At 42.5% G+C, this 288,358-nt stretch overlaps 3 protein-coding genes across 22 annotated transcripts in view; 1 reads left to right on the plus strand and 2 right to left on the minus strand.

The window, feature by feature from the left end:
• Window positions 1-6,376: 6,376 nt before the first annotated feature.
• On the minus strand, window positions 6,377-25,372 carry LOC116987747 (THAP domain-containing protein 2-like). Its single transcript, XM_033043981.1, has 4 exons — window positions 25,236-25,372; window positions 20,241-20,433; window positions 15,527-16,451; window positions 6,377-6,545 (listed from the first exon to the last, which is right to left on the minus strand). The coding sequence occupies exons 1-3, from the start codon at window positions 25,304-25,306 to the stop codon at window positions 16,086-16,088; spliced, it is 630 nt and encodes a 209-aa protein (XP_032899872.1). The 5' UTR covers window positions 25,307-25,372; the 3' UTR covers window positions 6,377-6,545; window positions 15,527-16,085.
• On the plus strand, window positions 25,358-118,693 carry galnt11 (polypeptide N-acetylgalactosaminyltransferase 11). Of its 3 annotated transcripts, none has more exons than XM_033043939.1 (13): window positions 25,358-25,476; window positions 33,996-34,059; window positions 85,464-85,805; window positions 87,136-87,259; window positions 91,039-91,205; window positions 92,148-92,273; window positions 92,930-93,179; window positions 96,302-96,419; window positions 98,272-98,424; window positions 101,203-101,421; window positions 114,151-114,255; window positions 115,902-116,039; window positions 117,411-118,686. In XM_033043939.1, the coding sequence occupies exons 3-13, from the start codon at window positions 85,523-85,525 to the stop codon at window positions 117,540-117,542; spliced, it is 1,815 nt and encodes a 604-aa protein (XP_032899830.1). In that variant the 5' UTR covers window positions 25,358-25,476; window positions 33,996-34,059; window positions 85,464-85,522; the 3' UTR covers window positions 117,543-118,686. The 3 variants fall into 3 exon arrangements, with proteins under 3 accessions (XP_032899830.1, XP_032899820.1, XP_032899839.1); XM_033043929.1 differs by lacking the exon at window positions 25,358-25,476 and adding an exon at window positions 25,563-25,628 and having other exon boundaries at window positions 117,411-118,693; XM_033043948.1 differs by lacking the exons at window positions 25,358-25,476; window positions 33,996-34,059 and adding an exon at window positions 85,023-85,255 and having other exon boundaries at window positions 117,411-118,693.
• Window positions 118,694-135,003: 16,310 nt separating this feature from the next.
• The window catches only part of kmt2c (lysine methyltransferase 2C), a 394,622-nt gene continuing 241,267 nt past the window's right edge, over window positions 135,004-288,358 (minus strand). For 4 of the 18 annotated variants that reach the window (XM_033044025.1, XM_033044050.1, XM_033043988.1 and 1 more), the window contains 45 exons: window positions 284,198-284,299; window positions 283,623-283,727; window positions 282,236-282,417; window positions 276,980-277,144; window positions 267,392-267,501; window positions 266,442-266,510; window positions 263,088-263,306; window positions 258,661-258,795; window positions 247,615-247,734; window positions 246,363-246,493; window positions 240,713-240,908; window positions 222,452-222,556; window positions 222,036-222,083; window positions 217,005-217,142; window positions 216,887-216,919; window positions 216,691-216,792; window positions 214,909-215,050; window positions 211,081-211,295; window positions 203,352-203,425; window positions 201,703-201,885; window positions 196,747-199,224; window positions 195,339-195,673; window positions 191,445-193,258; window positions 185,787-185,898; window positions 179,985-180,066; window positions 178,584-178,647; window positions 175,963-176,195; window positions 172,552-174,234; window positions 170,963-171,169; window positions 169,992-170,156; window positions 168,812-168,950; window positions 168,446-168,593; window positions 167,679-167,863; window positions 165,835-165,989; window positions 164,505-164,748; window positions 163,830-163,969; window positions 157,721-157,828; window positions 154,014-155,136; window positions 152,785-152,921; window positions 151,008-151,150; window positions 149,228-149,459; window positions 147,316-147,432; window positions 142,244-142,317; window positions 138,560-138,668; window positions 135,004-136,692 (listed from right to left, as the gene is read on the minus strand). In XM_033044025.1, the coding sequence (XP_032899916.1) occupies window positions 136,600-136,692; window positions 138,560-138,668; window positions 142,244-142,317; window positions 147,316-147,432; window positions 149,228-149,459; window positions 151,008-151,150; window positions 152,785-152,921; window positions 154,014-155,136; window positions 157,721-157,828; window positions 163,830-163,969; window positions 164,505-164,748; window positions 165,835-165,989; window positions 167,679-167,863; window positions 168,446-168,593; window positions 168,812-168,950; window positions 169,992-170,156; window positions 170,963-171,169; window positions 172,552-174,234; window positions 175,963-176,195; window positions 178,584-178,647; window positions 179,985-180,066; window positions 185,787-185,898; window positions 191,445-193,258; window positions 195,339-195,673; window positions 196,747-199,224; window positions 201,703-201,885; window positions 203,352-203,425; window positions 211,081-211,295; window positions 214,909-215,050; window positions 216,691-216,792; window positions 216,887-216,919; window positions 217,005-217,142; window positions 222,036-222,083; window positions 222,452-222,556; window positions 240,713-240,908; window positions 246,363-246,493; window positions 247,615-247,734; window positions 258,661-258,795; window positions 263,088-263,306; window positions 266,442-266,510; window positions 267,392-267,501; window positions 276,980-277,144; window positions 282,236-282,417; window positions 283,623-283,727; window positions 284,198-284,299 (12,894 nt within the window). In that variant the 3' untranslated portion in view covers window positions 135,004-136,599. The remainder of the gene's footprint in view (window positions 136,693-138,559; window positions 138,669-142,243; window positions 142,318-147,315; window positions 147,433-149,227; window positions 149,460-151,007; window positions 151,151-152,784; window positions 152,922-154,013; window positions 155,137-157,720; window positions 157,829-163,829; window positions 163,970-164,504; window positions 164,749-165,834; window positions 165,990-167,678; window positions 167,864-168,445; window positions 168,594-168,811; window positions 168,951-169,991; window positions 170,157-170,962; window positions 171,170-172,551; window positions 174,235-175,962; window positions 176,196-178,583; window positions 178,648-179,984; window positions 180,067-185,786; window positions 185,899-191,444; window positions 193,259-195,338; window positions 195,674-196,746; window positions 199,225-201,702; window positions 201,886-203,351; window positions 203,426-211,080; window positions 211,296-214,908; window positions 215,051-216,690; window positions 216,793-216,886; window positions 216,920-217,004; window positions 217,143-222,035; window positions 222,084-222,451; window positions 222,557-240,712; window positions 240,909-246,362; window positions 246,494-247,614; window positions 247,735-258,660; window positions 258,796-263,087; window positions 263,307-266,441; window positions 266,511-267,391; window positions 267,502-276,979; window positions 277,145-282,235; window positions 282,418-283,622; window positions 283,728-284,197; window positions 284,300-288,358) is intronic. The other 14 variants (XM_033044111.1, XM_033044095.1, XM_033043992.1 and 11 more) reach the window with 13 other exon arrangements.

A 288,358-nucleotide genomic window follows, 5' to 3' on the forward strand; every position in this document is an offset into this window, starting at 1 on the left:
TGTTGTATGCGACGGCTGATGGGGTGAAAGGTAAGGACTAGGGGGGACTCTGTCTCTGTTGCGACGAGGGGAGCAAGGGCAGAGCTGCGGGGTACCGAGGAGACACGTGTGAGGGCCTCATCTATGATATGAGAGGGGAACCCCTGTTCCCTAAAGAATGAGGACATCTCGGATGTCCTGATATGGAATACCTCATCTTGGGCACAGATGCGGCATAGACAGAGGAAGGGGACAGAATCTTTGCAGGAAGCGGGGTGGAAAGTGTAGTCAAAATAGTTGTGGAAATCAGTGGGTTTGTAATAGATGCCAGTTGATTATCTCCTGTGATGGAGACGGTGAGATCAAGAAAGGTGAGGGAGGTGTCGGAGATGGTCCAAGTGAATTTATTTATTTATTTATTTATTCCGAACAAGTAAAGGCATTAAAGACATTAATATTAACAAAATCGAAATTATCAAACAATTGGACATTACAATCAATATTTACAAAGCAATGAGAAGAACAAAATCAAAGTTCCAATGTCCAACTCTGTGTCTGTACAAGCTCGAAAAATTTGAGTGCAGGATGGGAATTAGTCGTGAAGTTGATGAAGTCAGTGAGTTCTGCATGGTGCAGGAGGTAGTACCAATGCAGTCGTCAATATAACGGAGATAGTTCGAGGACAGGGCCAGTGTACGCCTGGAACAGGGTTTGTTCAGCGTACCCTACAAAGAGTGATGGTCTTTCTTGGACACTCTTTTGTGGCAGTAAGGCTGATAAAAGTACTCAACATTGTGTACAACTGGTCCAATTTGTTGACATACTATTTATTAGAGTTATAGAGCGATACAGCGAGAAAACAGGTTCTTCGGCCCAACCTGTCCACACCGACCAACATGTCCCATCTACACTAGACCGACCTGCCTGCGTTTGGCCCATATCCCTCTAAACCTGTCCAATCCATGCTTTACCTGTCTAATTGTTTCTTAAACATTACATTAATTCCTGCCTCAACTACCTCCTCTAGCAGCTCGTTCCCTATACCTGCTACCTTCTGTGTGAAAAAATTACCCTCAGAATCCTATTAAATCCTTCCCCCTTCACCTTAAACCTAAGTCCTCTGATTCTCAATTCCCCTACTCTAGGCAATAAACTCTATGCGTCTACCCGATCTATTCCTCTCATGGTTTAATACACCTCTAACATCATTTCTCACTCTGCTTTGCTCCGAGGACTCTAGTCCCAGCATACTCAACCTCTCCTTATAGCCAAGAGCCTCGAGTCCTGGCAACATCCTTGTAAATTTTCTCTGTACCTTTTCCACCTTTACAACATTTTTCCTATAAAATGGTGCCCGGTATTGAACAGAATACTCTAAATGCGGCCTCACCAATGTCTTGTATAACTGCAACATGACCTCCCTACTTCTATACTCAATACTCAGACTGATGAAGGTCAATGTGCCAAAAGCCTTTGACCACCTTATCTACCTGCGACGCCACCTTCAAGGTTGCTGATAATGTGTCTGTTGTATGTGAACGTTCAGAATATTGGTGATATAATTTAGCAACACATGCTTATACAACTCTTTGTCTAATCGTTGTTCCTAGGTTTATATCTGGAATCAGAGCTGGAAGATGTTCCGTCTATTTTCTTGCTTGTTCCATGGAAAAAGGTTTCAGTAATGATACTCAATTCAGATTTTATTTCATCTTATTTCCTCCTGTTTTGAAATAGCTGGCTTATTCTAGGTCCAGTTGCACAGCCCCGATCGGCTCCTCAGAAACTGAATCAACATTTTCATGTGCCTGCCTGGTCAGTGAATGTTGGCAGGCTGTTTGTGGTTGCATCTCGGCCAAGTCAAATCTTGTGTTCTCCAAATACATACTTTTCAGTGTGGGTCACTGGAGGCCAGAAAAAGAACAGCTGGCTGATTTCCATGCCCAGATATCTTTCCCACCCTCACTATTTCCCACCTTCCACAGCTCAAGAATACAGTGATTAATTACAACACACTTGTGTGTAGAGTGTAGTGGGTGGCCTGGTGGTGCAGCAGTAGAGTTGCTGCCTTACAACGCCAGAAAGCAGTGTTCGATTCTGACCACGGGGTGCTATTTGTATGGAATTTGTACCTTCTCCCCATGTCTGCATGGGATTTTCCCGGGTGTTCCATTTTTCCCCCTCGCTCCAAAGACGCAAAGGTTTGTAGGTTGATTGGCTTCGGTAAAAATAATAGATTGTCTTTAATGTGCAGGAGAGTGCTGGTGTATGCGGATCGCTGATCGGCCCGGACTAGGTGGCCTGTTTTGGCGTTGTATTGCTAAAACTAAAAACATATTCACTGACAGCACAAAGTTGTGATTGAAACTTCCTGTTTTAAGTGGCTCAGCTGTAGATCTAGAAGGGAGATGGCTCAGACATAACGATTAGTGGCCAACATTTCTGCTGCATCAATCGAAGATGTTGAGTCATACAATATGGAAACAGATCCTTCAGCCCACAATGTTGTGTGCCCCTCTATATTCACTTGGTCCACAGCAATTCAAGTGCTCATCCAAATGCTTCCCAAATATTGAGTACCTATTTCTATCACCACCTTAGACAGTATATACCAGAGTTCAACACAATCACTTGGTGAAAATAATTATTTTATTCCTTTTTTAGTGCTTACTTCTCACCATAGTGGTGGGTGGCGTCAGCAATGGCTGCCTCGCCAACAGTCTGTCTGTTCTTTCCTTCTTTGTGTTTTAATAGCGTGTGTTAAATGTATGTTTTTAGTGTTCTTTAGCTTGTTTTATGTGGGGGTTGGGGTGGGGGGTTGGGGGAAACTTTTTCTAACCTCTTACCTTGATAGAGATGCGATTTTTTTTCCGTATCGTATCTCCGTCGGCACTGCGGCCTAACATCGAGGAGTTGGCTGCCTTTTCTGGATACCAATTGCGAGATCTCCACCGCAGGTGCCTACGGGACTTAAACATCGCGGAGCCCGCGATCCCTTTGCCAGGGTTCGACCTCGGGGCTCCAGCCATGAGTGCTTGCGGACTTTAACATCACGGAGCTCGCGATAGCTGGTCAGAGACTGACTTCGGGAACTCCAAGCCACGGGAGTTTCGATCGCCCCAACGCGGGAGCTTCGATCGCCCCGACACGGGAGCTTCGATCGCCGGCTGCAGGAGCTTTGATTGCCCCGATGAATGGTTCAACTGCCCCGACCGAGGGAGAAGTTTTGATTTTTTCGCCTTCCATCACAGTGAGGAATGTGGGGAATCCGCTGTGGTGGATGTTTATGTTAACTTTTATGTAGTTGTGTGTCTTGTTACTTTTGGTTTTGCATATAACTGTACCTTAATTGGTACATGTGACAATAAAATACCTTTGCAACCTTTGAGAGGGTCCTAAGGAAGTATACGACAATGATCACGGGAATGAATGGGTAAATGTATGAGCATTTGAAGGCACTGGGCCTGTACTTGTTGCAGTTTATAAGGATGAAAGAGATCGCATTGAAACTTACCGAATAATGGAAGTCCTAGAAGGAGTGGATGTGGAGAAGATGTTTCCAGTAGTAAGTAGAGTCTAGGACCAGAGGGCATAGCCTCAGAATAAAAGGACATACATTTAGAATAGAGATGAGGAGGAATTTATTTCGTTTGAGAGTGGTGAATCTGTGGAGTTCATTGCCACAGAGAGTGGTGGGAGCCAAATCCTTGGATATTTTTGAAGTGGAGGTTTACAAGTTCTTGATTAGTACGGATGAAGGCAGGAAAATGGGGTTGAGAATGAGAAATAGATCAGTCATGATCAAATGGTGGAGCACACTTGATGGGTTGAATGGCCTAATTCTGCTCCTATTTCTTATTTTTATCAAACTTTGTAAAACTGTAATATACAATCTGTTTCCATCGGGGTTGGATAGACAACTGTTAAGTGAATGGTTATGCCATCATCTTACTGGCAGGTAAAAGCAGATTTTCTTTGCAACATAGCTGTTGGTAGAAATCAAAACAAACATTTTTTTATTGGTCTGCTCGAGGCGTGGGAAGTTTTCTGGCTGACTTATTCGGTACCTTTTTATCGTCCTCACGCAGTTGTGTTTGGGAAGTGAACACTTAATTATTTTGGCTCAGGAATGAATTTTGTAATCACAGAATTGGGCCAAAGTATATTCTCAAGTACTGGCATGGAGACTTAAATGTCTCAAAGAACACGAGTTATTTTTTTTTGGAAAAGTACTCTTTATTCAATTGCTCACAATGCACAATGTTCTGAATATCAATATAGAATAAAATAGAATTCATTATTAAATCCCATGTAATGGTATCTGCAACTGCAATTAATTGTACCCAAGACTATAAAGATGCTTAAGATATGTAAGAAGAAACTGCAGATGCTGGTTTACACCAAAGATAGACACCAAATGCTGGAGTAACTGAGCGGGTCGGGCAGCGTCTTTGGAGAAAAGGAATCGGTGACCTACCGCATAGGTGCTTTGTTTTGTACCTTCCCATACCTTTAGTGTCCCCCTCCCCGACTAAGGGTTTCGACCTGAAACGTCACCTATTCCTTTTCTCCAGAGATGCTGCCTGACCCGCTGAGTTACTCCAGCATTTTGTGTCTATCTTCACTATAAAGATGCTGCTCTTCAGCATCATGTAATACATCTGAAGTAATAGCACATAGAACTCTGCACTGCTTTGATTAATAAATTAAACACCCACAATTATCACATTTTATAGCAGCCATTTCTCGTCGGATTCACTGATTATTGTCCTTGCCTGTTGTACTGAAGTGTTCACCTTTTTGAAGTGTAGTGTGCAATCTAGGACATGCAGGGGTTTCCCTCTCAATTGCTTTTAGTTTAGTTTTAGTTTAGAGATAGAGTGGAAACAGGTGCTTCTGCCCACTGAGTCTGTGCTGACCAGTAATCACCCCTTCCACTAGCACTTTCCTACACACTAGGGACAATTTACATTCTTTATTGAAACCAATTACCCTACAACATGTACGTCTTTGGAATGTAGGAGGAAACTGGAGCATCCGGAGAAAGCCCAAGCGCTCACAGGGAGACCGTGCAAACTCCAAACAGACAGCACCGGTAGTCAGGATTGAACTAGGGCCTCTTGTGCCGTAAGGCAGCAACTCTAACGCCGTGCTAATATCCTGCGGAATAGCAGCATGCAATTGGACAGTATTCACCCTCAGAGGCTCTGGAGGCCAAGACATTGGGTATTTTTAAGGCGGAGATCGATAGGTTCTTGATTAGGAAGGGTGTCAAAGGTTACAGGGAGAAGACAGGAGAAGGGTATTGAGGGAGAAAAATAGATCAGCCATGATTGAATGATGGAGTACTCTATGGGCTGAATGGCCTAATTCTGCTCCTATGTCTGATGGTTAGAGTGTCATCCACACACTTCCAACTCTAGTCCAGGTCGGACGGAAGGTACGGAGGACTGTGACCTGTAGATGGAAACTGCTGAGCTGGATTGAAGTGATCAATACAAGCAATTCCAGCTTTCAGTAGTTTCTTTTTGTTATTTATAAACTTCCTGTCCTCCCAAATATGATCAGTTGGTCCAAGCAGATCCAAGACAATTCTGGGCTTCTTCTGTGCCAAGTAATTTTGTTGTTATTTCTTTATCAATCGTCCTCCTAATTCCAAGTGATTTCTTGCCTTGAATCCAACCCAAATTGTCAAATCTGTTAGGGAGCCACGGTGGAGTTGCCAGAGTCCGGGTTCGATCCTGGTGACGGGTGCTTGTCTGTACGGAGTTTGTACGTTCTCCCTGTGACGTGCGTGGGGTTTTTCCGAGAACATTGATTTCCTCCCAAACCTTTGTAGGTTAATTGGCTTGCTATGAATGTAAAAAATTGTCCCTAGTGTTAATGGGCGGGGATTTCTTGTCAGTGCAGACTCGGTGGGCTGAAAGGCCTGTTTTCGTGCTGTATCTCTAAACTAAACCAGTTGGTCTATGGGAAAAAACAGGCAGCTTAGCGAGTAGGGATGTTCGTTGGTAATGTCAAAAATAATCACCAGGATTGGTAGATTTTTGTTAGGCAAAGGTGGTCCAAGGCCATTAATGGTAGTAATCAGGTGAAATGAGGGATTAAATGAGGGAAAAGGGGGAAGGGAGGCTGTTTGGCCTTATTCTACCCCCCTGTCCCTGGTGGTTAATTGTCATCTATAAATTGTCCCTAGTGTATATGGGTGATCGATGGTTGGCATGGACTCTGTGGGCTGAAGAGCCTATTTGCACGCTGTATCTCTAAGCTATTGTAATTTTTAGGTTTTTGGGGGAAATTTCTGAAAGTGAATCCTGAAGGGATCAAATCATTTCGTGCTGTTGTGTACTGCTGTTGCCCTCCTTCCATCCATCAATACTCGCATGTCAGTTTTTTTAAGACTCGGCAAACTTCATGTTTATAACAGCTGCATTAACCACGGGGCAGTCAGCAGACTCAAGGGGCTAACATGCTGCTGAGAGGGGAGGTAAGCTGTCACAAGCCTTTCGTTGGGGTCTCTTTCAACTGCAAATCTGTGGAATTTCATGGGAGTTCTGAATAATTCCCTAAAAGTGAAAAAGAAAATGTTTTCAGAAACAAATCACTGCTGTCAAAAGATATACCTATCTCCAAGAACAAAACAAGAATTAAAATGATCGCTGGCACAATTTAATCCACCAAATCTTTAATGGAACATTTCACACAAAGCCAACTCTATAGTTGTGTTAAACTGTCTACATATTTGATTCCAACAACCATTTGCGGTGATGAATTTGATGTGAACCATGTGAAAGAAATATGTTCTCTCATGCTTCCAGGACAATATATAAAATGTATGCTGCCTTGCCAATAAATATCTGATCAGAAAGATAATAAAGCCCAGTTGAAACTGCAGAAACTACAGATGCTGACTTACAAAAAGACGCAGAGTGCTGGAGTAACTTAGTGGGTCAGGCAGCATCTCTGGTGACCATGGATAGGGTGATATTTCGTGTCCGGACGATTATAGGGACAGTTCATCTGCTTGTGTGTGGGATGGGGAGGGGGACAGGGGCCTGCTGTTTAAAGGATGGATGCTGGGAAGTAAATAGCGAGTCTAAAAGCCGCATACATGGAGGATCTTCTGATATTAACACCATCATACAGTATAGGGTTTTGGGTCGTAAGTAGCTAAATATCTGGTATCTAATATCCAGGACATGGACAATTGATCTAGAGATATGTTTGAAACCCAATGCAGAAAATCAAATTGAAGTAAACAGGACTGCACAGCTGGTAGAGTCACTGTGTCACAGTGACTGAGACCCGGCTTCGATCATGACCTCAGGTGCTGCCTGTGTGAAGCTTGCTCCTTCACTACTTTGTGGATCCAGTTTCCTCCCACATCCCAAAGATGTGCGGATTTGTAGGTTAATTGGCCACTTTAAAATTGCCTCCTAGTGTGTAGACAGTGGATGAGAATAGAATTAGTGTGAACGGGTGATAGATTTTTGGCATGGACCCGGTGGGCCGCAGGGCCTGTTTCCATGCTATATCTCTAAAGTATAATGAACAAAATCTGGTTTTGGAAGTTCACTAGTAGTGACTAAATAACTATCAGACAGTCAAATAGAACAAAAAATAAATTCTGGGTCACTAATGTTTGAGAAAAGAATCCACAATCCTACATACAACACCAGAGTCATTGCAATATAGTTGATTGTTTAGTGAAATAGAACGCAGCTGAGGGATTAGAGATTTGTGCTGACAGAGCTATTGACGCACACATCTCTCTCACTGCCTGATTCATAGGCTGGCCAGCTGCTGGCCAGAACAAACGAGCTGTAGCCAGAGTTCAGGGAGATGTGATCAGGACTTGGCCCTTGGCATCTGACTGCACTGATATAGAGTCTGATCTCAGTGTGATAATGAAGTTTAGAGATACAGTGCGGAATCAAGCCCTTCTGACCAGCGATCCCCGTGCACTAGCACTATCCTACGCAACAAGGGACAATTTATAATCTTTACCAAAGCCAATTAACCTACAAACCTGTACATCTTTGGAGTGTGGGAGGAAACCGGAGCACCTGGAAAAAACCCAAGTGGTCACAGGTTCAAACTCCACACAGACAGCGCCCGTAGTCGGGATCGAACCCGGGTCTCTGGCTCTGGAAGGCACCAACTCTACCGCTGCGCCACTGTGCCACCCCCAAATAAAAAGTGTTTATAGTTATCATGCCTATTATGAAATGTCTTCTTGGCTTTGCTTAGTTCAAACAGGAAAGGTTGGCGGCTTGTTCCCAGATGTTTTATAGCTACACCCCTGACTTTTCTGTGGCCCCAATGAAGGAGTGAATTGAGTTTTTACTTCACATGCAAAATCTTGGATAACTCAGTTCAATTCTCTATTACAACAAAGTTATTTATCATTGCACAGATGCATCAATTGTTTCTCAATTCTTTTTGAAGTCTGTCATTTCCAGTCCATTACATTTCCCTAAATTCATGCACGTTCTTCTGTTCCTATGTATTAACTACCCCTTCACCCCTTGCAGAGAACTCATGGAATAGCTATAAAATGATTCAAAAGGGAAAAGCTATTCTCCCCCCCGCAAATATGAACAATATATAAAAGTAGTCTGAAAGAGAGGGAGAATCTAAAAACACCAATTGTCTCAAAATGAAATGAATTAATTGTTGAACAATAAAGGCCAGCACTACAGTAAAACTTCATTAGCCTGACTCCCCAGCATTTGGTAGTGCTGGGTTGGCAGATTTTCCAGTCTATCGCTTTCCCACTAATATTTCAACACACTTTTAATATATTACAGCATGGAAACAAGCCTTTGGCTCACTGAGTTCATGTTGACCATCGATCACCTGTTTACACTAGTTCCATGTTATCCAAATTATGCATCCACCCCCTGCACACCAAGGTCAATCAACCAATTCCTTCCCACATCTTGCATGTCTTGGGATGTGGGAAGAAACTGGAGCACCCGGAAGAAACCCAGAGGGAGAACACGCAAACACCACATGGATAACACCAGAGGTCAGGATCAAACCCGGGTCTCTGATACTGTGAGGCACTGATTGAGGCACTGAATGAAGCGTGGTAACCAAGGCTCCAGTCTGTTAAGAGGAGCAAAGTAAGCAGGGCCCCAGTGTGTAAAATGGAGTCTTCAGCACTGGGTTCTCAGTGTGTTAAGGGAGTATGAAAACTGGGGACACAGTATGTATAAGGTAGTCTAGGAACTGAGGCCCCAGTGTGTTAAAGGGAGAGCAGCTATTAGCACCAGTCAAATGCTGAACCGCTCAGGAGATAGCAATGAGAGCAGATTATCCAAGTTTTACGTATCTTTCACACAAGCAAAATATCTTGCAGATCTTGGAATTTTTACATAAAATTAGGAAAAAATTGAATGGCTCCGCTGTTCATGCAATAGCCATTGAGACCAACACTAAAGTTTCAGGTTGTTGGCCTTTCATTAGATTTGGAAGTATCTAGATACAGAGAGGGGGGGGGGGGGGGGGGGGGGGGGGGGGGGGGGGGGCTGTGGGAGTTGAGGAACAGGGAAGAGAACAAGGAGGTTCTGTTACAGGGTGGAATGCAAAAGAGATTAAGGAGGGAAGTTTGTGCAAGGAAAATGACAAGTGAAAAAGACTTGGATGGGTTGAGAGATTGTGTAAATAACAACAGGAGAAGTTAGAGACACAAGGTTCTGCTGATGCTGGAATCTTGAGTAAAACACTAGAGTAAAGTACTGGAGTAACTCAGCAGGTCAGGCAGCATCTCTGGAGGAAATGGATTAGGCGACAATTCGGGTTTGGACCCTTCTTCGCACTGAACTGCAGAATATATATTGTGTATAAAGGAACTGCAGATGCTGGTTTAAACCGAAGATAGGCACAAAAAGCTGGAGTAACTCAGTGGGACAGGCAGCATCTCTGGAGAGAAGGAACGGATGACGTTTCGGGTTGAGTCTGAAGAAGGGTCTCGACCCAAAACTTCACCCATTCCTTCTCTCCAGGGATGCTGCCTGCCCACTGAGTTACTCCAGCTGTTTGTGTCTATCTGCAGAATTGTTTGACAGAAAAATGGGCAGATGGAGGAGGAGCCATCTTGGTGAACGGCTGCTAGCCAGCAGCCGTCCGTTTTAAATCCGTTTTTTTTTTATAGTTTTTACTGAGTCCTGTTTTTTGTTTGTAGGGGATATGGTCTTTTTAATGTGGGGGGTAGGTGTAAACCTAATTTCTAGGTCCCTACCTGGTCGGTGTGGCAGCTTCTTCTCCGGGCTGCCCGTCGATCCGTCCTCGTGGCCTACCTGCGGGCTTGGAGCGCCGTTTCCTGGCGGGAACCGCCCAGCACCTCGGCCTCGGCGGCGGCACGGCATTGGAGCGCTGGAGCGGAGCGGAGCGGGCGATGCCTTGCCTGGGTCGCCGCGCTGGAGCGACGCGCTGGAGCTCTGGCGAGCTGGACCGCCGAGAGCAACAACTCCGGGCTGCGGGCTGCGGAGAGGCGGCGCCGACTTTGTCATCTGGAGCCTGGGAGCTCCAAACCGGCGCGGCCTTGTTGGCTTCGGCAGCCACGGGCCCCAACCAGAAAGCGGCCGTTCCAAGTGGCCCAGCCGCCGAAAGGACTCTCCCGACGCCGGGGCAAGACCACCCGGTGAGAACGGCCAGGGACATCGGGCCTCCGTAGAGGCAATTGCGGTGGCCTCAATAGGCCTGACTTTGGGGTGAACATGGGGTGGGGACTGGACATTGTGCCTTCCCCCATAGTGCTATCCACTGTGGGGGGATGATTTTTTTTGTCTAACTGTAGTCTTGTAGGTCTGTGTCCAAGATGGCTGCCGTGAAGGGAGAGTGGACGCTGGCACGAATTGGTTGCCGCTGCTCTCTCTTCACACTGTGTTTTTGATTTTCTGTTTTTGGATTGAATTCTGTTTTTAATTTGTGTCTCTGTGATGTCTTTATTATTTGTTATATTCCGATTATATGTTATTCCGATTAAATGTCTATTATTGTTATGTCTGTATTCTTTCTTTATGTGCTGCACGGAGAGGACGCTGGCGCTGTTTGTTCGCCGCTTCTCCGTTTGCTATTGTCTGTTACTATTGTAAAGCGACTTTGAGTCTTAGAAAAGCGCTATAAAAATAAAATTTATTATTATTATTATTATTAGATGAATTTCACACCAAGTGAGATGTGGGTTGAAATATAGATTAAGGAAAATTTAGTGGAAGGTACAGGAAGAGAGAAGTTTGGAGCAGGTTTTGTACGTTATTGGCAAATTGGGAGTATAACGATGGAGTTAAAGGGGAAGTGAGTACAGGAAAAGTTACAAAAGACTCCCGAATTAATGGGAAGGAAAGTTGGAGAAGGGATAAGAGAGTAAGGTCGGGGCCACTAGTGAGGGGTGTGAGAGGGGAGGTGAATACCGAAGTCAAAGTATTGTATATGAATGCGTGAAGTATAAGAAATAAAGTGGACGAGCTTGAAGCTCAGTTAAAAATTGGCAAGTATGATGTTGTGGGAATTACAGAGACATGGCTGCAAGAGGGCCAGGGCTGGGAACTGAATATTCAAGGGTATTCCTCCTATCCAAAAGACAGACAGGTGGTCAGAGGGGGTAGGGTAGCTCTGTTCGTGAGGAATGAAATTCAGTCCCTTGCAAGGGGTGACATTGAAACAGGAGATGTGGAGTCAGTATGGATAGAACTAAGAAATTGTAAGGGTAAAAATACTCTAATGCGACTTATCTACAGGCCCCCAAACAGTAGCCTGGATATAGGGTGCAAGTTGAATCAGGAGTTAAAATTGGCATGTCGTAAAGGTAATGCTACAGTTGTTATGGGAGATTTCAACATGCAGATAGACTGGGAAAATCAGGTTGGTACTGGACCCCAAGAAAGGGAGTTTGTGGAGTGCCTCCGTGATGGATTCATAGAGCAGCTTGTATTGGAGCCTACCAGGGAGAAGGCTATTCCGGATTTAGTGTTGTTTAATGAACCGGATTTGATAAGGGAACTTCAGGTTAAAGAGCCATTTGGAGGTAGTGACCATAATATGATAAGTTTAAATCTACAATTTGAGAGGGAGATGGGTAAATCAGCGGAGTCAGTATTAAAAAGGCAACACGGGGAAAAAATATGAGGTAAGAAGGTAAGCTAGCCAAGAATATAAAGGAGGATAGTAAAAGCTTCTTTAGGTATGTGAAGAGGAAAAAATTAGTTAAGACCAAAGTTGGACCCTTAAAGACTGAAAAAGGTGAATTATGGGGAACAAGGAAATGGCAGATGAGTTGAACAGGTACTTTGGATCCGTCTTCACTAAGGAGGATACAAACAATCTTCCTGATGTAGACAATAGACAATAGGTGCAGGAGTAGCCATTTGGCCCTTGGAGCCAGCACCGCCATTCAATGTGATCATGGCTGATCATCCCCAATCAGTACCCCGTTCCTGCCTTCTCCCCATATCCCCTGACTCCGCTATTTTTAAGAGCCCTATCTAGCTCTCCCTTGGAAGTATCCAGAGAACCGGCCTCCACCACCCTCTGAGGCAGAGAATTCCACAGACTCACAACTCTCTGTGAGAAAAAGTGTTTCCTCGTCTCCATTCTAAATGGCTTACTCCTTATTCTTAAACTGTGGCCCCTGGTTCTAGACTCCCCCAACATCGGGAACATGTTTCCTGCCTCTAGCGTGTCCAAGCCCTTAACAATCTTATATGTTTCAATGAGATCCCCTCTCATCCTTCTAAACTCCAGAGTGTACAAGCTCAGCTGCTCCATTCTCTCAGCATTTGACAGTCCCGCCATCCTAGGAATTATCCGTGTTAATTCCCTCAATAGCAAGAATGTCCTTCCTCAAATTAGGGGACCAAAACTGCACACAATACTCCAGGTGTGGTCTCACTAGGGCTCTGTATAACTGCAGAAGGACCTCTTTGCTCCTATATTCGATTCCTCTTGTTATAAAAGCCAACATGCCATTCGCTTTCTTCACTGCCTGCATGTACTAGTGGCCAGAGGATCTGGGGTGACGGAGGAACTGAAGGAAATCCACATTAGGCAGGAAATGGTGTTGGGTAGACTGATGGGACATGGCTCTAGAAATCGTGGATGCATTGGTGATCATTTTCCAATGTTCTATAAATTCAGGATCAGTTCCCGTGGATTGGAGGGTAGCTAATGTAATCCCACTTTTTAAGAAGGGCGGGAGAGAGAAAACAGGGAATTATAGACCAGTTAGCCTGACATCGGTGGTGGGGAAGATGCTGGAGTCAATTAGTGGGCAAAATTAGGGCACATGGTATTAGGGGTAGAGTGCTGACATGGATAGAAAATTGGTTGGCAGACAGGAAACAAAGAGCAGGGATTAACGGGTCACTTTCAGAATGGCCGGCAGTGACTAGTGGGGTACCGCAAGGCTCGGTGCTGGGACCACAGCTATTTACAATACACGTCAACAATGATTTAGATGAAGGGATTCAAATTAACATTAGCAAATTTGCAGATGACACAAAGCTGGGTGGCAGTGGGAACTGTGAGGAGGATGCTATGAGAATGCAAGGTGACTTGGACAGGTTGGGTGAGTGGGCAGATGCATGGCAGATGCAGTTTAATGTGGATAAATGTGAGGTTATTCACTTTGGTAGCAATAACAGGAAAGCAGATTATTATCTAAACGGTGTCAAGTTGGGAAAAGGGGAAGTACAACTGGATCTGGTTGTCCTTGTTCATCAGTCAATGAAAGTAAGCAAGCAGGTACAGCAGGCAGTGAAGAAAGCAAATGGCATGTTGGCCTTCATAACATGAGGAGTTGAGTATAGGAGCAAAGAGGTCCTTCTGCAGTTGTACAGGGCCCTAGTGAAACCACACCTGGAGTATTGTGTGCAGTTTTGGTCTCCAAATTTGAGGAAGGACATTCTTGCTATCAAGTCAAGTCAAGTTTATTCGTCACATACACATACGAGATGTGCAGTGAAATGAAAAGTGGCAATGCTCGCGGACTTTGTGCAAAAAGACAAACAAACAACCAAACAACCAAATAAACTACAAACAGTAGTTTGCCAGGTATTGAGGGAGTGCAGCGTAGGTTTACAAGGTTAATTCCCGGGATGGCGGGACTGTCATATGCTGAGAGAATGGAGCAGCTGGGCTTGTACACTCTGGAGTTTAGAAGGATGAGAGGGCATCTTATTGAAACATAGTAGATGATTAAGGGTTTGGACACGCTAGAGGCAGGAAACATGTTCCAGATGTTGGGGGAGTCCAGAACCAGGGGCCACAGTTTAAGAATAAGAGGTAAACCATTTAGAACGGAGATGAGGAAACACTTTTTCACACAGAGAGTTGTGAGTTTGTCGAATACTCTGCCTCAGAGGGCGGTGGAGGCCGGTTAACTGGATACTTTCAAGAGAGAGCTAGATAGGGCTCTTAAAGATAGCAGTGTCAGGGGATATGAGGAGAAAGCAGGAATGGGATATTGATTGTGGATGATCTGCCATGATCACATTGAATGGTGGTGCTGGCTCGAAGGGCTGAATGGCCTACTCCTGCACCTATTGTCTATCACAATATAATTTTGAAAGTCACTGCTTTACGAAAAGATAAGCACTGAAGACTCATTGCATTACACATCAGAGCCTCTAAGGGTTGTTTAAGAAAGAACTGCAGATGCTGGAAAAATCGAAGGTAGACAGAAAATGCTGGAGAAACTCAGCGGGTGAGGCAGCATCCATGGAGAAGGAATTGGCGACGTTTCACGTCGAGATTCGTCTACAGACTGATTTAATGACCCTCAGACTCTAAGTCATTAAAACATTGGCATTTATGAGAATATAACATTAATCCATTATGAGAACACACTGACCTATTTTACCTTAATGAACAGTAGCGCATCATCAGGTGAGAGGTCCTTCTCTTTCTCACACGAGAGTTAACAACAGATGAAATCAAGATCTTTGTATTATCTGACGTTAGGCTTTGACTTTCCAGTGTACTGAAAGTAGAGCCTTGTTCGAACTTGGAATTGGCACATGAGCATTGATTCACCGCAATGTAAGATACATTTTGTCACTTTAAAAAAATGTATATAAAAAAACAGTTTGGCGCGGCACAGTGGTGCAGTGGTAGAGGGTGCTTCCTTACAGCGCCAAAGACGCAGGTTCAATCCAGACTATGGGTGCTATCTGTACGGAGTTTGTACGTTCTCCCTGTGACCACGTGGGGTTTGTCTGGGTAAGGTGGCTTCCTCCCACACTCAAGAGACATACAGGTTTGTAAGTTAATTGGCTTTGGTAAAATTGTAAATTGTCCCTAGTGTGTAGGATAGGGCGAGTGTTCAGGCTGATTGCTGCTCGGAACAGACTCGGTGGGCCGAAGGGCATGAATCCACGCTGTATCTCTAAAGCCTAAAGACAGTTAATAAGTTGCGGAAGACCTACCAGCACAGATGGAACAGCATGAGATGGCTGGGGAAACCTCTTGTTGCTCAAACAATAGCAGGTGTAACACCGCTCTGTGACAATATTCTCTTCAGTTAGTGGAATAAACATCTTACCTCTTTTACTGCTCTCCACAAGAATCCTGGATCAGATGAAGTCTGTAGTTTGCACATGTCTGCAGCATAAAGCTTCTTGAGCACGAATTGGCAATTGTAGACAGGAACAGTGATATAGAAATTTAAAAAAACATCTCTGTGGTTTAGAAGGGCTATGAGGCTGGCGTCAAGGCACTTTTCAGGTTGGCTGTTTGTTGGGGCACAATAAATAAAAATATCGCGACATGGCTTGCGTTTACTGTCCAATATCTTCTGACAAACCATGATAAAGCACCTGTCTGACTATGTTTCTGTGCATAATTCATTGCCAATGCAAACACTGGTTCCATGTAACACTGTTCCCCACATTTTAAGTCAATGAATGCAATGTGCATCATCATGAATTATGTGCTGATAAACAACCAATAAATTAAAATGTGAGTATAAGGTTGTTGAAAAGCATGAAAGGAAGTGGACAGAAAAGTGAAACAAGCTGTCTCTTCTGGGCCACAGTATCATTTGCTCTGGTCAACATCAATGACCTGATGGATTTTTTAAGAGATTTGTCACTTAAGGCGGCCTAAATATGCTCTGGTTCCTCGTCATTAGGCAAAATATTTTTCTCTCTTAGCTCCATGAGAAGGTTGGAGATTCCTTTCCACTTCTCGACCACACGGCGTTCTCGCTGCCTGCTGATCTTTACTTGCTGTCTGAGGTAATCCACTTCGTCTAGCAACTGGAATATCTTCCTCTTGGCTTCAGCCGGATTTGCCAAACAGTAACTGTGCTCTTCGAACACTCCCTTGATGCCGCTGCTGGTTTGGCTGCTAGTACTGTTACTAGTACTAGCACTAATGCTGGTGTTATCACCAGTGCTAACGAAGGATGGTGTTTGCGGGATACTGATGCCCATTGAACTCAGGAGGGATTTTCTGCCTGCTAACTTCTGCAAAACAAGAACAACAATTATTAAGAGTATTGTAGAAATTGAATCGTAGAGTGTGGAAACAGGCCCCCCGGGTCTGAAAAAGGGTCTCGACCCGAAACGTCGCATATTCCTTCTCTCCATAGATGCTGCCTCACCCGCTGAATTCCTCCAGTATTTTTGTCTACCTTCGATTTTTCCAGCATCTGCAGTTCTTTCTTAAACCCTTCGGCCCAGCTTGCCCAGGGGATTACTATCACCTTCATGTTTTCTGCCAAGTTACAAGACTTACTGGATATATATTGCCATAGAATCTAAATTCTGATATTTCCTCTTCTGTAGTATTGTGGAAGCACTTTCATAGTCATACAGCGTGGAAATAGGCCCTTCGGCCCAATCTGCCCACTCCAACCAACATGGCCCATCGACACTAGTCCTACCTGCCTGTGTTTGGCCCATATCTCCCGAAACCTATCCCATCCGTGTATCTGTCTAAATGTTTCTTACATGTTGTGATAGTGCCTGCCTTGACTACCTCCTCCGGCAGCTAGTTCCATACACCTACAACCATTTGTGTAAAAAGGTTGCCCCACATGTTCCTGTTAAATCTCCTCCCCCCCCCCCTTCAGCTTAAACCTATGCCCGCTGGTTCTTGGGTGGGGGGAAGGGCGGAATGACAGAGGGAAGGAGGAAAAGAAACGATAAGAGAAGGAGAAAGGAGCAATACGAAGTGGAAGAAAGAGAGGAGGTAGCAGTGCAGGATGAAGATATGATGAGATCTTACCATGTGATAGAAGTGCAGGAAGAGAGAAGAGAAAGCACCAATTATCATAGCTGCAATGATAATCAAGCTGACATTGAAATAAAATGAATAATTGTTCAAGCTATCCAACTAATCAATTGATTGAACGATACAGCATGGAAAGAGGCTCTTCAGCCCCCGCTGGCCACCAATCACCCGTTCACATTAGTTCTACGTTATCTCACTTTCGTATCCACTCCCTACAGACTCTGGAAATTTTTATAGAGTCAAATAAATCCCACAATCTGGCATTTGGGAGGAAACCAAGCATCCGTAAGAAACAAACAGAAGAAAGTGCAAACTCCACACCCGAGAGCCCCCGAGATTAGGATCAAACCCGGGCCTCTGGCGCTGTGCAGCTATTTAAGTTAACATTTCTTTGAGCATTTTAATGATTCCTGTCCTTGTAGCCTCTCCAACCTCTTGCTTCCTTTCTCTTGGCAAGTTCATTGTATCTTCTGTATCTTGTACATGGTTGGATTATTTTTCCAACACTTAAGGAAAACATTTATAATATTACGTAAAATGAAAACATTTAGAGATTTCAGCACGAATCTCCGATGGTAAAAAACTAATAATTTTAATTAAAAAAACTGGGAAGAAATTTGTCATTGATCTCATGAAACATACGTGGAGTTGGTAATTCCCCTGAATGTCTAGATCCAGTTAGTCAATCAAATGGGAAGAAATGTCTTCACAAAAGGGTGGTGAATCCTTGGATTTTTCTGTGCAAGGAGGCTGTTGAGAGTATTTTCAGGATAGAGATTGATCGATCTTGACTATTGTAATAGTGCAAGAAACAGCACTGAGGTAAAAGATCAGCCACAATGAGTGGCAGATGGACTAAGAACCTGTTCTTTCTTCTATTTCTTGTGTCCTTAATCTGAAGTGGGCAGTGGGCAGGTGCTATAGACCTGCACGGGAAGGTAGATGCCCCCGCTCCCACGAGTCTCGGGTAGATGGGGCTCGTCAGCCTGGGAAGGCAGTCCATCTAGGAGAGGGAAAACTCCGATTTAAAACCTCCACTGCCTTGTGGCCATATCCAGTCATGGAAAAGGCTCCTGGAGTAAACCTCAAGAAAATCCGGAGTCGGAGCCCCTAAGGCAGTTCGTCGTTGTCTACAACCTCGCTCTGGCAGCGACGGCGCTGGTGCCAAACTGTAACGGCCCTGCTGTTCCTTTGGACCGATCAGTGACGTGGAGAGGGGGGACGTGCTGCATGGGCAACAGCCTGTCCTCCATATAACATCGTAAGCGACGCTGCTCTAGCCGAGGTTTGGAGCAAGCAGCCAACAATTAGGATGCATCACCCATGGTCAGTAATGACAGAGGGGGGCCTACGAATCAGAAGTGCTGTCCTTGCAAATGGAGTAACAAGAGTGGATTATAGAAATTAATGGAATAAAAGGCCACATTTGCTAAAAGACACCAATGAGGTTACTCCAACCAAAAAGGACGCAAAATGGTGGAGTAACTCAGCAGATCCCTGGAGAACATGAATCGGTGACATTTCGGGTCGGGTTCTTCTTTAGATTGATTGTGGAGGGGGTGGGGGGAAGAAAGCTGGAAGAGAGGTTTGGCAGGACAAAGCACAGCAGGTAATAACTGAACAGGTGAGGAGGGGGGGAGATAGGCAGATGGTTGGACAAAGGCGAGAGATTAAAACAGAAGGTGTGAGACAAAATAATTGAAGAATTGCGACTTGTGAAATGTGGTGCTGGAGGAACTCAGTGGGTCAGGCAGTATCTGCAGAGGGAATGGACAGGCAATGTTTTGGAGGGTGGGTGTACGGAACAAGCTGCTGGTGGAGATGGTTAAAGCAGGTACGATAACATTTAAAAGACATTTGTACAGGTACAAGTTACAAGTTACATTTATTGTCACATACAGCAATTGGTGCAGTGAAATTTGAGTTACCAAGCAGCTCACAAATAAAATAAAATGAACACAACACTATAGAATTTAACATGACCATCCCCCACAGCGGTATCAACGGGAAGTCAATAAAGTTCAGTCATCTTCCTCTTGTTCATCCGTGTTTCAAACACTCTCAGTGGCTTGGAGTTCCGAATCGGCCACTTCTTACTGGAGACCGCGGCTTCCGAAGTCCACAGGCCGAGCTGGGCGGTACCTCAACACTGGCGATCCTTGGCGAAAGATCCCAGGCCTCCACGATGTTAAAGTCAGCGCCGCCCGCGGCTGGAAGCTCTGCAGCCCACAGCTCCACGGTGTTAAAGTCGGCGGGCCATTCGGAGCTCCAACACGGCGATTCCCGGTAAGGCATCGCCCGCTCCGCGATGGAATCCAGTGCTGCGCCGCTGCTGAAGCTCTGGCCGGTCTACAGCAGGAAAGGCCGCGTCAATCCAATGGTAGGCCGCGCGGGGGTGGGGGGGGGGGGGGGCAAAGATGCGGTTTGGAGAAAATACACATCCCCGACCAGGTAGTGACTGGGAAATGGTTTCCCCTCTCCCCCCCCCCCCCTCCCCCCACTTAAAAAAGACTAAAAGACCTCCAAAGACATACTTTTTGACTAAAAATAACTAAAAGGGTGAAAGGACGGACAGCTGCTGGCGAGGCTGCCACACTCAATGACGCCACATGATTACATGGATAGGAAAGGTTTAGAGTGATATGGGCCAAATGCAGGCAGGTTGAGAGATACAGCAATGGTAACACATTAAGTCCACACTGACCAGCGATCCCCGTACACTAGCACAACCCTACACACTAGGGGCAAGTGACCTGCTTCTGTGTTGGGCCGAAGGGCCTGCTTCCGTGTTATATGACTCTATGAGTGAAATGTAAAGCCAGAGATAGGTATGGGAAGTGGACTTAAATTTAATTTTTCTGGTTATTTACTTTTTATTTGAAATTACTTCCCATCCAGTTTGTTCCAAAAAAGGTGAGCTCTGAACATCACTTGTAGCTTCACACACACGCACAGCAGGGTTCTATGTCAATACTTCTCGGGATCATTGTTATTGGAACTAGTAACACTTTCACCCTTACTTTTTCAACGTGCGGAGGGAAGTCAAATATCGTTGGGACGGCATTTTCTCGCAGGCGTCTAGTCTGTCCTGTCCGGTCAAAACAGGTTTGCTCAAAATGCTTGGAACAAAGGAAAGTGTGGCTGGTCGGATGAAAGTTTTCCCGTCGAACAAGTTGGATCCACTCCATCCGCCTCCTGGGGTTTCTGGGAAACCTTAGCAAAGAAAAATAAACAGGTTATTTTTCTGGGGACTGCAGATCTAAATGTATAGATGGATTTAAAAGTTTCTTAAATGCCATAATTGCATTGAAAAGCTTCAATAATGGAGGAAAATAGATAACCATGACACAATGGGACAGTGACTAGAGCCGCTGCCTCACAACACGAGTCACTTGGGTTCAATCCTGGCTTTGGGTGCTGTCTGCATTGAGTTTGCGTGTTCTGCCTGTGATTACTTGAGTCTCCTTCCACATTCTCAAAGACATGTGGATTATTGGGTCAATTGGCCATTTTGAATTGTGCCCAGTGTGTTTGTGAGTGATAGAATCAGTGGAGAATTGACAGATATGTGCGAAGAATGTCAGCAGCCAGGATTAAGTGAGTCGTTCAGTGAAGGAAAGGTATAAAGTGCTGGAGTAACACAGTGGGTCATGCATCCTTGGAGAACATGGATAGGTGACGTTTCGGGTCGGGACCCTTCTTCAGACAGATTGCAGGGGTGAATGAAAAGAAAGCTAGAAGAGTGGAGGGGCAGGACAATGAATGGGAGGTCATTGGTGAACACAGGTGAAGGGTTTTCTTGATATCTGGAAGGGTCCCGACCCGAACTGTCATCTATCCATGTTCTCCAGGGATGTTGCCTGACCTGCTGAGTTACTCCGGCATATTGTGTCTTTCCTTTGTAAACAGGCATCTACAGTTCCTTGCTTCTACAACCCTTCAGTGAATATAGGAGGTGCAGGAATACACTTACGTGCAAAATCAGGAGGGCAAATAGATGGATCTGGCAGGCAAGGGATTCTGCAGGTGTATTAGAAGGGTGCTAGGGAATAGTTTATTTTAAAGATACAGCATGGAAACAGGCCATTTAGCCCATCAAGTCCACACCAACTATCGTTCAGACTAGTTCTATGTTATCCCACTTTCTCATCCACTCCCCCACATTGGGGGACAATTTACAGAGGAAACCCACATGGTCACAGCAAGAATGTGTAAACTCTACACAGACAACACTCCAGGTTAGGAACAAACCCAGGTCTCTGGCACTATGAGGCACAATTATTTATTGGCACAACGAGGCAGCAGCTCTACCAGCTGCACCACGGTGCAATCCTATAATAGGTCTCCTTAAAGATCCACATGGTATGGCACAAGACCCTCCTCTATGTCTACAAAGCCCTCAATGGGCTTGCCCCCTCCTACATTAAAAGTCTTCTCACCCACCACTCCACCTCCAGATCCCTCAGATCGGCCGACTTGGGGCTGCTGAATATCTCGCGGTCTAGGCATAAGCTTAGGGGCGACCGTGCCTTTGCGGTTGCAGCTCCTAGACCGTGCCTTTGCGGTTGCAGCTCCTAGACTGTGGAACAGCATCCCCCTTCCCATCAGAACTGCCCCCTCCATCGACTCCTTTAAGTTAAGACTAAAATCTTATCTATACTCCCAACCCTTTCCTGACGTCCACTGAGTGAGGGTTATATGTATATATGTATGTAGTTTGTTTGTTTATACTATTCTTATAACAAATATAAAGCACTTTGGCCAACAAGAGTTGTTTTTTAAATGTGCTATATAAATAAATGTGACTTGACGACTTTATTTGTCACATGCATCAAGGTACAATGAAATTCACTTTTGTATACAGTTCAGTACAAGTATCACTGTGCATAAGCACTTAGATACATATTAGATAAGCATCACAGACACAGTGCAGATATATGGCAGTAGTACACTGAGGGACTATACAGAGTCACCAGTTTGGTGCCATTTTCAAGTCCCAGTTGTTGTAAGCGCAGGGTTCTTGATCTGACCAAGAAGGTCTAATGTACTGGTGGCGTTCCAAATGTAGCCATGGTTTCCTCCGCCGCTGCTCCACCATCGTAGGCCGCATGTGTGTTCCCATAACACAAATTAGATGCAACACAAGTCATGAATGAAGGAATACTATTTGTATTGTGCCGAATTGGTTATAACATGATTTCTATCAGGAACCAAAGAACCACTTCATAGTTGCATTGAAAATTGACAAGCAAAAAACTGACCATTTATAACTCTCCTTCCCATACTGATCTTTCTATTCTTAGCTTCCTCCTTTGCCAGAGTGAGGCTACACACCAACTGGAGCAACAGTATCTCAAATTTCACCCGAGTGGCTTACAATCCAATATCATGAATATTGATTTTCCAATTTTAAGTAAAACACTCCATACCACCTTTTTCCTGTGTACCCACCTCTCTCCTCTCCACCTTGGTGCACACCCATCTGCCTAGTTTCTCGCCCAGATCAGATCACTCCTTTCCCCACCTCTGTACACTCTATTCGTATCCCCGAGTCATTCATTTCCTGTTCATCCCTCCCTTCTCCTTCCATTTATACTCCTCTCTTTGGCTTTGCTTTTCACTCCTCCTCGTCATCTCTTATCTCACATCCTTTTGTCTTCTTCTCACCTCTAGCCTTTGTCACTTACTCAACACATCTGCCAACACCCCCCTGATCTGTATCCACCTACCGCTTGCCAGGCTTTGTCCAGCTTCTTACCTCAACAACAATCAGTCTGAAGAAGGGTTTTGGCCCTAAATGTCACTTCCTCAGTTACTGCCTGATTCGCTGCTTTCCTCCAGCACTTAGTGTTTTGTTTGAGCGAAAAAAAGCTGTCCTGACTTCATCTAATAATGTTTAAGAAAGAACTGCTGGAAAGAACTTTTAAGAAAGATGCTGGAAAAATCAAAGGTAGACAAAAATGCAGGAGAAACTCAGCAGGTGAGGCAGCATCTATGGAGCGAAGTCGCCTATTCCTTCGCTCCATAGTTGCTGCCTCACCTGCTGAGACCAAAGAAGGGACCCAAACTGAACGGACGGCTATCCATTCCCGGCAGAGATGCTGCCTGACCAGCTAAGTCTGAAGAAGGGTCTCGACTCGAAAAGTCGCCTATAGATCTATCTTCGCTCCATAGATGCTGCCTGATCCCACTGAGTTCCTCCAGCAATTTGCTCAAGATTCCAACATCTGCAGTTCGTTGCGATTCCTTCACTGTACATGCGATAATAAAGAACCATTGAACAATGCTTGCTGTCCTGCCTATTGCCTACTGGAATCTCGTTCAGGGCTCAAAACCTGTGGACCTGCCTCGGCTTTCCTTCCAAAGATGCTACCTGAACTCACTGCGTTCATCCATCACTTTGCTGAAGATTCCAACATCAGGGCGGCACAGTGGCATAGCGGTAGTGTTGCTACCTCACAGCGCCAGAGACCCAGGTTCAATCCCGACTAGGGGTGAAGTTTCTATGGAGTTTATATTCTCCCTGTGACCGCGTGAGTTTTCTTCAGGCGCACCGATTTCCACCCACACTCCAAAGATGTACAGGTTTGTAGGTTAATAAGTTTCTGTAAATTGTCCCTAGTGCGTAGGATAGAGCTAGTGCATGGGTGATCGTTGGTTGGCAAGGACTCGGTGAGCCAAAGGGCCTGTTTCCATGCTGTATCTCTAATCTAAGAATAATCTTATCTTCAATTCCTAATGTCCATCTGTTCTGCAATTCCTGGTATCCCATCACACTTCTTAAGAAGTCTGAAGAAGGGTTTCGGCCCGAAACGTTGCCCATTTCCTTTGCTTCATAGATGCTGCTGCACCCACTGAGTTTCTCCAGCATTTTTGTCTACCTTGTGACACTTCTTAATCATCCTTGTTGCTTGGCCTTCCTCTCCAAGTGCATCAATCTCACACCTGCTTGGGCTGGAGTTCCTTTGCCCAGTAGTAGTACAGGTAGTAGTAGTAGTAGTAGTAGTAGTAGTAGTTGTTGTTGTTGCTGTTGTTGTTGCTGTCGTTGTTGTCGTTGTTGTTGTCGTTGCTGTTGCTGTTGTTGTTGCTGTTGTTGCTGTCGTTGTTGCTGTTGTTGTTGTTGTTGCTGTCGTTGCTGTTGTTGTTGTTGCTGTTGTTGTTGCTGTCGTTGTTGTTGTTGTTGTTGCTGTCGTTGTTGTTGTCGTTGTTGTTGCTGTTGCTGCTGTTGTCGTTGCTGTTGTTGTTGTTGCTGTCGTTGTTGTTGTTGTTGCTGTTGTTGCTGTCGTTGTTGTTGTCGTTGCTGTTGTTGTTGCTGTCGTTGTTGTCGTTGCTGTTGTTGTTGCTGTTGTTGCTGTTGTTGTTGCTGTCGTTGCGGTTGTTGCTGTTGTTGTTGCTGCTGCTGTTGTTGTGGTTGCTGTTGTTGCTGCTGAACCAGCCCACTGCGCGTCCCCGGCCCCCGCGGGCACGGGGGAAATCGGGAGCGCGCTCAACGCGAACAGGGGCGCGTCTCGTTCAAAGCACTTCCGCCCTGGCTCCGTATTGAGAGCGAGAGAGAGCGTATATACACACATATATATATATATATATATTTATGCATAAAATGCCGCACCCGGGCCGGGCCAGGCCACCAGCGCTGCAACAGCAGCAGGTAGGCGTCCCTTCACCACCAGGGGAAAGAGGGAGGAGCGGGATCGGTGATTTAATCAATACACAGAATAAAACTTCCACACTACCTCGCGTACGTTTATTACACCCCTCCCCTCCCCTCCTCTCCCTTTCCCCTGTTTTTTTTGCGCGATGAAAGATCATGAGCGTGTTTTTAAAGGGGAGAGAGAGGGGGGGCAGCAACCCGGCGGCAGCCATGGGAACGGCGCTGTAGGCCGCAGGCTCTGGGTTCACACTGACTAAACCCCAGGAGTTGTCCTCTCATCTCCCCTTCCCTTCCCATCCCTTCCCATCCCTTCCCATCCCATCCCATCCCCTCCCATCCCCTCCCATCCCCTCCCATCCCCTACCTGTGGAAGCTGGTGTCGGTGTTCTTGTTGTACACAGCCGTGCACCCGTAGGCCGCGCAACTGGTCGGCATTATTGTAAACAGAAAATCCCCCCCAAAACTCCTACAGAAAATAAAGCTAAGTTTCAATCACGCATTTGTAGCGCCTCTGGTGATTTTTCCCCCTCCCCCCCCTTCTCTTCGTTACTCAATCTCTTCTTGCTTTCCTCCCCCCTACCGGACCTCCTTTACTAAGATGGCAGGTCGGCCAGTGAGTAGAGTAGAGTAGACCAGACCTTGCTGTGGGAGGGGAAAGTGGGAGGTTCACGTTTAAGTGCGTGGCGTGAGCAGCAGGGACGTCTTTCTTTCTCCCCTCCCTCCCTCTCCCTGGGCAAACGCCATATTCCAGCGAAAGGTAGGGTGACGTTTGTTTTACCTTAAATACAACACGAAAGTGCTGGGGCAACTCAGTGGGAAGTCGTGAAGGAATTCCCTCCAAAGATGTTGCCTAACTCACACAGTTCGTCCAGCACGTTTGAGCTGTGAACTCATGATTTCCAGCATCTACAGTTCCTTGTGTGTGTGTCTCTCTCTCTCTTTCTTTTAACCTTGGCTGTAGTTTGGCAGGAGAGTGGGGAAGATGTAAGATAAATTGCATCTTGTTCACATTGGAGGCCCGAACACTTGCATGTACAGAACAATTAAAAAATATATAATTTGGTATCTCCCGCCTGCACTACTATTCAATGATAGATCAGTCATGATATTATCTCTTTACAATTCGCCCTCACTAACTCTATATAGTTTCATTTGCTACAAGTAACATTTCGCAAGTGCTGAATTCTGTTCATAAACTTAAAATGTAGTGGCCAGTCGGAGTCACAAGAGACTGCGGATTATGTAATTTAGAGAGAAATAAAGCGGACTATTGTAGGAATTCAGCATCTGTGACATCTCATCAGGACTGATTGGCTAGTTTTTTTTGCATTCTTGGGTACATGTTCGTCTATACGTTTGTAACATTGGATAGTTTTTCAAAATTATTTTCTGTTAGGATTGAGCAATGTTCTGAGATTTGGTTTGTTTAAAAACCACTGATGCAAACTGATGTAAATGCTCCCTTGAGTCACCACCCAATAATTGCCAATTCAGAGGCCACACTTTGGGAGGGGTTGGTGCTATTAGATTAAACCTTTATAACAATACTAAAAGCATAAACAATAATAAGTGTAATCTTATGAGTGGTATTCTTTAAAAAACTTTTCAGTTATTCAAAGTTCAATAGTTGGCAAAAAATACAATTTAAATATATTTAAAATAAAATCATAATTAAACTCAAAACAAATTTTAACTTTTAGTATAAATGTGTTCAAATGTTTCTGGTTTTACGTATTTCCTTTTTTTTCATTCTACCTCTTCCCTTGTTATCACCTATCCTTGTGCTTTAACTCTTTGCTATATTTTTTTAATTCATTACTTTTATCAAAAATCTTAATTTCACTGACTATAATTGATAAAACAGTTGTTTTTTTCAGGCAGACAGCTACATATTTCCACTGTCATAAAGAGAAAGAAGTGCTTACTGACATCCACGGACAGATAAAACGCTATCGAAGGATACGTCTCATATTCTTCGCTCTTCCACAACAGAGCAGATAGCTTTTCTTTGTTAGTTCTTAAATCAGTATTAATGCTGAATAATACCTTCTAAAGTTTCAGGAATACAGGCCTAGCCTACACAACTATCCACTATAGTCCCAAATCAATGTTGCTAATTTGCATTTTATGCCATTCCAAGATCATATTTCCTTCCTGGTTTATTTACTGGCACTGAACAGAATAATCTAGAAGAGAGTGCACGCATTAAACTTTAGAGCTGCATCCTTGATGTTAAGGAAATATCCATTTGATCTTTTGCCTTTCCACAAGGGGTTCAACAGTTAGATTCTTGCTCGTCCATAGTTCTTGTCTTCTTGGAAAAAAATCTGTGGTGTTTAATTAGAATCCAAAATGGATGACCCCACTTTCAATACTGAACTCCATTGTCATAGTTTTCACCACTCCTAATTTGCTAATGCCGTTTCTCAATTTTCTTTTTCCATCTACATTAATGCATAAGGGTGTTGATCCAAAATGTCACCTATCCATATTCTCTAGAGATGCTTGACCCGCTGAGTTACTTCAGCATTTTATCTTTCTTTTGTAAATCAGCATCTGCAGTTACTTGTTATTACAATATTTACTGTCAGCTTAATGTCATTAAAAGGTTTTATTGGTTTGGGAACAGCTCTACCCAAGTCTGCGAGAAATTGCAGTGAGTTGGGGATGTAGCCCAGTCCGTCACACAAACCAGGCTCTCCACCTCTGACACCATGAGCACTTCACGCTACCATGGAAACGCAGCCCACATAATCAGAGACTTGTCCCACCTTCTCCCTGCTCTCTTTGGGCAGATCCCCTCTGTTATCAGGATTCCGAATCGTCCTTCCGTAAACTAGGGTACTGTCCGATTCACCTCTACCCAAATGTGGACATTGGACTTTGTCTATGGAACTGGTGCGCTACAATGCTGAAAACTATGTTCTTCACTCTATATCTTCCCCTTTGCTCTACCCATTGTACTTGGGTTTGGCTTGATTACATTTAAGTAGTGTATTGTCTGAATTGATTAGATAGCATGCAAAACGAAGCTTTTCACTACATCAGTGCATAATATCATGGACAGTACCCAAGAAACCCAAAGTGACTTTCCTTTACTTGGGATCCATCTCTTATCCAAGGCTAACATTAGTGATAAAATTACAGGATGTGAACATCAATGCCCTCTACTAATCCAACATTTCAGAAGTAAACTTTCAATTACACTTGCATGCCTCGATCTATTCTCAAACAAGCATTACACTCTAAGTGCTATCCCCAGGAACATTTAAAGACTATCAATGCTGTTTGAGGAAGAATGCTCCAAAGTATATTGCCACATGTACAAAATTGTTGAAAACAGCAAAGTGATGTTGGTGTCAGACTGGCTTGTCACGTCTGGGGATCAGTATTAAATGTGGGGTCATCTCTCTGGCTTAAGTAGGTGATGTATAGGCAATGTTTTGGCTCGGGACCCTTCTTCAGACTGAAAGGTCAGAATGGGAAAGGGCGTTAAAATGGTCAACTAACAGTGGGAAATTGTCTAATAATCCAGTTACCGTGTTCGAGAGGCATTAGCAGCATAGACTCTTTGTACTTCCTGTTGGATGTGTTTATTGTACTGATGGTTATGTAAAGAATGAAGTGTTAATATGATCAACTGGAATTGGTTCCAGCCTAATGAATTGCCACGTATAAAATTGTTGAAAACAGTAAAGTAATCATGGGTGTAAGACTGGCTGTTAGAAACACTAATTAAGATCTCTGTTGTTCACACTTCCTCGCTCCAGTGAGGCTGTGCTAGCACGTTTCATTTTATCTTGCAAATAAGCATTAGTACATAGATTCTTTATTTATGTATCTTTTTTTCTCGGTTTCCCATTATTTTTTAAGATTGGTTGCTGATTAGGTCGATATGAAGGATAGATGTGACTGAAAAGTAGTGCCCTAAAATGCTGGGGAATATTTTGTGAAAAATCCGAGAAAATGACTGAATAAACTGGAGATGGTTGATTGCATTCTACTTTAAAAAAAATTATTCATTGGCATTCCTCTCGGTAGAACAAATTTTCATGATCATCAAACTAACTCAAACTGTTCTAGCAGTTGGATATTTCTATGGTATTATAGTATTAAGATGGCACGGTACAAAACAAACTACTTTTTGCATCATGTACTATCTATGATGTGATCACTACCATCAATTTGTCCCATTTAAAAATTGTATAAATTAAGTTATCTAGATATGTGACATTTTAACCTTTGAATTACTTTGTGCTAACCTTCATTTTTATAACTCTTTTATTCTCCCTTCTACCAAACAAAAAATGAGACTTATTTGACATAGCATCTATATCCTGCAAATGATGGCTTGGGTGTGGCTTGTGTGTGGCTTGAAGTTAAAAGGCATTACTTACTGCAAATGGGGGCGTGGGTGCATTGGCTTGAAGTTGAAAGGCACTACTTACTGCAAATTGTGGCTTGAAGTTGAAAGGCACTACTTACTGCAAATGGTTGCTTGGGAGCTTTGGTTTGAAGTTGAAAGGCACTACTTAATGCAAATGGTGGCTTGGTTGCTTTGGCTTGAAGTTGAAAGGCACTACTTCCTGCAAATGATGGCTTGGGTGTGGCTTGAAGTTGAAAGGCACTACTTACTGCAAATGGTGGCTTGGGTGCAATGGCTTGAAGTTAAAAGGCATTTCTTACTGCAAATTGTGGCTTGAAGTTGAAAGGCACTACTTACTGCAAATGGTGGCTTGGGAGCTTTGGCTTGAAGTTGAAAGGCACTACTTCCTGCAAATGATGGCTTGGGTGTGGCTTGAAGTTGAAAGGCACTACTTACTGCAAATGGTGGCTTGGGTGCAATGGCTTGAAGTTGAAAGGCACTACTTACTGCAAATTGTGGCTTGAAGTTGAAAGGCACTACTGCAAATGCACTTACTTCCTGTTTGCACTGTATATTGATTTTAGATAAAATGCTACCACTTACGGCTGTGATTTTTGGCCATCTTACTCAGCCCCTCTCCGCTGAGCAGGTGCAGAGAATTCTTCCCATCAATGAAAAATAAAAGTGTTATTAATATTTTTTTTAATGTTGAGAATCTCTCTCCTGTCAATCACGCCATGAAAGCCACACCTTTTCCTGTGAGGGGGGAGGGCTTATAAAACCCAGAAGTGTGGGTGTGGCTCGGTCTCTGCATGATGGGGGAGGGAGAGGTCACAACTCTGTCTGAGCTGTGAATCAACTGAACACACTGAATGTCTACTGAAGTGTGAGTTTGGTGTTTTGTGTGGTTTTATGGTGGTTTCACCCTGCATGAAATGGTATGAAGTTGAATTTGGTGGCCTTGCACCCTGCTTGAAATGGAATAAAACTGCACTTGAATTTGGTGGCCTTGCACCCTGCTTGAAAAGGAATTTCAAGGAATAGTCATGAGTCAACTGCCAGCCCACCAGCCGTGAGTGAGCTGCCAGCAGATCAGGCTTGAGGGACTGAGCTGCCACCCCAAGAACCCATACCTGCACTCCAGAAAGCCCCCCTACTGGCCACCAATATTGGAATTGGTGGAGAGGTGGAATATTGTGTCGGGGGACCAGCCCTCCCGTGTGAACATGGGACCCAACGGGTCCCACTTAGTCTAGTATCTATATTACTAAAAGTCTGTTCTTGACTGGCTTTGATTTGATTTGATTTGATTTTGATTTTATTAGGGACAGTGCATATTAATAAAACATTTGCATGTAATATGCAAGATTGTAGCCAGTGGCTAATTTCCATCTTTAGTCCCACACAAAAATAAACACATCCCAAACAAGGTAAAAAAACAAAAGACAAAAACAAACAATATGGTTTAGCCTGCAGTCATAACATAGAATAAATAACAAATACTCAACACAGTTTAAAGTCCCAAAGTCATTGTCTCTTCCCTCCTTGCTTTCCCTCTGCGCTGAGGCAATCCAAGCCTCCGATGTTATGACCCCGCCGGGTGATGGTAGGGAAGTCCCGCAGGCCGAATCCGAGCTCCGCAAACGGGCCGGTTCATACTCCGCGGCCCGGGGCGGTCGAAGCTGCCAAAGCTGCCGTCCTCCAGTCCAGCGGACGCAGCTGTAGTTGCGGGAGCTCCGGAAAACAGAACTCGAGCTCCCGATGATGTCGTCCACTGGCCCACTGGCCCGCGGCCGAGCCTCCGAGGCTCCAAAGTCGGGTCGGAAGTTGTGCCGCACCGCAACCACAGCCCCGAAGTCGGCCAGGCTCGCGTTGGTAAGTCCTGGCTCTGCTCCACAGCCTCGAGGTCGGTCGCAGTTGGAGGCCGCCAGCTCCGCGATAGGCCTCAGCGCAGACGGACACGGAGACGGGGGATACGGCCGGAAAAGTCGCATCCCCCCGAAGGAAGAGCCAAAAAACACACCACACCCACCCCCCCCACCGCAAACCGCAAAAACAGGACAAACATGCCATCTGTGCTACGATTTCCGAGAGAACGCCGCCATCTATGGCCGTCATTTTTGGCCACCTCGCTCAGAGCCCCCCTCTGCCATATGAGTGCGGAGGATTTTTTTCCGTCGATGAAAAATGAGAGAGATATTAATGTTTTTACAAAATTTCCCATTCTCTCTGCTGCCCCTGCTGGCGGCAGGGGAGGGACTATAAAACCAGGAAGTGTCGTGCCTCACTCAGTCTCTGCCAGACCCAGGAAGCGAGAGGGTCACGGCTCTCTGAGCTGCGAATAACACTGAATGCACGTCTACTCCACGGTGAGTCCCCTCGATGCAGCTGTAAAGTGGCTGCAGCCTTTTTTTTAAAGTTTGTGTTCACAAAATGAATTTTGGTTGTTGGGTGTCCCAAGCCCAATTGTTTGCCTCGCCTTTTTTAACAAGTTTGTGTTCACAAAATGAATTTTGGTTGTCGGGTGTCTGCAGCCCAATTGTTTACCTCGCCTTTTTTAACAAGTTTGTGTTCACAAAATGAATTTTGGTTGTCGGGTGTCTGCAGCCCAATTGTTTGCCTCGCCTTTTTAAACAAGTTTGTGTTCACAAAATGAATTTTGGTTGTCGGGTGTCTGAAGCCCAATTGTTTGCCTTGGCTTGGCTTTTAAAATCATTGCAACAGTTGGATGTCTATACTAGCCCTCTGGAAACCAGTACCTTCGGCCCGCAGCACCCATACTAGCGCAACAGACAGCTGGCGCCCCCCACTGGCGAGCAATATTGGAATTGGTGGAGAGGTGGAATATTGCGTTGGTCGACCCTGTGATGCTGGGACCCAACGGGTCCCACTTAGTCTAGTATTGTCTAAATGTTATAAACATGAACTGGGTCTCCTCCATTGCCAGTGAGGCTGCGCGCAAATTGGAGAAACAGCATCTTATATTTTGCTTAGGTAACTTATAACCCAGCAGTATGAATGATGGATTCTCCAATTTTAGGTATCTTCTACAAGCACCACCCTTACGTCCCTCTTTTCCTTCCCCCCCCCCCCACTCCCGCCCCCACCCCCCCAAAAGTTTGTTAACCAGCTCTGTTTGCAACAATGTATCCCTCTTAGTCACAGAGTGATACAGTGTGGAAACAGGCCCACCTTGCCCACACCGGCCAACAATGTCCCAGCTACACTAGTCCCACTTGCCTGCGCTTGGTCCATATCCCTCCAAACCTGTCCTATCCATGTATCTGTCTAACTGTTTCTTAAACAATGGGATAGTCCCAGCTTCTACTACCTCCTCTGGCAGCTTGTTCCAGACACCCACCACCCTTTGTGTGGAAAAAGTTATCCCTTGGATTCCTATTAAATCTTTTCCCCCTAACCTTGAACCTAAGTCCTCTGGTCCTCGATTCCCGTACTCTGGGCAAGATACTCTGTGCATCTACCTGATCTATTCCTCTCATGATTTTGTACACCTCTATAAGATCATCCCTCATCCTCCTGCACTCCATGGAATAGAGACCCAGCCTACTCAACCTCTCCCAAAAGCCCACACCCTCTATTCCTGGCAACATCCTCATAAATCTTTTCTGAACCCGTTTAAGCTTGACAATATCTTTCCTATAACATGGTGCCCAGAACTGAACAATATGCTAGGGTACACAAAATTGCTGGGGAAACTCAGCGGGTGCAGCAGCATCTATGGAGCGAAGGAAATAGGCGGCGTTTCGGGCCGAAACCCTTCTTCAGATGCTAGATGTGGTCTCACCAACATCTTATACAACTGCAACATGACCTCCAACCTTCTATACTCAATACTCTGACTGATGAAGGCCAAAGTGCCAAAAGCCTTTTTGACCACCTTTTCTACCTGCGACTTGACCTTCAAGGAAGCATGTACCTGTACTCCTAGACCCCCCTGTTCTACAACACTACTCAGAGGCCTACCATTTACTGTGTAGGTCCTGCCCTTGTTCGATGTACCAAAATGTAATATCACACTACTCTGTATTAAATTCCATCAACCAATCCTCAGCCCATCTGGCCAAATCGATCCAGATCCTCCTGCAATCTTTCACAATCATCTTCACTATCTGCAAGACCACTAACTTTTGTATCATCAGCAAACTTGCTAATCTTGCCCTGTATGTTCTCATCCAAATCATTGTCTCACACCTGTCTCTAGCCAACTATCAGCCTATCAGGGAACCTATGTAGGAAAGAACTGCAGATGCTGGTTTAAACTGAAGATAGACACAAAAAGCTGGAGTAACTCAGCGGGACCTGCAGCATCTCTGGAGAGAAGGAATAGGTGACGTTTCGGGTCGAGACCAGTCTGAAGAGGGTCTTGACCCGAAACATCACCCATTCCTTCTCTCCCGAGATGCTGCCTATCCCGCTGAATTACTCCCACTTTTGTGTCTATCAGGGAACCTGCTTGCCTGAGGTCACCTATTGACGGCCCTGATATGTCCTCGTTTTTACTTGCTTCCACCCCATTACCAAATCAGTCTGAAGCAGAGTCCTGAACCGCAACATCACCTATCCATCTTCTCCAGAGATGCTGACTGACCTGCTGTGTTACTCCAGTATTTTCTGTCTTATTTATGGCACATTGTCTGTTCTCTTAGAAATTATATCACGTGCAGTATTCTATCTTAAATGGTCCTTGAGCTTTGTTGGATGACATGATCTGATAAATACAGTTTTTCTTTCTTTTAGATGAAAAAGACATTCAATGGGCTTGATGCTATTTGAAGGATGAAATGCAATATACAATGCAGGGGTAAGTTCTGTCATTATTTTGATATGTCGGCTTTTCCCTATGTTTACATAATTTGTTTTTGGGTATCTAAAATTCAATTAATTATGTAAATAATATTTACTGGATTCTATTACGCTAATCGTATTACTTGTAGTGGACAAATTTACCAGCAGTTAAATGAGTCATGAAGGACTGAATTTGTTGTGACTAATGACAGAGTTGTGTCATTGCCTGCAAGTGAAGAGAAATAAACTTATGTAATTATTGTTTTTAAAAGTTTATTTACGTAAGTGTGTATAAACAAAAATATTGCTCCTTTGTTCAAGATCACAGTGCATTTCAGTGCTATTGCTACTTACTTTGAATATTAAATTGCTTTAATATTGAATGTGGTACAGGTATTTACATTTCACCTGATCCTACATTTTGCTAAAACACTTGCTAAACTATAGGAAAATAATATCTGAAGTTCAATTGCATATTTAATATATCCACAATGTACTTAGAATTGCAACATTTGAGGACAGGTAGCCCATTACAAAAGTATTAGTTATGTAACGGCTAATCTTAAATATCCCACAATCGATATTAAATCAATAAAAAAATTAATCACGCTACAGTAAAAAAATGTAATTGCACAGTGCTATATGGCGTTGACGTGTTTCTGTCCTCCCCTGAGCTACTCCAATTATTAATATGATTTTCTGCTTCTTATTCTGGGGTACTACTTCATCTCGAGTTTAGTTCCGTAAGCAGCAGAATGATTTGTCGAGACATGAGAGACTGCAGACGATGGATTCTTGAGTAAAACACAAATTAGCAAGTCGGGCAGTATCTGTGGAGGAAATGTACAGACGATGTTTCACAACTCTGAAGACAGGTCCTGACCCGAAACGTTGCATGTCCGTTCCCTCCACATTTGCTGCCTGACCTGAGTTCCTCCAAAAATAATTTGTTTCCCGAATCTAGTCTTGGTATTTTAGAAGGCATTTTCAATTGTGGGAAATACAACTTGTATTTACAGTGTACTCCCACATTACAGCAGCTTGCTCTTAATCTCAAATGTGCGCTTATGGGATTTATGTGGAAAAAATATACACAAAATATATAGAGAACTGAACTAGTTTACCAAGTACAGCTTGCCAATTCAGGAAGACTACAATAGATATGTCTGACAGGAATAATTCTATGTATACAGGAACTGAATAAATATTTAAACACAAATTTATTAGGTTTAATAATTTCTGCTGCGGCCAATGACACCCAGCAAGTTATTATCAAGAGGAATATTCCAAAACATCGGAAGGTGGTCTCTGACTTTAGTCTTTGCTTTGCTATGAGCACTAATGATATTGCTAACTTATTGTACTTATTTACTACCAAGTGCGATGAAGAATTCCAAAAGTATTATTTAGCAGGGAGTTACAAGATTTTGGCTGGGCAACAATGAAGCCCTGGCAATATTTCACATTTGGAATGATATGTGATTTAAAGGGGAATTTGAACATGATGGTTTTCCGTTTCATCTGCTGGCCTACTTCTTGGTGGAGGTTGAGAGCTGGAGGAATTGTTCCAGTGCGTGCTGTTGATACGAAACGCAAGACACTCAATGTGAGAAATGGGGGGGGTGGGGGAGAGGAGTGAATTTTTGAGCAGGTTAATGAGCGACTTGACTGCTAAAAGCAAAAGTGCGAAAGTAACTCAGCAGGTCAGGCAACAGCTGTGGAGGGAATGCGCGGGTGATGTTTCGGGTCAGGACCCTACTGCAGCCTGGCTTGCTTAGTTACTGCAGTACTTTGTGTTTTGCTCAATATTTTAGCATCAGCAATTCCTTTACTGATATTTTCTGTTATTTTAGCATTGATTTGTGTTTGCATTTGAGTGACGATTTAAGAATATGGGCTGCACAATTAACTTAAAAATAAATCAGTTTATGTTGAAATCCAAAATGAAAACATAAACTACTGAAAATACTTGGTAGATCAAGCACATCTGTGGTTTAAAAAAAAGTAGAATTAAAGTTTCTGGTTGGCATTGCATCTGATCAGTTCTGACCCAACTGATAGGATATTCCATTGATAGGAGCCAATAAACTAGTGTTAAAAGATACGGATTAACGTTAGCAGTGCTTGAAAACTGTTTGTGGTGTATATTATTGAGGTATGCAATATTTTGGCATGTTGTAATCGTTTAAGAAGACCTGAGATGAAAATCGTATCTGATTATTTGTCCGTTGCTTTTAAAGAAAGATTTCTAAAAGGATGCTGTGCTGATGATGTAACTTGTGCTTCTCTGAGATTGAAGTTGAGGATTATTGTAAGATGTATGTGAGGATGAGCTTTATTTTGAACTTGGTAGGAAAATGGATTACTATTTTGCTGCACCGTTTTAGTACAAAATGTTATCTTTGACATTAGAAGTATGTTAAAATATAAGAAGCATAGTCAGAATCTTTTCCTCATGTTAGAAATATCAAAAACCAGATGACATAAATTTAAGATGCGATGAAGAAGTTTTATAGGGGGTTTGAGGGGAAAGGTTTTACATTGATAACTGGAACTTGATGTTATAGGATATGATGGGATTGGATACAAACACTACTTGTCAGAGACATTTAGATAGGCACCTTAATTGGCAAGATATAGAAAGACAGAGCTAATGTAGATTAATGAGATCACTAGAGATGGCGAGAAAGGTCGGCATGGACGTGACGGTCCAAAGGGTCCATTTCTGTTCTGCACAGTTCTGAATGATTAACCTATCACTTAGTGAGTGTTACACATTAGGAGGTGAAATACGGGTGGTTGGAAATTGTTCAGTATCTTAGATCTTTGCATGTTCTTTGTGAGCTCACCCCCCCCCCCCCCCTCCCCCTTGCAACACTCAGAAAGCAGCCATTTTGGTCATTTTGACAACATTTATATTGTTCCTCAAGTGGGACATGGCGATCTCGATGCAAGGAAGTGAAGGGGTAATTGTGGGAGGTGACACCACCAGTTTCCCTTCAGCCGGCGCCGTTGGGAAGATGAGAGTGCTGTTGGAGGTCCTACAGCAGCCGGGTGAGCGATTGCAGCAGCAGGGTGGCACGGTGATTGTTTTATAGTCCCAGAGACCCGGGTTCGATCCTAACTAAGTGTGCTGTCTGTATGGAGTTTGTACAGAGTTTGCGCGTTCTCCCCGTGACCTGCCCGTTCTCCCCGTGGCCTCTCTCCACTGGCTCCCTGTGCGGTTCCGTATAAACTTCAAGATTCTCCTCCATGTCTACAAAGCCCTCAATGGGCTTGCCCCCACCTACATAAAAAGTCTTCTCACCCACCACTCCACCTCCAGGCCCCTCAGATCGGCCGACTTGGGGCTGCTGAATATCCCGCGGTCTAGGCATAAGCTCAGGGGCGACCGCGCCTTTGCGGTTGCAGCCCCTAGGCTGTGGAACAGCATCCCGTTTCCCATCAGAACTGCCCCCTCCATCGACTCTTTTAAGTCAAGACTAAAGACTTATCTATACTCCCAAGCCTTTCCTGACGTCCTCTGAGTGAGGGCTACATGTATATATGTATGTAGTTTGTTTTGTTGTGCTATTCTTATAACAAATGTAAAGCACTTTGGCCAACGAGAGTTGTTTTTTAAATGTGCTATATAAATAAATGTGACTTGACTTGACTTGACCTGCGTGGGTTTTCTCTGGGTGCTCCTGTCTCATCCCACACTGCAAAGACATATAGGTTTGGAGGGTAATTTGTGTGTAGGATAGTGTTAGTGTGCAGGGATCACTGGTCGGCATGGACCTGGTGGGCCGAAGGGCCTGATTCCACGCTGTATCTCTAAACACTGTATAAAACGAAAACTCTTTGCATACTGTCTCAGTAGAGGATCTACAATAATCTATTCCAACTATTCCACCCATTCACTTGGGCATGATTGTACTATTGCACTGTCTGATTCGACTGGATAGCATGGAAAGCAAAAGTTTTTTTACTGTTTCTTGGTGCACATGATAATAATAAACTAAAATTAAATGATTAAACAAAATTGAATTTCAAAAACAGGTTGACAGTCCATACAGTGACCTATATCGGGATAAAGATGGTTTAGCCTTTGTTCTTGTATGGGTAATGATGAGACCTGGATGTTTTGTATTTCATTGCTTTGTCTCATTTTCAGAATGCTCAAGAATTTTTATTTCTGTGAAGATATAGTCAACTTTGATCTATCAGAATGCCCTTAACTTTACAGATTAACTGCTTTTCATTTTTGTTTGGTCTGAGTTTCTGTGTATTAGTTGCTCCTTTTGTAAATCTCATGATAATGAATTGAAACAGTTTCAAGGTCTTTCAAACTTCTGTTTCTATCTATGTGCAGTAAACTTGTTATTACGGATCTCTTTGCAATGGATCTCGGTTATAGCAGACTGCACTTTTAGAACACAGGCTGCTAGTTACACTGCGGAAGCCATTGAAATTAACAAGCTATTGAAATTGACAATCAACACTTGACTCGATTGAACAATGTAACAAACAGCCTTTAATAATAATAATAATAATACATTTTATTTATGGGCGCCTTTCAAGAGTCTCAAGGACACCTTACAAAAATTTAGCAGGTAGAGGAAAAACATGTAAGGGGAATGAAATAAATAGTAGAGACATGACTAGTGCACAAAGTAAAGACAGAATACAATTCATAACACAATATGAGGCAATTAGTGCACAGATGAAAAGGGAGGGGGACGTGGGGCTAAGGATAGGCAGAGGTGAAGAGATGGGTCTTGAGGCGGAACTGGAAGATGGTGAGGGACACGGAATAGCGGATCAGTTGGGGGAGGGAGTTCCAGAGCCTGGGAGCTGCCCTGGAGAAGGCTCTGTCCCCAAAACTGCGGAGGTTGGACTTGTGGATGGAGAGGAGACCGGCTGATGTGGATCTGAGGGACCGTGAGGGTTGGTAGGGGGAGAGGAGGTCAGTGAGATATGGGGGGGCCAGATGGTGGAGGGTTTTGTAGGTGAGGATCAGGATTTTGTAGGTGATCCGGTGGGAGATGGGAAGCCAGTGAAGTTGTTTGAGGACTGGAGTGATGTGATGCCAGGATTTGGTGTGGGTGATGAGTCGGGCGGCTGCGTTCTGGACCAGTTGGAGTCGGTTGATGTAGGTGGAACTGATGCCAAGGAGAAGTGAGTTGCAATAGTCCAGTCGGGAGGAGATGAAGGCATGGATGAGTCTTTCAGCAGCGGGAGGTGTGAGAGAGGGTCTGAGTTTGGCGATGTTGCGGAGATGAAAGAAGGAGGTTTTAACTTTAGTATTTTAACTTAATGTAAATACATTTTTAGCTGTTAATGAACTTTGTACATTCAGCAGGTTTGGCAGGTTAGTGTCTTTGGAAGGTGATGCGGAGTTAATATTTAAGGTCGATGTCCTTTCACACTGAAGTCATGACTACTCTGATTGTAATTTCACTTGCACATTTTAGACATCCTGCAGTCCTTCTTTCACTTCGTTGCTTATCATGAATTACCTCACCCCTAAAAATATTTTTTTAAACTGCTTTGGAACCCTTTGAGGAAGAGAGCTCAAAAGAATCATAAACCTCTAGGAAAAGAACTTGTTTTATCCGTGCTAAATGTAGAAGCATAGACATATAAAATAGGTGCAGGAATTTGCCATTCGGCCCTTTGAGCCAGTACTGCCATTCAATATGATCATGGCACGCCCAGGAATTTGAAGTTATTGCCCTCTCCACCATTGTCCCATTGATATGAACAGGATTGTGGGTCCTCATCCTTCCCCTACCAAAGTCCACAATCAGTTCCTTGGTCTTACTGATGTTGAGAGCCAGGTTGTTGTGCTCTCGTTGAAATGTATAGCTGCCTGAAAATGCAAACACAGGTAGACAGAGTAGGCAATGGTAGAGTTGCTGCCTGACAGCGTCAGAGCCCTGGGTGTAACCCTGACAATGGGTGCTGTCTGCATGGAGTTTGTATGTTCTCCCTGTGACCACGAGGGTTTTCTCCAGGTGCTTGGTTTCCTCCCACACTCCCAAGATGTGCCGGTTTCCAGGTTAATTGGTTTCGGTAAGTTGTAAAAATTGTCCTTAGTGTGTTTAGGTTAGTGTATGGGATGATCACTGGTCAGCACGGTCTCGGTGGGCCGAAGGGTCTGTTTCCACACTGAATCGTTAAAAATAGTTCTCTCACCAGCCACAGCTTTGAAGGTATTAGCATGAAATCCATCAGGAACTGGAGACTTTTCGGCCTGCTGCTCCAATAATTTATTCACCACCACTTCTGTGGTCCTTGTAATTTTCTGGAGTTCCTCCCTCTTCTGCAGTTGTTTATTTCTGCAATGTTATCTGCACCTTCCATGGTAATTCATCTACTACCAACTCCTTGTTTCCATTATTACTTCCGCAGACTTGTTTTCTATCGGACCACTGTACTTTATAAACTTGTCTTTAAATATCAACAGAAGCACCTACTGTCCAAATTTGTTTCATACTTGCAACTAGCTATCACGTATTCCAATTTTCCCATAGTTTTTTTTCATATTTTATTCTGCACAATCTTCTAACCTTTGCACAAATGTATCCTTTCTCTTTAAATTTTATACCACCGAACCTTTTAGGTTAACTGTGTATGGTTAATCCTCCCCTGTTCTTTTTATGTTGGACTGTACAAATTCTCTGTTTTCTGAAAGATCCCTAAAAATATCTGCCAGAGCATATTAATTCACTATATTCCAGTTTCAGCCATGATCATATTGACTGGCGGTGCAGGCTCGAAGGGCCGAATGGCCTACTCCTGCACCTAATTTCTATGTTTCTATGTTTCATTTAGCTGTGTTCACGAATATGAGCTCTGCTTTCATAATTCCCATTATTGAAGTTGAATCTACTGGTCTTGATGTGCCCTTCTCTCCCCCAAGCAAATATAAAATCCAATTGTATGATTGCTGCTGTCACAGGGCACCCTTGCAATGACAAAAAACCACAATCGATCAATCAATCAATCAATAAATTCTGAGCGGCACACTGGTGCAGCTGATAAAGCTGCTGCCTCACAGAGCCTGAGACCCGTGTTCGAACCTGACCTCAGGTGCTGTCTGTATGGAGTTTGCATGTTCTTCCTGTGAGTGTATGTGTTTCCTCCAGGTGCTGCAGTTTCCTGCCACATGCCAAAGGCGTGCAGGTTTGTAGGTTAATTGGCCTCTTGTAAATTGCCCCTAGTGTGCAAGGAGTGGACGAGTAGGTTAGACAACAGAACTAGTGTGAACTAGCGATTGATGGACAGTATAGACTTTGTGGGCCGAATAACCTGTTTCCATGCTGTATCTCTAAAGTAAATTTCATGTTGTTGCATGTTGCCAAATCTAGAATATCCTGTTCTGTGTTTGGTTCCAGAAATTACTCTTTTGGGAAACTGATCTTGATGTTTGTTTTATTAAGCAGCAAACTGGAGAACACATGGACACTTGAATTCTTTGGGGAGGAAATATGTTACATAATGCTGGAAAAAAATAGAATAGATTTTTTTTTAGGCAAACATCTCTGATATCCATGCATACTTTGCTATAAAATTCATCCAGTCATCTTAATGATCTGGATGAGGGAATTGAAGGCAATATCTCCAAGTTTGCGGATGACACTAAGCTGGGGGGCAGTGTTAGCTGTGAGGATGATGCTAGGAGACTGCAAGGTGACTTGGATAGGCTGGGTGAGTGGGCAAATGTTTGGCAGATGCAGTATAATGTGGATAAATGTGAGGTTATCCATTTTGGTGGCAAAAACAGGAAAGCAGACTATTATCTAAATGGTGGCCGACTAGGAAAAGGGGAGATGCAGCGAGACCTGGGTGTCATGGTACACCAGTCATTGAAAGTGGGCATGCAGGTGCAGCAGGCAGTGAAGAAAGCGAATGGTATGTTAGCTTTCATAGCAAAAGGATTTGAGTATAGGAGCAGGGAGGTTCTACTGCAGTTGTACAGGGTCTTGGTGAGACCACACCTGGAGTATTGCATACAGTTTTGGTCTCCAAATCTGAGGAAGGACATTATTGCCATAGAGGGAGTGCAGAGAAGGTTCACCAGACTGATTCCTGGGATGTCAGGACTGTCTTATGAAGAAAGACTGGATAGACTTGGTTTATACTCTCTAGAATTTAGGAGAGTGAGAGGGGATCTTATAGAAACTTACAAAATTCTTAAGGGGTTGGACAGGCTAGATGCAGGAAGATTGCTCCCGATGTTGGGGAATTCCAGGACAAGGGGTCACAGCTTAAGGATAAGGGGGAAATCCTTTAAAACCGAGATGAGAAGACATTTTTTCACACAGAGTGGTGAATCTCTGGAACTCTCTGCCACAGAGGGTATTCGAGGCCAGTTAATTGGCTATATTTAAGAGGGAGTTAGATGTGGCCCTTGTGGCTAAGGGGATCAGAGGGTATGGAGAGAAGGCAGGTACAGGATACTGAGTTGGATGATCAGCCATGATCATATTGAATGGCGGTGCAGGCTCGAAGGGCCGAATGGCCTACTCCTGCACCTAATTTCTATGTTTCTATCTACTTAAAGTTAGTTGTACTTACTGCTTGGAAACATCTATTTGGTAGATTATTTCATGACATTGGATAAACGTTCTACCTAGCTTCCTTTCTTTTTTGTTTAAATAACATGTAAAAAGTTTCAAATTATTGTTCCTTTTGCTGATGCCTACAACAAATTTCCCTTTTGGTTTTTGGTATTGTATTTTCTTTAATATATTTGGATAGCTATATCAATAGGAAGTGTTAGAGGGCCAAATATGGGCATATAGGACTAAACCAGAATGCCAACTTGGCATGGACAGCGTGGTCTGAAGGGCTCATTTCCATTCTACATATCTCTATAACTATGAATTTAAAGTCTGTTTTCCAAAGAAGCCTTAATTTCATAAGTTCTCCTGAACCATTATGGGTAAATATCCTTTTATGAGATACAGCCAGATTCATTTTTCAATTGTTTCTTCCTAAACAATCATCTGTTACATTCAGGGTCTCATCAGCACAGTAATCACATATTAACAAGTTGACAATAGCTGATTGCAACAACTTGAAACCTGACTGCCTCAAGGCAGCACCACCTTAAAAATTGCTAATTGAAATTCCAGATAAATGGAGTAGCTTGATAAGAGATGTCTGTTCTCTCAGACATTCTGATAATTGTAAGGGTAATGAAAATGGTTCTGCATTGTCTAATAATCGAGGCCAGTGTAGCTTTGTCTCAAGGCGATAACAGATACAACTATCTGCAGTTGAAAGATCAAACCCAAGTCCTGGTTTTATTAAGGTATAAAACTGCAGCCGTTTTTGTTCTGATTTTAGTATTGAAGGAAAAAATAGTTGTATGAAGAATATGTCTACTGCTTTGTCAATGGTACATCTGTATTTCTATTTATGAATAGATTCATTTTGCAGCAGCAAGTTAACACTCAATTTCTATGCTCTATTCCTCACAGATAGGCCTTTATATTCAGTAGAATCTGTGCTTGTAATGTTTCCACAATGTCATTGATACATTTAAAGACACAGTGCTGGAGTAACTCAGCGGGTCAGGCAGCAATAGGTTGAAACGGGTTGGGGGGCTTTTTGATAGTCAGATGGTGGACAAAGGCCAGAGATGAAAAGATAAAAGAAGTGTGACAAAAAAGAGTTGCGAATTGTGAAGATAGAGGGATAAATGTAGTTGGAGGAGGAGGGGAGAAATGGGTGTGCAGGTGGGGCACAAAGGACGGAGGGGGTGGGGAAAAGGGAGCGGGAGAGGAATTTCTTTGCCACCTAAAATTGGATGTCCATACCGTTGGATTGTAAGTTACCCAAGTGGTAACTGTCCTGGACCTGCTCCACGGCCAGAGTGAGGCTACATATTAATTGGAGGTACAAACATCTCGTATTCTAATTTTAGGTAACTTTACAAAACCCTCCGCCTCTCTCCCCCCCCCCAAATCCTCCCCTGTACTCCACCTGGACGCACTTATCTCTCACCTCCCCTTCCACCTGAATTTCTTCCTCTAATTTCACAATTTGCAACTCTTCAATCCCTTTCTCACAACTTCTGTCTTTTCATCTCTGGCCTTTGTCTTCCATCGGCCTATCAAAATCCCCCCACACCTGTATCAACCTATTACCTATCAGGCTTTGTCCTGGCCTTCGTCTCTTCCAGCTTTCATTCCACCCAACAATCAGTCCGAAGAAGGATCCCAACCCAAAAGTTCCAGAGCGATGCTGCCTGGTCTGCTGAGTTACTCCACCACCTTGTCTTTTTTATTATAAACAGCATCTGCAGTTCCTTGTTACTTCATTCGTGCATTTGTTTTATTCAGCTGTATTTTCAAACAAAGGATTTTATCCACTTCTTGGCACCTATTCTATGTGCTATAGATTGGTTTAATTTAGAGATACAGCATGGTAATAGGCCCTTCGGCCCACTGAGACCGCGCCGACCAGCGATTCCTGTACACTCGGACTATCCTAAACATTAGGAATAATTTACAATTCTTAGCAAAGCCAATTAACCTACAAACCTTTACGTCTTTGGAGTGTTGGAGGAAACTGGAGCACCCGGGGAAAACCCACACAGTCACAGGGAGAACGTACAACTCCGCACAGACCGCACCCGTAGTCAGGATCAAACCTGGGTCTATGGCACTGTAACTCTATCGCTGCACCACCAGGCCGCCCTAGTGACTCAAGCAGCATCTGTGTTGGGAAACAGACAGGGACCAGCAGTCTGATTTATTTTATTTTTTCTCAAAGTTCCAGCAAATGCAGACTCTTGTTTCTGCATTTAATTACCTTGGCTTTCTTTGAGGCAATGTAGAGAATTAGAGGCTGAAAGGAAGAATGATATCAATATGAAGTAAGGTACAGAATTACCAATATCCACCTGAGTAAAATAGACTTGGATAGGAAAAAATATTAAACAGAATTTGAATTTATATCGTGCCCAAAATTGTATTAATATATGTGGTGCCCAGAATTGTTTACAATACTCCAAGTGAAGTCTAATCAAGATTTTGTTTAGCCATAGCAAAAGCGATTGGAGTAAAGTGCTCCCTTCCCCTTTATTCCAACCTTGAGAAATGTATCGGCATTCCATAGAAATGCTTTGATTATTCAGTGTTATTTTTATACCTCTGTGGCTTCTGTCTTTTTACCATTCAATAAGTAGAAATTTGAGTGCAAACTAGATGACCTCGCGTAAGCCTACATTAGAATTCATTTGCCACAGATTTGCTCATTTGTTTAATCATATCTCTTAGATATTGGATATTTCAAATTTCCTAGAACAGTTCGGAACTTAAGAGATATCAGACTGCACTCACTTTTTTTAAGAGACATTGATTCGTAGTCACATCAATTATTATATTGTGAAAAGCTTAGTTAAGCTGTGAAATATTTGTGCAAAGGTTAATGTGAAAATACAATAATTTCATAAAAAGGTAGTTAAGAGTTGGAAAATTAACAGGATAGTGGTTCATTGTCAAAATAACAACCTGCATTGTTTAGATATTTAGATAATGTCAAGGTGATGGAAATTGGAACATGGAATCAGGCACTGCAATTCAATTAATTAATGTTCGTTATAATAATATTTATCTTTAATCTGTGTAATTGATCAATTAGTGGATAGTACAGAAGCTAACAAAATTGTACAATTGATCCCCGCGGCATTCATTACACTTTCTAATGCTCGACAAAAATGCAATCTGAATGCCGTTTTTTTATGGTAATTGGGGTTATATAGGTTCCCTTTTACGAAGATAGATTGAGTAGCATCTTTTTCATTCTTTTGAGTTATAACCCAGGTTTTCAAGGAAAATGGAATTCTGTCTCCTTATATCTCGAGTTTTACAGCGCATGACAGGTATAATTTGAAATTACAAACATAATTTACCTGGCAGTCATAGCTTGAAAGCTGTCAGCAGAAGTTTTTGGTCAGTTTAATTAATCTAACAATGGCTGGTGCACTGTGTAATTTTCTCCACTGTCACTTTCATCTTGATTTAAAGAGGTTATTTTCAATGGTGTCGCTTTCTGTTGATTTAGTGATGGAAAAAGCTAATTTGACTGGGATGTAGGATAATGACACTGGTTATACATGCGAGTGATGCCATTATATTTAAATTGCCCGGCAACTAAAAGATCCCAGTTTCCTTCTTGTTTTTGAATATAGAAATTAAACAAACTATAAGTGTACTGAGTCAAGCCAAGTGGGTTTAAACCGAAGATAGACACAAAAATCTGGAGTAACAGTGGGACGGGCAGTATCACTGGAGAGAAAGAATGTGTGACTTTTCGGGACTATACTTTGGCTCAAAAAATTATTACGTTTTGCTGTGAGCAGTGATTGAGACCAATTTCAATTTTATCGCACCCTGTTTTTAAATAGAAAGACCAAGTAGATGGGAGGGAATTAGCCATCCTATGGATTTAAATCATTAAACATTAAACATTGTTGCCAGCAATGGGTTGAGGCATCGTTAGATTCTGGTGATAAGCAGCGGTGCCATTATTTGTACAATGACATTATGATCTTGATTGTTACAGTGACATTCTCAATCTATGTTTTCTTCTTAGATTGGGACTATGCTATTTCCAGCCATTTTGTTTTCTATGGTCTCCATATGTCTTGAGTTGTAAAGGTTTTCTGTATTTCATCATCTTGCTACTGTAGATTTTAACATGATTAGGCGGCTGTGGAAACCTATTGCTAAATTTAATTCCCCAAATGATTGCAACCGAATTCTTTAAGGTGCTGTTGCAAATCCACGAGGATTAAGTAACCCATTAAGGTTCCTGCACCTTCTATGTGGCAAGTTGTTGCCTTACAGCACCAGAAAGCCGGGATCAATCCTGATTATGGGTGTTGTCTGTATGGAGTTTATATATTCTCCCATTGACCGTGTGAGTTTTCTCTGGGTGCTCTGGTTTTCTCCAACACTCCAAAGATGTACAGGTTTATAGGTTAATTGGCTTTTGTAAATTGTCCCCAGTGTGTAGGATTGAACTAGTGTACAGAGTGAACGCTAGTTGGTGCTGACTCGGGCAGTTTCCACGCTGTATCTCTAAAGTCTAAAGATGTCACTTAACCTGCACTCACCCAGTTGACATCTGGAGGTTCACACCCAATAACTCCAAAATGAGATCTGCCACCTTAATTTGTGGACGAGTCATAACCGTCTCCATAACTTAACTATTTTAAAACTCATAGAATTATGGTCACTGGTCCTTTAGTGACCACATTCCCTAAGAGAAGATCATGTGTTGCGTCCTATTTATATTGGTTAACAAATTCCTCACCATCTGTCTTCTGCATACTGGGTGACCCAGTTAATATTAGGAACATTGAAAGCTCCCATTAATGCTACACCATAATTCTTACAACTATCTGCAATTTCCCTGCATATCAAATCCTCTAATCCCTTCTGACTATGGAGGTGTGGGGGGTGGGACTACTCCATAATAGTCTAATTCCCTCTGACTATTGGGGGAACTATCACTGAGGGGAATGGCCACAGGAGAATCCTATGTTGAGTGCCTGCTCCACTCCACCTTTCCTCATGGTCATTCAGTCACCTGCTGCCTGCACTTTAGGTTTGACCACTCGATTAAAACTTTGATTAGTATGTCCAAATGTTTGTTTTAGTGTGTCTTGTGTGGGGGGTGGTGAGGGGGGAATAAGGGGGAAACCACATTCAGTCGCCTCCGCCACGGAGAGGCGACTTTTTCGATGTCGCCTCCCTCGCGGCCTAACACCAAGGATTGGTGCGGCTTTTCCCGATCGCTGGCCCGCAGACTGTTCAGCCTGAAGCCGCGGTCTGCGGAGTTTCTAGCCGCGGGCGCGGTGTCCGGAGCCTGGGATCCCTCGTTGGGGATCCCCAGAGGAGAAGAGCTCCGACCCACGGCCTTCAACATCTTGAAGCCGCGATCTGCGGAGTTTCTAGCCGCGGACGCGGCGTGGACTTGCCACCCGGAGCGGGATCCCTCGCCGGGGATCCCTGGAGAAGAGCTCCGACCGCCGGCCTGTGGCCTACTTCATCTTGAAGCCGCGGTCTCCGGAAGGAAAGCACCGATTCGGGACTTACCTTCCAGAAGAGAGGGCCTGTACATCTGGCCGCCCGCAGCGGCGACTGCGGAAGTTCATGTCCCCGACCACGGGGGAACAATGGAGGAGGACTGACTGTACTTTGTGCCTTCCACCACAGTGAAGAATGCTGTGGTGGATGCTTGGGTTAAATTTTATTGTGTATTGTATGTTCTTTTTTATTGCACCGCTGCTGGCAAATTAATTTCACTGCACTTTATTGTGTATGTGAGGAATAAATCTAATTGATTGATTGACTGAAGAATAAAGTTTAAAAATCCTTACCTTTTCTTAGCTCCTCCTGAAGCCTCACAAGCCACATCTTCAGTCATTATTACCTAAACACTGCACTTGTGACTTGCACTCAACCACTTTCGCAATGGCCGCACCGCTACAGCCTGACTCCCTTTTATTTTGAAACCAATAAGCCCTTACCTTAACAGCTGCTTTTTAAATCTCCTGCAATCCTCCTCTTCCTAACTCCACAATCAGTTGGGGGAAACTTTGTCCAATTTGCTTTAGGAAATTATTCAACCTGGTAGCTGTACCCATTCAACCCTATCATAGCAACGCTCCTCACATCATCAGAATAATTTTAACCTGCTGGCCTCTGCTTCTAACTTCTCTGCCGGTGAAAAAACATTTTCACCTCCTTTATCAAAATTCCACTTAATGTAAAAGTTACTGTTTATCTTTACCTTTAATCATCTCTGCTGTGTGGAAAACAATACCAGTTTCCCTATACATCTTAATGTCTTTGGTTTTGCATGGTTCAATTATGTCCCTTTAAAATATCATTATATTATTTCCAAATTGTGGTCCACAGAATTCGTACTCTAGCTTTGGCAAAACCTATGCCTAATTATGATTAAAGTTGATAAATTGAATTTCAAATCGTACTGAATTAAACCACAATGGCATTGTCTGCAAGCTGGCTTCTGAACTGCTGATCTGGTCACATGCCCAGGGTAAATCTACTAGGACTCATTAAAACAATTACCAGGAGATTTTTATTTTGTAAATTATTTTGGTTACTACTTCTAGTGAAACTTGTATTGGCTTCCAAGCAACCTAAACCCTAGTTAATATAGCAATAGAATGAATCCTGGGCAGCTCCTGGATAATTATTAATTCAGTTGTCACTCTCGTAATATAGATTGTACCTTATTGGTGCTTTACAAATTAAAGTGAGACCTAAAGATTGTAAGAGGAGATCATTGCAAGATTAAAAATTATAATCTTCATTGTACAATTGTGGGCCAGATAAATTGGATCACAGGGTTTGAGCCAATATGATTTTTTTCATGTCCACCCCCCCGTCCACCCCCCAATAAAATAGATTAATGAATAGTGCACAATTTAATGCACTGATACATATGTATTTTCCTTCAGTCTATTGGGATTTAAAGGTCAGGAACATGGCTTGCATGTCATTGTGCTGCAGATGTAGAATGCTAATGAATTTCCGAGGACAGTCACATTTGTGAAGGATTCTTTATAATGCCTCTCAATTAATGGAGACAAAATGACCTTATTCCGAGGTCAAGAAGGGTCATGTATAATGATTGGTGCTGCTCTCTATATTTTTCTGACGCCTTCAGCAGAATGGAGATCATGTCTAATCTTTTGATGGATGGAAGCTCTTCAGTGACTGGGCGGAGGTGGTTGAGACAAATTCTTGTGATATCTTCACAGCATCAGGGCACAGAGGCCTCACCATAATTACCATAATCATGATCTTTCTTGAAGGTGGTTTCCACTTCACAGATGACACAACTTCATGAATTTGTGCATTAAATGCGGTGTGATTTTTTTTTGTTTTTTTGTTTAGAATGATTTAGTACTCTTGTACATTGTTTCTGAACCATAGACGGGTGGGGTTCATCTCTGCTGCTTGTGAAGATAACCTAGTAAATAAACTTCCTCAACATAGTTAACTGTTGAAAGATCGCAATTGATGCTTTGTAGAATGAATATGAAGGAGGTACTTTCACCTGTTGCAATGCAGTATTGCTTGGTACGTCAGCCATCTCAAATTCTCCTTCAATAGGAGTGGGTGAGCTGCTTTGAATTGTTGCAACCTTTCTGTTTAAGGTATACCTCCATGCTCTTACATGGCAAAATATGGGATTTAGGCCCATTGATGAAAAACGCATGTGTAGGAAGGAACTGCAGATTGAAATAATTTGAAATAATTTAATTGCCACACAACCAAGGTCGGTGGTATTTGGATGCTGGTTTAAACCGAAGATATATACAAAAGAGTCGAGATTAAGAGAGATTTTATTGTCATGTGTCCCAGATAGGACAATGAAATTCTTGCTTGCTGCGGCACAACAGAATATGTAAACGTAATACAGAACAGGAGATAAAAGTTCAGTGTGTCTACATACCATAGACCATATATATTCACAATAAATAAACAGATAAAGTGCAATAGTAATAATAGACTGTTATTGTTGAGAGCTTGTTTGATGTTGTATTTAATAGCCTGATGGCTGTGGGGAAGAAGCTTTTCCTGAACCTGGATGTTCCATTTCAAGCTCCTGTACCTTCTTCCCGATGGCAGCGGAGAGATGAGTGTGTGGCCAGGATGGTGTGGGTCTTTGATGATGTTGGCAGCCTTTTTGAGGCAGCGCCTGCGATAGATGCTGGAGTAACTCCAGCTAAACTCCAGCTTAGCTCCAACTGAATTACTCCAGGTTGATGAGAAAGGGATGATCATTCGTTTCCAAATCAAATCGTTTCATTTGAGAAGGAACTTGCATTAGTGGTGTTCCTATGTTCATGTTGCTCTTGCAACGTGAACAGGTTGCGGGCCTGCAGCAACCTGGGATTACCTGTATCGGGGGCGCTCCAGTACTTCCAACATGTGGACTGGACTTGAACTAGAACTTTTTTTTCATTGTAAAAGGTTTCAAAATATGACGACTGGGCATTTATGAGTTATCCAAAAGAATTTCACTGTGCTCTTCATATGAGCCAATAAAGACCCATTGAACTTTTTTGACCTTAATCATTAATTTGACTTCAGTGTACAGGTATTTGCATTTGGTGGCACATCTTCTCACTCTGGGGAAACTATCGCAGTGGCAAAAGATTTGCTGTTTGTTTGTCTGTCTCATGCATTAGCAGAAATAGTTTTCCAGCTGTCAAGCTAGGGCCATACAGCGTGGAAATCGGCCCTTCGGCCCAACTTACCCATTCTGATTAATATGCCCCATCTATGCTTGTGCCACCTGCCAGCGTTTGACACAGTGGCGCAGTGGTACAGCTCCCTTACAGATACCCAGATTCGATCCTGACTACGGGTGCTGTCTGTACGGTTTGTACATTCTCCCTGTGACCACATGGGTTTTCTCTGGGTGCTCCGGTTTCCACTCTCACTCTAGATGTACAGATTAATTGGCTTTGGTAAAATTGTAAATTGTTCCTAGTGTGTAGGACAGTGCTAGTGTATGGGATGATTGCTGGTCGGCGTGGACTTGGTGGGCTGCTGTGCCTGTTTCCGTGCTGTATCTCCAAAGTCTAATGTCTAAACCTATCCTATCCATATACCTGTCTAAATGTTTCTTAAACATTGTAATAGTACCTGCCTCAAAGAGATTTAAAGTTTGTCCCTCTTTCCATATGGTGCCATCACTATAACCTGGTCCTCAACACCAGCAAAACCAAGGAACTGATTGTGGACTTTGGAAGGAGTAGGATGGGGACCCACAGTCCCGTTTATATCAACGGGTCGATGATTGAAAGGGTCAAGAGCTTCAAATTCCTGGGCGTGCACATCGCTGAAGATCTTTCCTGGTCCGAGAACACTGATGCAATTATTAAGAAAGCACATCAGCGCCTCTACTTCCTGAGAGGATTACGGAGAGTTGGTTTGTCAAGGAGGACTCTCTCTAACTTCTACAGGTGCACAGTAGAGAGCATGCTGACTGGTTGCATCATGGCTTGGTTCTGCAACTTGAGCGCCCTGGAGAGGAACAGATTACAAAAAGTAATAAACACTGCCCAGTCCATCATCGGCTCTGATCTCCCTTCCATCGAGGGGATCTATCGCAGTCGCTGCCTCAAAAAGGCTGGCAGTATCATCAAGGACCCACACCATCCTGGCCACACACTCATCTCCCTGCTACCTTCAGGTAGAGGTACAGGAGCCTGAAGACTGCAACAACCAGGCTCAGGTATAGCTACTTCCCCACAGCCATCAGGCTATTAAACTTGGCTCGGACAAAACTCTGAACATTAATAGCCCATTATCTGTTATTTGCACTTTATTAGTTTATTTATTCATGTGTGTATATATTTATATAATGGTATATGGACACACTGATCTGTTTTGTAGTCAATGTTCTGTTGTGCTGAAGCAAAGCAAGAATTTCATTGTCCTATCAGGGACACATGACAATAAACTCTCTTGAATCTTGAACCTCTTTATCTCCATCCCGCAGACTGGGTTTTTACCCTGCAATTATTTTACCCTTTACAGGGATTGACGGCCATTTGCTTTTGTTGCTTTTGAAGTGAATCAAAGTCTTCAAAGTCTTTTTAAGCTGTCATTCTCAATATATTCACATATGTCTAATTAGATTCCAGTGACTATATTTTCTTTTAAATTATTCTGTCCACAAATTATTTTGTCCCTCAATACACGCTCCACTGTCTTCACTTCAGGAGATCTCTTGGTGTCAGCTCAAAAATGGGAATGGATTGGGTGGTGTTAGGATTAGGTGGTAGGTCATTTTAGATTAATATACAAACTGTAAATTTTTGTGAAATCTGAACATGAACTCAAACTCGGCTGAAATCCCATCATGTACACTTCACACCAAAATGAGCCATAACTTCAAAAATCAGCAATGCAGTTCCTTTGGAAAGTGCATGTATTGCAACCTGTCAGCTGTGTATTCATAAGAAAATCCGAATCAAACCAACAATTTCAATTAATGTTTTCAAAATAATAATAGGTCCATTTTTCTTATTAAGTTTCTTTAATGAGCAGAAGTAGAGGAAACTGCTTAAGCACATTCCCCTCGTCTATTAATGGTGACATGTTAAACTGCTGGTAATAAGAAAGAAAGGTCAGAAGCTATCATTAAACATAAAAGCTTTTTTTATTTTCAGCTTAGTCAGACTGGAGAAAATAACTGTGGTGACGCACACAACCCCTTTTGAACGTTTAATGATATGAAGCCCCACAGTAAAATGAAGCACATTTTGGATAATGGATTTTCAATTTGCAAAGACATTAATATTTTTATCACAAAGAAAGAAGCAAAGTGCTGGAGTAACTCAGCAGGCCAGACAGCATCTCTGAAGAACATGGATAGGTGACATTTCAGATTGGGACCCTTCTTCTGACTACAGATGTGTTTTTTGAAGTAGTTCTCTGGTCCCCAATCAAAATGGCGTTATGACCAATTCGGCCAGTATAATACAAGTAATGTTCTCTAATTCATCACTTGCCTTTTATATCACCCAAGATGGTGCAGGAGTGTGGAGACTCTTTGCATATTCGTCTAGAGAAGGATCTACTATCATCCAATGTAGTTGCTTAACATTTATAAACCTCTTTTCTACCTATAACAATATTCTGCACACTGTATCTTCCTTTGTTATATCTATTATACGAGTTTGAACTGGTTGTATTTAACATGTAAAACAAAGCTTTTCACTGTACCTTGGTACATGTGACAATAATAAACTTAAACCTATCCATTAATGTTATGGAAAGATGTTATAGAAAACACCTGCAGAGGGAGGTAAACTGTGATTGTAAACATGAGATGAGTATAGCATAGAAGGAGACCTTTTGAATTATCATACCTTTAGGGGGGGGAGACCTGTTTCTCAGTTCCAGCCTAACGCTAATGTTTGCTAGTACAACTGAATATTAGGAGACAAATGGCAAAATTTGGCTTCTTCCAGCATTTGTTCACTTCAGAATCCCACATGCAAGTGAAAATTAAAACTGAAGTAAAGTACACATGACATTAATAAACTGAACTAGGTAGCATGTACATTACTCTAATTATTTATTAATTCAGTATTGGGAAACTTATGTAAAGATGTATATTTTCTCATTAAGATCTATCTCAGTCTCTATTCATGCTTTATACACAATACCTATTTCCTTTTCATAGATATATAACTAAGTTCTCTGCTTAAACATTTATCTGATGTCCATTTGAATGGTGATATTCTGCCTGCTTCCACCTCACTTTTAGGCATTGAGCTTTTGGCCGTCTTGTTAATTATTTTAGTTCTGCGTTCTCAGTAATTGATTGTTCTCCTTAAATCTGTGTTTATGGATTATGAATTGATGCTACAACTGGAAACCATTTTCTGCTTAATATAAAAGGAAAGTTTTGCAGAACACCTTTATGATTCTTTTGTTGATATCCCAATTTTTTTTATAACCAATTATGTATTTCTGAAGTTAATCAGTTATATATATTAAATAAGTTGAAATACTTACATAAAGTAAAAGCAACATCTAAAAATAGAATGCCTTGGACCTAGGTGCTGTTATCACTGCTTTTAACTTTCAATCTTTAAGTAGATTCTCACTAACTGATTCATAATGATCTCATCAAATGTCTTCTAGAGATTGAGAAAATTAGTTTCCACTCTGTTTAAGCTCATGTGAAATTAATTTTTGATTAGATTTGGATAAATTCTGAAATGCTAAATGTGTGGAATGCTATTAAATGCCTTGAGGATTCTAATGAATATGTGCTTTAAGGTGACTCATTAGCATTATTTTGGTTGTGTTGCCAGCAAGTTTTGTTTCAAACTAAAGTACTCGCAGATATTTTTAACGGTGCAGTGAAATGCTGTGGTATTCAGCTGGTAATATGTTTTTAAATTACACGCTGTGTTAAAAATCTTGACTTGTTCATTGCTTTTCTATTTCAATTTCGCAGATCATTGACTTATTAAAAAGTATAATAACTCAGTTTAATGACTGCATTTTTTTTGGCTTAATCATTCCTGTAGCCATTCCTATACTTTCATATGACAGTTTAATGACAAAGGTAAGCAAAGAATCGGATAGACTGTCAATCAGAGTATTTACATTAGTTTCCAAAGTTTTGCCTGCTGCAAGACTTCACTAAAATTAACTTTAGATCATTTCTGGGAAATAACTATTATAATCAAGTATAACAACGTGGACAATCATCTGTGTTAAGATCATTCTTCGATCACAAAACTTTGGGAAAACAAAGAAACTTTACAGGACATTGGGTGTTTTGTTTTAATCATACCACCAAAAAAGATGTTGAATTCGTGCTCTGCAATGGTTTTGCTGTGCAGTCATAGGCACTATCGCATACAACTTTAAATTCTGATATGCATAAAAGATTATAGAGCTGTGATTAAAACAAAAACAGATGGATTCTTCTAGTATCCCAGCCATGCTCTGTGTTTTCAAAGTAATTACTAGAAAAGTGTTATGTGCTTGGTGGGTATGGTAATATCCTGGTTATGGCAACCCAAAATGCTGAGTTTAAATCTTATCGGGTCAAGTTCAGGAATCACAATTTTGTTTTAACATGTGGAAAATAACCATGAGAGCTCCTCGATTGTCAGTAATGATTAGTTCACTCGTGGCCTTCAGGGAAGTAAATATACTGTTCTGCTAACCAAGCATTTAGGTGATTCTAGTCCCTCACTGCATGGTTGACTTTGATGCCCTTTGGGCAATTAGGGAAATGGAAATAATATTGCCTTACCATTATCAAATTAAGAAAAAAAACTGTTCGAGATGTTCCATTCCATTAAAACAAAATTAAACCCATAAGCGCATAATGATTATTTCCAATGCGCGGTCAATTGATAAGCTAAAAATTCAGCTTATAATCATTGTTTAAGAAAGAACTGCAGATGCTGGAAAAATCGATGGTAGACAAAATGTTGGAGAAACTCAGCGGGTGAGGCAGCATCTATGGACAGAAGGAATAGGCGATGTTTCGGGTCGAGACCCTTCTTTAGACTGATGTCGTGGGTGGGGGGGGGGGGGGTGGGAAAAAGAAAGGAAGAGGCGGAGACAGAAGGCTTTTGGGAGAGCTGGGGAGGGGAAGGAGGGAGAAAGCAAGGACTATTTGAAATTGGAGAGGTCAATGTTCATACCGCTGGGGTGTAAACTACCCAAGCGAAATATGAGGTACTGTTCCTCCACTCTGGCAATGGAGGCCCAGGACAGAAAGGTCAGATTCGGAATGGGAGCGGGAGTTGAAGTGCTGAGCCACCGGGAGATCAGGTTGGTTATTGCGAACTGAGCGGAGGTGTTGGGCGAAACGATCGCCAAGCCTGCGCTTGGTCTCACCAATGTAGAGAAGTTGACACCTAGAACAGCGGATGCAGTAGATGAGGTTGGAAGAGATGCAGGTGAACCTCTGCTGCACCTGGAAAGACGGCTTGGACCCTTGGATGGAATCGAGGGGGGAGGTAAAGCGACAAGTGTAGCATTTCCTGCGGTTGCAAGGGAACGTACCCGGAGAGAGGGTGGTTTGGGTGGGAAGGGACGAATTGACCAGGGAGTTATGGAGGGAATGGTCTCTGCGGAAATCAGAAAGGGGAGAGTATGGAAAGATGTGGCCAATGGTGGGATCCCGTTGGAGGTGGCGAAAATGTCAGAGGATTATATGTTGGAGCATTGGATTTTTTAAAAATCTGTGAAAAAATTCAAGATCAATCAATTGTTATGTGGAACTCTCAACACAAGGAATAGTTGAGGGTAATGCTATACATTTTATGAATGGGATCGATGCTTTAATTTAGTTTATCATCATGTGTACCGAGGTATAGTGTAAAGCTTTTGTTGTGTGCTAACCAGTCAGCGGAAAGACAGTACGTAATTACAATTGAGCCATTCATGGTGTACAGATATATGATAAAGGGAATAACGTGAATAGTGTTTAGTGCAAGATAAAGCTAGTAAAGTCCCGTAAAGATAGTCCGAGGGTTTCCAATGAGGCCGATAGTAGTTCAGGACTGCTCTCTAGTTGTGGTAGGATGGTTCAGTTGCCTGATAACAGCTGGGAAGAAACTGTCCCTGAATCTGGAGATTGCTTTTTCACACTTCTATACCATTTGCCTGATGGGAGAGGGGATAAGAGGGAGTGGCCAGGGTGCGACTCGTCCTTGATTATGCTGCTGGCCTTTCCGAGGCAGCACGAGGTATAAATTGAGTCAATGGAAGGGAGGTTGGTTTGTGTGATGGTCTGGGCTGCTCCCACAATTCTCTGCAACTTCTTGCAGTCTTGGATGGAGTTGTTCCCAAACCATGCTGTGATGCATCCCGATGAAATTAATGGGGAAAATAGTGATATATGAAGGAAGTAAGAGAGTGGGAAACAAGTTGTTTTTTATTCTCCCCAAGTTGTCTTTATCCTGCTTGTAGCAGATAGAGTAAACCACTGAAATGATTGGAAATATATTTTTCCCAACTTCTCCAGTTGAAGTGGTTAAGTCATTAAACAGATTCTGCAACCTTCAACAAAAATTGCATTTATTAATGTTCTGAAGTCATTAATAAAGCACTTGCATCACAATGTGCTGCAAATTATGGGAGTCAAAACAGAAGAAGATATCACAAATTTCTCAAACAATATAATTACAGAGATACAAAAAAGTGTGGACAAGACATCTAATTATACCATAGCCAAGAGGAAAGGCATTGCAGTAAAACACTTGCATATTGAGACAAATTGCCAAAGCCATCACTGCAGGCATCGTTGATTGTATGGTTCTTCTTGTATGGGGGGAAGAGGAGGAGGGGGAGGAGAGGGGGGGAAGAGGAGGAGGAGAGGGGGGGAAGAGGAGGAGGAGGAGGGGGGAAGAGGAGGAGGAGGAGAGGGGGGGGAGAGGAGGAGGAGGAGAGGGGGGGAAGTGGAGGAGGAGGAGAGGGGGGGGGAAGAGGAGGAGGAGGAGAGGGGGGGAGGAGGAGGAGGAGAGGGGGGAGGAGGAGGAGGAGGAGAGGGGGAGGAGGAGGAGAGGGTGGGGGGGGGAGGAGGAGAAGGGGAGAGGAGGAGAGGGGGGAGAGAGGTGAGGAGAGGGGGGAGGAGAGAGGGGGGAGAGAGGAGGAGAGGGGGGAGAGAGGAGGAGAGGGGGGGGGAGAGGAAGAGGGGGGAGAGGAGGAGGGGGGGGGGAGAGGAGGAGAGGGGGGGGAGAGGAGGAGAGGGGAGGAGGAGGGGGGGGGGGGAGAGAGAGTGCCTCGGAAAAATCCTCGGCACACATGCAGCGGAGGGGGGCTCTGAGCGAGGTGGCCAAAAATGACGGCTGTAGGTGGCGGCGTACTCTCGGAAATCGCAGCACAGAAAGCTAAAACCGGTCAAGAACAGACTTTTAGTAATATAGATATCAGATAGTGGTTGCTCCCTCCAGTGGAGAAAAGTGTCCAAAAACTGGCAAACATCTAGTATTGGCTTGATATTGGCCAATCATTTAATCATTACATTTCTTAAACAGAGCAAGGAAGCAGAGGGAAAAGTAAGGGTTACAGAATTTTTCTTCAGAAAAGGGAAGAATGATATGGCACAGAAGGAGGCTGGCCCTTGTAAGTGGCTACCCTGTTGGATAAGAACCAACTTCTTACTACCCATAGACATACAAATTTCCCCCTATTAAGTATTTATCCAATTTATTTCTGGAAGTTATTATTGGCTCATGTTTTGCATTTATAATGATGCCATGGTTAAATGTTGAAATCCAAGCCCATGCTCTTCTATGGGATGCATAGTTTTGTAACTTTTTCGACAGCGATTTTTAGAAATAAGTAAATGGACAGAAAATTAGGTTGCTTACAAATTTTTCCCATTGCTATAGCCATTGAAAAGACCTTTATTTTTCAAAAATCCTGCAGGGAAAATAACTGTTATTATGAGCCTGAAACTCTCCAGCCCTAACTCCCATAGGGCCACACCTGGAGTATTGTGTACAGTTTTGGTCCCCTAATTTGAGGAAGGACATTCTTGCTATTGAGGGAGTGCAGCGTAGGTTTACAAGGTTAATTCCCGGGATGGCGGGACTGTCATATGCTGAGAGAATGGAGCAGCTGGGCTTGTACACTCTGGAGTTTAGGATGAGAGGGAATCTCATTGAAACATATAAGATTGTTAAGGGTTTGGACACGCTAGAGGCAGGAAACATGTTCCCGATGTTGGGGGAGTCTAGAACCAGGGGACCACAGTTTAAGAATAAGGAGTAAGCCATTTAGAACGGAGACAAGCAAACACTTTTTCTCACAGAGAGTGGTGGGGGGCTGTGGAATTCTCTGCCTCAGAGGGCGGTGGAGGCGGGTTCTCTGGATGCTTTCAAGAGAGAGCTAGATAGGGCTCTTAAAAATAGCGGAGTCGGGATATGGGAGAAGGCAGGAACGGGGTACTGATTGGGGATGATCAGCCATGATCGCATTGAATGGCGGTGCTGGCTCGAAGGGCCGAATGGCCTACTCCTGCACCTATTGTCTATTGTCTATTCCCCCATTGGCACAATTGTCTTTATGTTTCATTTATTATTGTCACGTGTACCGAAGTACAGTGTAATGCTTTTATTTTCATGCTATCAAGTCAAAGAAAAGACGATACATGAATACAACCAAGCCGGCCACATCGCACAGATCAAGGATAAAGGGCACATTTGTTGTAAAGATAAAACATTGAAGTTCAATAAAGTCTGATTAAAGATAGTTCCAAGGTTTCCAATGAGGTAGATGGGAGGCCGGGACAGCACTCTAGGTGGTGAGGGGATTGCTCAGTTGTCTAATTAAACAGCTGGAAAGTGGGTCGTAGGGCCTATTTCCATGCTGTATCTCTGAACTAACTTAAACTAAATATTCTTTGAGGTCATCGAAGAATGTTGTCGCATCGCTGCTCATCAAAAAAAATTCAGGCCATCAAACATTCAATGCAATGCCTTTCATATCATGGCAATATACTGCCTAAAATATGTTTCTCCATCATACCTGTTTCTTTTGCGAGTTGCCTGAAAATTCTCTTTTCTGGTTACAACTCAGCTGCTTGAACAAATTTCTAAATAACTTTGAACACCTCTCTTAAATCTCTGCTTAATATTCCCTGTTCCACGGAGGGCAACAGCTTGTCTCCTCAACTGAATGCAGATCCGAGTCACTTATAACATTGAAGTAAATAAACACAGCACTCTCCATAAGGTCTGACATCCTGCATAGATGAACTTGTAAAAAAAAAATTCAAATTACTTCAGCTTGCAGAATATCAGCTTGGTGCATTTCTTTACTCCCCAGTACCATTCCACAATTGACGATTAGGAGTGTGATTGAAATGAAGCGACTGAAATTCCTGCCACATTCAAGATGTTTGACTGTATTCATGATCAGGTAGCATTCTTAAACGGTACATCATCCACCATCCTGAATATTCACTCTCTTCACCACCAGTGTACCTCTGTGGCTACATGTATGACTTACTAATGCTATTCTTACTGCACCCCAAAGCCACAGCCTGATCATCAAGAAGGATTTGAGCTGCAGGGGATTTTTATCATCTCCATGTTTTCTGCCATCATACAGACTTGCGGGATATATATTGTCATTCCTTCATTGATGTTGAGTCTAAGTCCAGGTATTCCCTCCCCTGCAGTACCTTCACTAGGGGGATAGGCACAAAATGCTGGAGTAACTCAGCGGGACAGGCAGCATCTTTGGATAGAGGAATGGGTGAAGTTTTGGTTCGAGACCCTTCACATTGAGCATCAGGGGAGAGGGCGTTAACTCCTAACTAGCTAGCCTTATCGTTGATGGCTAGATCCTGAAGAATGAATTTAAAAAAGTAATTTGAAATTATGTACCATAGAGTAAGATAGCACGGAACTGGGCCCTTCAGGTCAACTTGTCCATGCTGATCAAGATGCCCCATCTATGCTAGTCCCACCTGCCCGTGTTTGTCCCATATCCCACCAATCCTTTCCTATCCATGCACCTCTCCAAATTACCTCCCCTGGCAGCTCGTTCCATATATCTGCCACCCTCTATGTGAAATAGATATCCCTAGGATTAAATCTTACCTCATCTTGGATGTCCTCTGGCTCTTGATTCCCCTATTTTTGTAAAAGACTGTGCATTCACCTAATCTCCTCCCCTGAGGATTTTATACACCTCCATAATATCACGCCTCGGCCTCCTGCCCTCCAAGGAATAATGTCCTAGGCTGCCCAACCTCTTCCTATAGATCAGGCCGTCTAGACCTGACAACATCCTTGTTAATCTTCTCTGCACTCTTTTCTGATTAATGACCTCCTTCCTACAGCAGGGTGATCAAAACTAAATACTGTACTCCAAATGCGGCCTTACCAACCAGCTCAGGAAATTTTGAGACTGCAGACAATTCATAGGTTAAATGTACTTTACCTGTGCAATACACAATAATGCACTAAACCTGAAGAGCAATTGTAATCTTGGGAGAAACCTCAAATGAATAAAATTTCAAGGTGATCTTACTTCCAGTCTTGTATTTATAGAACAGTAACTTTAGACTCCAATTACGCAGAGCTGCTCTGAGTTATTATGCTTGTCTGAAAGGAGATCTATATTAACAACGCAAGTAAATGAGGATTGGTTTTCCTTGTTTTACTTCAGAGCCAAGGACAAACAACTAGTGTGGCTGACAGATTTTGCTGTGTAATATTTTAGACGGATCCTATTGTAGTTTGTATCAACCCATTGAAAATACTTTTCAAGAAGGAGATTGTCAGAAGATTACTGTGAATGTTGTGTTGGAAAGTAATTTAATATGTCAATTAGTTTATTAACTTAGTAATAGTGGTTTAATATTATATTTTAGAAATGCCAAATAAATATGGGAGAAAAAAGCCTGAGGGTGTTTAATCAAGTAATAAATCAGGAGGCATTTGTCTTTGTGCAACACCAGTAGTAAACCCCATACATGCATGCATTCTGAAATGAAGCTTTCAGATAGCAATCTATTTACCATTTGTGTTAAGGATTTTAAAGAAAAATTAGTTAAATGCTGCCATTTGTGATCAGCTCCTTTATAAAATGTATCCACTAAGTTAATTATTAATTTGAATTTAAATGATAATCAATATATGCTGCTGGTAAGAAAATAGTCTAACTGGTTAATGATAAAGTGATGCGTTGCTGCACCTATTGTATCACCTATTTGGCACAACCATAAAAATAAAGAAGGCCAAACTGCATTCCAGAGTGCGTTTCTTCATACCCGACTTTCTTCTCCCAATCCGAAACGTCAGCTATCCATGTTCTCCGGGGGTGATGTCTGACCTGCTGAGTTACTCCAGTGCTTTGTGTCCTTTTGTGTAAACCAGCATCTGCAATTCCTTGTTTCTACAGAATGTATTTCATTTTTTTGGAAGAGTTGCCTCAGTGAATTTCAAGCATTTTCTAGTGATTATTGCATGCATTTCTTATAAACAATGGCCATCCGCAAGCATTGTCCCCTGGATGATTGCATTAGTGTGCCAAGGTTAAGTGGCTGATACTCAATCTGGCAGCTACATATGGAATGGAGTGCCAATGTTCTCAGCAGGAGGTGCTGCTGCGGGAGTTTGTTTCTCATTCACTGTTGTCGTCCAATTCTTTGAACAAAAAAAGTCTTCGGGGCTTCTGCCATAACCAAGAGTATACGTATTTTATGTGAATATTAAATTAACTGTCTAACTCCACTGGTTTTGAGTGAGCTGGAAACTTGTTGCATTTGGTTTATGTGGCACATAACATTCTTGGTCCATATCAACATCAAATTAGTCTGTTTTTAAAGGATAATTTAATGGCAATGCTTGTGCTTGCCAGCAAGCTCTTTACTGTTTACCTTTCAGCACAACCATTACTTGTCCACACAGTCATAGAACTTTACAACATGGAAACAGGCCCTTCATTCCAACGTATCCATGTTGAATAAATACTGGTCCCATTTGGCCCATATCCCTCTAAACCCTTCATATCCATATATCTGTCCAAATGAAAGTCATGATTGTATCCACTTCGGTAGCTTCCTCTGGTAGCTCATTCCAGATACGGACCATCCTCTGAATGAAACGGTTGTTCCTGAGGTCGCTGTAAAAAAAATTATCTGTCACCATAAGCCTTTGCCCTCTAGTTTTAGAATCCTTTACTCTGGGAAAAAGACTGAGCTTTCACTTTATCCATGCCTCTCATGATTTTGTACACTTCAGTAAGGTTTCTCCCCTGTCTCCCACACTGCAGAGAGAAAAGTCCCAGCCTCTCCAAATAACTCAAACCTGTAAGTCCTGGTATTATAGGTGAATTGCTTCTGCACCTTTCCAACTTAATGACCTCATTCCAAAAGCTGGGTGATCAGAACTGCACAGAATACTCCAAGTGTGGTCACGCTAATGAAGAATCAATCTGTGGAGATGAGAGGCTATAATTTTACGTTAGACTTGATTGCAGCGCTAACCTTGCCAGAGAGTTTAATGCTGGAGGGGCTTGACACTTTGGCAGCAAAGGATTCTGAGTCTGTGTCTTATATTGTCCTTTAAGGTTCAGCCTCTTTCAGCTCACGAGAGGGACATTATTAGAAAATACTACTAACTGATGCTGTCCATTTAGTTCCGGGTGCTAATAATTCATAACTATGTTTTTCAGAATGATTAAAAGCAGTGACAAGTACTGCATTGTAGTAGCTAAAATTTTCTTTAGAATACTGGCAAGGAATAGAAACAAAATTGCATTTTCTTAGTAATGGAGCAGATAATACGAGCAAGCTTTTCAACACCGCAAATCTGCTGCGAAGATTGTTAGTGCCCATTTTCAAACATATTTCTTTGTACGCTTTAAAGCCTTTTATTCCTCTTCTGTGCTTTTAAATTCTTTACCAGGCATGTAAATTAAAGCACTTCTAACAGGCCAGTTATCTCAAATTATATTGATTTGTGTTGGACAACTAGTGATTTCCCAGTTATATTCAGCTGACCAAGGTAAATTCTGAAATTCTCTTTACTTTTCCCCCCCCACCTCATTGTTCTCAGTAAAGCCCACCGTTGTGACTATTATTTGTTTTTGTTTTTCGGATCTCTCCTATAATTTAATTCGAGTTTCAGTGAAGCATTATATATTTTTTGCTTTATTCAATATTCCATAAATGTTAGCTTTTAAAAAAAACTGTAGCGTAACAGCTCGCCAGAAGTGCAATCTAATGCAGTTGGCTGCTAAATGCTGAAAATGGATCCTCTTGGAAGTCATGTGCAGACTGACTGTGGTCCTTTTGAGAAGGCCAGCTACTTCTAGTAATGCAGAATCTGTATTCATGGCAGCAGTAGCATAAATATGGCTCTTCTAGTACAGATTTCAACAATCAACTATCAACAATCAGTTTTATTTGTCACTTGCACTTTAAGTGAAATGAATTTGCCAGCAGCGGTACAATGAAAAGGAACACACAAAAACACAATAAACATTTAACACAAACATCCACCACAGCATTCATCACTGTGGTGGAAGGCACAAAGTTTGGCCAGTCCTCCTCCATTTTCCCCCGTGGTTGGGACCTCAACCCTCCGCAGCCGCCGCTGCGGGCGTCCAGATGTTCAGACAAGTCAAAGTCCAGATAAAGTCCAGGTAAGTCCTGAATCAGTGCTTCCCCACCGATCCCCACTAAATCAGGCCGGTGGTTGAAGATTTAAAGTCCCCGCCGTGCCGCAGCCAGAAGCTCCGCAGTCCACAGGGCCGACGGTCAGAGCTCCTCTCCAGGGATCCTCGGCGAAGGACCCCGCTCAGGATGGTAAGTCCCCGCCGCACCCGCGGTAGAAGTAGGCCGTGGGCCGCCGGACGGAGCTTCTTCTCCCGGATCCCCAACGAGGGATCCCAGGCCCAGGATGCCGCGCCGGCTGGAGCTCCACAGACCGCGGCTTCAGGCTGCCGTGGGCCAGCGAACGGAGCGCTCCCCACCGGCGACCCCCGGCGAGGGCTCGCCTGCTCCGCGACGATACCACGCTGCGCCAGCCGCTGAAGCCCCGGGCGATTCTCCGGGAAAGACCGCACCGATCCTCGATGTTAGGCCACGGGGGAGGCGACATGGAAAAAGTCACCTCTTCATGTGCTGACTGACTGTGGTCCTTATGCCAGTGGATCAAGTCAAGTCAAGTGAGTTTATTGTCATGTGTCCCTGTATAGGACAATGAAATTCTTGCTTTGCTTAAGCACACAGAAAATAGTAGGCATTTACCACAAAACAGATAAATGTGTCCATATACTATGATATAAATATATACACACATGAATAAATAAACTGGTAAAGTGCAAATAACAGAAAGTGGTTATTAATAATCAGAGTGTTGTCCGAGCCAGGTTTAATAGCCTGATGGCTGTGGGGAAGTAACTATTCCTGAACCTGGTTGTTGCAGTCTTCAGGCTCCTGTACCTTCTACCTGAAGGTAGCAGGGAGATGAGTGTGTGGCCAGGATGGTGTGGGTCTTTGATGATACTGCCAGCCTTTTTGAGGCAGCGACTGTGAGAGGAGCTTCTTCCTCTTTATTCTCCCGCAGTCGAGGCAGTCGAACCATCCTCAGTCGGTTTCCTCCGGGTGCTCCAGTTTCCACTCACAATCCAAAGATGTACAGGTTTGTAGATTAATTGGCTTCAGCAAAAATTTCCCTTATGTGTGTAGGATACCTGTGGAGTAAATTGTCCCACATGAGCAATAGCAATGCATCATAGCACATCACCAATATCATGGTTTCAAGGTCAGTTTATTGTCACATGTACCAATTACCCGTACAAACACAATGGTAAGAATCATGCCATTAAATTGCAAGAAAAGATGGCTACTTACCCACTCTTCTCTTTATTACAGAATATTACAGCTCATGTTAGCTGTCTAGGATCCATTTGCACATGGCTCCAAAAACAATTCCAACTATGTCTGACTTTTAATAGACCTATATATGTATATTTTTTTCCATAAAGGAAGTTACTGCTTTTCTATTAGGATCTCATTGATCCCAAAAGTTTCAAATTATAGTAACGGTTTTAAAATTAGAACAATAAGATAACTGGCCGGAGGATGGGAGGCATAGTGGCACAGCGGTAGATTTACTACTTTACAGCCCCAGAGACCTGGGTTTGATCCTGACTATGTGTGCTGTCTGTACAGAGTTTGTACGTTCTCCTTGTGATTGTGTGGGTTTCGAAGGTTCAGAGGTCAGTTTATTGTCACATCTATCAATTAAGGTACAGTGGAACTCGAATTACCATACAGCCATACTAAAAAAAAAAGCAACAAGACACACAACTACATAAAAATTAACATAAACATCCACCACAGCGGATTCCCCACATTCCTCACTGTGATGGAAGGCAATAAAGTCTAATCGTCTTCCTCTTTATTCTCCCGCGGTTGAGGCAGTCGAACCATCCTCAAGTCGGTTTCCTCCAGGTTCTCCAGTTTCCACTCACAATCCAAAGATGTACAGGTTTGTAGGTTAATTGGCTTCGTCAAAAATTTCCCTTATGTGTGTAGGATACTGCTATCCTGGTTGGGGTGATCGCTGGTTGGCCAGATTCGGTGGGCTGAAGGGCTTGTTCCCACGCTGTATCTCTAAAGTCTAATCTGCTGCACAAAAGTGAAATACATTGGAATACTGAAATAAAAAAGAAAATACTGCATGCATGTAGCTAAGCAGGTCACACGTGTTCTATATCTATTCTAGTGATGTCAGTGGAATATTAGGCAGATATTAGGATGAATAATTGCTTAAAATGTTCCTTGCATTCATATGAGAAGACAAATCAATATGGAATGTTCTATTTAACATCTCTTTGGAGAGACATTGCTGGGGCACACACTTCAACGTGGAAAGCAGGGTGCTACCAACTGAGTCAAGACTGCTACTTAGTACTAACTATATTTGAATCTATCAAAATTCAATACTTAAATCTCTGCTTCTGAGTTACTAAAATTCAGCAGGTTAGTTTGTTGGAATCATTAAAATAATCAGCAGCCATTCTTTTTATTATTCATTTTTTGCAGGATGTATGTGTCACGAGTAAGCCCATCATTTAATGTTTATCCCTAATTGTGAAGAGAGTGATGGGGTGTTTTCTTGAAATCGTTATGCTCATGATGAAGGCACTCTCATTTGGCCAGAGAGTTCTGGAATTTAGGTCCAGGGTCAAAGTAAAATTTCGATCCCGAGTCGGTGATGAGGAGAGGAACGTACAGACGGTGCATCTGATGGCTTTGTCCTCCTTTGTGCGACAGTCACAGATTTGAGACATGCTGTTGGAGTAGCCCAGGCTCCAGCACACACACTGCAGCCATGCAATACATATGTCACACGACCTACTTAAGGAAGAGTTACACAGCTCAATAAGTTATGATCAGAAACTGAATAATGGAAATGTACAATGAAAGGGAAATTTCATTGAGGCCAATTACAGAATGTTGTCATTTATTTTGCATGGCATTTGTCTATGATGTCAAAAGCCTAGAGCAATTGTACGGAACAAAACAAAATAATATTGCCAGGCAAAGCTTCATAATGAAAGAATATTAACAACCTACACAAATAAAATGGATATACGATACGATACCACCTCTACTCTCCATTAGAAAATACTGAAGATAACAAGATAATTTGCCTCTAAATTCCCTGTAGTGTGTAGGGAGTGTATGAGAAATTGCTATAGGCCCATTCTTAGTCACGTATATGACCAAAAAGATGAAAAATTGTGGAATACATCTCTTCTAATTCTGAAAGCATTACAGGTATATTGTTTTGTGCTGTATATATGATTCATATTTTTTTCCAGTTTATCAAGTGAAAGTTTTATGTGTCACTAGACCAAGTGGGACCCGTTGGGCCCCGTTCCCCCAACGCAATATTCCACCACTCACCCATAGCCCCCAACTGCGTAGGCGTGCCTCATTTCCCCTCATCCCCTAGCATTCCCTCCCCCTCCTCTTCACCCTCCCTCTTCTTTCCCCTCTCCTCCCCTCCCCACCCCCTCCCTCTCCATTTCCCTACCCTCAGTCACCCTCCCTCCATAACCCCTATCCCCTCCTCTCCCTCCATCTGTTTAAATAACATTAAACAACAATCCTCTCCCCCCTCATTACATCAATGTAACAAATCTCTCTCTCATTGCACTGGGAGTCCTATCTTTGTTAACATTGTAACATAATTTTTTTGAAAAAAGCATTCTTTTATGTAAATGAGATTCGGGATCCCATCGTGACGTCATAAGCTGCTAACTCATTGCATGCCAGTGAATTTTGTCAAAGTGGGGTTTTGTAAAATTTAAAATGTGTTCCCAATGCAACCTGTTCCCCCAACGCAATATTCCACCACTCACCCATTCCCCCAACGCAATATTCCACCACTCACCCATAGCCCCCAACTGTGAACTGCGGCTCATTTCCCCTCATCGCCCAGCACTCCCTACCCCTCCACTTCACCCTCCCTCTTCTTACCCCTCTCCTCCTCCCCTCCCCGACTCCCTCCCTCACCTCTCCTTTCCCCTACCCTCAGTCACTCCTTCCCTCCCTCCATAACCCCTCTGCCCTCCCTACCCCCCTTGACGTCATTGTGAGGTGGAAGTTGCTGTGTTTTTTATTTTATGTAAATGAGCTCCCATTGTGATTTCATGGTGAAACGCTGCTGTGTTTTTGAAAACGGAGGCCAAATATGATTGATCACGTGTGTGACACCACACAGAAACGTCGTACAAACTCTGTGAATTTTAAAAAGCTAGAATGTTCATATCTTTAGCAGACATGCATCATTGTTCTGTAGGTAGGGAAATAGCAATGAATAAGATTAATCTCTTACAAGAACTTTCTAATGTATTACTGTGATGACATCTGGTCACGTGTGTGACGTGTTGGTTCATTTTCCAAAGAATGGGCCAATCACATAGAATTGGTGAGAATGGGTAATGAATGGTCGGCATTCATCAGCCCACTCGGTGGCCGTTTCCATGATTTATCAATCAATCAATCAATCAATCAATCAATCAATCAATCAATCAATCAATCAATCAATCAATCAATCAATCAATCAATCAATCAATCAATCAATCAATCAATCAATCAATCAATCAATCAATCAATCAATCAATCAATCAATCAATCAATCAATCAATCAATCAATCAATCAATCAATCAATCAATCAATCAATCAATCAATCAATCAATCAATCAATCAATCAATCAATCAATCAATCAATCAATCAATCAATCAATCAATCAATCAATCAATCGCAGTTTCATTTGGGTCCCGTAAAATGTCAGTAAGACTTTACTCTTCCACTCATATCCTCTTGCCATAAAGGCCAACATGCCATTTGTCTTCCCAATTACTGACAGTACTTCTATATTAACTTTCATAGATTTGTGCACAAAGATCTCCTGGTCCCCCAGATATCAGCACAGCTTGTCTCCCAGTTCACTCTTCAATCTTCTGCATTCTTCGCCCAAAGTGGATGACCTCTGATTTTTCAACATTACATTTTGCATGCCTTGTCTTTGTCCATTCACTGAACCTGTCCTATCTCCTTGAACTCTTTCTGTCCACCTGAGAACTTGCATTGCCAGCCAGCACATAATACACTTGATCCTCTGATTATGTTAATAATGTAGATCATGAAAGGCCAGACACTCAACGATAATCTCTATTACACCCTCTAGTTCAACCTCACAAGCAAATAATCTGTTTATTCCTCCTGTTTTCTGTCTAATTTTTCATCCCCATCAGTATATAATCTCTAGTTCCATGCGATGTAATCGATTTAATAAGACCTTGTGTGACATATAAGGACTTCTGAAAGCTCAAATGTACTAGCTCTGTTGATTTTTTCCATTATTTAATCTGCTAGTTACAGTTTCACAAAAACTAATACATTTATCAAACATGATTTCCTTTCCTAAATCTACAACAACTCTGCCCAATTAGATTTTATTAAGTGCTTTGTAATTGCTTTAGTAATAGATTCCAGCAATTTCCCCTAATACTGTTATCAAACTATCTGATCCGAAGTTCTCCATATTCTCCTTCACTTAAATAGTGGGATTTCTGGATGGTGAGAACTAGTACTCCATCATCTCTAGAATCATCTTAAAAGTCATCAGTGGTAGTAAATGGATCACCTTTTTACATGAATAATGGTGCAATATTGTTTTCTTCATCTCGTACTTTGTTTTTATTGCTCTTGCTGGTTAATTTTCACGTCTTTATAGATTAATAATGAAATTGCCTGTGCGTTTCGAACAAACAATTTCTCATCATTATTTGTGATGCTGGTTTACTCGAGGATTCACGTAGAAATTAACTGCTTTTAACATGAAATCAGCTTTCTACATTAAGATAGTGCAATTCAAAACATTCACTTTCATTCGGCGCATCTTTCCTTAAAATGTTTGAATGTTCTATAAGATTCAGGTTCATTCATGTAGAATTATTGAATCTACTGATATGAAGGGTTATGCAACCCATTTTAAACCACTGCATATGTTATTAGTCATAAAGGCAAACTTTGTTATACACAGATGTATACATTTTGTTTTATTTTCTTTAGCAGTGCGTTTTGTCTCTATCCTAATATTTCTCAAACCACATCACAATTTTTTTTAAATAACCTATGATCTATGGCCTTGTGAAACATGAGTTTCTTTTGTTCCTCGTAGTCCAGGTACTGCCCATGTGCATTTGCTCTTTCCTCAGTGTTAAAGACATATGGTGTAGTATTCTATTTAATTGAGGAAATCAAATCTGTCAAATTTATTTATTGTTATCTTTCCTTTCTCTTACAAACGCAGGTTTTTCAAATTAACTTTGGTGTCATACGATCACTTGCTGATTTATGTTATCCTCTCCTTTACTATTTTCAGCTATGGTAATGAGCTGTGGTGCTCGCCTTTGTCTTTATTCTTTTAAATTATTCCTAGTTTAGAAAGGACACCACGGCAAGGTACTGCATTTCATATTCCTCTGTGCATAATAATTCACATTTGAAGAGCAATGAATCTTGTTCCATGGGCAATTTATACCAATACCATGCACTCGTCCGTAAAGGCAGTTTCAAAAATCATTTGATGAAAATTTTGTTTTTAATTGCGAACTCTAAAAGCGTGTGACAATATCAGTTATTGGCTGTCGCACTTCCTGACATTAGGTCCCATTGAATTCACTGTACAACTGATGGCTATGATTATTACTATATTTACTGTTAGTAACCAGTTGCACATTGTTAATCATGTAAAGTAGCGATAATGCATCTTTCAAGTTCAAATATTAGACTCATTGTATAGCTTCTCTGTGCTACTTCAGTGTTATAAATTACATTCTGTCAATGGTTTGTAATGTAATTAAAATTTATTTTGGCTGATTATGGTATAAAGGACATGCAAGTTCCGGTGGCGCTATGGCGGCTTAGGGCACGCACTAATCATCTCCACGCCGTCTAAAGCTAAAAACTTCGAAAATTAAAACCGGACAGATCTAAAAATACTCACCGGCAGATGTTCAGCAGTCGCGTAAGTGATGTCATCAGAACGCGACCCCGGTACTTTTAAAATGCCGGGTAGACGCTCGCCAAAACAACGGAGGAAACATCAACTAGAAGATATTGAAGATACTGAAGGCCGTGAAGAAGCCTCGACCTCGATTATGGCACACCCCCGAGAGGAAGCAGCAAGGCAACCTCCGGGTTTGGAGGACATCCGTTCATTACTGTGTCAGGAACTTTCGGCTGTGAAGGCAGAAATCTGTGGCAAGATTGACAAGATTGATGCCCGTATAGAGGAGGTGAATTCCGACCTGAACAGGGTAATGGACAGGCTTGAAACCGACATCAGCCGTAAGTTGGAACCTATTCTTGTTAATTCACAAAAACAAAGCGAGGTTATTTGGGAATTGGAAATTGCTGCGGCTCTAAATGCCGAGACAACACACAGGCTGACGGTTGAGGTGGAACGTATCTCCGGGTTATTAACTAAAGTAACAGAAAAATGTCTAGATTTGGAAGGGCGCTCTAAACGTTAGAACCTAAGGATTGTTGGAGTGAAAGAAGGCAAAGAACATGGTCAAAATCTTCGAGATTTTACGGCTCAACTACTTCAAGATATACTCTCTTTGGATGAAAACCCTAGACTTGACCAGGCTCACAGAGCTCTGAGAGCCCAGTCAGGTGGCACAGCCCCACCAAGACATCTGATCCTGAGGGTGCACCACTGCCATGTTCTAGAGGATATTCTGCAGAAAGTTGCCAGCAACAGAAACTTAACTTTTCAAGGTGAAAACATACGAATCTTCAGAGACTTTCTTGCCAAAGTCGTTAAGAAAAGAGCACTCTTCTCCAAGTCAAGAGCTATCCTGAGGGAGATACCAGATCTCCGATTTGGCCTACTATATCCTGCCAAATTGCGAGTTACTTATAAAGGGGTTGAATCCTTCTTTACTGATCCTGATAAAGCATTCAAGTTTGCCCAGGGCACTGTGGGATCTGTCAAGGGATAAGTAATACCTTACTGAGTTTATACTGTGATGATAATCAATAAGTTTATACTGTGTTTATAATCAATAAGTTATTTTAAACCTACAGACTTAGAGCCTGTTAATATGTAAAATTAGTATTAATAGAAAGTTAAGTAATAAGTGCCACATGTTAGTTAACATTTTTTTAAATATTCAACTACTTAGTTAGATCCCACTAAGATACTTAACTTCTGGGGAATGTTGATTCCCTGACGGATTTAAATATTTTTACGGTTTGTTCTGTTTAGTTCTTATTAACTCCTTAAGGTGCGGAGTTATCCAACATTATCTATTTCATGGAAGTTTTCACTAACTTAACCACCGTTGGGTGGTATTCACTAGCAGCATTCTTATATGCTGTAATTTTTATTGTGTTTTTTTTTCACTTTCTAAACACTTTACTAAATATCTCATCTATCTTTACTAATGCACATTTTTCTTGGAGATATCTCGGAGATAGGGGAAATGGGGAAAGGGCTCACCCACCTAGCATTTAAAGGAAATATTTCAAATAATGTGTTGGAGCATTTAATTCAACAGAGACTATGTTAGAGGCTGTATTATCACATACCAAGCTTTTCAAAACAAGAAAAATAAGACTGAACAACTGGAATTAGAAAAACAGATAAAACAGTTAGACCTAGAAAATGCGGCTGATCCATCCACTGTAAAACACAATAAGATAGCTGCGCTTAAATTCAAATTAAACCAGATTCTCTCAGCAAGAATTATTAGGGTATTTCAATATACTAAATAATTTTTTTTTAAATTAGGTGATAAACCACATAAACTACTAGCACGCCAACTTCGCAAATTAGAGAATGATCGCACTATACACAAAATTAGATCAGAGTAAGGAGATTTGCTTACACTGCCTAAAGATATCAATGAAATAATTTTACAATTCTACCAAACACTATATTCATCAAAAACAACAGTCGATTCTGCAAAGATGAAAAGCTTTCTTGAGAATTGGTATCTCCCATCTCTTAATGAGGGGGAACGGAATGAATTAGGCGCAGAGATAACAATAAAAGACATTGTAGAGACTATTAAATCATTGAAAAGTGGAAAAACTCCTGGCCCGGATGGGCTTAATAACGAACTTTATAAAAAATGTAATGATTTAATCTCTCCACGCTTACAAGCCCTTTACATTCAAGCATTTAAAGAACAGACTTTACCACAAACTCTTGCTGAATCAACGATTACATTAATTCCAAAAAAAGATAAAAATCTCGAGGAGCCTGGATCCTATAGGGCAATAGCCCTTTTAAATATGGATCAGAAGATACTAGCTAAGATTTTGGCTCATAGATTAAGCCTAGTTATCGGTAAATTAATACATCCAGACCAAACTGGGTTTATACCTAAACGACACTCGTTTTATAATTTGAGACATTTGTTTAACATAATATATTCGCAGCGAATGCCAAACGAAGATCTAACAATTATTTCTCTAGATGCAGAAAAGGCTTTCGACCAAGTGGAATGGTCTTATCTTTTTACAGTGTTGGAAAAATTCCAATTGGGAGAAAACTTTACTTTATGGGTGAAGCTTTTATATACTAACAGGGCTCGAAATTAGCGGTTGCCTGGGTGCCAATAACCACCCAAAGTGCCGCCGGGCAACCTAAATGCCGAGTCATTTTTCCCGGCTTGGCACTGCAGATACTGGTTTATACTGAAGATAGACACAAAAAACTGGAGTAACTCAGTGGGTCAGGCAGCATCACTGGAGAAAAGGTACATGACGTTTCGTGTCGGCGGCTATGACGTAGTGAGGAGCAAAGATTCGGGGTGTGGGGTGACGAAGAGTCGGAGCGAATGATGGGCCCCGCACAGCAGCAGCCAAAGATCCTATAGGACAGCGACTGCGGCAGCGATAGCGGCTCCTCCTCCTCCAGCACCCCGCCCGCCCGCCGGCCCTGATAGTGTGCCTGGGTCCTGGGTCCCTGTGTGCCTGGGTCCTAGACTTTCTCACCGCCAGGCCCCAGGTAGTCAAGATGGGAAGAAATACATCGAAGTCCCTCACCCCGAGCACAGGATCCCCCACAGCGCCCTCAGCCCCCTATTGTACTCCCTGTATACACATGACTGTGTGGCTAGGTTCAGCTCCAACTCTATAATTAAGTTTGCTGATGACACTGTGGTGGTGGGCCTGATCTCCGATAACGATGAGAAGGACTACCGGGAGGAGGTGGCTGATCTGGCACTCTGGTGTCAGGACAACAGCCTTCTCTTGAATGTCAAAAAAACTAAGGAGCTGATTGTGGACTTTAGGAGGGCACAACATCCGAGGACATACACACCATTGAAGATAAATGGGGATACTGTGGATAGGGTGAGCTGCTTTAAATACCTGGGAGTCCACATCTCAGAGGATCTGACATGGACTTCACATGCTGCAGCACTGGTGAGTAAGGCAAGGCAGCGCCTTTACCACCTCAGGCAATTGAGGAAATTCAGAGTGTCTCTGACGATCCTCCAGTGCTTCTACTCAGCAGCTGTGGAAAGCATCTTGTCCGGAAACATCACAATTTGGTTTGGGAACTGCTCTGCCCAGGACAATATGGCTGCAGAGAGTAGTGCGTTCGGTCGAACGCACTATGGGAACTACACTCGCCCCCCTGCAGGAACTATACATCAGAAGGTGCAACTCCAGAGCCAACACTATCATGGGGGACCCCTTCCACCCCAGCAACAGACTGTTCCAGCTACTACGGTCAGGCAAACACCTCCGTTGCCATGCTGTGAAAACAGCGAAGATGAGAAGGAGATTCTTCCCAGAGGCCATTAAGATTGTAAACTCCTATCTCACCAGGGACTAACTTTACTGCACCTTTTTACTGTTGTGTGGCGTCTTTTTAAAATTGCTGTTTTTTCTTTTTTTCCCTCCCACAAATATGTAATATGTGAATATGTGATTCTGTTCCATTCTGTTTTGTAGTTTTTTTTGCACAATCCACAAGCATTGCCACTTTTCATTTCACTGCACATCTCGTATGTGTATGTGACGAATAAACTTGACTTGACTTGACCTGACTAGACTTGATAGCGGCCGCTGCTTGCCAATCCGCTAAGGCAATACCGCTTTAACAAACCCTCCCGCACGCCGAGGAGGGAGAGAGGGGGGGGCCTTTTTCTGCCGTCTGAAGCAGCTGCACCGCTCGGCCCCGCACCTTCCTGTTGGCTGGCAGAGGAGGGGAGGCGGTGGCGAGGAGATCCCAACCGCCTCCCCCTTTAGTGGCGGCACTTGGCGGTGGACAGGGACGGCCAAGGCAGTGGGGCAATGACGCCGTCCGTGTCCGTTGAGCGCTGACCTTCCTTCCTCCCCACATCCCCCTCCCCTCTCTCTCTCTCTCTCTCTCTTGTACGCCCCCCTTATCCTGGGACCCCTCCTCTCCACTGATCCCCATTCCTGCCTCTATTCAATCCTCACTGACATCCCTGTGCTCCCCTCCCCATCTACCCCCCCCCCCATTCATCCTGCACTGATCTCCCTATACACTTCGCATTGATTCTCCTGCCACCCCCCCCCCCCCCCCTCCCACCAATCCATCCTACACTGGTCCTCCAATTCACCCTGTACTCACCCCCCTTTCCCATCCATCCTGCACTGCCTCCTCACGATCCACACTGTGCTGATCGTACTGATCCTCCCATTCATCCTGTACTGAACCCTCCATTCATCCTGCACAGACCCTCCGATCCACACTGTACTGATCGTACTGATCCCCCCCATTCATCCTGTACTGAACCTTCCATTCATCCTGCACAGACCCTCCGATCCACACCGTACTGATCCCGCCCATTCATCCTGTACTGATCCCTCTAATCCTGTACTAAGCCCCCCATTCATCCTGCACTGAACCCTCTCCCATTCATCCTGCACAGACCCTCCGATCCACACTGTACTGATCCCCCATCCATCCTGTACTGATTCTCCCATTCATCTTTTACTGATCGCCCCATTCATCCGGTAGCGATTCCCCCCCATTCATCCTGCACAGACCCTCCGATCCACACTGCACTGACCCCCCCATTCATCGTGTACTGATCTCCCATCCATCCTGTAAAGATAACACCATTCATCTTGTAGTGATCCCTCATCCATCCTGTAGTGATCCCTCCATTCATCCTGCACAGACCCTCCGATCCATACTGCACTGACCCCCCCATTTATCCTGTACTGATCCCCCATTCATCCTGTAGCGATACCCCATTCATCCTGTAGTGATCCCCGATCCATCCTGTAGCGATCCCCCCATTCATCCTGCACAGACCCTCCGATCCACACTGTACTGACCCCCCCCCCATATTCATCCTGTACTGATCCTCCATTCATCCTGTAGCGAGCCCCCCATTCATCCTTTACTGATCCCCCCATTCATCCTGTACTGATGCCCCCCGTCAATCTCGTACTGATCCACCCCATTCAACCTCATTGACATCCCCCGCGCTCTCCACTCACAATTTTACCTATTCCAACCAACACGCACTAATTCCCCTGCCTCAATCCTTCCATCCCGCACCTTGCCTTCTCACCCCCCCCCCCCCCCCCCCCCGCCATCTATCCATCCCGCACTGATTCACAGACCCCCCCCCCCCCCGACCCTACTGTGCTGGAAATGTTTTCAGAGCGAAAATTTACTGTGTTTGATAACGGAATGCAATCAAATGTGTTTTAAATACCAATGTTATTATTGGTTTTAATCCGTAAAGATGGATTAATTAAATTGTGAACACGTGAAACATTAAGCCGCAGTGTTCGATTGTCACTGCTACCGTTGACACGTTATTACAGAATTCATTTTACTGGCAAATCAATGCTCTTAATATGGAGTATCAGTACTGTTATTTAATGAGCAACATTCACAAGTATACGTTGGATTTATCCAGGTTTTACTTCTACAGTCGGTCATATACATCACAAATTTGGTCAGGAGATATTTCAGTTGAAATTGTAACGTTAATTCTGAAGTGGGAATGATGGAAACAGCGTTTATCAATAATCTCTTTTTAAATCTGGTGCGTACAAACTGGGTATCTTTATTGCTGTTCGCAACATATATATTTAATCTGAATGTCCGATTGTCAATTTTCAAAAATATGGTCTTTTATTGAATTTCTTCAATAACATAATGGTTGAACACAAACTCAAAAGTGATGCTAGGGTTGGGTGAGCGGGCGTATGGAAGGGCAGTGGGATATATCTCCGCTTCTTTCACACCCTCGTTAGCTCTGGGGTTTTCCTTTTTTCTTTTTCGTGTTTTTCTTGAAATTTTTTCTTTTCTTTTTCTTTTCTTCTTTCTTTCCCTTTTTTCCTTTTTGTTTTTTTCCGATCTAGTTATTAGTTCATAAAATGTTAAAACTGAAGCAGTACGAAAATTGTATAACTGTTATGTCGATCATTTTTTTTTGTATAATTGCTTCTAATAAAACATTTTTTTTTAAAGTAACTAGATAGAAATTCTATAAAAGTTGTCAGCTATGTGGTTGACTGTGATTGTTTTGAGTTCACCGTTAATACAATATAAGAAATCAAGTATAGATATACAACTATTTTATGAAATGTTTGCTGATGCAATCAGGATTTTGGTCAACTTCTTAGGGGTAGGACCCAACATTGCAGTCCACAGAAGAATCGAGTGGCTTGTTGCTCGCTGAGAAAAAGAACATCATGTCTTTCATTGGTTCCTATTCTTGCACAATCTAAACCTCTAAACTCTGATCCACCCCAATCTGTCTATCTAAAATTGAATCACAGTAGAAGATTTATCTGCTTTCGATGCACAAAGTTTTCATTCTTTCCAAATTAAAATTAGAATTTGGAATGGAACTTTTCCCCCAAATTAAACAAATAGTTATGTTCTTCTTTAAAGATTAAAGATGTCACTTGGTGCTTTGAGAACATTATCAGACAGCATTAGGCACCTTTTAATTTGAAATATTAGGGCAGATGATCAAAACTTTGGTCAAATGAGTTGTGGTTTGTAAGGAGAGATAAGTATCCATAGATTTTTAAGTAAAATGTTTCCGTGTTTTTGTTGTGGAATCATACTACCATAACAAGAGCCCATTTGCTCCATCAAGTCCATTCTGGTTCTTTGTGCAGCAAACTATTTTATTGTAGATCCATACCACTTGCCGTATAAAATAAGTTCTTTCTCACATTCCTCCTGTAACTCTTGCACAGAATTTAAAATCTGTGTCCATTGGTCCTTGTAATATTTCTTGTAATTGTTGTAGTATTCCCTTTATAGCTTTGCTTGAACAATAGAGGTTCTGCAGAACTGGCCTGGATTTTATACTGAAGAAGGGTCTGAAGAAGGGTCTCGATCCGAAACGTTGCCTATTTCCCTCGCTCCATAGATGCTGCCTCACCCGCTGAGTTTCTCCAGCATTTTTGTCTACCTTCGATTTTCCAGCATCTGCAGTTCCTCCTTAAACATGGATTTTATACTCAGTACTTCTAATTCTAATTATGAAACCCAGAACATATGTGTTTAGCTAACTAGTTTATCAATGTGTTCTGCTACTTTCAAAGATATAGTTAGATCTGATACATAGATGTATATCTGTGTGTGTCACATATATGTATGTGTGTTAGTATATATATATATATATATGTGTGTGTGTGTGCATATGAATAACCAGGCCCTTATATTCCCGAACACTCATTAAAACTTGGTAATTAAATCTATATCGCCTGTCATCTCTCCTCTATATATTTTATTAACGAACAGCTGCTACTTTTCCGATTCTGCAAGCCATATCTTGTTACAAGTCAATTGCGTCATACTGATTTCCACGTTTCCAATTCTGGCAAATATTTACATTTTATCGTATTTTGATATCTAGATCATTTATTTATGTGTGGCACTATCACTTATCCTTACGGAACATCATTGTCTACTTGTCATTACAGGTGGTTGATTAAGAGAATAATTTTTAATCTGAGAGGTTAGATGTCCATTATTCTAAATTTCCATCTATTGTCACTTTTCTGGCACCAACAAAGTTTTAAAAGTTCATAGCACAGTCTTATCTTCTCCCACCGGTGAACCAGGCCAGCTGCCGCATGTGGCCGCAGGCAACTCCCAGCCGGGTACCTCTGCATTTTTGGTGGCCCCCCGCCAGTTACCTTTTCGTTCTCGGCGGCCCCTGTATTGTGGTCACCAGCATGAATCCTGTGTAAGAATACTGGCTGACATTTCTACACATTGATTTCAGTGGAACCAAATGGACAGAAATGAGTACATCTGGCACACAAGTTTCATGCCTGGCTCCAAAGATTCCTTCTGTGCACTTTAAACAGTCCAAAGGAAGTCAATGTGTGCATAGTGGACTATTGGGTAAAGTGATGGGGTAATGTTAGATAAAGAGAGGAAATTGCCTTAGTAAGCCTGTGCATTTATCGATAAAATAATCCATCAGTTGTAGTTCAAAGGATAGTACTTCAATTAAGATTAGACAAAATTTCCCCCCCAAATGTTCAGTTTTCTCTCATGTTATGCATTTCAAACAGGAAGTCTGGCTTTCAAACGTTATTACAGTCTATGGTATATTGTTAGATCTTCAACGTCTACAATTTAATTAACCTGTCTTGAATTCATATTATACAGACTCAAAGTTGTCTGATCTAAATCTTTAATTAATTGAACAGTATCTCAACTTTTTGATTAGCTCAAAATATTCAGGATGTATATTATTAAAATAGCTTCAGGCATTTGTAATGAAATACTCTCAAGGTGTCTGACAACATTTGATAGCACTGTTCACTAAAATGTTGCATTGATTGGGATCACACAATATGTGGTTTATAAGAATGATAAACCCTGTCTTGTTTTTCTGCTTACACTCTTTAATATCTCTTGCGTTCACTTTTCTTTGATACAGCTACTTTTTTCTGTATTAAATTCAACTTGCTTTTCCATAGTCCGAGTACGACAAATTGGGGCAGGGCCAGGTTTGATGGTATTAGACAGCAACTTTCAAAAGTTGATTGGGGGAGGCTATTTGCAGGTAAAGGGACGTCTGACAAGTGTGAGGCTTTTAAACATGAATTACCAACTTCAGGGCCAACTTGTTCTTGGTAGAGTGAAGGTCAAGGCAAGCAGTAGTAGATAACTCTGGATGATAAGGGATATCGTGGCACTGGTCAAGAGAAAGGAGGAGGCATTTATCAGGTATAGGCAGCTACGATCAAGTGTATCCCTTGAGGTGTATAGGTTGGTGCAAGAGTACACTGAAAAGTGAAGCAGGAGAGAAAAAAGGAGACATGAGATAGCTTTGGCAAATTACGTAAAGGAAAATCCAACAAGATTCTATAACATGGATAGGACAGGTTTATAGGATATGGGCCAAACACAGGCAGGTGGGACTAGTGTAGATGGCACATATTGGTCAGCCTGGGCATGTTTGGCCAAAGGGTCTCTTTCCACGCTGTATGACTATGTCGACAATTCTGGGTTTCTGACATTCTCATGTCTTTCACCTACTAACCTGAATAAGCAAGGCCTTGATTTAAAAAAAACATTACTAATTCCAAACAGTTGTCAGGAAAATTGTTTCCAGGCAGGGCACAGTTAGTATCTGTTCAACAAGGAACTGCAGAAGCTGGAAAATCGAAGGTAGACAAAAGTGCTGGAGAAACTCAGCAGGTGCGGACAGCATCTATGGAGCGAAGGAAATGGGCAACGTTAGTATCCGTATTACCTAAAGTAATCCCTTTCATAATGCATTATTTTTTAATGATTCCACATTAAATAATAATGATGGGGAATAGACTTGATCGATACAATAAATATAAATCAGAATGTTAACAAGAATTTGCATTTGTGCATTGGGCAGCATCACTCAAAGAATAATAAACAAGACATTGAAGAAAGATTGGATAAGTTGGTATTGTCATAGGAAATATAATAGTACAGGTCCACCCCCAATTTTTCCAGCATCCTTGGTTCCAGAGCCTTGCCGTATTGTCCATTTTGCTAGACAAACAGAGATCACGACCTTGGGGGGGGGGGGGGGGGGGGGGGGGTGGCGGCTAGACAAACAGAGATCTTGACGAGTGAGGGGTGGGGTGGGGGGTTGTAGATACCGGCCTGGAAAGTAAGCTATGGGAATGGATCTGCCGGCTCGAGCCAGGCCGGAGTTCTGGAGCGCTCACATTGTTTTGTCAAGTTTTCAAGTGCGCTCACATAATTTTGTCTGGATTAAGGGAGTGCCAGACCACTAATTGCTGGAAAATCGGTGGACCTGTACACACAGATTTGAATAAGCAGAAGACTATGTTATAAGGTGATATGTGAAAGGGACAGAATTGAGTGGAATTTTTTAAGGTTATGATCTAAATTATCCAAAGGACAGTTGCATTAGTAACTTTCAGAAGGGCACATCAATGCACGAAAAAATATATTAGGGGAGAGCAGAACTAATTGCAATCTGTAGGAGGCACAACAGTAACCTGTGCTGTGATTTTGAGCATTTCACGTTACATCATGGGCATAACATTTGGCCTGCTGGTGGGATCTGGCCCATGGGATGTTTTCATCAGGTCCATCCACCGTGGTGAATAGCAAGCTGTCTGTGCTTGCTGCTCCGTGACCTTGGACATGGCAATGGTCAGAAATGCAGATTAAAAGTTGTAATCTTCAAACTTGTAAGAGCTATAGAGGATTTTTTTTTGTGTTTTTTGTTTACTCTTTACTCTTAAAGATAGGGGATATGGGGAGAAGGCAGGAACGGGGTACTGATTGTGGATGATCAGCCATGATCACATTGAATGGTGGTGCTGCCTCGAAGGGCCGAATGGCCTACTCCTGCACCTATTGTCTATTGTCTATTGTTTCTCACACCGGCAGTTTAGTTTACAGATACAGTCCGGAAACGGGCCCTTCGGCGAACCGAGACCACTTCTCGGGACAATTTACAATTTTTAGCGAAGCCAATTAATCTACTGACCTATGGTCTTTGGAGTGTGAGAGGAAACCGGAGCATCCGGGGAAAAGCTACACGGTCATGGGGAGAACGTACAAACTGTACAGGCAGCACCCGAAGTCAGGATCAAACCTGAGTATCCAGTGCTTTGAGGCAGCAACTCTTCTGCTGCGTCATGTGACCTATATGCTTCTGGCTGCCTGGCTGTTCTTCTGACCTTGGATCGCAATGGGTTTGCAAAAATATAGTTGATTTTGCTTCCCTATACCTGTATTATTCGGGGATCTGCGATCAAACAAAAGGCAGAAATACTCAGTTGGAATTGAACCTGTTTTTCATGAATCTTTCACTGCTAGTTATTTGCCTGCAGCTTGATGGGTAAAGAAAACAGTGGCAATTCTCATGATTTATTTCACACTTATTTTACATACATTTGTTTTCAACCTTGCACAATCCAAAAAACTTGTGTGACAACTTTATCTAGACGTTAGCTCCTGATTGCTAAAGGGCCAGTCCCACTTGGCCGTAATTTGCGCGTAATTAACGCAACATCATTTACGCGTCATGACACGCACGTGATGCGCGATGACATAGGCAGTGACGCACGGTCGCGCGCGGCGTCCCAGGATTTCGTGATGTACAAAATCTTTGAGCGCCATCTGCGTGTTGCACAAATGACGGCCAAGTGGGACAGGCCCTTCAGTCCTGCACCACTTTGTCAACCAGTTGCATAAGCTCATGCATTAGCCGGTGGAGAAATATCAAATGTTATTGAAAATTATAACTTTAAAAATTGATTCTACTAAAACATTTAAAACATTAAAATACTGCAAAATCTGGCATATCTGTTATTAGTTATCTAGAAATCATTTGAAGTGTCTAAAACCTGTACACTGGTGCACCTATTGGTAATTCTTCCCAAACTGGGAAGGCCTATTGATATTCCGATGGGGTTACAGTAAGTTCACCATGTTTCCACAGAATTTAAAGCACCCGATCCACGTGATGTTGTAATGATCTTGAAGTGGTCCTCACCACAGATCTTGATTTTAGATCCTCTCTTTGGTCGTCCCTTCACTCCAGGGCCGGATTTAGATGAAGAGAGGCCCTAGGCATTCCACTTGTGAGACCCCTCCCAATCCCCCACCCCCACGACGAGAGGAAGATGGAAGAGTCCAGATTGACACCGATGTGCAGCCGTGCGTGGTCAATGAATTAAGGGCTGGAAAGCTGCGCTTTTTATTTATTGCCAGTGCTAGTGTCGAGTTATCGGCTTAAAACACTATTATTCTGAAGTGGAGGGCAAGGAAAATGACTGAAGTGTTGTTTAGAGAATACAGTGCGTTGTGACAGCATATGTAAGAAAGGCCTACTATGACAGTCAAAAATATTATACGCCAGGCCCGTACAAAGCTTTTCAAAGAGGGGGGTGGCAAGGCAGGATTACAAACATTTTATGTGAAATAAGTGCACGCAGCGCATATCACAAGCGCGAAGCTCAAAGACCCTTGCGGCCAGGGTCCAGGGCCCGCTTAAGGGGCCTTTCTTTTAAATTCTGGTAAGACCTAGTCAACCTAATCTCTCTTCATGCTGTTGCCCCCCATCTGTCTGGTAACCTTTGTTGCGCTCTCTTTATGTCAAATGTATAGTTTAAGGAGACCCAAACTGCAGTGCAGTCTATAACATTGTGAGAGGCATAGATTGGGTAGACATTTTTCTTAGGGTGAAAATGTCAAGGACATATCTTTATGGTGAGAAAAACATAGTTTAAGGGAGATGTGCATAGCAAGTTTTATTTTTTACCTAGAGAGTGGTGGGTGATTGGAATGGCTGCCAGGCTTGGAGGCCGATACAATCGCGGCATTAAAAATACTTTGGATATACATGGATATGCAGGGAATGGAGGTATATGGATCATGTGCAGGCTGAGCAGATTAATTTAACTTGGCGTCATGTTTGGCACGGACATTGTAGGCCAAAGGGCCTGCCGTCCTGTGGCAACAAGAAAACCAGCTGGTGGCGCAGCAGAGATAATGAAATCAAATTTCTAATAATAATAGAATCAAAATTCTAATAATAATCCTCACTGAAGATAGACACAAAATGCTGGAGGGTCAGGCAGGCAGGAGACAAGGAATAGGTGATGTTTCATGTCAGAACCCTTCTTCACACCTTGGTCCTTCAGACCTTCTTCAGACCAGAGATGCTGCCTGACCCGCCGAGTTACTCCAGCATTTTGTGTCCATCTTTGGTATAAAGGAGTATCTGCTGCTCCTTCCCACAGTCATCCTCTCTGCATGATTTTCCCACTATTTTTTATCAGATGGGAGTAGTGTAGTAATGGACAGTTTAGACTAGGGTCTAATGTCACATTTACCACACCATTTTCTCAGGAAAAAACGCTGTTAATAATTGATCCCTAATGCATTAATCCTCTTACCAATGAACTTTGTTCGGTAACCAGCAGAGTATTACAATGGGATGTTATCTCTGAACTGAGCTCTCTGCTCTTAGAAATTAAAGTGTGATTATTGCTGCAAAATCAGATAGTCACAAGACATTTGGCTTTCATTATTGTTTATTGACAGGTTTTGTACACTCAAACATTGTCAACCAACAAACTACTTGTTTTATTTTCCAGCGATAACTCGAGGTAGGTAACTATGTCGAGGTTGCAGTACACATTCAGGCAGTTATTATCAACGTTTGTTTCACTGGTACCATTGTTTTCATAATATTGGCAGGGTTGCAGTATTTACATTGAATTTTTTTTATCTGTAATGCTTTGTGGTTTGTTTCAGAGGAATTTTTGTAATGTTTCTGGTGTGCAGCTAATCACTAACAGCTCGTTTCTCAAACAGGCTTAACTTTATGCGCTTCAGAGGAATGAAAATGGGCCTCTAACAATGCTTCGTCTACCATGGGCAGTGTCACGCTACGCTACTTCTGCTATGGATGTCTTTTTACATCCGTGACCTGGACACTTCTCCTTTTCATCTACTTCAACTTTAGCAGCGAAAGCTATACTTTCAGCAATGTGCCCTTCCAGGGGAACCAGCGAGTGCCATGGAGATTCAAACCCCGATTTACCAAAGGACCCAAACGTCTGCCTGAAACACAGCACCAAGACAAAGCAGACAGCCAGTTTATGAAGCACATACCAAAAATATCAGAGGAAAAACTGGAGCACTTTTCAGAATTGGGTGAGTCAATTTCTCCCGTTAGGGCACTGTATTTTAAAATGGCCGATTAATGTTTGATTAAGAATGTTACGTTTTTTTTAAAGTAAGTGTTTTTGTGAAATGCTCCCATCCAAAATGTCTATGGTTTTTAAAAAGCTGAAGATGAGAACACAATATTGCTCTGTATTTCTTAAATCAACATTGACAGTGTATTTGATCAAAGTTCATAAAAGCTCGAATGCTGTTTGTGTTACCTTAAGTATGGCACTTAAATAACATTTTTTATTTATGCATGGATCAATTGGCAAGCAGAGAAAATCGATGGGTTACTAGAATTTGTCTCTTTTAAAGATATGTGCAATATCTGGTTTGGCAACTTTTGTCTCTGAATTGTGGATTTGCTGAGTTGCTAGACCTATTCATTCAATGGTAAGAACAAGAGGTTATTTCCAAGAGACACAAGGATCAGCAGACGCTGGAAACTAGTGTAGAACACAAAGTGCTGAAAGAATTCAGCGGATCAGGCAGAATCTCTGGAGGACATGGACAATGACATTTTGGGTTGGGGCCCTTCTTCAGACAGGTTATTTCCTGGCATCTGAATGGTGTAACGGTCACTGGGATATGATCTAATATTTGTAAGAAACTGAAACTTGACATCATAGTTGTCTTTGTCAAGGTTCGTTCTAAGCAGCTGCATACTCATGATTCTGTGCTCAATGAGCTGTTTCCAGGGACATGTTCTAAGCCCAATCTCAACAGTTGCTGCAAGATCATCAACTCGGCAAAGCCTTCTCTAGTCAATCGAAAACTCCAGTGAAAGGAGCTATTCACAACAGAATGCTGCAAACAGCAAGAGCCATGCTACATAGTTATGGACAAGCTGAAGCATGATGTGGCTTCCACAAAGGCCCTGAAGAATGGGTCCAGTTTATGATGTGCCATTGCACATTGTGGGACTGCAGCCTGTATATAAAGCTCTGGGGACTGTTTGCTCAAGAATATATGTGGAAGAAGATTGATGCCATGATAATAATGGTATGTTCTAAAAAATGACACCATATCAATGTACTGCATTATATATATAAAATATATTGAACTGCCCGGAGACTGAACTTGTATAGGGGAGAGGATCTCCTGTATAAAACCTCCTGAAACATCGTGCAGCATTGGAATGAGATTCAGGAGCAGAGTGCATCTGTTCAAAGGACACCTGACTGGCCTCCACCATCACCCAGTGTGACAATCAGGCATATGGATTTTCTGATATTTAAATGTGTTTCCTGATAAATCATTGTAATCTGTTATTATAAATATCCCCAAGTACATTAATAATGCAAATTTTTTTCAGGTATGATTTTCAATGAAGTAGATCAGCAGATTCGGAATGCAGGATACCAGAAACACGCTTTTAATGTGCTCATCAGTAATCGTTTAGGCTACAACAGGGATGTTCCTGATACCAGAGACTCAAAGCAAGTTCTTTATATTTAATTTTTGTTTGATTTAAAAAATGCACTCCATATTTACCCATGCATTTAATGATGTCGCTTAATGCTGAATTCCAAAACTGCCATGGCACGCAGTTATGGACCAAACACAGGCAAGTGGGACTAGTGTAGATGGGAAATGTTGGTCGGTGTGGGCAAGTTGGGCCGAAGGGCCTGTTTCCACACTGTATCACTCTATGACACCTTCATCACCTCTGAGCTTGATGCTGTCAGTGCTGGCAAATGTCCATCAGCTCCTTTAGACATCTCCTGCACACATCCTACGCTTCATACAATCTTCTTCATCTTGCCTCTGGGATTCATGCTGATCTCTATTGGCTTCAACTCTATTACATTTGAACAAGGCATACAAGGCAGGTTATTCGTAGGAGAATGCATCCAGATCTGGTCTCCAGATGTAGTGGAATGGTTAAATAAGTATTTTGAGTTGAAATTGGATGGTGGAACTAGAAATCACTAATTAGGGCATATGTGGACAGGGGCAATCTCTATACAGTTTTGGTTACCACACTGCAAGAGAGGGTATAGAGGAGATTTACAAGATGTGGCCTGGTCTGAGTGGTTACAAAGTTGAGAAGAGTGTCTAAGCTACATTATTTTCTGATGGTCAAGTAACTGTGGTGTAAAAAGTTAGAGATTTTAGACTTTAGTCTAAGAGATGATTAGAGAGAATAAAGAACTGGTGGAGGGGTTAATAACACATTCGTAGTTTTAGAGACGGAACCAGACCCTTTGGCCCAACTTGCCTATGCTGACCAAAATACCCTTCTATGCTAATCCCATTTGTCCGCATATTCCTCCGACATTCCGAATCTATATACATCTTCAAATGTCTTCCAAATATTGTTATAGTATTTGTCTCAGCCACCACTTCTGACATCTCATTCCATATACGTACCACCCTCTGTGTGAAAAAGTTGCCCTTAGGGGTCCTATTAAATCTTGCCTCTCTCACCTTAAACCTATGCTCTCTAGTACTTGATTTTCCCGGTCCTGGAAAATAGACTGTGCACTCATCTATGCCCCCTATTCATCCTCTCTGTGAAGGTGAGGATGTCATGACAGAATGATGTTGTTTGGAGGAGGAATTATAGGCGAGTTTCACCTTAAGACTAGTAGAATTGGTACCTCAATGCCTGACAGGATGATTGAAGTAGATACCTTCATCGTATTTAAGACTCGCATGAATGAACACTTGAAGAACCATGGGTTTGGACCATGAGCTGAAAAGGAGGTGAAGCATAAATAGCTCCATTTGTAGGCAGCATGGATACAGTTAGCTCAATGATCTCCTGTCCTGTCAATTTCTATAATTTAGAATATGTATCTTTCACATTTTTAACCTTTTTAATTCACAATGAAGGTCTAAGCATGCTTGGAGTTTTTGCTATCTGACCATTTTTCAGGTATCATTGCCAATATCATTACCTCTTTGTTTTGTTCTGCAGAAAGAAGTATCTAAAATGTTTCATGATTATCAGATAATATTCTGTAACGAACTCGGTGAACTTGAAATTGCAATATTTTTGCATAAAAAGTGAAAAATAACTAGGATGGTTGGTCTTTTCAATCTAAAAGTAATTTAATATTTAAAAATGTGGGATATGTGGATATGAAACAAAAGTCAGTCATGAAGTATTATCATAAATCAAAAATATTGGACAGATTAGGCTTGTATCTGCTGAAATTTATTCAAGTGAGAGAGATGACTTAGTTGAAATATACAAGATATTGAGAGATCTTGCCTCGTGGATGTAGGGTGGTTGTTTCTTCCTGTGGGAAAATCTAGACACAAGGGTCACTGTTTAAGAATGAGATCAGACACAAATTTATCCTTATAACTCCATCAAAACATGGCGTGGTCAGAACAGATGAGCAACGTGGTGTGAGAAGACAGTGTGGGAAGGTGGAAACGTGGAGATCACTTAATAATCAGATTAACCTGGTCTGAATAAATAGTGTAGCAGGCTCAAGGGATCAATTGCCCTTCAATTTAGAACATAAAATATATAAAATGTTCATATGACTCTTTCCTGCTTCCCCCATTCTAATGTAATAATAGCAACACTCGTGTTTATAGTAATCAACATTTTATTTGTCAGAAAAGTTTATGCTAATGCATTTGACTTTATTATATGAATAATGAAAAGTGATTGTAACTTGGTGCTTGAAATTGTAATATCTGCCTTAAAAGAGGAAGTCTTTTCAAGAACATCAGTATTCTGATCGACATTAAAAAATATAATGCAAAGTTTTTCATATTGGTATACTGTATTTGCAAAGTTGGGATGTTGGTTATGGAATTTGCTCATATGACAACCCAGTAATACTTGGGCTTATCCTTTCATTAAGTTTGCATTATTTCCAACCACAATTTCCTCCCTATGGTCTGTTGGCCCATCAAAATCCATTCCCCTTACTTTATTTTCTTAGGCACGTTGAACCATTGTTGATCCATTCTCCCGGGACCATTGACATTCATGCACATTTCATTCTACAGTAAACCCTCATTATTATGGTCCTCTTTATAAGCAGGTATAGCAGACAGACCTACTGACTTACACCAACCCAACCACTAACACCAACCACGTCCCGCACCGTCGCTTCCAGGCCAGGCTGCCAATACCGCACCCGGCCTACACAACTTCCTCAGCTGCTTCCAGGCCATGCCTGCCGGTCCTTACCTACATTCCGTCTTCCCGCGGGCCGTGACCACTCGACCGATCTTCGCCACTCTCCTGGCAACCAACAGGCCAGGGCAGTCAACTCACCTGGATTTACGTTAGAGACACAGCGCGGAAACAGGCCCTTCGGCCCACGAAGTCCGTGCCGACCAGCGATCATCCCATACACTAGCACTATCCTACACACAAGGGACCTGAGACACAGCCTCAGAATAAACGGACGTCCCTTTAGAACGGAGGTGAGGAGGGATTTCTTCAGCCAGAGGGTGGTGAATCTGTGGAAATCATTGCCACAGACTGCTGTGGAGGTCAAATTATTGGGAATTTTTGGAGCAGAGATTGATAGGTTCTTGATTAGTAAGGGAGTCAAAAGTTACGGGGAGAAGGCAGGAGAATGGGGTTGAGAGGGAAAAATACATCAGCCGTGATAAATGGCGGAGCAGACTCGATGGGCTGAATGGTTTAATTCTGCTCTTTTGTCGTATGATTTTGTGATGGCACCGCTGGTAGAGCTACACCCTTGCAGTGCCAAAAGCCTGGGTTCTATCCTGACCTCGGGTGCTGTCTGTGTGGAGTTTGTGCGTTCTCCCTGTGAAAGTGTGGGTCTCCTCCAGGTGCTGTGGTTTCTTCCCACGTCCTGAAGATGTACATGTTAGTAGGTTAATCAGCCTCTGTAAAATTGCCTCTAGCGTGTAAAGAGTTGATGAGAAAGTGAGATAACATAGAACTAGTGTGAATGGGTGATCATTGGTCGGAATGAACTCGATGGGCCGAAAGGTCTGTTTTGATGCTGTATCTCTAAAACTAAAATGATAGCTGTATGTGAAAGAAAGCCAACGCCTCAATGTGTCACGGGGAGCATAATCGTTTAAGGAAATGCATTATCACTAACACGAGAAAGGATATTTCTTTGCAGAGTGACAGTATCACCACATAATAACATATTTTGATGTAAATTACACCATTTATTGCTGCATGGTCATACACGATAGATTAGTTGGCAAAGGCAGGTCTTTTTTGAAGTTGATCATTTTCTTGTGTTCTACCTTTTGTTGTCAGGTGTAAAGAAGAAAGCTACCCAATGAATCTACCTTCTGCCAGCATTATTATCTGTTTTTATAATGAAGCTTTTTCCGTTCTGCTGCGGACAGTGAAGAGTGTGCTAGATCGTTCCCCAGCAAATCTGCTGCAGGAAATCATCCTTGTAGATGACCACAGCGATTTCAGTGAGTCACGTGTAGTGTTTCTCTGTTTTCTACGTATTCCTTCCTTGGCAGGTGGTGAATTTCGTATTATTCGTAGACCAGATTCATAAATGAGCAGATATAATTCATGACCAGGCAGTCTATTCAGTGCTGTAGTGGGACGTGTTCAGGCTGAGTGCTTGTTTTCAGTAGTTAATTCAATTGATATTGGTTTATCATTGTTACATGTACTGAAATACAACGATTAAATGTTTAGTGCGTTATCCAGGCAGATCATACAATGCATAAATATAACAAGACAGCACAGTGGCGCAGCAATAGACTTTTGCTGCCTTACAGCACCAAAGACCCAGGTTAGATCTTCACTACAGGTGCTGTCTGTGTGGAGTTTGTACATTCTCTCTATGATCGCATGGGTCTCCTCCCACATCCCAAAGACCTACAGGTTTGTAGGTTAATTGGCCTTAGTAAAAAAATCGCAAATTTTCCCTACTATGTAGGATAGTGCACATGTACCAGGTGATCGCTGATCGGCGTGGTCTTGGTGGGCTGAAGGGCCTGTTTCCGCTCTGTATCTCTAAAGTCTAAAAGACAAAGTAAACGGATGAGACTTAGAATAGAACTTGTGGGCGGGGAATGTATACAGTTCATGTCAAGACCCTTAGCAGCATAGGGATCTTGGAATCCGTCCACAGCTCACTAAAGGTAGCAGCACAGGCAGATAGGGTGGTAAAGAAAGTGTCTGTAATGCACATAGATCCTTGGTTGCCAGCTTGCAAATAGATGCCTTACTCTAGTGCCATAGTGTGGGCTCTGAGACTCTAATAAACATTCAACTTCCTGAAAGTCAACATCATTCCCAGTGGAGCACAAAAACTGTTCTTGGAAACATGAACCTGCAGCGAAACGTAAATTAACATTTCAGTGGTGACTCTTTATTAATTTTCTGATTTGTTTTGTCAGTTAATCTAAAAGATGAACTTGAGGACTACATTTGGAAATCTCTACCCAGAAAAGTGAAGCTGGTCCGAAATTCTGAACGAGAGGGGTTGATACGTGGCAGAATGATTGGAGCATCCCATGCAACAGGTAACTTGCTGATGATGCCATGCAGGAGTCCAAGAATAGATTACTGAAGGACTCCAGCGGTAAGGATGCAAGATAAGGAAGGAAAATAACTGCAGGAAGTTTGTGGCCATGACTAAATTTACAATAACATGCCGCTGTGAAATTTACATGATCATAGAAAATGTATGATGCAATAGAGGTGTGCCCACTGCATGTTCCACAGGCGAATATCCAGGGCTAAGCATTGGCAAATCTGCAGGAGTTTGTGTGGTGCACCCCTCTTACCCCTGCTCCTGATCCCTCCCTACACAACACCCGGATGCAAGTCTGATGTTGTGTCCCAATATTGGAATAAATGTTGTCCAGGTTCTGCTATGGTTAGACTGTCTGCTGCAACAAACTATTGTCCAGAAGGCAACTGAGAAAAAATATGCTTGCATCGCTGTTAAATATCGCTAACGTTTGCGTGGCTCTTTTATGAATGAATTTAGATTTGGAAAGGTTAACAATTGTAGAACTAATTAAAAAAAAAAAAGAATAATAATAATGACTGAATAATGGTGAATCACTAGCTCAGCTAAAGATTCACCAATTGAGTAGTCTATTTGGTATTTTTTAAATTGGTTTTAGTTCTGCTTTGAAATCAGTTTTGTGACCAAATTCTATGTTTTCCATAGGAGATATACTGGTGTTTCTTGACAGTCACTGCGAGGTGAATGAGTTGTGGCTACAACCCCTGCTAGCTCCAATTATGCAGGATCTCAAGACTGTGGTGTGCCCGGTGATTGACATCATCAACGCTGACACATTAATCTACAGCGCCTCCCCAATTGTGAGGGGAGGGTTTAACTGGGGCCTGCACTTCAAGTGGGATCCAGTACCTGCTTCGATGTTGAATGGACCAGAGGGACAAACAGCAGCAATCAAGTAGTAAACCAATTTCACATATACTTATGTACATTTGCTATATATATATTTAAGATTTTCTTTAAATTTTGCAATCGGAAGTAAACAATTTTACTTCATGTAGTCAGCAACTTTCAAATCTGCTTTCATGAAGGGAGTTGTACTCCATGATGATGTAAGCCAGTTTCACTTATGACCAGCAATCAGAAGTTCAGAGATCACAATTTTTTTATTTCTATGTTTTTCTCCTTTCACAATTCTAATTTATATATTCATTACTGTTATGTGCGGTTCCAGAAAAGCCAGTTTTACAGATGAGACTTAACCTTTGCAACACCAGTATTCTTAATTCCAAATCTACAATATGCGTTCAATTAGCATTAACACTCCTGGTTCTCCTTGTAGTTTCCCTACTTTCCACAGACAACTCTAAAGGATCTTCAGCCCAGATATACCCTTAAAGCCCTATAATAATAATAATAAATTTTATATTTAATGGGCGCCTTTCATACAAAATCTCAAGGACACCTTACATAGTAATGGGAATAAAAACATATAATCGGAGTAAAACAAGTAATTAAAGACATCACAATGACACAAATTAAAAACAGAATTCAATCCAAAAACAGAAAATCAAAAACACAGTGTGAAGAGAGAGCAGCGGCAACCAATTCGTGCCAGCGTCCACTCTCCCTTCACGGCAGCCATCTTGGACACAGACCTACAAGACTACAGTTAGACAAAAAAAAAAAAATCATCCCCCCACAGTGGATAGCACTGTGGAGGAAGGCACAATGTCCAGTCCCCACCCCTTGTTCACCCCAAAGTCAGGCCTATTGGGGCCACCGCAATTGCCTCTACGGAGGCCCGATGTCCCTGGCCGTTCTCACCGGGTGGTCTTGCCCCGGCGTCGGGAGAGTCCTTTCGGCGGCTGGGCCACTTGGAACGGCCGCTTCTTGGTTGGAGCCCGCGGCTGCCGAAGCCGACAAGGCCGCGCCGGTTTGGCGCTCCTAGGCTCCCGATGAAAAAGTCGGCGACCGCTCTCCTCACTGCCGCCTTGCCGCCTCTACGCACGCCGCCTCTCCGCTCCGCAAACCCGCAGCCCGGAGATGTTGCTCACGGCGGTCCAGCTCGCCAGAGCTCCAGCGCGGCGACCCAGGCAAGGCATCGCCCGCTCCGCTCCGCTCCGCTCCAGCGCTCCAATGCAGTGCCGCCACGCAGGCCGAGGTGCTGGGTGGTTCCCGCCAAGAAACGGCGCTCCAAGCCCGCTGGTAGGCCACGACGACGGGTCGACGGGCAGCCCGGAAAAAAGGCTGTCACACCGACCAGGTAGGGACCTATAAATAAAGTAACACCTACCCCCCCACATTAAAAGACCATATCCCCTACAAACAAAAAAACAGGACTCACTAAAACCTAAAAAAAAAACGAATTTAAGACGGACGGCTGCTGCTAGCAGCCGTTCACCAAGATGGCTCCTCCTCCTTTGGAACAGGAGGAGGAGGAGCCTATCCCACTGTATGAGGTCATTCAAGAGTTCTCCCCAAGTTTGCCCTGATTCAAACTGGGAGATTTACGGCAATGGCCGCTCGTAAGTACTTGGGGCTCTCGTAGACATTTTTTCAACATGTTGAAAAATCTTCACGGGTCTTCCCGAGCTTACCTGCAGCACCTGAAGACTATGCAAGTCTTCCCGAGTACCTGCCTTTAGCGTTACGAGCCGTTAAGAGACGTCCCCGACCTCCGACGTACCCGTTACGTTCATTCTACGTGCTTACCACGAGTTTGATTTTTATTTAACTCGGGAGAGCACTTGAATGAACTCGTACAGTGGGACAGGGCCATTACACAAACTCCGCCCCTTTACCCAAGTCATGTGATTTTTGAGGTTTACTTTCTTTTCAATTTAGTTTTTTTCCCCATATCAATCATCGAGCCATTTATAACAAAATATTCAACATTATAACAAAGTTCTTGGGGGAGGATTTGTTAACTGCTACTGCATTCTTTTGATCGTTAAATGTGTGAGATTTTATGCACAATTCATGAAGAAATTGATGCACAATTTCACTCTTTGTGATCTCCAAACAATATCATGATTTTTTTTACTGGTCGTCCTTTAATGTTTTCCATTCTAGTTCAAAATAGTTATAATTTCAAGTAAATCAAATAAATAATATCGAGCTTTAACTATAACTTGTTAGTTCTAATCCAGAGAACCATTGTGTTACTCATACTCTCTGCGATTGCCAGACATTCAGACCTTTCATTTTCTTGTCCATATTTTAAATTCAGTATGCTCTGCGATAAAGTAAAGAATTCTGATTCTCTTTTTGTGATCTTCATCTGCAGAGAATGGCTAGTGGGCTCATCAGTTCGACACACCCACTCCTTTTTTATATTTCAGAGAAAAAGCTGCATTCATCTTCCTTTAGTTTAGAGATACTCAGCCCACCGAGTACATGCCATCCAGCGATCCCCGCACATTGACACTATCCTATATACACTAGGGACAATTTTACATTTATACCAAGCCAATTAACCTAGAAACCCCCCTCACCTTAAACACAAGTTCTCTGGTTCTTGCTTCCCCTACTCTGGGCAAACTATTCTAAAATCATTTTATTTTGTATCTTGAATTGTATGTTTTATGTATTTATTTGCATATATTTACATCTGACACCTGACTGTCATTTCACCTAGCTTGTATATGTTGACCTGCAGTCCTTCCTGATCTGCTCCGCTCTTGCTCCCACTCCCCCCATTCATAACAAGGACAGAGACCCCTTGTCCTCACCTTCCACCCCATCAGACGTCGCACACAGCATATAATCCTCCAACATTTTCACCACCTCCAACGGGATCCCACTTCAAAAACATTTTAAAAAAATCTTAGAACAAGCATGTTGAAGCTATCTTGGAAATACTGGCGCTGCATGTTTGGCAATTTGTAAGAAAAGGGCAGGAGGCAAACATGTTTGAGTTTAGTCCTTTTGTTTTGTTTTAATATAGTGAAAATGTAAATAGGAAATGCAGTGTTAGAAACTCAGAAGTAATTTAGCTCAGATCTGCACTGATGGATTATAATGACATTAATGATATGATTAGATATACAACTTTCTTTATAAATTCTTCCTATTCAGGTCACCTACAATGGCAGGAGGACTATTTGCAATGAACAGGGATTACTTTAATGAACTTGGACAGTACGACAGTGGCATGGATATTTGGGGAGGAGAAAATCTGGAAATTTCATTTAGGGTAATGTATTTTGACATGTGAAATTTCACTTTTTTAATACAGTTCTTAATAAGGCTTATTTAAAGAAAGTAAATAGAGCTTAAAACTACATGGGAATTCTAGCATGGAAGTAACTTGTTCTGTCGCTGATAATGTTTGTCCTCCACAGAACAGTTTGTGCCAATACCACATGCCAATGTTGTTCCTGTACACTCACCTTTTCTTCAAACATCTACTTAAATATTGTGATGGTGTGTGTCAATCACTACTAGGCAATGTGTTCCACACTGTTAATTACATTTCTCCTGGTCTCTCTCCTAAACGCCTTTTGTACAAAGCTTTTGCATTAGAACATAGAACAGTACAGCACAGGAACAGGTCCTTCGGTCCAATGTATGTGCCGAACATGGTTCCAAGGCCAACCCTTATCCAAATCCTTCCATTCCGTGCATCCAAAATTCTCTAAAATGCCACTATCATAGCTGCCTCGACCACCACCCTTTGCAACGAGTTCCAGGCACTCACTACCCTCTATGTAAGAAAACCTGCCCTGCCCACCCCCCTCAAACTTTACCCTTCTCACCTTAAAGCTATGCCCGCTAGTATTTGATATTTCCAGCCTGGGAAATTCTAAACTGTAATCATCGGAAATAGTCTGTTTCTGTTTATCCCGCCTCATCATTTAACGGTTTTAAATAGCAACTGAACGGATATAATTCCAACTTTTTCTTAACAGCTGGTGAATACTGTAGCAAAATATAAGGTGCTGTTCCTCCAATTTGCACTGGGCCTCACTCTGACAATGGTGGAGGCCCAGGACAGAAAGGTCAGGGTGGGAATAGGAGATAAAGTGTTAAGTAAAGTGTTTAGCAGTGTTTTGCTAAACACTTTAACTCCCCCATTCTATCAACAACTGGACAGCAGTCCTGAATTAATATTTACCTCATTGGAGATCCTTGGACTATCTTTGATTCTTCTTCAATTTATTTTCAATTCTGCTTGGACTCAGGTCATCTCTGCTGAAGCCCTCATCCAAACTTTTCATACTTTAAAATTAACTCCAGATCTGCCTCACTCTTTCTGTTATAAATGTGATTTTGTCCAAATCTCTGCCTTTATTTTCCCATATCAACGCATCACCCCTGTATTTCTAACCTGTGTTTGCCTAAGATTAAGCTACAGTTGATTTTTAAAATTTCTCACCTCAATTTCAAATCCCTACAAGATTTTATCCCACCTTATCTCTATAAACTTCTCCATTCCTACAGCCCATTTGTAAATCTATGTTCCTTCAGTTGGACCTTTGCATCATCAGTGGCGGCAATCCCTTAACCTGCCTAGGCTTGTCTGAAATTCACATTCCTCTGTCCCCCTTTAGGACCTACCTATTTGTCCAAGCTTTGGATCTTCTGACTTAAATATCTTACATGGCTGTCAGAGTTTATTAGTTGTCTTTCCTGTGAAATGACGATTTGCTCTGTTGAAGACAGAACATAAATACAGATGGTGTCATTGTATTGGCAGAGTGTAGCATCAGCATCCCTTCTGTGCCTTGACAGGTGAATGTCACAGGCCTGTTCAGATAAGTGCATAAAACGAAGCCTTGTCTATTCTCTGTGAGCTTCAAATCTCCTATGCAGAAGAACAGGTGTCCTAGATAATGGCCACTGATCCCCGGTCCACAAAAAGGGTACCAACATAGATAAATTCAAGGATTTCTCCATGATATCCCATGAAGCCCGGGTGATGAATGCGCTGTGTCAGCCTTTTAAAGAGGAATTCTCCCAGAAATCTTGTTTTTTATTAAACTGTTATTCACTATTCTTGTCTTGAGTACAATTAGGTAAAATGTCCATGTTCTCTTTTGGTTCAGATTTGGATGTGCGGGGGTCAGCTAAAAATCATTCCATGCTCCAGGGTTGGGCACATTTTCCGTAAGCGTCGGCCGTATGGTTCACCCAGAGGGCAGGATACCATGGCTCACAATTCTCTTCGCCTAGCACACGTCTGGATGGATGAGTTCAAGGTACGTTATGTCACTGACCATATGGGCAAATTAACAAGGCTGGAGGTAGAGGGTGAATTGCTTTTGATTCTCATGTACAGATCCACCACCGTTTTTCCGGCATCTAATGGTCTGACCCATCCTTTAATCCGGATACAATCACGTGAGCACATTTGAATCCCCCCCCCCCCCCCCGGAAGTCATACTGAAAATGTGTTGCCTAGGCCTGGTGAGGCTGCCGATCTTGATCTCATTGGGACATACTTCTGCACCTATCGGCCGGTCGAATTTGCCTCCTGTGGCCAGGGCTCTGGTAAATCAGCCCGGCTCCTCTCGGAGGCCATGACCTCTGTTGCTCCGGCAAAATGGTTAATGTAGAAAGGCTTTAGAAGCAAGTGTGCTGGAAAATCGATGGTGGATCTCTATACTAAGAGTTTTTGGTACAGTTATTACTATTAGTGGTCATTTTTAGCTCAAGAAGACCTCATTGGCTCATTGTGTCCACTCAAGCTCACGACTAGAGTCACTCATTAGATCCACATCCCGATCCCTTTGCTGTAAACTTTGCAAATCTTTCCTCACCATTTTTTTTTAGTTTAAATCTTTTTATTTGAATTTTGAATTTAACAGCAATTTGCATACATACAATGATAACAGACAGTGATAATCAGGACATAATTGTACAACAGTATGTAAACGACCCTCAAAACCCTTACCCTTACCCTTACCCACCCTCGCCACCCGGGAACAAACAACACTCACATACGTACACATCCACACAAATACAATAAAAAAAATAAAAATTTAAATTAAAAAAAAAAAGAAGAAAAAAAAAAAGAAAATAAATAAATATATAAATAAACAAACAAATAAATAAATAAATTGTGGGGAGGGAGGGGTTGAGGGGATAGCAACTGCAATAAGACAGAGCTGTGATAGAGGACACTTAGTCCTCTTCCGAGTCCGGAAACAAGTTAAGAGAGTTAGCAAGTTCCAGGAAAGGGTTCCATGTATCTAGGAATGTCTTGGTAGAGCCTTTGAGAGAGAACCTAAGTTTTTCAAGCTTTAAATTGTAAAGCACCTCCTTGATCCAGCGGGCGTGTGTCGGGGGACAGGTAAGTCTCCAGTTAAGCAAAATCAGTCTCCGGGCTAACAGGGTTGTAAAAGCCAGGACCCGCTTCAACGCAACAGAGAGGTCGGTGTTGGGGGGAATACCAAAAATAGCTGACAGTGGGTTTGGAGGAATAGTCTGGCCATAGGCTCTGCTTAGCACGTCGAAAGCACTCCTCCAAAAGGTTGCTAGCTTAGGGCAAGACCAAAACATATGACTATGGTTGGCAGGGGATTGATTGCATCTGTTGCAGGTGTCTTTAACAGCGGGGTATATTCTAGATAATCTTGCGTTTGTGTAGTGGACTTTGTGAAGGACTTTGCATTGGATTAGGCCATGACGGGCACATATGGAGGAAGAATGGATCAAATCCAAGGCAGAGTCCCATTGCTGGTCTGTTAGTTTCATATTCAGCTCGCCCTCCCACGCAGCTTTTAATGAGGTACGAGGTTTCAATATACCCGACCCTAACAAGTTGTACAAAAAAGAGATGCATTTCTTCCGGTTGGGATCTAGAGCTAGGATGGAATCGGTCAGGGTTTCAGGGGGACGATTTGGGAAATAGGGGAATATCTTCTTCACAAAATTCCTAATCTGGAAAAAACGAAAAAGGTGGGAGTTTGGGAGGCTATAGTTGTACGAAAGCTCTGCAAAAGACGAAAAAATACCATCCTTGTATAGGTTTTTGATACTACTGATGCCATTACTATGCCAGGTTTTGAATGCGGAGTCTGTACTTGAAGGATTAAAGATGTGATTTTTAAGCAGTGGGGTCAAGATGGAAGGGCCTTGTAAACCAAAGTTTTTCCTAAATTGACTCCATATCTTGAGCGAGAGGGACGCAATTGGGCCTGCACCCACAGATGTTATAGAAAGGGGGAACCATTTTTTTTTAAAACCATATTTCCTCTTGAAGGCCACAATGGAAGCAGCCTCCATCGCATCTCCAAAAAGTACATTCCAGATTTCACCAAGCTGTGAAAATAGAAATCTTCATGTCATTCTTAATTATTTTGCCTTTCACTTTGTATCTGGTGCTTGTCCCCACCACATGTCAGCCTCTCACTGTCCACAGCCCAGACCTCTCATCATAAACTATGAGATCTCCCCTTAGCTTTCTCCAAAGAAAACATCCCCAACCCTCCAATTTGCTGCATAACCATAATCCTTCACCGCAGAAATAACTCATAAATCTCCTCTGGACCTTGAATAACTTCACATGCTATAATGTGATGATGAATTGAATACGTTTTTAAACTGTAAACCTCTATTGATAGTTACTTTCAATGACGTGCACCTATATCTCCAGGTCCCTTTGCTGCTGCACCTTTCAGAAGTGTTCTATATTGCCTCTAATCCTTCTCCCGACCAAAATGTAACGCTTCCCATTTTCCTCATTAAAATATCATCTGTGTTTTTGTCTATTTCACCAGCCTGTTTGTATCCTGCTGCAGTTTATCACAATGCTATTATACTAGTCGTATTATTTTATGGTTCTTCTTTCAGATTGATGTAATTGAATGTCTTGGTTAATTCATGTAAATTTAATTACCCACATAATATAATTGTCAAGATGTTAATTCACCTTTTATCAATTATCAGGGTTTCTTCATTTTCTTGAGGCTTTAATAAAAATTAATCATCTTCAATTTTAACGACGTAAACTTAAAAAAAAAAAATCATTTCAGGAACAATACTTTGCTCTCAGGCCTGAGCTTAGAGTCAGAGATTACGGTAACATCAGTGAACGTGTCGAACTGAGAAGAAGGCTGAAGTGTAAATCGTTCAAGTGGTATCTGGACAATGTCTACCCAGAGATGAAAGTTCTTGGACCAAATGAAAAAGCCAGAGCACAGCAGTCGCTAAATAGAGCTGTGAAACGGCCAAAGGTTCTCCAGCATGGAAGGGTAAGGCTTAATCTTCGGTTGCCAAATTATCAATGGCCTTTCAGAAAGCTGCAGTAAAAGCATAGTATTAGTACAAGTGCACGATTGATTTTCTGGCAATTGGTAGATTCCCCCCCCCCCAAATGTGGAGCCTCGGCCGGGTGAAGCGGCTGATCTTGATCTCATCAGAACCTCAGTGCCAATTGGCGGGTCAAATTTGTTCCCTGCGGCCGGGTTTCTGGAACTCTGGCCTCGCTGGAGCTGGCAGATCTGTTCCCATACCCGATTTTGCGGGCTGGTGTCTCGCCTCCCCTTGCAAATGGATAATCCAGAAAGGCTCTGGAAAATCAGTGAATTGAGAATGTCTAAGGGGATCTAATTACTACTTCTATTGAACTGTTTAAGTCTTTTTGCCATTTTGTTGCAGTGTAATATCCTTACGTTAATCCGGTACTGTAATTGATGGAATTATCCTGAGATTTCCATCACCAATAATTTAATATGAAACTTGTGACTTTATTGCTATTTGCAACTTGCACCAACATTTTCCGAGAATGCAAGACCAGGTTGAAATGTAAAAGGTGAACTGAGTGTTAACTAATCTGTAAGCCGGTGAATTGAGGTGAGAGCAGGGAGAACACATTCAATTAATGCTCAGCTACGCAGTCAGTTCACTCAAAATATAGAGTTTGTGGAACAAAATTTGTGACAGAAACGACAGCAGCTTCTCCCATTAAATGTAGAATAATGTCTCTTGCAAAATTTGCAATGGATGGAAGGTAGTCAAAAATAAATTATGTGCATAAGATCAGTTTCAATCATTCATAGTGCAGTCACCGTGCCCAATTGATGAAGAAAATATTCAGTCATTTCCATCCTGACTGGAAGTAGCATTGTCACTATCTCCAGCCCGAGATGAAAGCTATCAAACTATACATTAATTTATTTTTCTTTCCTCTCCTTCATGTAAGAGTGTTCGCCACTAGAATAGAATGGGAGTAGAACATATTACTAACTTACAGAATCAGAATGCAAAATAATTCTCAACGAATGGACTACCTCTACCAGTGACTCTCCGCTCACTTAACACAATTGTACACAGCTGGGAGCTCTCAAGCCTGAGCTTTTATGATTTACCACCTTCAGTGTCTCAGAAGTTGTATAATGTTGTATAATGAACCTCAGCCTTACACTGCCTTTGCTGGAGACTCTGAGCACCCTGTAGAAGACATTGGTGATAATTATTGTTAAACCTGTGTTATGAGGCAATAAAATAATAAAAAATTATGAATTATTTGTGGATATAGAGCAGTTGTTTGTGATCCTGCAGTGTTGTATAACGTGAATGGCAATTCTGGATTTGGAGTTGGTTAGAGTGAACATCTCTCAAACCAAGGAGTGGTTAGATGAAGAGCTCTTCTGTGTATCGTGGCTGATGTGCTCTGTTACGGGTTGATAAATAATCGTGTAGAGGTAGGCAAGTTTTAAGACTGTGCTACCTAAATGCTAATGGGTACGTGGGCTCCATTGCAGGCCAAGCTGATGTACAATAATGTGACTAAAAACATTGATGTCCTGGACTAGAGTGGAAGGGGAAACTTGGCCTGACTGCTGGATTCATGGAAAAATGAGAAAGCCATTTGCTCCTGTACATGTGACATCACTCACCTACTTAATACTAGAGTAGGACCAACGATAGATAAATCTCGGGCTTGTTCAAGTGTAACTTGGGACATTGTGTGAAGTCAGGGAAGAAATTGTCGGGGCCCTGGTAGGGATGAGAAAAAACTGAAGGGTGACGAATGTTGTGCCTTTATTTAAGAAAGGCGGCAAAGACAAGCCAGGGAACTACAGTATTGTGAGCTTTAGGTAGGAAAATTACTGGAGGGAATTGTAAAAGAGACGGGATCTATCTACATTTGGAAAGACAAGAATGGACAGCATAGCATTGTGCGTGAAAAATCACAGCTTTTGAGATTTATATCATTTTTTTTGAGCAGGTGAGCAAGAGGACTAACGAGGGCAGGGCAGAAGATGTTGTCCACTTGAGCTTTTGTAACATTGAAGAGATTTGATACTGGGGCTTTTTTCACTGGAATGAAGGAGCAAAGAGGTGTATTTATAGAGGTATATACAATTATGAGGGACATAGATCAGGCGCATAGTTACATTCTCTTCCTTACATTCCCCTACCCCCCCCCCCCCCCCCCCCCCCAGTGAGTCATAAGCATAAATTTAAGTGAGAGGGGAATGATTTAAAAGGAACCTGAAGGACAGTTTTTTCATAAGGAGTGCGGTGGCTCTGTAAAACAAGCTGCCAGAGGAAGTGGTAGAGATATGTACAGTTACATTTTTAAAAGGACATAGAAAACTGTTGGAGGGGTAGGGGGTAAATGCAGGCAATTGGAACTAGCAGTGGTTGGCCTGGACTATTTAGGAGGGTTTATTGATGTGCTGTACAACTATGATTGTGTGACTAGTGTCATTACTAATGGACTGTAACTGCCTGGTAGAAACCAGAGTCTAGCAACCTAGATTACTAGCTTGGTTTGATTCTTATAGTCCTTTTGGAGTTCAGAAGATTGCATAGCTTGTAAAAAATATCAAAAATTAAGGATAATTTTCTCTAATGTTAGTTTTTATTGCTAAAAAGATGGCAATAACAGCTGTTTTACACCCACTCCGCTATATTTTCCTGCCAATTTTCTCCACGGTATTCCTGAGAATCACTTCTTAATACCAACCGGTTCAGAACTCCAAGATCCACCTTGCCCATTACGCGCAGTGCCAATTGTCAATACACCATATAAACATGTTTAAAATAGTATAGAACGATTTGGAATCATAGCCCACAATTTGGTGTGAGCAAATGGTGTCTTCTTAAAGAAAGATATTATTGAAATTCTTCACTGTTAAAATATTGCTCTATTCTCTGAAATGTGAAAACCTCATGGCTATGATAATCAGTTCATCAAAATTTAGTCCTTGAGAATCAGTTTAACTGAAGGGCAATTAATTTGCTGCAATGAGATTGCAATTAATTTAGAACCCTTGAGAAATAAAATGGCCACTGTGTTCTGCAGAGGAACGAGTAACCTTTGCTTAATTAAATTACTTGCTCCCTGAGTAACATTTCACTTCTTCTTATTCCCGTCCAGTACTCAAACCTCTGTAAATCTTTCAGCCATATGTCATGCTGGTGTGCCCTGGTTCCCATGTGGAAGGCAGCTGTTGAACAGCCCCATGTTTATGCCAATGCACCTGTAAAGGCAAGGGCACGGAAGAGAAAAAGTTTTATCTGTTTTACACTAACTTGTATATCACATTGAAATAACTCTTGCAAGTTGAGATCATACTTGGTATATTATAATGAACACGTTGATCCAGTTCAGTGAAACTGTTTCAGCTGCTATTTGGATGTAGGTGCGTAATTCAGAGAGTGCAAAATCTATGTTAAAAAACTTTGGAGTTTTAAAATCACGTCCCTGAGCTCCCCCAGCAGCACTCACTGGTCCCTGGAGTGTGGTCGTATTGCTTCACTGCTGGGTCTTGTTCTTGAGAGGCCAATTGCTCCCTCTGGGGAAGTAATCTAAATACTTTAATTCAGTTAATTACTAGTGCTAACCACTTCTGGGGTTAGTCAGTTGCTTGTTACTATCTCTTTCTCAATCGGGAATAAAACCCATTGTTAAATGGTTGGCTTCCTTGTAATATTTTTTAATATTCCTTTTCATTGTGGCAGCCTTAAGTTTGACCTAAAGCACATCAAAAAAACCTCTCAGCCTCGTTAAACAAAACTCTTTAAAACCAACTCCTGAATTCTCCACATGTTGGTAATTAACCAAAATACCCTGTGCCCCACCTGGACCTGCATGTATTTCTCCCCCTCCACCTATATATTCCTTCCTGTCGCTTCACAACTCGCAATGCCAATCCTTTTGTCTCACAGCTTCTGTCTTTTCATCTCTGGCATTTGTTTAACCATCTGCCGATCTAAATCCACCTGTATCTACCTATTACTTGCCTGGCTATGTCCTACCCCTCCTCGCTGCCAGCTTTCTTCCCCCCCCCCCCCCCCCCCCCCCACCACCGCCATAAGTAGTCTGAAGAAGGGTCCTGATTCAAAACGTCACCTATCCATGTTCTCCATAGATGCTGCCTGACCCGCTGAGTTACTTCAGGCTAAACTGTCTTTTCCTGAATTGATTTAATATCCAACGACATCACTGTATTAACCGGTGATTTGGAAGCAAGGAGAATTCTGCAAACAGAATTTACTTAAGCTATGCATTACTGAAAGACATGGTGAGTTTAAAGGAAATAGAACTAATGGTCATAACTGTAGCAAGATTTTCCAAAAATAACTGTCTGAAGAAAGGTCTTGACCCAAAACGTCACCCATTCCTTCTCTCCAGAGATGTTGACTGTCCCGCTGAGTTACTCCAGCATTTTGTGTCTATCTCCAAAATTAACAGGGTGATTTCTCCTGTATGTTGCAGTGATGGCACCATAAATTATTGGGTTAAAATCAATTTGTCACCTTCAGCAGAACAGTCTCAAGCTCTGATTGGAGAACACATGCAAAAAGCAGCTGACAAGGTGAGATGACCTTGTACGTTTGGTGAAAAGAAATTCTCCAAAGTAAGATTTCAGCTGTATATTGGGTTTTCTGGGCTTCTCTTAGATTGAAATGGGAAAGAAACTTATGGCATTGACATCCAACCTTCAGCCCTTCAGCTAAAATAACTGAGTATTTGGAAACAAGATGCGAATTGCGGAAATGTACAGCACAGTAACGGGCTGACTGTGATGTCCATCAACATTAATCCCTTTTGCCTGCATTAGGCCCATACCCCTCTGTGCCTTGTCAGTAGATTAAGTAAAATGAGCTTTCTGAGGTCAGGTTACTCTGGATTAGCTTCCACCATTCTGAAGCAACAGGTTATGAAATGGATGGGTCTGTGCCAGCATTTGCAGGGTTATTTCACATTACGTGTGTCACTTAGAGCAGTAGTTAACCTCTAAATTGCCCAGCAAGGGTATCGTTAAGCTGGAAAGGATGCAGAAATAATTTGCAAGGATGTTGCCATTCAGGGACTGGATGTCTTGAGTTATAAGGAGGTACTGGGTAGTTTGGGGTGTTTTATTTGGAGGCTTAGGGGTGACCTTATTTGAGATTTATAATATAATTAGTGTAGCAATGTTACAAAATTTTGAGATTTTAAAAATCAAGTCTGCAATTTATCCCATCAGATAAAGCATAAAAATAAGTTTAATTTGACACCTAATTCACTTTCATATCTCAAGTATTTAAAAAGTTATGGCCATTTTCATACTCGGAAATTAGCATCTTGTTCCCAATTGATTTTCTATGGACATAACAAAAAAGCTGTGATCGTGGACAGTCAAAAGCCCATAACTTTCTAAAAAATTAAGAGAACTGAATGAAATTTTCAGTTATCATAGATTGAAGCATTCTGAAACAAATATAAAATAATCTTACTTGGATGACCTGAAATTAAAGCATATAATTAGTTAGTTACCCAATTGTAGCTAATTTCAGACTTCAATTACTAGATCTAAACATCTATCCATTTCTTAATAAATGATCAACATTTTTAAATAGTCTAAGTGTCCAAATAATATTCACAAATAATTCACAATAAAACATGATTTTTAAGTCTCATTTACATTAATTTATAGGCCAAATGGAAGGAATTTAATGTTTAATTGCTGTAAATTAAAGTCCATTTAAATCAGCTTTCTAGTGGGATCCTGTGAACGCGCTGGTTTAGAACGTTCACATTGCGGTAGATTTGTGCCTCAAATGCCCAGAAAAATACTGCGGGATATAATGGGCCCAAAATTAGCTACTCGCAACTTTAAACTTTGTATAAAGGGATCTTAAGAAGCCCTTTTTAACGTAAAAATAAACAGCCTACCTTCCATTTTCCCCTGTATGAGATCCGGCCGGTTGCCGGAGGTCGGGGGTTTACAGGTTAATTTTTAAACTACTATAACAAGTATAGAAAGCCCTTAAAACTAAAAATAGCTCCAGCTACGGAATCTTCCAGCGAGTTTTCGTTAATAATTAACTAGGCTGAAAAACCTCGATTTGAAGCCTAGTGAAAAATCGTGTTTTAAACCCGCCCCCCTCTAAACGGCGCCAAAATCGCGCACACGGGCTGGGACAGATTTTCAGCGACGCTTCAGGCAGGATTTGCAACATACCTAATTAGTGGCATATATAAGGTCACTGATTTTATCTCAGGGGAATGGAATCTAAATCTAGAGGGCATTGGTTTAAAGTGAGAGGGGAAAGATTTAATGGATCTGTGGGGGATTACTTATTGACATATATATTGAAACAAGCTGCCAGAAAAAATGGTAGAGGATTGTATAAATACAACATTTAAAATAGACAATAGGTGCAGGAGTAGGCTATTTGGCCCTTCGAGCCAGCACCGCCATTCAATGTGATCATGGCTGATCATCCCCAATCAGTATCCTGTTCCTGCCTTCTCCCCATATCCCTTGACCGCTATCTTTAAGAGCCCTATCTAGCTCTCTCTTGAAAGTATCCAGAGAACCTGAGGCAGAGAATTCTACGGACTCACATCTCTCTGCGAGAAAAAGTGTTTCCTCGTCTCCATTCTCAATGGCTTTCCCCTTATTCTTAAACTGTGGCCCCTGGTTCTGGACTCCCCCCCAACATCGGGAACATGTTTCCTGCCTCTAGCGTGTGCAAACCCTTAATAATCTTATATGTTTCAATGAGATACCCTCTCATCCTTCTAAACTCCACAGTATACAAGCCCAGCCGCTCCATTCTCTCAGCATATGACAGTCCCGCCATCCCGGGAATCAACCTTGTAAACCAACTCCCTCAATAGCAAGAATGTCCTTCCTCAAATTAGGGGACCAAAACTGCACACAATACTCCAGGTGTGGTCTCACTAGGGCCCCATACAACTGCAGAAGGACCTCTTTGCTCCTATACTCAACTCCTCTTGTTATAAAGGCCAACATGCCATTCGCTTTCTTCACTGCCTACTATACTTGCATGCTTACTTTCATTGACTGATGAACAAGGACCCCCAGATCCTGTTGTACTTTACCTTTTCCCAACTTGACACCATTTAGATAGTAATCTGCCTTCCTGTTTGTATGCACATTAAACTGCATCTGTCCACTCACCCAACCTGTCCAAGTCACCCTACATTCTCATAGCATCCTCCTCACAGTTCACACTGCCACCCAACTTTGTGTCATCTGCAAATTTGCTAATGTTACTTTGAATCCCTTCATCTAAATCATTGATGTATATTGTAAATAGCTGCGGTCCCAGCATTGAGCCTTGCGGTACCCCACTAGTCACTGCCGGCCATTCTGAAAGGGACCCGTTAATCTCTACTCTTTGTTCCTGTCTGCCAACCAATTTTCTATCCATGTCAGCACTCTACCAATACCATGTGCCCTAATTTTGCCCACTAATCTTCTATGTGGGACCTTATTAAATGCTTTCTGAAAGTCCAGACTCTCCATTGTCCATTATCCTAGTTACATACCCAAAAAATTACAGAAGATTAGTCAAGCACAATTTCCCTTTCGTAAATCCATGCTGACTCGGACCGATCCTGTTACTGCCATCCAAATGTGCCGCTATTTCATCTTTTATAACTGACTCCAGCATCTTCCCCACCACCGATGTCAGGCTAACTGGTCTATAATTCCGTTTTCTCTCTCCCGCCTTTCTTAAAAAGTGGGATAACATTTGCTACCCTCCAATCCACAGGAACTGATCCTGAATATATAGAACATTGAAAAATTATCACCAATGCATCCACGATTTCTAGAGCCACTTCCTTAAGTACCCTGGGATGCAGACCATCAGGCCCTGGGGATTTATCAGCCTTCAGTCCCATCAGTCTACCCAATACCATTTCCTGCCTAATGTGGATTTCCTTCAGTTCCTCAGTCACCCCAGATCCTCTGGCCACTAGTACATCAGGGAGATTGTTTGTGTCCTCCTTAGTGAAGAGGGATCCAAAGTACCTGTTCAACTCGTCTGTCAATTCCTTGTTCCCCATAATAAATTCACATTTTTCAGTCTTCAAGGGTCCAACTTTGGTCTTAACTAATTTTTTCCTCTTCACATACCTAAAGAAGATTTTACTATCCTCCTTTATATTCTTGGCTAGCTAACGTTTGTACCTCATCTTTTCTCCCCATATAAGACATATTATACATGGATAAGAACTGTTTAGTTGGCCAGTAACCAAACACAGGCAATTTGGAATTAGCTATCAGTTGAACAAAGGGGACTATGAAGGCATGAGGGAGAAGCTGGCCAAGGTAGAGTGGAAAGGGATCCTAGCAGGAATGACGGTGGAACAGCAATGGCAGGAATTTCTGGGTATAATTCAGAAGACACAGGATCTTTCATTCCAAAAAAGAAGAGAGATTCTAAGGGGAGTAGTAGGCAACTGTGGCTGTCAAGAGAAGTTAGGGATAGAATAAAACTAAAAGAAAAGATGTATAACACAGCAAAGAGTAGCCGGAAGCCAGGGGATTGGGAAACTTTCATAGGACGACAGAAGGAAACAAAACGGGCAATACGGGCTGAAAAGATGAAGTACGAGGGGAAGTTGGTCAGGAATATAAAGAAGGACAGTAAAAGCTTCTTTAGATATGTTAAGGGAAAAAGAATAGCAAAGTCAAATGTGGGTCCCTTGAAGGCAGACACGGGTGAAATTATTATGGGGAACATGGAAATGGCAGAAGAGTTGAACAGGTACTTGGATCTGTCTTCACTAAGGAAGACATAAACAATCTCCCAGAAGTACTGGAGGACAGAGGATCTAAGGGGGTCGAGGAACTGAAAGAAATTTTCATTAGGCGACTTCTACCGCGGGTCCGGCATGGACTTACCATCACCCCTGGAGGGGAGCTTCGACCACCGGCCCTGCGGTCTGCGGTGCTTCTGGCTGCGGCGCGGCGGGAACCTTAAATCTTCGACCGCCGGCCTGCGGCCTACACCAGCCTGAAGTCGCGGTCTCCGGTGGGGAAGAGCCGATCCTGGACTTACCTTGCCTTTGACTTTGTCCCTTACCATCTGGACGCCCGCAGCAACGGCTGCGGAGGGTGGAGGTCCCGACCACGGGGGAAAATGGAGGAGGTCTGGCCAAGTTCTGTGCCTTCCACCACAGTGATGAATGCTGTGGTGGATGTTTGTGTTATATTTTTTATTGTGGTTGTGTTTTCTTTATTATTGTACCGCTGCTGACAACCCAAAATTCCACCGACCCTGGTTGTGTGGCAATAAATTCTATCAATTCTATCAAATAGTATTGGGTAGGCTAATGGGACTGAAGGATGATAAATCCCCTGGGCCTGATGGTCTGCATCCCAGGGTCCTCAGGGAGGTGGCTCTAAAAAAAGTGGATGCATTGGTGATCATTTTCCAATGTTCAATAGATTCAGGATTAGTTCCTATGCATTGGAGGATAGCTAATGTTATCCCACTTTTCAAGAAAGGAGCGAGAGAAAACAGGGAATTACAGACCAGTTGGCCTGACTTCGGTGGTGGGAAAGATGCTGGAGTCAATTATTAAAGAGGTAATAATGGGACATTTGGATAGCAGTAAAAGGATTAGTCCGAGTCAGCATGGATTTATGAAAGGAAAATCATGCTCGACTAATCTTCTGGAATTTTTTGAGGATGTGACAAGTAAAATGGATGAAGTGTATCTAAACTTTCAGAAAGCCTTTGATAAGATACGGGAGACTGGTGACTAAAATGAGAGCACATGGTATTGGGGGTAGGGTGTTGGCGTGGATAGAAAATTGGTTGGCAGACAGGAAGCAAAGAGTAGGAGTGAACGGGTCCTTTTCAGAATGGCAGGCAGTGGCGAGTGGAGTGCCGCAAGGCTCGGTGTTGGGGCCGCAACTGTTTACCATATATATTAATGATTTGGGAGAGAGAATTAGGAGCAACACTAGCAAGTTTGCGGATGACACAAAGCTGGGTGGCAGTGTGAACTGTGAAGAGGATGTTAGGAGGTTGCAGGGTGACCTGGACAGGTTGAGTGAGTGGGCAGATGCGTGGCAGATGCAGTATAATATAGATAAATGTGAGTAGATTGGCTATTGCATGCTAGCCAATCATAGTGCTTGTTAGTAGTAGCCCCGCCTAGTACATGTTTTATAATAGTAAGAACCTGCCTACGTCAGGCAGTAGATGTAGCAGCTCGGAGCTGAAATGTACTGTAGATCTAATGCTGTAAGTGCTTTAATAAAAATGTGTTGTATCTTAACGTGTGGTTGAGTCACATAGTTACAGTGAGGTTATCCACTTTGGTGGCAAAAACAAGGGGGCAGATTATTATCTCAATGGGGTTAGGTTAGGCAAGGGGGAGGTACAGCGAGACCTGGGTGTCCTTGTACACCGGTCACTGAAAGTTGGCGTGCAGGTACAGCAGGCAGTGAAGAAAGCTAATGGAATGTTGGCCTTCTTGTTGGATTTCAGTATATGAGTAAAGAGGTTCTTCTGCAGTTGTATAGGGGTCTGGTAAGACCATATCTGGAGTATTGTGTACAGTTTTGGTCTCCTAATTTGAGGAAGGACATCCTTGTGATTGAGGCAGTGTAGCGTAGGTTCACGAGATTGATCCCTGGGATGGCGGGACTGTCATATGAGGAAAGATTGAAAAGACTAGGCTTGTATTCACTGGAGTTTAGAAGGATGAGGGGGATCTTATAGAAACATATAAAATTATAAAAGGACTAGACAAGCTAGATGCAGGAAAAATGTTCCCAATGTTGGGCAAGTCTAGAACCAGTGGGCAGTCTTAGAATAAAGGGGAGGCCATTTAAGACTGAGGTGAGAAAAAACTTTTTCACCCAGAGAGTTGTGAATTTGTGGAAGGCCAAATCACTGGATGGATTTAAGAGAGTTAGATAGAGCTCTTAGGGCTAGTAGAATCAAGGGGTATGGGGAGAAGGCAGGCACGGGTTATTGATTGAGGATGATCAGCCATGATCACAATGAATGGCGGTGCTGGCTCGAAGGGCCGAATGGCCTCCTCCTGCACCTATTTTCTATGTTTCTAAGAAGCTATAGAAGCAGACACAATTACACCTTTCATAGAAAATAGGTGCAATAGTAGGCCATTCGGCCCTTCGAGCCTGCACTGCCATTCAATATGATCATGGCTGATCATCTAACTCAGTATCCTATACCAGCCTTATCTCCATACCCCCTGATCCCTTTAGCCACAAGGGCCACATCTAACTCCCTCTTAAATATAGCCAATGAACTGGCCTCAACTACCTTCTGTGGCAGAGAATTCCACAGATTCACCACTCTCTGTGTAAAAAATGATTTTCTCATCTCGGTCCTAAAAGACTTCCCTCTTATCCTTAAACTGTGACCCCTTGTCCTGGACTTCCCCAACATCGGGTATAAACTTCCTGCATCTAGCCTGTCCAACCCCTTAAGAATTTTGTAAGTTTCTACAAGATCCCCCCTCAATCTTCTAAATTCTAGCGAGTACAAACCGAGTCTATCCAGTCTTTCTTCATATGAAAGTCCTGCCATCCCAGGAATCAGTCTGGTGAACCTTCTCTATGGCAAGAATGTCTTTCCTCACATTAGGAGACCAAAACTGTACGCAATACTCCAGGTGCGGTCTCACCAAGACCCTGTACAACTGCAGTAGAACCTCCCTGCTCTTATACTCAAATCCTTTTGCTATGAATGCTAGCATACCATTCGCTTTCTTCACTGCCTGCTGCACCTGCATGCCTACTTTCAATGACTGGTGTACCATGACACCCAGGTCTCGTTGCATCTCCCCTTTTCCTAATTGGCCACCAAAATACAGTTGGACACATATATGGATCGGAAGGGTTTAGTGGGATATGGGCTCAATGCAGACAAATGGGACTAGCCCAGAATACCAGCTTGGTCGGTATGGGCCTAAGGGCCTATTTCCATGCTGCAGAGTTTTGTGATTCTAATGGGAGTGGCATTTATAGTCTTCTGACAGGGTATCTCTCAGGAGATTATTAGAGAAAGTGGAGAGTAGGAATTAAGAGTAGTTTGTTATGGTGGGTAGAATTGAGTATTGGACATGAGTATTGAACCTGATCTACCAGTTGCTCAGCACTTCAACTCCCCCTCCCATTCCCAATCTGACCTTTCTGTCCTGGGCCTCCGCCATTGCCAGAGTGAGGCCCAGCGCAAATTGGAGGAACAGCACCTCATATTTCGCTTAGGTAGTTTACACCCCAGCGGTATGAACATTGACTTCTCTAATTTTAGATAGCCCTTGCTTTCTCTCCTTCCTCTCCCCCTTCCCAGCTCTCCCACAAAGCCTACTGTCTCCACCTCTTCCTTTCTCCCCCCCCCCCCCCACATCAGTTTGAAGAAGGGTCTCGACCCGAGAGGGAGGGCTACCTAAAATTCCTTCTCTCCATAGATGCTGCCTCACCCGCTGAGTTTCTCCAGTATTTTTTGTCTACAATCAACAGTTCTCAATCTGTTGGCTATAATGAGCTCCACTTGTAGAATTGAATGAGTTTTGTAGGTCACACCTATGCACATGTGTATTCTTACTGGAGCCTCAGCAGTGTGGGTGATTGGGCTGCAATAACTTCATGTACCACCACAAAGAACTGCTGCAAATCACTATATAAATGAGTCTTGTTTTGATGTGATGTAACTAAACTTGGTGTCCATCTCCACAGATAAGACATCTGCTGTCAGGCAAGTGTATCAGTGCTCAGAGCCATCCGAGCCAGAAAGGAGGAATAGTGGTAGTCAAAGAATGTGACTTATCAGATCCAAATCAAGTGAGTGGTTTGTTCCCGGCAGGTATAACCTCTACCCTGTTCACCCAAGTTGAAATGTTTTTTTCTATTTAATTGTTCAACATAATTTATGATTTTGTTTTGACAATTCTTGATTTTTGGAGGATAAATATAACCATTCTTGTAGAGGAGTTAAAAACGTATATTTGCAGTTTCTGGTATATTACACATTAAGCTCAGTTTCAGGAATTTAGATGACACAGAAATAAAAATTCCCACTGAAACACACCTGTGGGTGCGGGAGCTCTGGCCTGCTCACTGGTAGATGTTTCAGCACAAAGCTGCAGTCATTCAATGGTGCTAAATTGGTGAGAAACAAATGGAACAACCCTAAGGGTTGTCTGCAGTTCCTTGTGTCTAACCCCAAGGGTTACATTTGGGGCAGTACCTTCACAGGTAAATACAAAGAGTACTTAATATGTAAATAATATTTTCTGAAGAAAGATATCTGTAGTTTTAAATTCAATATTCAAGTCATACTTGAAATTAGTTTTTGTCTCAGTATTTCAATTAGTTACTGTAGAGTGATGATTTGTCCTCTGTTATACAGTGCCCTCCATAATGTTTGGGACAAAGACCCATCATTTATTTATTTGCCTCTGTACACAATTTAAGATTTGTAATGGAAAAAAATCACATCTGGTTAAAGTGCACATTGTCAGATTTTAATAAAGGCCATTTTTATACATTTTGGTTTCATCATGTAGAAATTACAGCAGTGTTTATACATAGTCCCCCCATTTCAGGGCACCATAATGTTTGGGACACATCAATGTCAGGTAAATTAAACTAGTCATGTTTAGTATTTTGTTGCATATCCCTTGCATACAATGACTGCTTGAGGTCTGCGATTCACAAGTTGCTGGGTGTCTTCTCTGGTGATGCTCTGCCAGGCCTGTATTGCAGCCATCTTTAGCTTATGCTTGTTTTGGGGGCTGGTCCCTTCAGTTTTCTCTTCAGCATATAAAAGGCCTGCTAAATTGGGTTCAGATCGGGTGATTGACTTGGCCACTCAAGAATTTACCATTTTTTAGCTTTGAAAAACTCCTTTGTTGCTTTGGGATGTTTGGGATCATTGGCTTGCTGTAGAATTGCTAAAATTAGGCTGCAATACAGGGTGGGCAGAGCATCACCAGAGAAGACACCCAGCAACTGGTGATGTCCATGAATCGCAGACTTCAAGCAGTCATTGCATGCAAAGGATATGCAACAAAATACGAAACATGACTACTTTTATTTACATAACATTGCTGTGTCCCAAACATTATTATGCCCTGAAATGGGGGGGGGGGGGGGGGGGCTATGTATAAACACTCTAAACACAGCTGTAATTTCTACATGGTGTAACCAAAATGTATAAAAATGGCCTTTATTAAAACCTGACAATGTGCACTTTAACCACATGTGATTTTTTCTATTACAAATCTCAAATTGTGGAGTACAGAGGCAGATAAATAAATGATGGGTCTTTGTCCCAAGCATTATGGAGGGCACTGTACATAATTCCCTTGAAGAACTTCAGAAACTGAGTTCAACTTTGTATTAACGAATAATAGAGGAGAAATTCCTAGTTTAGTTTGCATTTAATTTCTATTATTTGCTATTCTCACTGGTGGTGATATTTGCAGATTTGGATTTATAATGAAGAACATGAATTAATTTTGGCCAACCTTCTCTGCCTGGACATGGCAGAGACTCACTCATCAGATTCTCCACGTCTTATGAAATGTCACGGGTCTGGGGGATCACAACAATGGATTCTGGGGGTAAGCAATTTCTTATTTTCTAGTGCTTCAGCATATACCCATTATGACATATTTGATTGATTGCAATGCCTGATGCATAAATAAATTTAACAGCAAATTACTCACACACTGAATCCCATTTTTGTTTACAAATTCCTCCTGTAATTATCAAAGCCTTTGTCCATGGACCTTCTGCTCTTACACACTGACCCTCATCAGCTTCTGCCCCAGTTAAATCAGAGCCTTGTATGTGAGCTACAAGCCTCATGTCATTGCCGCAACTACCATCACTGGGCCAACGTCATCATATCTGATGTTGAAACCCGCTTCAACGACTTATCGCCTCCAACTTTAACTATTCCACTTTGTACCCTTCAGACCTATGATTCCTTGCCCTAACCATTATCAAACTGTGCTCATCATGCCATTGCCACACCTTACATGAACTCAGCTGATAATTGATAAATGACTTTCTTGTGGATAAACCCTTCTTGCCTCGCTGAATTCGTAACCCATTCTCATCGCCAAATCTCTGGTTCTTTAACTTTGCTCACTTGAACCTCACTTTCTCCCGTTTGAACAGCCTGTCACACTGAAGTCACTCCCGAACCACCTCCACCTGTAGTTCATTCGCTCCTGTCTGGTTATCATTGAAATCTACCTGTAATATCCAGTTGGCCTTTTCTCCTCGTAGGTTTTCAGCGTCTGTCCGTTTATTTAATATAATTCTATGAAATCCAGTGCAGTTATTAAATATAAAGTCAATATTTTCTAGCTGAATCTAGTGCAATGTGATCTGGTGGGGAGATTCAATATTTAAAATAGCTACTTACAGCTTTGAGACAGAAAGCCTATGTTAATCCTGGCTAACGCCTGATTGCTACATGACCTTAGTTGACATTTTAAATTACATTGTGTATAAACCCTTCTTGCCTCCCAGAATCTGTAACCCACTCTAGTTCTTTAACTTTAGTCACTTGTTCTTCCTCACATTCCCCTGCCAAACTGTCACACTGAAGTTACTCCCGAAACATGCAGGTAGGTCACAAACAGCTGTGGAGGCCAAATCAATGGGTATTTTTAAGGTAAAGATTGACATATTCTTGATTAGTATGGGTGTCAGGGGTTATGGGGAGAAGATAGGAGAATGGGGTTGAGAGGGAAGATAAATCAGCTATTATTGAATGGCAGAGTAGATTTGATGGGCTGAATGGCCCAATTCTGCTCCGATAACTTATGTCCATAAGCTATTAGGGATATTATGGCAAAGTTATTATTCTCCAAGTAAATTGACACGTGGCAGTAAAATTAATGCAGGAAAATAATTTTTCAAGTTCAAGTTACATTTATTGGTACAGTGAGATTTAAGTTATTGCATTTTGCATTTTTCAGATAAATAACCGCATATACCAAGTGTCAGCTGGGCAGTGCCTTCAAGTGGTAGATCCTGACAACATTAAAGGATACATCGCCATGGCAATTTGCGATGGCTCTATTGTGCAGCAATGGCAGATAGAGAGCTGAATGGAGAAGTGGTCTTTCGAAAATTGAATTTCAATTGAAAAACACTCGGGAGCGGAAAAAGCTGAGCATTACACCTTGTAACGAAAGGCCAGGAAATCCTTGACTGAGTCTTCATCTCAACCGTTTCAGCTAGCTGATCATGATTTAAAACAACTATTTTATCACAAAATATTTCCTATTTTTTTGCCTCAGATTCTATGAATATCATGAGCTGAATAGCTTTGAAATTGTAAAAAAAACCTGTATAAGATTTTAATTATTTATATATTTCAATGATATGATTGTTCTAGGCTTGGTGGAGTTACATACATTTGAATGGATGTCAAGCTTAATTTTTTTTAATTCTCATGAAAGATTTACAATATATAATGTGAATTAGAGCCATCCAATAAAGATTTTATCATGTACGGTTATATGCAACATGCTTAAATTGCAATTATATTATGCAATATCTTTTCCAGAAAATCTTCCCTCTTCTTGCACTGAATTCCAATACCATTGGTGGCAATTGAAAGGTTAAAGTATTTGATATGTATGGCCTGATAAACAGGCATCAAAGTATCCAGTTTCTGACTTATTTAGTAATAACTTCCAAAATGATGGGAATATTGTTGTATGAGATGGTTGGAGATTGTTTTATTGACTGCATGCAGCATCATTAATGTTAAAAGGGAGTTTGAGGAGCTGCATTAATTTCAGATTCAATTCAATGCTAACTTATTTTCCCTCTTCCTTCTGATCAAGTAGGCCAATTACAGCCAGCATTGCCCTCAGAATGTACATTAATTTCCTATCAAGACCTGTGTGTTGCAAACATTTTTTTTTTGAGGTGCCGCCAGAATGCGGCACCTCACCTTCAACAAATCTGGAGTGGAGCTAATCTAGAGGACTAATTAGAAACTGTTCAACCTACAGCACCTGCAATCCAGGACCAAAGGCCACTCCAATCTCTTTAGTATGTGCAGGCATTCAGAGGCCAAGTTACAATTCATCGTGAAAAGGATTTATTATTATTATCCACTACAGTATAAATCCTTGTTCCATTATTTTACTTGTACGTATGCATAGTATGATTTAACTAGATGGCACACAAAACAGGGGTTTTCACTGCATCTTAGAACGTGTGACGCTAATAAAGTAAATTGCTAATTGGCCTGGCACTCAACATCTTTGACCGACCAGCACATTAGTACTGCATAACCTTTTAACACCAAAAGTTCACAACGAGATCCTTGAAAACATGAGCCATTATTCTTATATCAGCGAAGACAGACATTGATGATGAAATTCATTATCACCATCAGTCCTTCGGCTCACTGAAGAAACTGGTATTTGAAGAGCAAAACTGGTACTAAACTCATGGTCCATCAAGCAATAGTCATCCCTCCTTCCTGTATAATGCTGAGACCTGGATTGTTTACTTTGCAATGATCCAAGGGCATTGGAAAGATACCAAAGCTATCTACAAAATCCTTTAAATCCAATGGAATGTTAACCAAACCGACATCAATATCTTCCGAGTCAAAATTTATTTGTTGTCATTTGAACCCCATTGAGGTTCAAACGAAATTTGGTTTCTGCAGTCACACACAAGAAAAAGAACCAAGACACAATTTACACAAACATCCATCACAGTGAATCTCCTCACTGTGATGGAAGGCAAAGTCATATCTCTCCCCTGCACTCCTCATTCCCCTCCCGATGTCAGAGTCAAAGCCCACGGCGGGCGATGGTAAGTGTTCCGCGGCCATTAAAGCCACGCTGGGTGATGCAAGGCCACGCTCCGGGTCTTGGTGTTGGAGCCCCCGGCGTGCGCTAACAAGTTCCGCGGCCATTTAAAGCCGCGCCGGGCGATGATGTAAGGCCCCGCTCCAGGTAATTTTCAACCCTGCAACTCGGGCGGGAGAAGTCGCCGTTGCGGAAGCCCCGAAAAGCGGTCTCCCAGCAGGGACCTGCGGGCTCCCGGTGTTACTTTCCACCAGACCTGCGGTTAGAGCCTCAGAATCCCCGGGGTCGGGTCGCAGCAGCGCGCAACCACAGCTCCTCCCGCTCCGAACTTGGCCAGTTCCGCGATGGTAAGTCCGCAGGCTCCGCGACTGGAGCCCCAGGTCGTTCCGGTTGGAGGCCGCTCCACAGGTGCTCGGCCCCAACGACAACGGAGACCCGACAAGGAAAAGGTCGGGTTTTCCGTGCAGGGGAAAGATTTTAAAAGTTTCCCCCACCCACCGCCCCCCACACACATACCCAGTTAAAAAAAAGCACTTTAAACTACATTCAAACATTCAAACGTGACAAAAAAAACAACAAAAAACGACAGACGGACTGCAGAGGCCGCTGCGACGTGAGTCGCGCCGCCCACCCACGGTATTGACATCCTGATTATGATTAGTTGGGCAAGCCACATATTTCCTGTGCAAGACACCAAAATACGTAATTCAGAGCTCTATCATAATATATTACCAGGAGGACAATGGAAAAGATTGAGGGATGTTCTCTCAATCTTCAACAATTGCAATTACTCAATGACTCCTATGAATCCTTGGCCTAAGACTGTTCAAATTGGAGGAATATTCGGGACAGCACTTAGCACCACAAGTCAGGAGCGCTACAGAGTCCAATATATCAAATTACCTCTCCACTCACCCCATCAGATACCTCCCACGGTTCCCACGTTGACCTAATCAGTCACCTTGGATTGGAATGGAAGCAAGTCATCTTCAATCCTGAAAACACAAGATCGGCATGCCTTCCCCACCATTTAATATGATGGTGGGTGATCCAAAATGCCCTCAACTCTTCCTTACCATTTCTTCACAACTCTATTCCTCAATTTGTCAAATAGTTATCCATCACCAGCCGAGGAAGTGAATTCTAGAGATTCACCACCCTCTGAGAAGAAATCTCTGCATGCCACAAGTTGTGAATGACTGACTGTTTATCTTATAGTTATGCCCGCTTGTTCGTGACTCTTCCACGAATGAAAACATTCCAACAACTACCCTGTCAAACCCCAAGGAACTTGAATGTTTGAATAATGTACCCTGTAGTTTTCTAAACTCGCAAGGGATGCAGGGGCACATTATTTACTCTCTTGTGGGACAACTATCATTCCAGGAGTTAGCCTGGTGAATATCCTTTGGACTGCCTCCAATATTACAATTATTTTGTAAGGGAAACATCGCATTATCCCAGAGGGGGGCACACCAACACCCCTGTACAATTGCAACAAAACCACCGTGTTTATGAACCCCAACCTCTGTAAAGAAAGCCAAAATGCAGTTTGCTTTCTTAACTACTTGTTGGACATGCCTGTTGGAGTTTTGTGATTCATGCACTAGATCCCTCTGTACACCCTGACAGTCTCTTTCCATTTTAGATAATAATCTATCTTTTGATTCTCTTACCAGTGCATGACTTTAGATTTTCCCAAATTAAACGCCAATTACCAGACGTTTTCCCATTTGTAAATTTGAACATTTACATATTATTCCCTCTTTCTGGAAATTAGTGAACAGTTATAGGCCAGGAACTGATCCCTGCGATACTTCCCTTTTAATAAGGGAGGGAATAACGGCAATAGAGAGGAAGGATATTGCGTTGAAGGATCAGGATAGTGAAACAGCTTGGGTACAGATAGAGAATAACAAGGGGAAAAAAACACTAGTGGGTGTAATTTATAGACCTCCAAATAGCTGTGACGCTGTTAGTCAGAACATAAATCTGCAAATAGTTGACGCATGTAAAAAGGGAACTGCTGTAATCATGGGGGACTTCAATTTTCATATTAATTGGGCAAACCAAACTGGGCAGGGTAGACTAGAGGAAGAGTTTATAGAATGTATTAGAGACGGGTTCCTAGAACAGTATGTCACAGAACCGACAAGGGGGGAGGCAATCTTGGATCTGGTCCTGTGTAATGAAGCAGGATTGATTAAAAATGTCATAGTTAGGGACTCGTTGGGAACAAGTGACCACAATATGGTCGAATTCCATATTCAAATAGAAGGGGAGCAGGTTGAAACTCAGGCTAGGGTGCTTAGTCTAAATAAGGGGGATTATGAAGGTATGAGGACTGAGCTGATCAAAGTTGACTGGGATAGCAGACTCAAGAATAAGACGGTACATGAGCAGTGGTGTACGTTTAAGGATCTACTGTATAACCTTCAAGAAAAATTTATTCCTATGAAGAAAAAAAGGGGTAAGGGTAAGAACAGTCAGCCATGGCTCAGTAAAACTATAAAGGATAGTATTCGGCTGAAGGCAAGGGCATATAAGGTAGCCAGAGATAGTGGGAGGGTAGAGGATTGGGAAGCATTTAAAGGTCAGCAAAGAATAACTAAGAGATTAATTAAGACGGGGAAAATAGACTATGAAAGGAATTTAGCGAACAACATAAAAACTAATAGTAAGAGTTTTTATAGCTATATAAAAAGAAAAAGGGTGGCTAAGGTGAACGTTGGTCCATTGGAGGGTGAGACTGGAGAGTTGTTGGTGGGGAACATGGAAATGGCAAAGGCATTAAACGAGTATTTTGTATCAGTCTTCACCATAGAAGACACAAAAAATATTCCAACGCTGGATAAACAGGGGGCGGTAGGAATGGAGGAGCTAAATACTATTAAGATCACCAAGGAGGTGGTATTAGGGAAATTAATGAGACTGAAGGAGGATAAATCCCCTGGGCCTGATGGATTACATCCAAGGGTCTTGAGGGAGATAGCGGTGGGGATTGTGGATGCATTGGTGATAATTTTCCAAAACTCCCTGGAGGCAGGAACGGTCCCAGTGGATTGGAAAATGGCCAATGTAACACCTATATTTAAAAAAGGAAGTAGACAGAAGGCGGGTAACTATAGACCGGTTAGTCTAACATCGGTGGTGGGTAAAATGTTAGAGACAATTATTAAAGAAACACTAACGGGGCACTTGGATAAACATGACTTCATCGGACAGAACCAGCATGGTTTTGTGAAGGGGAAATCCTGTTTAACGAATCTGCTCGAATTCTTTGAGGAAGTAACAACCCGGGTGGATAAAGGGGAACCGGTGGATGTGGTATACTTGGACTTCCAAAAGGCTTTTGACAAGGTGCCACATAAGAGACTATTGCTAAAAATAAAAAATTATGGGATTGGGGGTAATATATTAGCATGGGTAGAGGATTGGCTGACAAATAGGAAGCAGAGAGTGGGGATAAATGGTTCATACTCGGGATGGCAACCGGTAACTAGCGGGGTTCCGCAAGGGTCGGTGCTGGGACCCCAGTTGTTCACAATTTATATAAATGATTTGGAGGAGGGAACCAAGTGTAATATATCAAAATTTGCGGACGATACAAAAATGGGAGGAAAAGTTGGGGATGAGGAGGATAGGAAGAGTCTGCAAATGGATATAGATAAGCTAGGTGAGTGGGCAACAACTTGGCAGATGAAATTTAATACTAATAAATGTGAAGTCATTCACTTTGGGAAAAAAAATGATAGGGCAAGTTATTTTCTAAATGAGGAGGAGCTGCGTTGTAATGCAACGCAAAGGGATCTAGGGGTATTAGTACATGAATCACTAAAGGTCAGTATGCAGGTGCAGCAAGCAATCAGGAAGGCCAATGGAGTTTTGGCCTTTATTGCTAGGGGGATTGAGTATAAAAACACGGAGGTCTTGCTGCAGCTGTACACAGTATTAGTGAGACCACATTTGGAATACTGTGTACAGTTCTGGGGTCCATACTTAAGGAAGGATGTACTAGCCCTGGAGGCAGTGCAGCGAAGGTTTACAAGATTAATTCCTGCAATGAGGGGATTGACATATGAGGAAAGGTTAAGTAAGCTGGAGCTCTACTCTTTGGAGTTTAGGAGAATGAGAGGCGATCTCATTGAAACATATAAGATCGTGAGGGGCCTTGATCCGGTGGATGCACCGAGGATGTTCCCAATGATCGGGGAAACTAGAACTAGGGGACATAGTTGCAGAATAAGGGGGGGCTCTTTTAAAACTGAGATGAGGAAGAACTTCTTCACCAAGAGGGTGGTTAATTTATGGAATTCACTGCCCCAGGGAGCAGTGGAAGCAGAAACGTTAAATATATTTAAGTCTAGAATAGATGTTTTTTTAGCTGCCGAGGGGATAAGGGGCTACGGGGAGAGGGCAGGGATATGGACCTAGGTATGGTTAGTATAGTAAGACCTGAGTGATCTCCTGGACAAGTGTCGATCGCCTGGATTGGGGTCGGAGAGGAATTTCCCGGATTTTTTCCCCCCAATTGGACCTGGGTTTTTATCCGGTTTTTTGCCTCCCCCAGGAGATCACGCGGTTCTTGGGGTGGAGAGGGGTGATAGCGGTATGAAGGGGAGGGTAGTGTCTTGTGTCTACTGTTTGTGGGTAAGTGTGTCTGTTTAGTGTTCAGCCATGAGCGAATGGCGGTGCGGGCTCGACGGACCTGGTGGTCTACTCTCGCACCTACTTTCTATGTTTCTATGTTTCACTAGTTTCATCCTTCCACGCTAAGCTCCTCTCTTGAACAGTGCCACCTTATGTGACTTTCCACTTACTTCGTCATTCAGAGAACTTTTGCATACAACTTTGAAGAAAACACTCTGCATGTCAACTACCTCCAAGCTCTCCTAACTTTTAATCCTGTCTGATGGACTTTAGTAATAATCACTGCTTAATTTCACCTTGACTCTGCCTTTCATGGCCTTCTCTCCATATTCATTTCCTTACATTCAAAGAGCTCAAAGACTATTTTGACATTAACATTATTAACATTGTTTCAGCTGCAACTCCCTGCTAAACATTTAGCTCATTCCCTCAACATAATCCCTCAACTATGTTTTTGCCACTTACACACAACTAGTCATATGTTATTACAAAGAATCATTCAAAAATGCATCTTTCACGAACTTGTGCAGGTCCAAAATACCGATACCAGTCACCTAGCCTGCATGAACCCCGCTCTTTTTTCCCATACTCATTTTTCCAGTATGCAGTTCCAGTATATAAAACATTGCTTTCAAATCTTCATTCTCTCATTCGAGTGGCTTTACAACTCCAGGTGCTGTGCCGTCAGCCTTACAATTTACGGCTGTGCCTTCAACAGTCTTGCCTCCAACATCTGGAATTCTTTCACTAACACTATCTTCTAATCAATCAAACCATTGTATTTCTTCCTAAACCTTCAAAGTTTCTCTAAAACCAAACTTTTTTTTGTCCTTATGCTCATATATCTCCTTTGGCTGAATATTACCAAATTTGTTGAATTCAACAACTATTGATCAGATTGATTGGCATATCCATTGTACTAATTACACCGTTCTTCATTGTGGCAAGGTTTTGCATCCTCAATGGTCATTATTCATGTATGGCCCACATTTTAGGGAACCATTCCACCTGCTGGGGCAGGATAGCCAGGGTGGATACCATCCCACCTCCTTAATCTCAACCTGATTTGCGATAGTTAAACTTCCTGCATTCAGGACTGACCTACAGACATCGGATAGAAACTAAGCAGGAATTCATTCTGCCAAAACTTACATCCACATAGCTCAGTCCTTCGCTCCATTGATGCTGCTTCACCCGCTGAGTTTCTCCAGCATTTTTGTCTACCTTCCACATAGCTCAGGTACTCACTGCACCGACTTGACTTCACTGGGTAAAACGGGTTCTTTTTTAAAAGATATAAAAAGAGTTTCTCACTTGGGATTTTTAAGTGCACACAACCTTTCTAGCCGAGAAGCATTTCTCATTCTGGCACTTACTACTCTCAAATCTGTTATGCTTTTAATGCTTTCTAAATAAGTAAGGCGACCTCAATTCCAGGCAGCTGCAGATTATGACCAAAGAATTGAGGCTTAGGGGCAGAGTGGAGATAGCACATGGCATCACTGTTTCTTCCTGCTGTAATCTTGGTCTCTATGTTGTCTGCTACAAGATAGAGGAAGGTAACTCCTATCACGGCATGGTAATGATATATTTTAGTAGATGAATGGACAACTCTGCCACTCAGCCTGTATCCAAGAAATAATTTCTAATCGCATATTTATCAAAATAGCTTAGATGTTTCATTCCATTCTCATTCAAATTAAGCAATTGCACAAAGTTCTTGGGAAGGAAGATGATCTATCCAGATAATTTATCAACCCTGCCCTTGGTTCATTTGTACATTACAGTACATTTAGTATACTCACAATACGGTTATTTTAAAATATTCTAATAGCTGCTAACAGATCTGAATTGTATGGATTATTGCCAAAGACCTTGCAAGCTCCACAATTTACCATGCATTTCATTAAAAGGTTTTTTTTTTAACATGGAACTTGAGTTGTATTCTTAATGATATGACAAAAATTGTCAGTTTGATTTAGTGGATCAGTAGATTGCCAAATAAATAAACGGTGAAGGCTTTTGCGGTTCAAAATTTAGCTTAAGATCGGAAAATGTCAAAAGAAGATCCACCTACCTCCACAAATGGACAGTAAAATCATGGCCCACAGGTTACTCGGAAGTTCAGAGCCATGTTGCTTCTAAACTGGATCCCATTATCACAGTTGTTCCATGGGCAATGGGGGAGGGGTGGGAAGATCTATTAACTAGAAAATAACAGATGGTTTAAACTTTTTGTGTGTGTGTGTGAATTACTCTTCTCCAAAGCTAAAAGCTTCAATCAATCAATCCCTCAATCCTGCCATCAGAGACCAACTTGACTCCTGGGGCCCATTCAAACGTAATTTATCAAAACACAACTATCACTCCTTGCCCTGATGTTCAAAATGTTTGTCATCTACTCTCTTGCCTAGAGAATGTTTGTCATATTTTATTCTTCATTACAAGTACCATGTGTCCTTTTGTTGTAGTTCCCACATGTTCCGGTCTGCAGGCAGCCCGTTCCGAAACGTTACCTATCCATGTTTTCCCCGAGATGCTGCCTGACCTACTGAGTTAATCCAGCACTTTGTGTCTTCTGTTGTAAACTAACATTTGCAGTTCCTTATTTCTACATATTTCCCATGTTTTCATAAGGAATGAGACAGAACTAAAAGTCAGCACTTATTGCAGTATATCGCCTTCCCCTTGCTTCAAATGTTGATATCTCTGCAATATTGCCCTGGCATTTCCGTCTTTGTCATTTCAGCCAACCATTTATTGTGAATGGGTTATTTTTAAAATGATAATCTGATCACATTAGGATGGCTTTCACTCACCTCGTTACTACATTCAGGTTCATTTCAACCAAATTTCCAACTCTTCGGGTTCTTTAGATCAGAGCCTGGGTTGATACTGCTGAGTGAAGGCGAGGGTGACTGGCAAGGACAATGTTTATTGCCTTGCTCAACTTGCTGGTAAGGTGATCATGCCGTGACCTCTATAGCCACTGCAAGCCTAATGATGCTCCAAGCTGCTACTAAGATTTCCAGACATTTAACTCAACAAAAATGGAGGCAGCTTGGACTAAAATTATATTATAAATATATAATTTAAAGCAAAATGCGGCAATTTACTTTGGAGATCTGAACCAAACAGAGTCAAGAATAAAATATGAACTACATTCGGCAGGTAAGTAGTTCATCACTTTGATCCAGATTCAACGACTTCACGACTAATTTCCATCCTGCTCTCAAATTCACTTGGACCATCTCCGACATCTTCCTACCATTTCTGGATCTCACCATCTCCATCACAGGAGAGACTATTGACCGACATCTACTAGAAACCTACCGACTCCCATAGCTATCTAGACTACACTTCTTACTACCCTGCTTCCTATAAGCCTCGATCCCCTACTCCCAATTCCTCCGTCTGTGCCGCATCTGCGCCCAGGATGAGGCTTTCTATACTAGATCATCGGAGATGTCCTCATTCTTTAGGAAACGGGAGCTTCCCTCTTCCAATATAGATGAGGCTCTCACTAGGGTCTCTTCGATATCCTGCAGCTCCGCTCTTGCTCCCCCTCCCCCCATTCGCAGCTAGGACAGAGTCCCCCTTGCGCTCACCTTCCATCCCATCAGCCGTCGCTTACAGCATATAATCCACTTTCGCCACCTCAGTGCCACCTCCAACGGGATTCCACTAATTGCCACATCTTCCCACCTCCACCCCTTTCTGCTTTCCGCAGAGACCGTTCCCTCCGCAACTTCCTGGTCATCTCGTCCCTTCCCACCCAAACCACCCCATCCCAGGTACTTTCCCCTGTAACCGCAGGAGATGCAACACCTGTCCCTTTACCTCCCACCTCGACTCCATCCAAGGACCCAGTATTTTCAGGTGAGGCAGAGGTTTACTTGCACCTCCTCCAACCTCATCTACTGTATCCGCTGTTCCAGGTGTCCACTTCTGTACATCAGCGAGACCAAGCGCAGGCTCGGCGATCGTTTCGCTGAACACCTCCGCTCAGTCCGTCTTAACCTACCTGATCTCCCGGTTGCTCAGCACATTATCTCCCCCTCCCATTCCCAATCTGACCTTTCTGTCCTGGGCCTCCTCCATTGTCAGAGTGAGGCTCAGTGCAAATTGGAGGAACAGCACCTCATATTTCGCTTGGGTAGCTTACATTGACCTCTAACTTCAAATAGCCCTTGCTTTCCCTCTCTCTCCATCCCCTCCCCTTCCCAGTTCTCCCACCAGTCTTACTGTCTCCGACTACATTCTATCTCTGTCCTGCCCACATCAGTCTGAAGAAGGGTCTCGACCCGAAACTTCACCGATTCCTTCTTTCCAGAGATGCTGCCTGTCCCGCTGCGTTACTCCAGCATTTTGTGTCCACCTTTGATCCAGATGTTTTTGTATATCAAATTGTTCATGTAAACCATAAGATATAGGAGCAGAAATACGCCATAGAGCACATTGAGTCTACCCTCACATTTAATCATGGCTGATATATTTTCCTCTCTCAATCCTTTTCTTGCCTTCTCCCGCTTTAAAAATACCCAATGAAGGGCTCCACAGCCACCCGTGGGAATGAATTCTACCGATTCACCATCCTTTGGCTAAAGAAATTTCTTCTCCATTTGAAAGATACGTCCTTATAATTCTGCGGCTAGGCCCTTTGGTTCTGGACTCCAGTTACTAGAAACATTCTTTCCATGTCCATTCTATCCAGGCCTTTCATTATCTGGTAGGTTTCAATGAGATCCCCTCCTATCCTTCTAAACTCCAGAGAGTACAGGGCCAGAACTTGCAAACACTACTCGAATGTGAATCCAATTATCTTCCCGGGATCATTCTCTTAAACTGCCTCTGGACCCTCTCCAACACCAGCACATCCTTCCTCCAATATGCGGCCTAAAACTGCTCATAATATTCACAACTGTTCACCAGCACCTTATAAAGCCACACCATTACATCCTTACTTTTATATTCTATTCCCCTCAAAAAGTGAATAATAACATTGCATTTGCCTTCCTTACTGCGACTCAACCTGCAAATTAACCTTTTGGAAATCCTGCAAGGGCACTCCCAAATCCCTTTGTTCCTCCGATTTCAGAATCCTCTCCTCATTTAGAACGTAGTCTACACCTTTATTCCTTCCACAAAAATGCATGACCATACACTTTGTTATGTTGCCCACTCCACCAACCTGTTCAAGTCCTTCAGTAGCCTCCCAGCTTCCTCAACACCAGCTGCTTCTCTAACAATCTTTATATCATCTGCAAACTTGGCCATAAAGCCATCAATTCCATCTTTGCCATATAACGTAAAAGTAGCAGACCCAACACCGACTCTGCGGAACACTAGTCACTGGCAGCCAACCAGAAAAGCCCCCCCCCCTTTTATTCCCACTCTGCCTTCCGCCAGTCAGCCAAATCTCTAGCCGTGCTAGTACCTTAGAGAAAGCCTTGCCTCTAATAGCACAGGCTCATATCTTGTTTAGCAGCCTCACAAGTGGAACCTTATTAAAGACCTTCTGAAAATCTAAGTAACCCTTGATCATTACGTAACTTTACATGCTGGCAGCATTCTTTATAACTATCACAGCCCATCTTTTCCTTGCTAGAACACATAAGAGTCAACCTCACTGGTGGTCAGGCATCACCTATGCACCCGATTGCAGAGTTGCGCCTTTAATGAACCAATCTTACCTTGTTTGACCATTAATGAACCAACTTTGCTTGTACATTCCCTCCACAGATGCTGCCTCGTGGGCTAAGTTACTCCATAACTTTATGTTTTGTTCAAGATTCCAGCATCTGTAGTTCCTTGTGTTTACATTAGTGAACCAGATAGGCTTTTTTGATGGAAGGTAGTTTGTGACTTGTTTAAAAAATAATTCCAAACTATTAACTGGTAGTATATCCCACACCCGCCAAAGTAGGAATTGAACCTGGGTCTCTGGATTTTTAGTTTAGGCCTTCAGATTGTACTGTTGTGTCACAACAGGCATAGAGCAGTACAATCCCAATGGGTGATACAATGTCAAGATTCAGATTTAACATCTTTCTTCACGGTCTGAAATACACAATAAATAAAGCTGGTTAAATGTTAGGAATTTACACCTGCGTTATGTCCCAATAGCTCTTATTCTTATCGTATGTTGTAATTCCACTCAAATTTAAACTAAGTGAAATAAAGGAGAAGCAAAGTATAAAATGAGAGGAATTAGCAGGGGTCTAGTCCAAAATAAAGTTTAAATGGATACCATTTTTCTCTAAGGCACAGGCCCCGAAAAAGTAAGTTTGTGATTGAAAAACCTTTCTCACATGTACCAGAAGACATCACTAAATATCAATAGCCCAGGCAAGGCTATAAATCAAAATTCTGCTACTCAAGCAGTAACCTGCTACAAAAAAATCTCCAAGGATTGCTATTCATTTTTTTTTGTGTGATTGATCACGAGGAACTGTTTTGTTATTTATGACTATTAAAGCAGATACATTATTCAGGTATCTTCAAAAAGCAGGATTTTTAATAAAATATTGACCTACAAATATACACATTCATTCTTGACCCACCCTTTTCTAGACCCAAAACATCAGATTCACCAGTAGCTTCATATCAACATTGAGTCACAAAACAAATGTTAAATAATTGTTTTTGTAGTCATATCATTGGCTTACTGATAAGTAAGATGCTATTTTTAAGCTTTTACTTGGAAGAGTTAAATAGCAGCAAATTGTCTTGTTCTGCTAATTTTCCTTCCACCTTTCTTGTGTGGCAGCCAAAAACTTGTTGCTTCCCTTTAAATAAAACCATTTAAAGTAGGGCTGCAATTGTACTACTATGATGCCTTCTGTGTGTTCTGTCAACCCAACAGGTTTAACACACAACAAAGTGCTCCTAGTGTAAATACTGATGTAATATACAGTAGATGAGAACATCAAGGAAAATACAAGAACAAATTACTCCAGTGACTTTTTTCTTGGGTTCTTGTAGGTAAAGAGCTGCAACTTGTTAATATAAGCATCAGCCCACTATCCTAATCCATGTCTCTTTTACGCAATTAATTTCCTACCTGTCAATAATTTGTCATCAATTCCATGAATGTCATATTTAGCTGACAATTGTATTATGAACAAATGTTTTTCTAGAATTCAATGAAATAATATTGATGGATATTGCACCATCTACTTTTATGTCATTTCAACCAAGTTTTAATGCATGATTCGCCCATTGTACATCTCCACTAGCTTTCTCCAATCAAAATGCACAAGATCTACTGTCATTATACTGTAATTATAGACTCGAGTAAATTCCCAATAACAGATGTTGGCTTAATTGGTCTATAATTCCCTGGTTTCTTAAGTAGTGTGACAGGCACAATTTACTGACTAAAAAACAGTTCCGAAATCATGAGAAATTGGAACGACATTGTTAAACCATGTGCACTATTATGTACTCAATTCCTTTCAAGCTGATATATGGTATTTGCCACTAGTGGCCAGCATTTTCTACATGACTGTTGCTTTGCTTCTGTTAACTTTGGTGAGTCCTATTCCAAATTCACTAGATTTCAGGGGAGAAATTTGGATGCGGCATCTTGGTCGCCATGGACTAGTTGGCCCAAATGGCCAGTTTCCATGCTCTATTGCTCTAGAGAGAGAATAAGGCCATTAGGATCAAGGTGGTCGTCTATGTGTGGAGCCACAGGAGATGGGCAAGGTCTTAAATAAATGAATATCCAGCATTCCACCTTTACCTGTCATATCCCTTTCTATATTTGCATTTACAATATCACTATCAACAGTTTAAGGGCCCCACAATGCTCATACTCTTTATCCAATTGAAAAAAAAATAATAGTTTTGTATTCACATACAAAACTCATTCGAGGTTAATATTTATAGCTCTAAGACTGATTGTCCGATTATTGAGAAAAGGCTTTCATTATGTGGAGCTGAGGCAAAGATCAGATTAGAATGGTGGAGTGGGCATAAATGGGCCTGCTTCCTTAGCTTGGGTTTTCAAACATTACTGAAAACATACCTCTAATTTCCCTCTCCCAACTCAGTCTGAAGAAGGGTCTCCACCAAGGTGACATGCTGCCTGATCCACTGAGCTATTCTAGTATTTTGTGTGCATCTTCAGTGTAAACCAACATTTGCAGTTCCATCTCCATATTTAATTATTTACCTGCCTCTGCAGTTTGTGGATCCTTCCTATTTCCTTGTATACTCCCCTCTAGTAACTCTTGTTTACAAGATGAATGATTCACTAATCCTCTGTGGCATGGTTGAATGAGGGAGAAAAGTCAGCCACACATCAGGATTATGACCTTTTTTCTCCTCTTCCAACGTGCCATTATTTCTTATGCCCAGTGGAACAGGAGCTAGGTGTAGATATACTGAAAGATAACTGCTAACATTATAGCATTTCTGCAACGTTGCAGAAAAGCTAGGGTTTGTTGTGACATGTCAGAACACAACTTTCTTCCTCAAGGAGGAAGCTTCTTCACTAAACCATGGCCAATGTTGTCTTATTCTCTCCCTGAAGACTGCTCTAGGATCATAGGTCCGGACCAGTAAAGACGATGACAGCTTGACAAGCTAGTAACAACTGCATGGAAACTGGTAAAGCGAACAATTCACATGAGGGTGAAGTAAAATAAATGAGGAACTTTGGACGATGACAGATTACAAAATGCTTAAGATGTGGAAGCATTCCAATGTTAATCTTTTGCACTTGGCATTCTTAATTAAGGCCAGTATAAAGCTACAGCTACTTGTTTAAGCCATCAAATGAAAGGTCTGAGTTCAGATGAAAATGACTTTCCACTTGGATAGAGGTTTCAGTGAAGCATAAAGCAGCAACAGTTCACCTCAAGTAATCACAGTCTAAGTGAGTGCAGATGAATGATAAACAAAGGGGCCCTTTGGATGTGAAGCTCTCGTTGCTGAAGCTTCATCCTGTTTTGGGAGACTCATTAATGAAAGGTAACCACCTGTTACCAACATCCTGGTGGTCACCACCGACCAGAAACATTATTGCACCAGTCACACCGATAACAACAGCTCTGAAGCTGTGATGAGTCGTCCATCTCCAGACTAACCAGAATAGTTCCACTATCTGCAAGGGACAACACATTAGTGTGATGGAATACTCTCCACTTGCCTGGGTGAGCATTTCTTAACAACATCCAGGATAAAGCAACCCACAGATATAACAGAAATGTGCCACTCTGTACCACCACCACACACTATACGGACTTTGGTGACAGCTGCATACGTATCTTGAGTCATCTTTCCAGCTGGGGTCCAGAGACAGAATGATAGAAGAACACTGAGGCCTACAATGTTATTTGTAGTTTAGTTTAGAGTTGCAGCGAGGAAAAAGGCCCCTCAGCCCACCGAGTCCATGCCAGCCTAAGATAACACGTACACTAGTTCTAGCCTACACACTAGGGACAATTCACAGAAGCAAATCAACCTACAAACCTGCACGTCTTTTGAATATGGGAGGAAACTGGAGAATGCTCTGAATGTCAGCAGAGCCTGGATGAGCCAAATGGATTTCTCTAATTTTGGATGGAAATATATATATGGTTTGAACATATAGGTTATATCAGTCAGGTGCACCCACCATCCTGGTCTTTAAACTCTGATCAGTGTTGAAATGCAATACTGGTATAACCACAATTAACAAGTATATGAAAGTCACAGAGAGGGTGCAATAAAGAGCCACAGAGTGTCCACAACACATAGGCCCCTGGTCCATCATAATTTGCACTGTGAAGAGACTCCTGGCTTCACTATGAATAAGAATAATAAGAGCATCAAGGAGCTAATTCACTCCCAATGCAAGTGTCACCATCCTTCATAAAAGGAACAGCTCTACTAGCACACAAAGACAGATGCCCCTAAGAAAACAAAGGACGGATGTTGGGTGGAGGGAATGATCGTGGCCCAGCAACTTGCTCTCAGCCACATGTGGCATCTTCGGTGAAGACATGCCCAAACACAAATAGCCTCGAATGGAGAACTCATTCAGGACAGCGAGGTAGTTAATAGGCATTGGAAGGACTACCTTGAAGACATAAACAATGTCTCTGTCCTTGATGTGAGTGCCATTGACTCCATCCCACATCCCATAGCAGCCTCTTCAAGTTAGCTTTACCATCACATCTGACCAACAAATCATCAAAGGGATCAAACCCAGACAAAATCAAAGGTCTCAGGAGACCGTAACGTCAGTGAAGTTTTAAAATTCAGCTTCTGCCAGACATCTCCTTAGTTATAATACTCGCCTTCTTACTGTTTATATCACATAAGCTCAGTCATAAACACATTTTAAAAGTTATAATCTGTTTATCCATATGCATATATAATTCCCACCCTTCCTCAAATATGAAAATCAACGGTCGACCACAATTGTCAGCTACATATCTAGATTAGAATCAGAAGAAAAGGACGTACCTTTAGAATGGAGATAAGGAGGGATTTCAGAGGCTGTTGGATCTGTGAAATTAATGACCACAGACTGTGTTGCCACAGGCTGTGGAGGCCAAGTCATTGTGTGTTTTTGGAGCAGAGATTGATCAGTTCTCGATTAGTAAGGGTGTCAAAGGTTACGGGGAGAAGGCAGGACAATGGGGTTGAGAGGGAAAAATTGATCAGCTATGATCAAATGACAGAGCAGAATAGATGGGCTGAATGGCCTAATTCTGCTCCTATGTCTTATGATCTTCACCATCAACTTACCTTGGTCCAATTCTCAGGCCTTTCCCCCCATTGTAACTTTCTTGACATTTCAAAGTACCATGTACATTGATTCTGAACTTTTACTTAATGTCTTCATCTGTGAGATTCGCTGTAAGTTTGTGATTTCAGGGTTAAACAAGCAATGGCAGACATTACAAGGATGCTGTCGGCTGCACAGAGTAGATGGTAACTGTCGTGCCATTACTATTGCAAAATCCAAGCCCGTGACATCACATTGGCAGCACATAACATGAAGCAACACTATGTTCTTGGACAAACACAACCAAGAGAGATTAATACCTTCACATTTCCATCTAGTCATAACAACAAAACCATTGTGTTCATAGATGTAAAATATTTTATTTGTAAATGCTGATCTCCTAATCTGGTTGCACAAACTCCAAAACCCAATAACACTCTTTACACTTCAAAAAAAGCTCTTTTTCCCCCAACATTAGATACTATTGTACAGGACAGAAAAAAACTGTTGGACAAATACTGGTAGGATGTTGGAATATTATACAAGAGAAAAAATATCCAAGAAACAAATTCATACAGCTATTTATCAAGAAGAACTATGTACAATTGATTTCTTCTGTAAGGTAAAAAATACAACATGCCATATACATTACAATTTATGACTGCTTCATTGAATATAACAATTTACTGATAATGTGCACAAAAAACTTTATTTCGAACTTAATAGTTGTGAAGTGTCAGTACCAGTTATTTTTCTTTTCTGTAAGTACAAAATAAAGCTAACCTGGTTCAAAATGCATTTTAAACTTCTACAAGCCAACACAAAACAGTGTTTGTTTAAAGAAATGTAAACAAAAACAATCCATACAAATATTTTTGTGCCTATTTTCTCATTTATTTCAAAACCCTATTGCCAAAAATCCTGCAGTGTTAGCATAATTACATCTCATAATTTTGCTTAAAAATAAAAATTATCTTTGACTCTACAACCCTTAACATGATTCTGCTGTATGTATCGTGTCTGCAATCCTCTACCTTAATATCTAGGCTTGCTAATGGAGCATCTAGCCGCTACCTGGGTGTGGTTTTGAACCTAATTCACAGTTGGTTAAAATTATACACCATGTAACCTGACTCAGAGGACTGACTCCACTAAAAGCAAATGGCTGCAGTGTCAGGTAGCATTTGGTCATTTTTTTAATATTGTATATTCCTTGCTTTATTTACACTTTGTACAAAGTAACAGGGTTTTTATATCTGCAGGTAACAGCAGCAGCTTGGCTTTCTTCTACTTTTATTTTTAAAAATAGCTTCATTCACTTATCCAATAAATACAAAAATGTTTCTCTTTTATCATACAGAAATCAAAAAACTACAATAAACTGACTCATGGAATCAAGTATTTTAAATGTTTTTAGTGCAAGTTATTTCCCTTAGCTGTATCCCTAAGGAAGTCACCTCAGTACATTCCTTGTTCAGTGGTGTCTACTTTTAATTAATTATTTATTTAAACTAGAGGGCCTGCCCCTTGCAAATAAGGCTGTGGCCAGCACTGTTGATCCTTCCCCTAGCTGGTGAATTCAGTCCTACATTCATAAGTGCCTACCCTACTTGTAAGCAGGTCAGCCATTGATTCTTTTCCTAGTAAAACCATTGCTCGTTTTCAATACAGGACAGTAACTCCAGTGCTCGACCAATTAATAATCTGCTTCCACCTGCATCATGTATGGACAGATGGGAGTGACTGGTACGTCAGCCAGTCTTCGTGTATGCTTGTTCCGCAACTCTGTGCTGCTGCTGGAGATGAGGAGAACCATTTGTGAACTCCAGGCTTACTTTTTAAAATGTGTGCGTGTGTGTCTGTGTCTGTGTGTGTGTCTGTATGTTTTTCTGTGAAAAGAGAGCATCTCTTTCCAAGGACAAGCAATCCCAGAAGTAAGTATTGCAAGGAATGTGTTTAGTTCATCCATTTACGGCAGTTCACAGCTCCACAATGACACGGGATCTTGTGCTGGTCATCTTCAAAATCAAATTTGTAATCATAGGACAGCTGCAACAGAAAACATTTCCGATCACTGACTGGATTAGAAAGATTGATAGCAGAAACCGAGGGTGAGAAACGCACAGCACCATGATTACAGACCACATCACCACACAGAAGTACAACGGAATATTGAACTCCAACGCCTACACCCACTGACAACAGTCAGAAACAAATCAGCAATTTTGAGACTTTGTAAAGCACCGTGAAAATAAAGGCAAGAGTTGAGCAACAATCAAATGACTTTGACATCCCCACTTCACGAAAAATAACATATTTCTTTTGAAAGGCAATAAGGTCGCCATGAAATAACTCGGTATGTTTGGAGATGCAGCATGGAAACAGGCCCATCGGCTCACTGAGCCCCCATTCAAACTAGTCGTATATATTCCTACTTTCTTATATACTCCCTAAACATTGGGAGCAATTTCACAAATTAATCTACAGACTTGCACGTCTTTGGGATATGGGAAAAAAATTGGAGTACTCGGAGGTAAATTTTGCGGTCACAGAGAAAACGTGCAAAATGCACACAGACAGCACCCGAGGTCAGGTTCAAACCCGGGTCACTGGCGCTGTGAAGCAGTGCCGCTGCCAGTATTTCCGGAAGGTTACAGCAGTAAAATTCATTAAAATAATCGGATGATTTGTTTTGTATACTGGGGCGCATGTATTGAAGGCAGAACTGCTTATTCAGTTCTAGATTCAGTTCAGTGCGTTACGATGATTTATTGCACATCCCTAGTTGTACTGTGATGGTAGGAGGGACACTAATGATGTTGAGCCCTTTAACCATGCCAGGAAAATAAGACCCATTGTTCTTTCGTGACTGCAATGTAGAGATTCTTTCAATCCAAGATATGTCAATCATAGCTCCTTAAGTATACATTCTCACTTGTGAACTGGATTAGGTTGACCAATTAGTACATGACTGAACCGTACATCAACTTCTGTACATACTTTTGATGCGATTCCCTCAACTGAAATTAATTTTGCTCTTAATTACAAATATTCAACATTCAAGGAGGGACTTCTAAATAATTCATGCAGCTTCCCAATTCTTGTCCAAAATGGCCTTGCTATAAAATTTAAGGTAATGCCCTCTAGTTCCGAATTCCCCACAGATGAAAGAGTTTAACTACATCCACTTTATTTTAAAGAGCTCATTAAATCAGCACCCAACTGTTTGAACTTGGGAACACAAGCCAATTCATGCACTCTTTTCTCACAATTTAACCGTCTAACTCTTGGCATTATTCTGGCAAAATTTAAATGCACCCTGTGCAAGATGATGCTACTGAAGTTCCATGCCCAGAGGTAAAACAAATTACTAAGAAGAGTGCTGTAGATTTTATGTATCAGAGTTTTGCATTTGAACAAGGACCCAAACACTTTGTCTCATCCTGGACTTTGCTCTTGTTCAGCAAATATCCACACAAATCTATGTATTTTGATTTATCGCCATAATTCAGAATACACCCATGGAGTCAGAGAGAGATACGGAGCAGAAACTTCAGTCCTTCCAGGTTGACACAAATCATTTAACCTAATCTTACATTAATCCCATTTTTTTCTCCCAACATTCCTCTCCACTCCTCTCAGATTCTTTCATGTTATCACTTTTTGTTGTTTCTCTCGGTCCATTTTTGGAATCAAATGTAATTATATTAATACAGAATGCTGAAAATATCGAAGCCAGGCAGCAAATGAGCAAACAGATAACATTTCATCAGACATCTCAGAGAAGAAACTTAATCCTTAACTGTTTTCTTCTCCACAGATGGCCCTGACCCAGGTATTTCCAGCATTTTCTATTTTGAATTTCCCGCACCCATAGAGCAGACTTAATGAAGCTTTGATTACAAGATGGACCTACCTCTTCTCCTTTCTGAAGCCTACGGTTGGAGCTGATGATTATTTTGTGTCCTTTCTCAAAGGTCACCACCTCAGCCACACAATTTGGTGCACAGGAATGATTAATATATCTGAAAGATTATAAAGAACATCAGACTACGGGATATAGTTCAAAGGATTCCGATAATTGTTCCTCACAAAAACAAGGAGAGAGTTATTCCAGTTTTATAAATGGCAGAAGATTTTAAGAGGATAAGAGGAGTATAGCACATATATGTGGCAGGAAGGAAGACTTCAGATTTCTGGGATATTGCGAAGGTTTAGCCTATACAGTATGGATGGACTGTACTTCAATGGAACCAATGTTCTCTGTGGAAGATTAGGGGAGGTTTAAATTAATTTAGCAGATGGTAGGTATAGGATGGCAGCATTAAAAGGGGAAAAGAGAGATGTAAAAGGGCTTGGGAGATGTAAATAGCATCGGAATAAACTTTCAGAAATTATAAGGGAGATCTAAATTGCATGAAAAATTCCAATAACTGCACGCCAGTCAGTTTAATCTTGCAATAGCTGCACGCCAGTCAGTTTAATCTTGGTGATGGGACAAATCATAGAAACAATAGCCAGGGACAGAATTAGTCAGGGGGACAAGTGAGAATTGATTAGAGAAAGACAGTATGGATTTGTGAAGGCAGGTCTTATCTAACTAAATTGATAGAGAATCTAGAGGAAGTAACAAAGAGGGTATCCTTGTACAAAGCCATGCTAGAAAACATAGAAAAATAAGTGCAGTAGGCCATTCAGCCCTTAGAGCCTGCACCACCATTCAATATGATCATGGCTGATCATCTAAAATCGGTACCCCGTTCCTGCTTTCCCCCATGTCCCTTGATTCTTTTAACCCTAAGAGCTAGATCTAACTCTCTCTTGAAAACAACAGATTTCATTCAGAAATTGTTATGGCTCATTTCACTGGGATGCTCCCAATTGATGTGATGCCTTTGACTGAAACTCTCGGGTGGGTTGAGATTCTGCCTGCCCTCAACACCAGCTAAACACAGCATCAGGCTTCGGTCAATTATTCTTTCACTGTGGTAACTCAGTGTTTATAATTCACTCTGATCCGATCCATATACAAATAATTTTAATTTCTTCCTTGGTGTTGAGTTGAATCTAACTCTGAACTGGTCACCTGGAGCAGGTGGAGAGGGGGCTCAGCTATAGCCAGACCCACTTGGTGAAGCTCCTTGCTGGACCCCCCCTTGCAGATTCGAATCTAATCAAAATAAAGCTATTGTTAGTGAGTAGCAAGGCAACTGTAACCAAGCTGTATGATAATGGTGGGGTAAAGTGGGACTAGCACGGTTAGGCAATTCGGTCAGCAAGTATAGGTTGGGCCGAAGGGCCTACTTCCATGCTATATTTTGGTGCATGACTCCGCGATATGATATAAAAAACATTCCAAAATGTTTTTTTTTTAAGGTTCCACACAATGGAGGTTGACTTCAAGATTGAAGACAATAAAATAAAAGGATGTAGGAAATAGGCTAAGTAACAAGAAATAGTAGTAACAAAACCTAATGAAAACTTATAATGGAGCTCCCCAGAGGTCAGTACTTGAATAACAACTTTAAAAAAAACGATTTGGTCAGGATGCACATGATATTTTGTTAAATTTACAAATTTACAAAACTTGGGAGGTGTAATGGTGGAAGCTGATAAGCTGATGGAATGGGCAAATAAGTGGAAGTTGGAATTTAATGCTGAGAAATGTGAAGAGTTATAGCCTGGAAGGAGTATGAATGAGGAGGCAATATAAACTAGAGTGCATAATTATAACAATGTTACAAGGCAGAGAGAATTAGGGACAAAGTGGCAAAAGAATTCACCGAAAGTTGAAGGGCAGCTTTACAATATAACAATGCACAAGCATCAAGGACCCACACCACCCTGGTCATGCTCTCAAGTCACTCCTGCTCTTCACTTCACTCTACATCTGGAAGTCGATGTAGAAGTCTGAAAAGTGTAACATCCAGGTTCAGAATCTGCTTCTTCCTAACAATCATTAGGCTATCGGATACTACGAAACCTAACTAAAGTCCGGTAGGCGGCGCGACTCTCGTCAGCTGCGGCCTCTGCAGTCCGTCTGCGTTTTTATTATTTTATGTCTATGTTTTTATGTAGTTTTTGTTATTTTTGTTGGGGTATGTGTGTGGGGGGGTGGGGGTGGTGTGGGGGTAACTTTTAAATCTCTCCCTGCACGGGAGACACGACCTTTTCTTTGTCGGGTCTCCGTTGTCGTTGGGGCTGCAATGAGGAGCGGCCTCCAACAGGAAGACCGGGAGCTCTGGTGCCGACTACTCACGTCACCGTCGCGGAGCTGGCCGAGTCCAGAGCGGGTGGAGCTGTGGTGGACGCTGCTGCGACCCGACCCCCGGAGATTCGGTGGCTGCAACTGCGGGTTTGGCGGACGGTAACACCGGGAGCCCGCGGGTCCCTGGAGGGAGACCGCTTTTCGGGGCTTCCGCAGCGGCGACTTCTACCGCCCGAGTTGCGGGGTTGAAGAGCTCCTGGAGCGGGGCCTTACAGCATCGCCCCGCGCGGCTTGGAATGGCGGCGGGTCTCTGCGAGCGCGCGCCGGGGGCTCTAACACCAAGAACCCGGTGCGCGACCTTGCATCACCCGGCGTGGCTTTAATGGCCACGGGACAATTGCCATCGCCCGCCGGGGGCTTTGACTTTGACTCTGACATCGGGGGGGAGAGTGCAGTGGAGAGAGAAGTTTTTTTGGCCTTCCATCACAGCAATGTGATGGATGTTTATGTAAATTATGTTGTGTCTTGGGTCTATTTGTTTGTAATGTATGGCTGCAGAAACGGCATGTCGTTTGGACCTCAAGGGGTCCAAATGACAATAAATTGAATTGTATATTGTAACTGCCTTGACTGCCTGCGCTCAGGCTTCGGGCTTTGTTGTTTTTTGCACTATATTGTTTTTTTTAAATGTATTGAACTTCTTTTTATTGTTTATTATGGTATCTACTGAGTACTGTGTTTACAACCTTCATGCTGCTGTAAATAAGAATTTCATTGTTCCACTTGGAACCTCTGATAATAAAACACACTTGACTACAACATAAGGTCAAACTAGTTCAACCATTCCATGGGTTAATGACTGTTAAATCATCTGAGAACAAACTTTCTTTGGAAGTTGAAATAAACCCATCAGGAACATTCAAATCCAGCAGAATGTCATCGAGACAGACCTAGTAGCAGAGTTGAACTTCAGATGGCAAATTACCCTTTCCAATTCTGACTCGGGTCTGACTTTAATGCCAATGAACCCAAAAGTCCACTTTTTAAAGTCAGCAACTATCCCTCCAATTTTGAAAAGGCTAGACAAAAAAATTCAGCTTGATAGTTATAATGTAGTAGACATGGGAATATTGTGTGATTGAATGCCTAATTTGTGGGTGCTACTGTGAAATACCATGTGATGTTTGCAACTTAAAATTTGGGCAAGATCAGTACTTATATTTGAGAAAACTGCAATGCAAAGAAATGCATTCATGATATACACATATTCTGAAGAATGCAAGCAACATGAACCCCATAATGTAACAGAGACACTGATGCCTTGTCCTAAGAAGACGATTGCTGGGAACTGATGATGGAATTTGCCTCGACTTTATTTACAAAAATACGCACCTTGCCGGACCTCCCGTCAAAGTTGCATCAATAACATGATCATTGTCAATACGAAACATGTACACTCCACGATTCTGGAAATAAAACTAAACAGAGTCAGTGCTGCTGGTGATTCTGCATAATCATTTGCATTTACAGCACATTTAACAAAGTGCATCTCAGCACCTTTCACAGGAGTGTTAGTTATCAAACAGAGTTTGTCAGTGAGCACTTAAGGAAGGAAGGAAGGAAGGACAGAAAGAAACCAAGAGTTTACAGAAGGAATTCCGAAGTTCAGGGTCATTGCAGCTGAGGTCAGGAATCTCAACAAGGGAGTAATGACAATTGGGCATGTGAAATAAACCTGCAGCACTGAGATCTAAGAAGCTGGAGGACTAGAGGGGTCATGGTGGGAGGAAATGACCACAAAAGGGACTGCAAAAAAAGAGATAAAAGGTTTTAAAATACTTCTCCCTTTACAGCTGTTATACCCAGAACTCTTTTCAATGAAAAAATCTACAGAACTAAATGTTTTCAGCTGCTGCCGTTGTGGTAAGTACTACTGGTATGCACTGTGCTACTTTGATTGATGATTCTAGTCTTGCAAGTTGGGAGAAAAAACACCATTCTCAAAGTCTATTTATATTTGCACAAATCCAATGAAACAGGGAATGGAGGAGTATGGATCATGTGCAGGCAGATGAGATTAGTTCAGCTTGGCATAATGTCTAGCACATTGTGGGCTGAGGGCCTGTTCCTGTGTTGAACCTTTCTATGTTCTGTGTTCTATGATGACCAACATTGAACCACTGGGCCGATTATGTTTGGGAGAGTTCCATACCTTAGTTCTGTGGCCATCCTGTGCAGCGGAATTGACTGCAACTGTTGGAAATATTCAGCACATCAGGCAGCCTGTTCCACTGCACTGTCCGAAAATTAAGACGGAACTAATATTCAGGTTAATGTCCTTCACTAGAAGGTTGCGAAGAAAGTTCAATGACCCAAAATGTTAATTCTGTTTGTATTTCCATAGATGCTGTGTGACTTGTTAACTACATCCAGCACTCTGCTCTTAACACTTACATGCACTTAATTTATTTTTCAATATAGGTTAGTGACCTAATTTGCCCCATAAAAAAAGGACCTTCCCTGACAGGGCTAATTTGAGTGGCAGATCAGAAGTTATATGTTCTGGCATCTGAGCTCAAGTACATTCCCAGCTTCGAAGCCGTAGTACACAGGCAAGGAAGTTGGTAATGGGATGAACCATGGAAAGCACTTCTCCATGAGACTGACATTTCTCTTTAGGTATTGCAAACTCATGGAGTTTGTAAAAAAACACTTTGAGGAAGAACAGAAAGAATATTTGGAAAATGGAACACATGTTCAGGAGGAGGAGGAGCCATCTTGGTGAACGGCTGCTAGCAGCAGCCGTCCGTCTTAAATTCGTTTTTTTTTTTTAGTTTTTAGTGAGTCCTGTTTTTTTGTTTGTAGGGGATATGGTCTCTTAATGTGGGGGGGTAGGTGTTACTTTATTTATAGGTCCCTACCTGGTCGGTGTGGCAGCCTTTTTTCCGGGCTGCCCGTCGACCCGTCGGCGTGGCCTACCAGCGGGCCTGGAGCGCCGTTTCTTGGCGGGAACCACCCAGCACCTCGGCCTGCGTGGCGGCACTGCATTGGAGCGCTGGAGCGCTGGAGCGCTGGAGCGGAGCGGGCGATGCCTTGCCTGGGTCGCCGCGCTGGAGCTCTGGCGAGCTGGACCGCCGTGAGCAACATCTCCGGGCTGCGGGTTTGCGGAGCGGAGAGGCGGCGTGCGTAGAGGCGGCAAGGCGGCAGTGACGAGAGCGGGCGCCGACTTTATCATCTGGAGCCTAGGAGCGCCAAACCGGCGCGGCCTTGTCGGCTTCGGCAACCGCGGGCTCCAACCAAGAAGCGGCCGTTCCAAGTGGCCCAGCCGCCGAAAGGACTCTCCCGACGCCGGGGCAAGACCACCCGGTGAGAACGGCCAGGGACATCGGGCCTCCGTAGAGGCAATTGCGGTGGCCCCAATAGGCCTGACTTTGGGGTGAACATGGGGTGGGGACTGGACATTGTGCCTTCCTCCACAGTGCTATCCACTGTGGGGGGATGATTTTTTTTTGTCTAACTGTAGTCTTGTAGGTCTGTGTCCAAGATGGCTGCCGTGAAGGGAGAGTGGACGCTGGCACGAATTGGTTGCCGCTGCTCTCTCTTCACACTGTGTTTTTGATTTTCTGTTTTTGGATTGAATTCTGTTTTTAATTTGTGTCATTGTGATGTCTTTAATTACTTGTTTTACTCCGATTATATGTTTTTATTCCGATTACTATGTAAGGTGTCCTTGAGATTTTGTATGAAAGGCGCCCATTAAATATAAAATTTATTATTATTATTATGTTCACGCTCATCTCAATTTATCTGTAGTATTTCTATCTGTGATTCTTAATGGAGCCAGAAAATAAATAAGTAAAGAAATATTAACTTGAGATATAGTGTGCCTTAAATTGGAAAACAGTTAATGGCTGACCTTCCCAAGTCCAAACAAAAATTCCTTTGGTTGAAAGGTATTTGGTAGACATAGATGCATTGATAATGAATGAATGCAGTTGACTCGAGCAAAATTCCTTGACATTTTTCTTTGGAGGGTGCTCTCAGATGCCAGGGACACCTTAAATAAATGCTCATATTTAGTTCTTGCTTTAGTAGCATTTCACTTTACTTAAATGTCACGGGCATCTCTCTGGAATAGTATTTATGTATGTAATGGAGATATCCTGATGCCACTGACTTATTCAAGTGGTTCAGTTACAAGGAAAAAAAAAAAGCTTCTTAATTGGGGAATTATTTTTGGAGTTGTATCTAATATCAGTTGCGCAGTGGTGCCTTACAACACGAGAGATCAGGGTTCGATTCTGACTACGGTGCTGTCTGTATGGAGTTTGTACATTCTTCCTGTGATCACGCTGGTTTTCTATGGGTGCTCCGATTTCCTCCTACATTCTTAAGACATTCAGGTTTGTAGGTTAATTGGCTTTGGTAAAAAACATTTTTTTAAATTTCGCTATCATGGTGTGGTTAAACAAACTGGGGTGAAGTGCCATTGTGCATCTTCCCTGTTCTGTACTTTCCCTGTTTCTCTGCATACATGGCGGAAATCAACCTGTTGTCTGCAAAAGCAATGTTTTGACTTGGTGGAAGTAAGGAAAAAACCCTAGAAAAAAATGAAAATATTCGGCATTTGTGTAGATAACAAGTATGTTAATCTTTTTCAGGTACGCACATGACGGCTGAGGCATGGAATCTCTTCTTGCCATTATTTCCTGCCTTATCCTGAGAATTTCATCATCTAAAGTATTTTTTTCTTTGAGTGGGATGGAATGTTTTGTACACATGATATCAGAGTAGAGGCATCAACATGAAATTTTGCAAGAGCTCTTCATAGTTTAAGCTCCCCATCACAAGAACAAACCATTCCTTCCTCCCCATCCTACTTCTCAAAAATAATTAACTTGCTATAAACATCAGGGCGCATGTGTTTACTCTGAAATAAATTAAAACTTCTCATTCTGAGTGAACCTTTACAACACAAATTGTCCTGTCTCTTTCATGCTGGGAGCTGTGGATGGGGCCAGGTGGAAATAAGTAAATAGTGTTGGATGATAGAAAGATTTGGACTGATTAGATGAGAAATTTTTGGATTGTAAGGCTCAAGATCAGGATATAGATTGACAAAATAGGACCAAGCCATGAATGGCTTGAACCATTCTATCTCAAGAAATATTTGTTTGTTTAAATTAAACTATACTTTAAACATTAGAGATACAGTGGAAACAGGCCCTTTGGCCCATCAAGTCTGCGACGACCAACGATCACCCCGTATACTAGCAATATCCTACACACTAGGGACAATTTCCAGGGACTAGGGACGATTCCAGTGGGCGGCACTTCGCGGCAGCGGCCCCTGCAGTCCGTCTGTCCTTTAAAATGTTTTTTGTCCCGTTCAATGTGTAGTTTGCTGCGCTCTTTGTATTGTTTTTGGTTGTGTGTGTGTGGGGGGTGGGTGGGAGAAACTTTTAAATCTCTTCCCTGCTCGGGATACCTGTCCTTTTCCCTGTCGGGTCTCCATTATCGTTGGGGCCTGGCACTGTGGAGCGGCCTCCAGCCGGAGGGACCTGGGGGCTCCAGTTGCGGACCCTGCGGACTTACCATCGTGGGGCTGGCTGGCCTCAGAGCGTGGGGAGCTGTGGCGGCACGCGGCTTCAGCCGGACTTCGGGGCTTCAGCTACGGGCCTGTGGACGGTGACGTCGGGAGCTCGCTGGGCCCTGGTGGGAGACCGCTTTTCGGAGCTCCCGCGGCAGCAGCTTCTCCCACCCGAGTTGCTGGGCCGATAACGACCCAGAGCGGAGCCTGACATTGCCCGGCGCGGCTTTAACGGCCGAGGGACTTGCCATCGCCCGCCGGGGGCTCCAACATTAAGACCCGGAGCAGGGCCTTACATCGCTGGCACGGCCTTAACGGCCGCGGGACTTACCATCGCCCGCCGGGGGCTTTAACATCGGGAGAGGATGGAGAGCAGGGGCGAGACAAGACTTTGCCTTCCATCACAGTGAGGAGGAGATTCACTGTGATGGATGTCTGTGTGAATTGAGTTGGTTGTGTGTCTTGTAAAATTGTTTCTTTTTGTTGTATGGCTGCAGAAACCAAAGTTCCTAACGGAAAAATAAAGTTAATTGAATTTACAATTAACCAACAAACCTGTAGGTCTTTGGAGTGTGGGAGGAAACCGGCACTCACGGAGAAAACCCACGCAGCCACAGGGAGAACATACAAACTCCGTACAGATAGCACCCGTAGTCAAGAACAAACTCCGGTCTCTGGGGCTGTAAGGCTGCAAATCTACCGCTGCGCCACTGTGCAGCCACAACGGAGGGCTTGGCTGGGATTTGAACCATGCTCTCTTGCACCCAAAGCAAGGATCATGCCACTAGACCAATAAACCAATATACTGTACAACTGTGTTTATATTTGACATCCCATGTGTGAACAACAAAACAAAAGTAAATACTGATATTACCTGAGATTCATAAAGTTTCTCCCGCCTGTTAGCCACTTCATTGCGGATGATTGTTCCAATGTACTCAATAACCATGGTATGTTTCTCAATGTCCCGGGCAGCATACAAACCAAGACCCTGAGGGGAAAAAAAAGTGCTAGTTGACATATGAGATTTATCTCATTCTGAATTCATCAGACAGAATCTTTGGTCTTGAGTCACAACAATAAAACAATGGTTCAGAGGGATGCTGGAAAATCGAAGGTAGTCAAAAATGCTGGAGAAACAGCGGGTGAGACAGCATTTATAGAGCGAAGGAAATAGGCAACGTTTCGGGTCGAGACCCTTCTTCAGACTGGTAGCATTTTGAGTCATTATTTTTGAAATTATACTTTGAAGCATTCCACTGATGTATAGCTCTTAATTAACAGTGGAGAATCAAATCTCGGCAGGTAACTTTATTGTAGATGCACTGTGAACCTTGCTCCAAACTCATGAGCAGGGACCAATTTATGCTTTTTATCTTCTCAAAACAAAAGCAATTCCACACTGAACCACTCTATGATTCTATGACATCCCTCGAAAACATGGATAGGGGATGTTTCATGTCGGGACCCTTCTTCAGTCTGAAGGAAGGTCCCTACCCGATACGTTGCCTATCCATGTTCTTCAGGATGCTGCCTGATCCACTGAGTTACTCCAGCATTTTGTGTCTTTCCAAGTTGGGGAAATTAATGGAATGAAGACTTATAAATGCCTAGTGCTCAAGACTCTGTACCCAGGTCTGAACAAGGGTCCTGACCCTAAAGGAAATCTATCCATGTTCTCATGGGATGCTGCCTGTCCAGCTGAGTTACTCCAGCACTTTGTGTCTTCTAGTCTGTACCCTAAAATAGCTAAGGAAGTGACACACAAAATAATGAATGCATTGGTGGTCATTATCCAAGTTTCTTAGAGTTTGGATCTGTCCCTATGGAGTGGAGGGTAGTTAATGTAGTGGTGGAGCTATCCCCACCATTTAAAAGAGGGAGATAAAACCGGAGAATTAAAAATTGAATAGTGTCATTGAAACTTACAGAATAATGAATGGCATAAAGTGGATGTGGAAAGGATGCTTCCATTGGTGGGAGAGTCTAGGACCAGAGGTCATAGCCTCAGAATTAAAGGGTGCTCATTTAGAAAGGAGGTGAGTAGTCAGAGGGTAATTAATCTGTGGAACTCATTGCCACAGAGGGCTGTAGAGGCCAAGTCAGTGGATATTTTTAAAGCAGAGATGGACAAATTCTTGATTAGAACAGGTGCCAAGGTTATGGGGAGAAGGCAGGAAAATGAGATTAGGAGGCAGAGATCAGCCATGATTGAATGACGTAGCAGACTCGATGGGCCGAATGGTCAAATTCTAATCCCATAGCTTGTGATACTGAAGATGCAGAAGCAGGAAACTCAAAAGACATAGTAGAAAACAGATTTCCCAATTAAACTCCACCACATAAAAGCTGATTTTGTGAAAACTTCAGTTACATTTACAAAATATTAAACATTTTAGGATACATCGCTAATAAAATTTCTCCATTAAGAAGGAACCATACCTCATCATTATCAACTTTTGCCTTTGCACACTGTTCCAATACACAACTAGAATCATAATTTTATGATTATGTACATAAGTACATAATTTTAGCAATAGCTTTCTATATTGACCATAAAACAATTGAGCTTAGATTTGTGGAACTGCAGATGCTGGTTTAGAAAACCCCCCCCCAAAGTACTAGAACAACTGAGTGGGGTCAGGCAGTATCTCTGGAGAACATGGATAGGCAATGTTTCAGGTTGTGATCCTTCTTCAGAGATGCTGCCTGACCCGCTCAGTTACTCCAGAACTTAGTGTCTTTAAACAATGTAGCTTGATCGATTTCTTTAATAATATACTGACCTGGATCTGAGAACGGGCCAAGTACACATTAATTTTCCATTCCGTCTTCATTTTACGATACTGAGACGATTTGGAATGAACAAATTGCTTGCTATAAGGTGCATTCAGCTCTCCCGTGACTGTGCTCTGAAAAGACTTGGAAGTACTGGTGCTGTTCAGCGTATGTGGCCTAGCACGATTTGGCACCAAGTAACGAGAAAAGAAGGAGAAAAAGAAACAAATTCTGAAGTTCCTTTTGATCAATGGGAATAAAAATAAGTAAACAGTTAGAAATATTTTTATTCTTGTCAGATGGGAAGGGAAACTGCACACAAAATGGACTAAGCTGAGCAATTTAATAACCAAGTACATCATTATGAAGAGATACACAACTAATTTTCTGGCAACTAATGGTCCAGCACCTCCTTTAATCTGGACAGAATTACAAGAGCGCATTTGAAATTTGCCCCGGAAGTCCCCCTGAAAAGTGGTGTTTGGCTGGGTGAGGCAGTCGATCTCTACCTCATTGGGATTTCTGTGGCTGGACTGTGCACTTTGCCAACAGCACCGCCAACTCAGCAGTATGGGCATTTGGGAGTCCACTGAAAATGTGGCGCCTAGGCTGGGTGAGGGCGTCGATCTCGACATGGGCTCGTGTTTCTGCCTGGAAAACAGCGTCTCGGCTCCGCGGGCGGCCGCCAGTCTGACCCACATCATGACTTCTGAGGGCAACGTATTAACCAGCGCCCGGGCAGCCTATGCGAAATATGCAAGTTTTACTGTAAATTTAAATTTATATTTAATATTTGTTTTATTTTTTGCTGGCAATCACAGGACACGGGAGGGATATAATTAGTGGGTCAGAGGTCATAGAGTGATACAGTGTGGAAACAGGCCCTTCGGCACAACTTGCCCACACCGGCCAATGTCTCAACTACACTAGTCCCACCTGCCTCTATTTGGTCCATATCCCTCCAAACTTGTTCTATCCATGTACCTGTCTAACTGTTTCAGTGTATTGTTGTTTCATTAATATGTGACCTCTGTTGCTCCTGCAAAACCGATAGTCCGTCAAGGCTCTGGATCCAAGGGTGCCGAAAAATTGGTGGTGTACCAGTACGATACTTTAAGCAGAAGGGGCGCAATAAGCAACTAGAAATTATAAACACATTATAGTTTGTCTCTTCAGCTATGTTTTATTGATGGAGAGTAGGGACTATTTCAAATATTGGTCTTTTTTCCCTCTCCTCATTCCCAATACAAATCATATGATTGGACATTCCCAAGTACAGGAGAACAAGGCAAGAATTGGGGTGGCACAGTGGCTCAGCGATAGAGTTGCTGCCTTACAATGTCAGAGACCCTGATCCTGACTACAGATGTTGTCTGTATGGAGTTTGTACTTTCTCCCTGTAACCATGTGGGTTTTCTCTGGTAGCTCTGGTTTCCTCCCATATACAAGTTTGTAGGTTAATTGGCTTGGTAAAATTTGTAAGCTGTAAAATTTTCCCTAGATTGTAGGATAGTGCTAGTGCACGGGGTGGTCGCTGGTCAGCGCCGACCCGATGGGCTGAAGGGGCCTGTTTCCGCGCTGTATCTCACAGGAAAGTCTAAATTATACTCACAGTGGCACAAAATGTCAAGGAAGTACACGAGGTATAGGTGACAATTTCTGGCAACGTACGAGAGGGTCTGAACATACTTTACTGTTGCACCCCTTTATGAATGACATGGCACAGCAGAGCAAGCAATGCAACCTCCAACGTTGGACTGTACAATGTGAAGTTGAAAATAAAAATACCTTAACACAAACCTCTTGACATGGGTACTCATCTTGGGCTCGGATCGGGCACTGCCTGAAGGATTTATTGCAAGCGGAAGTTCCATCAATGGATTGCGACCGTAGTGAAATATGTAGTTTTCGCAGTTCTCTACTCCAGGCAGCTACGATACAACATTCCAAAAATCAACTCTGGGTTGCATTCATTTAACCGTCCCATTAAAAACGCATCACTGATGGCTTTTTGTTATGAATCACAAAAAAAACTCTAGAAGCATGCTTCAGAATAATTTGGGGGATTAAATTTGGGTTTTCATGCTCTAAAACGCAAGGAACTGCAGAATTGGAAAATTTGAGTTAACTACAAACCCCCCCCCCAAACCAACCCCTCCTATTCTTCCCACACCCACTTTTCAACCCCCCACCCCCTTGTGCCCCACTTGCACATGCACCTATTGAGCCCCTCCCCTTCCACCTACATTCCTTCCCCAACTCACAACTCTTCCATCCTTTAATCTTGCATCTTCTATCTTTTCATCTCTGGTCTTTGTTAACCAATCTGCCGATCAAGACCCTTCTCACCGGTATCCAAAACCTGCCAACTTTTGTTCTGCCCTTCCTCTCGTCCAGCTTTCTTCCCCCTCCTCCCTCCAATCAGTGTGAAGAAGGGTTCCAAACCAGAGATGCTACCTGACCCGCTTATAGTTATTCCAGCACTTTCTGCCTTTATTATAAGCCAGCAGCTGCAGTTCCTTGTTTCTACATCTCAATATACATGCTGTTGGGTTATAAGCTACCCAATCGGAATATGAGATGCTGTTCCTCCAGTTTGCGCTTGGCCACACTCTGGCAATGTAGGAAGCTCAGGATGGAAAGGTCAGTATGGGAATGGATTAGGAGGATAGTTTCATGCATCCAGCACAGCAGACTGAGTGTAACCCATGATCAGTGCTGGGCTGTTGGTTTGAGAGAGGACGTCAGGTTGGTTTGGTGTTGGTTTGGTTGGTTTCCAATGTACTTGCAGAATTTTGCAGAAGCAGCAATAGTGTTGATATTTCTCCAATGTTTGGAGGTGCCTGTTGCAGGAAGTCCAAATCTCAGAAACAGAAAGGAGGGCTGGGATCACAATTGTCTGTAATGGCCCTGTTCCACGATGCGAGTTCATTCAAGAGCTCTCACGAGTTTAAAAAAAATCAAATTCTTGGTAAGCACGGAGAATGAACGTAGTGAGTATGTCGGAGCTCGGGGACGTCTCTTAGCCGCTCGTAACGCTAACGGCAGGTACTCGGGAAGACTCGCTAACGGCAGATAAGCTCGGGAAGACTCGTGAAGATTTTTCAACATGTTGAAAAATGTCCACGTGAGCCCCGAGTACCGACGAGCGGCCATTACCATAAATCTCCGAGTTCGAATCAGGGCAAACTCGGGAGAACTCTTTGAATGAACTCGCACAGTGGGACAGGGGTTTAAGGCCTTGTGCATTGAGCAACATCTGTGGTCTTGACCTCCATATACCTCTTTCCTTCTTTAAGGATTGAAAGCAATGTTTAAGAGGTGGCTCTCAAGAAACAGGGAGTGGCCCAAGTTTTCCTTTGTACTACAGAATCAGCTGCATGTTGTGGCCAAGCCTCTTCAAGAGTAGAAAAGTAACCATTTGTCAACATCTCTATAGTTAAATACGTTTCAGCATAGAACATGGAAAAATACATTTCTTACATTTGATGAAAATGGGAAGAAGGTGCATTCTCGAGCTTTGAATATTTTGAACATTTATCATGCATTTGTAAAGTCCACATACCGATTCGGCTATCCTTGTGACTGCAGACACAGTCAAGCCAAAGAGGTCATCTCCCCGAAGGTAGTCTGGAAAGAGTTTCAACATATTTGCATCTTTGCGGAGACGAGCTATGGGCTCCAGAAGTTTTTGCCACACCCCTGAAAGAGAAAAATGCAATTTCCATTGTCTAAATCGACTTTATATGGCATCTTTCTTTCCTCATGTCAAGTTAAGCTTGTCGTGCTATTTAAATTCATACTTGAAATCCAAATTAATTTGCCCTTCAACAACACATTTGGATTTTCTTTGAGTTTTAAAATAAGATATCATGATAAAGTTCACCACTAAAGTGAATGAGCATTGATGTGATTAATATGTTCTCCCTGTGACTATGTGGGTTCCCACCAGGCGCATTATTTTCCTCCCACATCCCAAAGACTTGAAGGTGGTTGATTAATGGGTCTTTATAAATTGCCCCTCGGGTGAAGTCATGAGCGGAAATCCCGGACACACACACACACATAATTAACGTAAATGGACTATTGATGGTCAGCAAATACTCGGTGGGCCGAGGAGACTGTTTCTGTGTTGTTTCTCTGTGACCGCACACAATACGATCAGTCTAGTGAATTGCTCAGCCTACCCAATTCAAGAACTGGGGTGTATGGTTGGCTGTAAGTCCAAATTCCATAGAATTAATGCCCCTCAGCTAGATATAATGTTATTGAAATCTAAAAATGTAGCTTCTTAGGAGCATGCTTAAAGTACCTTTCAATCTGAAGCTGCCTACAATGGACTGTTTTTCAATCAAAATATGTCCCAGATTGATGCACAGATAAATATTGTTTCCATCTCTTGATAAATTAAAAACTCTACTGCAGAATGATACTTACTGTATTGAAATGCCAAAAAAAACCTAAACATGATTCTCTTTATAAGTATTTTTATCATGTATCTACGCACTGTAAATGGATCGATTGTAATCATGTATTGTCTTTCTACTGACTTGTTAGCACGCAACAATAGCTTTTCACTGTACCTCGGTACACGTGTCAATAAACTAAACTGAAATCAGTGCAGTTGTGGTTTTAGTTTAATATTGTAAATCTGGTGAGATATACTTGGGTTCCTATTAAAATCTAGACTTAGAAATCAGTACAATTGCACATTTAACTAGTATGTGAAACTATACGAAATTTAATAGTTTGGATCTAGTATGAAAGGATTGATACCAAAGTGTTTTTCCTTACTTTTTGGAGAGCTTCCCGTTAAGACCAGATCCTCATGACCTTGCTCAATGACTCTCACCACAAATTCTGGAGCACTGTCTTTTTCCTCAATGGAGCACAGATACCGACTGCGTTTGTTGGAGTAACGCGTGCTCCAGTAAAACCGGCTTGCTTCATAGCCAACTGGATAGAGTGCTACCGAACTGTGGAAAGAATGCATCTGTTGCGGGAGGAGCTGTCCAATGGCATGGAAAATTAATCCTCCAACTCGAAATGTGTGGTTGCGTTCCCCTCGTTGTACAATGCTGGCCACTTGCTTCACTTCATCCCGTTGCACATAAACTCTCCTAAAGACGGCAAAATATGTCAACTCCTGCTCATGAGGTCCCTTTGGTTTGTGTAATGAGCAGAGCATGGTCTTGTCTTTGAAAAACATACATTGAGCTTTACTGGCACAGGTGAAGTGATAAATGTTGGTGCACCTTATACGATGACATGTACCAGTAGCTCCCATTTTATGACAGAAAACACATTTCATAGAAAGGCCTCTCCTCAAAGCCAACTCCACGTTAATCAAGCCACCAGCTTGTGTTTCATATACTTCTGTGGACCAGAGGGCACAGTTTAAGTGGATCCAGAGATCCAGATCAAGGTTCAGGAGTCTTGCTGCCCCATCAGTTGTTCCATCACCTTCTTCATGACATAAGCAACATCTTCTATAATCACGCGGCATAGGCTCAGGCCTTAATGATGTCCCGAGTTTGTTTAGAAGTTCATCTATCTCCTGTTCAGACACGAGCTTTAAATGTTCCTTAGGAATGACTATCTGAATTCTCCACTTTTTCCACTTCATCCCTTTCCACCTTTTAATGGGACGATTTCCATCCAAACCTCCATGCAGTGATCTTGGCCTAGGTTTCAGCTTCACCATCACCTTGAGATCTTCTGGCTTTGGATCTCGTTTGAACATTTGCAGGTTGGCTGGAGAGAAATAAACACTAGGATTTGATATACAGACTGCATTCTCTTGAATCCGTGGAAGGCGATGGACATCTAAAGGGGAGGTGTTGTTGTTGTAATGATGGAATGTGTTTCGAGCCACATCCTTGGGTTGCTGCTCCGCCATAATAGATGGAACTGCCTGCTGGTTTAAAATAGACAATTGAATTTAAAGATAATTTATTCCAACTAGGGTCAAATAAGAGCAATAGTCAATCTTCCACAAGATATGTGCAAACTACTTTGAGGAAGAGCAGATTTAAAAACTATATAATTGACACATGGGAAAAAGCTTAAGACTAAACAACCTGAATGAGAACAATAAATTACATTGGATGACAATAATTTCCCTTCTCAGTATTTTCACTTAGGTTGCATTTATCCCAGACATCCAAGACATTTACATATACATATAATGAAGGATAAACAATAGATCTACTATTAAGATCGTCATGTTGGCACAAACACAGTCACAAGCTCACATTGATGCAGCAGCCAGAAGACAAACCTACTTTCTGAGGAGATTGTCTTCATGACTTTTGCAAACTTCTACAGATGCACCATAGAAAGCATACTGGTGGGTTGCATCGCAGCATATTTTGGGAACTTGCAAGAAATTGCAGAGTTGTAGATACAATACAATACAATACGGGTTTATTCGTCACATTGCACATAAAGTGCAAGTGAAATGAATATGTCAGCAGCGATACAATGAGAAAGAACACACAATACACAATAAAAATTTAACACAAACATCCACCACAGCATTCATCACTGTGGTGGAAGGCACAAAATTTGGCCAGTCCTCCTCCATTTCCTCCCGTGGTCGGGACCAGAGTCCAGAGCCAGTCCATAGTCGGCTCTTCCCCACCGGAGACCGCGGCTTCAAGATGGTGTAGGCCGCAGGCCGGCGGTCGAAGATTTAAAGTCCCCGCCGCTCCGCAGCCAGAAGCACTGCAGACCGCAGGGAGGGCGGTCGAAGCTCCCCTCCAGGGGTGATAGTAAGCCCGCACCGGGCCCGCGGTAGAAGTAGGTCGCGGGTGGCGGTGGAAGCTTCTTTTTCCCCCGGGTCCCCCACGCCGCGCCAGCTGGAGCTCTGCTGCCGCGCTCTGCTGCTGCTTCAGGCAGCCGGCAGCCGCGGGCCAACGAAACGGAGCGCTCCCCTCCGGCGAGCCCCAGTGAGGGCTCGCCCGCTCCACGCCGAGAGTCCACGCTGCGCCCGCCGCTGAAGCCCCGGGCATGTCTCCGGGAAAGTCCACGCCGATCCTTGCTGTTAGGCCACGGGGGAGACGACCTGGAAAAAGTTGCCTCTCCATGGAGGAGGCGACCGAAACGGTTTCCCTCTCACCCCCCCACACCCCCCCCCCACACAAAACAGACAAAGAAACATTAAAAACATACTAAAAACACAAAGAAAGTTGAAAAAAACGGACACGCTGCTGACAGGGAGCTGGCTTGTAGCGCCCCCCCCCAGTCCATCACAGACCAGATTTCCCACCATTGACTCTATTTACACCTCACGTTACCTCGGAAAAGTAGCAAACATAATCAAAGACTTGTCCCACCCCGGTCATTCCTTCTTCCTGGTCCTATCTGGCAGAAGTAAAGCTGGAAAGCACGCACCTGCAGGCTCAGTAACAGTTCCTTCCCTATTATGCTTTTGAATGGTCCGTCCATAAACTAGGGTAGTCCAATTCACCTCTACCCCACTGCGGATATTTGGTTTTGTCTATGGAACTGATGCACTACAATGCCGAGATATATATTCTGCACTTCGTATCTACCTCTGTGCTCTACCTATTGTCCTTGAGTTTGACTTGATTGTATTTATGTATAGTATTATATGATCTGTTTGGATAACATACAAAGTAAAGCTTTTCACTGCACCTCAGTACATATGACAATAATAAACCTAAACCTAAAGTAAATATGACGTTGATCCAAACTTTAGACTCTATTTTTGTACATTCTTTCTCCCCTCCTGAATTTGAAATGCTATTCATTGAATTTTGCTGCACTGTAAGGCTATGTTTGATCTCAAGAAAACTCTATTAAATCCATGTAACCTATTCTCTTTAACATGGCCACAACACAACATTGATTCACTTATACGCATCTACACTTAGGGCAATCAATAGTAGCCAACTAATTTACCAACCATCACGTCTTTGGAATTTGGAAACCAAAAGATCCAGTTGAATGAAATTTCTGCCACTTAAATCTCAACTGAGTCATATCAAAATAACCTAAACCATTATATGAAAAGCAGAATTCTTTTTTCAAATATGTACATGATGTTAAGTTAAATTATTCTTTCATCTGCCAGTGAAATTCAATGTAAATATAACTCTTCATGGATAGGTGACATTTTGGGTCAGGATCCTTTTCAGAACTTTGTCTTTTTGTGTAAACCATCATCTGCAATTCCTTGTTTTTTATATCCATTCTTCAATATTTTCTTCACTATGAAAGTTGATCTTGTACTATAAAGCATTTCAATACTTATGTTGGTGAACCGATTTTTGTTATATTTGACCCATTACTTTATTCAGATTTATTCATATAAATTAACAAAATAAATATTACAGTATTTTAATATTAAAAGGCACCGATTCTTTGAAATATACAAGGTGAAAATTCAAAGGTTGCCATCTGAATATGTATACTTATGAAAGTTTAAAAATTACCATTTTAAAACACTTATTCTGGAAACATTTTCTATTGATTACCTTTGAATCTGGTGTTTTTGCTTGTGTGGCCATTGCATACTGCACAAAGCAACTATTGCTGCAAAAAACAATATCAGTCTCTGCTTTGGCTATTCCATCTCTTGAGTCCTGAGGGAAGGAATAAAAGGTTTATGATAGTGTTTTGACAGAAATATATATAAATGTTCCCTCAAGAATTACAAAAACGACAATTCATGTCAAAATAAAATCAATCAAAACAGTAATCACTATTTGGCAAGCAGGCTTTGGCACTGTACATAATTATTAAATTTATGTACTCTAAACGACATAAAGTACTATTGAGCTGTAACACTCTTACATGCAATGCAAATTGGCTCACAGGAGATACATGGGAAAGTACCACTATTTATAAAGCTGACAGAATGCTTAACTGTTTCATTGGAAAAGGTCTTTATGCCCCACTTGCAATTGTTAGTATTTTATGTGGAATAAGTTTGGTACTTCATTTTAGGTTAAAAAATAATCGGCCAAACCAAATATAGATTAGCTCACTTTAACAATTACGTGGTTACTTTAACCACAGAAGTTGGCACAATGGCACAGCGGTAGAGTTGCTGCCTTACATTACCAGAGACATGGATTTGATCCTGACTACGGGTGCTGTCTGCACAGAGTTGTATATTCTCCCTGTGACCCTATGGGTTTTCGCCGGGTGCTCTGGTTTCCTCTCACATTCCAAAGATGTGCAGGTTCGTACGTTAATTGGCTTCTGTAAATTGTCCCTAGTGTATTGAACGAGTGTACGGGGATTGCTGGTCGGCATGGACTAGGCAGGACAAAAGGACTGTTTCCACTCCGTATATCTAAACTAAACACACATTGACTAGTCATTGTGGGCGGGATAGGCTCTAGGGCTTATTTTCATGCTGTATGCCTCTATGGCTTTTCCTCAAAGACATCAACTTCTGGGAAGTTTTATTGTGTACTTGACCAAATGGGACCCGTTGGGCCCCTTTCCCCCAACACAATAATCCACCACTCACCCGTTCCCCCAACGCAATAATCCACTACACACCCGTTCCCCCAATGCAACCCGTTTGCACCACTCACCCGTTCCCCCAATGTAATATTCCACCACTCACCCATAGCCCCGACGGGAGGCTTGGTCCCCAAACGCAACCCGTTGCGAGACGCATGCAGCGTCACACACTCACACACTAACCAGCACCACACACACTAACTACCTCCCGCACACACGCTAACTACCCCCCTTGATATTATATTAATATTATTAATTTGCTCCTTTTACCCCATAACCGCCCTATCCACTGACGCATAGCCCCCAACTCACAAGCGCATCTAGAAGGGGGGGGGGGGGGTAGAGAGTGATGGGAGAGAGAGAAGGGGCAGAGACAGAGAGAGAGGGGAAGAGACAGAGAGAGGGGGGAGGGGTGGAGGAGAGGGAGGATGGGTGAGGGGGGAGGGTGGGGGAGAGAGAGAGGGGGGCTGAGGGGGGGAAAGGAGGGGGAGGGGAAGGGGAGGGAGTGAGGGGGAGAGGTGGGGGGAAGGGAGGGGGAGAGGGGAGTGGAGGGGGGTAGGGGAGGGTGTGAAGGGATGGGGGAGGGGCTGGAGGGAGGAGGGAGGAGGGGAGGGCAAGGGGGTGGAGGGGAGGGTGTGGATGGAAGGGGGAAGGGGGTTTAGGGGAGGGAGGGTGGGGGACAAGGTGAGGGGGGGAAGTGAGGGGGAGAGGTGGGGGTAAGGGAGAGGGAGAGGGGAGGAGAGCGGGGAGGGGGCAAGGGAGGGGTAGGGGGAAGGGGGTGGGAAGAGAGGGGGAGGGAGGGAGAGAGGGGGAAGAGTGGGGAAGGAGGGGGAGAGGGGTAGGGAGATGGGCAGGGGGAGAGTAATAGGGAGGGGAAGTGGGTGGAGAGAAAGGGGGAAGGGGTGGGAGATGAGGGGGTGTGGGGGAGAGGAGGGGAGGAAGGGGGAGTAGGGGTGAAGGGAGGGAGTGGGGGTGAAAGGAAGGTGGTAGGAGGGGAGAGAGGAAGGGGGGGGAGTAGGGAGTGGGGACGATGGGGGAGAGAGAGGGAGAGGGCAGACTTGAACTCGGCGAGCGGGCGGCTCGGACGGGTCAACTGCGAAAGGGCAGTGGGCCTCGGCTGCTCTCTGGACCTCGGGCGGCTTGGAGAGCCTCGGCAGCTCTCTGGCGTCACGATTCCCCGTGGCCAGGGCCACCTTCTCATCGCGCTGCCCTGCGCGACGATAACAGCCGCCATGTTCTACGATCGGGCGGGGGAGACGGAGAGGATTCAAAGCAAGCCGGTGGCCTCCGGTGAGCGGTGGGTGACCTCCGGATCCGCAGAAGTTGCTCGTTCTTTCTGTGCCTTTTGAAGAACGGGGGGAGTGGTCGTGGGGAACGAGGTGGGGGGAAGAGGAGGAGGGGGGTGGGGGGGAGGAGGAAGGGTCGGAGAGTGGGGAGCGTAATTGACTGCGCATTGAAAATCTGTGCAGCTGGTCACGAGGAACAAAAGCATTGTGACATCAGCAGCTGGCCAGTGACGATATTTGAAAAAAAGTCTGTTTGGTGAACAATTTTAGTGAAAATATTGGGAAATAATTGACCAAATTTGCAGAGAAATGGATTGCTAAAATCATAAGGTAAATCGCTACTGCAATATGTAAAGATTTCCCCGTTTTGGCGTCTGGTTTTCAAGGAGATAGGTTTCAAAGGCAAAATGACACACACACACGAGGTTTAATAAGTATATGATATAGATGTTGATTTGATGTTAAAAATATAAGAGCAAATGATAAGGCATTGCAACACTCAAACAAATACAAAGATCAATTATTTAGTCCTGTCAACAGGTTTCAATGCTTGAATGCAGTATAAACAAACATGACGATCATATTGTCCCATTGGGAAAGAAGCCACACTATTTAATGTGTTATCAGATAATTCACTATACGCTAAACTCCAACAATCACTTTCAGTTTGCTTTTTTTAAACACAGATCAGTAGAATACATTGAGAGGCCCTTTGGCCCATCATGTCTGTACTGACTAATGATACCAATCTAAAGTAATCCTATCTGCCTGCACGTCATCCCTCTCCCTCTTTTTTCTGCCTGTTCATATGTCTGTCGTCTAGGCAGCGTCACAAAGCCTATATGACAGACACAACTCATTCATGTCAAACTGCTTAACCAAGCTGTTTGTCCTTGCTTGCGCCTGGCCCACACTGCCCTAAACCTTTTCTATCCAGTGTTTCTTAAATGTCAAAATTGTACCCGCCTCCACCACTTCCGATGACAACTTGCTCTATGCATGCTCTATACACTGTGAGAAAACAAGTTGCCCCTCATATTTCTCCTTTCACCTTGAACATATGCCCTTTATTTTTAGACTTATTTTGCCTAGGGAAAAGATCGGCTATTCTATTCCTTACCCCTCATTATTTCATAAACTTTTATTAGGTCACCCCTCGGCCTGGGGGGGAAAAGAACCCAGTGGTTGAATGCCACAAAAAGATGGAGTAACTCAGCGGGTCAGGCAGCACCTCTGGAGAAAAGGGAATAGATGACGTTTTAGGTCGAGACCCTTCTTCAGACTGGGAGTTATGGGAAAGGGAAACGAGAGATATAGACGGTGATATAGAGGTACAGAACAAATGGATGAAAGATATGCAAAAAGCAACGATGATCAAGGAAAGGTGGAGCGCACAATGGTCCATTGTTGGCTGTGGGATAGGTGATAACGAATTATACAGACAGTGATAATCAACTGGACAACAGTGAAACTAGTATGACGACTGGTGGGGGAGGAACGGAGGGAGAGGGGATGCAAGGGTTACTTGGTTAGAGAAATCAATATTCATACCGCTGGGTTCTAAACTGCCCAAGCAAAATATGAGGTGCTGATCCTCAAATTTGTGTTTGGCCTCACTCTGATAATGGAGGAGGGCCAGGACAGAAAGGTCAGTATGGGAATGGGAAGGGGTTACATTGCTTCGTAACCGGTAGATCACATAGGCCAGCTTGTACTGAGCAAAGGTGTTCAGTGAAACGATCGCCCAGTCTGCGCTTGGTCTCACTGATATATAGTCCACACCTGGAACAGTGGATACAATAGGTGATGTTGGAGGAGGTGCAAGTGAACCTCTGCCTCACCTGAAAGGACAGTTGGGTCCCCGGACAGAGTCGAGGGAGGAGGTATAGAGACAGGTGTTGCATCTCCTGTGGTTGCAGCAGGAAGGTACCTGGGGAAGGGGTGGTTTGGGTGGGAAGGGATGAATTAACTAGGGAGTTGCGGAGGGAATGGTCTCTGTGGAAAGGCGTGGATATGGAAGGATGTGACTAGTTGTGGGAACCCGTTGAAGACGGTGAAAATGTCGGCTGATTATGTGTTGTATGCGATGGTTGGCAGGATGAAATGTGAGGACTAGAGAGGGACTCTGTCTGTTGCAACTAGGGGGAGGGGAGCAAGAGCGGAGCTGCGGGATAGCTAGGAAACACATGTGATGGCCTCATCTATGATAGATGAGGGGAACCCCCGTTCCATAAAGAATGAAGACATTTCGGAGGTCCTAGTATGGAACACCTCATCTTGGTTGCAGATGCAGCACCGACGGAGTAATCAGTAGTAGTTTTTGCAGGTGGGAAGAAGTCTAGATAGTTGTGGGATTCAGTAGGTTTATAATAGATGTAAGTCGATAGTCCATCTCCTGTGACGGAGACGTTGAGATCAAGAGAGGGGAGGGAGGTGTCGGAGATGGTCCGAGAATTTGAGTGCAGGATGGAAATTGGTAGTGAAGTTAATGAAGTTCATGAGTTCTGCATGGGTGCAGGAGGTAGCCCCGATGCAGTCGTCAATGTAGCAGAGATAGAGTTCGGGCAAAGGGCCAGTGTACGCCTGGAACAGGGATTGTTCGATGTACCCTACAAAGAAGCCGGCATAGCTGGGGCCCATGCGAGTGCGAGGACTAGCTCCGCCAGGCAGAGGATAGCGTTAATAGAGAGAAATTGGCTGGTTCTGCCACCGAGGAAGAAATGGAGGGCTTTAAAGCCTTCCTGGTGGGACATGGAGCTGCAGAGTGACTGAAAGTTCATAGTGAAGATGTGGGAATGGGGGCCTGGGAAACAAATGTCTTAAAGAGATGAAGGGTGTGTGAGGTATCTTGGACATTGGTGGGAAGGGATTGGTCCAGGGTGGAAATGATGGAGTTGAGGTACGTGGAAATGAATTCAATGGGACAGGAGCAGGCAGAAAAAAATGGGACTGACAGGACAGGTGTGTTTATGGATTTTGGGGAGAAGGTAAAACCGGGCTGTACGGGGCTGGGGAACTGTAAGGTTAGAGGCTGTGGAGGGCAGACAGCCAGAAATGATAAAATCGGAGATAGTCTGTGGTCCAGGGGCGAGTCGGAGGAGGTGTCCGAGAGTTGGCACCTGGCCTCAGCGTGGTAGATGTCAGCTTGCCAGACTATCACGGCGGCGGGTTTGATGTCAGGGTTGCTGCAGAGTGAGTGGAGGGCCATACATTCAGGCGGGGGTGAGGTCAGAGTAGGTAAGGGGAATGGAAAAGTTGAGACAGTTCATGTCATGCCGGTAGTTAGGAAATGAAAAGGTCTACAGAGGGAAGAATGCCGCCTGTATGTCTGTTTATTTTTCTCTTCAGCTCCTCTTTAGTTTTTCCATCTTCTAATCCTAATTTGCCGTCTAATTTAAATTAATGTTCTTTAGTTATCATCCTTGTTCACCCAATCTGCACCTCTCATATTCTGCATAATTCACCCCTCCCCAGTCTCCCTTGTATCAAAAATAACTTCTAGCCTCTTTTCTCATTGCTATAATTCTCCAGTCCTCAACCAGCTCCACTACAATTTCTCTCTTGCTCTCAGGATTGAAAACTTTGATTAATATCTATCAATAGCTTTGCTATGTTATCCCATTATGTGCATGCAGTCACTTGTGTGTCAAATGTTATATTGTCATATTTTTTGAGCACCGCTTTATCCAAAAATAAGTACTTTTATTAACCAAATATTGCTACATCCCATTAATTAAAATTAATCCATTAATAGTGGAGAGTAAGACTAAAGTGTGTGTTGTAAGTCTGCAGTAAATATGGCTTGCTGCATAAAATAACATACCTGCTTATTAAAGGGAAGATCTGTGAGTGTCTTCCGTACACCATTACCCAGCACTACAACATCACAGTGACGGCACCATTGGGGTTTTGTGTGGGCAGACATGACTGTTCGATTATCGACTTTGAGTGCCACTGTGCCTGCTGAGGGAAGGCAATTGGATGAAAACAAATTAGCACAAGCCATCTCCCGTGCACTTACCAACACTCTCTGAACTTCAGAGATCACTGAAAAACTGTCAGACGTTTATTTCAGAAAAGGATTAGTGGACTTTCCTGAACTGCACTGAACCCATCTCCCTAGTGGGTAAATTAGGTAAATCTAAGATATGACATTGTAGAACATTTCATTGTACATGCGATCCACATGACTTAAAATGGTTTATTTTCTCCACACCTTTTAATGGTCAGTTTGTTTATTCATTTTCTAAAAGAGTAAAGTCATGCATTGTACAAATATTTCTTAAACTGGTTTTCCCAGGGAGTTTACAAAACAAAGGAAATAAAAGCACAATTGCTATAAATCTATTATACAATTCCTAAATCGTTCAGCATGTGTAGAGATGGTCGGCATGGACTCGGTGGGCCAAAGGGCCCGGTTCCATTCTGTATCTCTAAACTAAAGTAAAACAGTACCAACAATGTTAAATACACCATGAGATTAATCAAATATATTTACCATGGTGAGGAATCATATATGGAAGGCTTGAAGGTCCAGCAGGTCTCATAATCTTGACAGGGCCAGTAAATCCAGGGTGGGATGCTTGAGCCATGTGCGGTGGTCTAGTTTCAAATGTATGATTAAACTTGTATGGATTCATCAAAGGCATTGGTGATGGTTCAGGTCCACTGCTGACTTCATAACTGTTGGGAACTTTAACACGCAGGAGATCAGCCACTGCTGCCACAACACCACCGATGTCCTAATTTTGGAGAAATAATATTATTAGATACTAGACCTAGGGGGACCCATTGCGTCCCATCCCCTCGACGTGCGGTTGAGGGGGCTGCGGCGTCTCACATACACTAACCGCCCCCCACACGCACGGGGGGGGGGGGGCGGGAGAGAGGGGTGGAAGGGGGAGGGGAGAGGAAGGGGGATGGAAGGGAAGAGAGAGGGCGTGAAGGGGGGAGAGAGAGGAGGGAGTGTGGGAGGAAGGGAGGGAGGTGGAGGGGGGACGGGAGAAGGGGAGGGGAGTGGGCTGGAGGGAGGGCAGCGGGGTGGAGGGGGAGAGAGAGGAGAGGGGAGAGAGGGGGAAAGGGGGGAGAGAGAGGAGGGAAAGGGGGGAGTGGAGAGAGTGGGGAAGGGGGGAGAGAGAGGAGGGGGAGAGAGTAGAGTGGAGAGAGGAGGGGAGGGAGAGAGGAGTGGGGGAGAGGTGGAGGGAGGGGTGAGGAGGAAGGGAGCCGGGCGAGCGAGCGGGCTGCTAAAAGCGGAGAGAGCCCGGGGAGAGAGAGAGAGAGCTGTACTCCAGGGCCCGACTCTAGTACAAAGCTTTCGGCAGCACTCGGGAGTTGTCGGGAAAGCCATGCGTCGACCTCGACATCTCTCGGGTTCTCTCGAGAAACACGAGTTGAGGCGCGAGCGTACTGCGTTTCGCTCTTTGCGACGTCATCACTCGGGTGTTGGGCTGTGGGCGGGGCTGGGCGTTGCGCTGCGGACGGCCGAGTGCTTGTCGACTGTGAGTCGGGAGGCGACAAAATGACTGAGAATCCGGGGGGGGTGGTTTAACGTAACTCGTCATTGGCTTCGATCCAGAGCCCGGGGGGAGCTAAATTTCTTGATGAGCAACGAATGCTTTTGCCAATTTTACCACCTAATGTTATTGAGGATCATTGGAATGAAAAAGAGTAGAGAAATCTGGTTCTAGATTTTAAAACAACTTTCATGGATGTATGGGATGTTGAGGAAGTATCTTTACTTTAGAACCAGTATAAAGTTTACCATTCAGACAGAAAACAGGAAATATAAAAAATATTAAATCAAATATATACTTATAACACTGCCTCACCTCAGCTGCAGTTGGTGTCAATGTTAGTGCTACAGACACAAAGCCAATTTTAGGTCCATTTTGGGACTGTACAAATTGATTTTTAAAATACAAAGATGAACCTATATTTCCAAAGGTCGGCTCTATCTTAACTTCACTCCGTCTAGCTTCTGAACCTGAAAACAGAACACATATGGAAAATCTTGTGAGAAGAATCTCGTTGCCCACACTACGCACGGTTATTTTATTGAAATACAGAAGGTGGGGGGTGGGGGGGGAAAGGGAAATAAATAAATAGGTTTCATGTAAATACTACTATGCAATAGAATTATCACCACATTTCAAGGGTTTTAGAAACAGTCACATTTCTATGAAGTGATGTTAATACAGAACAGAATGTATTTATTGTTCAACTTGATTTCAAATTTAGATAAAGATAATAAAACTTCTAACATCCATTCTGTTAACTTCTGAAAGGACTTATCGCCCATATTGTTCTCAGTCAAAATCAAATTGAATCAAAGTAACTACAGAGCAAGTAGATCCATTACAGGAGCAGTCTGCTCCAAGAAGCAGAACTCAGAATAAGTTCTGCTCTAGATGCAAACAACTTTCATTTGATTTTGTCTTTGCGTGTAAAGTCAGTATATTTTAAACAGGAATCTAATAATGTCACTTGATTTACATAAACCAATATTTTCGGAAAAAAAAGAGCATCACTCAAACAGTTTTCAAATAATCTGCATTTTCACGCACAATTTCATTTTCTTCTTTGGCTTCATCTGAAACGATTTATTTCATAACGTTTTAGATATTATAGATGATCACAAATTCTCTCTTCCTCTTAAGGCTATCAATCAGCTTGATATTTTCAAAGTACCCCCATTTCTTATAATTTTTGTTGAAATAGCTCACAGCAACAAGGATCTTTGTGTAAATTTCACCCAATATAGACATTTTCAGAATCCAGAATCTAATTATCTGGGTGCTTTCTATGCCAAGATTATGTGGCAAGTGTGAGAATAGACTGGAGGCTTATTGCTGCATACATTTTGGCAGAATATTTTTCCCCACAATGTGCCTTAAAGAAAGGATAACATTAAGATACAGCTTATCAAATCAATCAAAACCAACACATGAGAGGCTGATGCAATGTTTCGGACCGAATGTCGACAATTCCTTCCTCTCCCTACAGATGCTGCTCAACCTGCTCAGTTCCTCCAGCAGACTGTCTGTTGCTCCAAATTCCAGCATCTGCAATCTCTTTTGCTTTCCACATTCAAGGTATTCCTTTGCAACAGGAAATTTGGGAATTTTTTATTCCACTTTCTCTACAGCTGTAACACTATATTCTTTCTTTATTACTTCCTGATGTATTGTATAATCTGCCTGGAAAGCATGCAAAGTTTTTCACTGTATCTCAGTGCACGTGACAATAATAAACCAATACCGACGAGTCACCAAATCATTTATATCGAAATCAGTTTAATCTGCAATATTGACCAGCCATGACAGAAATACTGAACCCAGGTGCCCAATAACACTTCTTCAAGATCAATGAAATCAATTAGATGAAGTTGTTCATGAGTTGAAGAGTAGATATAATTTCTCAATTGAATTTTTATTATGCCTAGCCATCTATAGACTGTCAATGTGATGTCAATGGATAATTATATTTTATGTGACATACTTGATGAGAGGACCAATCATGTTTGATCAGCCAAATTTTTTTTTTTAAATGCTGTTAACAACAAAGAATGTTTCCAATATTATTCCACAGGTGCCCAATAACTCAGATGATGGTGCAAGCTCTTCATTTCAAAGAGGTTTATAATCATTAATACTATTGACTATTAGCCTCTTACCTTTGCCAATGGAACTTGGAAGCATGGGAATGACTGGGGATGGAGCTGGTTCCGGCGGCTCTTCTTTCACTAAGGATAGATCAGGATATCTGTTGATCTCCTTGCCCACCACACATTCAGGAGATGATGATGCTACAAAGCTATCCGGGGAATCACGGTCATCATCACCGCAATGGTCTTGCCCTCTGTAAGAAATATTGTGTTTTGTTTTTTAAAACATAGAGTGTAACCAAGTAGTTAAAAATGCACAGCAAGTCTCTGTTCATTAGCAATTTTTCTATTTGATGTTTAGCCAGAAGGCAATAAGGGCAGCACAATGGTGCAGCAGTAGAGTTGTTGCCTGACAGCGCCAGCGACCGGGTTCGATCCTGACTACAGGTGTTGTCTGTACGGAATTTGTACGTTCTCCCTATGACCGCGCGGATTTTCGACGGGTACTCGGGTTTCCTCCCACACTCCAAAGACGTACAGGTTTGTAGGTTAATTGGCTTTGCTCAAATTGTAAATTGTCCCTAGTGTGTAAGATAGTGCTCGTGTACGGGGATCACAGGTCGGTGTGGACTCGGTGGGCCTGTTTCCACGCTGTATCTCTAAAGTCTAAAGTAGTTTTAACATATATTAGGGGTAAACATTTTATTAAGATGAGGGTAATTGGAGAAATATAAGCATTTCAGTAACAAGATGAACAACCAGGTATATCTATTCCTCTAAAAAATAAAATACAATAAAAAATACTACCATAAATTTTTATAAATGAAATGCCAAACCTTAGTTCCTCATGATTGTTGTGAGGCGGAGTTGGTAAGGAGGCAGGAACATCCACTGTTTTCGGTCCATGGGCCAAAGCTCTTGCTAATAAATCATCCTCAGGTCTAAAAGGTAGCTGGTATTGTTTCGGCCCAAGGCTCTTGGTGACTGAAAATAAAATATATATTTGTGAAGCAATTTGATTTAAAGGTCTAAAAGAATAACAACTAGTTTAAGCAAACTACCAAAGATAGAATTATAAAAGCGCACAACTTTGTGAGCCAATAACCAGACCGCAGAATCACAGCAATTTTCCCCTTCAAAATAATTCTACATGTTGTGGTTTATGATTTAATAAACAATGTGAACATTGCAGTTCTCCCTACCATCATGATGTCCAATTATTCCTGGCTTTCCAGAAAGCTCCTCAGTGGTAGCAAAACCATTCACCATCTTCTGTCTAGCCACAGGTGGTGGTGTAGGAGGCAAGGAAGCTGGTGGGGTGGGAGGATTGCTTAGGTTGTTCTGTTGTGTCAAAACAAACAAAAAATAAACTGCTACTGTCTTTACTAAAAAACAAAGTTATTTTAAAAGATCAACCTTTTGTCATAAATAGGTTGTTTCCTGTACAATTTGATATGTGTTTGAAGGCAAATTTACCTGAGACAACACCATCTTTTATACTTGCAAAATAATGAATAAATAAGCTGAAAGAACACCAATAATTAAAACTGATTCACTTTGGTTTCATGCACCATATCTGAAGTCCTCCTGTTACTTTGGTGTGCAATTGCTTTGTGGTGATCAGTGAGATGCCAGATACTGACATTTTACATTCAGTAGGGAAATTACTATCACATACTGTAAGACTTTGATTATGGAGGAAACTTTAAAACAACAGCTTATGGTGGCAGCTGGCCTGTCTTCTAACATTACCTCAAAGTTGAACTTGAGAAGAGAAAGAGAGAACACCTAATGTTGGAAGATCAATGTAAATATTGCACAAACAAGATCTGAAAACTCAGATTTTCAAAGGAAATGTAATTTGCATTTTACATGCATGTAATTTTTGAAAGTGACACAATTTTTAGAAAAGATTGAGTTTGAAGGTCAAAACATCGGGCCAAATATCTGAATGAACCCATGTAGGGGGAATGTCAAGGCCTACTCGGGTCTTGTCTGTGCATGGAGCCAGATGATGTGTTTATTATGGTGAAGGGCACGAAAGTTGGAGAATTCGGGGAGTGGGAAAACTATGGAACAAATTACCAACAAAAAAGATTAGATGTTTTAGCTGATTTAAAATGTGGATGAAACCCCAGGACCTAATGGGACATATTTCCAGGACTAAATGAGAGGCAAATTAAGTTATTGCTTGTGCTCTAATGGCAATCTTTAAATCTTTGCTGACCACAGAAGAGGTGCCAGATGTCTGGAAGATAGTGACACTGTCTTTGGGAATAATATTTTACTCATAGTTACATCTGAACAGATACATTCATGTTTGTTTTAGCCCTTAAAGTTATAATTATTTAAAGTCACAACCGTTTTACACAACACACATACCTTGTAAATCAATTGAGAGTAATAATCTGGGACACTGTCGAGAGTAGCACTTCCAAAAGAACCGGTTAGCAGATTGTCACCATTTAACTTTCCACTACCATAGGGAGGGAAGTAAGCAAAGTTCACACTGATTGTTGGCTCCAGTAATGGGAGAAGAGTCAGTTGCTGAGAGAAAAGAAAGCAAAACATAAAGGTAACATCATTATGTTCAGACATTTGTTTTATAGCCCTGTTTTATGATTTGGATTTTTCCCCTCAAGATTTTGTTCTTGCTGTATTATGAACAAGACACCTCAAATTATTTATCAATTCATCACATTGGAATTAGACGACTGGTGTTTCATTTCATATACAAAATAAAGCATTTAGAATCAAATCTAAAGTTTAATTGAAGAACTTTGGTAGGAGGAGGGTGGTTGGGGACAGGGGGGAAATCTATTTAAATTATCTCTTCAGAGTCCATCCATTCTTTTTTCTATCAGAACTATCAATCATGGCATTCATCTTTTTAAAGATCTATCCTTGATAGTAAATCTATTATTAATTGTACACCCAGTGAATTGCAATCAATTAAAGCAATTCCAAAATGTTTTAGATTATGTAACGGTTCCTATAGATCAAAGGGTAGCACTGTCAACTGAAGGCAACACTATGGATGGCACAGCAGTTAGTGTTGGTGCCTTACAGCTCCATGGTGTTACTGAAAGACAGAGTAGGTACAAAAGGCTCACTCCTGCTTCTTCAAATATGTTCTCACCAGCAAAAACTGCCACTGCACTGTTCAAGGTCCACCAATGAATAAAATGGGTGTTTTTGCAGACATATTTGCACTGTGAAAGAAAGATATCTGCACCAACTTAATAGCCAGATCCCTTTACCATGTTGGTGGTGACAACTGGAGATAGATTTTCCTTTCTATGAACATATGCAGTTAAAAGGCAAATCTGGAAAAGGTAGCAAGAAATGCCTACCTGCTTTAACTGGTTCATTAGAACATCAGTATTCGAATAAATTGCGTGCCTCTCTTCCTCATCTTTTCTTCGCTTTTTATAACGTGATGCTGTCTTCTCAGCTGTTTTCTGTGATCGTTTATTTTTTGGCCGCTTCTTTTCTTCCTCTGAATCGTTCCTTTGCAACTGAATCATCTTTCCATCAAAGGCATATGCACTTGGTGGACTCTGCATTCAAACATAGCACAGTAGCTAATTTTTTCCTTCTTAAGTGCAGAAGCATTTTATCATAAAATATGAATTAAAATGAAATATGTACTGCTTAATGTGACCTAAATCCTAAACCCAATCCTACAGAGGTTCAATATTACTGAACTTTGGTCTCAAACTATCCAGTAAATTGGTTAATTCTTTCCTTAATCCAACGCAAACCAAATATTTTTCTTCATGCTGTTGTTTCTCTTCCATGCAAAACATAACCAGCAACTCCTATATGGAGTCATTGCCATTGCCAATAAGAATGCCGCTGGGAATTTTAGGTCACTAAAAAAATAAACCCAATGTTGCTAATAGGGGATGGATTTGTTAGAATTGATGCACTACAATGCTGACAACTATATTCTGCTCTTTATATCTTCCCCTTTGCTCTATCTATTGTACCCTACATATTGTATCATATTTATGTACAGTATATCTGATCCGTTTGGATAGCACGCAAAACAAACATTTTCGTTGTACCTTGGTACATGTAATAAACAAAATCTGCACAATTCATTGTTGCATAAGTTGATCAGAAATCAATATTATGGACAGTTTTTAGCCAGTGCAAAATCTCTTTAAAACAACTGTTTAATTTAAATGGATTCAGGTCATCTCAACACGGTCAAATGATTTGGACAAGACCAATTGCACTCAATTAGTCTGTGCAAATGTTTGGTCTCTTTTTTACTTTAACCATTCTCTCCCTTATTAACAATGTCAACATAAAATAATTTCCAAATTATTTCATTAATTCATTTACTTCATGTTAGAGTAAATGAAACTTCATGATCAGGAAAAGAAAATCTCTAAAAATGAATACAATTTATACCATACTTATTAGTACAATCAAAAACACACTGCTAGAAAGGGATGTTGTTAATTGTTGTTAAGTAACAAATCAATTATTGTACATTAAATATGTACAAAACAAATTTAAAAGTCTAAATGAAGCAACATATTTTGTAATGATGGCAGTTTAGGATTCGACTCTAGTTGCAAAATATAGGCCTCTAACATTTTATTTAAAGTTTAATAAAATGAATAAAGCAGAATATAACACATGGGGTGGTAGCTTTTTTTACATGATAGATGGTAGGAACGAGTTGGTAGTTGAGGCAGGTACTATCATAACTTTTAAAAAACATTAGAACAGGTACATGGATAGGAGATTTAGAAGGATATGGGCCAAACGCATGCAGCTTAGACTAGTGTAAATGGGGCATGTTGGTCGGCGTGGGCAAGTTGGGCCAAGGGGCCTTTTCCACACTGTATGTTTCTATGACTACGTAAAGAACACAATTCTTGCAGGGAATTACATACTTGGAAAATAAGGTGACAGTCAGACATACCTGCCCCTCAAATTTGGTCTGCTTCTTTACCAATCTGTTTTCCATACTCGATTCATCGTCAGATTTTTCTTCATATCTCTGGGGAGCAGATGGTGGGGGATTTTTATTTTTCAGAAGATGTTTCAGTAGCTCATTCCCTGATTCTTGCTTTGACGCTGGTATGTTCGCTCCAGCTGCTGGACTGTGAGACGAAACCGCAGGCTGTTGAATGCTGATTTTCTCCTCCAACTTCACTGGGTTCTGTGCTTCCATCTTGTGTGGTACGTGCTGACGGCACTCTGTGGCTTCTGTCTGTTCCACCTTCACCAAGTTTGGCCTGGCAGCTTCATTCGATGGACAGTGTTCTGTTTCAGAGGGGAGACAGGCCTGCTGTACCACCATTCTCTGTGGTACATTAACATTGGAAGAAAGCTGCCGTTCAAGCTCAGATGGAGGTTGATGGTCACTTGAATTACCAGCTAACTCTCCATTATCATTCTCACCTTGATTATATACAAAATCACCAGGTCGATTAATAGCTGCATTAGCAGGGTCAGCAACAATGGGTGTAGTTGGTGCAGTAATGTCAGAATGAGGAGTAGATGGTGTCCTCGCACACTCATCTTCGTCATCCTTCTTTTTCTTTCTATTTCTACGCTTCTTTCCCTTTTCCTCTGGTATAATATTGGAATAACGTTGTATGAGTGATTGGCCTGTGCCTGGGTAATTGCTTGGCAATTGCATTCCACCTTCTAGACCAAATTGACCTCCATCAACTTTCCCATGAGATCCAACAGGCATAGCTGGTCCAAATAGAGGGCGAGGTAGGTTCTGAGGAAAACCAAGACTAGATGGTACCTGGTTCATTGGGTGAATAGGTGGGCACCCACCCGGGACTGCATTGGCTTCAGGCTCAAACCCTGCCATCCCCATCGGCCTGTTGTCACCGCACTGCATAAAAGGCGATGGAGGAGGTGAATTCATGAATTGTGGAAGAAGATTCTGTTGCTGGGGAGAAATATGTCCCATCTGCTGCGGTGGTCTTTGAGATTGCATGAAATCACAAGGCAACTCAGAATTAAAATATGGCATTTGCGAAAGGGAGGGTGTGTTCAAATCAGAGAGCCCCTGCTGCTGCTGCTGTTCCATCTCCATCCGCTTCTGCATTGCGCGGTGACGTTCAACTTCCTTCATAAGCTGGATGCGTTGGCGCTCCTGCTGCTCTCGTAAACGCTCCCGCCGTTCCCTCTCCTGAAAGCTTTCACTGAATGGGTTGTTGTCGTCAAATTCAACGCGTGGCGGCACGTTGGACTGCTGATTTGTTGTGACCAATGCCGCTTGTGTAGATGGGGTGTTTGGCATTGGCAACTGAGGTGGCGCAGGGTGCTGCATCCGATGGGTGCCCATGGGAATGGGGGGAGGGGGAGCTGCATTAGGATTGCAAGACTTCCACTGAGGAGCAGTAGCCATTCGGTTACTGGCTGGTTGTGGAGGAACAGGCTGCTGCATTTGTTGTCTGGATTGCTGCTCTGGCATCATTGGGAAATTCTGCTGCGTAACTGAAGATGGAGTCCCACTCTGAATGGGCGGAAGCTGTGCTGATCCAGCAGGCATTATGGTGGATGATAGCATTGAACATTGTTGCTGCTGCTTTATCCGGTACTCTTCCATAAGTTCTGAATGTTCCTTTTGCTGTTTTCGAATCTAAAAGACAAAATTCATTCATCAGTTGTTTGTTTCATCAGAAATTTGCTATGTTGTCTCTCTTGGACTGTTTGAATGTCTATAATATTCCCAATGGTGAGAATGCTCTGTTTCTGTCTTTAGTTCAGTTTAGTTTAGAGATAGAGCGTGGAAACAGGCCCTTCAGCCCACTGAGACCATGTCGACCAGCGATTACCCGTACAAGCTATGCCTGCCTCTTTGTAGGGTACGTCAAACAATCTTTGTTCGAGGTGCACTATGGCCCTATCCCCGAACTCTACCTCCACTACATCGACGACTGCATTGGTGCTACCTCCTGCACCCACACACAACTCACTGACTTCATCCACTTCACCACTAACTTCCATCCGGCACTCAAATACACCTGGACCATTTCCGACACTTCCCTACCATTTCTAGACCTCATTATCTCCATTGCAGGTGATAGACTACTGACCGACATCTACTATATACCCACTGACTCCCATGGCTATCTGGACTACACTTCTTCCCACCCTGCTTCCTGTAAGGACTCCATCCCCATCTCCCAATTCCTCCGTCTACCCCGCATCTGCTCCCAGGATGAGGTGTTCCAAACCAGGGCATCCTCATTCGTCCCTTCCCACCCAAACCACCCCCTCTCCTGGCACTTTCCCTTGCAACCGCAGGAAATGCTACACTTGTCGCTTTACCTCCCCCCTTGACTCCATTCAAGGACCCAAGCTGTCTTTCCAGGTGCGGCAGAGGTTCACCTGCACCTCCTCCAACCTCATCTATTGCATCCGCTGCTCTAAGTGTCAGCTGCTCTCCATCGGTGAGACCAAGCGTAGGCTTGGCGATCGCTTCGTCCAACACCTCCGCTCGATTCGCAATAACCAACCTGATCTCCCGGTGGCTCAGCACTTCAACATCCCCTCACATTCCAAATCCGACCTTTCTGTCCTGGGCCTCCTCCATGGCCAGAGTGAGGCCCACTGTAAATTGGAGGAGCAGCACCTCATATTTCGCTTGGGCAGTTTACACCCCAGCGGTATGAACACTGACTTCTCCAATTTCAGGTAGTCCTTGCTTTCTCCTCCTCTTCCCAGCTCTCCCTCAGCCCACTGTCTCCGCCTCTTCCTTTCTTCTTCCCGCCTCGCCCACCCTCACATCAGTCTGAAGGGTCTCGACCCGAAACGTTGCCTATTTCCTTCGCTCCATAGATGCTGCCTCACCCGCTGAGTTTCTCCAGCATTATTGTCTACACCCGTACATTAGTTCTATGTTATCCCAGTTTCACATCCTGCACACTAGGGGCAATTTACAGAAACCAATTAACCTACAAACCTGCACGTCTTTCTAAGTCCTTTTAACATATCATCCCTCCTCAGAGCTGTTAATGGTCACTTAAACGATGTTGTTATTTCCCTTTATCTGCCTCATCCTATTTTAAATCCTTTTTCAAGAAAGTTAGGCTGCCAAACTTGACCTTTTTTAAGCCAAGTTTCCAAGATAGCTGTAATATCGTCAGCCTTTTCTCAGCTGAAACTGTTAACAATTAACATCAGCAACACTGGCTAGAATAGTAAAGACTGGCCAGCATTCCTATTCCATCCAGTGCCTCTGCTGGGATCTACTTGAACACACATAAATTCCAGTTGAGCACAAGAACAGGCTTAATAGCAGTCTTCTGCAGTGGTGGAGACTGAATTTTTCAAAATGCACCATATCTGGGAATGGGAACATTACCTGTTCCAACTGTTTTTGCACCGTGCTTTGTTGCTCAGTTACGTGCTTCAGCTGCTCTGCATCTTCTTCTGGAAATTCTCGCCCAGCCTTTTTAGCTGTGCGTTGTTTCGCTGAGAGTGCCTTCTTTGATTTCCGGTGTGCTCCAATCTGTTCCTCGAGAAATTTCTGCTGCATTTGGAGGAGCTGTTGAGTTTCTTGGAGCCATTCTTCATACTGTTTCTTCTGTGCATCATCTGAAGAATAATAATATTTCTTAAAGATAACAGGACAGGAAAAAGAACATTATTTTCAAATCACGTATTTTGTAATCATGGTGTTTCTGAGTGGTTTATAGTCACTGAAGCACCTTTGAAATGTGGGATTGTACAGCCAATATGCACAGGATGGAGATTCACAAACAGTACTGTGACAAATTTGTGTTGGGTGCTGATGTGAGGGTAAATATAAGTCATGTATCAAAGAGAATTCTCCTGTTTCTCTTTGAAATAGTGACATGAGACCTTTCATGTACACAGAAGTGAAGAATTGGCTCAGTTTGATGATTTATTAACAACTCCAAAGTCTAGTCGATTGGGAGCAAGTGTCTTATATATACACGTACCAGATACATAACATTTTCTAAACTCATAACCATTGCTTTGACAGAACTCATGAGCTGTGTTTTAACACTGGTCTCCATCTTTTACATTTCTACTCCTCAAATCAGACGAATAGATTGATAAATATTTAGATCAGTATTGTATCTGAAGGCAGCCTTTTTTTAACCTTGTTTTACATTCACATCAAAGGACAATGCTTGATCTACACACAGCTGAAGCAGAATCAAAGGGCCACAACCAGCAAAATTTGGATGAGTGGACCAACATTTCTGAAGAAGGGTTTCGGCCCGAAACGTTGCCTATTTCTTCGCTCCATAGATGCTGCTGCACCCGCTAAGTTTCTCCAGCATTTTTGTGTACCAACATTTGATCTGCTTGGTTTACTTGTTCAAGTTAAGTATTTGCTGCTTTGTCACTGGTTAGATTCAGGCCACACAGGAAATTAATAATTGTTAGGGCCGTCTAAATTTGACTATGCAAACATTTACTGGTCTATTAAAGCTCTTTATACTGGAAATGAAAAGAAGCGACGTTAACTTAAAAATTAAGGATGATTACCTTGTCAAATGCAAAATTAAGTGCCACTGATTTGGAAAGTAGATTTAAATTTATGATCTCACCAAGCCAACACCAAGTTGCAAATTACTAAGAACTTTAAATTTGTGAACACGAACAAATGTAATAATGCACAAAACAGAATGAAAAAACCCCATTCAGTTGCAATACGTTAAGACATCCTACATGCAACTGAGCATGGCGATTCTGTAACCGTCCATTGAAAATCGCACCAGAAACATGGCTTTTGAGTATTGTCTCAGTGCAATCTACAATTCTTAGTCTTGTACTCAATTCTTAGTCTTGTACTTGGTCCACTGAAGCATGAATGTGCTTATGTATATTTAGATCTTTACTGAATTGTATGCAAAAAGGAATTTCTCTTCACCTAGGACATTAAAGTATCATTGAACCATTGGGTTATTGAATTAAAAATTAATCAGCATCAAGGCGTCATGCTCAAAACACAAAGGTTGAGAGCTCAATACAAAAACCTTTTGGCCGGGAGGAGTGTGTCCACCTAAACCAGGGAGATAAGTGCAAAAATCAAAAGCATCATTTCCCAACAAGTGCATACTCTGGTAAATATTCTGATGTTAAAATGATGTGCGTTCTTTATTGGATCAAAATTAAAATCCACAACATGGCCTCCATTTACTTGGAAATAAACCTTTCAAATTCAGATAATTCAGAGTTCATGCCAAGAGTAATTTCTGAAGGAAATTCAAGCAACATGCTCACGGTAAAATCTCGCAATGAGCTAAGTAATTGAAAAGATATTGACATAGGGTCAAATTTTGGTTAGACACCAGAAACATGCAGTTGGTCTGTTTTAAGTAGTGATCTTTTACATAGCCTGAACAGATTGATAGATAAAAGATCACTACTTAAAACAGACCAACTGCAGGTTTCTTGTGTCCAACCAAAATTTGACCCTTTGCCAATATCTTTCAACAGGTTAGCTCATTACTTAGCTCATTGTATGCAAGATTTTACTGTGAGCATGCTGTTTGAATTTCTTACCCAAAGACACACTTCCAGCACTGTCAGCAGTCTGAAGAAGGGTCTCGACCCGAAACGTCACCCATTCCTTCTCTCCAGAGATGCTGCCTGTCCTGCTGAGTTACCCCAGCATTTTGAAATCTACCTTCTGTCATCAGGCAGTGTGGATTTGAGAAATGGAGTGTCATTTAAATCAACCATTTCCTACCATGAATCAGGTTTACATTGAAGAAGTAGGCCAGCAAATGGAAATTGGTTTGCAGCATTTCAAAACCTGCTAAATTCTGTCTGTTTATGAATTTCCTTCATCTCCTTCAAGTTATTTTCAGAATTAAGTAATATATTTTATTGAAATTTATCAAAAAAAACACAAGTTGATACAAGCCTCAGACATGTACTTAAGCAGATAAAAATAAAAATAAGAAAATCGGCAATTAAAGACACCTGTAAGATACTGTAACTTACTCACGAAACCGGGACCAAATGATGGAGGGTTTGGTCGCTGCATTTGAGGTGCCAAGTTTCCATCCTGAAAACAGTCCAAACAAAATAAATATTTCAGTACATTTCATGGTGAAAAGATCTTCCAATCTAGAAAACATTGTTTTTTATATTTTATAATAATTAGAATCAGATCCATCACTGAAGACTTTCTAAACCACAACACAGCAAGATTAAATCTTATTTTAGGGATTCCGTTTATAAATTTATTTTACTGCCTTTTCTCTTGTCCCAGTCTCCTTTTTGCTTAGTTTAGTTTAGAGATACAGCTTGGAAACGAGCCCTTCGGCCCACCAAGTCCATGCCGACCATTTATCACCTATACACCAGTTCTATGCTATCCCACTTTTGCATCCTACACACGAGGGACAGAATTTACAGAAGCTAATTAACCTACAAACCTGCACATCTTTGGAGTGTGGGAGGAAACTGGAGTACCCAGCCGAAACCCACAAGGTCACCAGGAGAACTTGCAAACTCCACACAGACAGCCCCCTTAGTCAGAATCGAACCCTGGTCTCTGGCCACTGTGCTGACTTAAGTTATTCCACAGAGATAAAATGCAACCGATGTCACACTCAAAGTTTTGTATATTAATTGGTCAGTAAAGGAAAAGTGACTTAATTATTTTTCATTGTAAAATGGCTGGCTTATATCTCCAAACTTCATTCTTCCTGCTGGTGTTTAGTTTGATATGTACCAGTAAGCCTTCTGCTATACATGAAGTAGGTTGCGTGGAATATTAACAATGGGCTGGTTTGGTACAGGCTGTTCATTATTGATCCAACTCAGGTGATCTGCCTTGTTGTACTCAAGTCATCCTGTCATGTGGAGCAGGCAGTGAGTAGGCACTAGGGTGGATTCCCTGAGGCACCCCACCAGGAATAACCCGTAGGCTTTTGACAGTTTGGTGCTGTCGAAAGTCATGAGCAGATTTGGAGAACTTAGAAAGTTCAAAAAGTCTTGAATAATTGGTATTTATTTATTTTAACAGACAGCATGGAAATAGGTCCTACGGCTCACCAAGTCCACACCGAATATTGCTCACCCGTTCTCACAAGTTTTATGTTATCCCACCTTCTAAACCATCCCCTGCACACTATGGCAATTTACAGAGGCCAATTAACCTACAAACCCAAACATCTTTGGAATGTGGGAGGAAAGTGGAGCACTGGAACTCAGAATGGAACTAAAGAAATGGACCATATGGAGAAAATTACTACTGGACTTAATGGGGTGAAAGGCTCATTTCAGTATGAATCTTTGACGGGAGTGAATGAGTAACAGTGGCTGAAATTCAGTAAATGGACAATACTGTTTACAATACAATACATTGATTCAACACATATCTGGTTAAATAACTACCGGGGTAACTCCTTGGTGAATGGGATTCTGCCCACCATCACCATTCTGTGGACTTGACACTTGCTGATCCACGAATGGAAATCTGGAAGAAATTTTGAGCAAATACGATTAGATATGTAAGAAAATCTTTCTGGTTTCTTCAAGTATACTTACTTTAGAGAGACTATAGAAGTTACCAGAATTATTCCTGATCTACTCTTTATATTATTTCTGGTTTAGCCCTCATAAAATGGAAGATCACAGAATATTATTTTGTGGGTTACAGTAAAAATATGGACAGCAGGCAAAAAGCACAGGAATTGACTTCAGTGTATTTGCTTGACCAAATTGAAAGTTTGATTACATTAGATTTTTTTTTTAGAGATACAGCGCAGTAACAGGCCCTTCAGCCCGCCGAGTCAGCACCGACCAGCGATCCCCGCACATTAACACCATCCTACACACATTAGGGACAATTTACATATACACCAAGCCAATTAACCTACATACCTGTACGTCTTTGGAGTGTGGGAGGAAACCAAAGATCACGGAGAAAATCCACGCGGTCACGGGGAGAATGTACAAACTCCGTACAGACAGCACCCACAGTCGGAATTGAACCCAAGTCTCCGGTGCTGCAAGTGCTGTAAGGCAGCAATTCTACTGCTGCGCCACTGTGCCCCCCCACAAAATCAATGATGGCTCAGTTCTATTTATTTCCTGACCAATCCTCAATTTCCATCAGGTTTAATGCGGAAAATAACAGCTAATAACTCTCCATCTGATTTCCCACCCTTCAAGAAGATCAGTCAACTTCATTCTAACACTACAAAGTAATTTAGTTAAGGATTCGTCAGACAAGATTTCTCTCATTCTTTGGAACTAAAACTACTTCTTTGTGGGACGAGGGAGGAACTAGCAAAGCAAGAATCAATAATACCTTATGTATATTTGAATAAGTCAAAGATGGCATGATAATTTATTGTGTAAAAAGACTGAGAGAATAGGTAATGGGCAAACAAAGTTTTTATTTATATTTTGTCTTTAATGGAACAAAATGCCATAAGGCACTTTTCATAAGGGGCATCAAAAGAAATTTGACCTTTGGTTCTGTAAAAACATTACGGAGATAAAAAGTTTGATCGAAGAAGTAGGTTTTAAGGAACATCTCAAAGCAAGAAAGATTGGAGAGGCCAGATTTCAGCAGGGAGTTCCAGAGTTTAGTAGATTAGAAACATTGAAAATGGGTGCAGTAGTAGGCCATCCGGCCCTTCGAGCCAGCACCGCCATTCAATATGATCATGGCTGATCATTTAAAATCAGTACCCCAATCCTGCTTTTCCCCATATCCCTTGATTCTAGCCCTAAGAGCTAATGAATTGGCCCCCACAATGTTCTGTGGCAGAGAATTTCACAGATTCACAACTCACTGGATGAAAAGGTTTTTCCTCATCTCAGTCCTAAATGGCCTACCCCTTATTCTAAAGATGAATGGCAAATCAATTGGAGGAGGATAACTATTTGGGGTATAAGGGATCATTGGAGGTGGAGAAGGTTGAGGTCAAGGGAGAAATTTGAAAACATGAATGAAACAGGTAGTTGCTTTTGAGAGACACATGGTCTGAAGCTCATCATAAGATCACAAGTGAAAGTGATAATATGGCTACAATCAGTTGTTCTCCCAGGGTAGAGGGACAGGAGTTAGAGAGCTGGGGAAGATGGACATGAATTTAGGTGACCATCAAAAAGTTAAGGTTAATAATACAGCCTTATTCCTTTCACACCAAGAGGTTACTATCCTTTCTATAATTTACAAGGGCAGAAGTACTGTTAAGAATGTGAAATTTGAGGAGGGATGATAGGTGATGTGAAAAGGGCATTAGTAATATCAACATCTTCATAAATCTGAAAAAGCTTTTCACTGTACCTCGCTAAACATAATAAACTGAACTAAAAAAGTATAAAAGTTCAAATATCAATTTATATGAAAATCCACCTCCTGTGCACATATTTTATATAGTACCAGAAGAATATAAATATTTTGATAATTAGATGGATAGCTTGCTAGATTCAGAAAGAACCCAGAGCATCTTAACTACATGTGTTACTGTGCAACAAAAATAAGTATCCTGAACAACATTTGGTTTTTGACCTTGTATCAAACACACAGGTCAAGAAAAAAAGGACTTGCTCCCAAAGCTAGGCTAAACCACCTGCAAAGACCTGAAAAGAATGTGCAAAAACTGTCTGGGCAATTCTTCCTCCCAATACCCTAGTCTCAGTCTGACTAAATACTTCCCCTATTCAACACAAGAATTTAGAATGAAAGAAAATGTGACAATCCAAATCTATTTTGTCATCTTGTGATTACAGGCCTTGAAAAATATTTGGTACTAATTCACTATTGCTTGCATCTTATTTCACGTATGCAAAGCACAGAATCTGAAAATTCTCAAAGATTCCAGTTCCAACACAATAGCTTAGTCGTAACTGACTAACATTGGTAAAAAATATGAATTAGAATTATGTGGGTTTATTTAAATAAAAGATAACCAGTAAAGTGTATATTTTACCATGTAAAATATCTAATTGTATTAGTGTCAAGATTTCAGCACACCTTATATGGCAATTTTACGACAAACAGTCCTTTAACTTGTGTTACAAATGAAACAATTATTAAATATTTTATCTATTTGGATAGCTAACTGATGCATGATAAGTAAATGTACACACAAGCTCAGAGAGCACACAGCATGTAAGAAAGTCAACGTTGTGGTGGTCATGGGAGATTTCAATATGCAGGTAGACTGAGAAAATCAGGTTGCTAATGGACCCCAAGAAAGATAATCTGTAGAGTGCCTCTGAGATGGTGTCTCAGAGCAGCTTGTGTGGAGCCTACCAGGGAAAAGGCAATTCTAGATTTAGTGTTGTGTAATGAACCGGATTTGATAAAGGGAACTTAAGGTAAAGGAACCACTAAGAGGTAGTGAGTGACCACAATATGATAAGATTTAATCTGCAATTTGAGATAGAGAAGATGAAATCAGATGTGTTGGTATTACAGCTGAGCAAAGGGGATTACAGAGGCATGAGGGAGGAGCTGGCCAAAGTTGACTGGAAAGGGACCCTGGCAGGAATGACCATGGAACAGCAATGGCAGGAATTTCTGGTAATAATTCAGAAGATGCAGGATCTTTTCATACCAAAGAGGAAGATAGATTCTAGGGGGAGAATGAGGCTGACAAGAGAAGTCAAGGACAGCATAAAACTAAAAAAGAAGGCATTTAACATTGCAAAGATTAGTGGAAAGCCAGAGGATTATAAAGCTATTAAAGAACAACAGAAGGTGACGAAAAAGGCAATATGGGAGAAAAGATGAATCAAACAATATAGAAGAGGACAGCAAGAGTTTCTTCAGATATATAAAGAGCAAGAAAGAGGGAAGAGTAGACGTTGGACCGCTGGAAAATGATGCAGGAAAAATGATAATGGGAAATAAAGAAATGGCAGAGGAATTGAATAACTTTTTTGCATCAGTCTTCACAGTGGAAGACACCAGCAACGTGCCTGAAATTCAAGAGTCAGGGGGTGGAAATTAGTGGAGTGGCTATTACTAAGGAGAAGGTACTTGGGAAGCTGAAAGGGCTGAAGGTGGATAAGTCACCTGGACCAGATGGACTGCACTCTAGGGTTCTGAAAGAAGTGGATTTAGAGATTGTGGAGGCATTAATAGTGACATTTCACGAATCGCTCAAGTCGGGAGTTGTGCCAGACGATTGGAATATTGCCGATATTACCTTGCGGTACAAGACGGGAGCAAAGCAGAATAGTGGAAACTATAGGCCGGTTAGTCTGACTTCAGTGGTTGGTAAGATTTTCGAATCCATTATAAAGGATGGGGTTATGGAGTACTTAGAAGTTCATGAAAAAATAGGCCAAAGTCAGCATGGTTTTGTGAAGAGGAGCTTTGCCTGACGAATCTGCTGGAATTCATGAAGAAGTAAATAGCAGGGCAGACAAAAGAGAGTCAGTGGATGTTGTTTACCTAGAATTTCAGAAAGCCTTTGATAAGGTGCAACACGTGAGGCTGCTATAGGTGGAGGGGCAGGTAGTGTAGAGAAAGCAGGAACTCTGCAGAAGGACTTGATAGGTTGGGAGAGTGGGCAGAGAAATGGCAGATGGAATGTAGTGTAGCAAAGTGTGGAGTAATGCATTTTGGTGGTAAGAATAAAGGCGTAGACTATTTTCTAAATGAAGAGATAATCCAGAAATCGGAGATGCAAACGGACTTTGGAGTGCCGGCGCAGGATTCCCAAAAAGTTAATTTGCAAGTCAAATCGGTAGTAAGGAAGGCAAACACAATGCTAGCATTTATTTCACAAAGGTTAGAATACAAAAACAGGGATGTAATGCTGAGGATCTACAAGGCGCTGGTAAGGCCGCATTTGAAGTATTGTGAGCAATTTTGGGCACCATATCTGAGGTAGGATGTGCTGGCTCTGGAAAAAGGTCCAGAGGAGGTTTTCAAGAATGATCCCAGGAATGAGTGGGTTAACATATGATGAGCGTTTGATGGCACTGGGCTTTCACTCGCTGGAGTTTAGAAGGGTGAAGGGGACCTCATTGAAACTTACCGAATAGTGAAAGGCTTGGAAAGATTGGATGTGGGGAGGATGTTTCCACTAGTGGGAGAGTCAAGGATTAGAGGTCATAGACTCTGAGTTAAAGGACGTTTATTTAGGAAGGTATTGAGGAGGAATTTCTTTAGTCAGAGAGTGGTGAATCTGTGGAATTCTTTGCCACAGAAAGCTGTGGAGACCAAGTCAATAGATATTTTTAAGGCAGAGATAGATAGATTCTTGATTAGTATGGCTGTCAGGGGTTATGGGGAGAAGGCAGGAGAATGGGGTCAGGAGGGAGATGGATCAGCCATGATTGAATGGTGGAGCAGACTTGATGGTACGAATGGCCTAACTCTGCTCCTATTACTTATGACCTTATGAACTCAGAGCAAGTACAGTTCAATACCAATTACACTGGTCTGTAATTAGGACCAAACGACTTAAGTAGAATTTGGTACCATACAATTGTTCCAAAGTATAATTATGTGTGTACGTTTTTGGATAGCAGGTCTTCACTCAAGTTGTAGTGTCAGGAAGAGTTGCAACAAATGAGATGAAAAGCAGAAAATACTTCATACTTCATGGTGGAAGAGGTTTGGTTTACTGTTTGTACAACTAATTAACATTTCACTCTTCTGGAAGTTCAAATGTGTTGATTTTGTTCACGTCCTACGATGGTGGTGTCAGGTTTGATTTCATTGCCAAGAGGAAAAGCCAAAAAAAACAACCCATTTGTTACTATTTTTATGTTTAATTGAGGATAATCGGGAGAATTTGAAAATTATGTTTTTGTAATTCTTATTATGCACAAAGAAACATTCCAAAGAATGTTTGGAATGTATCTTTGTGCATAACGAGGCAGAAAGCAAATGCACAGAAGCAGTGGCATAGGGCATCAGGCCACGTACTGTGGATAGTTTACATTTACTGCAATGAGGAAACACATTGCTGGCATTACAAAAATAAACCCAGTATTCATTCAGTTTTTTTTGGGGGGGTATACAAGGGTATGTCTTGGTGATAAAAATTAGTGTGGCTAAACAGGAGATGCTAAGGATGTTAATTGGGGGTAAATGGAGGAGTAATGTTCAATTATTACACAGATCACTTTTCAAAACAAGTGTAAAAAGTGTGACTGCTGTCATGGACTAGAGGTAAAAATGGCATCATTGTGAAATGGTTACAAAACAAACAATGTTACCTGTTCATTACTATTGGTGGCATTCCCAAGTTACTTTGGGCCATAACTCTGTTGATTCCCTTCAACGCTACCATCTTTGCTTTCATGATAGGATCAGTGATAGCATCAAAATCTGAAAAATACAGCAACATTTAGTATGATCCAACCACAAACGTGCAAACGGATCCCTGTCAACTGGAAGTAAAAGGCATCAAAAATAAATTGTCAGTCCAGGTAAGTTGCATCCCTTGGAGGCACATTACAATTTGGTCTCTCAACATCATCAGCAAGTGAGTAACATACCTGACAAAAGATATCCGATGGGTAAGTGGGTAAAAATTGCGCACAATCCATCCAGACATATCTGATATTGTGTAGGAAGGAACTGCAGATGCTGGTTTACACCAAAGATGGACACAAAAAGCTGGATTAACTCAGCGTGTCACACAGCATCTCTGGAGAAAAGGAATAGGTGATGTTTCGGGTCAAGATCTTTCTTCAGACGCCGTTGAAGAAGTGTCTCGACCTGAAATGTCAGCTACATATCTGATCTTGTGTTGGAGTCTCGCGGGTGTGGACACACTTGTCCTAAGCGGCATTGAACACCTGATTCCCTAATTCATCAATCGCAAATTATATCGAATTTGTACTTATCTGGGCATTGTGGAGACGTGTTATAATAGAACCACACCTGGAGTATTGCGTACAGTTTTGGTCTCCAAATCTGAGGAAGGACATTATTGCCATAGAGGGAGTGCAGAGAAGGTTCATCAGACTGATTCCTGGGATGTCAGGACTGTCTTATGAAGAAAGACTGGATAGACTTGGTTTATACTCTCTAGAATTTAGGAGATTGAGAGGGGATCTTATAGAAACTTATAGAATTCTTAAGGGGTTGGACAGGCTAGATGCAGGAAGATTGCTCCCGATGTTGGGGAAGTCCAGGACAAGGGGTCACAGCTTAAGGATAAGGGGGAAATCCTTTAAAACCGAGATGAGAAGAACTTTTTTCACACAGAGAGTGGTGAATCTCTGGAACTCTCTGCCACAGAGGGTAGTCAAGGCCAGTTCATTGGCTATATTTAAGAGGGAGTTAGATGTGGCCCTTGTGGCTAAGGGGATCAGAGGGTATGGAGAGAAGGCAGGTACGGGATACTGAGTTGGATGATCAGCCATGATCATATTGAATGGCGGTGCAGGCTCGAAGGGCCGAATGGCCTACTCCTGCACCTAATTTCTATGTTTCTATGTAACTGTGTTATAACTCATACAATCAATGTGACAAAAAGAAAGAAAGTAACTTACATAGTAAGAAATGCAGATTAAAATGTATAATGTGTCATATTTTGTATTGGGGTCAGAAACTTTTCAACAAATGTTTTGTAATCAACACTACATAGCCCACATCTGCATAGTTATTTATCACATCCTGTATTTAAATACCATGCTTAAGGAATATCTGAATTTTGATACAATAGACAGTGGCTGCATTCATAAAATAGATGCACCGATTGCATACAATAAGAATGTCATAAAAATGTTTCTATCCCTGATTAAAAAAAAAAAAGATGTAGACACAAGACAGATGGTTAACAAAGTGCTGGAGTAACTCAGCAGGTCAGGCAGCCTCTGGAGAACATGGATAGATGACCTTTCGGGTCAGGACTCTTCTTCAGACTAGAGGGTCCCGACTCGAAACGTCTCCTATCCATGTTCTCCAGAGATGCTGCCGGACCCGCTGAGTTACTTCAGCACTTTGTCTCTTCTAAAAGGATGTAAATTACCTTGATCTGCGTGTAATCATAAAGAAACCAACATTATTATCGTTCATTACTTCTTATATCCTTGTATTTATAATTTGTTTTAACTGATTCTAAACCAGTATGTTTCAGATTCTGGTGTGAAAGAAACACAAACGGCCAATGGAATAGGATCTGGCATTGGTGCAGTGTGACACTGAAACAAATCACATTTAGTACTGGTCGGTGATTTTGGAACTCCCCTCCAATTGCTTCCAAACTGATTAAAAATAAAGGATTCCTAGTGAATTGGCATCTGCTCTCTTTGAATCTGAAAAAAAATCATATCAGCTGGGTTGGACTGCAGGAGGGATTGATGCAGCAATGGCATGCAAACACCATCCCTGCAATATTTCCTAGCATGTCATGATTAGGATGTATAAATCACTAGTGTACAATTGTGGAATTCCTCACCGAACACCACTGTGACAGAACCATCTATACAAATGTTCATCACATTCCGTGGTCAATAAAATTGAGCAATTTAAATTTACATTAATGTGCTACCACATCCAAAAGCAAACTAGGCTGGCTGAAATACTTAAGATAGTGCTGGACTAGCTCAGTGGGTCAGGCAGCATCTCAGGAGAGAAAGGTTGGATGACGTTTTGGGTCGGGACCCTTCTTCAGACTGAAAGTAGGGGATGGGGGTGAAGAGCTGGAGGCGAGAAAAGACCAGGATCAATCAGGGCTGGCAACAAATGACCTCTGTCAGGGTGGTGTCCTGGTGGGCCCATTGTTAGCGAGGGTAGGCGTATACTAATTCAGCATAGAAACATAGAAAATAGGTGCAGGAGTAGGCCATTCGGCCCTTCGAGTCTGCACCGCCATTCAATATGATCATGGCTGATCATCCAATTCAGTATCCCGTACCTGCCTTCTCTCCATACCCCCTGATCCCTTTAGCCACAACGGCCACATCTAACTCCCTCTTAAATATAACCAATGGTAGACTTAGAGAGACCAGAGAAAGGGAAATAATGGAGACAAAGAAGACACCTCAGTCCTAATTGCTATTTGATTGTCTCCAAATCTAAATCTGGAATCTTGGAGAACAAAATATTGGATTTATTTGTTTTCCAAGGCCAGATCGCTTAGAATTAGGGTGTGGGTTATCCATTCAATAAAGCTGCGAAGTTTAAAAAAATCACCTCTCAGTCAACAAACCTGGAACTAGTGACATTGAGTGTTTCTGACATTAAGAGTCCAGTAATGCTACAGCTGTGTTGTGTCATGGCCGTGGTGTAAACAGACAGATTATCAATCACCTTGGGTCTTAACATCGGGATCGTATGTTTATTGCTGGTGGAATGCAGAAACAACTTGGCACTGTTAATAATCTTAAACTAGTGTAAATATTTCACTTTCCTTTATTCTGGGGAGGAATTGCAAACCTCATTTCTAAGTACTCTTCATTTCACCGAAGCAAAGACATTCAATGCTACTTTTGAAGAGTTTGGAATTATTTGCTGCAAGCCCTGGAGACCGTTGGAGAAAGAAACTGCAGATGCTGGTTTATACCAAAGATATACACAAGTGCTGGAGTAACTGAGCGGGTCCGGCAGCACATCTGGAGAAAAAGAATAGGTGATATATTGGGTAAGAACCCTTAACGTCACCCATTCGTTTTCTCCAGAGATGCTGCCTGACCCGTTGAGTTACTCCAATACTTTGTGTCTAACTACTGAGATATTTTCTTTATACAATTTTGTTATATCGCAGCATGCTACATAAACTCTGGGAACATTCAGGTCAGACAGGATCTTTAGAAAGAGAAAAATAGAAACTTTGTCTGTCAATCTGTTTCCCTCTACAGATGCTACCTGACCTAATGAATTCCTCCAGCAGTTTGTTCTTTGCAACAGAATTACAGTGTCTTGCAAAAGTATTCATACCCCTTGAACTTTTCCACATTTTGTCACGTTACAACCACAAACATAAATGTATTTTATTGGGATTTTATGTGATAGACCAACACAAAGTGGTGCATAATTGTGAAGTGGAAGGAAAATGATACATGGTTTTCAAATTTTTTTACAAATAAAAAACTGAAAAGTGTGGCATGCAAAAGTATTCAGCCCCATTTACTCTGATACCCCTAAATAAAATCCAGTGCAACCAATTGCCTTCAGAAGTCACCTAATTAGTAAATAGAGTCCAATTTGTGTGTAATCTAATCTCAGTATAAATACAGCTGTTCTGTGAAGGCCTCAGAGGTTTGTTAGAGAACATTAGTGAACAAACAGCATCATGAAGCCCAAGGAACACACCAGACAGGTCAGGGATAAAGTTGTGGAGAAGTTTAAAGCAGGGTTAGGTTATAAAAAAATATCCCAAGCTTTGAACATCTCACGGAGCACTGTTCAATCCATCATCCGAAAATGGAAAGAGTATGGCACAACTGCAAACCTACCAAGACATGGCCGTCCACCTAAACTGACAGGCCGGGCAAGGAGAGCATTGATCAGAGAAGCAGCCAAGAGGCCCATGGTAACTCTGGAGGAGCTGCAGAGATCTACAGCTGGTGGGAGAATCTGTCCACAGGACAACTATTAGTCGTGCACTCCACAAATCGGGCCTTTATGGAAGAGTGGCAAGAAGAAAGCCATTGTTGAAAAAAAGCCATAAGAAGTCCCGTTTGCAGTTTGCCACAAGCCATGTGGGGGACACAGCAAACATGTGGAGGAAGGTGCTCTGGTCAGATGAGACCAAAATTGAAGTTTTTGGCCTAAATGCAAAACGCTATGTGTGGCGGAAAACTAACACTGCACATCACCCTGAACACACCATCCCCACTGTGAAACATGGTGGTGGCAGCATCATGCTGTGGGGATGCTTTTCTTCAGCAGGGACAGGGAAGCTGGTCAGAGTTGATGGGAAGATGGATGGAGCCAAATACAGGGCAATCTTGGAAGAAAACCTGTTAGAGTCTGCAAAATACTTGAGACTGGGGCGGAGGTTCACCTTCCAGCAGGACAACGACCCTAAACATATAGCCAGAGCTACAATGGAATGGTTTAGATCAAAGCATATTCATGTGTTAGAATGGCCCAGTCAAAGTCCAGACCTAAATCCAATTGAGAATCTCTGGCAAGACATGAAAATTGCTGTTCACAGACGCTCTCCATCCAATCTGACTGAGCTTGAGCTATTTTGCAAAGAAGAATGGGCAAAAATTTCAGTCTCTAGATGTGCAAAGCTGGTAGAGACATACCCCCAAAAGACTTGCAGCTGTAATTGCAGCGAAAGGTGGTTCTACAAAGTATTGACTGAAGGGGGGCTGAATACTTTTGCATAACATTGAAAGGTTAACTCAGTTATTCCTTCCACAGATGCTGCCCGGCCTGCTGAATGCTTCCAGCTTTTGGTTTGTTTTTATTCCCTTCATTCTAATATTTCTAATAAAAAGTTTCTCACATTTTACAGCACATTGCTTCAAGGTCAAAGGAAGCACCAGAGTGAAAATGAACAAACGGCAAACAAAACAGGACAGGTAAATGGAGAAACAGAATATAAAGGCCCATAACAGTGGAGGGTGGAGTTAACCCTCTTCATTCAAGACACTGACTCTCTTACTAGTATACAAATCAAAGTTCTTGTCCAGAGTATGATCTACTCCAACATTTCCAGGCCCTAGGATTTGCCTCAAGTGTTTACCGTTTCCAAAAAAGATTGACTTGGTCATCTCTCTTAGATTTCCTCGGCTAATTTATTGTTTCACTGCCTTTCGCACACAAAACATTTATGATATATCTCTTGACTTTGTTTTTAACTCCTTCCTGCAGTAAAAATATATATTCCGAATCACTAAACCTACTAATTCATTACTTTCCAGTTTGGATTCCGAAAAAAAGTTAAAACAATTTATACCTGAACTCACCAATGTTAGGAAAGAAGGAATCGGCAGATCGGTGACGTATCATTGCCTGCATTTGTCGGTGCTGTTGCTGCTCCTGCCTTTCTTGCTCCAAAAGGTCCTGCAGAAGGAGGGGTTGCTCTTCCAAAAGGAGGGGCCTCCCACGTTGCCCCTGGGAACCCATTGACTGAGAAAGCATGATTTGTGTGTTGGACTGATTACTAAGTCCTGGCTGACTGGCTAGAGTCAGATTTTGACTCGGAGTTTGCCCTGGTGCATAATTCTGGCTGGGTGGATGGACTTGAAAAAAGGTCTGATTTCCTGAAGGACCTTGCGAAAAGCTACGTTTTAACCTTTGCAAGTTTGGATTTATTGGGTTCTCAGTCATTTGTCCTGGGGAACCTGCCATTTTGGGAGACTGTGGTATACCTGTTTCTGGATGTGGCTGGGGTGATGGCACAACTTTGGAAGGTGAACTCAATGATGCAACTCCAGAATTAGCTGCCGTCTCAGTTAGCAAATTTGAAAGGACTGGAGTAGAACCAGTCAGATTGCACGAACTTCCAAAGGACATAGATGTTTGGGTAGAAGACTGCGAGTCACTGAAACATGGGCTTGCCCCCATTAATTCTTGGTTACCATCCACTCTTTCTTCTTCCTTTGTGATTTCCAGTTCTCTACCAATACAAGAGTCAGAAGTGGAAGTACCATCCGTCATTGTATGTATTGCCTCAGAATCAGTTGTACTCGCACCATATGGAGTATCATGATTACCATCACCAGTAAAAGTTTCTGATTTAATCGGACTACTATCAGCTGATCCATCGCAGGGCAAAGCAGCCGCTTCTTTTTCAGTGAAACTGCCAGGTTGTTCTCCTGCTTTGGCTTCCTGGTTAGCTTTATTTTCTTCTTCAGTCTTATGCTCATCCACTTTAACATCTATTGGATCATTGAGCTCCAATTCTTCATTAAACATATCCTTTTTATCACCCAGATCCAGCTCAGGGTCTGTATAAGCAATAAGGTCAAACTCCCCTGATTTTAACAGGTCATCCAAATGTGGGTCATTTGTTTCTATGTTATCTAAATTATCCAAATCAGGATCACCTTTTCCATCCACTGGATCCAAATTTAAATTTTCCAAATCTTCATCATCCAAGTCTTTAACTTCTAGATCTCTTACTCCATCAAGGTCCTTCACATCAAGATCTTTCACTGAAGTGTCATCAGGATCAAGTTTCTCGACCATACCTTCTCCTTGTGTAGATGACCTGGCTGATAAGGAGACTGCTGATGAAAAAGCATGACTAGCTGGAGGGTTACTTAACGAACGAGAGAGGGGCACAGTTGGATGGTGTAAATGCATCTGCTGCTGTTGGTGCTGATTAAGCTGATCCATATTGCTGCAATTTTCCACTTGACTACGTATATAGTGTTGGTTTGACACCGAGTCCAATGACTTTGGTCCTTGACTTGAAGAGAAGGCACCCTGTCCTGGCATTACCTCACCAGGTCTTTGCTGCTGGCTGGCTGGATTTAAACCACTGGCTAATGGAAATGGAAGCCGTGGCCCACTTTCTGACATTCTGTGCCGAAGTTCAATGAATGGTTGACCCAAAATATTGTGCTGCTGCATTTGCATACCCTGAGGAGGAAAATGCTGAGGAATAATCATTCCATTGTTCACCTGTGGATTGTTTAAAGACCTGGTAAAGTCTACAGACAATGATCTCCTTAGTTGCTGTCGAAGACCTGGACCATGCATGTGCATCTGCTGCTGTGCAAGAAAGTGTTCCTGACTTGCAAATGGTCTCTGTCCATTTCCTGCAAAAGAATACCTAGGAAAAATGGAGATACACAATGTAAAACACAACCTCGATCAGTATACCTTAAAATAGCACAGTGCATTACAGTTTATATCTCTGCATTCACTGGAGACAAATAACATCTAATATTATATGGATAAGGCACTTAGCGTTATCCCTATGGTACAGCACATAGCTGCAACCATATGTAATTAAACTATTCCAACAGTAATAAGCTTTAGATCATCGAATGTTATGAAAGGAACTAATATTTCAATAGTCATGACTAATTTCTGCAATTAACATTTTCAAAATTACCATTAATGCAAAATAGCTATTTTATTGGAAATAAGTGATACAGGTGCACAACCTTTTATCCGAAGATCCAAATAACGAAAACCTCCGAATAGCGGCCATTTTTTCGGTCCTTGAAGAAAGGTCCTTGAAAACGTTCACCGAGGGCGGCCCGCAGAGGTGACAGCGGAACCTCCGGTCGGTCCTCGAAGAAAGGGGAACTAAATCCCCATTCATAAAAGAGAAGATGAGGGTATATTGCGCGGGAGGGTTAATAATTGACAATATGCTGCTGCCTGCCCGCTGAATTAAAAAGTTCCCACGGTAGACTCACGATATACAGTGTTTCGTGAGTCTTGCGTGGGAACTTTTTAACTCAGCGGGGCAGGCAGCAGCAGATTGTCGCTCGCTTCAGTATCACCCCACCTACACCCCTCTGCTTCCCGGCCATGTGTGTGACCCCTTCCCTCCCCTCTCCAGCTCCCCGCCCATTGCACCGGCGCGGGGGCTTTGCACTGTCTTCACGTCGGCGATTTCGCAGGACCGTGTCAGGACCAATTGGACACCGACCACCAGGCCCACCGCAAGCATGGAGATCCCAGAGACCCACAGCCAACAGCAGCCCAGCCCAGCCCCACTCCAACTACAGAGGAACCTGGGTTGCGGATGACGGGGCGCAGCTCGGGGCGTCGTAGGGGCCCATCGGGGAGCGGCCACTCAAAGCCACGCCGGGAGATGTAGCACCCTGCCCCGGTCTTGATGTTGGAGCCCCCGGCGGGCGCTAGCAAGTCCGCGGCAATTTACAGCCGCGCCGGGCGTTGTAAGGCCCCCCTCCAGGTCACTCTCAACCTCTATGATGTTTGCTCTCAACCCCGTAATTCGGGCGGGAGAAGTCGCCGCTGCCGGTGCCCCGCAAAGCAGTCTCCCACCGGAGACCCGCGAGCTCCCCGTGTCACCATCCACCGGAGTCGGGTCGCAGCAGCTCGCACCCGCAGCTCTCCACGCTCCGAAGCTAGCTAGCTCCACGGAGGTAGGTCCGTAGGTCCACAGCTCCCACCGCCGCCCACCGACCCCCAGGCCCACTGCAAGCACGGAGATCCCAGGGACCCACAGCCAGCAGCAACTCCAGCCCAGCCCCGCTCCAACTCCAGAGGAACACGTAGGGGCAGAAGCTGATGGTGTGCAAGGTACGTCTTGTTCTTGGGGTGGCGGATGAGGGGGCGCAGCTCGGGCTGTGGGCGAACTGCCACTTGTCGCTGTAGCGGCCAAAGATCATAGAGGAGCTCCTCTATGATCTTTGGTAGCGGCCCATTGGGGAGCGGATTCCTCTGGAGTTGGAGGGGGAGGGGGGTATTATGCTGTTTGATCGCCCCCTGCTATCCCAGGGACAGGGAGACACAGCGGCTTTTTAGACTGGTGGGCAATCACTTCCAAAGTTCTGCCCACACAGTCAGTACACTTCTCCTACACTGTATTTCATACAAACATTTATTCTGCAAGAAAAAACGACATTGAAGACTCAAACTCGCGATCGAGTAACTGCCAGGATCAAGGCGCAAACTCGCGACCTTGCGGATATGAGCCGAGCACTCTACCACTGAGCCAGCCATTAAAATCTACGCTAAAAAATTTCCATTCCGAAGACCGACAAATTCTGAATTACGAAAAGTGTCTGGTCCCAAGGCTTTCGGATAAAAGGTTGTGCACCTGTATGTAGCAAAATAAATTTAGATTTATTTAACTTCCTTAATTAAAGAAAAATGCATCTCAGTCTTGAAAAGGAAGATGTTGGTGGGAGGGGGGGGAAGGGAGGTAATACCTTGGACCTTGGGGTCTCATAACCATTCTTGCAGCATCTCCAGAGAATTGAGGTCTGTTAAATTGATCATCGGTTAAAAAACGTCGCCTTGGTTCATTTGTAAATGGGTCCGAAAATCTTTGGCCAGCTTGAGATGCAAGTGGAATTCGCACAATGCCAGGATACGGTGGAGGTGGCCTTCCAAATAATTCATTGTGACTTTTTAGATCCTCCTGTGGCCAGTGCCTCAGTGGTGTTGCAGCAGATGTCATTGCTTGTTCTTGCATGTTCTTTTCCTGTCGGACAGCATTTTTCTGCTGTTGCTGGCGGAGAATCAGTTCCCGTAATCTCAGTCTCTGTAACAAATTAAAATGGTCCTTACTCACAATCACTGAGATAATGTTTTAATTCTTCCTTAATCGAAAACAAAAATATATAATTGTGGACAGAGTCCTCAAAGTTCTTATAAATCAATTGAATGGTTCATGGGAGGCTATGCAATGAATCAATTCACACATGCACATGGACTAGATGCTCTAAATATCAAATTAGCATTAAATCTATTTTTATAGAGGTTTTCAAAATATAACCATCAGACCAAGGGAAATAAATCCCATGAGATTTACCAAAGCAAAATGATCTGGGTGGTTTCTACAAGTACCAAAAATATAATGGGTACCGTATTGGAATATTGCAACATAAGAAATTCCCGTTTCATGACACATGTTTTAAGTACTTTTTTCACCAAGTGCTGCGTTCACTATCAAATTTGACTTTCTTGCTACAATGTATGGGATTCCATATATATCACCGCCCACATAAAAATTCTGCATAGAGAAAAATTGTTTATCTCCACTTCACAAACAGTAATATTTTGGCCTTTTTAGGTTCATAAAGATTGCTAAACACAGCTGTAACAACTGCACTGTCACTGTGAAACATGGAAGTGAGAGATTCTTTTAGAAAGCCAATCACATTTCCACATGCACAAAGGCATTGGTCTGTCTTCTGGTCTAACTACATTTGTAAAATTTGGAATTGTATCCAAACTATGTAAATTCACAATCATTTTGTCTGGTTCTAGCATAACCAGTTCAACCAATTATTCTCATGTTTTTAATGACATATTTTCCTGGCTGTGTTTGGTTTTTAAAATTTTCTTGTAGGATATTGCCAAATCAGGATATTTCCTGTTCCAACATAATTTGATGTCATATGGTAATCTAATAGGCTTCAAAGATTAAGACCAGCTAATAAATTGAGAAATCATCACAAATGGAAAACAAATATATTTTGGTTTTCTTGCATTTTACCTGCATTCTCTACACAAATTGAGGTAGGTGTTTGTAACTGCATTTTATTAATGCGTCACCTCTAAGCAATTAATCACTAACTTTGGAACAATGTCAAAATAAGGAAGCCTTTTTACCTGTCTTTGCTTCTCTTCATTGCCCATATGACCCGTGCTTGTGTTATTTTGAGTTTCTGACGCCAATGTTGATTGGACTTGATCTTGTGTTGAAGGCACATTATGAAACTGCTGCACTTGTGAATTTATGGGTGACTCCGTGGAACTGCTGAAATTCAGGGTATCCGATGGAGTTCCTTGCTGGTCGCTAACATCGTGATTAAGCCTCCCCTGGACATACATGTCATTGGTCTGAGGTCTTGGAGTCCTCGGTTGTTGATCATATGGGTCATGTACCATATGTCCAAATGCATCACCGGTTGGCCTCAGTGATGGAGCATGGGGTGAAAAGGGGTCATCAGACATTCCAGCTTGCCTGGGATTCTGAGGAGTTCGACCACGTGGATCAGCAGGCCGCACAAATGTATCTTGGATATTCGAGGCTCTGTTGATCTGCAGTTGCAAGAATAGATCCTGATTTGCCAACAAACCTGGTCTTATCAAAACTTGCCGGTCGAATGACTCCGTTGTAGTGAGTCTTGGAGACTGTGGAGGTTGTGAAAAGGCATCAGTAACAATGGCTCTTGGGGTTGCAGGGGCTTGTGCATATGGATCAGAATATCGTTTACTGATTGGTGATTGCACAAAACAATCTCCAGGTCCAGGCCTTGGAGTTCCAGGTGGCTGGGAATATAGATCTGTTTGGTGTGGAGGTCTTGGTGTATGCGGTTGCTGTGCATATGGATCAATGGGAGCTGGCCTTGGAGTTAAAGGTGGCTGTGCGTAAGGATCAATTGTAGGGTGAGGTGTTCCAGGGGGCTGTGCGTAAGGATCAGTTGTGGGATGAGGTGTTCCAGGAGGTTGTGCGTAAGGATCGATTGCTGGGCGAGGTGTTCCAGGGGGTTGTGCGTAAGGATCAGTTGTGGGACGAGGTGTTCCAGGAGGCTGTGCGTAAGGATCAGTTGTGGGACGAGGTGTTCCAGGGGGCTGTGCGTAAGGATCAGTTGCTGGGCGAGGTGTTCCAGGGGGTTGTGCGTAAGGATCAGTTGCTGGGCGAGGTGTTCCAGGGGGCTGTGCGTAAGGATCAGATGCTGGGCGAGGTGTTCCAGGGGGCTGTGCGTGAGGATCAGTTGCTGGGCGAGGTGTTCCGGGTGGCTGTGCGTAAGGATCAGTTGTGGGACGAGGTGTTCCAGGGGGCTGTGCGTAAGGATCAGTTGCTGGGCGAGGTGTTCCAGGGGGCTGTGTGTAAGGATCAGATGCTGGGCGAGGTGTTCCAGGGGACTGTGCGTAAGGATCAGTTGCTGGGCGAGGTGTTCCAGGAGGCTGCGCGTAAGGATCCTGAGGAGAACATCTCGACCTCGATCCTGGCTGAATAAACATATCGCCTTGGATCAGCCGGGAAATTCTCTGACTTTGTGGATACAGCTCAGGACGAGGTGTATGTGGTTGCTGTGCGTATGGATCCACTGCCTGAGATTGAGGCTGCAGTGGGTTCTGCTGAAAGTCATCCATAAGTCTAGGGGTCAATGCAGTTTTTTCAAACGGATCAACAGGAATACGTCTTGGAGTTAGAGGCACTGATGCATAAACGTCTTGAGGTGACTGATGTGGTAACATCGGTGTCTTAAACAAGTGTCCACCGCCACCTTCTTTACCTGCTAGACCTGATGCCAGTTGAGATCGCAAATAAAAATCATGAGTTGTCATTCTGTTATGTGGCAGCTGACTTCTAGGAAACATATCAGGCCTGAGTGCAGGTTTAGCAAAAGGATCGGTAGCAATTGAATTAGGATTTACTGTTGGTCTTGGCAATCCGAATGGCTTTGAAAAGTGATCTGTTGACATGGTCATAGCTGGTCGAGGAGTATCTGGTGCTTTTGCGCAAGGATCAATGCTGGCTGGCGGTGCTGGTGAGCCAAAGGACTCATTGGCTAAGGAAGGTCTACTTTTCTCAATCTGTTCAGCAGCTGGGGATGTCCTGGAAACACCTTGTGGAACAGCACAGGAATCGAGAGAGGGCACTGAATTTCTCCGAGCAACTGGTGGTGGTCTTGGTGTTCCAACCATTTTTGCATATGGATCCCAAGGAGATGACGGCCTGGATCCATTTGCAGCTGAAGAAAACATTTGCGTTGACTGAGGCTGTGAAGTCTGAGGTTGTGCAAATGGATCCTGCAAAGGGGTCCTGTTTGGGGTTGGAGGAGGAGCTTGTGGTCTTAAAAAGACATCGTCTGATGACATTGATGCAAGAGTGCCAGGAATCTCAGGTTCTGTAAACTCTTCTTTGGGCAACTGTTGTAGAGGAGACAGTTCCTCATTGTCCTGTTCATCTACGGTAGGACTGTTGGAATCATCCTCGCCTGTTGATTGCTGCGAACCAAACTGTTGCTGCTGTTGTTGCTCATGTTTCACTTGTTCCAGTTTCTGTGTAGCTTCAATCTTGGCTTGTTGCTTACTCTTTTGCCGCATTTGCTGTTTTGGTACAACATGAAATACAAACTGATAAATTGAATGATGTATGACTAAAGGGGAATTGAAATAGAACCAGATTTGCATAAAAAGCAATTTCATTAACACTTAAGAATGAGTTTGTGTTTATGAGGATGTAAAGAAGATTCACCAGGATGTTGTCTGGTTTGGAGAACTTTAGTTATAAGGAATATTGAATAGGCTGGGAACGAAAGTGGTTTAGGGGTGACCTGATACAGATATATAAAATTATGAGAGGAATAGATAAGATAGATAGAATCTTTTTTGCAATGGTAGGAATATCAAAAACATGACAATATAGATTTAAGAAGAAGGAGTTGTGAAGGGGATCCGAGAGGAAAGTTTTTTTTTACAGTGTGGTTGATATCTGGAACACTGCCTGAGGTGGTGGAGTGAGATAAAATCATCACATACAGGAAGAATTTAGATAGGCACTTAAATAGGCAAGCTATTGTAGAACACATACAATGCAAATAGGATTAGTGTAGATGGGCAAAACTGTCTATATGGACATGGATCTAAGAGCCTATTTATCTGCTGTATGACAGAAGAACATTAGAATATTTGGGAAAGATGCAAGTGTTGAAAGCTAAAGGCTGGAAATCCGACTGATGTGCAATTTGCTATTCAACTTTTGATAACTTCACACCCTTTCATGTTTTATTATAACATTTCCTTTGACCTTTTACACCAATATTTTGCTAGCAGCAAAGAAAATAAATGAAATAATGGTCCATTAACCACCTGGAAGTGTGCAACTTACACTATTTTTAAAGTTTGAAAAATACGATAAATATAGCTGTACAAAGGAATGCTATCTAGCAGAGGTTTCTACTCAAACATTAGTACGAGTCAACATATGGAGCCATGCAGCATGGAAATAGGCCCCTTGGTCCACATCAACCATCAGGTGCCCATCTACGCTAACCCTATAGTTTTATCCCCCAAACTTCCCCTTTCATCCGTAACAGAGTTGTTGGGGATGAAAGGGAAAGCTAAAAAAAGTAAAACCAGCTCGTACCCCATTTTCCTCCATCAGGACAATTAACCCATCAAACATCAGCCAAGGTATGAGAGGAGAAACTGGAGCATCTGGAGGAAACCCACAAAGCTTGCACAAACCCACAGGGAGAAATTGTTAGCTCAACACAGAGAGCAGCAAGGATAAGCTTAAGCTTGAGACCAAAGCCGGGTCTCCAGAGCTGAGAGTTAGCAAGAGTGGATAAGAAAAAGTAATGCTTGTACTAAATGAAGATGAATTTCTAAATGTCTCAACTCCATCATAACATCAAGAAAGAAAGTAACAGGATCCGATTTAATTCAAGGAGGTTTTCTAGAGTAATTGGGTATATGAAATTATGCAGGAAATATTCAAAACACTCAGCAGGTCTGCAGTAAATATGGAAAGAGTGAAAGATTTAAGTTGATGACCTACATAATAAACTAGTTGTCAATAAAGTTCATAGGCCTAAAATAAGGATTTATGTATGAGGAAATGGAAATACTGGTTTAAATGTATATCAATTTTAGCATAATATCACCCACATGCATACACGCACATGCACAAACTACAGCTTTAAATTGCAAAGATAACTACATGGAATTCAAGAGAGCATATTAAACAGAAAAATGACCTGAAATCTGTTGAGAAATGTAACAGACTACATACTCATTCTAAGAAAATCTTAATGAAATTCTCCCCTAATCGAAGGAACATAATTGTCAAACATAGCATTTCAGGTTTTTGGAGACAGGATACCTCCTTCCTGACTAAGAAGGTAGACAAAAATGCTGGAGAAACTCAGCGGGTGAGGAGGCATCTATGGAGCAAAGGAATAGGCGACGTTTCGGGTCGAGACCCTTCTCCATAGATGCTGCCTCACCCGCTGAGTTTCTCCAGCATTTTTGTCTACCTTTGATTTTTCCAGCATCTGCAGTTCTTTCTTAAATAAATCCTTCCTGAATAATATATTTCTCCTGCACTAACATTGGATATATGCCTTTTTCTTTATTTAGAGTCAGGTGAATCGCCTAACATGATCAGGGAAGAAAAAGTATTCTTTCCAATATAAACGAACATGTTTATAGATCGTTTTTTACAATAAATTAGAAATAAACAATGTTAGTTGACATCATGCCATGGAATTCTCTGGGTGTTCTCAACAACATTTCATGGCTGACCACAAGATATAAACTATCTTGGTCAACATCCCCTAACATACTCCCATAACATTTTGTGGTTCATCTCAATGGCTGGATGAAACTTGATATGGGAACAAACTCAAGAATCTGCATCTTTAATTTTTATTTAATTACTGCCAACCCAGACCCACATAAACTAGGTTAATAAATGTCTTAAAATGAAAACGTTCACCATATGCATTGAAATTCTGTGCATAATTTAGCCATAGTTTATAGATTGTTAACAAGATACAAAACAAAATTGAGTCTGACATAATAATTGTGAATTAACAAGAATATGATTACCTGTCTAAATTTCCATTCTTGCTCATGCTCTGATTCCTTTTGCTTAATTTGATCCTTAAACGGCAGGTCAACATCAGGGTGAGATACAGAGTCAATGCATTCCTGTTGTTGTCTTCTCAAAGATTCGCTCGTCATTTGAACCTTGTTTATACGTAATGCTGCCCGATTGTCTCTTGCTTTTTGCTGCACAAATGTATTACAATTATTTTTCAATTTGCAAATGAAAATTAATTTCCCAATTTACCATTACAAGTAGTTAATTTTAGGGCTGCAAAATGGAACTCTTGTTTAAAAACCTTAAACTTCCAGAATCACAAGCCAGCATATAATTTGGAAAATCTATTTTTATATGTATGTTGAGGGTTATCAGGACTTGGATTATTTTTTAACCAGAAACAAAGGTGAGAACAGAAAACATATTTAAAGGGTGAGCACAATTATTTTTAAAAATCTGACTAGGATCCACCTAAATTTCCAAATTATGCAACAAAAAAAATGTTTTGCGAAATAGTGGATGGTTGGGAATGCTTTGTTTTAAAAAAAAAAACAGGTAGGAGCATAATCATAAACTTATTTTCATTTCTAATGAATGACCAGCAGTTACTAATTAATATTTATCCAATTCAAATATGTATAATGGAATGAAATACTGAGAGCCAGCACATTTTTAGTTCAATATCCAATTGCCTCTCTCTGATAATATGGAAGCTTTAAGCTGCGGAGAACAATGATCACTAAGAATTTTGAGCTTCGTTTGTTGAACACAGAATTAGTTTTGGTCTCACAAAGCATGACATAACTTTGCATAGAGTAGAGAAATGGGAGCTGACAGGCATCGGGCTATTTTTTACATAATCTTCAGAAGACAACAAAGAAAATTAAAACTAATTTTATGAAGCGTTCTGATAATTCATTTGGGAAAAGGAGAAAAATTAGAAAAGAGTTATTCACAACACATGGCAAAGAATACCAATTTACGCTACTGAGAAAGTGAGGTTTTTTTGCACTTCTTTAAAGTAACTTTATTTCCTGAGTGCTTAAGATCATTTTAATATTGTGGATGTAATGAGGGATATGCAGCAAACAATGGCTCATGCCCAACAACTTATTAAAGCATTCTCAATTTCCATAACTTGCCCTAAAATTGAGACCATAATTGAAATTTACCTGTAAATCTCTTCTCAATGCTTTACTTTTACATGAAAAATAAAATATAAATTTGTTCAAACTAGGGTCACAATATTTAAAACTCTTATAAACCCCATTCCTCGCAAATTTTCTCTCAAAACTCCTGTTCTCATAATGTTCACCTGTAAAATACTCAAAATCTGTCTGCCTTGCACTGCAAGAGCTTACAATTAAAAAACATAAAGGAATTAAAGGTTTTGGCATAATATAGTAAACATTAAAGCAACTCAACCTCTTTCAACTTTACACCATGATATTATCTGGGAAATGTAAAAGTCTAAGTCCCAAACAATAATGCACTGATAGAAACTAGTATCATCAATTAAATAGTGAATTCCCTCCGGGGATGAATAAAGTTCTATCGTATTGTATCATATCTTTTCGTAAATCAAACAAATCAGCAGGTTTACTTCCTCGCATAATCATAATATTCAGTAAAGCGTATAATAAATAATGCCTACCACATAAGGTCCTCTCTCTTGGGAGCTTGCTTTCCTCCACAGTTTAGCGATTTGTTTAACTCTGGTAGACCAATCTGAAAAAAACAGATGTTGTCCAGATTAGGGTCTGCAAATACTTGGTAAGCAATGTTGATTTCTGAATTATAATTGGCATAGTGTACATACCAACAAAAAGCTAAGAGTTCCAGTATAATGGAACCTTGCAATTACTTAATCTGGATGCAGGGATATTTAAATCACACTTAAGATTCGCAATTGATAATTCAACATCTGCCAAATCTCACCTTGGATCACCTGCATAAATTAAGTTCTGCAATCTAATTTGGTATATTAGGATGCTTATCAGAATGATTTTGGAGGTGGTTTTCTGCAAACATTGTAGATCATCTGCTTCATTTTCCAGCATGTATTAATAAAACTGAAAAATAAATTTACTTGGAACTGAAATATAAAACTGAGAATAGGCACAAAAAGCTGGAGTAACTCAGCGGGACAGGCAGCTTCTCTGGAGAGAAGGAATGGGTGATGTTTCGGGTTGAGACCCTTCTTCAGACTGGTTAGGGATAAGGGAAACGAGAGATATAGGCAATGATGTGGAGAGATAAAGAACAATGAATGAAAGATACAAAAAAAAGTAACAATGATAAAGGAAACAGGCGACTGTAAGCTGTTTGTAGGGTAAAAATCAGAAGCTAGTTCGAATTGGGTGGGGGAGGGATCGAGAGAAAAGGAATGCCGAGGCTACCTGAAGTGAGAGAAATTAATATTCATACCAATGGACTGTAATCTGCCCAAGCGAAATATGAGATGCTGTTCCTCCAATTTGTTTAGCCTCACTCTGACAATGGAGGAGACTGAGGACAGAAAGGTCTGTGTCGGAATGGAAAGGAGAAGTAAAGTGTCCAGCAACTGGGAGATTTGGTTGGTTCACGCGGGTGTTCTGCGAAAAGCCCAGTCTGCGTTTGGTCTCGCCGATGTCTCAGAGACCACATCTTGAACAACGAATACTGTAGATGAGGTTGGAGGAGGTGCAAATGAACCTCTGCCTAACCTGAAAGGACTGTCGGGGTTCCTGGACAGAGACGAGGGAGGAGGTATAGTGACAGGTGTTGCATCTTCTGCGGTTGCAGGGGAAGGTACCTGGGGAGAGGGTGGGAAGGGATGAGTTAACCAGGGAGTTGCGGAGCGAACTTTCTCTGCAGAAGGCAGAAAAGGGTGGAGATGGGAAAATGTGGTTAGTGGTGGGATCCCGTTGGAGGTGGCCTGAAATTTCGGAGGATTATGTGTTGTATGCGACGGCTGATGGGGTGGAAGGTAAGGACTAGGGGGACTCTGTCTCTGTTGCGACTAGGGGGAGGGGGAGCAAGGGTGGAGCTGCGGGGTACCAAGGAGACACGAGTGAGGGTTTCATCTATGATGGGAGAGGTGAACCCCCGTTCCCTAAAGAATGAGGACATCTCGGATATTCTAGTATGGAACACCTCATCTCGGGCGCAGATGCGGCGTAGACGTAGGAATTGGGGGCAGGGGATAGTGTCTTTGCAGGAAGTAGGGTGGGATGAAGTGTAGTCGAGATAGTCGTGGGAGAGTAGGTTTGTAATAGACGTCAGTCAATAGTCTTTTTTTGTGCTGGAGACTGTGAGATTAAGAAAGGGGGGGGGGGGGGGAAATTGGTGGTGAAGTTGATGAAGTCCATGAGTTCTGCATGGGTGCAGGAAGTCGCACCGATGCAGTCATCAATGTAATGGAGATAGAGTTCGGGGATAGGGCCAGTGCACGCCTGGAACAGGGATTGTTCAACGTACCCTACAAACAGGCAGGCGTAGCTGGGGCCCATACAGGTGCCCATACTTACGCCTTAGATGGAGGAAGTGGGAGAAGTTAAAGGAGAAGCTGTTGAGGGTGAGGACCAGCTCCTCAAGGCCGAGTAGAGTGTTCGTGGAGGGAAATTGGATGGTTTTGCGGTCGAGGAAGAAACGGAGGGCTTCAAGGCCTTCCTGGTTGGGGATGGAGGTGTGGAGTGACTGAACGTCCATAGTAAAGATGAGGAGGTGAGGGCTCGGAAAGCGGAAATCATTAAAGAGACGAAGGGCATGTGAGGTATTTTGGACATACATTGCCCTCCATAATGTTTGGGACAAAGTCCCATCATTTATTTATTTGCTTCTGTACTCCACAATTTGAGATTTGTAATAGAAAAAAAATCACATCTGGTTAAAGTGCAGATTGTCAGATATTAATAAAGACCATTTTTATACATTTTGGTTTCACCATGTAGAAATTACAACAGTGTTTATACATAGTCCCCCCATTACAGGGCACCATGCTGTTTGGGACACAGCAATGTCACGTAAATGAAAGTAGTCATGTTTAGTATTTTGTTGCATATCCTTTGCATGCAATGATTGCTTGAATTCTGCGATTCATGGACTTCACCAGTTGCTGGATGTCTTCTCTGGTGATGCTATGCCAGGCCTGTATTGCAGCCATCTTTAGCTTATGCTAGTCCCCTTCAGTTTTCTTTTCAACATATAAAAGGCATACTCAATTGGGTTCAGATCGGGTGATTGACTTGGCCACCCAAGAATTGACCATTTTATAGCTTTGAAAAACTCTTTTGTTGCTTTAGCTGTATGTTTGGGATCACTGTCTTGCTGTAGAATGAACCTCCGACCAATGAGTTTTGATGCATTTGTTTGAACTTGAGCAGATAGGATGTGTCGACACACTTCAGAATTCATTATGCTACTACCAGCAGTTGTATCATCAATGAAGATAAGTGAGCCAGTACCTTCAGCAGCCATATATGCCCAGGCCATAACACACCCACCACCGTATTTCACAGATGAGGTAGTATGCTTTGTATCTTGGGCAGTTCCCTCTCTCCTCCAAACTTTGCTCTTGCCATCACTCTGATATGTTAATCTTCATCTCATCTGTCCACAAGACCTTTTTCCAGAACTGTGGTTGCTCTTTTAAGTTCGTCTTGGCATTCCTATTTTTGCGGTTAACCAGTGGTTTGCACCTTGCAGTGTAGCCCCTGTATTTCTGTTCAAGAAGTCTTCTGCGGACATTGACAAATCCACATCTGAAGAGTGTTCCTGATCTGTCGGACAGGTGTTTGGGGATTTCTCTTTATTATAGAGAGAATTCTTCTGTCATCAGCTGTGGAGGTCTTCCTTGGACTGCCAGTCCCTTTGCGATTAGTAAGGTCACCAGTGCTCTCTTTTTTCTTAAAGATGTTCCAAACAGTTGGTTTTGGTAAGCCCAAGGTTTGGCTGATGTCTCTAACAGTTTTATTCTTGTTTCTCAGACTCATAATGGCTTACTTGATTTTCATTGGCACAACTTTAGTCCTCATGTTGATAAACAGCAATAAAAGTTTCCAAAGGTGATGAAAAGACTGGAGGAAAGACTATGTGCTGCAAGCTCTTTTATACCTGCATTAAGGAGCCATTTAAACACACCGGCACAATTACAAACACCTGTGAAGCCATGTGTCCCAAACATTATGCTGCTATGAAATAGGAGGGTCTATGTATAAACACAGCTGTAATTTCTACATGGTGAAACCAAAATGTATAAAAATACCCTTTAATAAAATCTGACAATGTGCACTTTAACCACATGTGATTTTTTTCTATTACAAATCTCAAATTGTGGAGCAGAGGCAAATAAATAAATGATGGGTCTTTGTCCCAAACATTATGGAGGGCACTGTAGGTCAGGAGAGATTGGACCGGGGGGGGGGGGGGGGGGGGGGGGGGGGGGGTAGGATGGAGTCGTGGAAATCATTTCCGTGGGACAGGAGCAGGCAGAAACAATGGGTCTGCCACAGCAGTTGTGTTTGTGGATTTTGGAGAGAAGGTAAAAGCAGGGTGTGCGGGGCTGGGAAACGATAAAGTTGGAGGCTGTGGAGGGCAGACAGCCAGAAGCGATGAAATCAGTAATGGTGTTTGAGATTAAGGCCTGGTGCTCATCTGTGGGATCATAGTCCAAGGATACGTAGGAGCAGGTGTCTGAGAGTTGTCGCCTGGCCTCAGCCCGGTTGAGGTCAGCGCGCCAGACTATCACGGCACCTCCCTTGTCGGCGGGTTTGATTATAACGTCAGGGTTGCTGCCGAGTGAGCGCAACTCTAAAACTGAGAAGATTGCTGCAAGAACTGGCTAAGTAAGAGGCAACAATAAGAGCAAGATTCCTACACTCTAGCACAATAAATTTGGATGAAATGCAAATGTATGAAGCTGTAATCTGTAATAAAAACAGAAAATACTAGAAATATTCAGCAGGTTCGACAGCACCTGTGGAGAGAGAAGCAGCATTAATGCTTCACGTCAATGATCTTTTATCAGAACTCTGAAGTCCTGATGAACAGAAAAGTGTTCAGAGGACATTTGTGTAGATGTTGCCGGGACTGGAAAACTGCAGCCAAAAGAATGGCTACACTAGAGTCTTTTCCTTTGAGTAAAGGAGGCTAAGAGAAGATTTAATTGAGGTGCATAAAATGATGAGATGTCAATACAGCGTAAATAGGATGAATCAGTTTTTCTTTAAAAAGGAATAGAAGACTGGGATGTAGATTGTTGCAAAGATCAAAGGGAGGATGAAAAATAATATTTTTCACAGAGAGTAATGTGGTTTGGAAGTTCCCAAATGAAAGGGCTTTAGAGGCAGAAACCCTCAACACCCTTTAAAATGTACTTGGATGCGTATTTGAAGCGCTATGATCTACGGAGCTAATGGATTAAGCTTTTGGGTTCCTTTTTGCCCTGCATGGACTCTTTGAGCCAAATGTCCTTCATCAGTGTCATGAATGTGATTCGATTGCATAAATAATTAGAAGCATTAACTCTGTTTCCCTGTCTGCAGATGTGGCCTAACCTTCCAAATTTATGGGATTAAAATAAGATTGGCTGCCAATAATCAATCTTCAACAAGACACAACTGTTAATGTTGCTGCCAAAAAGCACCTAGACTCGATCCTGATCCTCGGTACTGAATGGAGCTTGAATGCTCTCCCTGTTACCTCATTGGTTTCTCCCTGGTGCCTGGTTTCCTCCCACATCCCTTACATGTGCTGGTAGGTTAACTGGGCAATGCATATTGCTGCAAGTATAGGAGGGAGGGAAGAAGGAAAATTGGGGGGGAGTTGATGGGCAAATAGATCGTAAATCAAGTAATATAGCAGAGAAACAGGCACATAGGTCAACGATGTCCTGGCCGAGCATTTTTCTCATCTACACTAAACCCTTTCACTCACATTATACGACAGGACATATAGATAATATAGATAAATGTGAGGTTATCCACTTTGGTGGCAAAAACAAAGTGGCAGATAATTATCTCAATGGGGTCAGGTTAGGTAAGGGGGAGGTGCAACAAGACCTGGGTGTCCTTGTACACCGGTCATTGAAAGTTGGCTTACAGATACAGCAGGCAGTGAAGAAAGCTAATGGAATGTTGGCCTTCATAACAAGAGGATTTCAGTATAGGTGTAAAGAGGTTCTTCTGCAGTTGTATAGGGCTCTGGTGAGAGCACATCTGGAGTATTGTGTACAGTTTTGGTCTCCTAATTTGAGGAAGGACATCCTTGTGATTGAGGCAGTGCAGCGTAGGTTCACGAGATTGATCCCTGGGATGGCGGGACTGTCATATGAGGAAAGATTGAAAAGACTAGGCTTTTATTGACTGGAGTTTAGAATGATGAGGGGGGATCTTATAGAAACATATAACATTATAAAAGGACTGGACATGCAGGGGAAAATGTTCCTAATGTGGGGCAAGTCCAGAACCAGGGGCCACAGTCTTAGAATAAAGGGAGGTCATTTAAGACTGTGGTGAGAAAAAACTTTTTCACCCAGAGAGTTGTGAATTTATGGAATTCCCTGCCACAGAGGGCAGTGGAGGCCAAGTCACTGGAGGATTTAAGAGAGTTAGATAGAGCTCTAGGGGCTAGTGGAGTCAAGGGGTATGGGGAAAAAGCAGACATGGGTTATTGATAGGGGATCAGCCATGATCACAATGAATGGCGGTGCTGGCTCGAAGGGCCGAATGGCCTCCTCCTGCACCTATTTTCTATGTTTTTATGATTCTATTAGATCAAGATTCTTCTATAGTGTCTTGCACATTCAAGTGCCTGTCCGAATGTATCTTAACTGTCATAATTTTAACTAATTCCACCACTTTGTCTGACAGCAAATTCAACATTTCAACATGCTGTTTTCGAACACTTCAAATCCCCTTAAATTTCCTTCCTTTCGCCTTTATTCTATGTCTTCTTGTTTTTGATACCTTTTTCAGAGGAAAAAGATTCTATCTACTGAATCGAGGGGCTGAGCTCAGCTGTGCAGAACTAAAGGGTTGAATGTGGCTGGCCCCTCAATTTTACATAAGACAAGGCCGGCATATCTAGCTCGACTCATGTGAATAATGGATTCCAGTTGCTGACCTGGGTGGAAAAGTTAAGCGGCTTGTTTCTTTTTTCTTTGCTTTAATTAACATTAATGTTCTCATTGTTTTTTTTATTAGTTAAATATTTTAATCTAGTAAGGGCGCCAAAAGTTATAGAGAGAAGGCAGGAGAATGGGGAGAATTGGGTTGAGGCTGAATTCGATCAGCAATGATCGAATGGCAGAACAGTCTCAATGGGCAGAATGGCCTAATTCTGCTCTGATGTCTTTTGATCGTAGGAAATGTACTTTTAAAGTTAATATAATATAATTAACATTTAAAAAAAAAATTTAAATGTATTACAGGTGTGTTTAAATACCTCTCATTATCAATTAAATTTCTAAAGTCCTGTGAAAAGACCAGTGGAAGTGGGCCTCAGAATCCAACAGTCGAAATCTAGCCATCAATGGTAAGCAGCTCTGCTTTACAGGATGGACGCAGTAGTGAGATCATCACCTCAACTTTTCCCTCAGGGCTGGGAAGGATAATTGCTGCCACAGGGATCATGCAAATCCTGAAACATATCTTCCAGCCCAAAAATATTCAGCCTCAAAATCAAGTCGGCAATAACCTAATAAGGGACTTTTCCTACTAATCAGATGTGTTTTTTATGATACCAACACACCTAGTTACTTTTAACCTTTCTAAACTACAATTACAAATTTCCCTTTTAGCATTCAGCTTAAATTAAGAGCTTTTTAATAAGTAAAATAGTAGTTAGTTACAAAGTATGAAGTAAATATTTTCCAACATTATCTAAAATGTTATACTGCTACTGCCATAAAATGTCAAGCAGAAATATTTGGTAAAAAGTTTTCTGCAAATATAAGTTATTTCAAACTTGGAGGCAAGAGTGCCTGAAAAACACTTTGCTAAAATATTTGAAAACAAATTAAGTCATCATGATTTAAACAACATCATACTATCCATAATTGGGGGAAGTTCATAACTTTGAAAAATGCTTAGTGTATTTCATTCACGAGAATTCAATATTTTCAGAAACATAAAATACTAGAAACACGGAGAGAAATCAGCGGAGAGAAAAAGAGGTAAGACTAGCTAAAGACCATTTGTCAGAACAATTTATCAGTCCAAAGCATTAAGGTTTAAGACCGGTTGTCAGAACAATTTATCGGCCCAAGACATTAATGGTTTATCTTTCCACTGATGCTGCCTCTCCTGTTGAGTGTTTGCAGTATTTTCTGTTTTTATTTCAGGTTTCCAGCTGCTGCAGTTTATTGATTATTTCTAGAAATATGATGTGTTGGTTGGCATTACCTGGAAAATCTTCTTTCAGGTTTGGGAAGTTTGTGTTTGTGTACAGAACTGGGGCAACTGTTGCCATTTCTCCCAGGGCTTCTTCCTTCTCCCATTTCAGAGTACTCCGCTGTGTATAGTTTAGCGTGTCTCCTTCCACTTCCACAGCAGGAGCAGAGGGTACCCATGGGCTGGGTCCGTCACCAACAACTTGACTAAAAGTATGGTTCTTGTCTCTATTAAATAGATCCAGTTCAAACACGAGTTTAAATAATGACTTAAATCACCCTATTAATTACAAATGCTGCATATACAGTAGAATACATAATAAAATAAGTTATCTGCCATCTCTAATGAAATAAAGTAAATTAGAAAGCTTGTTTCTTTCACATTTGCCTTTCCAAACAACATTTAACAGTATCTACACCCCGCATTTTTAAGATAATTAATTTAAGAATCAGGTCTAAGAACAACAAAAACATTCCTGATTAGGAATTCACTGTCTGAATTGTAGATTTCAATAGATTGGAGAAAGAAAATAACAAGTTATAGGGAAAGAGCTGGAGAATGGGACAAACTGGATTACTTATGCAGAGACAGTGTGGGCTTATTGGGGTTTGTGGATTCCTTCCAATAACAAAGGTAGATATATCCTATTCCAATAACGTAGGTAGAAACAGGGATTTGATGAACCCAGATCCAAATTGATAATAAATCATCCACTTCTTACACAAGCCACACTCAAAAATCATATGTGCAAAATGCTTTGAACATTATGTTTCTGAAAGAAAGAGTGGTATTGGATACAAGGGTTTTGATTCATTGAGCACCAGGTCTGAGGCAAAGGCAAGTTGTTCGAAGAGAAGTACCCCATTTAAACAAAGTAAAAGCCGTGACCTGCACTGAATAACTAAGGTGGCGTATACACGATTAATCTAATGAAGCTGCTAAAGGCGAGTGGGGAGAAGAAAATCAGAACATTGTTTAGGAGATATGTGATACGTTTAAAGGACCACCCAGCAGAATAATTTAGGTAAAAATAAACAGTCAGGAAGGGATAAAGGGTTCAGATTACTAGGCATTACTGATCAAGATTATAACAGGGAAAAGCCAAAAAAATATTGCCATTATATATCACAGAACAAACAGTATGCAATCAAGATGAATTTACATGAATAGAAGTAAAAGAGTTTATCTAAATCATTTTGGAGACTTGGGTGTAGACTGACCAACGTTGGAAACTAATTATTCTGGGATGGTTGTACATGTGAAGATATTCACAAAATGAAAAGGTTTAGCATGACTAACAAATAGTGGGATGCAAAGAAAAGATCTTGTATTAGAAAATCAAAATGCATTTTGGGTTCAGTTAAATAATTGTTGGGTGCAGATTACGTCCTCCTGTTGGAAATTAAGTGGGAAGGTGGAAACAAGATCAAAAAATTAAAAGGTCTTTTAAAATATGGCTGCATTTACTGGAGATATCATAGACTAGAAAATCCACACATGAAAATACGCAGGATATGTTGATGAAATTAATTTAGAATACTTTACTAACTCAGAGGTTTAAGGATTCTAGGGAATGGATTATTTTAGATCGAGCACTGCATAAAGAAAGTGTTATAATTTATATAACAGGAAGAAGCCCTCAGGGAAGAGTAATTATAAATAGCACAGGAGCATAATCGATAAAGTATGGACTTGGGCTTGGACAACTGATCAGGAGAGGTCAAATTCCATCACAGCAACTGCGGATTTATATTCTGGAAATAAAATAGAAGCCAAATAAAAAGCTGGCTAAAATGGCAGTAACCAAGAAACTGTTGTTAGGATACTTTTGATTAATCAATTATTTTATGGAGAAGAAAAAAAATTCGGAATGTAGAACAAAGAACTGCAGATGCTGGTTAATACACAAAAGGACACAAAGTGCTGGAGTAACTCGGCAGGTCAGGCAGTATCACTGGAGAACATGGATAGGTGATGTTACGGGTCAAGACCCTACTGAATCAGAGTCTGAAGAAGGGTCTCAACCCAAAACATCACCAATGCATGTTCTCCAAAGATGATGCCTGTCCCGCTGAGTTACACCAGCACATTGTGTCCTTTTGAGAAACAATTGGCCAATCAAGTGGATATGGAGAGGATACTTCTTCTTTTGGGAGATTCTACAACTAAGGAATTAATATGGGGTCACCCATTTAAGAGAGAAACGCATTGCTTTTCTCCCAGAGGATTGAGTGTCTTTGGAACTTTTTCTTTAAAAGATGATGGAAGCAGATTATTAAGGATGGGGTAGAAAACCGTGGATCAGCAAGAGGGTAAAAAAATCCCAGAGTGGGTATGATGTGAAGGTGAGATAAGAATTACGCATGTTCTAACTGAAAGACAGAGCAGGGTCCTAAATTCTATGATTATCCATTAGAAATACATTATCCCTAGGCTATGATATTGGGCATAACATATCAGCCAGAAATGAGGACAGTTAACAGACATTAAACAATTGGAATTCAGAGATTTTTTTCAGATTAGCACAATAGCAAGAATTGGGTTTTGTAAAATTAGCATTTGTACTCTCAGCTGCTTAAAATCTATATTAATAAGATAGTGCAGTATATCCAAGAATGTCATTAGTTCAATGCTAGAAGAGAAAGTAAAAGCAGAAAATGCTGAGCAGGCCAACAGCATCTGTGGATAGAGATATCATCTTGAATGCTTCATATTGATGACCATGTAAAGTAGAAAAGTGAGACTGCAAGCATATTCATTATAGAGATTGGGAGAACTTAAGAAAACAGAGGGATGTTTGTGATACAACTAAAACAAAGGTTATTCTGGTAACACAAATTCCGTTGATGCTCTCTAAGAGAGGGAAATTAATGTTTATAAGCTATGGCTGAACAATAGTTGATGTTGGAGGAATATAAGTGGAGGAAGATCAACATGAGCAGAAAAATAGAAAAAAGTGTTGAACTGTAAGATGAAGAACACAGCAGATGCTGGAAACCTGAAATAAAAGAGACTGCTGGAAAAATTCAGTCAGTTCAGGTAGCAGCTATGGATAAAGGGAAAAGAGAGAGAATGTTACAGGTGCAACTCTCTTCCTCACAGGGCAGTGAATATATTTTTAAGACAGAGGTAGATACTTGATAAGCAAGATGAAAGTTTGCTATGATAGGCAGAAATATCTGGTTATAATCAGATCAGCCATAATTTTACCAAATGGCAGAGTATGCTTCAGAGGCTGAGTGACCTGCACCTGCTCATAATTCATCTATTTATTTATATGGCGGTTTCCTCATATGGAGAGAGATTAAACTGATAACGCCTCGATTCTCTGCAGTGTTTAGAATAATGAGAAATTATCCTGCTGAAACAGACACAATTCTGAAAAAAGCACAGGACAGAGGCAGGGAGGAGGTTTTCCCCAGCTGAGGAACGTAGAATTCAGAGTTTCAAAATAAGGAATGGACCATTTAAAAATAAATAAGGAGAAATTTGCCACTCTTAGGATGGCGAATTCTGTGCTTGATGGTCGTGGAGATTCAATCATTAATAGCGTTCAAATGAGAGATTTCTAGTTACTAAAGGAGTCAAAGGATATGAGAATTAACAGGAAAATGGTTTCTGAGGCAAATAATCAGTCATGATTATGTAAAATGACTTTCTCCAGTACCTACTTGCACACTTTGACTGCACTGTCCCTCTGATGTACTAACTATAATCTTTGTGATTTCTTAGATGGCACTCGTCCTAATAACAAGGAGGGTTTATTCACATGCCCTTTTGGGCATATTAAAATCTATTTACAGTAATTGGATGAAAAATCTAATAATGTGGAATACATACCGGTTGCTGTCAGTGAACGGTGCCTGAGGGATAGAAGAGTAAGTGGTGCTGATGCAACATCCATTTCCAGGTGCTAAAGGTGTTTGATGTTGTGGTCCAATCACACCATTCATGGCTGGAACCCTGGTAAAGCCTCCATTTCCTATTTAGGAGCAGACAAAGAAAAGTCACCATTAAACTATCAATGTAATTGTCATGTAACTAATGATCTACATATACGCAGAATAACATCTTTACCAAGTCCCAAACCGTCTTAATAGTTCCCCATTTTTTGGAAGTTGATTGTTGTTATGTAGGTTAAGCAGCAAAAAATCTGAAAAATAATTCTATTTATTTAACCCTTTACGATATGTTCAATTAATTTCTGTTGGGAAAATATTCACTGTGCAATTTTTGGACAGCCATGGCAGCTAATTTATGAAAAGCAAAATCCTATACTTGTCAATGAGATGGCTGCTGAATTGAAGTGTTCTCACAATGCCAGAAAATTCAGGCAGAAATATGCAGAGTTCTGGATGAATTTAGAAAACTGATACGAGTCTTTGACATCTTCCCAAATCAGACAGATGGATGACTCAGCTGTCTGTCGCATGGAAATGCCTGTAAAAGGGATGGCTAAGATTATGGCTCCACTCCCAGAGAAGGACTCAAATCTCCCACATGATGATTAAATATATGGGATGTTTTTTTTTGGAACTTCTCAAAACGATAAGAGAAAACTGGCAAACTTTAATGACCTCTGTGGTTGAAGGTCATCAGGACCAAAATGCTAAAATTGCATTTGTTTTATTCAGTCTTGGCCATTGTTTGAATGTGCAAGTCAATGGTTTTTTTCCTGTAATTAGTCTCAGTTACAATTCATTTTAGTAACAAGACAACCAATGGATTAATGGACTAATAATGTCAAGTAACTACAATGCAAGATATTTTTCCATCTTACACCCATTATCCCTCCCCCTCCCCACCCTGGACAAAACTGTCATACTTCAAATATTCCAGAATGTACTACATTGTTCCGTTATACTGATGAAAGGTCTTCGACTTGAAACTGTAAATTTTTTCTCTTTCCACAGATGCTGCCTAAACTGTTTTCAACCATTTTCTGCATTTATTCTGTACAGATTATATTGATTTAGAATTTCCTTATTTTCTTTTTAAACATAGATTAATATTTCTATTCTATTTTTAAAATTATAATAAACATTTAAAATTTAAATTGATAGTTCCATTGATAAAAGTTTTGATTTACATAACAAAATATTCCTGCATCTACTTTCTATGTTTCTATGTCTATGCAATAAGTATAAAAAGCAAATACAATTTACAATATTATGAACTCAGCTAAATGTATCACTGAAAACATAAAATATGTTTTATAGGTCTATCAAACAATATAATGGACAACCTTTAGTGATTTTCACACAAAGGGTGGTGGGTAAATAGAATGAGCTGCCAAAGGAAGTGGTTGAAGTAGGTACAATCATGCATTTAAAAGACATTTGGACATGTACTTGAGTAGGAATGGCTTAGAAGAATATGGGCCAAACGCAGGTAGATGGGATAAGTGTAGATAGGGCATGTTCGTCGGCGAGGGCAAGTCGGACTGAAGGGCCTGTTTCCAAATGGTGCGACTCTAAAATATGTCAGCTAATAAACATGTTAATAATCTAATTTGTTTTTGCTTCGAATAATTGCTTAAAATAAATAGTTTTACACATGGAAAGTTTCTTGGGATTGCACAGAGATAGCGTGTAAATCATATCATTATAAGAAATTCTATACCATGGTCAGGTGGTGGTAAGGGCATTGCTGGTGGAGGCGGCTGGTTAGCTGAAGGACTTAACACGGCCGTGAACAGATCTTCCACTTCCTTTCCTTCCAGTTCTTCATTTGTAAGAAAGAGAGATATTAATGGTAGTAAGAATTAATCTAAGATATAAAATTGACATGGTAACTCTAAATAGCTGAAAACAATTACCTGGAATTTTGTAAAGGTTACTCAGAATTGTACCTACAAAACAAAATATTTATGTTTTTTAAAGTCATCTTGAATGTGTACGCAAAACAAAGCGTGCATAACCATCAAATTATCTTACCATCTGTGACTATTTTCTCAAGGTCGGGACTAAGGATTCGGTCGAGTTGCTCCTCAGACAAAGGTCGTGTGCCTTGGCCTCCATTTGACTGCGAAACAGAGGATGGATCCTCTGAAATTGGGCCAAGATCCAGTCCAGCTGAACAAAAGGTTTGTTTGATTATTTTCACAAAATCAGTTAAGTGTAACAGAAACCTCTGCTTGATGAAGCTGGCAATGCTAATTAATTGCCACCAAGTCTTCTCAATTGGGAAACTTTATATTTGTCAATAGCTCTTTGAATAAAACTCTGGTTGGTGAAGTTACTCAGGGTGTTGCAGCACTTAGGCTATTATAGAACATTCAAGAAAGGATTCAAGGAACTAGTTTATGCTGCAAATTCCTATGATTCTTCACATGCTCATCCTAAATCTAATCCCAATGTCTAGTCACATCACCATCAATATTCCTTTTTTACTCAAATATTTGAGGATTTAGCTTCAAGATTATTTATAACTGCAAGTCTCACTGTATCTTAAGGAAAATATTTGCAATCTATTGATCATGATTCGCTAAAGTATATCCATCCTTTTTACTGTTTCAATCCTGTTAAATTGAAATCACAGGCTGAACTTAGAATAAATTACTTCTTGGACTAGTGGAAGTTAATCCAACTGTAGCCACATAAAAGGAAATAGATAAATGCTGTTAAAAATTGTAGATATATACATACACACAAAGAGCAGTAGGTTTAGGAGATTCCGTGGGTTGAATAGCTTCCTTCTGTGCTTTACTTTACTTTTTTAATTGTAAGCCTTCATAATCCGGGAATTCTGTTAGGCTTGACATCAATTAACAACTGTTTTTACATCTTGTCCGGTACTGCTTTCAATAGCTCTATGTTCTTCATAAAGCGGGATCCTTTCTTTGCACATCATTCCAATTACATTTTGTACAAATTCATCATTATTGCATTCCTTTATCTCTCTAAATTGGGCAGTAGGGGCTAACTTGTAAAATTTCCTTTCCTTATTTTTAGTTTAGAGATTAGTTTAGTCTAGATACAGCATGAAGACAGGCTCTTAGACCCACTGAGACAACGCCAACCACGATCACCCGTACACGAGCTCTACCCTACGCACTAGGGACAATTTACAGGAGCCAATTAACCTGCAACATGCACGTCTTTAGAATGTGGGAGGAAACCAGAGCACCCGGAAAAAACACACGTGGTCACAGGGAGAATGTGCACACTCCATATAGACAGCACCCATAGTCAAGATTGAACCCGGTTCTCTAGCACTGTGGGGCAGCCACTCCACCACTGTGCCACTGTGCTGCCCTTGCAGAATGCATCGCTTCATATTTCTACGTTAAACTGAACAAACATTTATTTAAGTCTTCCGTGTTTTTTCTTCAAAACTCTCAAGATCTGCCGCACCCAAATTTCACCATCATCAACAACCTCCGAATTTATGTTTGCACTAAATAAGGATGGCTGCAGTGTGCCTATGAAACAACACGTAATATTCTGGAAACGTTTGCTGTATCCTATCCTTAGTAATTTATCCATTGTTTTATAACTTCAAATGGTCTACATTTACCATATGTTTTCATTTCTCAATGAATTCTGCAAATAAACTCAAACACATGAGAGAAATTGTACTGACCTTGGGTTTAGTATTTGTTGAATCACAAGGTAGTTATAAAACAAAGGGGTTTTGAATCTGAACAGTACTTGTGCCAGAGCCATCCAGCTAATCTTGCAGAACATTCCTCCACTTGTCCCCACATCACCCTACACATTCTTCTCTTTCAGCTATGTCAGGCTCCCATCTGAATACTACAATTGAATCTGCCTTCATTATACCCTTGATAAATCAGACCCTAACTGCTGGCTGCATAAAACAATTTCAAATCACTTTGATTGTTTTGTCATTCACGTTCATTCTATGTCCTCTGGTTTATGACCCTTCCATCAATGGTATGTTTCTCACTAATTTATTTATAATTTTAAACACCTCCATTAGATTCCCATGCAATCTACTCTATTCCAGGGAGAATTACCCCATCTCCAGTCTTGCCTCACAAATCCCCCATCATTGTGATAATTTCACAAAACCTCATTCACCTTTCTAATACTCCAGTTATGTTTGAACTACAATGTTGATACTGGGTCATTATGACTTCCTTATTATTGCACTCTGTGCCTCTATAAAGTGCTCGAGTTCATAGGCTTTAAAAAACAAAAACTTTTCCGACCTGCCACTTTTGTCAACCCAGAACTAGCTTAAAACAGAAAAGATGATAGTAATGGATTTATCTATTATCTGAATCGAAGTCGATCGTTGCAAAATTTATTCAGTGAAAACATCTACTTCTCTTCAACTGCTTAATCAGTAACATTCTTTCCAACATAAGTTTCTTATTATTGTCATGTGTTCCAAGATACAGTGAAGAATTTTGTTTTGCACTTTATCTAGATCTGAAGTGGTGACATTCACTTATGATTGCCACTTCTCAAATGACAAACAAATTATTGTGCAGATTCAACAAGACCTGAACAATGTTTTAGCATGGGCTGGTAAGTAGTTTAAGTGCCAGTCAAATAACTATCCCAACTGCTCCCTATGAAATGTAATAACATTATCATTCTCAAATTTCACATAATTAATTGTGGAGGATATAGTTGGCTTAAACCTAACAGGATCATCTGCATAAATGCTGTGGATAGAAGAACACTCAGACGCTAGATATTCTGCAACAAACCACTTATCTCCTGACTTACAACGCTTTTCTATTTCCTTTCGGGCAAGTCAAGAGATTGATGGAATATTCTGCACTTTGCCTCTAAGTGCCGGTTCAACAACATTCAAGAGGTTGTTTTATTCAACATTCAGTGTGGAATATTATCTACAAAGTAGGTTTATTGTTTGGCATCACCCCAGCACTATATGGGCTTACCATTACAGAGCAAATTTCAACAACGTGCCAAGACTCCTTCAAAAATATCACCAAAGCCTGCAGCCTCCAATGCTTGCGAAGGAGGAGGGAAGCAGCTGCAAGTCCCTCTCCAAGGCATGCACCATTAAAATAGGGACTGTCCTCTGTCGCTGGATGAAAATCCTGGAACTCCAGACTAATAACACCATCACCACAAAGACTTCAATGGTTCTAGTAGGTGGCTCTTTGCCCCACCTGCTCAGACAGAGACAGCTCTATCTTTAGGCTGAACCATGGTAAAATAGAGGAGAACTGGCTAATTATAGATAAATAATCCCATTTGGAAAACAAATGCTTCTTAACTGTCGAGCCTTTTTCCCCCTTACATTATTTCTCACATCTTCAGAGCAGGGCTAATGATAACAGACTATATTATAAAGAAGAAATAGGAAACATGGTTCAAGAAATTTCAGGTCTTGATAATAATCAGCTACAGGGATGGGAAGCAAGGGTGATTGTACAGTTCCGTTCTTATTCCTTTTTCACATTTCCCTCAAACTCAGGGAATGGAAAATTCTTAAAAATGAACGGGAGCACAAATGGGGAAAATGTTATTTGTAAAAGCAATTAGTGTACATCACCAGAAAATATCCGAAGATTTGCAACTTATGCATCACCAGTCATTCTGGGGTAGGGGAGTGGAACTGATTGATGATTGAACAGACTTTCTAGAATTAAGAAAAGTGAGCTCATTGAAACGTACAATGCCTGACAGAGTCAGAGATACACAACAAGAAAACAGATGCTTAGGTTCATCAAGTCCATGCTGACCATCAACCATTACACTACCATCCCCCACCCTGATTTTGATCCACTCATCTATACACAAGGGGAATTAACAGTAGCCAATAAACTAACTAGCCTGCACATCTTTGGGATTTGTGAGGAAATCAGAGGACTCAGAAGAAACCCATGCAATCACAGGGAGAGTATGCAAACTCCACGCAGACAGTACCAAGGTCAGGATTGAACCTGGGTCTTTGCACTGTGCTGGTCGATGTAGGGATGACATCTAGAAACAGTGATCATAGCTTCAGAATAAGAGGTCAGCATGGGAGAACTACAGGAAAGTAACACTGAGATAAAAGATCAGACGGCCATGAGGAGCTGAATGGCTTCACCTACTTATGTTCTTGTGTCCCTCAAATTCAAGAATTTCCTGGCTGACCAGCACATTATTCAATGTTTTAATGTGCTGCTGTTTCTTCAGTAAAGTTTGGCTCAATGTCCCTGTCAATTTGAAGCATACGTTCTATAATTTTTCACATACATTAATTTCCTTCAGCTGCAGCCTCAGTTGCAGGTGCTTGGCATGTTCCTCATATTTTCCTACTTCCATTGCTAAAATTCACTTTCATTCCCCTTATACTGATCCTTTCTTGGTTATGGCAGTGAGCATAAACAGTTCACAAGTCGGGAATGCTGGCACGAACAGAGTTCCCACCCAGCAGAAGATGGCTGCAGCAGCTGCCAAATTCATCCTGCCGGTCTCCCAAACACTCAATCGTACATATGGGCCGAACATGTCGGCCTTTCTTAAGCTGGGGAGGTGCTGCATCAAGTACCATTGCCACAATCTCAGATTGTAGAATCAATCGTATTGTACAGGGCAGAAACAGGCCCTTTGGCCTAAATTAAGCTATTCCAATCAAGATGCCAATCTATGCTAGGCTCATCTGGCCGTGTTGATCCATATCCCTCTAAACTTTTCAAATCCATGTACCTGTACAATCCAGTACATGAAAGCCAAAATCAAGTTATTTGCAATATCAGGGCCACACACCCGCTTGGATATTACGGTCTTGTTTAAATTATCGAATCCATTTGAAGTCATAGCTATTCTACTGTTTGATGCTGATGCAAAAATACAGCTTACTCTTCAAGCAAACTAATGGCATGATAAAATTTGTTAGTGCAACAGGACAAACAAAGAACTTAAGAAATCAAAGGATTTCTCCAAAATGTGCATACATGCATGGACAGACATTATGTTTAATGAGACAGAAGCACCAGACATGAGACTATTGCTATCCACCATTTAGTCTCTTACCAAATGGAGATGGTGAATTCTCGATCTGGAAAGTGCATAAATCAAGACCTACAGGACCCAAACCAGATAAAATGGATAAATAACTGGGGGAATTAAAAGAAAACAAATAAAACTCAAATACAGTATAAGCAACTCAAGAGCATGCTTCAGGCATTGAGCAGTGGAGCATTAAGTAGCATAAGCACTGATTGTTAATGTCTTGGATAGCTGCATCATATAGCAAGCACAGCACACCACAGCAAAATATTGAAACAAAATAGGCACAAAAGATGAAGTAATTAAATAATAGCTAGAAAAGCGGCATTGAAAACCTAAATAAAATAACATGTTCAAACATCACAGATTCCATTTATTCTTCCACAGAACACTGGAAATGTCTGAGGTTGTTTGAGATTCAAAGTAGCGTCCAAACATACCTGACTCATCTCTTGCTTTTCCCAATTCATCAGAAAGCATTCCAAGGATATCATCTTCCGTGGTAAGGACTTCTGAGAGATCAGCAAGTGGATCATCTCCGTTACCTGCAGAGCAATCAATTAGCTCAAACATCACAGAAAAGGGTACAGATTTACATAACAACATATTTGTGGGATTTGCATATTGTTGCCAGGGGCCACATATTGTGCCCATACTTAGCTCGGCTCAACAAATTGGTGAACAACTTTCCTGAACCATTAACAGACCAGAATGGTTTCTGTGATGGTCTGTTAAAAGTCATACAGCATGGAAAGAAGCCCTTTGGCCAAACTCATCAATGCCAATCAAGATGCCCACAAACAGCTTACCGGTTCAATTCAGATTTCTATAGCACCGTTTCAGGTGGATTGAGTATATTGCCCTAAGACGTGTAGAAAGTCTCTTTGTGTTATTCCCTACATCAGTCGCTCATCTTGCTAGATTTTGTGAATACTGCAACATTTCTAATTGCCACCACAAAGAAGTCAAGAGATATTTCATAGATCACAAAACATAGAACAGAACAGAGCAGGAACTGGTCCTTCAGCCCACAACTCTGCCAAACATGATGCCTACATGTACTAATCTTTTTTGCATGCACATTATCCATATTCCTCCATTCCAAGCATATCCAAGTGTCTAGATAAAGGCCTCTTAAACACCACAATCATATTTGCTTCAAGCATCACACTTGGCAGTGTATTCCAGGAATCTACCACTCTCTGTAAAGAAATCTTCCCTGCACATCTCCTCATAACATTTCCACCCTCACCGTAAAGCTATAGCTAATACCTTATTAATCAGGCATCATCCTGGTAAATCTTTTCTGCACCTTCTGCACGCAATACTCTAAATGCATCCTATCTAAAGGTCTACAAAGCTGCAACATGACCACCTGACTACACTCAATGCCCCCTTGACTAATGAAGGCAAGCAAGCCATATACCTTCTTTACCATTTCATCTACTTAGGTTGCTACTTTCAGGGAGCATTGAACTTGGACTCCAAGATCTCACTGTACACCAGTGCTGTTTTGTCAAGGGTTCTGTCATTAATTGTATACTATTCCAGTACATTTGACCACCCAAAGCACAACACCACACATTTGCAGGGCTCTCACATAACTTTTTTTCTCTGATGCCAGCCGGTCAACCTCGGCAGCTTTTTAGGTTGCCAAATGACAGTTTAGGTGGTCATTTAAGACGGCTTACATGACGCGTGCGATAATGTGCTTGGACGAAGTGCGTAGTTAAGCCCCTGTCCCACTTACGTGTCCTTGGCACGCTAATTACGGGACCTCGTGGTCGCGTTGAGGCGCGAGGGTCCCGCAAAGGTCGCTCGCGACTTCATGCGTCCGCACAGCTGTCTGGAGCGCGTGACGTCATTTGAAGATGGACACAAAATTCAGGAGCAACTCAGCAGTACCGGCAGTCTGAAAGAAGGGCCTTGACCCGAAACGTCATCCATTCCTTCTCTCCAGAGATGCTGCCGGTCCCGCTGAGTTACTCCTGCATTTTGTGTCAATCTTCAATTTTCTTGGTCCCACTCTGGGAGTAGAAGTGGGGACGGATCCGGATTCGCAACGGCCATGAGCCCCAGGCCAAGCTCGGCGATCGTTTGCCTGCTTCTGCTGCTGTTGGAGGCGAGACGTTGCGTCGCGCCAGGGTCTTGGGCCTGTCCCACTTTGGCCGTCAGTTACGCAACAGGCCGGTGGCGCGCGAAGATTTCGTTCGCTACAAAATTTCGGAGCACGTGGCGATACCGCGCACAACTCCATACCCATCCACGCTTCTCAATGAGACCGGCCCCGCGTGGACACATGATGCCCGTGCGCCTCAACGCGACGACGAGGTAGCGTAATTTGCGTGCCAAGGACACGTAAGTGGGACAGGACCTTTACCAGTCGGAATTATGGTCAATGAAGCATTCACATATTATTTCTGCTTCAAATAAAGTCACAAACTAAACATATTCACCAATCAAGACATGGTATATATCACAATGACATGCAGCAAATTATAATACAGTATCTCATCTCTTTTTACACGTTGCAATGCATGCAATTTCTATTATTTCTTTCCACTTCCAAACAAAAATCTGGTTGGATTATTCAGCGTATGATCAACCTCGGTGAGACCAAGTGCAGGCTTGGCGATCGCTTCGCACAACACCTCCACTCAGTTCGCAATAACCAACCTGATCTCCTGGTGGCTCAGCACTTCAACTCCTCCTCCCATTCCGAATCCGACCTTTCTGTCCTGGGCCTCCTCCATGGCCAGTGAGGCCCACCGTAAATTGGAGAAGCAGCACCTCATATTTCGCTTGGGCAGTTTACTCCCCAGCGGTATGAACATTGACTTCTATAATTTCAGGTAGTCCCTGCTTTCTCCTCCGCTTCCCAGCTGTCCCTCCGCCCACTGTCTCGGCCTCTTCCTTTCGTCTTCCCGTCCCCCCCCCCCTCACATCAGTCGGAAGAAGGGTTTCGACCCGAAACGTCGCCTATTTCCTTCGCTCCATAAATGCTACCTCACTCGCTGAGTTTCTCCAGCATTTTTGTCTACCCATTCACACAACAGGGCTCGAAATTAACGGTTGCCCGGGTGCCAATGACCACTCAAAGCGCTGCCGGGCAACTAAACACCGAGTCATTTTGCCCGGCTTGGCAACCCGATACTGGTTTGTACCGAAGGTAGACACAAAAAACTCGAGTAACTCCGCGGGTCAGGCAGCATCTCTGGAGAGAAGGAACGCAATGTTTTGTGTCGGCGGTGACGGCTATATTGCATGGGAAAGATAGTAGGTGCGTGGTGATGAAGGGTCGCAGCGAATGACGGGCTCCGAACAGTGGCTCCATTCATCCTGCACAGACCCTCTGATCCACACAATACTGACCCTCCCCCCCCCCATTCATCCTGTGCTGATCTCCCCCCCCCCATCCATCATGTACTGATCCTCTCATTCAAGAGGAATGGGGGGGAACAGTCTGAAGAAGGATCTCGACCCGAAACGTTGCCTATTTCCTTCGCTCCATAGACGCTGTCCGCACCCGCTGAGTTTCTCCAGCACTTTTGTCTACCCCCACCCATCCCGTACTGAACCCCCCCATTCAACACCACTGACATCCCCCGTGCTCTCCCCTCACAATTTTACCTACTCCAACCAACACGTACTAATTCACCTGCCTCAATCCATCCATTCTGTACTGACTGCCTTCTAACCCCCCCCCCCCCCCCCCCCGCCATCTATCCACCCTGCACTGATTCACACACACACCCTTCCCTGACCCTATTGTCCTAGGAACTTCTTCAGAGCGAATATTGACTATGTTTGATAACGGAATGCAATCAAATGTGTTTTAATTCCCAATGTTATTATTTGTTTTAATCCATAAAGATGGATTAATTAAATTGTGAACACGTGAAACATTAAAACCGCAGTGTTTGATTGTCACTGCTACCATTGACACGTTATTACAGAATTCATTTTAACGGCAAATCAATGCTCCTAATATGGAGTATCAGTACTGTAGTTATTTAATGAGCAACATTCACAACTATACGTACGCATATATGTCACCATGGTCCAGGATTTATTGACACAGGTTAATCATACGCTGAATAATCCAACCACATTTTTGTTTGGAAGTGGAAAGAACTAATAGAAATTGCTTTCATTGCAATGTGTAAAAAGAGTTGAGATACTGTCTTATAATTTTGCTGCATGTCATTGTGGGATATATCATGTCTTGATTGGTGAATGTTTAGTTTGTGATTTTATTTGAAGCATAAATAATATGTGAATGCTTCATTGAGTATAATTCTGACTTGTAACTACGCGCTTCGTCCGAGCACATTATCGCACGCGTCATGCAAGCCATCTTAAATGACCACCTAAACTGTCATGTGGCAACTTAAAAAGCTGCCAAGGTTGCCCGGCTGATAACAGGAAAAAAAGTTAAGCGAGAGCCCTGCACAAGTTCTGTTATCCCACTTTCCTCACCCACTCCCTACACATTAGGGGCAATTTTACAGAGACAAGTTAACCAACAAAGCCAATGCGTCTTTGGGATGTGGGAGGAAACCCACACGCTTGCAGGGAGAATGTGCAAATTCAACACAGACTGTGCCCGAGGACAGGATCGAACACAGATCTCTGGCGTGTGAGGCAGCAAGTCCACCAGCTGTGCCACTATATTTTATTTTCCAACACACAAAAAATTATACGTTGATAAACTTGACAAAAAAAAGAAACTATCCATTTTCAGTCTTAAATTTCTAAGTGACGCTATGTCCCCCTTTACAGCTACTGTATGTTTTAATTCAGTTCAAGACTATGGGGCAGTACATTGGCCATAAAGTTGCTGCCTAAAATTGCCAGAGACCCGGAATTGATCCTGAATATAGGTGCTGTCTGTATGGAGTTTGCAACTTTTCCCTTTGATGGCATGGGTTTTCTCCGGGTGCTCTTGTTTCCTTCCACATTCCAAAGGTGTGCAGGAACCTTTTTCAGACCCAACCCAAAACGTAATATTTTCCTTTTGTCCAGAGATTCTGTCTGACCTGTTGAGTTACTCCAGCTTTTTGTGTCTATCTTCAGTTTAAACCAGCATCTGCAGTTCCTTCCTACACACACGATACTATACGATAGAACTTTATTAATCCCAGGAGGGAAATTGTGTGTGTGTGTGTGTGTGTGGGTATATACATTATACACACAGACACACGTATGTATGTATGTATGTATGTATATATAGTTATATATTCGTATATAAATATACACTGTTTTGTTTTCTCGTTTATAACATTGTTTACAGAGCACTATGTTTACATATTCTGTTGTGCTGCTGCAAGTAAGGATTTCATTGTTCGAACTGGGACGTGAGAGAATAAAACACTCTTGACTTACGTCGCTAATGTGTGGGTGATCGGTGGTCGGCATGGAATCGGTAGGCCGAAGGGCCGGTTTCCACGCTGCATCTTTAAAACACTAAAACCAGAGGAAATCTAAAGAAGGGTCTCTACCCGAAACATCACCCAATTTCTTCTATCCAGAGCTGCTGGCTGCTCCATGGAGTTCCCCCGCACAATTAAAGCATGGAATAGTCTTCACCCTACAATAGTTACCCAACCAGATGCAACTAAATTTATGGTAGTTCTTTTTTCCCAAGAACCCTTTTTTGCTTAGAGTCAAGAGAGTTTTATTGTCATGTGTCCCAGATAGGACAATGAAATTCTTGCTTGCTGCAGCACAACAGAATATGTAAACATAATACAGAACAGGAGATACAAGTTCAGTGTGTCTATATACCACAGACCATATATATACACAATAAATAAATAGATAAAGTGCAATAGGCTGTTATTTTTCAGTGTTTGGAGTTTGGTGGCGGTGGGTCCACTCCAGTTTAAATTCCATTTGGAATATTTTTGGAGGACCAGGAAACCAAGAAGCAAGAGTTACTCCAGGGAGTTACTCCAGCTCCAGGGAGTGATTCTGCGTTGGTTTTCAGCGGTCACGGCGAGGTGGCCAGATCTCCCACAATGCAAAGGGAGGAGAAAGTGCCCGACGCAGACCAGTTGCCGTGGCAGTGCGCATGTGCAGGGCGGCACATGCGCACAACCACGGCCGATGATGTGCTGGCCGTGGTTGTGTGCATGTGCAGGGGGAGGATGTGCAGGCCGTGGCATGTGTGAGGTGGCCAGCCGTGCTGGCGGATGAGGAGCGAGCGGGGAGCGGGCCCCTGACGGCCCGGACAGCGGGCGGAGACGGAGAGTGACAGAGAGAGAGATAGAGAGGGGGGACCGCTCAGAGTTGAACGATAGGTGTCCCAGGTGCTTACCAAGCCAGGCAAAATGGCATGGCTTTTAGGTTGCCCGGCGGGACTTTAGGTTGCCATTGGCACCCGGGCAACTGTCAATTTCGAGCCCCGACTTGGCCAGGTTAAACTCCATTTGCCATTTCTCCATCCAAATCTATAACTGACCTATATCCTTTTGACAGCCTACTTTGCCAAATTTTATGTTGTCTGCAAACTTACAAATGAACCCATCTACATTTTTTCCATAATTTAATTATATCACCTGCAGAACACTATGGTCATAGACCTCCAGCCAGAATAACACCCCTTTCACCACTTCCCTGTCTTCAATGGGTAAGCCAGTCTGAATCCAAATCATTATGGATCCCATGCATCTTAATCGCCTGAATGAGCTTACGAGGAACTTTATCAAATGCCTTACTAAAATCCATGTAGACAACATCCACTGCCCGACCCTCATCAATTACCTTTGTTACCTCCTCAAAAAACGAAATTGCGTTTATAAGACATGACATGCTGCGTAGAGAACCATGCTGACTATCCTTAATTAGCCCATTCACGTCCAAATGTGAGGATCTCCAGGACCTCACCCTGGCTATAGTGAGTATAATTTTCTTCAAGGCTCCAGCAATTTCCTATCTTGCCTCACAATAAATGGGGATAGATCCCATCAGTCCCTGTGGGCTCAGCAACTGCAATGCTCTTCAAGAAATCCATGACCACCCCCCTCCTTGATCTCAAACTGCTCTAGTTTATTAGTACGTTCCACACTGATCTCACTATCTACCATGACCTTCCCCTTGATGATTACTGATGATAGTACCTCACCTGCATCCTCTGACTCCAATCACAAATTCCCTCCTTTAGCGGTCTTATTCTCTTCCTAGTCACACTCTTGTTATTAATTTGTATATAAACGCCACGGGGTTCCCTTTAATCATCCTTGCCAATGACATTTCATGGCACCTTCTGGGCCCTCTTAATTCTCTGCTTGAGTTATTTTCTGCTTTTTAAATTCTTCAAAGCGCTGTCTGATTTAGTGTTCCTAAATCTTACACATGCTTCCTTTTCTTTTTGATCAAACGTACAACCTCTCCCATCATCCAAGGTTCCCTCACCTTGTCAACCTTGTCTCTCCCCCATACTGGAACATCCAGGAACTGCACTGATCAGCCAATCTTTAAACGACACAGACTTGTCCAAGTCAGATGTAGATTTGCCCAATGACACCTGCTCCCAGTTTTCCCTCCCTAGCTTCTGCTTGTTATGATTTGTCCTACCCCAATTTAGTATTTTTCCCTCTTCCTACCCCTCAGGTCCAAACATCTATCTATCTATCTATCTAATATATAAAACTGTGTGCCTGTCGCCTGCCGTCCGTCTGGCTGCCTTTCTTCCTTTTGATTCGTTTCCATCGTGTGATGTCACAATGCCCAATGCTCGCAGATGTCCAATCACAATGCCCAATGCTCGCAGATGTCCAATCGGAATGGATCCATTTACATGGACGGCTGCCGGCTGCATTTCTTCCTTTGATTCACTGCAACTCCGAAACCAGACGCAGAATCCATTTCGGTAGAGATTTCACTTTTCTTTCTAAGTATCCGCCCCTCATTACATTTCGTCGTGCTTAAGTACACGTTTTTAATCAAATCCTTCCCCCCCCCCCCCCCAATATTTCAAAAATAAACTGGCTTCTCACCCATAGAAGCAGCACCAGCCCCTGGTGAACGTTCCATCGTGTGATGTCACAATGCCCGATGCTCACAGATGTCCAATCGGAATGGATTCATTTACATATACCTTTGCAGGAGCCCCAGCCCCTGGTGAACGTTCCATTGTGTGATGTCACAATGCCCAATGTTCACATATGTCCAATCGGAACTTAAGAGGGAGTTAGATGTGGCCCTTGTGGCTAAAGGGATCAGGGGATATGGAGAGAAGGCAGGTACAGGATACTGAGTTGGATGATCAGCCATGATCATAATGAATGGTGGTGCAGGCTCAAAGGGCCGAATGGCCTACTCCTGCACATAATTTCTGTTTCTATGTTTCCCTCTCCTCACCCCTCCCTCTCCCACCCATCCCTCTCTCCCCCACCCCCCTTCCCTCTCTACCCCACCCCCTTCCCTCTCTCCCCACGCCTTCCCCTACCCCTCTGTCCCTCTTCCACCACTCCCCCTACCCCTCCCTCCCCACTCTTCCACTTCTCTCCCCTTACCCCACCCCTCTCCCTCCCCCACCCCTCTCTTCCCCTCCCTTTTCCTCTCTCCCCCACCCCTTCCTCTTACCCCTGTTCCTCTTCCACCACTCCCCCGTCCCTCTTCCACCACTCCCGCTACCCCTCCCTCCCCCCCTCCCCACTCTTGCACTTCTCTCCACCCCCCTCCCTCTCCTCACCCCTCTCCCTCTCCCCCACCCCCTTCCCTCTCTCCCCCCGCCCCTTCCCCCTATCCCTCTGTCCGTCTTCCATTACTCCCCCTACCCCTCTCCTCCTCCCTCCCCACTCTTCCACTTCTCTCCCCCCACCCCCTCCACTCTCCCTCCCCACTCTTTCCCCTCTCTCCCCATCCCCCCTCCCCCACATCTCTCTCCCCATCCCCCTCTCTCACCCCCTACCCCGCACTCCTTTCTCTCCCAAATCTGTCCCGTTTCCTCCTCCTCCTCTCCCCTCCCTCCCCTCTTCTCACCCCCCTCCCCCCACCTGTGTGTTTGGGGGGTGGTTAATGTGAGTGTGATGCCGCAGCCCCCCCCCCCCCCCAACCAATATTTCAAAAAATACAGGCTTCTCACCCATAGAATCAGCCCCAGCCCCTGGTGAACGATCCATTGTGTGATGTCACAATGCCCAATGCTCACATATGTCCAATCGGAATGGATCCATTTACATATGCCTTTGCAGGAGCCCCAGCCCCTGGTGAACGTTCCATCGTGTGATGTCACAATGCCCAATGCTCAAAGACATTCTTGCCATAGTGGGAGTACAGAGAAGGTTCACCAGACTGATTCCTGGGATGTCAGGACTTTCATATGAATAAAGACTGGATAGACTCAGCTTGTACTCGCTAGATTTTAGAAGATTGAGGGGGTCTCTTATAGACTTACAAAATTCTTAAGGGTTTGGACAGACTAGATGCAGGAAGATTGTTCCAGATGTTGGGGAAGTCCAGAACAAGGGGTCACAGTTTAAGGATAAGGGGTAAATCTTTTAGGACCGAGATGAGAAAAACATTTTTCACACAGAGAGTGGTGAATCTCTGGAATTCACTGGCACAGAAGGTAGTTGAGGCCAGTTCATTGGCTATATTTAAGAGGGAGTTAGATCTGGCTCTTGTGGCTAAAGGGATCAGGGGGTATGGAGAGAAGGCAGGTACAGGATACTGAGTTGGATGATCAGCCATGATCATATTGAATGGTGGTGCAGGCTCGTAGGGCCGAATGGCCTACTCCTGCACTTAATTTCTATGTTTCCCTCTCCTCACCCCTCTCCCTCTCCCACCCATCCCTCTCTCCCCCACCCCCCTTCCCTCTCTACCCCACCCTCTTCCCTCTCTCCCCCCGCCCCCTTCCCCCATACCGCTCTGTCCCTCTTCCACCACTCCCCGTACCCCTCCCTCCCCACTCTTCCACTTCTCTCCCCTTACCCCACCCCTCTTCCTCCCCCACCCCTCCCTTCCCCTCTCTCCCCCTACCCCTCTGTTCCTCTTCCACCACTCCCCCGTCCCTCTTCCACCCTCCCTCCCCACTCCTCCCCCTCTCCTCATCCCTCCCCCACCCCCCTTCACTCTCTCCCCCACCCCCCTTCCCTCTCTACCCCACCTCCTTCCCTCTCTCCCCCCGCCCCCTTCCCCCTACCCCTCTGTCCCTCTTCCATCACTCCCCCTCCCCCTCTCCTCCTCCCTCCCCACTCTTCCTCTTCTCTCCCCCCTTCCCCCTCCACTCTCCCCACTCCTTCCCCTCTCTCCCCCCACCTCTCCCTCCCCTCCCTCCCCACATCTCTCTCCCCATCCCCCTCTCTCACCCCATACTCCGCTCTCCTTTCCCTCCCAAATCTGTCCCGTTTCCTCCTCCTCCTCTCCCCTCCCTCCCCTCTTCTCATCCCCCTCCCCCCACCTGTGTGTTTGGGGGGTGGTTAATGTGAGTGTGATGCCGCAGCCCCCCCCCCCCCCCCCCCCCCCGCAAACGCCGTTGGGGAAACAGACCCAACGGGTCTGCACTTGGTCTAGTTATATATTAAAACTGTGTGCCTGCCGCCTGCCGTCCGTCCGTCCGGCTGCCGCCTGCCTTTCTTCCTTTTGATTCGTTCCATCGTGTGATGTCACAATGCCCAATGTTCACATATGTCCAATCGGAATGGATCCATTTACATATGCCTTTGCAGGAGCCCCAGCCCATGGTGAACGTTCCATTGTGTGATGTCACAATGCCCAATGCTCAAAGACATTCTTGCCATAGAGGGAGTACAGAGAAGGTTCACCCGACTGATTCCTGAGATGTCAGGACTTTCATATGAAGAAAGACTGGATAGACTCGGCTTGTACTCGCTAGATTTTAGAAGATTGAGGGGGGATCTTATAGAAACCGATGTTGGGGAAGTCCAGAACAAGGGGTCACAGTTTAAGGATAAGGGGGAAATCTTCTAGGACCGAGATGAGAAAAACATTTTACACACAGAGAGTGGTGAATCTCTGGAATTCACTGCCACAGAAGGTAGTTGAGGCCTGTTCATTGGCTATATTTAAGAGGGAGTTAGATGTGGCCCTTGTGGCTAAAGGGATCAGGGGGTGTGGAGAGAAGGCAGGTACAGGATACTGAGTTGGATGATCAGCCATGATCATATTGACTGGAGGTGCAGGCTCGGAGGGCCGAATGGCCTACTCCTGCACCTGATTTCTATGTTTTAAGTTTCCCTCTTCTCACCCCTCTCCCTCTCTCCCCCACCCCCCTTCACTCTCTACCCTATCCCCTTCCCTCTCTCCCCCCACCCCCTTCCCCCTACCCCTCTGTCCCTCTTCCACCACTCCCCCTCCCTCCCCGCTCTTCCACTTCTCTCCCTCACCTCACCCCTTTCCCTCCCCCACCCCTCTCCCCCTCCCTCCCCTCTCCACCCCCACCCCTTCCCCCTACCCCTCACCCTCCCCACTCTTCTACCTCTCCCCCCTCCCACTATCCCTCCCCACTCTCCCCCCACCTCTCTCCCCCTCCCTCCACATTCTTCCCCCTCCCTCCACACTCTTACCCCTCCCTCCTCCTCTCCGTCCCCATCCCTCCCCCCCACATCTCTCTCCCCTCCCCATCCCTCTCTCCTCCCTCTCTTCCACTTCACTTCTCTCCCCCCTTCCCCCTCCACTCTCCCTCCCCACTCTTTCCCCTCTCTCCACCCACCCCTCTCCACTTCCCTCCCTCCCTCCTCCCCTCCCTCCCCATCCCCCCCTCCCTCCCCATCACCCACATCTCTCTCCCCATCCCCCTCTCTCACCCCCTACATTTCGTCGTGTTTATGTACACATTTTTAATCAAATCCTTCTCCCCCCCCTCACCCCAATATTAAAAAAAAAACTGGCTTCTCACCCATAGAAGCAGCCCCAGCCCCAGCCCCTGGTGAACGTTCCATCGTGTGATGTCACAATGCCCGATGCTCACAGATGTCCAATCGGAATGGATCATTTACATATGCCTTTGCAGGACACCCAGCCCATGGTGAACGTTCCATTGTGTGATGTCACAATGCCCAATGTTCACATATGTCCAATCGGAATGGATTCATTTACATATGCCTTTGCAGGAGCCCCAGCCCCTGGTGGACGTTCCATCGTGTGATGTCACAATGCCCAATGCTCAAAGACATTCTTGCCATAGAGGGCAGAGAGAAGGTTCACCAGACTGATTCCTGGGATGTCAGGACTTTCATATGAATAAAGACTGGATAGAATGATTACATTTCGTCGTGTTTATGTACACATTTTTAATACAATCCTCCCCCTCCCCCCCCCCCCCCCCCCCCCCCAATATTTCAACAAAAAAAAACTGGCTTCTCACCCATAGAAGCAGCCCCAGCCCCAGCCCTGGAGAACGTTCCATTGTGTGATGTCACAATGCCCAATGCTCAAAGACATTCTTGCCATAGAGGGAGTACAGAGAAGGTTTACCAGACTGATTCCTGGGATGTCAGGACTTTCATATGAATAAAGACTGGATAGACTCGGCTTGTACTCGCTAGATTTTAGAAGATTGAGGGGGATCTTATAGAAACTTACAACATTCTTAAGGGGTTGGACAGGCTAGATGCAGGAAGATTGTTCCAGATGTTGGGGAAGTCCAGAACAAGGGGTCACAGTTTAAGGATAAGGGGGGAAATCCTTTAGGACTGAGATGAGAAAAACATTTTTCACAGAGATTGGTAAATCTCTGGAATTCTCTGCCACAGAAGGTAGTACCCCTACCCCACTCTACTTTCCCTCCCAAATCTCTCCTGTTTCCTCCTCCTCCTCTCCCCTCTTCTCACCCTCCCCTCTCCCAACCCCGTTTCCCTCTCCCCCACTCCCCCCACCTGTGTGTTTGGGGGGTGGTTAGTGTGAGTGTAATGCTGCAGCCCCCCCCACAAACGCACGTTGGGGAAACAGACCCAACGGGTCTGCACTTGGTCTAGTAGTAATTTATAACTATATTAACACTTAGATGGTTTAAATAATGTGAGCTTGCAATTAATGACTAAGTCAAAATGAAACAGAAGGGGATTGGTGTGATACAATAAGAAAAAGTAGCTTTACATAAAAACATTACAATAAAGAGGATTTTGTGAAACATAATAAACTGAGAAGAGCCTTATACATCTAAATTTAAGACTTCCTCAGTAGTATTTGAATGGGGGCTAGCCACTGTGATACATGACTCTCTGCTGAACCAGGCAGTTAAAGGATGTAGCAAGTCAACTTTTATACTAAAGTGACACAATTAACCAAAGATCATAGAGATGGTCCACTCCTGCAAAATCCAATGGACTGACGTGTAGTAAGCATCGGAGCGTAACTTCCACCATGTCAGTAGACCCGACCCGACTTCAGTTATGCCTCTCGCAGTGTAATGAGCGTTGCGGGGGAACAGTTTGCGTGTTTTTAAATGTTTTAATTTTTTTTTAAATTTTCCTTTTAAATGCAGTAAACCTCATCACTGTCAGCACTGCCCTGGTCGCTATTTGCTGAAGTAAGTGTGTGTGTGGAAACTTGCGTGATTGTTAATCTGACTGGAAGCCAAATCTGACTGGACACACGCTAATACACACAAAAATGGCACATACCTTGTACAGGGAGGAACTGCAGATGCTGGTTTAAACTGAAGACAGACATAAAAGGCTGGAGAAAATCAGTGGATCAGGCAGCATCTCTAGAGAAAAGGAATAGGTGATATTTCGGGTCGACTTTTTCGATAGCTGCCATGACCCGTTTGATGTCATCCTTCGCCCTGCTCCTGGTCTCGGCCCACATCGATCCGCCGGACATGCTGTGTGTGTGTGTGTGTGTGTGTGTGTGTGTTTGTTTGGCGGAGTCTGAGGGGAGAAGTGCCGGCACCAAGAGCGAGCGAACGCGCGGACAGACGGACGAAAGCAAAGTTCATAGAGCGGCATAGGTGACCTCTCGGGTCGAGACCCTTCTTCATACTGACAGTCATGGGAAACGGGAGATATAGGCATATCTTCCATTCATTTGTCCTTAGTACCGTCAATATCTCTTGTTCCTCTTTCCCCTGACTCAGACTGAAGAAGGGTCTCAACCCAAAATGTCACCTATTCCGCTCTATGATCGTTGCTTTCGTCCGTCTGTCCGCGTGCTCTGGGTGCCGGTGCTTCTCCACTCAGATTCCGCCAAACACACACACACACAGCATGTCCGGCAGATTGGTGCAGGGCGAAGGATGGCATTAAACGGGTCGTGGCAGCAATCGAAAAAGTACGGAAATGGTAAGGGGGAAATTTAAAACAAACACCCGAAGGAAATAGATGTTTAACAAAAAAAAGAGGGGGGGGGGGGCGGCGATCGCTCCGTGTCTGTGTCAGAAGGAAAGGGGGGGGGGTTTGGGGAAGGATGGTTTGAGTTCCTCTTTCCCCTGACTCAGTCTGAAGACGGGTCTCGACCCGAAATGTTACCTATTCCTTTTGTCCAGAAATGCCGCCCGACCCGCTGCATTTTGTGTCTATCCTTTAATCTCTCAGCCTGATATAGCAGAATCTCCCTGAATTAGCTTGATACCATGACGGTAGCCGGTTACGGAAATGGCGCTGAAGTTTACCCATCACCTACTACGGCTTTTTCGCGGAGTGAACCATCTTGCTCCGCTCTATGATCTTTGCAATTAACATTCTAGAGAGGGAAGGATGGACAGCTGGGTGATAGCAGTTTAATGATTAAATATGACACCATATGGCCTTTACCAACAAAAAAAAAATCAATATCCAGTTAGGCGTTCCTGGAAGGAGAGAGCACAGATAAATCAATGGGGATTTGCAGTGAAGAAAAGCAGCTAAAGGCCAACACAGAAAAAAAAACTAAGGGAATCCTATTTATGCAAGTCAAGAACACTTCCAGGATTATGAAGCATAGATGTGGGTACCCTAAGTGTGACACTGGCCGACACAGTGGCACAGTGGTAGAGTTGCTGCCTCACAGCGCCAGTCACCTGGGTTCCATCCTCACTACAGGTTCTGTCTGTACAGAGTTTGCACGTTCTGCCTGTGACTGTGTGGGTTTCCTCCAGGTGCTCCAGTTTCCTTTCACATTCCAATGACATGCGGGTTTATAGGTTAATTGGCTTCTATAAACTGTCTGTAGAGTTAACGTTAGAAATAGTGCACAGGTGATCGCTGCTCGGTGTGGACTTGGTGGGCTGAAGGGCCTGTTTCCACGCTGTATCACTTAACTAAACTATTAGAAATAAGTTAGACAAAGATGAGAAAAAGGTGATTACAATTACTGGGTCTGCGGTCGAATCTGATAAGACTAATTACAGAAAGACCTTGACAATACATGCACACTGGTAAAATAGTGTCACACTTTCTTCTTCTGCTACCATCAGGAAAAAGGTGCAGGAGCCCAAGAACCACTATCTCCAAGTTCAATAATAGCATCACCATTCAGCTTCTCGAACCACCGTGAACAACCCTACCCACAACCTCACGTCAACCTTACCAACCACTATGGATGCTGCACTACTACAGTTGCTCTGCGTACTTTTGTTTTTGCTCTATAATGGTCTGGTTTACTTCGAATAACTAGGTCAGTTTTATATTTATTGTTGTTGTTCTTTCGCATGATGTGCTTGTAGAGCTGCAGCAAGTAACATTGTTATTGTTCCAGTTCATATCTGGTGCATACTAAAACTAAACATTTTCTGTCTCCCAGGTCATTTGAATGTAATTATACTCTGTTTATAGGAAAACAAGGGAAAATACTTAATGAACTAGCTAGGTAGAGGCTGATAGCTCTGCAATGACGAAGGACATGACATTATCCACATCCATCCATTGTGCAAATGGAGTGAACATTAATTATAGATAATCTGCACCCATTATAATGAAGTACAGTGTTTTTGAAAAGCACACGATAAATGCTGCATTCAATTCTGACTAAAGCACAAAGGAAAAATCTAAACGCTAAATCAGAGAACATACATTATTCTTGGTAAAAGGAAATTTAAATGAAGGATAAGAAAAAAATATTTTATCATGGGTGCGACTTCAGAGACGTACATGCAAAATGGTTGAAGCTATGTTTCGGAGTAATAACATATGACAAGCAGGCCACCAGCATAATTAAGGATTAGTCGCACCCTGGCCACTTCCTCATCTCCCCTCTCCCATCGGGCAAAAGGTATAGAAGTGTGAACTGCAAGCCTCCAGATTCAAGGGCAGTTTCTTCACAGCTGTTATCAGGCAACTGAACCATCCTACAAACAACCAGAGAGCGGTCCTGAACTACTATCAACCTAATTGGAAACGCTCAGACTATCTTTTATTGGACTTTACTGGCTTTATTCTGCACTGAACATTGCATTGACCTCAGTACATGTGATAATAAACTAAACTCAAACTCTCATGTTCCTTCCAGGTTCTATCCTGACCTCCTGGTTCTGTCGGAGTTTGAACATTCTCCCTGTACACGGATGGGTTTCCTCCATACTCAGCTGTCCTCCCATTCTTTTATAAAACTTTGATTAGACCACATTTGGAGTACTGTGTGCACTTCTCATCCCCCCCATTACAGGAAGAATGTGGAGGTTTTGGAGTGGGCGCAGAAGATGTTTACCAGGATGCTGCTTGAATTGGAAGATAATAGCTCCAAGGACAACCTTGGATTGTTTCTCTGGATCATTGGAGGGCGAGGGGAAACCTAACAGGTTTATGAAATTATGAGAGGGATAGATAGGGCAGATAGTTAGAATCTTTTCCCCAAGATGGAAATTACATAAACTAGAGGATTTAGTTTTAAAGGGCCTGGACGTGCAGCTGGGGCTGGTGGTGAAAGCAGAAAGTGGCCTTAAGAGACTCTTAAGCATGAATATACAGGGAATGGAAGGATATGGATCACAAGCAGGCAGAAGGGTTTAGTTCAATTCGTCATCAGCAAAGATAAAGTGAGCCGAAAGGCTAGTCCCTGTGCTGTAGCTTGGTTATGTGTAGTCACTCTCAAAGATGACTGGAAGTTAAGTTAAGTTAAATGCCTACTATAAATTCTTCGTATAGTAGATATGTGAGAGAGAATAGGTTACAGGAAGATAAGTAGAGGAATGAGATTGCTGGGTTTTTCTGAGAATGGCAGCATCTCTGGAGAAAAGGAATAGGTGTATTTCGGGTCAGAACCCTTCTTCAGATTCCATGTCTAATAAAAACCTACTGATTATACGTCTATTACAAAACTACTGACGAACATCTATTACAAACTGTCGGAAGAAGGGTTCCAACCCGAAAGTTCAGCTATTCCTTTTCTGCAGTGATGCTCCCTGACCTGCTGAGTTACTTCAGCATTTTGTGATTGCGATTCCAGAAGTACTCAGCAAGCTTTTATGGTGAGCCACATTGTTTACATGTCCAATGCAAAACTCCCAAAAAAGATACATTGCACCGAGCTCCATCAGAGCAAGAAATTAATGGAATGGCAGAGGAAACGTTTAAAGGATAGAGCTTATTGCACTGAGTCTCCTCATTAAAGGAATTCAGATCCAGTAATGACAGAAGAAGGGCCACCATCTCTCACTTTACGACATACCCACTGTCCTAGTCGAAAGATGGGCCCTGACCCAAAACATCACTTATCCATGTTCTCCAGAGATGCTGCCTGAAGCAGAATTACTCCATTCAAGGACCCAAGCTGTCTTTCCAGGTGCGGCAGAGGTTCACCTGCACCTCCTCCAACCTCATCTATTGCATCCGCTGCTCTAGGTGTCAGCTGCTGTACATCGGTGAGACCAGGCGTAGGCTTGGCGATCGCTTCGCCCAACACCTCCGCTCAGTTCGCAATAACCAACCTGATCTCCCGGTGGCTCAACACTTCAACTCCCCCTCCCATTCCGAATCCGACCTTTCTGTCCTGGGCCTCCTCCATGGCCACAGTGAGGCCCACCGTAAATTGGAGGAGCAGCACCTCATATTTCGCTTGGGCAGATTACACTCCAGTGGTATGAACAATGACTTCTCCAATTTTAGGTAGTCCCTGCTTTCTCCTCCCCTTCCCTGCTCTCCCTCAGCCCACTGTCTCCGCCTCTTCCTTTCTTCTTCCCGCGCCCCCCCCTCCACCCTCACATCAGTCTGAAGAAGGGTCTCGACCCGAAACATTGCCTATTTCCTTCGCTCCATAGATGCTGCCTCACCCGCTGAGTTTCTCCAGCATTTTTAACTACCAGCAGAATTACTCCAGCACTTTGTGTCTTTTTTTTTGTAAACCAGCAACTGCAGTGCCTTGTACCAACTGACAACATTCTCCTGTGCCATTTGTAGTAGAGTCTGCAGGTCCTAAATTGTTGTCTATTTGCTGCAGATAAATTCTCAGATCTGGAGCGGAAGGAAGTCATTCTTGACTCAAAGGACTATTTATATAGTAGCAGTAATGGTGAGATGGTAAATAAAACCCTGGAATCATGAGAGACATAATTAAATGGTGTAATGTGGATAGTGTAGATTTACTTAGAAAAAAACAAATGAGTAATACAGTGGATGAATACAGAGTGTACAAGAGGGAAATTGAGACTATTTTCCATATCAATACGACAACACAACTCTGTAATAGTGCACCAGCATGGTGCAATGGTGCAAGAGGAAACGGGCAATGTTATGTTCTGCATTATACAAGCAAAGAGTGGATTTATTTTTTTCCTTTTCCATGGTTAGCATTGATGTTTTAAGATCCATACATACCTTGTCCACCTGGTTGTTTTGTCAATACTTGTGCGGCAGCTGAACTCAACAGTGGGTCAGAGGAAGGATTCAGGAAGTTCATGTTCACATTTGGTACTCTGTTTGGTAACCGTGAAGATTCATCATCAGACAGGGCATCCAAAATTGACTTACTCTGTCGACTCGTATGCAGTAAATGTTTTCCAAAGAAAGCTTCCTGAGAAAGGAGTACACAGAAAAAATAGACATTATAGTCACTGCACTTCAAAATTGTTCTTTTAGTGTAATAAAAAGGAACTGCAGATGCTGGTTTATACCAAAGATAGACACAAAATGCTGGAGTAACTCAGCGGGTCAGGCAGCATAATCGGAGAAAATGGATAGGTATCATTTCAGGTCGGGACCCTTCTTCAGACTTCTGATGAAGGGACCCGACCTGAAAGGTCACCTATTTATTTTCTCCAGAGATGCTGCCTGACCTCTAAGTTACTTCAGCATTTTGTGTCTATCTTTGATTATTTAGTGACTTGATTGATGATGTGAAGCCAAACTTCTGTTTCTTTTTCAAATTGAATCACCGCGAAAAGTATTTATATTTCAATGTTAAATTGCAAAGGTGAACTTTTGGCAAATGTTTTAACTATCAGAAATCAACAAGAGTACTGAAAATCTGGAATAAAACAAAATAGCTGGAGATAGCGGTCAGTAACATCAAAGAAAGAGGAATCAGGGTTGCCGTTTCAGGTCAAAGATCTTACATTGATATTGTTGGAGTTCTGAAAGGGGCTATCAGGATCACTACCAGAAAATCAGGCTGATCAAGGCTTTTTCGTTTATTTGCGTTTGTTTGAGCATCCAAACAATTATAGATCGTACAGAAGGAATGAGTCATTGCATGGCTCGTCACATATCATACACCCGCTCCTACAGTACTCATTAAGGTAATGGATATCAGTACAAAGGGATGCACTTCTCTACTTTAGGCGCAAAATGGCCTGATTTCTAAACTGAAGTAAATTCTATGCAAGAATGGCAGTACAAAGCTGGCCAAGGGTGCATTGTGGTGACTGCACTCAATTTGACAGTCTGTATCAGGTTATCTATATTACTGGCTGAGATGTGTAGAAGTGCTTCAAGTATCAGTCAACAATCAGCCAAAATAGAGCAATAGTAAATCTACCCAATATCTTAAAATGTCAGGGGTTACATAGGAAAAAAAATGTTGTGTATTTTATAAAGATTCAACACAATTGTAAATGTAAATGAATGATAAATAACTGTCCTTTCACAAGTTATCAGAGGCCCAATTGGCCAAATAGATAATAGGCACCATAACATTTTATAAAATCTGTTGGTAAATATTTTACCAATATTAAGCAACAGAAGATAACTAAAAAGGTAATACGGGGATAAAAGATGAGGTACGAAGGTAAGCTAGCCAAGAATATAAAGGAGGATAGTAAAAGCTTCTTTAGGTATGTGAAGAGGAAAAAAATAGTTAAGACCAAAGTTAGACCAATGAAGACTGAAAAAGGTGAATTTATTACTGGGAACAAGGAAATAGCAGATGAGTTGAACAGGTACTTTGGATCTGTCTTCACTAAGGAGGACACAAACAGTCTCCCTGATGTACTAGTGGCCAGAGGACCTAGGGTGACGGAGGAACTGAAGGAAATTCACATTTGGCAAGGAAATGGTGTTGGGTAGACTGATGGGACTGAAGGCTGATAAATCCCCAGGGCCTGATGGTCTGCATCCCAGGGTACTTAAGGAAGTGGCTCTAGAAATGGTGGATGTATTGGTGATCATTTTCCAATTGTAATTGTAATTGTTATATGGTTATATAGGTAGATGGGACTAGGGGAAAATAAATGTTCGGCACGGACTTGAAGGGCCGAGATGGCCTGTTTCCGTGCTGTAATTGTTATATGGTAATGTTCTATAGATTCAGGATCAGTTCCTGTGGATTGGAGGGTAGCTAATGTTATCCCACTTTTTAAGAAAGGTGGGAGAAGGAAAACAGGAATTATAGACCAGTTAGCCTGACAATGGTGGGGAAGATGCTGGATCGGTCCGAGTCAGCATGGATTTACGAAGGGGAAATCATGCTTGACCAATCTTCTGGAATTTTTTGAGGATGGAACTAGGAAAATGGACAAGGGAGAGCCAGTGGATGTAGTGTACCTGGACTTTCAGAAAGCATTTGATAAGGTCCCACAAAGGAGATTAGAGGACAAAATTAGAGCACTAAGTATTGGGGGGTAGGGTACTGACATGGATAAAAGATTGGTTGTCAGACAGGAAACAAAGAGTAGGGATTAACGGGTTCCTTTCAGAATGGCAGGCAGTCACTAGTGGGGTACCGCAAGGCTTGGTGGTGGGATCGCAGCTATTTACAATATACATTAATGATTTCGATGATGGGATTGAAAGTAACCTTAACAAATTTGCAGATGACACAAAGCCAGTTGGCAGTGTGAACTGTGAGGAGGATGTCATGAGGATGCAGGGTGACTTGGACTGGTTGGGTGAGTGAGCAGATGCATGGTAGATGCAGTTTAATGTGGATAAATATGAGGTTATCGACTTTGGTGGCAAAACAGGAAGGCAGATTATTGTCTGAATGGTGTCAAATTGGGAAATGGGGAAGTACAACGAGATCTGGGAGCCTTGTTCATCAGTCACTGAAAGTAAGCATGCAGGTACAGCAGGCAGTGAAGAAAGCGAATGGCATGTTGGCCTTTATAACAAGAGGAGTATAGTAGCAAAGAGGTCCTTCTGAAGTTGTACAGGGCCCTAGTGAGACCACACCTGGAGTATTGTGTGCAGTTTTGGTTGCCAAATTTGAGGAAGGACATTCTTGCTATTGAGAGAGTGCAGCTTAGATTCACGAGGTTAATTCCCGGGATGGCGGGAATGTCATATGTTGATAGAATGGAGCGGCTGGGCTTGCATACTCTGGAATTTAGAAGGATGAGAGGATATCTTATTGAAACATATAAGATTATTAAGGGTTTGGACACGCTAGAGGCATGAAACATGTTCCCGATGTTGGGGGAGTCCAGAACCAGGGGCCACAGTTTAAGAATAAGGGGTAAGCCATTTTGAACGGAGATCAGGAAAATCTTTTTCACAGAGGGTTGTGAATCTGTGGAATACTCTGCCTCAGAAGACAGTTGAGGCCAATTCGCTGGATGCTTTCAAGAGAGTTAGGTAGAGCTCTTAAAGATAGCAGAGTCAAGGAATATGGGGAGAAGGCAGGAACGGGGTACTGATGATCACGGTTGTTGGCTCGAAGGTCCGAATGGCCTACTCCTGCACCTATTGTCTATTGTCTAAGCAGTATCTTGGTCACATAGATTTTTTTTAAAGGGTCTTTTTTTCTGAAGTCCTTGTTTACAAGGAACGTGCCTTGGCTTGTATTTGATAGAATTATGGTTTTAATTAGGATATATAATACACAAGAAAACAGGAGCAGTAGGCCATGAGTCCTTTCAAGCCCGCTTCACATTTAATATGATTATGCCTGATCTATGTTGGTCTGAGCTCTTCTGTGCTGTGCTCCATAACCCATATCTATTCTTCGGTCCACCAAGTATTTATCCACCTCCACTTTAGATACTTCTAAAGATCCAGCGTCCACCACCTTCTGGGTTAGAGAATTCCAGATACTCTCCATCATCTACGAGAATAAATTTATTGTACCTTAGTTCTAAATGAGCACCTCTTTTCATGTAATTAACCTTTATTTGAGACACTCCAAGCAGGGAAAACCTTCCAAAATCAACCCTGTCAGGCCCCTTAGTGTCTTGTAAGTTTCTTGTAGGTTCACCCCTCATCCAAGGAATATAGGCCCAAACTATTTAGTTTGGTACAACAGCATCTCTTTCCATCTCCTTTGTACGGCTTCCAATGTTACTGTTTCTTTAAGGTAATGGGTCCAAAACCATATGCAATATTTCAGATGAGGCCTCGCCAATGCTCTTTACAATTGCCACCGAACCTCCCTATTTTTAAACTGCAACCTCTCTGTAATGAAAGCCAAGTTGTTGTTTGCCTTCTTAACAATTTGTTGGACTTGCCTACTGGCTTTTAATGATTTCTACATCAGTACACCCAGATCCCTCAGACCTCACTTGCAATCTCTCACCCTTTCTCGGTTTAGTAAATAATCTGCCCTTTGATTTGTCTTCATAAATACACACTCCAGTTGGCAGTCTTTTGCCTATTCATTGGGGTGGGAGATTGCAACCTTCACGTGGTCTGCCCTGTTTCGACGAATGCAATCAACCTGGTGTGCACAATCAAATAAGATCGAATAGAACAAGTTGTCCTCCAACTTTAGGCTGTGCACGCCATACGCAAGAAGAAGAAGCGTACCCACTCAATCTATATCCTGTTGCAAAGTTATGGTATCTTTACCACAAAACACCTCCTATTTTCGTATCTTCGACAAATTTGTGAACAATTGCAGGCCAAGAACTGATCCATGCAGTACTTCATGGTCATCTCCTTCCAGTATGAAATGGAATCATTCATTCCAACTCTGTTTTCTGTGAGACAAATCCATCTTATTCCTGCATACTTCCCTTTGGCTATTAATTTATGCACTAGACTTCTACATGATACTTTGTCAATTGCCTCTGGATACAGACTCAAGAACACTTGGTCTAATTGGTTCATGTCAGCACTTATGCTTCACTCAAACCTTCTCTCGTCTATTCTCTGCTTAATCCATTAGTTTAATTATTCTCTTCTCCCCCATGTTTATCTAGCCTCCTCTGATACACATTTATAATATTTGCTTCAACTTACACCTTTGAAGTGGTGAAGTACTCATCCTTTGGGTAAAGATTTCTCTAAATTTGCTATTGATTAATTTGCTCACTACTTTATATTGACTACTTTTTAGTCACTCTGTTTGCATCCTTCCTATAATTTAAATCTCCTTAAAGTCACATCTTAGCTTTCTTTTTTAACTAAAAAAAGTCTGTCCTCATGTGCATACTCTTTCATTTCTTGAATAATTCTCTGTGCCCTGACCAGTGACTCTCAACTTTTTTTAATTATATGGTGACCTGAATTGCACGCAGCTCAGATCCTACCAAGGTTGTCAGATATTTTAATACAGTTAAAGAATGCCAAGAGTAAAAATAGAAATAGAGTGAAGAAGTTATGATTATAAAATCTACAGTCCACTGATGTGTTCTAACTGTCCCACCATAATGAGATTCATTTTTCTCTTCTGTGAAGGGATCAACCAAGTTTTTCAATCGGCCCTTCAACACTTCCTCATGGGATCTAAGAACTGAAAATTACTCTTCCGTTGCCACAGAAGCCCATACACTGGGAATAAGTTTAAAAAATCTTATGGATGCTGGAAATCTGCTTCACTAAAAATTAAGAATGCTCAGTCAAGTACCATTTGAAGACAGAGAAATAGATCAAGGTTTCAGATCTGCGAAAGATAACTATTCTGAAATTTTAACTCCGTTTCTCCCTCCACAGATGCTGCCTGACCAGCTGGGCATTTCTAATATTATCTGCCTTGATTAGGGATAGTAATGGTCGCATACAGTAGTATCAACTTGCTGCAGACATTGCACTGAAGAAATACAAATTTTGAACAGAAAATTAGTGTTGGGTTAACGCACTTGGTGAATGGCCATACCTGCAGATAGGTTGGAAACATTTCCTCCAATTTATTCTTCTTTTTCCTGTATCGCTTTTTTATTTTCTCTACAATCTCAGGGACAATAGCCATTGCATCAACAGGCATTTCCGATTGTTGTTCAATCCAACCTATAAAAACAAATACAACTACTCATTTAACTCCATTCTGAGAAATCTATCCTTAGGAGATAGTAAATTTGAGCTAAATTGAACACATCCATAATTGCACAAGTAGAATGTACTGGTTGTAGCATATCTAGCAGTATGTGGTTTAAAAAAAAAATGAAAAGTTCAATACAAAACTAGTATAAAGTTTATATGTAACCTCATCTTAAGAGTACTTCTCTTTGCCATCCTTGATGAAGTTAAGAATCCTTTCTACAGAAGGAGAAATTGTAAACCTCTAAAGTATTTTGATCTATAGGAGTAGGATGTTTACTTACAATTATTTGGAATGTCTTATACTAAGTTTGTGATCCTTTCTAACTCAAGTCCATAACATTCATAATTTCTGGTCTGAGAAGCTTTATTTAATTACTCTTTACTGATGAAATAAAACCGATAAAGCTGGAAAGGTTCAGCAGTCATTAGTGGAGAGTGAAAAAAGATGTGCTGTAACTTGGTGTCTTTTTATTCAGTTTAGAGAGAAAGTAGGATTTTGGGGATTTTACACAGCAACACTGGATTAGGCCATGAAATAAAGCTTGGTGGCACAGTGTGAACTGTGAGGAGGATGCTATGAGGATGCAGGGTGACTTGGACAGGTTGGGCGAGTGGGCAAATGCATGGCAAATGCAGTTTAATGTGGATAAATGTGAGGTTATCCACTTTGGTGGCAAAAACAGGAAGGCAGATTATTATCTAAATGGTGTTAAATTGGGAAAAGGGGAAGTACAACGGGATCTGGGGGTCCTTGTTCATCAGTCACTGTCATCAGTGACAATAAGCATGTAGGTACAGCAGGCATGGAAGAAAGCGAATGGCATGTTGGCCTTCATAAGAAGAGGAGTTGAGTATTGGAGAAAATAGGTCCTTCTGCAGTTGTACAGGGCCCTAGTGAGACCACACCTGGAGTATTGTGTGCAGGTTTGGTCTCCAAATTTGAGGAAGGACATTCTTGCTATTAAAGTTATTTCTTCCCCTTTCAAACACAGATTCTCAAATTGTTATTTTTCTCCAAAACTCAGAAGACAATTATTCAATGCTTGGGTTATTTTGAGAATACTTTGAGCAAGTGGTATATTCCTTACCATCCTCCTTCCCAACCATCATTTCAGACATGGAACCAGTGGAATTCTTCCTGGACAATGAGCGCTTTGACTTATTCTGTCCTGTCCGGCTCCTCTGGCGCACCATGAACCCACCAATTCCTATCAGAACAAGAACAATAAATAAATATAGTTAACATTACCCTGAACAAAAATTAATCAAGGTGATATTATGGACAGGAATTTCACCAAGCAATTATTCCGCAATAAAGCTCACACTTGCATCATTGTCCCAAGGCCACGATTTTCAACACCTTATAATTACACAATGTCAATACTTTTGAAATCGGACAGAAGTGAAAAGAAATGTTCTGGTACTGAGAGACAATTAAGCAAAGAGTTAAAATAACATATTAATCATAAATAATATAACATTTCAGTCCAATTTTGGTAATTTTGCTGTAAGAAAGATCTCCAAATTGGAAAGAGCGCAATAAAGATTTACGAGAATGTTGCCTGGACTACACGTTGGTCAGGCTGGGATTGTATTCCCTGGAGCATAGGGGTGACCTTATATAGGTCTATAAAATCATGAGAGCATAGATAAGGTGATAGGTTCTTGATTAGTAAGGGTGTCAAAGATTTTGGGGGAGAAGGGGGTCGAGGGGGTAAATTGATCAACCATGATCGAATGGCCTAATTCTGCTCATGTGTCTTGTGAATTTATGAATGCACACAGTCTTTTTTCCCAGGAAGAGGAATTGAAAACTAAGCACAGGTTTAAGGTGAGAGGAAAGATTTAAAAGGGATGCAAGAGCCAACTTCTTCACACAGAGGGTATATGGAACAGGCTGCCAGAGAAGGTAGTTGAGGCAAGTACAATAACAACATTTAGATAGGTACATGGAAAGGAAAGATAGGGATATGGGCCAAATGCAGGAAAATAGGACCAGCATTTGATCGGCGTGGCCGAGTTGGGCTGAGGGGACACTTTTCATGCTATGACGCTATGATTTGAAGTTAAAGGAATTTAGAGACAGTAGAGGAAAGTTACAAAACATATCTACGTGCTAATGGCAGAAGACTGGAAATTGTGTCTGCAAACCAATAAATTTCAAATCAATTTATACCTTTGCAGCTGTGACAGTAAACAATTATTATGCAAATAGGGAACACAGTCATGGGCAAAATAGCTTGCATTTTAGGTTATGATTCAGATTTAATATATTCAACATGATTAAAAAGATGCAAATTATGCAAAATTGACCATGGAAAGAAGCTAAATTCTGACGGTAGATATTGACTGACTAGTCAATCGGACAAGTAGATAGCAAATGAAATTTGGAGAAGTGTGAGATAATACATTTGGGGAAGGTGAATAATGCAAGTGAGAACACAATATATGATAGGATATTAAGATTTAAGGCATAATAGTAGAAACGTTGCTGCATATTCACAAATCTTCAGAGTAATCTGGATAAAATGAATAAAGCTACATACTAGACACATTTCCTGATTTTGTTATGGAATAGAATATGAGAAAGAGGGTGATGATGGAATTAAGAAACACATGTGATGCAACATCTAGAGTCCAACGTGCAATTTTTGATGAGACATTTCAACGGAGGAGGTGGTGGTAGAGATGTAGATACTAGAAATCTGAAATAAAGAGAAAATGCTGGAAAACTCAGCACGTCAGTCAGCATCAGTGGAGACAGGAACAGTTAACCTTTCAGTTGTGGGATCTTTCATCAGAGATAGTACAGATAATGAAAGAGATGAAAACTAATGAGAAGGCTTGCCAATGACTGGGTATGCTTAAAAAATCTATTCTCTTATGTTCTCATCCAATCATTTGGTCTGGGTGGGATATTTCCTAGGTCAAATAGGGAAATTGGGATCAATTTTGCATAATAGCATACTATCACGTTTCTACCTCCTTTGATGCAAAGTTGCCAGACAAATGAAGATGAGTAAAGTTACACCTTATTCCATTCTGTAGCTTGCGGGCTTAATATTCTTCACATTCAAAAACGACTCGGATGGAAGGATTGCAGATAGTATTGTTTTGATATGGTCAGTGGCAGGACCATTGCTAATTTTCAATATATATTAAAGGCTTGGATGCGCGGGTGTTTGTTGAACTCATCACAACCTATATACTTCAATTATTTCGTTTCCATGATCTTCTCGGTAAAACGGAGGAGGAAATATTAATTTAATAACTTCCCCATCTCTTATGGCTCTACACAAAGACAGCCATGCTGATCTTTAAAGGGTGGCATTCTCTCACTAGACACCCTTTTACTATTAATATTCTTGGAGAATCTCAAGATTTTCCATTAACTTGCCTGCCTGATCCATTTCATGTCCTCTTTTTGCCATCCCGTTTGCCCTCTCAAGTGTACTCTTACACTATTTATACTCGTGGAAAGGTTCGCTTGATCCTGACTCCCTACATCTGATGTATGTTTCCTTACCAGAACCTCAACATCTCTCGGCAACCAGGGTTCCCTAAACTTGCCAGCCTTGCTCTTGATCCTAACAGTAGGAATGTTACAAAATTTTGAGATCTTAAAAATCAAGCCTGTAATTATCCCATCAGATAAAGCATTAAAAGATCTTTAATTTGATACCTAGTTCACTTTCATATCTTCAGTATTAAAAATGTTATGGTCATTTTCATACTCGGAAATTAGCATCTTGTTCCCTATTGCTTTTCCATTAACTTAACACAAATGCTGTGATCGAGGACAGTCAATTGACATAAAAGTCCATAACTTTCTTAAAAATTAAGAGAACTGAATGAAATTTTCAGTTAATATAGATTGAAGCATTCGGAACCAAATATGATACATCTTACTTGGATGACCTGAAATTAAAGCATATAATTAGTTAGTTACCTAATTGTAGATAATCACAAAATTGGCCGTTGTGACGGAAATAGTAATAAACACCCAGACTGCCTTGAAAATTCAAAAATGTGATATTCTCAAGATCAGAACTTTAATATTATTGTAACGTTAAAACAAATAGTAAATACCCAACAAAAAATTCATATTCATCAATCAAATCAATTAAATTCATCTAAATTCAATTACTAGATCTAAACATCTATCCCATTCTTAAGAAAAGGCTAAAAATATTTTTTTTTAATAGCCAAAGTATCCAAATAACAAACTGATCTCATTCACAAAAGAATTCACAATATAACATGATTTTTAAATCTCACTTTGTCATGAATTTTTATGCCAATGGAAGGAATTGAATGTTTAATTCCCATAAATTTTATTTTTGGTTTGTAACTGCTTCAGGCAAGGGTCGTTTTACACAGACATCTATTCAAAATCCACAAACATCCACTCTCAAGATAATCAAAATCATTATTTTTTGCACAATCATGTCATAAGAATATCTAAATTATCTATATTTTGTGTTATTGACTATCCATGATCAATATTTTCATACTAAACATGACTAAAAACTATGTACTGTGGAAGTTTTCAATCAGATATTTAGTATGAAAATATTGATCATGGATAGACAATAACACAAAATATAGATGAGTCCGATGTTCTTATGACATGATCGTGCAAAAAAAAAATTTGATTATCTTGAGAGTGGATACTGATAGATAGGAATGTGACCGCTGCCATGATTTATGCCCCGCGATATTGGCAGGCAAGACTCGGCCGATATCGGGGCCTAAATAACATATTTCGAATCATCATTCAAAAATGAAACCACACCAAAACAATTTTTTTTCATCAACTTGTAGTCCAAGCAAATACCTCTCCGACAACCAATTCAAACCTGCATTTTAAACCCGGCCTCCCCCCCTCAGCCTCCGAAATCCCCCCCCCCCCGCCTCCGGAATCGCACACACAGGCAATGGCAGATCTGGAGAGCCGCTGATGGTAGGTTTTGTAACAACGCTACTAACAGGAATATGTTGCCCCTGTTGCCATCTCACTTTTTAAAGCCTCCAACGTGGCAGTCGTCCTCATAATTGCAAACTGACCCTCCCAATTGACCTCTGCAAGCTCCTGCCTAATATAACCAAAATCAGCCAAAACCAGCTCAGTCACTTGCTTGTTCCCTAAGAGGTGATCCAGTGTTGTGTCCTCTATAGTTTCCGAGCAGGAGGTGCAGTGTTGGCACTCTCTAGTAGTTCCCTCCATACACTTTTTGGACATACGTATGTCGGGACGCTCCAAACGACGCAGAAGGGGGTCAGATCGCTCCCCCGAACCTGCATCGTTTGGAGCTTCCCGACATCGGTCTCAACCCGAGACTGCGAGCTCCTCATTGGTGAAATCTGCAGGCAAGGGATCGGCCCATGGTAAGTCCACGTTCCCGCGGTGGGGCTCAGTCAGTCCCGAGCAAGGCCGCAAGCTCCATGATGTTAGGCTGCAGAGCGACCGGAGGTACGATCCAGAAAACAATCGCATCTCCAGCAAGGTAAGAGATTGAAAAAAATACATGCTGGTTTCCCTTTATTAATTCAAATCTCCTTATGCCTATTAATTGATTTCCCTGATTACTGTTCCTAAAAGCTTCACAAAAGCTACATTTCTCCAACACATATTGCCTGGCATGTCCCATGGCACTTTTTTGAATAAGGTGTCACCTTATTAATCTCCATTTGTCTGGCAACTTTTTTGCATCAAGGGAGGTAGAAAATTATTTTTCAATTTTAGACCATTTTCTCAATTGTCTTCTGAACCGTTTTGCTACTCAGAACTAAACAGCATGAAACAGCTATTCCCATTTACCCATGCTTGGCTCATATTCCTTTAACCTTTTTCTATCCATGTACCTGTCCAAGTATCTTTTAAATTATGTTATAGTTCCTGCCTCAACCACCTTCTCTGGCAACTTATTCCATATACCCATCACACTCTTTGTGTAAAAGTTGCTCCTCAGGTTCCTAATAAATCATTCTACTCTTACCGTAAATCTCGTATTGAGGTGTACATTTTGTAGAAGTGTATAAAATCATGAGGTGAATAGATAGGGTGAATTCAGAGTTGCTCAGCTACAAGCTCAGCTTCCTGCACTCTAATGAATAAAATACTAGCCTGCCAAACCAAGATGTTGGAAGAAGATGAGAAGGAGATAGTTTAATTTGTTTACATCATAGTCAGATAGATTACCATTTTATTAGTTGATAATGTGATTTAAAATTGTAAATGGGCAAAATAGATCCAATCCAATCCAATCCAACTTTATTTGTTAAGCACTTTAAAACAACCAATGTTGACCAAAGTGCTGTACAGAAGAATAAACAAGACATCATAAACAGACAACATAACAGCTCACATGAGGCGCAAAAATTACATATGAAATACAACAATAAATTAAAAGACATAAAACATAAGTAAAAATAATAGCCACGCAATAAAAGCAATCAAAATAAGAAATTAAATCAAGTAAATAAAGTCGACATCTTACTGGGTATCAAAGGCCACGGAGAAGAGATGGGTTTTAAGAAGTGATTTAAAAACAGACAGAGAAGAGGCCTGTTTAATGTGGAGAGGCAGATCGTTCCATAATTTGGGTGCCGACACAGCAAAGGCACGGTCCCCTCTGAGCTTCCGCTTAGTTTTAGGCCCACTCAGGAGCAGCTGATTATCTGACCTGAGAGAGCGGGCGGGTGTATAAGGGTGTAGAAGCTCAGATAAGTAGGGCGGGGCAAGACCATTCAGGGATTTAAAAGCAAATAAAAGAATTTTAAAATGGATCCTAAACTGAATAGGCAACCAGTGGAGTGAGGCTAAAATGTGCGAAATGTGCTCATGTTTACGTGTGCCAGTTAAAAGACGTACAGCTGCATTCTGTACCATCTGGAGACGGGCGATGGAGGACCCACTAACCCCCACATACAGTGCATTGCATTAATCCAGCCGAGTGGTAACAAAGGCGTGGATTACCGTCTCAAAGTGCTGCCTTGACAGAATTGGCTTTATTTTGGCCAGCTGCCTCAAATGGAAAAAGCTTGATTTAACAACAGCCTTGATCTGACTGTCAAATTTAAGCTCAGGGTCCACTTTAACCCCTAGGTTTGTGATGCTTGGTCTGATATACTGGGCCATGGAGCCCAGATCTACAGGGGAGGCCCCAGTGGTGCCACCAAAAACCATTACTTCCGTCTTTTTATCCTTAAAATTAAAAAAGTTCAGAGCCATCCACGCCTTTATGTCGTTGAGACACTCAAGTAACAGTCCGACAAAGTGTTCATCCTTCTTTTTAAGAGGCACATAAATCTGACTGTCGTCTGCATAAAAGTGGAATGAAATTCCATGCTTCCTAAGTATGGAACCAAGTGGGAGCAAATAGAGAGAGAAGAGGGCCAAGAACTGAGCCCTGTGGGACCCCACACGAGAGAGGAGCACAGGAGGATACAGATGTTAATCAACCTGATACGAAGTGTAAATTTAGAAACAAAAAGTACTCCACTGCCAAGCTTCCTTAATCCTGATGTATCAAAATATAATTGTGATGCTAATCCATCACATTCAAAAATGTACAAGAGTAAGGACAAGCTTCAACATATTCTGATTAGCTTCATAAACTTTAAATTTTGTTATTAGCCTATCTTTCAAAAGGCTATTGATCATGTTAATTATTCAACAAGGGGATTGGACTGACCTAAGGCAGGGTCTCGACCTAAAATTTGTCATTCCTTTGCCTCCACAGATGTTCCCAAACCCACTCTGTTTCTCCTGCATGGAGACACAAAAGATGGCAGATGCTAGTATCTTGAGCAATGAGGGTCTTGACCCAAAACAATGGCTTGTCCGTTCACCCCAAATGTTGCCCGAGTTCCTCCAGCACTTTGTATTTTACTCAAGATCCTCCAGCAGTTCTTTTTGCCCCAGATTTGAGCATCTGCTGTCTGTTATGTTTTAATTAAGTTGTATTTCTTCATATTAATGTATAGGGTGCAAGTTGAATCAAGAGTTAAAATTGGCATGTCGTAAAGGTAATGCTACGGTTGTTATGGGAGATTTCAACATGCAGGTAGACTGGGAAAATCAGGTTGGTACTGGACCCCAAGAAAGGGAGTTTGTGGAGTGCCTCCGTGATGGATTCTTAGAGCAGCTTGTACTGGAGCCTTCCAGGGAGAAGGCAATTTTAGATTTAGTGTTGTGTAATGAACCGGATTTGATTCAGATTCAGATTCAGATTCAGATTCAATTTTAATTGTCATTGTCAGTGTACAGTACAGAGACAACAAAATGCATTTAGCATCTCCCTGGAAGAGCGACATAGCAAATGATTTGAATAAATAATAATAAGTGTCCGGGGGGGGGGGGGGGGGGGGGGTGATTGGCAGTCACCGAGGTACGTTGTTGAGTAGAGTGACAGTCGCCGGGAAGAAGCTGTTCCTGGACCTGCTGGTGCGGCAACGGAGAGACCTGTAGCGCCTCCCGGATGGTAGGAGGGTAAACAGTCCATGGTTGGGGTGAGAGCAGTCCTTGGCGATGCTGAGCGCCCTCCGCAGACAACGCTTGCTTTGGACAGACTCAATGGAGGGGAGCAAGGAACCGGTGATGCGTTGGGCAATTTTCACCACCCTCTGCAATGCCTTCCGGTCGGAGACAGAGCAGTTGCCATACCATACTGTGATGCAGTTGGTAAGGATGCTCTCGATGGTGCAGCGGTAGAAGTTCACCAGGATCTGAGGAGACAGATGGACCTTCTTCAGTCTCCTCAGGAAGAAGAGACGCTGGTGAGCCTTCTTGATCAGAGTTGAGGTATTGTGGGTCCAAGAGAGGTCATCGGAGATGTTGACTCCCAGGAATCTGAAGCTAGAAACACGTTCCACCTCCGTCCTGTTAATGTGGATGGGGGTGTGCGTGCCGCCCCTGGACTTCCTGAAGTCTACAATGAGCTCCTTGGTCTTCTTGGAGTTAAGGGCCAGGTTGTTGTCAGCGCACCATGCTGCTAAGTGCTGGTGTACAATATATATTAATGATTTAGATGATGGGATTAAACGTAACATTATCAAATTTGCAGATGACACAAAGCTGGCTGGCAGTGTGTACTGTGAGGAGGATGCTATGAGGATGCAGGGTGACTTGGACAGGTTGGGTGAGTGGGCTGTTGCATGGCAGATGCAGTTTAATGTGGATAAATGTGAGGTTATCGACTTTGGTGGCAAAAACAGGAAGGCAGATTATTATCTAAATGGTGTCAAGTTGGGAAAAGGGGAAGTACAATGGGATCTGGGTGTCCTTGTTCATCAGTCACTGAAAGAAAGCATGCAGGTACAGCAGGCGGTGAAGAAAGCGAATGGCATGTTGGGCTTTATAACAAGAGAAGTTGAGTATAGGAGCAAAGAGGTCCTTCTAGATAGATAGATAGATCCTTTATTGTCATTCAGACCTTTCGCTCTGAACTAAATTATGTTGCCTGCAGTCATACACAGAATCAATAATAACAAAACATACAATAAACACAAATTAAACATCCCACAGTGAGTTCACCAAGCACATCCTCACTGTGATGGAGGCAAAGTCTTAGTCTCCGTCTCTTCCCTCCTTGTTCTCCCTCTGCGCTGAGGCGATCGATCCAGGCCGAAGATGCCGCTCTCCAGTCCAGCAGACCTCCGTGGTGATGTTGCCGCCGCCGAAAGCCGGAACGCCGTCTCCGCTCCGAGACGGCCCGCCACAGCATCAGCTCCGGGCCGCCGCCCCAGCTCCGGGCCGCCACCCCCGCTCCAGGCCGCCGCCCCAGGTCCAGGTCCCGCAGTCTCCGCTCCAGGCCGCCGCCCCAGCTCCGGGTCCCGCAGTCTCCGCTCCGGGCCACCGCCCCAGCTCCGGGTCCCGCAGTCTCCGCTCCGGGCCGCCGCCCCAGCTCCGGGCCGCCGCCCCAGCTCCGGGCCGCCGCCCCAGCTCCTGGTCCCGCAGTCTCCGCTCCAGGTCCCGCAGTCTCCGCTCCGGGCCGCTGCCCCAGCTCCGGACCGCCGCCCCAGCTCCGGACAGCCGCCACAGCTCCAGGCCACTGCCCCAGCTCCGGGTCCCGCAGTCTCAGCTCCGAGCCCCGCTGCATCAGCTCCAGGCCGCCGCCGAAAGCCAGAACGCCGCACCAGCAAGTCGGGCCACCGCTGCCTTAGCCCTGAAGACGGCCAGCCTCTCGTTGGTAAGTCCTGGCTGGCTCTGCCTCCGGAGCCTCGGGGTCGGTCGCAGGTTGGAGGCCACCAGCTCCGCCATTAGGCCTCAGCGCAGACGGAGGCAGAGAAGGGGGATACGACACGAAAAAGGTCGCATTCCCCCGAAGGAAGAGACAGAGTTTTACAGGGCCCTAGTGAGACAACTGGAGTATTGTGTGCAGTTTTGGTTGCCAAATTTGAGGAAGGACATTCTTGCTATTAAGGGGGTGCAGCGTAGGTTCACGAGGTTAATACCCGGGATGGCGGGACTGTCATATGTTGATAGAATGGAGCGGCTGGGCTTGGATACTCTGGAATTTAGAAGGATGAGAGGGATTCTTATTGAAACATAAGATTATTAAGGGTTTGGACACGCTAGAGGCAGGAAACATGTTCCCGATGTTGGGGAAGTCCAGAACCAGGGGCCACAATTTAAGAATAAGGGGTAAGCCATTTAGAACAGAGATGAGGAAATACTTTTTCACACAGAATTGTGAGTGTGGAATTCTCTGCCTCAGAGGGCGGTGGAGGCTGGTTCTCTGTATGCTTTCAAGAGAGAGTTAGATAGAGCGCTTAAAGATAGCGGAGTCAAGGGATATGGGGAGAAGACAGGAACGGAGTACTGATTGTGGATGATCAGCCATGATCACATTGAATGGCGGTGCCCGCTCGAAGGGCCGAATGGCCTGCTCCTGCACCTATTGTCTATTGTCTATATCCAACAATTAAAAAATTAAGTATTTTGTTGCCGTTGAAGCTGTAACATCTTATGAATCTACATTTGTATTGCACTCATTGGAGGATGTATAACACCACAGTAACACCTGAATATTAACATCTGAACCACTTCAACTTTACAGTAACTGCAGTTGATGCAGAATCTGAAATCATGGGCTCCAATCAATGCTGCTCGTGTCCTGCTGCAGGAATGTTACCCAGCATTTTCTCACCTAATTTTCAATACGCAATGAAGATATTAATTGCCTTTTGTTTGGCACTTCTGCACAGCAATGTAATGAGATAACAATACACATCTCATTATTCTGAGGTCTAATGTTAATGCTCCACTGCGCTAAGACACTTTCGGAGTAGATCCCAAGAGAAAGAAGTTAATTGAGGATTAATATCACATTAGCAAGAATATACTTGTTTTGCAGCACTAGGTAATTAAAATGTCAGTGCACATCAAAGTCTGTTAGACAGAAAGCTTAGTGACACAAAAGTAACATGAAAATAACAGAATAATCAGGATGATTTCTTTGCTATGGAAAGGATGAAAATTCACATAATTTTTATACCAAAATGTAGGGAAAACAGAACCTGCTAAAAACTTAAGTTCTGGAACTTAGTTCTGATGAAAGGTCATTGAGATGAAGTGTCAACTATTTCACGCTTCATAGATGCTGATTAACCTGCTGAGTATGAGCAACATTTTCGGTACTTACACCAGATTTCCAGTATCTGCAATATTTTGCTCGTGTAGCACAGGAGAAATTAGTGTTGATTTTACAAATGAGTCAGTGTGGGAGACAAATAGCAGGAAACAGAATAAGAGAAAGCTCTGTAAACATCCAACACATCTCAGAGTTGCCTAGCATTTATTGAGCCATTTTTACATATCCAATTAACCTCAGCTAGGCTAATATAATACTCATATATTTGACAAAAAATTGTCAAAAATGACAAAAATGGCAGCAGAATTTTTAGCATTTCATTCAGCTAAGTTTAACAATTAAATTTTTTTTTTTAAATTGTTAAACTTAGCTGAATGAAATGCTAAAAATTCTGCTGCAATTCGATATAATTTAACATTAAATATGTAATGTTCAATGTAAAATTCACACATTGGTCTCAAGCTGGGTTACTCTTCATTCACATGAAAACATATTTAAACTAACGACTTAGGAACCTGATTTAAGGAGATTCTTTACCAGGTCTATATGGTTTCCTCTTCCTCTTCTTAAGGCTGTCAGACCCCTTGCCTCCATTATGGTCATCATCTGCTGGTTCTCGTTCTGGGCTAGTGAGTGTATCAGACTTTGCATCACCGTCCATTAGATCAGCTACTGTAAATTTAAGATTGAAAGATGAAATGAATTTAGAAAAAAACATTAGAGCCACACAATGTCGTTTTAAACTGGACTACATTTATCCAGAGAAAACTATATTTGATTACATATTGTTGAAGCAGCTCCAATGTGTTGACTGAAGTCCACCTTATACGTAATAATTTGAATTAGCTGTGTCTTGAAATAAAATGATATGCAGTAATGTCTCTGCAAAAGATAACATTTCACACAGCTGTTCTTAAAATAATTTTGCTCTTGGAGACTACATTGATGCTCCAAGCAAAATTGCAGAGGAATGTACCTACATATTCCACATATTTAAAAAAACCTGTTGCTAAAATATAGTTTATTATTTTGTTGTGAGTTCTTTGGTAATAACTGCAGAGCAAATAAATTTAAGGGAAGAGGAAAATCTGTGAGAAGCTGATGATTATAGTAACAGGGTAAGGTTCATAAACGTAATGGTTTATAATGATGTTTGCAATTTTAATTGAAAGAGTAAGGAGGCAGGGTAAAAATATAGGTCAGTGAGGACTTGAGATGGTTGGAATTGGATTAGAAAGCACAACTGTGCCACTCACAGCCTAACATTATGTATGAAGCGCATAACATCATATGTGAAGCAGATTTTGTACTGTTGCATCACCAGTTGTCTTCAGAGGACGTGCTGTTTCTTCCAGCATGGCCTTGGACACAGTTTTGCCATTCTTAGCAGAATGCAGTATAGGGGCTATCGTAGCTTTAGCAGCCAGCTGTGCTTTTAGTTTGGATTTGACATCCTATTCTGGTGTTCATTGGGTGTTAAAATAGTCATCACCATTCACAAATATTGAAAGCATGGGAAATGTCAAAAGTGTTTTAAAACATGATTCACCCCCTCCCCCAAATAAGTTAGAGTAAAGCACTATAAAAATGCACTTGCATGTGCTTGTGTGCATATTAACACCCACACACAAAACAATTTAATTGAAATGGTCAAACAGACCACCTTACTTCTGTAGCCGATATCTTCCAATAATAATTTGAATGGAGCTGCTGCATGTAAGAATGTAATTGTTCCGTTTTGGTATATATGACAATAAAGCACTCTTGACTCTTGCTCTGGCACTATGTTTGGCTTGGCGCAGGTCTTGGAATTAAGAAGCCTGCAGAGGCTTAGGCTCCTTCTTTAGACACTACCACATGAGCAGCTAACAACCTTGATGGCAATGTGAATGATGCCATCACTGGCTTAGGCCCAGTGATGGAAACTGGAAATTTCTGGGGAGAAATGGGTAAATTCCTAGATTAATCCTAGAATCAGGATGGAACATTCAAGCCATCATATACTAATTTTGGACTGAATGTGAACAAATCATCTTGGCTGTCTTTAGTAATATATTAAATATTAACTGCAATATTGGAAAGAAACCTCCCACTATTTATCTTCAAAATATTGCTGGGAGATGAGTTATATCTATCTGAGGGAACTGACTGCCTAGTTTAATCTCTCAAAGTTATTAAGAGTTATATGTCTCAAAATTAAACTATCTAAATATTCTGTTTAAAAAAAAAAGCTGAAACCCAAGAGCATATTTAATAATGCAATGCATATTCTGGATTCAAGAAGGCAGCAATCAAATATAAATTGGAATGTAGCCAGTTTTCTCTGGTGTACATTAAAAGACATGTTCCTTACAAAGCAGATATGCTGTAAAATTGATACACATTTAACAGTAGACCAAAGAAAGAGAATGGAACAAAATAGTTTGTTTGCATATAGAATGGAATTGATCTCCAATTAATTTACATGGCCAAAGGGCTTCACTATCTGCATTCTTCAGTTGTTTCCAATAGAAACCTCGAACTAATACACCGCTGCAAATACATTTTCATGCTTCATGAAAATAAATGTATCAAATTATTAGGCAAACTAGCACTAAGTTCTTGCATTAGGACCATATTTGCATTAGGACCAACACGTATTCAAACATTCAAATCTACCCCTTTCCTGGATAATTCTCATTCTCTTCTATCAGTCTCTTCCACCAATCACCTCCTTCACAACCCCTTCCTGGAGTTGCTGCAGAGTACTCTTACTCTTAACTTTACCTCAGTTATTATTCTGTTATCACACTTTCGGATTGTTTTTGCACCACATCAGATTGCACTACAATCTCTGCACCATTCTGCTCTTTTGCATTTGTTGCTGTATTTATTGCATCTATCATTACCATATATACTGTTTTTCTCTGAGCTTTATGCAAAGAATTTCATTTCACCCTAATATTAATGACAATAAACTAATCTGAACTTAACCTGACATCAATATCATATTTTCTTAGAAATATATTCATTTGTTAAATGTATTGCACCCGGCAATCTCCAAAATGTCAGTCTGATCTAGTGCAAAGTACACAGGAGTAATGAGAAAGTTGAAGGCATTGAAATATAATTGGGGAACAATGGGTGAGTTTGTTAAAGAATGGAGAAAAATTAATGAGAAATAGAGGCGGTAGAGAAGATAACTGCTATTTTATAAGTATCTCAAGAGACTAAAATCTGACCAACAGAAATTCCCAGTATAAATTATGAACTTGAATGTTTACAAAATCAATGAAATGAATCATCAAATAATATTGGGTTGACTACTAAGACTTCAAGCAGAAACATTCTGGAAGTAACTGCTGAACAGAAACTAGCCACATGGCTACAAGGGCAGTGAGTGACTCATTTCTAACACCCAAAGCCTTTTCACTGCTGACAAACATAAGGAGCACATCCTCCCGCACCCTAGTCATCCTATCAGTTCCACTGTTCGCATTCTTGTCTCTCTCTTGTTCTCACACCTCCCCAACCAACAAGGGGCCATTATGGGCTCCACTCTTCCTGAGGGCATCTGCTGCTGGCCCTGATTTGTTCTGGCTTTTTCTTGCCTGCAGTTTATTCCCCCCTACACCCCTCTACTTTCAGTCTGAGGAAGGGTTCCGATCCGAAACATCACCTATTCTTTTTCTCCAGAGATGCTGCCTGACCCGCTGAATTACTCCAGCATTTTGTGTCTAACATCAGGAGCATGTACGGATGAGAGCAGGTTTAACAACTTAAGAAGCTTAACAATATCCAAGATTAACTATCTCATAGTCATATATACAGAGTGATAGTGTGGAAACAGGCCCTTCGGCCCAACTCGCCAACACCGGCCAACAATGTCCCACCTACACTAGTCCCACTTGCCTGCGCTTGGTCCATGTCCCTCCAAACCTGCCTTATCCATGTAACTGTCTAACTGTTTCTTAAACGATGGAATAATCCCAGCCTCAACTACCTCCTCTGGCAGCTTGTTCCATACACACACTATCCTTTATGTGAAAAAGTTACCCCTCGGATTCCTATTAAATCTTTTCCCCTTTACTTTGAACCTATGTCCTCTGGCCTTCGATTCCCCTACTCTGACCAAAAGACTTTGTGCATCTACCCGATCTATTCCTCTCATGATCTTATACACCTCTATAAGATCACCCCTTATCCTCCTGCGCTCCATGGAATGGAGACCCAGCCTACTCAACCTCTCCCTATAGATCGCACGCTCTAGTCCTGGCAACGTCCTCTTAAATCTTTTCCAAACCCTTTCAAGCTTGACAATATCTTTCCTATAACATGGTGCCCAGAACTGAACACAATATTCTAAATGCGATTTACTTGATTGGTACCCCATTAATCACACTATCTAATTATTCTTTCCATTGCTTCTGCATAGTGGTTGCAGTGGACCCTTTAGAAAATGCATTTCAGTTATTGATCAGGCTCAAAGCAATTCCAAACCCATGACCTCTACAGCAAAGGAGGACCAAGACAACATGCACTTGGGGAACATCAGCATTTTCAAGTTCCACTCTTAAGTTGCGCACATTTCGGACCTTGCAATATATCAGTGCCTTTCATTGTCATTGGGCAGACGTTTTGGAATTCCCTACCCAAAAGCTCTATGCTGTGTAGCAGTTCAAGGCAGTAATTTACAGCTACTTTCAAGGGAAATTAGGGATGAGCAATAGGTTGCCAATAATGTTTAGATGCTTAAAAAAGTGCCTAAATAAAATCTTAAAACCATGCTGGTGAAATACTGCATGAGATTGGTACTTCAATGCATTTATCAACAACTGTTACTTGAAACAGACAGGGAATGTTAAGGCATTTCCTCCACTTAGTTATCTAATTTGGACACATGCAAGTGAGGTTTTAATATTCAACATGAACACTCTTTCTTCACTTTAGTTAATTAATGAAAGGGATCAGCCAGAATATTGTACCTCTGCTATCATCCATATCTCCATCTAGGTCTCTGGACTGTTCGGACTGCGGATCAGGTGGAGTTTGCAAAACAGCCACGCTATTTTGACTTATGATCTTTAGCTTCAACTTTGGCTTGGGTCGCTTCCGACGTGGTGGAGCAACACTGAGGCTTTGGAGCTGTGAAATACCCAACTCCGTTAGGCAGACACCATCCTGTGTAAATGTCCGTGTTGGTTCTGTTTTCCAAAGAAAGGCAAAGGTTATACTGAGTGATGATTTTCTAATCCAAATGAGATAGGAGATTCGTACTAAATTAATTGTAAATTTTTTTGTTGGAGGCTTCCAAGAGTTATTCACCATTTTTAACAATGGTTATCATTTTCTTCAACACATTGTTGATGGGGCTATACAAAAAATAATAGGTCCATAAGATATAATTCTTATTTTGTTATCACAGCAGAAAACAGATGAGAAAAGATTTGTTCTCCCAACAAAACAAATTCCTTCAGAGCATAATAATGAATTTGCTTCTATTACCTTGCAGTTCCAAATCTTATAAAGAACCTAAATTCTCCCCTGCAAACAGCTTTGCTCTGCCTAATAACTTTATACTTCTTGAACCTTTGCTGTGCATACACCTCCTTTAAAAATCAAGTTTATTCCATTTCTACTGGCTCACTAGCTAAAACTAAATACAATACGGGAAGTTCAACATCTTTGAGAAAACCTTGGTATTACCTCTACAACTGTGATGTACCTTTTGACTCATATTCTACGGCATTCTATTACTATAGCGGTTTTTATTATTTCACAACTCATTCTGATATTGATTGTCATCCCTATTATTTTCTGTTCCAAGTCACAATCAATCTCTCATTAGTCAGTACTTAATTACACACAAGTTAACAATGTGTAATGTCAAAATAAATTGAATTACATTTAGCCCATTTTAGTATGTTCTATCTCTAGCATAGTAAACTGCAGAGAGATTCAAAATCAAACTCAGGGAGATAGAATAGAAAGGAATAATCCAAATTCTGGCCATATTGGACATTCATCATCATCTTGTTGGACAGTTACACAAATAGAAAAGGTTTAGTGGGATATGGGTTAAACGTGGGCGTGGGACTAACATGGTTGGCATGGATGAGTTGGACTGAAGGCCCTGTTCCATTCAGTTTTTTGACTCTATAATTCTCTCATTACCGGTAATCTAGAATTAAACTTAAACAACCACATTACAAGCACTTTGAACCCACACTTTACTTCAGTTTTTCTGAAGATAATTATTTCTATTACAATAATTTTTTTAAACTAAAAAAAAAAATCTTACATTCAACCCAATTCTGATCACTAGTCCCAATGTTCATAAGGTCATCATCGGTCATAAGGAACAGGAGTAGGATTAGGCCATTCGGCCCATCACGGCTACTCAGCTGATCTATCTCCCCCTCCTAACCCCATTCTCATGCCATCTCCCCATAACCTCTGATACCTGTACTAATCAAGAATCTATCTATCTCTGCCTTAAAAATATCCACTGACTTGGCCTCCACAGCCTTCTGTGGCAAATAATTCAAAATTCACCATTCTCTGACTAAAGAAATTTATCCTAACCTCCTTCCTAAAAGAACGGCCTTTAATTCTGAGGCTATGATCTCTAGTCCCAGACACTCCCACTAGCGGAGACATCCTCTCCACATCCACTCTACCCAAGCCTTTCATAATTCTGTATGTTTCAATTAGGTCCCCCCCCCCCCCCCCCCCTCATTCTTCTAAACCTGAGCGAGTACAGGCCCAGTGCCAACAAACACTCATCATAGGTTAACCTACTCATTCCTGGGATCATTCTTGTAAACCTCCTCTGGACCCTCTCCAGAGCCAGCACATCCTTCCTCAGATATGGTGCCCAAAATTGATCATAATATTCCAAATGCGGCCTTACCAGCCTCAATATTACTTCCCTGTTTTTGTATGCAAGCCCTCTTGAAATAAATGCTAGCATTGAGTTTTCTTTCGTTACTACTGATTTGACTTGAAGAATGACTTTTTGGGAATCCTGCACGAGCACTCCCAAGTCTCTTTGTACCTCCGATTTCTGAATTCTCACCCCACTTAGAAAATAGTCTACACCTTTATTCCTACTACCATAATGCATGACTCCACGCTTTGCTACATTATATTTCATCTGCCACTTCTCTGCCCACTCTCCCAACCTATCCAAGTCCTTCTGCTGAGTCCCTACTTTCTCTACACTACCTGCCCCTCCACCTATTTTATTATCATCCACAAACTTTGCCACAAAGCCTTCAATCCCTTCGTCCAAATCATTAATATACAACGTGAAGAGTAGCAGCCACAGCACCGACTCTTGCGGAACTCCGCTAATCACTGGCAGCCAACCAGAAAAAGCCCCCTTTATTGCCACTCTTTGACTTCTGCCATCCAGCCAACCTGCTATCCATGCTAGCATCTGCCCTTTGATGCCATGGGCTCTCACCTTCCTTAGCAGCCTAATGTGAAGCACCTTATCAAAGGCTTTCTGAAAATCTAAGTAAACAGATCTAAAATCCGAGTAAACTTAATTTAAGTGAATTAAACTTAAATCAGTTGTGGTTTACTAACTTATTTAATTAGTAAATTAGTTAATAATTAACACAATGCCATTTCATCCATCAAGTCCATGCCAGCTACCAAAGAACACACTCATCAGTCCCATCCTTTTGTAGCCTTGCAAACAGATCTCTCTCACATAAGGTTTATGTCTGAAGAAGGGTCTTTATCCAAAACTTCACCCATTCCTTCTGTCCAGAGATGCTGCCTGTCCCGCTGAGTTACTCCAGCTTTTTATGTCTTTCTCACATGCCCAATGACTCCCTTTTGATTCTTTCCTATCAAATTACCCAAAAGGGTAATTTTTAGCAACCGATTCTGCACATCTCGTATGTGTATGTGACAAATAAACTTGACTTGACTTGACTTGACTTGACATATCAATACACTTTTGGGTTGTTGGAGAAAAACAAAGCATGCAAAGCATGCAAATATCTTGCTGCCAAGTGTGGCCTTTCAGAGCAATCTCGTATGATTTTTTTCTACGTGGTTTTTTTCAGTGATTTGCATCCTCAAATTAGGCAATATCTGCTTATTTTCAAAAAAATAATCTTGTGCTGTAAACGCTATATATCTGGATGTCAGTTGAAGACGTGAATAAGGTTGTTTGCAATTATTTATTGAACATCCAGAGACTCTCACTATTGTGACTCACTAATGTGGAATGACCACGACTGATGCAGTTTCTTGCTGGCTCAGCAAGCATGCACATGGACATCCTGCATCATAGCAAGGTAGAAAGTTGGGATCAAATTTACCTGATTCCTTAGTCTTTACAATAACTTGAGGTGTAATCAAAGATAGATCCATCCCTTCTGAGGTAGTCACTGAGGCAAAAGAAATTATAAACCAATTAGAAACTTCAAGATTCAAGAGAGTTTATTGTCATGTGTCCCAGATAGGACAATGAAATTCTTGCTTTGCTTCAGCACAACAGAATATAATAGGCATGAATACAGAACAGATCAATGTGTCCATATACCATTATATAAATATATACACACATGAATAAATAAATCGATAAAGTGCAAATAAACAGATAATGGGCTATTAATGTTCAGAGTTTTGTTTGGGTTGAGTTTAATAGCCTGATGGCTGAGGGGCAGTAGCTATTGCTGAACCTGGACGTTGCAGTCTTCAGGCTCCTGTACCTTTTACCTGAAGGTAGCGGGAAGATGAGTGTGTGGCCAGGATGGTGTGGGTCATTGACGATGCTGCCAGCCTTTTTGAGGCAGCGACTGCGATAGATCCCCTCGATGGTAGGGAGGTCAGAGCCGATGATGGACTGGGCAGTGTTTACTACTTTTTTGGAGCTTCAGAGATGAATTATTGTTTTAACTGCAGACAATCTTAATCAATCCAGCATAAAAGTATAGTTAAGGGCCTGGCCCACTTTCCCGAGTTACTCACAAATTCTCTCGATTTCCACCCTTGATTCAAACTCGGAGATGCCAGCCGTAGGTACTCGCGGCTTTTTTTTTTACTCGTGGACAATTTTCAACATACTGTAAAAACGTCCCGACTTACCTGATGCCCCGAGTACCCACGGCTGGCATTACAAGCCGCTACGAAATACCTACGGACTCCTACGGCCTCGCTACGGACATTCACCAAGTTTGAATCAAGGGGAAAATTGGGACAGGGGCTTTATTTTGGTCTAGCACTTTAAAGGAAATGTTTGAGCAAAAAGGTTTATTTCAGTCCTAACCTGGAGTTGTCGTTGCATATTGTCTACATGTAAAACAGTCATAGCCGTTATCTGCTACAGTCTCAACTTCATCTTCTGTGTTCAGGTTCTGGCAAATAGCATGAATCCACCTGAGAACATAAAGATGATGACAAGTAATATTTAATTTAAAAAAAAACTTTACAATATACAGTGTGGCATGGTGGGGGAAAGAGGTAGTGGTCATTCCCCACAGCTTCACAGGGAGCCAGATTTGATTTGGACCTTCGATGCTGTCTACGTGGAGTTTGCATGTTCTTCTGTGACCGTGTAGGTTCCCACCAGATGCTCTGGACATCCGGTGGCGCTGTTGCTAGCTGCGTCCGCCCACGGTCTGGCTGTCTTTTTTTATTTTGTTATGTTTAGAGTGTGTTTTTTAAATGTTTTCCGGTATTTTATGTGGGGGGAAGCGTGTAGGGTAAGGGGGAAACCGTCCTTCAGTCGTTTCCTGGCGAGGATGCGGCTATTATCCGAGTTGCGTCCTCGCCCCCCCCCCCCCCTCTCGCAGCCTACCAGCTGGATTGGCTCAGCCTTTCCTGCCGGGACCGGACCAGAGCTTCAGCAGCAGCAGCGAGGCGCTGGAAACATCGCGGAGCGGGAGAGGCCTTCCTGGAAACACCGCTTTGAGCTCCGGAGTGCTGGGCAGCTGCTCCAACATCGCGGAGCTGTGGATGTGGAGCTCCCAACGCGGGCGGCGCTGACTTTAACATCACGGAGTCCTGGGACCCTTTGCCGGAGGTCGCCAGCGCGAATCTCCGCCCAGCGTGGCCTGTGAACATCGGGAGCCGCGCACTCCGGTCGAATGTAGCCGATGAGAGGTTCCCGGCGAGAGGGCCTGAACATCGGGCCGCCCGTAGCGGCGACTACGGGGTGCTCGGGAGGCCCCGACCACGGGTGAACATCAGCGAGGAGGTTGACTGGACTTTGGTTCCTTCCCTCACAGTGGGGAACTTTGGTGCTGCTGTGGGGATGTTTGTGTTGTGGACTACTGTGTTCTGTGTTTTGTGTTTTTTTTATTTTTATTTTTTTGTATGACTGTAAGGGAAAAATAATTTTGTTGTCTCTTCATTGAGGACAATGACAATAAATTAAATTCAATCATTAAATTAAAAAAATGTTGCCACCCATACCTCAAAGACAAGCTGTTAGGTTAATTTAAACCATTCCTTCATGTAGGTAGGTAGAAAAATTGAACCAAAAGGGAGATCACAGACATCTGTGAGGTGAGGGGTTGGGGAGTTGAAGAGAATAAAAAATGGGTTTAATGCTACATTAGTGTAAATGGGTAGTTGATGGGTAATATAGACCAAATGGACCAAATGACTCGTTTCTATGACTTGTGAAAGAGAACAAATGTAGGGAAAGAGGAAGGCGAATGGCAGTGCTGGGATTGCTCTGGTAGAAGCCAGTAAGGTCTAAATCAGGGGTCGGCAACCTTGTTCTGCATAGGGTCTAGGACGCATGTCTGTGAGCGGATGGCGGGCCACATCCATCACGTGTACACATGGATCCCGCCCCCATCCCGCACCGGATGGCAGGCATCAAATCACGTGTTCACATAGATCCCGCCCCTTCGAGGACGCACTGGCCCCTAGTTACAGGCGCTCACTAACATGGCGTACCAACGGACCATTGCCTTGGCTCTGTCCTGAAGGCGGTGGCTCAAATACTCACATACACTCATCCCCGGCCTATTGACAACCCCGATCCCGACAGTGAAACCCAGAAACAGAAGGTGCGCGGCCGTGCCGGTGGCTTTGCACATGATGCGGTACAGCCAGAGCTCAGCGCTGCTCGGCGGCTCCGCCATTGTGGCTGCCAGCGCAGGCCTCCTTGCTTCACCGCGCCGTAGCCTCGGAAGGTACCGGAGATGATGGAAGTCTGCAGGCCGGATAATGACAGGAAAAAAAATATGCCTGCGGGCTGGATGATTTTGGGTTACGGACCGCATTCGCCCTGGGGGCTATAGGTTGCCGACCCCTGGTCTAAATGTTTTTCTTGTGCAACATAATAAGTAATGTAGATTCCGTTCAAAGAGGCTACTAAGAATAGAAGTAAACACTGTCAGCTAGTGGCATTGGTTACCTTGCCAGTGTTTCTTTCCACACTTGCATCAATAACAGAATCCTTTGCAGAAATGTCCATGGGCATTATTTTCATCAGTTTACCCTACCAACGTTTCAGACATTACAAGAAATAGGGCTCCTTTTGGGGGCAAGATCAGCTGGCTGGCGTGGGAGGTTGGGTTCGTTGGATGAAGGGATGATATTGAAAAGAACAAGGAAAGGAAGTAAATAATGGGAACCAAGAGAAAGAAAAGAAATAAGGAACATGATTTTTAACTTAAAATGTATCAATGATTGGATGCAAATGTCTCTAATTGCCCTTGAGTGCACCACGTCAGTTAATCAGGACACAGATTTCCCGGAAATTCAAAATACTGTTCTATTGAGAAAAATAAAGATATTTGAAGCAACCCGGATGAATAAATAAATGAAACCTTCCAGGGATTTATATCCCTAAAGTAATATAGTAATCTGCAACTAATTTTGTGCCTTCCACATTTATGCACATTTTTTCTTCCTGTGAAATAATGTTGCATTCACACCATAGCAGAAACTACAAAGCCATGAAACTACCTGTTTTCACACATCATTGGTTCATAATTACAGTCATTCTTCAGCTGTTGTCCATTTGGGACTGTTGCCAGCTTTAACTTAGTTTTTTAAATTGGCATGTATCTGATTGTGGATTACTAGAGCAGCATACAACTTTATTAATCATTGAACCTGTCAAACACACTATAGTTGTCTGCTCAGAAACGCTCACAGTCTCCTTCATTTTACTGTTCAATCTAACTAGGTTACATTTTCAAGAGCAGGTTGAGAATGAATTATAAGCTGGGACAACTCTATTTCCTATTAACAAACAATCTTACGACCATTACAATGCAGGAGTCTTTCATTTGGGTCTTCTTGTCTTTTGCAGTCAGATATGGAATAGTTGGTAAAGATTACCAGGACTGTGGGGCCTTAACTATAAGGAGAGGTTGGGCAGACTAGGACTTTATTCCTTGGAGTGCAAGGAGCAAAGGGGTGATCTTACAGAGATGTATAAAATCATGAAGAGAACAGATAGGAGGTTTGCACAGAGTTTTTTCCCCACTATAGGGGGATCAAGCACTAGAGGGCATAGGTTTAAGGTGAAAGCGGAAAGATTTAATCGGAAGCTGAGGGGCAGCTTTTTTCACACATAGGTTGGTGAGTAAATAGAACGTGCTGCTAGAGGAAGCAGTTGAGGTAGATACAATAACATTGAAACATTGTTTGGTGGACAGGTATATGAACTTAGAGTATATGGACTGAATGTTTTAGAGGTATATGTGCAAATGCTGGCAAATAGGATTAACTTACATGGGTCGGCATGGATGGGTTGGACCGAAGGCCCTGTTTCCGTGCTGCATAATTTTATGACTCTATAGAACAATCCCATTAGTTTCTTTATCCCGTTAGCATTCATAGCAAAAGGATTTGAGTATAGGAGCAGGGAGGTTCTACTGCAGTTGTACAGGGTCTTGGTGAGACCACACCTGGAGTATTGCGTACAGTTTTGGTCTCCTAATCTGAGGAAGGACATTCTTGCCATAGAGGGAGTACAGAGAAGGTTCACCAGATTGATTCCTGGTATGTCAGGACTTTCATATGAAGAAAGACTGGATAGACTCGGCTTGTACTCGCTAGAATTTAGAAGATTGAGGGGGGATCTTATAGAAACTTACAAAATTCTTAAGGGGTTGGACAGGCTAGATGCATGAAGATTGTTCCCGATGTTGGGGAAGTCCAGAGCAAGGGGTCACAGTTTAAGGATAAAGGGGAAATCTTTTAGGACTGAGATGAGAAAAGCATTTTTTACACAAAGAGTGGTGAATCTCTGGAATTCTCTGCCACAGAATGTAGTTGAGGCCAGTTCATTGGCTATATTTAAGAGGGAGTTAGATGTGGCCCTTGTGGCTAAAGGGATCAGGGCGTATGGAGAGAAGGCAGGTACAGGATACTGAGTTGGATGATCAGCCATGGTCATATTGAATGGCGGTGCAGGCTCGAAGGGCCGAATGGCCTACTCCTGCACCTATTTTCTATGTTTCTATGTTTATTCTGCTGTATCCTTATAGGCCTGGAAATGTTATTCTCTTTAATGTCCTCCTAATTCTCTCTTGAAGATTCTGATTGATTCTGATCCTAGCACCCTTACAGGAATTGAAATCCAAATCATACTTCCTTTGGACCTTTTGCCCTGAATTTTAAACACACCCTTATCTTTTAACCATCAAGTAACTGGAAATTATCTTATCTCAGAAAGTTATGTTCTACTACTACTATCCAATTTCCCTGTCCTCTTCATTGTTCTAAAGGGGAACAACCCAGTTTCTCTATTCTTCAACTGTCTGCCAATTCAACAATATGCATTTTCCTACAGTCAACAAATATAGCAAAATTCTCACTACTAACTGCTGAAGTACATGACCGTCTATCATCCCCCAATCTCAAAATCAATCATTTACCTTTTTTGATTAAAAAAAGCCAATTTCCTATAAATGCTGTTAGTGATCTTTTAATTCCACAGCTCTGAATGTTGTTAACCAGCCCTTTGTGTGGATCTTTAGCAAACATTTTCTGAAAAATCATGTAGTTAAATCAACTACATTTCTTTCAACAACCTTCTTTGTTAACTGATCAAAAAACCCCAAAAAACTAGGAAGCCATGCTTTGTTTTAAGAAAATCTTGTTTTGGGATATGTGCATTGTTAGCAACATTAGCACTTATTACTGACCCCCATCTTCAATTGCCCAAAACAGAATGGACATTTCAGAGGCCTTTATTTTCTTCTAAAATGTTCAACTACATGGTCCAGAGCAAGATACTAAACGGATCCTCCTCTGATAGATATTAGTGAACCAGAAATGCTTTTGCAACAATTTGGTATTTTCATGGCTGCTATTATTAAGGCCAGCTGTCCTTTATGTTTAAACTCCAGATTATTAACTGAGTTTAAATTCCACAGCTGCTATGGTGGGATTTGAACTTTAAATGTTGATTAAGACGCTGGATTACAAGTCCTGTAAATTAACCACCACCACCGCTGTACTAACAAGTTTTAACAAATTCATTATCAATACTGCCCATCAACAACACAAACTGCTCTAATTCCCCAAAATGATTTCACTGAGATTAAACTGACTGATTTACAATTTCGTGGCATGTCCTTAAGCAACCACTCCCCAAGTCAACTCTAAATTACTTTTGAGATTTTCCAATCCTACGGCACTGTCCCTGCATTGGGGCCGCAAGTGTCACCAGCTGTGACATTGTGCCACCCTTAAGGTTGATTATGCCAGGCCTTTCTGCAACTTCTACCCCACTTCCCCAATCAATCTAAAATTACCCCATCCCAATTTGGTGACTTAAGCATTTCTAGTACCTCATCCTTATCGGATGCTATTTGTTTTCTTTATTCAGAAGCAAGAAATTAACAATTTAAGCTTCACCTTGGATGATGGTAAATAGCATTTGGAAAATTATAGTGAAAAGCAAAACTCCACTATGTTCACATAAGATATTGTCCAAACCGTAATGCATCTTGTGAATCGATGGTTAATGGAGTTTAAACAGTTAAATATTATTTGTCTGCCTTCTGTTGCATCTTTAAGATGTCACTGAATTCACTGAGCAATAGTGCACCAGCTGTAATCTAAAACAGTCAGGCTTATAGAATAGCGAAAAAATATATATTTGTGGATCTTGCAATTAAACTGGTGACCTCAATTTAAGAAATAATGGACACCTGCTTACACTGCAGTGAAATGGAAAGATAAATAAAACCAGAAGATGAACTACAGGTTAATCGGCCTATTATTTTAAAATCCAATGCAACTTAATATCAATCATTGAGTCTCAACTGTTCGTTCAATTCCTTTCTCTGGTTTAAAAAAAAATGAAGGAAATACACCGGAGGTCAGACAGCTTCTGTGATGAGAGAAACAGTTAACACTTTTTGTTCATCAACCTTTTTTATTAAGTTTAGGGATACAGCATGGAAACAGACCCTTTGGCCCACCGAATCCATGCAAATCATCGATCTCCCATTCACACTGGTTCAACGATATCCCACTTTCAGCACAAAAGACCCGGGTATAATCCTGACGACGGGTGCTGTACGGTGTTTGTACATTCTCCCTGTGGGCTTGTGGGTTTCCTCCGGGTGCTTCGGTCTTTTCACATATTCCAAGGAAGTGCAGGTTTGTAGGTTAATTGACATCTGTAAAATGTCCCTAGTGTGTAGGATAGAACCAGTGTACAGGTGATGGCTGTGGTCTTGATGGGGTGAAAGGCCTGTTTTCACACTGTATCTCTAACCTAAATAACCTTAAACGTGGCACCTTACCAAATGCCTTCTAGAAATCTATTTATCACTTTCCCCACAATATACATTATTCCTAAAAAGAACAAAAAAAAATCTGATTTTGAACTATGACTGAGATTTATTTCTAACTGTCCTGTAACTAAAATGCCTTTAATAATAGCTTATTACAAACCCCTAACAGATGTTAAGCTAACTATTCTTTAGTTCCTGCTTTCTTTTTCCAACCTTATACAAGAAATTGACCAACTGTATTTCTAGCATTTTGCTTTATTTCAGATTTCTAACAAGTGGAGTATTCACTACTTTAAAAAAAATGTTGGTTTTAATACTTTCCCTTTTATATCACGCCATGTCTGGTACGCTATAATACTTTTAGCAACTCATGCATTCTCCTTAGCTCAAATAGTTTGCTCAAGTAACACAATGATAAGAGCAGTAGTTGTTTCCCCACTTTCCTTTCAATTATATTTATATTTAATAATGCATAGTTTATATCTTTGTAATTATAGTTGGGTGCTATTGTAGCGGCACCTGCTGGCGCACGCAGGTATCGAATCCGGCGTTCGGACGCCGTGGTCACGTGACTTGGGAGGGGCTGCTGTTTTTCGCGCGGTTTTGCTTTTGCGCGGCAGTTCAGTGCTGACCACCATTGGGGCCAGACGTGTTGTAAGAACCTGTGAGCTAAGAAGCTATTTTCAGAATAAAATAAGTTACAAAACTTAGTTGTCGTTCTTGCGACCGGCAAATTGGTGACCCCGACCTGTCTAGCCTTCGTTAGACAAGCAAAAGATCATGCAGGAGGACTACGTCCCCGCAGAATCGGCCGGCACGAGTCAGGGCTCACCGGGCTTCAAACTACCCTAGTTTTGGCCGGATTAACCCGGTGTGGTTCGCCCACGTGGAGGCACAGTTTCACCTGCACCGCTTTATTGCGGATGACACCATGTATTTCCATGTGGTAGGAGCTCTGCCACAGGACTGTGCCTCGAGGCTGTTGCCTTACATCAGGGACCCGCCGACGATCACCAAGTATGAAGGTCTGAAGGCCCTCCTGCTCCACACCTTCGGTCTCAGTCGCAGAGACGTGGCGGCGAAGATTCTACATATGGACAGCGTCGGCGATCGCCGGCCATCCATCATCATGGCAAAGATGTTAGCCCTGATGGACGGGCACCGCCCATGTTTGCTCTTTGAACAGGCGTTCCTAGAGCAGATGCCCGACGAAGTTCGCCTGATGCTCGCCGGAGCTGATTTCAGTGACCCCTAGCGCCTCGCGGAGAGAGCCAACGAATTGTGGGCCCACAGGATACGGGACGTCTGTGCCTTCACCTGCTCCCCTGTCATGGCACGGGTGCAACCGAGACGACATTGGGAGGAAGAGGAAGCCCAGCCCAGCGCCGAAGAAGCATCGCCACATCCAGTGGTCTACAGCCAACGACGTTGGTGCTACTACCATCAGCGCTACGGCACTGAAGCCCAAAGATGCCGAAGCCCCTGTTCATTTCAGGGAAATGCCTCGGCTGATCGTCCATGGAGGCGAACGCGATCGGCCCAAACGAACGCCTCTACTTCCGTAATCGTCACTCCGGCCACGGTTTCCTGGTGGACTCCGGTGCCATAGCCAGCATCCTGCCGCCGAGCGCCCGAGATACCCACGTCAGTAAAGTAGGACCCGTCCTATCAGCCGTCAACGGGAGCGACATTCGCACTTACGGTACACGGACCCTGGACTTAAATTTCGACTCCCGCACGTATAGGTGGAATTTCACCGTTGCTGACGTCCCCCAACCGATCCTGGGGGCCGATTTCTTGCGTGCGCTCTCCCTGCTAGTCGATGTGCGAGGCTGACGCATGGTTCCAGTGAAGGACCTGTGCCCTGCCAAGCCGCATAATCCGTCCACACCCCTACAGCAACTCGATGAGGTAGCTGAGATCCAGCAACCTTTCGCAGCCCTGCTCACCGAATTCCCAGGGTTGCTGACGCCCCGGTTCGACGGGGCCGCGCCCCGTCATGGCGTGGTCCACCACATTCCCACCGAGGGCCCACCGGATCACGCCCGCACACGCCACCTCCCGCCCGATAAACTGCGCATCGCACGAGACGAGTTCCAGTTTATGGAAGACATGGGGATTGTCCGGCGGTCGGATAGCCCTTGGGCATCCCCGCTGCACATGGTACCTAAAGCGTCCGGGGGTTGGAGACCTTGCGGTGATTACAGGCGTCTTAACGCCGTAACCACGGCAGATCGGTACCCAGTCCCGAACATCCAGGATTTCTCTGCTCATCTGGAGGGCGCAACCTTCTTCTCGAAGATCGACCTCATTCGCGGGTATAATCAAATTCCGGTCCATCCCGACGACGTCCCTAAGACGACCACCATCACCCCTTTCGGCCTTTTCAAATGGCTAAGAACGCCTTTTGGCCTGAAGAATGCCGCTCAGGTGTTCCAAAGGCTAATGGATCAGATCGGTCGGGGTTTGCCGTTCATATTCATCTACCTCGATGATATTCTGGTGGCCAGCAGCTCGCAGCAGAGCACGTTGGACCGTCACATCAGCTGCCTTAAGCCAGCACACATCGACGAGGATAGCCCGGTGGCAGTGCCCACTCCACAGCGCAGAGGACATCCGCAGGCCGTTTTGCCGTCCTCTGCACCCGTTACCCCCGCTTATGTTTCACCGGTCCCCTCTGTTACGCCCGTCCCTTGTTCGCGTTTGTCGCGCCCCTCCGGTTCTGTTTCACCGGCCCCTACTGTTACGCTCGCCCCGCGACCTCGGACTACGCATTCCGGTCGAACCGTCCGGTTACACGTGTATTTCCGTATTGCGGATTCTGGGGGGGGGCGGAGCATGCAACGGCGCCTGCTGGCGCACGCAGGTATCGAATCCGGCGTTCGGAAGCCGTGGTCATGTGACTCAGGAGGGGCTGCTGGTTTTCGCGCGGTATCGCTTTCGCGCGGCAGTTCAGTGCTGACCACCGTTGTGGCCAGACGTGTTGTAAGAACCTGTGAGCTAAGAAGCTATTTTCAGAATAGAATAAGTTACAAAACCTAGTTGTCGTTCTTGTGACCGCCAAACTATTAGAATTCATTAGTGAATTTCTATTTCATACAGTTCATACAAGTCATGTATAAATTGAATGCACCCACCTGTCACACTGTCGGCACTGTATAATAAGTTCCTCCTCCTTGTAGTTCTTATTGCAGACTGGGCAGACAGTCAAGCTGGCACAAGGAGCACATTGTGTATAATTGTTCTGCCATTCACACTTGTACCCAGGTGAGGTTGACCCACACTGTACGCAAGCAACACACCTATGAAACAAAAAGGAAACTACATCAGAAGAACATGGTTTGCCCTCAGACATCATGCACCTCCTCCAATCTCATCAACTGCATCCGTTGTTGAAGATGTGGATTCTAATACATCGGCGAGACCAGAGGTAGACTTAAGCCCCTGTCCCACTTACGTGTCCTTGGCAAGCTAATTACGTGACTTCGTGATCGCGTTGAGGCGCGACGGTCCAGCGAAGGTCGCACGCGACTTAATGCGTCCGCAGCCGTCTGGAGCGCGTGATGTCATTTGAAGATGGACACAAAATGCAGGAGTAACTCAGCGTTACGTCGCGCCACGGTCTTGGGCCTGTCCCACTTTGGCCGTCAGTTACGCGACAGGCCGGTGGCGGGCAAAGATTTTGTTTGCTACAAAATTGCAGAGCGCCGCGCGATACCGCGCACAACTCCATACCCCTCCGCGCTTCTCAGTGGGACCGGCCCCGCGCGGCCACACGATGCCCGTGCGCCTCAACGTGACGACGAGGTCGTGTAATTTGCGTGCCAAGGACACGCAAGTGGGACAGGCCTTTAGCGATCGTTTCGCTGAACACCTTCGCTCAGTTCACCTAAACCTACCTGATCTCCTGGGTTTCTAAACACTTTAATTCTCCTTCCCATTTCCACACAGACCTTTCTGTTCTAGGTCCCCTTCATTGTCAGAGTGAGGCTAAACGCAAATTGGAGGAACAAGATCTCATATTTCGCTTGGGCAGCTTACAGCCCAGTGGTATGAATATTGATTTCTCTAACTTGAAGTAACCCCGGCATTCCCTCTTTCTCCCAAGTCGCACCAGCTTCTTGTTTTCACCCAACAAACAGTTACCAATGGCCTGTTCCCTTTATCATCGTTACTTTTTTGCATATCTTTCATTCATTGTTCTTTATCTCTCTACATCATCGTCTATATCTCTCGTTTCCCTTATCCCTAACTAGTCTGAAGAAGGGTCTCAACCCGAAACGTCACCCATTCCTTCTCTCCAGAGATGCTGCCTGTCCCGCTGAGTTACTCCAGCTTTTTGTGTCTATAATGATGTCTGGAAGCATGTCTATGAAACGTCAGGTATGAACAATGAATAAAATTACAATACCAAAGAGGGTACACCTCTGAAACACTGCAACAAATTAATGTATTTGCAATGCTAGTTCAAAAAGTCAAATTAATGAGAAATTATGCTGCACAATGGCATTGACATGGTGGGCAGAAGGGCCTGTAAGAATCCATGAGTCTCTTGCTAGTACATTCCTAATCTCATTCTATCATTCTAACATTCTCTCTTTTATGTTACCCCTCTTTTCATCTGTGCACTCTGGACCCACTGCCTTCCAATCTAACTGCTCCCATCCACAGAGAGAACATTAATTCCACAAATCATCCTCTACAATAATTCTCAACACTGGTGCCCTACAAGGATAGTTCTCAGCCCCTCACTATACTTGTTATACGCTCACAACTGTACAGCCAAATACTAATCCAACTCAATCTGCAAGTTCGCAGACAACACCATTGTCGTGGACCTGATACTGAATAATGATAGGGCAGAGGACAGAAAGGAGATTGAGAACCTTGTAACTTGGTGCTAAGACAACAAGCACTCCCTCGATGTCAGCAAGACAAAGGAGATTGTGATTGACTTCAGGAAGCAAAGCAGTACGCACACCCCAGTCGACATTGATGGTACCAAAGTAGAGATGGTCGAAAGCTTCATCTCAAGGAATAAATATAACCAGCAATTTGTCCTGGATCAGCCACATTGAAGCTATGGCCTAGAAAACACACCACGCCTCGACTTCCTTAGAAGGCTCAGGAAGTTCGGCATGCCCAACAATGCTCACCAACTTCTACAGATGCACCGTGGAAAGCATTTTACTGAACCTGGTTTGGGAACAAATCCAACTAAGACTGCAAGAAATTGCAGAGTTGTGGACCTATCCCAGATGATTTACACAAACCAGCCTCCCTTCCATTGACTCCATCTACACCACACTGATGGTCCAGTCTTCTCCCCTCTTCTATCAGGCAAAAGGTACAGAAATTTGAAAACGCTTACCTCCAGATTAAGGAGGCAGCTGTTATCAGGCAACTGAAAAGTCCATTCATCAGCTAGAGTACAGTCCTGACCTCCCGTTCTCCTCATTGGAGAGCTTTGAACTATCTTTAATCATAATTTATCGAACTTTAATGTTATATCTGGCACTGAATGTTGTGCCCTTTATCTGTGCACTGTGGACGGCTTAATTGTATTCATGTATAATATTTTCCTTGACTGTATAGCATGCAAACAGTTTTTCACTGTACTTCGGCACATATGACAATAACAAACTATATGAAATACTTCTGTTGAGGTGCAACCCAACTAGCTTTAACACATTCTTCTACCTTACGACTGATCTCAATGCTTCAAGAATTTGAAGACCCCACTCCTGCATTATGTTTTTAATCACACATTACTTTTCTATTTTAATTCTTACCAACAAAGTGACTAATTCAAGTATTCTATTATTTAATTTGCATCCTATGTTTTGAATTTCTCACTGTGGGACCTTTGCCCAATGGTTCCTATATAGCTCTAATGTTCCTTAACTTAGCTTGACGTTGGCAACAGACCATGTAAAACTGTATTCACGGAAGGACTTCTGTCCACTTGGGTAGAAAATTACCCATTAATGCATTTTTAATCTTTGTTGTTCCATCACTGAGGCCTCTGCCCATCATGCCATGCACTGAACTACACTTTATCAACTGTTGTCATCCCACCCATCTCTGCAATGGGGCAGGTAATTCTTGACATAGTACACATTTCCCACCATATATGTTGGGCTTTTGTGTGCTCTCAATGTACCGACTCCAAGGACTCAGCACCATTTAGAATACCCCTTCTGCACTTTGAACTGATATGGGAAAGAAATTCCCAACATTTGGTAGGCGAAATTCAATGCACATCCAAGAATCTTTTCCTTGGAACATCTGGTAAGCTCTCTCAAGGCTGAGCTCAGAAGTGAACATCCATTTCTGGAGTCTAGTGCCGGTCAAACAAACAGCATGGTCTACTCAATGGAGCCAACTGAGTGCAACTCAGGCCTGAGTGCTGGTGTTGCAATACCTTTCCATTACCTTGAAGTGCCTGCCATAGGTCATCTCAGAAGCAAATAAGGAGCTTCACTGCTGGGTTTGTGTCAAGTCTATGGTCTTGATTTTAAAATTCTCTTTGCATCAAAGGTTATTTCAAAGGTTTTTTTTTTTTCCAGGGTTTTTTTTTTTTTTTTTTTAATTGGTCACATACACCTAGGTGTAGTGAAATGCTTCTTGCCATGCAGCACATAAAGAAAGAATACAGACATAACAGTAATAAAGAAATTTAAACATAAAAACATCCCCCCACAATGGTTCCCATTATGAGGGAAGGCACAAAGTCCAGTCCCATCCCCAGTTCACCCATAGTCAAGCCTATTGAGGCCTCCACAGTTGCCTCTACGGAGGCCCGATGTTCCAGGCCGTTCTCGCCGGGTGATGGTGCTCCGGCGTCGGGAGAATCCTCACAGCGGCTTGCGATACCTGGAACGGCCGCTTCCTTACTGGAGGCCGTGGCTTCCAAAGCCAACAAGGCCGCGCCAGATGGAGCTCCACAACTGGTGATCTCGCCGAGAGATCCCAGGCTCCCGATATTAAAGTTCAGCGCCGCCGCCCGCGGCTGGCCGCTCCACAGTCCTACAGCTCCGCGATGTTTCATCGGCGGTCTCAGCTCACCGGAGCTCCAGCGCGGCGACCCGGGCAAGGCAACGCCCGCTCCGCGATAGCGCTCCAGCGCTGGGCCGCCTCCGAAGCCGAGGTTCTGGGCGGTCCCCGGCAGGAAACGCCGCACCAGGCCCGCTGGTAGGCCGTGAGGACGGGTCGACGGTGCAGCCCGGAGAAAAGCTGCCTCTCCGACCAGGTAGGGAACCCTAGAAAGCAGTTTCCCCCTCCCCCCCCCCCCACCCCCACATAAAAAAGGCTAGAACTCCAGAACAAAAAACTCAACTAACTAAAAATATTTAAAAAAGAGAGAAAAAACGGACAGCTGCAGGCTGGGCAGCCATACCACACAGGACGGCGCCCCCTCAATCGACTAAAGATTGCCATAGTATATTGAAGATGGTGAATTTCATCGTTGATGCCTGCCCTTACTGAAAGATGGCTTCTAACATCCGAGAAATGGTCCATATATTACAAGATCTCGTTGTGACCTTTATTGTTGGGGGATGGTATTCTATAGAGAGCAGTTTAGTAAAGCAGCCTAAATTTGTACCTCCTAATGTTGGCTTAGAATTGGAATGATTTCCCTGATGCAGTTCACAATTTTGCAGAGCAAAAATGTTCCATCTCACATGCAATGTCCCTCTGTCACAGACTCCAAATAAGTCAGAGCACCATTGTGCCAAAGCAGCAGCTTTACATGTAGAAACAAGGGACTGCAGATGCTGGTTTACAATAAAAGATAAAGTACTGGAGTAACACAGCAGGTCAGACAGTTTCTCTGGAGATTATGGATACATAATGTTTCATGTCGGGACCCTTCTTCAGCCAACTTCACATATTCCTCTTCCCCAATGTCAAACTTCTCAAGATGTTGCCCTTATTAAATTTATTTCAGAAGCACTCTACAGCATCATTCCCTTTAAAAAAAAGTCAACTAAGTAGTTAGAAGCAAACAACTCAGCACGAACAACACTTTAGTCATTTGCCTTCACTGTTGCAGTTGTAGCTACTGAAAAGCAGTGAAGCAAATGAATAACAATTGCATTTTGAACGGACGATAAAATAACACTAATTTCTCCATTGACTAAAAAGAGTGATTTAGTTACAAACAAAATACTCCCGAGTAAATCAATAAACCCTTTATAAGCAAAAGATAACCAGCAAGGCCCCAGTGCTGCAACTTACCATGTGTTATTATTCAGTTACATCCCTGTTGAAAGTGCCTCAGCAGGAATACAAAGGATACTTTCCAAATAAGCTTTTGATTTAATACGGACAAAATACTGCACAGGCAATGATCACAAGTTTACTTTTACAATTTTTCTAAAATAACTTACCATCGGCATTTCCAGCCACCTTTGGGAACCGTCTGTAAAGGTGGATCTAAGCAATAGGTATGATAGCTGATATCACAATCGTCACAGAGAAGCAAACGACCTGGATCGGTGGCCTTTCCACAGGATTCACACACTGTGCATTCTAGACATCGCCAACCTTTACTCAGCACTACTTTAGTGATCTGTGCAGAAGAAAGATCTCAAGAATTATCTGCCATTGTGCAATATCATTTATCAGAAATTTGACTTTTTGAACTGGCATTGCAAGTATATTAAACACCCTTAAGGGTCTGTCCCACTTAAGCGACTTTTTAGGCGGGTGCAGGAGACTCTGCGCTCGCCACATGTTCGCTGGTGGTCTCTGGTGAGTCTCCTTCATGGTCCCAAGGAGTTCCCGCATTCTGGGAACTAGCTGCGGCCTCAATATGGTCGCCACAAATTTTTCAACATGTTCACACAATGTTCAATTTACTAGCAATTAGAGTTGCTAATTAGCTGACCTATTTCATTGGAAGATAGACTAGATATAACTGCAAACATACTGATTAAATGAAGAGGAAGAAAGTATGAGAATTGTAAGGAACACAATGTGCTGTGTTTGTAATGTGTTCATTTATGTGCTCCAGTCTTTTGTGAGCCAATCCACTGTATGGCTTAAGATGCAAAATAATCTAGGTTCAATTTTTGAGGTATAAGGGTTCAATTGTTATCAACTAAAGTAGGAAGTGGAGCAGTGCAATAGATCAGAGTTTTCTTGTTGATATGATCTGAAAACTGTATCATGCAATAGTCTATCAGCTGCAGAGTAGAAAAGAAAAACAGTGCAAATGTGCATCAGTATGCTGTTGAATGTATGATAGAAAGTCAAAAATAAACTGTTTTACTGAACTAAGTTGTGCACAGCACTGATGAAAATTACATGTGAGATGCACCTTTTATAAAAAGGAATGGATGAAATTGTTTTTCCAACTCTTCAGAAAATGATTTATGAAAATGTCAGTTTCAGGTAACAAATATGATCCCATTTTGTCTTAATACTTTATGGGCATCAGGTTATTGGTGCGAAAGACAAAACAAACTATGCACTTAGATTGTGCTTTGTTTCTTCATCACAAGTATGAGTATGGTTAGTTTAGCCTATTAGTAAACCTAAGATATCAGTGTGCAAAACATGCACACTGAATGACACTCCTACTCTAACAGTTCAAAATGTTTTATTCCCAAGAGCAAATTTCAGAATTTTTCTTGGTTCCTTGTTTTAGACTATATCAATTTGCAACATCAATTAAAATTATCAGCGATCGAACTTAAACACCACATAATCATGGAAAATATTGAAGTCTATCCATAGTCCTTCAGATCCCACACAAACATAATCATCTCTTACCTTAATACTGACGCAATAGGGATGATAACACTGGCCACACTGAGAGCAAACAAGCAATCGTCCCTCTGGACCTTTCCCAAAACTCCCGCAAACAACACACATATCCTGAAATCACATTAAAAATTAATACTGTTCGTCTTTTGCTTTAATTTTAAATATTTGTTTTCGGAGAGGAAAACATCAGATCAAATTTGCATTACAGACATTAGGAATATAAGCAAATATGGAAGCCAAATTTGATTAAAATGTACAAAATTATGTTAATATGTTTATCCTCAGTTTCTCCACAGTTTTTAAATTCCACAAAACAAATATTCGGACTAAAATTTAATTTACACTTCTGAGCTACAGCTCAGTTCAACATCTGATCCTTCATCTAACTAGAATGCAGATTCTGATTCTGATTCTTGCCCTCATCGAGTAAAATAGGTTGCAAAGAAATAACTGGCACCACCAGGCTACGACTTGTTTTTTTTCCCATACTGCTGAGCTTTCAGGGATTTTCTAGTAAGACTATTAAAGGCAAATATTTTTCTCCTATGCTGAAGGTTTCCTGAGGAGTAAATATCTCTTACCTGTTTTAAGGTAAATTTATCACTGGTAGAAAACAAAACAACTGTGTTGTGCATAGCGTTTTCATCTTCGTCCTTATTATACATCATTTCTGTGGCTCCAGCCTATAATGAAAAATACACAACTTTTATCAGTCACCTTCTCTCAATGCATGTCTCGCACTCTTTAAAAAATATATATAATTGGAAGGTCAGCTGGCAGAGACCAAACCTAATGATGATTATTCTAATCTGGCTACTGCACTTTACTATTACTGAAAGCTAGAAACTTTCAATTGAGATATAGAGTTCTTTACCTCTTACTGAGAGCATGGAGAATACATGTGCAGAAAACATTGAATTACTCAACAAGACAATGCATGGTGATCCTTATAACTGAAATTGGACCAGAGATGTACAGAACTCTGACCAATTAACTCACACCTCAATGCAATAATTACTCTTTTGCAGATAAATAAAATAAATTAAATCAAATATTAGGCAAATCCAGAAAGAATGATAGCACTGAAGAACTTTGATTACTCTAAAAGTTCAGTGAGTTTCTTATTCTAAGAGATCTGGTTGACAGATTAAAACATTAAATGTGATATTTGACGCAGCTAAGCTTACTTTTGAGAAAGTCTGTCAGAAAGCAACATCGATTAAGGTAACAACATGAAATGCAAGAATTCTATCCAAATAGCCCACGTTCTATGTAGCCATATTGAGATAGGGCAGACAGTACGAATATCTCTTGATGATTTCTGTATGGGAGATACAATACCAGAACAGCAATGCAGGATCATAAAGGTCCAATTGCATTTGTATTCAGGTTGGATTTCAGAATGAAGGTAAGGCCGAAAGCTTTTGTTTAGCTTTATTGTGTGGAAGTTGACAACCGTGAAGAAGAAAATGGCATACAGTATGCATCCTACATGTGAACACAATGAAATATTTCAAATCAGACAAATTCGATCAACAATAAGCACATTGAGTTATTGATCAAGCGAATGTTAGAGTAGACTACTGGAAAACAGAATCAGATCTTTGATAGATGCAGAAGAAAAAATAAATCATGTTAATGTCGCCTCCTTACAGACTGACCAGCAAAGATTATATCAGAGATGAACAAATGGCAGAAAAATAAACATTGTTGAATCCACCTTCATGGAAGCTGACATAGTTAACTAACTGGCTTGGGAGACTGTAACTAGTGGAATAGTGCAGGGACTGGTGTTAGGCTAATCACAATGTATGATAATGGTTTGAATGATGAAATCTAATATAATTTATTCTTGTTTGCTAATGATACAAAGCTATGTGGCACTATGGGCAGTGAAGAATGCAGAGGTTTCGGGAGGAGGGGCAAACTTATTTTGGGGGGGGGGAGGATACAGACAGTATAAAATGAATGGGCAGGAACATGACGGTGGAAAAATGTAATCTCATTCACTTTGTAGAAAATATAGAATGAGAGTTTGTTTATGAAAGAGTGGCAAGAGATTGGAAGATGACGTTTATACACATCATTACTGAAAGATATAATTTGTGAAACTCATATACAATTTATTTTTTGTGTGTTTGCCCGAGTCCATCTGCCTGTAATATTGCTTCAAACAAGATTTTTCATTGGACTGTATTTCACTGTACTTAAGCATGACAATAAACACGAATTGACTGCATGATTTGCTGGTCAAAAGTTAAATCACAAGTTAGCCAACTGAATACAAAATGTCTTGGCGGAAGGAGGGAGCGGATGGTAGTGAAAGTTTGTTTTTTCGGATTGGAGGACTGGGACCATTGGTGTGCTACCTCAGTGCTGCATCATCTGTTCTTTGTCATCCATGTGAGTTCATTGCTGGCATGCTTAGTAAATTTGCAGATGGCACCAAAGTTGGTGCGGTAGACAGTGAAAAGGATTGTCTTAGATTACAACAGGATCTAGACTAAATGGTAAAATGGGCGAAGGAATGGCACATGGAATTTAAGTCAAAGAAAAGCACTAAATGATGTGTTTTGGGAAGCTAAACCAGGGCAGGACAAACACAGTGAAGGAATGGGCCTTGGGGAGCAATGTAGAACAAAGAGGGTACTTCTGGCTGTCTGCCTTCTACAGCCTTCAACCTATCATTTCCCAGCCCCAAAATCCACAAACACAACTGCCCTGGCAGACCCATTGTTTCTGCCTGCTCCTGTCCCACGGAAATGATTTCCACGTACTTTGACTCCATCCTATCCCCCCGGTCCAATCGCTCCCGACCTATGTCCAAGATACCTCACATGCCCTTCGTCATTAAAGAGACTTCCGCTTTCCGGCCCCCACTCCCTCATCTTTACTATAGATGTTCAGTCATTCTACACCTCCATCCCCCACCAGGAAGACCTTAAAGCCCAACATTTCTCCCGCAGCCGCAGAACCATCCAATTTCCCTCTACTAACATTCTACTCCGCCTAGCGGAGCTGGTCCTCACCCTCAACAACTTTGACTCTTCCAGTTCCTCCAAGTCATCTTTGTAGGATACGTTGAACAACCCCTGACCCTATCCCCAAACTCTATCTCCGTTACATTGATGACTGCATCGGCGCTACCTTCTGCACCCATGCAGAACTCATGGACTTCATCAACGTCACCACCAATTTTCATTCAGCACTCCGATTTACTTGGACCATCTCCAGCACCTCCCTCCCCTTTCTAAATCTCACAGTTTCCATCACAGGAAATCGACTATTGACTGGCGTCTATTACAAATCTACTTCTTCCCACAACTATCTTGATTACACTTCTTCCCATCCTGCTTCCAGCAAAGACTATATCCCCTACTCCCAATTCCTCCGTCTACACCGCGCCCAAGATGAGGTGTCCCATACTCGGACATCCGAGATGTGCTCATTCTTTAGGGAATGAGGGTTCTCCTCTCCCATCATAAATGAAGCGCTCACTCGTGTCTCCTCGGTACCCCGCAGCTCTGTCCTTGCTCCCCCTCCCCCAGTCACAACAGAGACGGAGTCCCCCTTGTCCTTACCTTCCACCCCATCAGCCGTCGCATACAACACATAATCCTCCGAAATTTCCGCCACCTCCAACGGGATCCCACCACTAGCCACATTTTCCCATCTCCACCCCTTTCCGCAGAGACCGTTCCCTCCGCAACTCCCTGGTTAACTCATCCAAAACCACCCCCTCCCCAGGTACCTTCCCCTGTAACCACAGAAGATGCAACACCTGTCTCTATAGCTCCTCCCTCGACTCTGTCCAGGGACCCCGACAGTCCTTTCAGGCGAGGCAGAGGTTCACCTGCACCTCCTCCAACCTCATCTACAGTATCCGTTCTTCAAGATGTAGACTCGTATACATCGGCGAGACCAAACGCAGACTGGGCGATTGTTTTGCGGAACACCTTCGCTCAACCCGCCTGAACCTACCTGATCTCCCAGTTGCTGGACACTTTAATTCTCTTTACAATTCCTACACAGACCTTTCTGTCCTAGGCTCCTCCATTGTCAGAGTGAGGCTAAACGCAAATTGGAGCAATAGCATCTCGTATTTCGCTTGGGCAGCTGATCTTACAGCCCAGTGGTATGAATATTGATTTATCTCACTTCAGGTAGCCCCGGGATTCGCTCTCTCTCTCTCTCTCTCTCTCTTTCCCTCCCCCACCAAGTCGCACCAGCTTCTCATTTTCAACCTACAAACAGCTAACAATGGCCTGTTTCCTTTATCATTACTTTTTTGCATATCTTTCATTCATTGTTTTTATCTCTGCATATCACTGCCTATATCTCTCGTTTCCCTTATCCCTAACCAGTCTGAAGAAGGGTCTTGACCCGAAACGTCACCCATTCCTTCTCTCCAGAGATGCTGCCTGTCCCGCTGAGTTACTTCAGCTTTTTGTGTCTATCTTCGGTTTAAACCAGCCTCTGCAATTCCTTCTTATACACTCTTATGGGTACAAGTACATAGTACCCTGAAAGTAGCATAATAGATGGGCCAGGCAATAAAGGTGTTTGACACACTTGCATTTGTCAGTGGGTGCACCGAGTACAGAGGGGGACGTCATGTTATAGCTGTACAAGACGTCGGTGAGACTGCACCTGGATTACTGTGTCGTTCTCTGCGCCTTTTGGAAGGATGTGATTAAGTCGAAAGGGTACAGAGAAAATTCACAAGGATTTGGCCGGGTCTG

This window comes from Amblyraja radiata, chromosome 2, assembly GCF_010909765.2.
Source record: "Amblyraja radiata isolate CabotCenter1 chromosome 2, sAmbRad1.1.pri, whole genome shotgun sequence".
Lineage (NCBI taxonomy): Eukaryota > Metazoa > Chordata > Chondrichthyes > Rajiformes > Rajidae > Amblyraja > Amblyraja radiata.

Bases quoted from the DNA above. Each gene is read 5' to 3' on its own strand.
- LOC116987747 (XM_033043981.1), bottom strand. From the start codon at position 25,306: ATGCCGACCAGTTGCGCGGCCTACGGGTGCACGGCTGTGTACAACAAG. The intron at 20,434-25,235 runs GTAGGGGATGGG...TTCTTTGCTAAG, and splicing joins ACCGACACCAGCTTCCACAG to GTTTCCCAGAAACCCCAGGA. The intron at 16,452-20,240 runs GTAAGGGTGAAA...CTTGTTTTGCAG, and splicing joins TCCCTCCGCACGTTGAAAAA to AAGTTAGCAGGCAGAAAATC.
- galnt11 (XM_033043939.1), top strand. From the start codon at position 85,523: ATGGGCAGTGTCACGCTACGCTACTTCTGCTATGGATGTCTTTTTACA. The intron at 87,260-91,038 runs GCAAGTTCTTTA...TTTTGTTGTCAG, and splicing joins CCTGATACCAGAGACTCAAA to GTGTAAAGAAGAAAGCTACC. The intron at 116,040-117,410 runs GTAAGCAATTTC...TGCATTTTTCAG, and splicing joins CACAACAATGGATTCTGGGG to ATAAATAACCGCATATACCA.